The 234,891-nt window shown below is 40.4% G+C and overlaps 6 protein-coding genes across 11 annotated transcripts; 3 read left to right on the plus strand and 3 right to left on the minus strand.

Moving 5' to 3' along the window:
• The first annotated feature begins 481 nt into the window (after nucleotides 1-481).
• LOC137287300 (E3 ubiquitin-protein ligase CBL-B-like) lies at nucleotides 482-41,984 on the plus strand. 5 transcript variants are annotated; one of them, XM_067819541.1, is made up of 13 exons: nucleotides 482-1,044; nucleotides 22,560-22,706; nucleotides 23,395-23,526; nucleotides 26,939-27,076; nucleotides 27,442-27,661; nucleotides 28,870-29,010; nucleotides 29,675-29,725; nucleotides 29,957-30,081; nucleotides 30,411-30,523; nucleotides 31,857-32,024; nucleotides 33,919-34,036; nucleotides 35,694-36,624; nucleotides 36,696-38,764. In XM_067819541.1, the coding sequence occupies exons 1-12, from the start codon at nucleotides 503-505 to the stop codon at nucleotides 35,926-35,928; spliced, it is 2,130 nt and encodes a 709-aa protein (XP_067675642.1). In that variant the 5' UTR covers nucleotides 482-502; the 3' UTR covers nucleotides 35,929-36,624; nucleotides 36,696-38,764. The 5 variants fall into 5 exon arrangements, with proteins under 5 accessions (XP_067675642.1, XP_067675657.1, XP_067675649.1 ...); XM_067819556.1 differs by having other exon boundaries at nucleotides 483-1,044; nucleotides 33,940-34,036; nucleotides 36,696-41,984; XM_067819548.1 differs by having other exon boundaries at nucleotides 483-1,044; nucleotides 33,940-34,036; nucleotides 35,694-41,984.
• Nucleotides 41,985-42,105: 121 nt separating this feature from the next.
• LOC137287332 (ribosomal RNA processing protein 1 homolog A-like) lies at nucleotides 42,106-51,729 on the minus strand. Its single transcript, XM_067819584.1, has 11 exons — nucleotides 51,576-51,729; nucleotides 51,349-51,428; nucleotides 50,909-51,052; nucleotides 50,531-50,725; nucleotides 50,253-50,317; nucleotides 48,692-48,860; nucleotides 48,247-48,344; nucleotides 47,937-48,076; nucleotides 46,189-47,105; nucleotides 44,926-45,010; nucleotides 42,106-44,652 (listed from the first exon to the last, which is right to left on the minus strand). The coding sequence occupies exons 1-11, from the start codon at nucleotides 51,697-51,699 to the stop codon at nucleotides 44,411-44,413; spliced, it is 2,259 nt and encodes a 752-aa protein (XP_067675685.1). The 5' UTR covers nucleotides 51,700-51,729; the 3' UTR covers nucleotides 42,106-44,410.
• A 14,527-nt stretch (nucleotides 51,730-66,256) lies between these two features.
• LOC137284182 (monocarboxylate transporter 12-like) lies at nucleotides 66,257-80,588 on the plus strand. The gene is made up of 6 exons (XM_067815943.1): nucleotides 66,257-66,630; nucleotides 69,129-69,272; nucleotides 69,935-70,774; nucleotides 71,428-71,697; nucleotides 72,035-72,160; nucleotides 79,085-80,588. The coding sequence occupies exons 1-6, from the start codon at nucleotides 66,354-66,356 to the stop codon at nucleotides 79,249-79,251; spliced, it is 1,824 nt and encodes a 607-aa protein (XP_067672044.1). The 5' UTR covers nucleotides 66,257-66,353; the 3' UTR covers nucleotides 79,252-80,588.
• A 1,190-nt stretch (nucleotides 80,589-81,778) lies between these two features.
• On the minus strand, nucleotides 81,779-92,595 carry LOC137287342 (UDP-N-acetylglucosamine--dolichyl-phosphate N-acetylglucosaminephosphotransferase-like). Its single transcript, XM_067819597.1, has 8 exons — nucleotides 92,348-92,595; nucleotides 91,042-91,162; nucleotides 90,220-90,433; nucleotides 88,573-88,719; nucleotides 88,131-88,215; nucleotides 87,542-87,730; nucleotides 86,754-86,997; nucleotides 81,779-85,939 (listed from the first exon to the last, which is right to left on the minus strand). The coding sequence occupies exons 1-8, from the start codon at nucleotides 92,509-92,511 to the stop codon at nucleotides 85,874-85,876; spliced, it is 1,230 nt and encodes a 409-aa protein (XP_067675698.1). The 5' UTR covers nucleotides 92,512-92,595; the 3' UTR covers nucleotides 81,779-85,873.
• A 15,119-nt stretch (nucleotides 92,596-107,714) lies between these two features.
• LOC137287351 (intraflagellar transport protein 46 homolog) lies at nucleotides 107,715-124,910 on the minus strand. Of its 2 annotated transcripts, XM_067819609.1 has the most exons (13): nucleotides 124,716-124,776; nucleotides 123,841-123,955; nucleotides 122,220-122,276; nucleotides 117,955-118,082; nucleotides 117,070-117,239; nucleotides 116,645-116,719; nucleotides 116,024-116,117; nucleotides 115,395-115,529; nucleotides 114,875-114,987; nucleotides 114,305-114,371; nucleotides 113,062-113,122; nucleotides 112,587-112,690; nucleotides 107,718-108,734 (listed from the first exon to the last, which is right to left on the minus strand). In XM_067819609.1, exons 1-13 carry the CDS (start codon nucleotides 124,749-124,751, stop codon nucleotides 108,645-108,647), a joined length of 1,245 nt encoding a protein of 414 aa, XP_067675710.1. In that variant the 5' UTR covers nucleotides 124,752-124,776; the 3' UTR covers nucleotides 107,718-108,644. The 2 variants fall into 2 exon arrangements, with proteins under 2 accessions (XP_067675717.1, XP_067675710.1); XM_067819616.1 differs by lacking the exon at nucleotides 122,220-122,276 and having other exon boundaries at nucleotides 107,715-108,734; nucleotides 124,716-124,910.
• A 2,422-nt stretch (nucleotides 124,911-127,332) lies between these two features.
• LOC137287366 (protein Aster-B-like) lies at nucleotides 127,333-221,769 on the plus strand. Its single transcript, XM_067819628.1, has 17 exons — nucleotides 127,333-127,632; nucleotides 173,518-173,640; nucleotides 174,028-174,520; nucleotides 192,784-192,868; nucleotides 193,316-193,419; nucleotides 194,903-195,079; nucleotides 195,497-195,646; nucleotides 197,053-197,206; nucleotides 213,320-213,463; nucleotides 214,112-214,233; nucleotides 215,263-215,455; nucleotides 216,979-217,032; nucleotides 217,853-218,023; nucleotides 218,455-218,521; nucleotides 219,047-219,160; nucleotides 219,471-219,591; nucleotides 220,292-221,769. Exons 1-17 carry the CDS (start codon nucleotides 127,448-127,450, stop codon nucleotides 220,355-220,357), a joined length of 2,523 nt encoding a protein of 840 aa, XP_067675729.1. The 5' UTR covers nucleotides 127,333-127,447; the 3' UTR covers nucleotides 220,358-221,769.
• Nucleotides 221,770-234,891: the final 13,122 nt, after the last annotated feature.

The following is a 234,891-nucleotide window of genomic DNA, read 5'->3' on the forward strand; positions in this document are numbered from 1 at the left end:
CAAATATATATCCGAAATGTTACTTAGCCTGTTCATTCTATTATTTAGTTATGAAAATAGTGCAACATTCACGTTTGGTGCCATGTGACGTCAGTACTAGGTTATTTTCTCTTAGATGTGCATAAAACGTCTTCGACCGAAAGAATTTATAGACGAAGAGAGAATATTCATGAATAGTAAACACGCACACATAAATTTTGTTTGACCTTTTTTTACGAAGGAAGTGGTATACATAAATACAAAAACTAACTAACTAACTAACTAACTAACTAACTAACTAACTAACTAACTAACTAACTAACTAACTAACTAACTAACTAACTAACTAACTAACTAACTAACTACAATAAATGTGACGCATCCGGAATAACATGTCGAGTATTCAAACAGTTGCGCTCATATGGCCCGTGCAGATCACCGTACACTTGCTATCCCCAATCCTTACGATCCGTCTGTTGACTGCCGTATCTCGTCGACTCAGGGCTGGACCAGGAAGGGCAAAATGGCGGTGAGTGGTAGGAGTCGAAATCAAGGCAAGAATTTTGGAAACATGTTTAGCCGTCTTCAGGAAGTTCTAGCCCCTCCAAAATTAGTTGTAGTGGATAAACGAACAATCGAGAAATCATGGAAAATGATGGACAAAGTGGTGAAACTGTGTCAGCATTCGAGGATGAATTTAAGGAACAGCCCTCCATTCATCCTGGATATTCTCCCCGACACCTATCAGCATTTGCGTTTAATTTGCTCAAAGCACGACGACAAACTACAAACGCTCAACGAGTGTGAATATTTCAGAATATTCATTGAAAATTTAATGAGCAAATGCAAAAACACTATCAAGCTATTCCGCGAAGGAAGGGACAAAATCTTTGATGAGAATTCTCACTTCCGACGTAACCTGACAAAGCTGTCACTGGTGTTTTCGCACATGCTTGCTGAGTTAAAGGCGATCTACCCCCCTCCATCTGGAACTTATGCAGGGGAGACCTTTAGGATTACTAAAAGTGATGCTGCAGACTGGTGGAGACGGTCATTCGGTGACAAGTAAGTCCAAATAACGCCACATAACAACACCTGTTGGGCCTCTGTGTTATCGTTGAAAGAGTTAATTAACTCATTGTCCATTGTTTCCAAAACACACCACAGACAAATAGTACAGTACGCAATACCTAGTAAATAACTAAGTTTGCATAGATTCCTATGTCTTGCACTTAGGATGAGGCATGGGAAGTCAGTTAATCGAGAGCTGAAGCCTGTCGCCAGAGCTAATTAGTGTTGAGAGCTGCTCTCAAAGTAGTCTTGCAACACACTTGCTCAAAATATGACATTGCATATGACTGACATTTTTGGGAACAAATACAATTTATTAAGACCATGACTAAATCAAACACAGAGGCAAACAGACTATGTATGACAAATATAAGTTAAGATATAGAAATAACTATTCATGAATATGTTAGATCTATTTCCTTGGGTAGAATATAATGTACAGTGTGTATTTAAAAAAGGTACAGAAATGAAGAATGGTGTACATTTTCCTCAGTTTTGACCATTTTCACACCCAAGTTAACATGGCATCTTGTTGCTGTATCTGTTTTAAAATGTTTTCTTTGCATGCATACCTTCATGTTTTCGATAATTATATTTTTTTCATTTTATGGGATTGCAAATTCAGTGTTGTATACATTAGTGCATGTATTTGCAAAATTGTGTGTGAAATGATTGGCTTATCATGCCAGATCACCTACATGATAAGTATCATGACCTAAGTATCCACAGTCAGCTTACTGCAAAAGACATTTTGAATGCAACCAATAAGTGAATGGAAGTTTTTTAATGATATGGCTCCTTGTCATGTGTTTTTGATTGAAGATGATTTTGTGATGACAGCTGCATATCTAGGAGAAGTCTTCATACCCCTGTACACCAGAAACATTAGAGACTCCAGAACCATCTCATTTCTAACACCACCTGGCATCAGGTTATTCTGAATGTGAATGTCCCAAGCACCATGAAGACCTTTGTTATATACCTGTGAAGATCTGGGTTAGAATCGCTCCTTTGCAAACCATGCTTGTGGCAATACGTTGTCACATTATTTACAGCCTGCTACCATATCACTGGAATGATGCTAAGTATTGTATTTAACAACAAACAAACAAACATAACCTATTTAATAGTGTACGACTCCAGTGCTGTTCTAAATTAGGAGATTCTGAGATTATTGAGATTGTTGGGCACAGTTTGGACTCCCAGGCAGAATCAGTAATCAGTAATATTGTTGATAAAAAGAATTAACAATTATCATTATGATATGTTTGTGCTGACATAAAGTTTTGATGGGCATTTTAAGTTACACAGTATGCAGTCTGCTTTCATGGGCATCTAGGAATTGTGTTGTTAAAGTCACCACTCAACTGTGTCAAATGTGAAAGGGGCATTTTCAGAAACAGGACAGCATAGAAGCACTATCAAAGTGCTGTGGCTGTTTCATACATCCTGTTATTTATTAAACACCATATCATGTATGCCCGAAAGGGAGTGCCATGAAAGGAATATTCAGTGAGTCAGTCAGTGAGTATGGTTTTACGCCATTTTTAGCAATATTCCAGCAATATCATTGTTGGGGTCATCAGTAATCGGCTTAACACATTGTGCCCATGTGAATGTGTTATCTGAACAAATTGTTACAATTTACCTTGAACCTGAATAAAGTTCTAAGCGTTATTTTCACAAGTTCAGCATTTTCAGTATCTAATGAAGTATTATGAGCTGTGCATACACAACTGGTCAGGTATTTAATAGACCTAGGCTTCAGACAAGAGACTAATGCTGTGGACTACTTTCACAGCTGTCAGAGAAAAACTACATGATTTTCTTTATTGACAAGAGAGAAACATTAAAGAATTCCAAATAACCAAATACTTATTAAATTACAGCATGCTGAAGGAAGTGTTGGTATAGCCTGAAGTAAGAACCATTTTCATGTTAACATTTGTGTTAGCAGTACCAGTTCAGGTGTCTTGGTTTAATGGTCAAAATACACATACTTTATCTACTGCTGTCAATATTTATCACAGGGACGCCCAATTGTCAATGATAAACTCTTAAAAAAAAACAAGGGGAACTTCATTTTTTTTATTTATGATTAAAAATATTTAGGAGTTTTTTCGGAGTCGATCAATGTTGATATGATAATATTGAATGTTTTGAGAGCGCATGACCATTTGCACTTCTTAACAACCTTAGCTATTTGGAATGTAGTCACTTTTGAAAGATGATTACTGTATGGCATGTAATTTGTATGTATATAATTTTCGTTTTAAAACAAACTACTAGAAACAAACTTTAACAAATGTGTGATGCAAGATGAGTGTCAAAATCAATGTTCCAAAGGATTTCTTGACCTTGAAAACCGTAAAAATCAAGAATGGGACGCGACTGCGTTGTGCACTTGCATATCATGCGTTGTGTTTAGGAGTGGTAATAGAGGGAAATGGCGGTGCATTCATGAGATGTCTGTACTTGAAACGTTTGTTAACGTTTACACTTCGTATCCAAATTAAAAGTTAAGGTTCCACTACTTTTTTTATGAGTATATATATTGGTGAATTATCAGTAAATATCACAGAAATAACCTTGAGCAAAATTTGAAAGTCCTTTGTAAAATCTTTTGCAGTTTTAGGAAAAAGATCCTGGTTTTAGTACTTCCCTAATTCATATCAAGAAATGAGAAGCCTGAATGCAAACTGGCTGATTAGAAAGTTTAGTTGGTACACTGTTGTACTGATGTGTCCTCAGATCCTCACATGATAAACTGAACTGAAGTAAAAGAATAAATTATAACACTGTTTGCATGATAATATATGACAAATAGGAATAGTATTTAGTCAGCTTACCAAATTAGCTTATGGTAAATCTGATATTCCCATCTGTCAGTTTATCATATCAATTACAGTATTTATCATGTGATAAACAATCAAGTGTTGGTGTGTTTGAGATATATCTTGACAGTGTTCATGATAATCCCTTTGAAGATACCTTCTTTATAAAAGCACTGAGGCGTGCTGATCCTGACTGAAATTATAAGGCATGGTTGTAAACACTGCATACACTGAATAGTCACATGTCTTATTGCATCATTTGGGGGAAATGCATTGTGACATCATCATATATAAGTTGAGGGGTGGGATAGTGTAGTAGTTAAAGTTTTCATGGGTTGCACCGAAGATCCACCCTGTGAAGGTGCCGGTTAGAATATTGGCATTCAGTAACCCAGGCTTGTAAGAGGTGACTAACGGGATCGGGTGGTCAGGCTTACTGGCTTAGTTGACACACGTCATATTATCCCAATTGGACAGATCAAGGCTGTTGATCAGTCATGCTGTTGATCACTGGATTGTCTGGGGAAGACTCAATTGTTTACAGACTGCTACCATAATATATTGCTGAGAGTGGCATAAACCTAAATAACCAACTCACTTATGCTGAAGATATAGGTTCGATTCCTTATGTGGATATAATATGTGAAGCCCATTTCTGGTGTCTCTGGTGCCATTATATTGCTAGATTATTGTTAAAGACAACATAAAATCTGGTTCCTCACTTATCTCGCTCACTGACACACAAATTCATGAGGGAATGATCTCGATCACAATTCACTCTCTTAGCTCATAAATCATTCTCACAGTTCACTCACTCACTCACTGACAATGTTATTAACAGATAATTGCTGTAGGTCACCAGGTATTGACAGCTTGTATCAACCAATGAGCTGTCTCTCTCATTGTGCCTGATGGATATATGTGGGTTGAACTATACAGTATACAAGTTGTTCATTCAGGCAGACATGGCAGTATCCCATATATACACAGTTGTACAGAGGCTGCTGCTGGAGGTCTATATACTGCATTTGAGATGTTAGGTGTTTTCTCGTGGCATAGTCCTCATTTTGACTTTGTAATACTGTGTCAGTAGCAGTGATTTTGACTTTGTAATACCGAGTCAGTAGCAGTGATTTTGACTTTGTAATACCATGTCAGTAGCAGTGATTTTGACTTTGTAGTACCGTGTCAGAAGCAGTGATTTTGACTTTGTAATACCGTGTCAGTAGCAGTGATTTTGACTTTGTAATACTGTTTCAGTAGCAGTGATTTTGACTTTGTAATACCATGTCAGTAGCAGTGATTTTGACTTTGTAATACCGTTTCAGTAGCAGTGATTTTGACTTTGTAATACCGTTTCAGTAGCAGTGATTTTGACTTTGTAATACCGTGTCAGTAGCAGTGATTTTGACTTTGTAATACTGTGTCAGTAGCAGTGATTTTGACTTTGTAATACCGTGTCAGTAGCAGTGATTTTGACTTTGTAATACCATGTCAGTAGCAGTGATTTTGACTTTGTAATACCGTTTCAGTAGCAGTGATTTTGACTTTGTAATACCGTGTCAGTAGCAGTGATTTTGACTTTGTAGTACCGTGTCAGTAGCAGTGATTTTGACTTTGTAATACCATGTCAGTAGCAGTGATTTTGACTTTGTAATACCGTTTCAGTAGCAGTGATTTTGACTTTGTAATACCGTGTCAGTAGCAGTGATTTTGACTTTGTAATACCGTGTCAGTAGCAGTGATTTTGACTTTGTAATACCGTGTCAATAGCAGTGATTTTGACTTTGTAATACCATGTCAGTAGCAGTGATTTTGACTTTGTAATACCGTGTCAGTAGCAGTGATTTTGACTTTGTAATACCGTGTCAATAGCAGTGATTTTGACTTTGTAATACCGTTTCAGTAGCAGTTTCCTCAACAAATATTCCTGTCCTTTATACTTAGTCCTTACAGCATAGCAGTACGTGTTGAATCATGGTTTGTGTGGTCATATTAGCTGCTGGTAAGAATGGATGGTGGGTCCATGTTTTCCATCACATTAGGTAATCATGTGTTACTAGATATCCATGAATAGATAAAGGTTTTGTTTCTTATTCATGCTCCTTTAGTTTATGATTTAAAACTTGTAAATATCATTTGAAGCCAAATGTGAGGCTTTATATCAAGTAGAAATGAAATTCACTCATATCTGATTCTTTTGACATGTTTGTCTATAACCAATCAATGACAATCACATATTCACAAACTGGTGCTAGAGGAGGGTGTAAGAGGTCAGTTAGTGACAAGTGTCTTTAAGTTATTGGAACTGCTGAGTATTGCTCACGCTAAACAGAACAATAACCAGAGCTCAGTTTTCTATCAATATTCATTGCAAACCCTACCACAAAACTCTTTTGGGAAGTAACATGACACAGTGGTAACATTGCACAAACGAAACAGGGACAGTTTACTTCTACAGTGAAGACAGTACAAGGTCTTTCCTGTTGAAATGACCCGAATAGATCTTTAGTAATGTATGCTTGTCATAAGAGCTGACTAACCATGCTAACAGGATTGGGTGGTTGCTGACTTGGTCGATAAACATCACCGGTTCCCAACTGTGTAGGTCGATGCTGTTAATCACCGGATTGTCTGGTCCTGGCTTGATTATTTACAGACTACTGCCATATGGCTGCCATATGACTGTAGTATTGCTGAGTGCAGTGTAAAACTCAGTCACTCTGTAGAACCACACACTGGTGTCTGCTGTTTACATTGCATCAGTCTTTTTGTCTTGATTTGACAGGCATTACAACAAGAACCTGCAAAATTTGATTTGATGTTTCATATTTTAGAAAATATTTTAGTCTCCTGAGCTCATAGATAGTTGACACAGTTTGATATCAGAAGGATAGCAGGTGGTCCATTTCTGTTTGATGGCAGAAGGGTGTCATGTGGTCCGACACAATTTGATATCAGAAGGATATCAGGTGGTCCATTTCTGTTTGATGTCAGAAGGGTGTCATGTGGTCCGACACAATTTGATATCAGAAGGATATCAGGTGGTCCATTTCTGTTTGATGTCAGAAGGGTGTCATGTAGTCCGACACAATTTGATATCAGAAGGATATCAGGGGTCATCACTGTTTGATGTCAAAAGTATATGAGGTGGTGTGTTACTATTTGTGTGTTTTGCAGTACCTAGGAGCTGCTGGCAATGTCGAGGAACTTCTAAAAGAATCATTGAGCCATGTGATTATTTATTGCTGTCACAGTATTTTGTATTGTCTTTGAGCCTATGGCAGTGTATGAGTGGTTTCAGGTCTGTGTGTAGGTTTTGACACTGTTCCCAAACATTTAGCAGTGTCACAGAGCATTTAGCATTATCACTGAGCATTTAGCACTGTTATAGCAAAATCCTGCTCAACATCAGTCAGCTGTCTAGGACTACTTTATCCAGCACTCTCTGATACCTCTGCTTTTCAGATTCCCATGAAACTTATGAACAAAACTATACTCAACACATTTTCTGTTTGAAACTACGTCGGACACTTTTGATGAACACACATAAATTTGGTGGTTGTAATTGTGACCTGTTTCTCTATGGCGGAAATGAGCCATTACCAGCCATTATGCGATAGGTCAGCTGTCGTCACGGCGACAGGAAGCTTGGCATGGAGCACAAGTGGTGGGGCTAGTGGTTTACACTTTGACACAGCACGAGACGGAGTGGACCCAGCTCAGCCTCAAGTAGTCCCTGTGATGTTGAAGAGGCCATATCATACCATGCACCATTAATGGTCTTGAACAAACTTGAAACAACATTTTTTAGACTATATAATTAAATTATTAGAGATTGAGTCATCGATATTAAGTATGTGACTACTGGAAGTATTGTTTGATGTGTAATCCTAATACATTTTATAGGTATTAAGATTCCAGCCTGTGTGATAAACATGGTTACGTGAACTTGGCTCGTGCCAAATTTGTCCCTTGGTTAGAATTGTGTTGAGACATAGCTAATGCATGTGTAGGAAACAGTATTGTAAGTTGTATTTTCATGATGAGCAAAACAAAAGCTATAACATTTTTTCAACAACTAGTATTTGCCAAATCTTTGATCCATTTTGATGTTGATATACATCACAGTGAAGTTGTTTAAATATCCAGTGTAAGAAAGGGCCATTGATACAGGCCACATGGGTGTTAAGTTCATGTTGCCACTAAGACTGACTTTGTGGCACAGCACCAGAGTTCGGCTGAAAGTCAATAAAGCAGTCATGGTATAACTAGAACGTCTTAGAGATTATAATTAGAACTTCTTATAGAAGTGTGTGATACTGGAATACCATGATACCAGTATTACCACTGCCACACATTTGAAATAATTTGCATATTATCCTTTTCAAGATTGTTATAATTATGCTGTGTGTTTTGTTAATGTTGAACTTCACACTCAGCAGTATTACAACTATATGATGTCAAATCTGGACCAGACAATCCAGTGATTGGCATCATGAGTATCAATGTACACAAGTAGGATTTGATGACATGTGTTAACCAAGTCAGCAGACCTGACCACCCAATCCAATTAGTCACTTCTTAGGCCAAGAATGAGTTGCTTGTAGACCGGTTCTAACCTGGATCGTCACAGGTTTTAAGATTATCAACATTATTACCTTGCTGGCAATGTTTACATAAGTGACAAGTCCCATGGAAGTAGTGAATTTCAGAAATTAGCAATGGATTTCTCTGATAAAAAAAACACAAAACTAATCAGTTTCCTGTATATATTGAGCCTGGTATGTATGTCTTGTGACCATAGCAACATCCTGCAACATCATGGATGACAACAGTATGTGCTGGGGAGGTCCGATTTGTGTGTCCATTGCAAGATATTAGCTTGTTCGTAGGTTCATGACTAAACTACTGTAGGAAAATCACATACAATAGATTTTGGTAAGTATTGCTCTGCATAAATCATTATTGGTGAGTCAGGCAGGTAGCCGTCACATACGTAAAGCAATTACATTATAGGGTCAAGATCATTGTACTTTCTTACTATCCAATGTGGAGTTTTGAGGATGCAGTTCCAGAGGTGAGGTTGTCCGGTATTGCACAGGTGACGTCTGTGGACTGTTTGATACTTTACATTCTTGTCTGAAATATTTCCTGTCCCACTATCACAGGTCAGTCAGTTAACAATTAGCTTCAGTAATTAATAGTAGAGGTTTGGGTACAGTACTTGAGGCAGCAGTGTGGTAGCCTAGTAGTTAAAGTGTTCGCCCTACACGGCACAAACCAAGGTTTGATTCCCCACATGGGTATGATGGGTAAAGAACAATTCTTGTGTCACTGCTGTGGTATTGCATACAAACTGCATAAAAAAATGTGTGCCTGTTCCTCGTAGTGAGCTAGCGTAGTTGTTAACATGATCGCTTGCAACACTGAAAACCCGGGTTTGATTCTCCATGTAAGTATAATGTTTGAAGCCCATTTCTGGTGTCTCCCATCGTGATATTGCAGGAATACTGCTAAAAGCAGTGTAAAACTAAACTCAGTCACTCACTTGACCTACAAACTCTGTATCAAGAGGACACCTAGTAACTAACTGCAAGCATCTTGCTGGACAGTATGAGGATCTCGGAAAGTATTGGAATTCTTTTGTGTACTGAACTGTAAGAGCTAGTAGTTCCAACTTTTTATTTCTTGTCAAGGTGCAATAGGCCTTCAGTAACCTATGTTTACTGTTAGAGGCGACTGCTTGTCGTAACATGCGACTAACGGGATTGGGTGGTCAGACTCGCTGACTTTGTTGACATGTCATCGGTTCCCAATTGTGCAGATCGATACTCATGCTTTTGATCAGTGGATTGTCTGGTCCAGACTTGATTATTTACCGACTGCCACCTTATAGCTGGAATATTGCTGAGTGCTGCGTAAAGCTAAACTCACTCAGTTACTGTTTCTTGTTATAGACTTCAGTGCAATCATTATTTTAAGTGCATTTCTTGCGTGAGTGAGTCAGTGAGTGAGTTTAGTTTATGCCTCTTTTATCAACATTAATCAACAGCAGGAAACCCCAGAAATGCGATTCACACATTGTATCCAGGTGGGTTTCAGTAAATTTATGACAGGTGTTAGTTGCAGTACCTTTATGACATGTGTTGGTTGCAGTACCTTTATGACAGGTTTTGGTTTTAGTACCTTTATGACAGGAATTTCTTGACTATGTGTCTTGTTTCAAACAGATAAATGTTCCTGGTGTGACTAAACGCCCTAAGCCCATAGATATAACGTCTCTATGTCATCAGTTAGCTTAGGAAGGGTTAACCTGATTCTGAATGGAAGAAAACTAATTGCAGGTGACCTGCAGAGTAATATTATGAATGGCTGCTTGTACTTGGTGCAGTATTTGGGTCAGTGACGGTAACAGCTCTACCACAGCCATTTGCACCATCACAACCCGAGCTTGATGGCCCATCGCAGCAGGGCAGGTCACCCAACATGGAAGTAGTGCGCCTATTGGATCAGACTATGTGCTCCTATACATGCTCATGTCTGTCCGATGACTTATTCAAGTTATTGCCTAGACAGGACGGTGTAATCCTACACATTCTCATAACTGTCCCAGGATGAAGTATTGCCCAGACAGGACAGTAGGGCCCTGCATTTGCTTATGTTTGCCCCAGGACATACTGCCAGACAGGACTGTATGATCCTATACATTCTCATAGCTGTCCCAGGACATATTGCCCAGATGGGACAGTAGGGCCTTGTCTGGGACGTATTGCCCAGCTGGGACAGTAGGGCCTTGCTTGGGACATATTTAACAGGCAGGACAGTAGGGACTTGCACATGGTCATGTCTGTCCCAGGACGTATTTATATAATAAATAGGGTCTTATACATGGTTATGCTTGTCCTAAGGTGTAAAATGTAGGGTTGGTTGAAGGAATGATGGCCGAACATTGTGAGCATTGTGTTAAAGTCAAATCTATGCCTTTAGTACAGTTTCATTTCTTGGTGTGATGCTGTTTTATAACTTTTAACAGCAACAAGGCAGAAATATCAAAGGAATTCAAGTGGTTGTCTTGTGCGACCAAGTAACGAACCCCCAGTGTTCATTCATCCTCTGTGTGATGCTTTCAATGCATGGAAGGAACCACCATGTTTCAAACATATAACTGCAATAGATTATATGAACAGTTTGCTTCTGAATAGGCAGGTATTTCCAGAGCATGGAGCATGTGAGGTATTTTTAGTTTCTCCCATCCCAGTTATTCATTCATAGTTTGTGAAAGATACAGGTTGTTTGTGGGAGACAGGAAGTGGGATGTGATTGTTGAGTCTATTAACGCTCATTAACCTGCAGCTAATGGTGCTGCTGGTGTGGGGGTGGGTATAGCAAGGCTTCCATCCCCCAACTTCCCTGCAGACAGATACAGTGCTGTACATCCTGATCAGTTAATGAGGAAACTGACGTAATAGTCAGCTCACTGTGTATGAGAGAGGAGACTGGTTGGGAGGGTTGCAGTTAGCCAGCTCATATTGTTCTTGAGTGAGTGAAAAAGGTTCCAGCAACAATTTCATGGCTGTGACACTGGAATATAGTGGAAATGGACCTCACATCATTCGACACACTTGATTTGTTGGGAATCAAACCCAAGCTGTCAGCTGACAACCTGTAGATCCGGGTTAGTTTTGGCTTTCACTAACCCATGCCTTATGTAACGGGATAATGGGATCTTGATGTACTGTTCATCGTACCCCAGTTGTGGAGATTGATCCTCATCCTGTAAGGGAATTGGGTATTTACAGACCACTTTCAAAAGGTGGATTATTATCTTAGTGGAGCAGAAGACAACTAGCACAGACTTCAGCATGACAAGTGAACACTTTAACCACTGCACTACCTCACTGCCCTGTGCTACATCAATGCCCTGCTGATGTGTGTACTGGTTTGATGGGAGGGGGCTAGAGTGAGAAAGGGATAGAGAGGGTGACGCTATAAAAAGTTGAGTTTGTAACATAATGTGCGATCCTCCTATGCACATGGATAGCAATTTTACAAGGTGTTTGAAAAAGTAGATTAGATTTCAGTTCAGTGAATTCATTGTGTCAGGACAAGGATTTGACAGATGGATCATAAAGACCGACTGCAGTTGTTATCGGGTTGTAATTTTCCTCACTGCCCTTGTCAACATGTCAATCCCTTGATAATGAGTTATGTGATAGCATGCATATCTCAACACTTCGCTGTCCCATTGTTTTGGATAGGACAAAGTGACAGTGAGCGGTCTATTCATTATATGGTGACTGATGAAGGTTTTCCTTTACTTGTAAATATTGGACAAAGTTGCTAATGTTATCCATCCAAGTAGTGCCAGGAGAAGTATAGGGCAAGAGCCAGCTTCTAACAGCAACTCTAGTTGTATGTAGCACAGGTCAATCTAAAATTTGTTTGGTGAAGTAAATTCAGCTAACAAAAGTTGGGTTGATAAGACTACAATCTGTTGAAATCGTTACCAAGAACACTGGGTAGGTAGCGTCACAACGTTTCCACGGAGACTGTTACAGTGGGAAGATGCAAACTTCAAGGAAGGAACATAAAAATTCCATTTTGTACTACATGTGAATGTATTATATTGTTACGTCTTTGTTGTTTAGCACCATACAATATTCTACTATTTCTAACTATATAATGGAGGTGTGTAAATGTTTGAGTGTGGGACATTCCCATGACTGGCATCATAAGCCTATACAGTTAGGACACGATGATATGCCTCAACCAAGTCGATCACCTGATCCCGTTATTATAGTTCAGATGTTTGATGGGTATTTAGAAGTTGTTAGGGTAATACTAGACACTTGTTATGGATATGCCACTTCTTTATTATTTAAGCACGACGTTTCTGGGTAATACTTGCCCCTTCATCAGGTGAATGACAGTGAATAATTAGAGGTATATATATATAGGAGAGGCCACGGTGACGTCAGTGTTTTGATCACGTGACGCGCCCGAGTACTTCCGGTAGGCAGAAGTTAAACATAAACACGAGAGAACCACACAAGCTGCATACATTTGATCGTTGACTTGTCATGCGTAACAACTCCTCCCGATCTGGTTTTCTTTTTTCGTTTGGTGTGTTGTATAATGAGACAGGTACACAACCTTTATTTTTCTAAAACATTTGTGGAAAGTATCTAATTGACAATATCCAGATTTCATACTTCACTCTGGTCCAATGCTGCAAGTCTTCGTTTTTTAAAGCAAGAATGTAATGCAAAAACTCCCAAGTGTTTGTCTCGCATTTCTTTCAAACAATACAAATTTTAAACAAATAATCCCTCACTTACTGTTTCTTTGCTTACATATTGTCAATGACATAATCAGGAAAGGTGAGTAATCTGCCTCACCTGCCAGTCATACATGTTACATAAACACCACCCCAAACCTTCCTTGTCAACTATAACAACACATGCATCTAAATGGCATTGAGTTACCATTTTATCACAGCTTTTCCTTCTTATGAAAACAGATAAAGAAGTAGCATTGATCTAAGCTAAATCTTTAAATGGCATTGAGTTACCATGTCATCACATTAATTCCTACTTATAAAAAACACATACAAAAGCAGCCTTGATCTAGGCTAATCTCACCAACAGGGTGGTTTCAAAACTTTCCAGACACACTTGTAGTAGGCATCAGCAATATATTCTTTATTCCTAACAATTCAATATGTAAGTTAAACAGTCATCTTACAGACATAATTTTCTCGTAGCAGATATCCAGCAAGCACAGAGGTGTTTTGTCATCGACATTGTGGTACTGTGTCGGAAAAACGTGTCCACTTTCCACATATTCATATGCTTTCAGTTACTTGAAGGGTCTCACAGATTCGAGGGTGAACTGACCTTGGGTGTCTATCAGATAGAAATAAAATGTTAAGTACATAATCCGACCATTGTTTGCCTTTCACGCTACACCGGTTCCCATCGTTATCATCAACCATTGTGGCTTTCTGCCTACCCATGTCTGAGTGAGCGTGGTTTGTGACGTCACTTCCGTAAACATATGGACACCGCTATATGGTATGCGCAGGAAGCCACAGAGTGTTTTTACAAAGGTGTGTACATGAAGCCACAAGTGTTTTCACAGTAGATTAGCAAGGGAGGGTAGGGGGTGTACATAATGTCTGTACAAGGTGTTTACATGGAACAGATGACCATAGTTGAAACCAGTGAAGCATGCAGTGATGGGAAATAGGATGTACAGTAACACTAACAGGATGTACAGTAACAGTTATTGTGCAGTCAGTTGATGATACTTCATGCATTAGGAAGGAACACACCCTGGTCCCTATTCACTGTATTTCAGCTCGGGTTTTGTCCTTTTTATGAGGAAGGCTTCCATTAATTTCCGTTTACGCCAGTTGCTGATGTTGACGGCTAGGATTTCTGTGTTGCCAGTTTACCTGATGAAGGGGCAAGTGTTAGCCCAGAAACGTTGTAATAAGTAATAAAGAATTTGCATATCCATAACGAGTGTTTAGTATCACCCTATAATTGCCTCTATCACATAAACAGAGGTTGCTGTAGATCAACTCTAACCCGGATCTTTTTTGGATCTGATGTGCATGGCAGGAACATTATTCTAACCATGGTCCATGACTGAATTATTATGTAAGAAATCAAGTTACACTGTGAAGGAGTATATGATGTTATGTAATGTGACTATTGTAGAGAACATGAGTTTTGGGTGCCTCAGTTTATAGTCACGATCAAGGAAGTGTGTTGCATGAATGGGTCTGTACATGTAGGTATATCTGTCCTGCATTATCAGCCTCTGGAGGGTGTGACTGTATACATTCTCCTTCCTTTGTAACCTGTCACAGAGAGAGACTTGGTGATCTACAGTTGTGCCCCGTTTATACTTGTGTTTTTATTGAAATTGTCCGAGTAAGCAGATATTCGGATATCTGAACCACAGGCTGTATGTAGAAAGAAACATACAAAGAAACGTACACCGAAACGAACATAGTAGACATCAGACATAATCTTTATTGATTACACATAAACAAATGTCAGTGCATACGTAAAATGCCTCATACCTGTTCATGCAGTTATGTTCGCTTGAAGAAATCACTCATAGCTTTTTGTACTGGCTGTGTAGAAAAGCGAGAGGACTTTTACCCGTCAGTTCATCACTGTCAACATTCACAAGATCACCAGCAGTTGCAACTTGTGCATAGGATTGTAGTGCATCGTGAAGTTCCGACAAGGCCATGTCTTCTTGTGGGTCCTCATTTGATTGGATAATATCCACATGACGAAAGCAGTTAGCAATTGTCTTTTCGCTCACAGCTGTCCAGGCTTGCTTGATCATCCGGATTAATTAATTATAGTGACCCACAAATTGACACGCCTCAAAATAACTCAGTGTCACCTTGCTACTCAGAGGTAGTTAATCTTCTCACGCTTCGAAGATTGTCAACTTCTTTCATGTTACGGCATGCAAGGTTCCCAGTAATCGTGTGTGTATATATACAGGGGCTCAGCCATCTGGATATATGATAGAAAACATGCACATATTTTAGTGTTTTGTATGTGAAAATGACCATACAGTTACGGAAACCGGTTTTCCGGATAGGTGAGTAATTGTACAACGCTGTGAATTCGTTTTAAGGAATTTTCGTTCAGAAGGCGAGTTTTCTGGATATCTGAGGTTCAGATAAACGGGGCATGACTGTACATCAAATATCAGTTCTGTCGCAGATAAATAAAATAAAATAACACCACTGTAACAACTGGTGTCAAACTACTGCTCTCCTGGTCACGTATGGGTAAATTGTGCTGCTTCGGATATATGGAATGAGTGTGTTTATATGGCTTTTACGACACTTTTGCAATATTCCAGCTATATTGCAGGTGACACCAAGAAATGGGCTTCACACATTGTTCCCATGTGGGGAAATAAAACACTTTAAATACTAGGCTATCCCACTGTCCACTGTGCAATAATCTTGTGTTATTGTTGACTATTTAGAAATACATGTTTTGAAACACTGCAACTGCAAGTTATTTTTGGTTGCAGCTGTTTTAAATTGAACGGAATTCCACTGTAGACATTCCAGTGAGGTTACTATCTCTTTTTATGGGCCCCAAATGCAATTTCATCCTTTCTGGGGATCATTATTGGTCTTGTAAAGTTTTTATGCTGTTTTATAGTACAGTAAAGCAAATGTAATAAAAACAAACTGATATTTGATTAGCTTAGGTTTGGAGAAAATCAGTGCCGGGTAATCCCCTTTCTATTTTTAGTAAGTCAAGTGCATGAGTTATTTATTGTACCTGACTTGAAATCAAGACGTGTACAGGGTAAAATGACGAGCCAATACTACTTTTCTAATGTACGTAAAAACATGTATTGACCTCCTCTGTTATTTACAATAAATACTGTACTCAGTGAATGATTTACATGTAATGAAAAAAACCAAAAACCATTTTGCTGGATTTGGACATCAGGTCAGACAAACATATAGGTGTGAAACTAGATGGGATCTGAGTAAGCCATACTTATTGTACGAGACATGTATTTCTCCACTAAGGCTGCCTGAAAAAAATTAAATATTTCTTGGTTATATTTTTTATCAAAATGATGAGGGCAGTAGGGCTTTTTTGATTTTAATTTTTAGACTGTCTTTAAGGATGTCAGTTGTGAGGATATTTTATTTAGGTCTTTAGGCATCTTATTCTAGAGTGTTTATGGAAATTGTTGTGAAATCTACGGACGAATTATTCTTGTGACCAGTACGAATTGTTGGTTTGACCGAAGTAAACATACTACCTGTCTTCATCCTGCTTGTGCAAAGGAAAGGAAAGATGTTTCCTTCCTTGTCTGTTGTTTTCAAAATGGTAAGGTAAAGGTCTTAATGTGCATATATATTCCTTATTCGACCCCAGTTGTCTCCCCTGGCAGATGTCAGACATCATGAGGAAAGCTGATTTACTGTCCCTGCTTCACAGACAGTATTGATAGTTATATCCACACATCCACCAAGTAATCACTTAGTGTTGCACCGTTACAACAGGCTGTCTGTCAGATGTACATTCTTTTCTCCTGCTTATTCTGAAATTGGTCATGGGGTAGTCTGATGATTAAATTGACCGCTCATTACACTGAAGACCTGCTTATGTTGCATATCTGCCCATTGAGTCATACATCCACTGTGACTGTTGATAAAAGTGGCATAAAACCCAGCACACTCTCACACTGACTTTGTTTTCTACTTTCCTGTGTGTCAGAAAGTTTGGAGGTTTGGTCGTATGTCCGTAGTTAAATCATATATTTGAGACAAGGAAATAAAACTGTTTGCCAGGAATGTGAGTATTCATATAATGAAATCCTAGATGGTGGAAGCGAAACCAGGCAGTATTTCCTTCCTTGCTGCATGAGACAAGGAGTGACATTTATCAATTTTAAAACAACCATTTCGTTGAAAGCAGTCAGTTCGTGAGTAATGTACACTGCTGTCGATATTGAGGATGTTACCTGTAGATTATACTTGTAATCAGCTGCAAAGTGTGAGGTACCAAGTGTTCCAACACTATTCAGCAGGGGTTCATGAATCCCATCCCCTGACACAAGGACAAGTTGGTTTTCTTTTGGGCAGTCAGATAATGGTATCTTACTAGTCCATGGTTTCAGACTGCAAATAGACTTGAATTTCATTTCATATCTGCTCAAAATATAGCTATTTAATTTCACAATGATAATTATAATTCTTTGCTATTTATCACTTCTCAATAAATCGTACACTGAACATTTACATCAGATACTATTTTGATTTATTCTTTCAAAATTACATTATCGTGATTACGTCATAAAGATCAGGGAAAGTGGAATGTTGCTTTCTTAAAGTCACTCTCCCTGTGGCATGGGGCTTTTACAAAAACAAAAATTGACCTCCTGTTCAGTATAAACATTATCTCGCATAGTATCTTGCAACAGGTAATAAAATGGTTCTTTTGAGAAGCCTGACTGACCAGTTATAATTTGTATTAAAGTAATTGCCAGATTTATGGTAGATTGAGCAAAGAATATCCAGGTTACCCCAGAAATGTACCCCAGTCTCACAATAACAATGGGGTACTTAAACCCAGGTCCTTGTCAGGATAGGCAAACACCCAGTCACTTGGCTATACTGCTGTGTGAAGACACTGGACTCTGGCTTCACATCTTATGCCCAGGTGCAGAATTACACCCTGGGTGTGAGATACTAGTAAATGTTTTCTACTGCTAGACTGCACCAGTACCTTAGTATCATGGATGAAAGACCAGGTGTTAAAGCACTGCTTCCTGTAAAGTCAGGGCAGCCAATGCAGGAAATAATTAATAGCCATTTTGAATTCAGCCATGATAGATGTTGCTATTTATGTCAAATGTAATGGCGAGAGAGATATCTCTAAGTGTGTCATTGCTCATTTCCCAGTAATGAATGGTCATCATTTGGTGGTTGTTTTTATTAAATTTCGCTCAGTGCTGTAGGTCAAGGTTTTGTCAGGTTGACATGAGAATAACATTAAAAATGTTGAAACCTGAAAGTGAATTGTTATTTAAGTAAGAAAGTGTGTTAGTGAATAATGAACCCTTTAACTTGTACATGAAACATTGACTATTGTGCTTTGGTTTCTGGGTTTGGCAGCACCGGACCAGTGGTATTTTCAGTGATAATCCCCGCATCACTTCAAGGTTTCCTTCAGCAGTATCAGGGATTTACCTCGAGTCCTGTATTCTGTATTTGAAGGTCCCTTGGACTTTTACTCTTAATTTTCAGGGGTCCTGGGATACAAAATGGGGGTCCCAGACACTTAAATGCTATCATTAATATTATGTTATAATATTGTTGCAGACACTGTTATTGTATTGTTGTGCATCATCACAGTAATTAAACTGCAAATGATATCATCACCCGGCCCGACAACAGACACACGGATAAGTTATCATTACTTGATCAACATGTAAAAAAAAGTATTTGGAGTTTTTATGTGTACCTGTGGATCCACTAGTCTATTTCGTAGCGTCCATTTGTCAAATTTTATGTGCCTACAATGCGTCCTGTAAATCACTGGGTATGCTGACACACAGTGGTGTATACAGGAAAGCTTTAAGCAGCATTAAAACCAACTCGCTTACTCTTTGTCATAGATTATATGTATGTAACAGAGCTTCAGATGCTAACATCCTCCTACTTCAGATCATGGTACTCTGTAATATTAACATATGTTACTACAAGAAATCAAGTGTACTGTTTAGAAATATGAGTTACTTGAAGAGGATGAGGAAAACCATTGATTCTGAGTGTAATAACAACAATGATATATCTCCAACACTCTGCCAGTATCATATACACAAGGAAGTACATGTTTTCCTTGATATTATACACTGGGTGGGATTAAGGGTTGATAATACTGTGGTCATGTAGATGTTTGTAGCAGATGACTACACTAAACACTGGGTGGGATTAAGGGCTGATAACCCTGTGGTCATGTAGATGTCTGTAGCAGATGACTACACTAAACACTGGAGGGGATTAAGGGCTGATAATCCTGTGGTCATGTAGATGTCTGTAGCAGATGACTACACTAAACACTGGGTGGGATTAAGGGCTGATAATCCTGTGGTCATGTAGATGTCTGTAGCAGATGACTACACTAAACACTGGGTGGGATTAAGGGCTGATAATCCTGTGGTCATGTAGATGTCTGTAGCAGATGACTACACTAAACACTGGGTGGGATTAAGGGTTGATAATACTGTGGTCATGTAGATGTCTATAGCAGATGACTTCACTAAACATTGGTGGAGGGGGGATTAAGGGCTGATAATACTGGGGTCATGTAGATGTCTATAGCAGATGACTACACTAAACACTGGGTGAGGTTAACAGGGTTCCCGTTCTCCAGTAAGTACTGTTTTTTGACAGACCAAAATTGGGATGATCGGGTATTTTCAGCTGCCTTCTGTAGCTGCTGCAGGTAAATTTTTCATTGTCTAAAGTTGCCTTTTATCGGTAAATTTAATATAATTGCAGTTTAAAACAACGTCCTGGCACATGCAGATATAGACTTTAGCACACTCAGCGTATGCAGATCAAGCCATGCCATATGATTGGCTGATACAGACAGTCGCTCACTGCCACGCCCCATTATCTATTTATAGCTGTAGCACTTGGTAATCATTGCGTGTGTAGTGAAAAAAATGGCTTCCAGTGGTAAACAGCGTACACTGACAGGGTTCTTTTCAGGAACAAATTGGATGCAAAATAAAAGTCAAACATCTGATCCAGTGGTTAAGGGGAAGGAAAAATATGGTGATGTTTTTTTCCAATTGTGACATGTCATAACAGGCCCTTGCTTTTTCTTTTATTTTGTCTTATTTACGTAATCAGAAAATCGTCATAAAAAGATATCTTAAATAGTATATATAGTTGCCCATTTTCTGTTATAAGAAGCTTTCCACTCGCTAACATGACACAATAGTGGAAAATATCTCTGTTTTATAAGCTTCGTATGAATAACATGCAAGGCGATTCGCTTGATGGTGAGTATCGTTCGAGAGCTGTGATTATTAACTATATCATTGATTGTACCCTTGCTGAGAGTATTTTCACAGTTGTAAGCAGCAATTTTATTGGATAAAAATTGGTTTCTAATGAAGCGTTTTTGACACAGTCTGCTATAGGGATTGTGATTGGCTAAAATCAGGCACATGACCCAAGGCAGCCAATCATGTTACAGTAATGTTGTCCTAATAAACGAAAACTTTCAGATTTAGACGAACGTTTTGGGTATTTTTAACGCATTAAGCAAAAATTCTCTATCAATATGTAAATTATAGAACCTACTGGACATATCGTGCTGTGTTATCACCTGTGACAAATATACATCATGCATCTTGTCTTCTTTAAACATCGAGTCTGAGTGTAAAGATCGAGGTGGCGAAAGCCGAGATGTCACTTGTCAGTGACTAGACTTACACTACATGATCACACAAAAGGATGGACAGAGTAATTTATATGTACGTTTGACTTCTATGAATGCAGTTTTTGATTTTATTCGTCAGTTTATTCAATTTGTTTAATGACATTGTGAACACATTTATTGAATGTAGTTGGACCGCCTGAAATCATTTTCTGATTGCCTCAGCATGGCATTGAATCGATAATTGTATTTAATGTAGGTCTAATGAACATATTCTCAAACACCAAGCAACACACAGCACACCCTGCAAAACATTTATTGACAGTATTTCGTTATAAATACTGATTACTTGCTCTCCGGATAAAAACTGGTTCAGCTGGAATTTTCAGACCCTGTTGGCATAAGCCATCAGCAATTTTCAAAAACAACGGGAATAATGGTTAAGGGCTGATAATACTGAGGTCATGTAGATGTCTGTAGCAGATGACTACTCTAAACACTGGATGAGGTTAAGGTCTGATAATACCGATAATACGGTAGTTATGTAGATGTCTGTAGCAGATGACTACACTAAACACTCTATGAGGTTAAGGGCTGATAGTACGGTGGTTATGTAGATGTCTGTAGCAGATGACTGCACTAAACACTCTATGAGGTTAAGGGCTGATAGTACGGTGGTTATGTAGATGTCTGTAGCAGATGACTGCACTAAACACTCTATGAGGTTAAGGGCTGATAGTACGGTGGTTATGTAGATGTCTGTAGCAGATGACTACACTAAACACTCTATGAGGTTAAGGGCTGATAGTACGGTGGTTATGTAGATGTCTGTAGCAGATGACTGCACTAAACACTCTATGAGGTTAAGGGCTGATAGTACGGTGGTTATGTAGATGTCTGTAGCAGATGACTACACTAAACACTCTATGAGGTTAAGGGCTGATAGTACGGTGGTTATGTAGATGTCTGTAGCAGATGACTACACTAAACACTCTATGAGGTTAAGGGCTGATAGTACGGTGGTTATGTAGATGTCTGTAGCAGATGACTACACTAAACACTCTATGAGGTTAAGGGCTGATAGTACGGTGGTTATGTAGATGTCTGTAGCAGATGACTACACTAAACACTCTATGAGGTTAAGGGCTGATAGTACGGTAGTTATGTAGATGTCTGTAGCAGATGACTACACAAAACACTGGGTGGGGTTAAGGGATGATATTGCCATTATGCGTGATAGTTAGAAGTGTATTGGATGTGGATATGACATGATATGTTTCTCGTATTTCTCCATTTTGCCATATTGTACAGCCAACAGTTTATCGGACTTCCAGTGGCAAGTCTCAGAGGTTGAAACTGTGTCATTAGCCCATATTATTCAGGGGCAGATATTAAAGTGTGCCCAGAGCGTCCTCATAGTCATACCTTTCTTCTGGATTGATACTGGTTGGTTAGTGCAAGATTGTGAGGAGGTTTTGTGAAAATCTGATAATACTTTCAAATTTGCTATTAGTTAGAATTGAAAGGAACACATAGTAAACATTTTTGTCTTGTTCAAGTATGACTAGTTCCAAACCCTGAGAACTAGGGACATTAGGGTTCTACAAGTCCTCCGGACTAGTCTTCAAAATAGCAAATTTCTAAGCCAGTGTTTTGACATTGGACTAAGTCAAACACACCAAGAGATAACCGTCTTCTTCTGTTTCAGAATCATTGTGTCATGGAAAGATTTTCGCAGCACACTTAATGAGACTCACTCCATCAGCACCTCTCTGGAGGCCATGGCACTCAAGTCCACCATTGACCTTACATGTAATGACTACATATCAGTGTTTGAGTTCGATGTCTTCACAAGGTATGACATGGCTGCATATACATTTGCAGTGTATTACATGGTATGATATATCTCTGATGTATATCAAAGAATACCACTTATATATCCATGTTAAATGTGATACTTGATTTATTTTTGCTTTTCATTACTTCTATTTTGACATGTTTTTTACATGGTATGATATATCTCCTATGAGTTGTTTATAACAGTATGACATATCTGCAAGTGATTTCACAAGATAGGATATTACTTACATATTCTTGTTATATGTTACATATTTTTATCACTCAATAGGCCAGACCAATTCTATTTCTTGTTTTACAGATTTTTTCCTCTGAAAACCTAAAGGCAGGTGGGGGAAAAGATAAAAATAAAATTTCCAATCAAAGTAATAGTCCTTCTAAATACTCAAAATATTTTACTTTTGAAAGTTATGAAATGAATATGGGTTAAAAAAACAACCTAAAAAGTGGTTTCTTTTGAGTTAACATTTTTAGCTGATAAAAACATTAGGATTTTAATTTTTGAGCGGGGGAAATTTTAATTTTTTTTTACTCATTCTTGAAAAAATACGGCAGGCGGATCCGTAAAACAAGAAATAAAATTGGTCTGGCCTTACCTACAGTTTGTAATCATTTTTCCTTTGCCTCTGGTTTCATCTTGAGTAATTTCTTCATATCTGTTTAGTATAGGCAATGTTTTCTTACAGATTGTTTCAGCCGTGGAATAATTTGCTTCGGAATTGGAATGTTTTGGCTGTCACGCATCCTGGCTATGTAGCATTTCTCACGTATGATGAGGTGAAGGCCAGACTAAAGAACTACATCAACAAACCAGGGAGGTGCGTACAACATGATAAGCAGAGTAAATTTCCACAATGTGTGCTCAAGGATAAGACAGGAACTTCCATAGCACTCAGTCAGTCGTAACTCCCATACATTAAAGGTCACATATACTCTAATAGGGTACAAATGCTAAATCACTTGCTGACATCGTTATAAATGAAACCCCGTCATTAAAACTGCTCATTTCAATCTTTAATTACCTTAAATCGACCTTTTTCCAACAGTGCACAATTCTCAGCCGCAAACGAAATTTAACCAATCAGAGCTGCGCATCTCCGTGACGTAATAGTGGGTATAGAAATGAGGGTCTATGCAGTATTCATCTACATTTCAGGGGTTAAACTATTTCGTTTACAGGTTTGTACAAACCTGAAATCGCGAAACCTGTTGAGAAAAATGAAAGCTGTATGTTCTCACAATCTACTATCATTTAGTTTTGTCTCCTGCTTTGCCTAGTTTTCAAGTTACAACCCTTGTTTTCATAGACGATTCTGTCAAGATCACTTGTTGTCGCTAGGTTGTAATCCGTGGTAGGTGGTATAAACCTACACGTTATTTGTCATCATTCACTTGATGCTCAGTTAATGAATTTATAACAGGTATAATTAGTGGTAACGCCACTTAGATTATCCGACAAAGGCCCCCATTTGGCATTTCTTTTGTCAGGATTGATCAAAGGATTAACCGATAACACCCTGATTGATTAATTAGTTTTATGGGGATTTAAATGGGGGATTTGTCAAAAGATAGTGTTTATGTATGTACATTTACTAATCTATACTGAATACACTCTGTCGTGTCTGTGTCTATGTAAAACAACACCCTTCTTTCAAAGGATTAACCACCAATACATTTATTGATTGCTCATTATTGGCTAACTAAATAACTTTTTAAAAAGAATGACACACATTATGCAATTAGTTGCCAGGTGTGCTATCTTGGGTAACCAATGAAACTATACAGCAGTGTGAAAAACCTGAAACGATACGTCACGTTTTCTTATATTAGACTGTTTAAAACACATCACTTGGAATATCTGCAGATGAATTATATATCACTTGTTTTTGTGGATATTGATGGATACATTCCTCGAAGAAGGTAATAGCCTGACATTGCTCCTATAACTTTAATTTTATTATTTGTATTTTTGTTTTTAATAAGTTGTCGTAGCTTTCAACAGAATCATTGTTTTCGTAGTTAAGTGTAATGATGCAGACGACATACACTAGGGCGTGCGTGCGAATTATGATGCATATAGGAAAACTATGAAATGTCTACATGTTACATTCCTGTTATACATTAGCAGATCGCTTCTTTTTATTAAGTTTCAAAATGCATGCAAGTATGATTATAAAGTAATTAGGATTATGAGACAAAGTATAAAGGCGTATATTGACAAGTGTCTACATACTGGTGAGTGAACGTTACAAACCAAGTAAATTTAGCAAGTGAAGAAATTTATCGCGCAGTATTTTCACTTCGACCCCGACCTCGCTTAGGTTATGTTACAGGTTGTGTCATGCAAACTGCTTTTGGTAATGATTCAAATACATATTTATGTAGTTTTGATTTTCTAATGTGATGAGAACAAACCATACATAATCTCATTAATTCAAATGGATTTGACTTCACGATTTTCAAAAATGGCGGTGCCCTGTCTTGGGATGAATGCTATTTAAGTTTGTTTTCACTGACTTACAAAAGGACAATTACTTTCTACTGGTAGTAAAATATGCATTTTATTGATGGACAATAGGATTTTGCATGACATTGCTTAGAACATAACAATTTCACTCTTGGAAGTGAGGTTGAAGTCAATATAACATTGCTTGCATTATAAATGTCACTTCGACCCCCACCTTGCTTCCTTGGAGGAAGTCCTTATGTTAAAAGTTGTGTCATACAAAATCCTTTTGGCCATGATTCAAATGCATATTTAACTACCAGTAAAAAGTAGTTTTGATTTTCTAACTTGATGAGAACAAATCATAATCTCAATAATTCTAACGGACTTTAGCCCGTGACTTCAGGATTTTCAAAAATGGCGGCGCCCTGTCTGAGGATGAATGCTATTTAAGTTTGTTTTCACTGACTTACAAAATCAAAATTACTTTCTACTGGTAGTAAAATATGTATTTTATTGATGGACATTAGGATTTTACCTGCCATTGCTTATAACATAACAATTTCACTCTTGGAATCGGTCAAGATAAGGGGTCAATATAAGATTACTTACGATAATATTCTCAGTTCGACCACAACCTCGTTTCCGAGGAAGAAAGCGTTATATCCATGCAAAATCCTTTTGGTCAGCAATGTGTAGTAAGCAGTCTTAATTTTATAAACTCGATTAAACTTAAACTCCATTTTCTATCCTAAAAGCGTGGTAGGGAGCGAACCATCCGATTTAGTATACACCACAGGCTTCCACAAAGCTCACTTTGCACATACTAACCACCAATTTAAGCACAAACTACAGAGTCTGGTGGAAATCTGTGCATAGTGACACCATCAGCCGACCCCAAGGAACAATTGACGGCAACACAACAATTCGGCATGTCTTTGGTGACATCGAGAAATCAGCAAAATGACGAGCTTCCTACACATTTTCTATATATATAACTGGAAACCGTTCCTTCTATAACGTCACTGAAGGGCTTTGGCGACAGGGTTACGTAACCTGTCTGCGGTTTCATTTGCGGGCGAGAGAGAAGCAGACGGCTTTTTAGCAACTTTTAAGCGCTGGGTATTAATTAACCACAAGTTTTTAGTCGATCATAACTCCCATACATTAAGCATAGTCATACAACAGTAGTAGTGTGGAGTCGATCATAACTCCCGTACAGTAAACCTAGACATACAACAGTAGTAGTGTGGAGTTAATTGCAAGTCCCATACTTTAATCATAGACTTATGACAGTGATATTGTGAAGTTGATCATGACACCTATACATAAAGCATAGACATATGGCAGTGATATTGTGAAGTTGATCATGACACCTATACATAAAGCATAGACATATGACAGTCATAGTGGGAAGCCCCATACTTTCAACACTGATTTATGACAGTTGTGGTGCTAAAGTAATTGTAGCGTCTTCGACTTCAAAATAGACCTACGACAGTTGATGAGTATGGGTGAAAAAAATGAACACAAAAAATACATTACCTGATATCTACCCTTGCTTCAAGAGTTGGCAGAACTATTAATTTGCTTGTTTCTTTTATGTCACACACCACTTATAAAAAGCCTCTGGCTTTATGAGGACAAACCAGTGATCAAGTCAGTCTTGAGTGAGTTAGCCTGGAAGAGCTAAAATTTTGCTTTGAGGTACAGCAGTGTTTTTAGTTCCCTGTTTCCCTTTTATTTTTACTGTTTTTGGTTAATGTGATGATTTATGTATACAGCTACGTGTTTCGGCTGAGCTGCACCAGATTAGGACAGTGGGCCATTGGCTATGTGACATCCGACAAGCAGATTCTGCAGACTATCCCTCAAAACAAGTCTCTGTGTCAGGCGTTGCTGGACGGGCAGAGGGAGGGCTTGTGAGTATAGAACTAGTCTGTTGCAAGTATACGTTGATTTCTTTCTCTTTTTTCTTTTAAGACCTGTGTTCATTCAGCCCTTTGAGTTAGCTATATGGTTCGTCATCCTGGGAGAGAGGGGGTGGTGAGGTAGCCTAGTAATTAAAGAATTCACTCGGTACACCGAAGACCAGGGTTAGATTCTTCACATGGGTACAGTGTGTGAAGCCCATTTGCCGTGATATTGCTTGAATGCGCTGAAAGTTGCATGAAACTGAACTGACTCGTCACCCTTGAGATTTTAAGGCAGTGACATGGACCCATTGATTTATGTGCGTAATCTATCATGACAAGTTTTGAATGATAAAACCTTGTGTTTGTGCCAGCTTCCTGTACCCTGACGGTCGCCACATCAACCCGGACTTAAGTTTCTTGGTGCAGGACAGCCAGGAGGATCACATCAAAGTGACACAGGAGCAGTACGAGCTGTACTGCGAGATGGGCTCCACCTTCCAGCTGTGCAAGATCTGTGCTGAGAACGACAAGGATATCCGCATTGAGCCATGTGGACATCTCCTCTGTACACCCTGTCTCACCCAGTGGCAGGTTTGTCTCACCACAAACACAATCAATACATGGACACCTTCTCTGTACACCCTGTCTCACCCAGTGGCAGGTCATCTCAGCGGGCCCCATCTCAGCACAAACACAATAATTACATGGACACCTTCTCTGTACACCTCGTCTCACCCAGTGTCAGGATTGTCTCAGCACAAACACAATAATTACATGGACACCTTCTCTGTACACCTTGTCCCACCCAGTGGCAGGTCATCTCGGAACGAACACAAGCGTTACAAATACATGTCCTCTGTACACCCTGTCCCACCCAGTGGCAGGTCATCTCGGCACGAACACAAGCATTACAAATACATGTTCTCTGTACACCTTGTCCCACCCAGTGGCAGGTCATCTCGGCACGAACACAAGCATTACAAATACATGTTCTCTGTACACCTTGTCCCACCCAGTGGCAGGTCATCTCGGCACGAACACAAGCATTACAAATACATGTTCTCTGTACACCTTGTCCCACCCAGTGGCAGGTCATCTCGGCACGAACACAAGCGTTACAAATACATGTCCTCTGTACACCCTGTCCCAACCAGTGACAGGTCATCTCGGCACGAACACAAGCATTACAAATACATGTCCTCTGTACACCCTGTCCCACCCAGTGGCAGGTCATCTTGGCACGAACACAAGCATTACAAATACATGTCCTCTGTACACCTTGTCCCACCCAGTGGCAGGTCATCTCGGCACGAACACAAGCGTTACAAATACATGTCCTCTGTACACCCTGTCCCAACCAGTGGCAGGTAATCTCGGCAAGAATACAAGCGTTACAAATACATGTCCTCTGTACACCCTGTCCCACCCAGTGGCAGGTCATCTTGGCACGAACACAAGCATTACAAATACATGTCCTCTGTACACCCTGTCCCACCCAGTGGCAGGTCATCTCGGCACGAATACAAGCGTTACAAATACATGTCCTCTGTACACCCTGTCCCACCCAGTGGCAGTTTAGTCTGTCCAAAAACACTCATTACATGGACATTTGTCTTACCAGTAATCCATTACAGTGTATTAGAAAATTGAATAGAAAAGCAATTTTGATAGAGGAGAAGGTCCAAATATATTTCAGTTGTAAAACTTAAAAGTGAATACTTTCTGCTACTCTGTCCCAAGGGAGGTAACTCAGTGACATTTGTCACCCTTCGTTCCACCCTCCACAATGTCTGTTACAGGATTCTGATGGGCAAAGCTGTCCGTTCTGTCGTACTGAGATCAAGGGCACGGAGCAGGTGATAGTGGATGCTTTCCACCCGTCTGGTAGTCTGAAGGTGGAACCCAGACACAACCACAACATGGAGATAGAGGACGATGATGTGAGATCATACCTCTGGTGTATTTTGGGGCATATGTGTTCCTCTGTTCATGTTTAATGCAACTAACCAATATTCACATTAGATTGGGCATTCTGTAAGTAACTGAGTCTCAACCAGACAATCCTGTGATTAATATCATAGGTGTCAAACTTCACAGTTGGGATGTTATGACATCAGCCAAATCAGCAAGCAGAAGGCATCATTGTTCCATAATGGTATGGATTGTTGTTAAAAATGTCAGTCATTAGACTGAGGATTTAAGCTTACATGTAATCTCTTGAAAACGGGTCATAGGTGAATGTGCTTAATATAGAATGTTTCAATACAATATTGAATAACATTCTTCTGGATGACAATCTACTTTCAGTTGATGGCACTTCTATCCTGCTTTTATATTGTATCGACATATAGATGAAATATTTTAGATTTTGTTACTGGTTTTATATATATGTATAGATACGTGGTAGTCTAATTAGTTTCACTGTCCTTTGTCGACAGATATTTGAAATTGATTACCTTGTTTTCATCGCTATATGGCTGTAATATTGCCGATGCGATGTAAAAGTTTAGCTCACTCACTCAGTATACTTCTGGTTGCATTCCTAATCCACAAGTTTGCATACTTTGATGTAATTGATTGTTTGTGAGTGACGTTGCATTTCAGGATGGTGGGACAACTACATTACATGCCCTGTCAGTCAGCCCTAGAGACAGGGTAAGTTGTTCAGTGTGCTACATAGTGGTTGTTGTGAGCTCTAACATGAATAAATGTTTTAGACAAATGGCCGTGATATATCTGAAGACTAATGGCATTGGTATGTGATTTTATCAATGTTGATTGTACTTTATGTAATCCTTGCACATGGACAAACATTAGAAAGAATCGGTCTTGTTGTTTGTATGATACATGGCTGTGTGTCTCCTATGGTTTTTTTTATATTTTCAGAACACACGAGATCGCAGTTCCCCCTTTGATTCTCCGCACACATCAAAGCGAGATGTGCCCCCTCCAGTCCCCCCTCGTACCATGTCCCCTGCTCACTCCCCTACCACATCGCCAAAACCCCCAAGGTAGGTTCTAAGAGACACAGACAGACACGTCAGTGTGCGGCCACACACAGCATGGAGTGTTTCTCTTTATGTTAAACTTTCATTTGCCTGATTCAGCATGGCTTTTTTTGTTCGTTGCTGAATATTGGAGAGGACACCACATACAATGTGTCAGTACTGTCACTTTTCGCTACAATTTCGGCTGGCTGGTTTGTTGTTTAATGCCGCACTCAGCAATATTCCAGTCATCTTGCGGCGGTCTGTATATAATCTGAACCAGACAGTCCAGTAATCAACAGTGTGAAGGTTTTATCTGTTTTGCTGATTGATGAAGCATCTTGTTTCAACAGACGTCAGCTTCCACCCACTCCACCAGCAGACGATGAAGATACGCCCCGCCTGCAGCGGCCAACAGTACCCCAGAGGACTGTCATCAATGTGACGCCTGCAGAGAAGGACCAAGGTTAGATACAGTTCTCTTCACACACACCTGATCACTTGGCTGACATACACAGCTGCTAGCTAACTCTCACTCACTCACTCACTCACTCACCAACCCACTCACTCACCCACTCTCTCCCACACCCCACCTTTTCATATTCCACTGACTCCAACACTCCACCCTCTCATATTCCACTTCCTTATACCTTCATGCACAAAAGAATGTGTTGTTGACATGTGGAGAGCCTAGTGTCTGGTATGTCGGTGTACAGAAAGTAACATCTCATTAGTGTTAAGCTAACAACAACCTCTAACCACCATGTTCAACACCTTGTAAAGCTCAGGGGGATCAGATTGTGGTTGATGGAGAAATATTGACCCTTGTGGACACCTAGGTGTTTTTCTATGAAGTGCGGGGAAGGGTGGCAGTGGAATATTAAACTCTAGATGGGCAACTGGGTGCTGAGTCTACAATGTTGAGGGAAGAGTGGCAGTGGAATATTAACTTTAGATGGGCAAGTGGGTGCTGAGTCTACAAAGTGGAGGGAAGGATGGCAATGGAATATTAACTCTAGATGGGCAAGTGGGTGCTGAGTCTACAAAGTGGATGGAAGGGTGGCAATGGAATATTAAATCTAGATGGGCAAGTGAGTGCTGAGTCTACAAAGTGGATGGAAGGGTGGCAATGGAATATTAACTCTAGATGGGCAAGTGGGTGCTGAGTCTACAAAGTGGATGGAAGGGTGGCAATGGAATATTAACTCTAGATGGGCAAGTGGGTGCTGAGTCTACAAAGTGGATGGAAGGGTGGCAATGGAATATTAACTCTAGATGGGCAAGTGGGTGCTGAGTCTACAAAGTGGAGGGAAGGATGGCAATGGAATATTAACTCTAGATGGGCAAGTTGGTGCTGAGTCTACAAAGTGGATGGAAGGGTGGCAATGGAATATTAACTCTAGATGGGCAAGTGGGTGCTGAGTCTACAAAGTGGATGGAAGGGTGGCAATGGAATATTAACTCTAGATGGGCAAGTGGGTGCTGAGTCTACAAAGTGGATGGAAGGGTGGCAATGGAATATTAACTCTAGATGGGCAAATGGGTGCTGAGTCTACAAAGTGGATGGAAGGGTGGCAATGGAATATTAACTCTAGATGGGCAAGTGGGTGCTGAGTCTACAAAGTGGAGGGAAGGGTGGCAATGGAATATTAAATCTAGATGGGCAAGTGGGTGCTGAGTCTACAAAGTGGATGGAAGGGTGGCAGTGGAATATTAACTCTAGTTGGGGATGTCCCAGGAAGTATATGGGGCTGGTGGGGGGAAGGGTGGCAGTGTCTAAGATGTATACTGTTTTTCAGGAGTGTCCTACGCAGAACTACGGTACGACATCCCTGGCCACACTGTGAAGACTGTAGACACTGAGCCGGACTCCCACTACGACAAACCCCTGCCAGGCGTACACCCTCTTATTAGCACCTCCCCCACGTCGGAGGGCATCTCCAAGTACCCGCCATCACCTGAAGGAGGTATGACATCACCCCGGCGGCAGCAGTGGCGGCATCCATACACGTGGGGTGTGGGTGTAGGAGGGGGAAGTTCAGAGGGGATGATATACCCTAGCAGGAAAGTCATTCTTGACTGTGGTGGGCAGACGTGAAATGTATGGGAAAAGATGGGGTTATATGGTACTCAGTTCTTACTCACAATAGGGTTAATGTAAGGGATTAGTTTGATGGGAGACTTGGGAGATATTGTCAGCTAGTTTGGGAGACCCTGAAAACTTGGACTTTGTCAGTTATCTTGTTGCTTGAACAGATGTACATCTGTGACTGCTGCTTGCTTTGTTCCCCTCGCCACTTCTACATTCGTTTCTCACTGTGTCTTCAGTATGCATTGTCTGTATAAACCATGTGAGATCTGTGAGAACTGTTGTCTGCTGGGCTTACATACTGGACAGTGCTCTGAGCTGCTGCAGATAACCTCCTGCATCTTGTCTGTATTGTCTGTGTGTGGTGTACCATACACGTGTTATACAAGTATTGTGCCACTTTGTCTGTGTGGTATATATACTACCGTACAACACAAATATTATACCACTCGGAGGATGTTTGTGTGATATATCCACTACCGTACAACACTAGTATTATATGCTGTGGTATTCCCTATAGCCTTGGTACCTTACTGAGATACCCCTCTCAGAATTTGCCATGCCAAGCACCAGCCAGGGTAGCAGGAAGTATTATGCTGTGCAGGAAGACAAAATTCACAGTATTAAGGAGGCAGTATTACGAGTACTAGGATGCTGTATCTTTACCTTGTCCATCCCTGACTGATCAAATCTTTGAAGGGCATTTAGAAGTGGAATGCATAAAAAAAAGCAATATTTATGGATGTCAACTTCTTTACTATGAAGAACACTAGTATTTTAATGTATCACTGGCCTCTTCATGCTGTTGTGTAGTGTACCACTGGCCTCTTCATGCTTGTGTCATATTCCAATCAAAAATCAGTTACCATGTTATTTTACTGCATTACTGGCCTTATGTTTGTTTTATATTTTCATTCCCAGACATGTTTTCTTTGTAGTACCCCTTTTATGTATATATACCCCATTGATACTGCCTGAAATACACCTGATGAAGGAGCAAACATACATAGTGAAGAAGATGACATCCATAAGTTTGGCTTTTCTCATCCCTGACTGGTTGTGGAGAACAGATATCTGACACTCCATACAAGCCAGAATGATTATTGGGTGGTTTCAGAGAGTTACTTTGCTGAGTTGTTATCAAATTACAGTTATTGTACAGGCTGCTTGTTTTCCTTGAGTAACGTGGAGGTGCATAGACTCACCCATTACCTGGAGTCAGTTCCCTGTGACATGGTTGAGTCACTGTCCTGTATTGTGGTGATGGCTGGATTGTGTGGTCCAGATTGCACACTGGACACTGTGATTGACCAGACATAACGGTGATCATCACTCTCAGCATCTGCTCAGTGTCTCTGCATGGATGTAGACGAAGATGCCTGACAAGTAACAGGAACTTGCAGCTTGTAGTCTCACTGATTCAACAACAAAGCAGAGTTGGAACACTTCATTATGCACTTCATTATGCAAACCCCTTATTTTTTTATGTAATGGTGTCAAAGTGTAAAGACTCTTGCACTCATTGAATTTTCCGTAGAATTCTTTTGTTAACATGTGTACAAATATGTGTCATTTTTAACTTTGTTTTCATGGAAAGTTTTCATTCTGTAAAAGTTTTGTTTCTTATGTTCAGTTTTTGTCATGCTTGACTCTGCAGTTCTTGTTTTGCTTGACTCTGCAGTTTCTGAGTTGCATGCCTGTGCTTGTCGTTATTTGCTTTGCCCAGCTTGCTTTGCTTAATGCTTTCCTTATGCTTCACTCACATTTTACAGGAACTATTTTCTCCGTGACAGGAAACGCTCCACCACCGTTACATCGACTTCCCAGTGAGTATGCCAGCCCACCTGCCCATCTGCCAAGGGCCAAACAGCCAGCACCTGTTCAACCACAGTAAGTACAGCAAACCTGAGCCTCTCTGATCAAAAGCCCCTCACCCCTCAGTCACACCTCCACCCCCACCCCGTACCCCCACACCACTACCCCACACTCACACACCTCCACCACACATTCGCACACCTCCACCCGACTCACACCTCCACCCCACACTCACACACACCTCCACCCCACACTCACACACACCTCCACCCCAGACTTGCACACACCTTCACCTCCACAGAACTCCACCCCAAAATCCCACACACCTCCATCCCACACTCACACTAACACACCTCCATCCATACTCACACTCCTCCACCCCTGACTCATGCTCCTCCACTCCACACTCTCACTCACTCACACATCTCCATCCCAGACTTGCACACACCTTCACCCCGAACTCACACACCTCCAGAGGACTTCACCCCACACTTGCACACTCCTTCACCTCCACATTCACAGAACTCCGCCCCAAACTCCCACACACCTCCACACCAAACTCTCACACACCTCCACCTTCACAGTCACAGACCTCCATCCCAAACTCTCACACACATCCACACCAAACTCTCACACACCTCCACCTTCACAGTCACAGACCTCCATCCCAAACTCCCACACACCTCCACACCAAACTCTCACACACCTCCACCTTCACAGTCACAGACCTCCATCCCAAACTCTCACACACATCCACACCAAACTCTTACACACCTCCAGCTTCACAGTCACCTCCACCCCACTCACACGCACTTCCACACCAAATTCACACTCACCTCAATCCCAGAAATCAACGACCTCCACTCCAGACTAGCAAGCACAAGAAGAAAAATCAACTTCCTCACAAATATCCCGCTCCCACCAAAGCCCCACCACCCAACAGATGTCAGGCCAATCTCACAGATCTCCCAACCCACAGGATTCTCCTGCCTCAGAGCTCACCCTCACTTGGGATAGAGTTGATCTTCAATAAACCATGCTTGTCATAAGAGGCGATAGAGTGGTCAGACTCACTGACTTGGTTGACACATCATATCCCAATTGCATAGATACATGTTCGTGGTGCTGGACTGCCTGGTTCAGACTGGATTATTTACAGATAACAACCATACCACTAGAATGTTGCTGGTTATGGCATAACACTAACCTCACTCGCTCACAACATGCAGGTGTGTGACCACTCTTCAACATGCATTTGCATTTGCATGCATGGTAGCAATACAAAATGATGTATCTTTCATATGACAGAAATCAGTACAATTTGAAATGGTGAACAGAATAACTGTGTGGGAATATCGATAATAAGAAAAAACCAAACTATCATGATAGTTGCAAACATTGTTCTGACTGTCTCAAAATACTGTCTTACACTGACAAGTTCTGCTATGTAATGTATCGCCGTGGGCAGTTACACATCCCTGTGTCAACAGTTTCCCTGTGAGAAACATGTGGTTTCTATGAAGTAGGGTGTGTTTTAGGTACATCACACCCGGACACCCTGTGGTGCCTTTTGGTGCACAAAACCTCCTTAACAGACATGTTCAACTGAATTTGGCAATTTTGTATTGTGTCTGTGAGTAAGATGTGTTTTGTAAAGTCTCTGTCTGCTGCTGTTAACTACTGTGATTGCCAGCATGATACAAGTATGGTTCATTATTCATGTGTGTTTCAGTGGTGATGTGAATGATATTCCTCTTCCCGCTCGGCGTGAGGGTCTGCGAGAGAACCAAGACCTGAACAAGGAAAACAACGGAACAATCGTCAGCAGTTTAAACGAGGAGCATGTTACCATACTCGTGGACCGGGGTTATGATCGACTGAAAGTAGTGGAGGCCTTGAGAGTGTCACACAACAACCTCAAAATGGCCGAGGACATTTTGGATACATTTGTTAAAAACAATCGATGAAAAACGGTAGTGAGTGTGATGATTCTACCAAGCACCAGTGGGCACTGTCGCCACGTTTCATACGCCTGGACTGATAGTATTGATAAGAGATGGAGACAGAGTGCCATGAGACTTGACACAGTTCTTCTGTAGACGTGTCGTAATCAAATAATTTAAACTCACTCTACAATCAAAGTGAGGCTGAATCAGTCTGGTTCTACCCCTCGCAGGTTCCTGGGGTTGTGTGGCGGGGAGTCACTTAAGCTTTTAGTATGTTAGTATTTATGTCTGTATATTGAATGAGGCTGTGACTCCATCCATTTCAGCCACACGAAGAGAGGAGAGTTTTCTACATTGTTTTTGTGTCACCATAACCTACTTTGGGAAATGCCTGCAAGTTGCACATTTCTGCTACTGTAACATTGGTACACGCCTACAAATTACCGTTTCTGTTCCAGTATCATTGGGGCTGTCCATAAGTAACACATTGTTCTCACTGTCCACTGGGACATGCCCACAGATAATATGTTCCTGTAACACTGGGACATGGTCACAGATTACATGTACCTGTACTTGTAACAAAGGGACAAGCCCACAGATTACATGTACCTGTACTTGTAACACTGGGACATGCTCACAGATTACATGTACCTGCACTTGTAACACTGGGACATGCCCACAGATTACATGTACCTGTAACATTAGGACATGCCCCAGGTTACATGTCCCTTTAATACTGATACATGCCCCCAGATTACATGTACCTGTGACATTAGGGCATGCCCCAGGTTACATGTCCCTTTAGTACTGATACATGCCCATAAGTTCATGTTCCTGTAACACTGAGACAAAGATTCCCTTCTGCGAGAGCTGGTTTTTCTCTCTGAATTGCATACCCACATGCCAGATGCACTTTTATACCATGCCTCTTGTACAAAGTTGTTTTTGTTGCTTTTACAAGCTCTTTCATTGGTTACAGTTTAGTGTGGCCAGCTTGCTTGTATACAGGTTAGCATCTTAGTAATACATGTCATGATGATTGTGTTCATGAGTGTTTAGCAATCTGCTTACGATACTTTTTTAAGATAATCATGACCATTAACTTCACAGCCAAACACATTGATTTTTCATGAAAGACTTCACAGGTGAATTTCTTGGTGTTGTAATTTGTTTACTTTTAGTGTAGGTGAACATATTGATAATCGTTTGATCTGTGTTCCCCTGTGTCAACCTGATATGGGATGGAGGTGTAATACAGTCCCCGCCTTCCTTCCTTCCTTCCATTCAGCTGACCCCAGTTATCCCCACAAGGCTGTCAAAGTGACACTAAATAAGTACTGGGTAGCTGTCATGTACTTTTCTAAGGCACAAGATATCCTTACATCTGTGAATAACGCTATGTAGTGCACTGTTAGGTGTTCATCTCATAACGAAAGCTGATGGAAGTTGGTTTGTGTGTTTACTCTTCTAAATACCCGCAAATAGTGTGTCAGTTTGTTTGCAGGTTATGACATGTTTGTTCTTGTTTCTTTGTGAAAACTCTTCCATCTACAACCCACCTAATTTCAGATTTCTGTAAATGTCCATGAGATCAGTTAATACCTATTGTGTGTATGTTATTTATACAGGTACCTTCACTAAGGGTTTATTGATAGAACAGAGACTTTTAAGGACCACAACTGTGACTAGAGATGACTACATTGAGAAGTATTCTCCGTAAATAGTAGCATATTTAACCTTATAATATTGGAATCTGTACAAGGGTAAGGAATATGGGATAGCCCAGTGGTTCAAGCGATCACTCATCATGCCAAAGGCCATGTTTGATTCATGATGGGCAGAATGTGTAAAACCCCTGTATGGTATCCCTGTCTATGATATTACTGAAGTATGGCGAACAGCAGCATAAAAACATGCTCACTCACTGTAAAAGGGCAAGTCATCAGGGCAGCCCAGTGTCAGACATCCCTGGCTAGATCAGGTACCAAGGGTAGAGGGTGTTACGATCTTGCCAATGTTTCATGTGATAATGATCTCTACAGTTTGTATTGGTCTCACTTTTATACAGTGGAAACAAGTTGTTACTGGGCTTTAAGGTAGTCTAGTGATTAGGATGGTCACTTGTCATGCCTAAAGCCTGAGTTTGATTCCCATATTGGCACCAAATGTAGAGCCCTGGTATCCCTCGTAAGTGGCATAAAATTCACATGCAAGAAACATAAGGCACAGGAATTATTTCATTTGAAAACAGGAACATATTTTGCAAACTTACAGCATATTAATAAAGAGGTGACCATTTATAATGGTGGTAGTTCAATTATGCTACCTCCCTCATACATATGCCTTCCAGAAAAGACAAAATCCAAAAGACTTTGTATGAAATGTCAGTTCTGTACTGACCCTTCCCAAATATGAAGTTGTTGAAATATTGCTGTATGTTAGTGCTTGGAAGGAAAAAAATACTGATGAATTTTATTTTCGATATTGTGATTTGTGTTTGCTCTGGCAGAGAGACCAACTGACATGGCGTCATGGCAGACTTCAGTTATGATCAACAAGGTCGCTTGACTGGAGTCAGCATGGTTATGTCTGGTATTTCACTCATTCATAAGATATTTGTATTTGTTATTTACCACTTGTTATCAACTGGGTCTGCTACAACAGGTGTTGCTATTGCTGTTTTAGTTTACACTGTTTAAGGGTGTCTATGATGCAGAAAGGAAATGAGCACTTAAGGTCCATATCTAAAAGTCACAAATGAAATATTTATTGTGAGGCAACATCCTTCTTTGATGTTTGTCACCTTTGATTAATGATAATGTGGTTCTGTTTGATAAAAAATCTTATTCTAAAGGGATCAGCGGGATATCCTTAATTTTTTACACAAACATAATGCAGGTGAAAGTGAGGTTACTTAAGTTTGCTCTATGCTCAGTGTATAACTGATGTGTCACAGATACTGCTACCCTGAAAACTAACTCAATTTAATACATACAAGGCCCTCATTGCAAGCATCATTAGCATGTGTATTTTCCTGGGAATATTGTATATGTTACATGTGTATATTCGTGAGAAATACTACACATCAGAGTGTATAATAAGCACCGGTAGTTGAGTCAGCCATCCTGGCACTTGCTATATCTTCCTCCTTGTACATGTTAATCTGAGTATTATTTGCACTCAAACCAGCAGTATCTACACCAGTGTATACAGAGCAAAGGGTAGCTCAGTGGACTAAGGTGCTTCACATCTCTGTGTATTGTCCCACGGTCATGCACCTGTGATCCTGGGTTCAAATCCTACATTCACCCTGCATATAATCACTGGTTTGTCTGTACCATACTGGTGCTTTATGATTTCACCAAAGTGATAAACACTTTTGGACCTGTGTCACTTTACGTTTCCCAAACAAAATCAATCACATCATGATATATATATATACTACCAAAGTTTGAAAAATGTCCAATATTTTCGTATGACAAGTTGATCTGTTTGGTGGGCGTCGCACAGCCTTCCAGTTGTGGGTGTTCTTCGACTGTTTTGAGAAGTACATATTAAATACTGTTCACAACTGCGTGAAACGGTTCATTTTCTAGAACATCTGTGATAGCCATGAGCAGGTGTTATTTACCATAAGTGTGTATTCACATTCTGGACATTGTCTGACAAGGTATCTGGTGCTGTAGGCTGTTATCGGGCTCACACTTAACAATATATGTCTACAACTGTCATACAATGTTGCAATCTTTTTCTTATTGTTTACTATTGTGTAATGTTTTCCCCATTGCTAATGTCTTCAATACCTTGATTTGTGTCATCACTTAATTCAGTCAATACATTCGTTATTTTATGCTCCATATTTTTCAACAGCTTCAAACTGATGTTGCAGTGAAACCATGACCAAGTGCTTATGACCTTGACCTTGTGCTAACTGATCTTTGTGCTTATGACCGTGACCTAGTGTTTATGACCTTGAAGTTTCTGCTTGTGGCGCCCCAGCTATTACTGATCAGGTGGAATCTGGCTTAACTAGTTCAGGTTTGAGCCTTGGACCATTGATAGCAGTTAGTTAGTAAGGACAATTGGGAGTGTGTATGTTTTATACAGTTGACTTAGAACATATGTGACACACAAGGCATGCCCTCTTAGCTAAAGTATATTTTGTAATTTTTTTTATCACAGCTTTAACTATTATTGTGACGGCTTGAAGTTTGTAACCCCTGCCATACCTAATGTATGGTGATCAGTTAAGGTCATATTTTCATAGGATTTGTTTTTTTTTTCATTGGTATACATGACCATCGAGTCTGTTATTGTTGTTTATATGCTGGCTCACCGGCTGATCCCATTCTTATTGTATGACTGTATTGACAGTGCTATGTATATTGTTGTTTTTTTTCTAAGATATGTCCACTGTTATATACATACTTTCTACCGGGTGGTACGGCTCATATTTCCCTCCATGCAGTACTCTCTCTCCTGTACATATACAACTGTTCATACCCTGTGTACAATGTTAGTTCACTGTCCTCACTTCCCTGTACATACGCTATCATCATTCATGGAGGCTGTTGACTCAATCTCATTGTCTAGGATACATTTCAGATTGTTCATGTATGTTAAAACTAGTTTGGCTGGAAAATGAATGTATCAAAATTGACATAGTTTTTGCGATGCTTTTGCCAGTTTGAGAATTAGTGCATAACTACTCTGGAATTGTCTCAAAGAGATTGGTTGGCCATGGAGCATTGTTCCTCCTCCACTCTATAGGAAAATTAACAAAGAGTTTGGGTACAGTAATTGTGTGGGACAGAAAGAAGTGAGAAGGGATAATGGATTTCCAGCCAAACTATGTTTTATCACAGACATTAGTATCTGGCCACAAAGAATTAATTATTTCTTTATGATGGAAATTGATTAGTCTAGTGAAGGATGAGGTGTTTTTAGCTGAATCTACTTTCCCACTCACCTGATTGAATGGCAAGTGTGTCATAGTCAGCTTGTCCGGTGTCTTCAGTAAACTTCCTCTCCTCATGATCCTGTAAGCCCATGAAGCTGAAACTTCACATTCTTAGTTCCGTTGCTGATGGTACCTTAGCATGTTTAAGTGGTTTGGAATCGAGTCTTCCTATATGGCTACCATGGCAGCCATTTTGAAAATGTAATATGACTATAACACAGTCATTATTGTCCAAAATCTGATGAAATTCAATATCCAGTCAGCTAGTTAGTGGGACAACTTCATTTCTGATATTGGACCTGTTTTTGACAGTGCTGTTAAAACTATACAAATACATAGTCTGCTGGATTAACTTCTGTGCAATTGTAATCTGTAAATTGACTAAATATTTTGGTCATTTCAGTCAGTCTAAGTGATAGTTAGCATTATGTAGGCTGATAACATGTAAATATCAAGGTAGAATGCAACTTTGTGGAGGCAGTTTTTCAATATGATTATTCATTTTTTGTCACTATGAAAGTGAGGAGAGGTTAGGTTACAAATTGAGTAATTAATTTTTGTTGGCCTTTTCTAAACCTTCCATCTCTGTGTGTCATCTGATTTCTTGAAGCTGTACTTAAAACATTGCCCTTTGGTTGCCCAGTATGCAGTGTTCTCATGACCTGTCTCATGTCTAACATGCCCCAACCAACCAGCATCACTCCTCCAACCACACGACCTGAGTTCTGTCATATTCCACATCCTGTCACACTGGATACAATGAAATATTGTAACAAAATGTCATATGACCTTCATGTAATCCAAAGAAATTAATGTGAGCACCAAGTGCTAAGTATGTTCAGTTTTAGGTCCAAATATGGCAGTTTGTGGAATTTGTATTTCAAGTCCACCTACCACTGTTATGCAAACCTTTGCCACTAAGTGGTGTATAAATGTGTGTATTGCCAGTGTGGTGTATGTGTAGTTATCTCCAGTGTTCACGGAGGGTATTGTGTGGAGGGCTGTTCATCCTGCCACCCAGCCTGCTTGACTGCTGTACATGAAGTTGTGGGTGGCCTCTCGACGCTCACGGCTCCCATGCATGTATAAAGAAAAGGCATAAATGTTTCAAACCATCTACCCTTTTCTGTTGTTATTTATGTTTGTGATTCCAACATTCCTCTTTGTAGCTGCACATGTTTTCGGGGTTTACAAGCTGAATGGACTGAAATTCGGAGAGCACAAGTTAAGATAAAGGGTCATTCATAAACAAATTTTATCCAAAGTTAAATACAGTTCACAGATTTAAATGTTCATTTGGCAAGATAAAATTATGAGGATTGCAAGTGAAATTCATTGGTACATTTTCACTGCAAACTGGCTATAGACATGAGTGAGCAAACAGTGTTATGAGACACTGTTGATTGGGGGACAGGACTTTTGTGTATCACTGATCAACATGGAATTCCAAGCACTAAATGTCAAATGTCGGTGAGAACTGAGGTATCATATTGGCATTCCTAGTGACCTTGGCAACAACTTTCTGTAGCACCAAGGATGCCTCTTGGTGACAAAGGATGACAAGTAGTGCAAATCATGGGCTTGAACCACAAACATCACCGCAATGTCGCTCTGACACCCAAAACCTTGAACACAGGATGCAGAAATCAAGCCATTGTTTAATGAACAGTCTTCAATATCTACAATGTACATAGCATGAACAATGTCATCAGGGGATGCATTTTGTCATAAACCACCCAACAGAAATTAAACACCTGAGTATTTCATACTACTACAGTAAATCCATTCTCAACTTCTTGTGTGGAAAATACATCACTTATGTCCAAGTTCATACTCCTGTAACAAGCCACCAGCACAGGATTCGTACAGATTATCAGTCATTGGGGGGCTGTATATTAACGTATAACATATTTGTTGAAGATACAGCGACCTAGAGGGAAATAGCTCTCTAGAGGGAAATAGTCTTGCTTCTCAGTGAAGATTGATTGGGACGTCTGTAGGAGTACCAATCTTTGTTGTAGGGCATGAGGAAATACTGACAGTGAAAGACCAAACTGTTCATTGATACAAGTTATTGTCATGTCCAGAACTACAGACAGACTGACACAAACTACTAGTCTCACTATTCAATCAAAAATATACGACTAAGGTGGCACATTTCTTACCTTTCCATCATTCTCCGAATGATACCCATATCGATGATAACACGGCAAGTATGTTATCATCCCTACAAAAGATTCAAACAAACTACTAACATCAAAGTTCATCCAATGAAATCAGGACGCCTAACGTAATTCAGTGTAACACCACCATGTCGGTTTTATGACATAAGACATCCTGACAATTTTTTTTATCAAATTCACTAAATCTCTAATGAACTCAGGACCTAAGTTTCTTCAAACACTACGTGAAAAGTATCTCTAGATTTGTGGTACCACTGGCTGAAAACTGTAAAACACCATGTAAGGTCAGTAAACTGTGTCTGCAGTGCTGTCATCACCAAGAAACCTATTTACAAATCATATACTGTACAATAATAACACCATGTGCTCTGACCAGTATCAACTGGGTTTGTTTGTTGTTTAATGCCACACACAGAAATATTCCAGCTATATGGCTTCAGTTGCTAAATAATTTTTATGGACCAGACAATCCAGTGTTCAACAGTATGGACATCGATCTATGCAACTGGGATACGATGACATGCGCCAACCAATTCTGCGAGTGTGACCACCCAATCCCGTTAGTCGCCTCTCACAATAAGCATGGGCTACTGATGGCCATTTCTAACCAAAGTCTTTAGGGGACAATGATTAGTGGGAGTAAATAGGGTTTAACACTCCACTTTGAGTGAGTGAGTTACACTGCCACGAACAGTATCGAGTAAGCTCGATGTGGCCAGATAGTCTGATTTGATACAGGTATTCGGCATTGAACACTTCAGTGAAAGCCCATGGGTATAGCGTTCACAAGCTTGGGATGTACACGATTCACTTGAGCAGAGTCTGCAATTCCATATATTTCATTGGTTCTTCGCCAAGTCTTTAAATACAAGGTGTTCTGACACATATTACCTTGCAAAGATTTTTGAACAATGTGACCCCACTTATACACACTAAAACCTTTGATTGTGAACATCATTCTACCTACGCACACCTGTGTGTGAAGAATGTGACCCCATTTATACCCTCCCACACCCTTGATTGAGAAGATCATCCCATCTGTGCACACCTGTGTGTGAAGGTCATCACACCTACCCACACCTGCTTGTGAAGAATGGCACTCCACCTATACCCACCCACACGCCAAATGTTAAGAATGTGACCTTGCTCTTACCCACCCACTGTATCATAAAATATCTGAACAATGCTGAAACCATAGTACACGATCTGAGTGAATGATCGGTCTTCAAAGGAAAGTTTCTTTCCATTACTAAGGCTTTTACGGCATGAGTCAATATTGGCAGCATCTTTGGAGCTGCCTCAACACATTCCAACACATTGTGCTGTTAATCATGTTTTAGTTTTTCCCTGGTCATACTCTTCAGAAGAAATCTGCTGCCCGCGATCGTGTGAGATGCTTCTTGTCAGAAGCAGGAGTAGGTTTTGCCCTTCTAGTGACTGGAGTGTTCTGGTCTGCATTAATGCCCACTGACTTTTTCTTCTTCTTCTTGCCTGACATCTGTGCTGATGTGAGGCTGGCGGGAGACTTCAGGATTCCTTGTGTCGGGGTCATCTGGGGGTTGAAGGCCGGCACTGGGCTGACCGTCATGCTGTCCTCAAACTCTGCAAGTACATGCAAGGATGAAGTCAGTGTTCATGGATAAACTCACAAACTGCAAGTACACACACAAGGATAACCTCATCTGTCACACACTGCAAGCACACACACAAGCATAACTTCATATGTCACAAACTGCAAGTACACACACAAGGATAACCTCATCTGTCACAAACTGCAAGTACACACACAAGGATAACTTCATCTGTCACAAACTGCAAGTACACACACAAGGATAAACACACACCACATGTACAGTAACCATAGCATCTACTCACTCTGGGCGGTATTCTTCTTCATGTTAAACTTGACTTTCTTCTCACTGGCTGTCATCTCTGGCGTGGCCTTTGGGGCATCATTTGTCTGTATAACCACAACAAATGAACAACATCAAGCCTCATGTCAGTTTACTTGACATCAAATATTATTCAAGAGAAAAATATGGTGCACTTCATGAAGTGAGTCTGTGAATTAAGTTAAACACAACTCTGGGCATTGTTTCAGTAACAACATACAGAGGAACTGCAACACATTCAGAATACTGAGACAACCTGTTTCTTGGAATACTTGCTACATTACATCGAAGCAGCAAAACACTGGGAAAGCTGATGTCAAGATATTTCATTTTGATTGTAAATTCTGTTCTGACTAATTTCGACCAATATCTGCATAAAGTTTGTGCCCATACGAGCAACAACTTTGTGAGAGCAATTTCAGTATGGAATATAGAACTTAGTAAATATGTTTGGTCAAAGGTGTCCTGACTGAGAACCTCGGATCGAACACCGTGACCAACGTTCTCAACGTGCTAAGATCATTTTTTCATATACAGTTGAAACCCTTTTTCTCGGACCCCACATATCCAGAAACCCCGCCCTCCGGGCCATTTTTATGTGAAATGAAACTTATGCTCATTAATTGTACTCGCTTAACGGACCCCACACGGCAAATTTTCAAGCCATTCCAACAGATTTCCACTGACAAATGATTCAGTTATCCGGACGGAGAGATCTGTGCAACATGCACGTGTATGTGTCACCTCAATACTGTCTACTGCATGACTGTGTGATTTCATTCTTAATCAGATGGCATTTGGTGTGGAGTGATTAATTATTGATAAGCTCAACACAATGTCATATGTTTTTAGGGCATTTAAAATTAAAAAAAAAGAATATGCAATTGGCAAAATAGAAACTTTTGTCGTCGATTCACGTTTTTCATCGAACTTACCATCTGAAGCTCCAAATGCTACATGATTACGTCCGAGACAACCTGACAACTTGTAACCTGCGTTCTGCCTTCCATGTATTATCAGGACACGTTATGATGATTCACTGTTATTACTATTGACTGTTGATTTATTGAAATACATACATGAAATTTTTTGCTTTCACTTCATTTTCACGTTTTGCTTGTTTGATCCTCGCTGTCCAGATGATTTTCAAATGGAACCAAAACGTCCTGATAAACAGGGTTCGACTGTATACAAATCCCATTCTTAATGGCATACATAGTTTTAAGATATCTTGTGCATATCTCACCTTCTTAAGTGGTGTTTTCATCACCTTGGCAATGGCTTTCTTCACAAAGGCTGCAGGAGGGGTTGATAGCTTTTCAAACTTTGCAAACGTTGATCCCTTTGGTGTTTTAATCTTCTTGTCCTTGACCCTTTTCTCTTCAGCCTTGATCTTGGCCTGATACTTTTTGCTGGGCACCCATATCTCTGTCTCCCCTTCTTCGAAAGGCTCATCCTTCATATCCCTGGTTAAGGTATCATTCTCATCTTTCGTCTCTTGGCTTACACTTACATTTCCATCTGTTGTCTCCTTGCTAACACTAACTTCATCTCCTTTCAGTGAACTTTTACTGGATTTTTTCTTTTTTCCTTTGATATTGTTCTCACCTTGACCTTCAGCTTTCACCTTGACTGAGACCTCATCTGCTTCAGACTCTGTTTTTGTCTTCTTTGGAGGAGAAACCTCAGTTTTCTCTTCAGTTGACTTTAACCTTTTCTTCTTTTTTGATTTCTTGCTTGAACTTGTTTCTTTCGTGGAAACTGTTTCAGAAGTTAATTTGTTTGGTGGACTTGAGCTTATACATTTGGCATCTTGCACTTTGTCCCCACTTGCACCTTTTTGGGGATTTCCTTCCTTGGACATTGACATATTTTCCCCTTGTTCTGTCACTTCTGTGGACCCTTTCTTCTTCTTTTTCTTCTTCCTCTTCTTCTTCTTTGGGGAATCTGTTTTTGACAAAGTACTGCTGGTCTCTGTGTTGATCTTTGTATCAGCCTCACTGGATGGAGTTAACTTAACTTTCTTTGCAGCAGTATTCCCAGAATCTGTTTCCTGGAGTTTCCGCTTTTGTTTTTTCTTCCCTTTCTTGATCTCTTCTGTTTCTTCCGCAACCGCATCGTGTGTGTCCATTTCATCCTGTTCTTCCTCCTCGTCCACTGCATCTACAGAAGAAGTAACAGACAGTAGTAACTAAGTATTAATTGAGCCCAGGTTTCAGACAGTGATTACAGAGCCTGGGTTTCAGACAGAGGTAACAGAGCCTGGGTTCAGACAGTGTGAACACAGCCTGGGTTTTAGACAGTGGTAGCAGATCCTGGATTTCAGACAAAAGTAACAGAACCTGGGTTTCAGACAGAAGTAATAGAGCCTGGGTTTCAGACAGACGTAACACAGTCTGGGCTTCAGACAGAGGTAACAGAGTCTGGGTTCAGACAGTGTGAACACAGCCTGGGTTTCAGACAGTGGTAATAAAGCCTGGGTTCAGACATTGGGAACAGACCCTGGGTTTCAGACAGTGGTAACAGAGCCTGGGTTTCAGACGGTGGTAACAGAGTCCACAGAATGAGTGAGTGAATTAATATCTAACAGCAGCAATATCTCAGCCACATCGGGTAACAGAGCCTGGGTTTCAGACACTGGCAACAGAGTCTGGGATTCAGACAGTGGTAACAAAGCCTGGGTTTCAAACACTGGTAACAGAGTCTGAGTTTCAGACAGTGGTAACAGGGCACTGGCTTCACACAATGGTAACAGAGCATTGACTTCAGACAGTGGTAACAGAGCACTGGCATCAGACAATGAATGGTAACAGAGCCTGGGTTTCAGGCAATGGTAGCAGAGCATTGGCTTCAGACTTGTACATGCTTAAGCACGCTGTCATCATAATATTTGGTAATGATATATATAAAACTGTCCATGAAAACATGCTAAAATGAAAACCACAAAGAAATGAATAAGTTAATGAGGTATATGTCAAGGTCTAACTAGGGCACCTTTCTGACGTTTTTTCTTCTTCTTCTTTTTAGTATTGAGATTCATCAACCTCATCACAGCATCCTCTAGATCTGCATCTGGGTCGTATACCTCTGTCTCATCAGCGGCCGCAACAGCACCGGCAGCAGCATCCTGCAACCTGCACAACATTCAGGTGAGGTGATGTAAGTGAAACAGGTGAGGTGAGGTGAGATTAGATGAGGTAGGAGAGTAAGTCAGGTGAGGCGACGTGGTTTGGAGTGAGTGTTATTTTTAAACCTTACATACGGGTGATCACAATGAAGGGTGTGGGACAGATTTTTTTCTCACCTTTTGACTGTGCTGTACAGCATCTGCCTGTTTGTTCCTCGACATTGCTCCTGGCTCCCCATCTGGAACAAATGGTCTGCCAGCAACAAACAGTCAAACTGAAATAGAAGAATAATTGTGATGTTCATCCCAAATCACACGTCTGGTATAGTTTTACACATTCTACAAGCAGGATTTGAAATAGTGTAGGAAAGTAGAAAATGCTGGATCTTATAATGTACTGTCATTATTTACTGTTTGTTGTTTAATGCCATGTTTAATGTTGAACTGACCACTCAATTACATTACTTGCATCTTACCACCACTGGATATTAATAATCCATCATAACCTAGACCTTCACCAAAGATATAGTCACTGCATAATCCTACACAATTATCTCAGAAGTACAAAAGCCATGACATCTGTGTTCTCTGGCAAGGTACTTTTCAGAGTGATTTCACTCACCTTGAGTTTGGGTTCTGAATCCTCATCATAGCCGGAGTCTGAGTCGTCCTTTGCCACATCCACTCCATCATCTTGTGGCTCCTTCTCTCCTTCCCTCCGCAATCTCTCCAACGTCTGCTCAGCCACGCAGTTGTACACACTTCCTATGATTCTTTTCAACACCAGTGGCCTAGAAACAACACACCCTCACGATCAGCTCGACACAAGATATACATGAGGTCCATGTGACTGACTCACCTCAATGGGCAATATAAACTTAGACTGCTTAACAGTGTAAACTTGGTCTCAGTTTATTTGTTACACTCCTACACTGTCAACAAACCCTAGTAGGAGGTGCCGTCGGGTAACCATTCCACAACCTACGACCATCCAGTCAAAGGTGAGACAGTCAAACTCTTTTAACCAATCAGAAAACAGCTACTGTTTAAGGTTTGACAGGAAAGTTATTTCTAACGAATGTTCACTCACTGTTGACTGTGTTGTAGTTTTCTCCATGTGCATGGAACGATCATACGGAAAATGGCATTCAGAATCATTCAGGTACAAACCTTTTCAACGTAAAAATCCAAAAGGTATGTGCTAATGTCCACTTTCGCAGTTTGGTAAGATGTGTTCTGATAGGTCAATCTTAAAGGTTACCTGACGTGACCACCTACAAGGGTCTGTTAGCCTCAGTAGAGGAGTATAACGAATACGGGTAACACTGAAACTAAGTTTACTCAGACCCTACTGCCTAACAATTCATATCTGTCACTCTGGTATGCTGGATGGGGGTTTTGGGGACCCACATTTGTGTTTTACAGCGCTGCATCTTAGTGAGTGAATGTTAATGGTGAGTGAATGCTAATAACAGTAACATGTAAAGTGAGGTGAAGTAGGTTTAATGTCATACTTAATATTTCGCTCATATGACGACGTGCATATGTGTGTATGTGTGGCTGCTTGTACAAGCCCAGACTTACGCTGGTTTTATAGTGCTTGCTCACTGAGATGCCGCAGTTAAGCATGAATACCCTACTCAGACACTTTATACCAACTCCGAGCCATACCCATTGATGCCGAGCACCATGGTATCACATGGCTGGAGATCATACCTGTGTTTTTCCGTTCTGCAGACAATTGCTCTAACCACTTCCATCATGGAAGCAGTCATGCATGATGAAGTGAACAGTCAGTGAATGTAAATGTGAGATGAATGTTAATGGTGAGTGAAAGTAAGAGTGAGTGTATGTTAATGGTGAGTGAATAAATGTTTAGGTTGAGTAAGTGGATGCTCAGAGTGAGTGAGTGATTGTTTAGGTTGAGTAAGTGGATGCTCAGAGTAAGTGAGTGATTGTTTAGGTTGAGTAAGTGGATGCTCAGAGTAAGTGAGTGATTGTTTAGGTTGGGTGAGTGAATGTTAACAGTGTTTTCCCTGATGCCAAAACCTGTGTATCTGATGCACAAATTATCTCAATTTAAAAGCTTGCATCGCTGTTGATCATGAGTGAATGTTTAGTTTTGGTGAGTAGACAGATGAACATTAAACACGAATGATGAACATGATGAGAAGTGAATATACCTTGTGCCAGTTTGGAGGTAGTCATCAAACACTGTGAGAAGAGACAGGATCTGGTGACCATCCAGCTGAAGTGACCAATCAGAGGAAATCATTAGGAAGGACTCCAACAATCAGATCTTCCATTTCAAACAGCAACCACGGAATCAAAATAAGACATGATCTTGAAATAAAGTATGTAACTTTGCATGGTTAAGTAGAGCTCGTTAGACCAACATGTCAGTGATTTATATTTGAAGCTTTTCATCCAATCTCAGCCTTTGTTCAACATTTACACACACCTGTTGAGCTCCAACCTTGGCCAACTCCAACAGATAGATATCAGCAAAGTGCATAGCAAAACTGTCAGGCACATTGTCTGACGTAGTGTTCAGTGTTGTCCCACGCAACACAGTTGCCAGTTCGGCTATCATCTCCTCTGCCCACTGACCCTGTCTCAGTAGCACAAACATCTCATGCAGCATCTGACGAGTCATCTGAAAAAATAGCATTTGGTGAGAACGGAACTGCAGACATGACCATCGAATTCTGCTAGATAAAGCCACTAAGACATACTTTACATTCATCACAGTATAACTCACTACTTTTATGTAAGACAAAATGCTGCGACTGTCTAGTATTACAATTCTAACTCAAGGGCTAACTGCCCCTTCACTGACCATCATGAACTTGTCCAACCGCTGTCTGTCAATGCCGTTCCACTCTCGAGCTTCTGTCACCAGAAACACCTTGAAGAACTTCATGGCTGCTGCAGTGTTGGAGAAACTGAAGACAAGGCCAGTGATGTGGACTGCCAGCTCCTCCTGGTGGTAAACACAAACATCAGTAAACACCACATGACCTGACCCAGTCAATACACCCTCTCAAGGACACATGTCCTGTTCATACCTAATTCCATCAAAATGCATGTGCAGTGCTCTATTTCACAAATGTCAGTAGCTACCCTGAATTCAAAGAGAGATTTGGGTAAATCTCGTCTTCCAATAAGAAAGTCACATTACATTTGTTGAACACAAGCTTCATTTAATGGGAGAGTCGTGCAGATGTGCCTGAGTGAGTCCTACCTGCTACACGAATCCCCACCCCTTAGCCTAGATACCTGTAGCAAGGGCTTGTCTTGCATCCACATGCAGTAATGGAGACCCTTCCATAGCTTGATGACATCTTCTTCCGTCAGTCCTGAAACAAAGTCACAATGAACGATCACTTTCCCAAGTTATATATGCATTGGTGGTGCGCGAAAAATGAAGCTCTCACGTGTCGACTACGAGGAGGGAGAAATAGAAGTACAATAAAAACCGCTGATAACCACGTGATGTCGTGTACCTGGTTTAGCAGCAGACTTTGAACGGATGTATTTTCTTAGTTTCTTCAGGGCCTTAGTGCGTATTTTCTTCTCATTTGCAGCCAGTTTTTGAGCAAACTGAATCTCGGCACTGGGAGCCGCCATCTTGACCACATGGTCTGCCGGAAGTTTAAAGAAGACAACTCCGTAAGGTTTGGTGAAACCGAAGTTGAATGGGAAGGGCATGTTTCTGTTTCAAGAGTTTATACGATACATCACTATGTTCAAAGTTGTCACTTGTAATGTAATTACCATTTTACAAACAACTATGATAAATACACTGTTCATGTGGATTATGCCTGAGCAAAATGTCAAACGTAAAATGGATATATGTTTATGGTTACATAAGTAATTTGGAAACGTAAATGAACCCGAAACAGTTCCTAAATTTTGGACTACACTGTACTACTCAGTAAGTTAGTGACACGACATGATACAAAGCCAACGAACACAATTCTTTCGTTTGAAGTTATGAAATATACTCGGCCTCTTTAATGAAGTGTCAAGCCACCCGTAACACGTACTATTTCTTAGAAGCTGTAAAATATTCGATTCTTTTTCTTAATATATACATCTTAACAGTATGGGAAAACACATCAGGTCGTTTAAATGTCATTATTACTTTCTTTAACGTCCGATACATTCTGTTGCAAATGGCACGGTTGTTTTGTTCAAAATGTCAATATGGAAATCCGCTTGCCACTTCTTGTCAATGATTTACACGCGCAAGTCGCTCTATCCGTGGAAAGCTGAGGACTATACATATGCATTGATACCTTTTCACTGCCGTTCACTGTACAGGTACCATCGCACATTAAAATGAGACTTTTCTGACACTTGCTGAAAAAGTGCAGGTTCGAATCCCGTATGGGACTCAACCAAAAAGTACTAGAATCTGTACTTTACTAAGAAAGGATAACCTAAAATTTGACATATGTCACATTTGACCACTTTCTACATGGCATTTGTGTTATCATAGCTTTCGTCCGTGGGAGCCCTGCCAATTCACACGTATCAGAGGGGTACACAAAGTACGCAGTCTAGACCACCAGTTGTCCAACTCCCATTTTTGTTGAAGTCGCGGTGGCTGAGCGGGTTAAGCGGCTGACTTTGTGTGCTGGCGATCAGGTGCCTGACTCTGAGGGTGCGGTTACGAATCGCTGATAGGACTCAGCCAAATTAGTTCTAGAATTTGTACTTAACTAAGAAAGTGCAATCCTAAATATGACATGTGTTACATACGTTACTGAAACTGGTCAGGCTACAGGCATTTTGCAACTCAGTTGCAGGTTGCTGTCCGCTTTAATATGAGACAGAGTGCTATTGGTAGGCTGTGGCAGAGATTTCAAGCCAATGGGTATGTGAAATATGCAAGTCGACAATATTGCCCCTGGGTTACATCAGTCTGAGATGATTGGTAAGTTACTGGACTCTACCACGTGGTCAGCTGTAGTATTACCGGATAACGTTATCGGGGCGAGATTCTGGTCCCCATACTAGTACCATGCCAGCAACCTATGCCTGACCATTATGACCAACTGCAAGACGGCAACGTACGCTAGGTCTCACTTGGCCAGGATTGATACGGAAATGTTTAGGCAGCAGGCTGAGGGGCGGTGCCCTGCCATAACTTCTACATGTCAAAACTTCTGCACACTAAAACAACAAAATACATGATCCAGTGTATAGTGCATAATGCTGCCTTGAGCTTTTGTAAAAGTTTTGGCATGTAGAAGGTTTGGAAGATAACCCCCAGACAGAAACCCAACTGAACATGCTTTGGATGAACTCGGTCTTGTGGACACCCGGCATCCAGCATTAGTGGATCTCCCAAGACTCCACAGAGCTCTGGTAGAGGAATGGAATATGATTCCGCTGTTTCTCTTTGTAAACTTGATAAGGGGGGTGAGAACAATGTGCACCTGTGTCTTGGGTGCGTGAGGAGGGTGCACAAGATATTAAAAGATTGAGTGCTCCATGTTTTGTCATTTTTCATTTTTGACGCAGCTGGTGTAGTTTGAATGTTTGGTGTGTATGTCACTGCGCGTTACGTGCTCGAGTTGGATGTACACTAAACACTGATACTGATATATAAATTTATTTCGTAATAATCCTGAATCATTTAAACATTTTTATATGTTGCTGTTTCAAAGAACTTCCTAATATTAAGCAGATAAGATTCTTTGCGTCCAAAACGCAAGATCTTGATCTTTATATTTAATCTGAATACAAAATGTTGCACGTTTAACAAGGCAGCATATTTGTATTATCTAGCAAGTCAAATTACAAAGTTATTTTCTATGTAAATGGACTGTGGCAAGATGACCAAAGTATAACAAAAGTGTCGTATTTATGTAATTGTAATTCAATATTGGTTTCAGACCAGAGAGAGAAGGTGCAGTGTTTGCTACGTTTCTATAATATATGTATTCTTTAGTTATGTACTCTTTAGTTAATATGCAAGTGAAATTCAGAACATCATTATTTTCCCTCTTTCAGTTCGAGAATAGTGACGTCTGTTTTTTATTTCAAGTGGGCGTCTGTTTCATTTTTAGTCCATGAGAGTAGATATTGACACAGCTTTTTGACATGTTTGCATTCATATAATGATTGAATGATCGATTCTATTTCGGCATTATAAAATGTACAAAGTGGTGATTCTAGTAGTTTGTATTTGTATAAATCTTTCTTTGGTGTCAGCAGCCTGTGGAGAATACGGTATTGAAACCATATGTGCCTATCACCATAAGATGCTCCAAATGGTATACAATTATGCATTTTCCATGGGTTATGTGTGATATCTATGTTCAGTTATTTTTCACGCTTACTTTGATAAAGAAGTTTTGGGTTTATAGCTTCCTTGTGAAGAAGCCAGTTGTAAAAAGTGATACATCCTTTCTTATCTTTCGTAGGAACAAAGGGTAAACTTTTCTGAATATCAATTTTGAACAAACCCTGTTTTGAATATGATTTCACAGAAGATAAATAAATAATCCTGCACATTTAAGGGCATTTATTTTAACCCAGTACACTTCTACAAATTCATTATAAGAAAGAAATGTATTGTCATCTTTTATCAGTTTTACAATTGATGTAGGTAGTGGTCACACACTACTGGTTTCTCCCTCTTGTTATCTGATCATTTGTACACTCTGCTGAGATGATTATTTTCACATTAACTTTGTACTTGTACATCAGACCAGGCTTCAAATACGTCTCTCCGGAAGGAGCTGATGTCTTTGGGAATACACCGTGTCTTCAGATACATTGGTCCCATTTCTATGGGGTTTAGTTTACTCACTGGTTGTGAAGTATATAAAAAAAAATATTTAATTTTGAGTCATGTACGAATTATCTTCTCATCCATGATATTTTCAGGCATTTAATTGTTTCCAGTACAGCTGGTACCTTTAGACCACCTTCTTGGAATTATTTTGTGATCAAACATCGTTTTGTTTTTATCTTAGGTATTCTCTTCAGACTTGAGTATTGTTTCAAATCTGTCCAAATAACGATAGTTTTGTCAATATTTATTTTAAGTCCATTGAAGGACGTGTATGTTTCAAGTATTTGTAACACTTCCCTAAATGAGAGTTCAGACCCGACTAAAATGATACTTTTCATATCAATTCTCTTGTTTTCATTATTCAAGCCTTTGCAACTTGCAGAGAAGATGTCAAGTTTATGTGTCATATCGAGTCATTAAAATTAGAATGGGAAATTACATAAATCTGATCAAAATTGTTTGGTATGCCAATAGCTGTCCCAATTTTGGTCTGTCATAGAAACATCTTTTGAGAAATGAAAGTGAACATGTATGGTTTAACAATACAAATATAACAAAATGTAAAAAAAAGGACACACTGACCTCTATCATTGTTCCAATACCAAAGTCCTTGATATACTATCATAAGAGAATCAGAGGACATCAAGAAGTACTCCAGCGCTGAAGGGGCCTTTCCATGGCAGTACCAGATGATCTCTTGAGCAGTTTGTCCCAATCAATATTATGTAACTCAAAGATTTGTTCATGAATGACTTTATTTTTTCGCCGCTTTTTGCAGTTTTCCAGCAATACCACGGCGGAGGACAGTTAATGTAATTTATGAAAAGTGCGAGTAAATGTTTTAGTGAGTGTGAGTGTTTCGTTTTATTGCACTCAGCAATATTCCAGCTATATATGGCGGCGGTGTGTAAATAACTGAGTCTGAACCAGACAATCCACTGGTCAGCAGCATGAGCATCGATCTGCGCAATTGGGAACCGATGACATGTGTCAACCACGTCAGCGAGCTTGACCGCCCGATCCCGTTTGGCGCCTCTGACGACAAGCATAGTCGCCTTTTATGGCAATTCAAGCATGGGTTGTTGAAGACCTATTCTACCCCGGATTTTCACGTGTCGGAAATGTTTCAGACAGAGATCATATATCGGTATATGGTCTCTGGTTTCAGATGTAACTGATGAACTTATGAATAAATGAATGAATATGTTTGTGTGATATTGTATATGAATATATTACCAACCATCATCTTGCCAGTAGTAAATAATTTAATTCTTTTCGTTTCCCCAAGATTTAACACCCACAGCCATTGTTTCGCGAATCCTTTTCAAACTGGCACGAGTAAAATGTTGCACCAGGCCGACTTGCTAGAAAGGGCTGACACACTAACCCGAATGTGGGCTGGCAGTATCCGCTCGTTGACCGACTTGGAGAGGGAAGGGGAATGAGCACTTTCTGCCAACTGGGGTCAATGAAACCGTGCGTCATTGATACCCATCTACTTTCATGATAATGCTCGCACACAATGATTCTTCATTTGGTACGTTACTCTCTCCCTTTTCCAACCCCCCCCCCCCCCCCCAACACACACACACACACCACCACCACCACCACCTCTTTCTCTCTCTGTGACTGTTTGATTGTTTCTCTCTGCTACTGTCTGTGTGTGTCCCTCTCTCTGTCGCACACTCTCTCTCCCTCCCGTCACACACATGACATACATATGCACACACATACCGACGCAGAAATATATACATGATCTCATGTCAGCTCAGCCAGGGAAACTAAGAGGATGTTGGAGATTACCCCTGGCTCAGCTCATCACTGTCTGTGACCTCATTGTCGAGAAACGATGCCATGCAGAGACACCGGTGGTCTGGAATACCCAGTGACGTCACAGGGGTCGACTACACCCGCTCTGACCACCTGCCAGACGCAGGGAGGAGCGACGAATGTCGGTGAGATGGCTATGGCCACCTCGTAACAGGAGGCGGCCGTTGGTAAGGGATTTACAGGCTGATAAGGGAATTCGAAGTCTGATATTCCTTTAACCGCAAATTATATATCTGTTGGTTTTACCTAGGCTGTGTACGGACCAACAGTATGTAATAGTGGTGTGAGTTTAATCAGGTGTTTATGTGTGTACGTGTACATACGTGTGTATATGTTTGTGTGTGTGTGTGTGTGTGTGTGTGTGTGTAATCTTATCAACGTATCTTCAAACTGGACTTCGCTTTTAGAAATATATAATCAATGTCGCGACGGCGCATATCATGAGTGGTTTCATACATTGAAGGGCAACACATGCAGTCGAACCCTGACTTTCAGCCTCCTCAAACATTAGGCTACACCCAAAATCCATTATTTCCAAAGGGCAAGCTTAAACACTTAAAAACTTGATCTCATAAGAAATACCCGAATCGTATGAGCTGAAATCAGAATGCACGTCGTTTGATCTGCCAGCTGAAGGTTACAAAATGTAGGCCACTGATAAGTGCCCATCAGCCTTTAGAGTGCACCGCTGGATCACTGTCCTGACACACATAAAACATGCGCCTGTTGAGTATAACATGCTGCACATATGTTACTCGGCACTGTCTTGCAGGGGAGTTGTCACAGATACTTCACAGGAAAGATGTCAGTGATCGATCCAACAGGACTTTGGTGCCAGGGATCCAACTCGGAGACGTCAGACATCCAACAGGGGTGGGGTTGCAGAGACCCAACATGGTGACGTCACAGATACAACTGAAGAGAGCTGTCAGAGACCCAACACGGAGACGTCAGACCAGAGACCATATAATAGTCTATTATATGGTCTCTGGTCAGACATACAGCTGAAGAGGACTGTCAGAGATGCTACATTGGCGACATGCCAAAGATCCTTCACTGGAGATGAGCCAGAGAACCAACAGTGGAGATGTGTCAGCCATCCTACACTGTCTATAATCAGCGAGTAATGAGCGTAGGAAACAGGGCGATTGTCTTACCTGTTTTAATACTGGAAAGTTAGCGTGGCGAATGGATCCGATACTGAAACTGTTACAGTTAATGCTAGTTAACAGGTCATCCCATCTCACAATAAGATAGTGTGTCGTAAGTCCATGCCGTGACAACACGGGTATTACGATGATAGCACTATCTACATCTGTCGTAAGTGCATGCCGTGACAACACGGGTATTACGATGATAGCGCTACATCTGTCGTAGGTCCATGCCGTGACAACACGGGTATTACGATGATAGCGCTACATCTGTCGTAGGTCCATGCCGTGACAACACGGGTATTACGATGATAGCGCTACATCTGTCGTAGGTCCATGTCGTGACAACACGTGTATTACGATGATAGCGCTACATCTGTCGTAAGTCCATGCCGTGACAACACGGGTATTACGATGATAGCGCTACATCTGTCGTAGGTCTAAGCTATGAAAACGTAGGTGTCACGACGGTAGCGTTACGTTTTTCTATAACCATACCCCAGTGGTAAACCTAAGTGAAAGTACGCGTCTACGTTAACGTATGGGAATTCGTCTTTAGTTTAGTTTAAGCCTAAACTAAAGTGTCGGAGTTCAGACTGTCCAAGCGCTTTGACTGTGGGAAGTCTTTGTTCTAGCACAGGCAATCTGTAGCGCAAATGGGGTTGCGCAGCATAGAGAATATGACAAGTCTTCTTATATGCGAGCGAAGCGAGCAAAGGTTGGCAACGTACTTTCCTCGCTTCGGGTAGAAAAATATTTTCATCTCAAAATAAAATATCGCCACCATCAAAGGTACACTCCTGTTTCCTCACTTAGTTATGCTCTCACATTTCCTACCTCATGTTTAATAATTACTCACGTGAAATATGTTTTATTCAACATTTTAAACTCATGGTATTCAGATCGTTCTTCACCTCCATTGCCCCTGCCAGCTTCCGGATGAACGAAGTGACGGAACAAAAATAAGCAGAAATTGAAAAGAAATACCATATTGCCTAATTTTATTATGAGCCTGTTGGGGTTTATTTGTCTTATCTGTCGTCGCTATTGTTAGAAGTTTCGCAACATTTATTCTACATAAAACACTGGCGTAATGAGCGAATGAAGCAGGGGAGGTAACTGCAAGTGTTCCATGTGGAATAATAACCTCCTGTTCCTTTACACCCTTGAACCGGAAGCTGGAAGGGGTAATGGTGGCGAAGAACGGTCTGATCTACCGCGCTTAAAATATTGAATAAAAAATATTTCACGTGAGTAATTGTTCAACGTGAAGTTGGAAACGTGAGAGCACAACCAAGTGAAGAAATATGTGTATACTTTTGATGGTGGCGATATTTTATTTTGACATGAAAAATATTTTTCGAACTTAAGCGAGGAAAGCACGTTGCCAACCTTTGCTCGCTCCGCTCGCATGTAAAAAGACTGGACATTTTATCTATGCTGCGCAACCCATTTGCGCTACAGTTTGCTTATGGTTCAAGCATTGCAGGTACCGTAGCTCGACGGTCGCGTAACGAAACGGGTGCAGAAAGTACGTGTAGAAACAAGTAGCGTCATGATTTACTGATTTGAAAAAAATATAACAGCAACTCGGAGGCAACTAGTGTGTGTCGACTTCACGGCAGCTACACGTACCCTGAATAATAAAAATACATTCATCGATCAGGATGCATCATTCACAGTAGACTGCATTTTACGATTATTCTGTCATAGATGTAAATTATGTGCCACGAAAATTGCATTTTATGTCTAAACTACCCGCCATACATATACAGAACATTGCTGATACAGATACATGTACGAAGGGTAAGTATCAGCCGTCATCCACTGGCCAAAACGACTGGCCGTCAACCCATCGGCCGCACGTCTACTGACCGACCACAAGCTAACAGCTGATTGGTTATAAATAGTGCAGCACGTGGAGGTAGGACGGTGTGAGCAGTACTAGAGTCGTCTGCTTGCCAGATTGAGTTCGGCTGCTGGAGAGGATATCGTGTAAACTCTGACTCCCAGGTAAGGTGAATATAAAACTTGAATCGAGACAAATAAGAAATTGGCATCTGTTTGATAATATACATTTGAGAAGAGAGTTTAAACAAGTTCGTTTAAAATTTCGTGTGTTAAAAACTAAAATATCAAAATATCATTTTTAACAGCCGCTAATGTTCATCGGGTATATTTTCCTTTTACAATATCTACTCCCAGTGTGCGAAATAGACAATGGCCCACTCGCACGTGGCTAGTAAAAATGCGGTCGGACTTGTAAATCTCCCCAGTCATTAGACCAAGTGACTAGTTAATGTCCATAGGGTCATACTACTCTCTCCGACTTCTAAAGTTAAAATACACTTATAAATGACGCAAGATTACGACCTGACAATTGATGGTATTTTCGTAATATTTTGCTTAGTTTGTACACACAAATGTTGGGCTAGCGATATATTTTGTGGTGTAGTAACTTTCAGGCATAGCCCGACATCACAATTTGGAAACAATTTCGCACTCTGTCTGCTTCCTACTTTGGACAAGACAAAGTGCACATCTGGATTCGGTGATACATTAGAAACATTCGGTCATTGTTCTCAGAAACTATTTCTGTGAATAAACAGTTAAGAGTCCCCAAAGTTTAGGCTTGATACCTACGTGCAACTTATCCCACAAAAGAGATGTGTTCATATTGATTCTAAAATTTTACCCAGTTTACAACGTGTGTCAGCAGCGACGGGGCTCTGTCTTCGTCAAGTATTTCTGTAGTATTTTGTTTGCAAAGTATATTAATTAGTTGTCTTAGGTCAGAAAATGAAACAATGGCCCGCTAGCTCCATCGTCAACAAGTGATCCCCTTAATCCTGAATCAGCCGGCTCGAACAGCAGACGCTGTGTTACATGGCTCTCATTCGAATCCACGCTCAGACTGTAGTTTTGTAACTTCTCGGTCTGTGGTCAGAGAAGGTCTTTCGAATCCATGGATTCAACAAACATAGGTTCAACAAGTGTAAATGTAGCGATGTAGAGTATCTAGTCACTAAATGACGAAGTTGGTGAAGAAGACGGGTAACTTTCTCGCTAACTCATTAATTATAGTCAACTTTACAGTTGGTCCCCATTGTTTAGAAGATGAGATGCAGATGATATGTCATGTGACTGTCTAGAGAAACAACTGCTTGTTTAGGTGTTGAAGTGTAAAGCTGCTGTTCTGAACACTTCTTCTGGGTCTTTCAATGTAATGGTCAGAAGTGGAGGCATAAATCTGTGTTTGTTTCAGAAAACGTAGTACATCCCCGTGAATCAGCATCTCTACCGCCCAGTGTTCGTGAAGGCGTGTGGTATCTTTAGAAGGTGTGTTCTATGACCCAGTTTCTCCACACACCAATACACACAATATACAGCCTAGATGTCACTTGTGTCCCAGACATGTTGCCACTGGTTCCCCACATTTCTGGATAACCGGATCACAACAGGCCTTCAGCAACCCATGTTTGTCTCCCCCGCCGAAGATCATGCTTGAAACAGGTCTTAAGCAGCCCATACATGACTTCCACGCTGAATATCCGGCTTTTAACTAGTCTCCAGCAACCCATGTGATTTGTTAGATGGTGGATGGTCATCATATCAACCACTGGATTGTCGAAACGCGAGTATTTTCATCATATACGGAGTGTTTAACAACAACCAGAAGTCTGGAAGTAGTTAACTATCAAGTCACAACCATTTTCGCTGACAGATTCACTTGTTATACATGCTATCTTCAAAAATGTTTCTACTCGAGTTGCGAAGCTATAATGGGGACAGAGCTCCACATACTGAACTGCCATGTTTGGAAATGCTATTGACCTGTTCTCCATGTGCGTCAAATGGCCCGGTATATTCTTATCGTCTGGGGTATACATGGAAATGTTCAGCAAATATTCCAACAAAATGACGCCTTCCATATTTGGCGTTTCTCCTTATTAGGTTAACGACAGGAACGCCTCGTATAGTTATAAGTGTACCTTGTTGAAGACATTGGTACGGTAATAATTCTCGAGATAGAATAAACACTGTTCGATACAGGATCCACGTCACTCTGTGTGAACTTGGTATGTCTTGCTGTGAAATGACGTTCATTCACGCCTGAGAGTTGTGTCATTTGTGGAGTAATTAGCAGATAAACATACTGCACAGGACAATTAGAGGTATGTAATGATATTATAATAGCTCTAAATTTGATTTAAAACTGAACTCCGCTCAACCATAAGTGCGTGATTAAGATTTCGAAAAAATACCTCTAAATGGCTTTAATTAACCAGCCATTATCGAGCATTTACTAATGTCATGGTGGAATGGAGATTGTATTTATGTTACTGATTACTTGACCTGCCCTATTTAGTACTGGGGTCTTTTAGAGAAAGAAAACCGACTAAATTAAAACATGCACCGTTGGAAAAGTGGCCAAGATACGAAAGTCAGAGTTGCGTCCCTTGGCCATGCCGAGATCTATTGATCTTGCATTAGCGGATCCTTAGATTACTAAAATCATACATGTCCTCGTTCATGAACATCATCCTTTATTCCACCCCTTCCAATCCGCATTAGTGACACAAGTTGTGCTAGAAATGAAGTACGTTTGATATCTGTGTCAACCAATGTTATCTCAGGGCCACGTCAAATACCTTAGAACACACCCGTGAAGTGGCCAGCAGAAAGCTAGCATTAGGATATCAGGAAGCTACTGTGTGGAACGCGCTACTTTCACAATGGCGACTTTCATTCCAGACCCCGTTTTCACTAAGATTTTGAGAAAGCTTTCCATGAAGGAAAATTGTGTAGCTGGACAGCAGAAACAGCAGGATTGTTTAAAAGTGTCTATACCTTCTCAGTAAAGTGTAGATTCTAGGACCAATTTACATTCGTCCTATTTATCGTTGGAAGCCGCACACAAAGAGTCAGTTCGACAGATCGCAGACTTTGTGATCTGGTGTCACTCTCGCTCACTCACTCACTCACTCACTCACTCACTCACTCACTTTGTATGACAGTATAGACATATGGCAGTATGTATATATGTGTGTGTGTGTGTGTGGCCTGGTCACCCACTTCTAGTCACATAGGAGCGGGAAGTCAGTACATTCTGACATCAGCATCTCTGGAGAACAAGACGTGATCCTATTCATTGCTGATGGCACGCGGCCCTGATCGAGCACACGTGTGGACACTGGCGACTTTTGCGTTTAGTGGCGACATTCCACACAAAACTCGGAATACGCTTAAACATATTGTCCTCCTTCCGGAATCGTCCTGGTTATCATGGCGGGGTTTTTGTAGTAGCAGTGTGTCTTCGGTCGTGGCATATGGAAAAGGGTTGGTTAACCCAGCTTTTAAGACATTCGCTTCTCAACCTAAACACCTGAGTCTAATCTTTTCCACGAATACAATACCTGGCGTACCTTCTTGAACCATGCACTTAGTCTGGGGCTCTGCCGTATACTCTGTACGATACATGTACGTACTATGGTCTTTTTTCACTTACCACACATCCCACATATGCCTGTAAGTTATAGACTGTCATACGAGAAGCTGGTGGCTAAGATGCCTTTATTCGTTAGGTAATTCAGTGTTTCCCTGATGTAACGAAGTGTCCCTCTAAGCCGGCAGCTGAACCCGAGCTGACTAAATATGCACGCGGATGTTCACCACTGAATAACACGCCTGGGTGTGTCAACAGGCCAGGGTACAAACCGACCTCGGAGCTGAGACTGGCGCAAGCTTATGTTAAGATATAGAGTTTATCCAAGTGTTTGTTTCACAGTGTTAGTCTACGCACTACGACTTCCGTAACTCGACACTTACGACAGTTTCAGGGCGATTTAACGATCTCGTCGTGTAAGCGTCCCCATTCAACAAAACGACCTAGCTAAGTGTTTCAACTGTTGCGTGCGTTACGATTGCACTCCAACTATGACAGTCGTAATGGTATTTTAACCTAGGTGTGTTAGGGTTGATTCAGCACTACGATAGTCGTAAGTGTAAGTTAAATTAGATGTGTTAGGGTTGACTCACAGCTATCGTACTGTCTCAGGTGTACGTCGCTGGGCTGAGCTAACTTTGTGTGTTGGCGATTAGGTTCCAGACTGTGAGGGTGCATGTTCGAATCCCGGATGAGACTAAATACGTACGAGAATTTGTATTTTACTAAGAAAGCTGTAATCCCAATTATAACACATGTCACATCTGACCACTTTCTAAATAGTTTTTATGTAATCATGGATCGCAGCGTTAACATGATCGTGACTCCCATACGTCAACATGGACGTAAGCCTGTCGTAGGGATACGTGGAACAGGGCCCAAGTTTGGAAACTGAACACGAGTTGAGGTCTGCCAGGTCACTAGGCCGGATGTGGCCGTAATGCAATACTCATAATAACTACTAGCCACAACCACCCAAACTGGTGAAGCGAAACACATGTTAACACACATGTATAGCATAAATGCTTCGGATGGTAATACAAATGTATAACCCTGGACGTTATCAGCTTCTTATCGGTACAATGCCCTTGTGTGTACATACATATCTCATACCCATCTAACCCCAGTGACCCCTAACCTTGACCTTAGTACTACTGATTACGAGTTTTCCATAGTCAGCATATTCACGTGTTTACTGAATGTATAATGAGTGTACATATGGAAATCATCCATTGGACATTACAGCATCTATACAGTGCTGACATGTATGTCAGGTACTGAAATGTGACGTCATTTTTGGCGTCATTATGGTTTATTCTCATTCAGTTTGCCATAGAGAAAGAAAGTTCCGGGATTATTGTTGTTGGAGGTTGTAGGTATTTACAAGAAAGTTGAAACAGTGTGACCAAGTAATTACGTGACTTTCGAATTTCAAACAGATAAGACTATAAGCCTAATCCATTTTCGTTTCTTTGTTGCGGGAATGCCTCTGTTGAAACTTGAATGCCAGTAAACGTACAAGGACAACCGGCGACTTCGTCTATTTAGTTTGCACAGACGAAAAAGGCCTAAAATTATGTTTCGTATTTCAAACTGCATGAGTAACGTTTTGCAACAAAATTGGCGCTGGTTAAAAGATTTCAATGAAATGTTCCTCAATTATTCAACACACAGCCCAGCTTGTGTGGTGAAGGGTATAGCCTGGGATGTAAAACCTGTCAAATCACGTGCACAGCTCCCACCAGGTTGACACCCATGGCAACTGTCATGTTCTGTAGAGTATTATGTACCATTCATCTTCTGATGAACACGCCATGAACAGTACTGGTGTTGCTGTAACGTTTCGTTTATATTGTGGTCGATTGAAATTAAGATGTGCAATGTTAAACAGTCTATAACATACAGATTTGTGTCTTAAAAATGTTTTTGATATAAGTTAACTTAAAACGGCTGTTGTTTGACGTCACGTGGGGAGTGCTCACACAAGAACGACCCCAGTTGCCTCTTGATGACATGTAAGTGTCTAGCTCAGGTGGGATTTGGCCGGATTGAACAGGCGCAGACAATGGGGGCTAAAGAAGACGTCAACGTTTACAGCGAACGTCGATGTTGTTGGAGCGGAACGTCTTCCTTTGTACAGTCAGTCGCATTTCTGAAAGTAATTTGCTGTTGTAATGTGGCAGATGAATGTTTACAACAAACATTGCTGACTATAATACACTGAATTGTGGCTTGTTACATATAAGCATCTATTTGTCCAGTGCAGAGTACTGTGTTTTTCAGTACAACTGGCTAAGTGCCGTACCCAGTGCCCCAGTGCCGTACGGTACATAGCACAGCGTACATGCACGGCACTGACGATGTACACGTCGTTTATACAGGGTCATATACAGACTCTTATATACAGACTCACAGACATGCGCGTGCAACTCCCGTGTACGTTTGCTTTATCTATTGCTTAGCGCCTCACGTACCGGTCAATATTCCAGCTGTGTGATTATTGATTCTGAACAGATAATTCAGTGATTTACAACATGAGCACCATTCCACAGAGACGTAAGAGAAAGACAAATATGCATCAACCAAGTCAGAAAGGCTACTCATTATCGTTAGTCACCTATATAGCCAGACTATCGTAAGTCTTCGCGAGGGTGTTGTATGTGCTTGTTGTGCCATAACTGTATGATATTTTCCAGATGTGAGAGAGGTCTTATACGTTTTCGTGAGCTTTGGTGAATATTAACATCAAGTGGCGCCAGAATGACGTCACGACAGCGCAAGCGACTACAGTGAGACGTCACGATGACGCCATGCGACTACGCCACTGTTATGTAATAATACCCGGTATACCCATGTGTGTTAGACTATGTATTCAGGGAAAACATTCATTCTTACTTTTTATTAATCGGTTTACCAAGTATTGTAGAGAGCTTTTTCTGTTACTTGCAGGTACTATGTAACATCGTCCAGTGTTTTGGGTCGCTGATCTACCTGTCATGCGCACAGGGTACACAAATCAGGGATATAAAGCAATCAGCAAAATAACATGAAGAACAGGATGATTTCTAAAGGCGAGAACGAGACGAAGTCTCAGCAGCAGGGTAGCTCGGAGACAAAGCAGTGTGACGACCATGACGACATTATACCAGATGGAGGATGGGGATGGGTGGTGTGCTTCGCCTCTTTCATGATAAACTTTATTCTGGATGGAACCATGTTTTCGTTCGGAGTTATAATGCTGGAACTCTTGGACTATTTTGGAGAATCGAAATCTAAAACCGCCTGGGTGGGCTCGACATTGCTTGGGATGAGTATGCTTATGGGTGAGTACCCGTATGTAGTTTTGACTTCCAGCACAGGTTCTCAGTTAGGCTCTTTCTATCATTTTCACAGTTTGGTGTATCTTGACCTTTATCATATATGTTATCCGATTTTAAACAAATATATATGAAATAAACTATCTTAAGCAAAGTGAAACATTCGCATAATACACAGTTGCTAATGGTATGTTAGATATTTATCTGTGAAAACGGATAGTTTCTATTTTCACAAACCTCTGGAACTTATTACGGTTCACGTGGTTGCAAATTTATTTGTTTATTTTTGACGAATGTTGTTAAACATAATAACAGTAAATTCATTATTCCGTTCCGTACATATGCTTACGGTACTTTCTTACCCTCGGTTGTACCAAACACCTATGAGATAAACATCGTGAATAAATCAAGTAGATATTAATTATACATATCTGGTATACAATAACCCTACATCACATACACTAACACCTTGGCAACAGATCGTGACGTGGAAACAAGACTGATCGTGAAAATTACCGAGGCATTCGTCATCTCAATAACTGATCGCACTTAATAACCTTACGTATTAGTTTTTGATAGCAATCGAACCATGAACTAATCAAATACATCGACAGTTCAGGTACAATTACTAACAGCTTTGCATCGAATTGCGAGGCTTGGTTCATTTTGTAGCAGAACCCGTGGTTAAACTTCATCAAGTTCCTGAATCGAATTGCTTGAGACAGTAATATGATAATATGATGGTAATTCATAAAGACATTAGAACACATTTTGACATGGCCATTGTATGTAGTCGGTAGTTAAGTGTTTAACCTTGCATGAAGCATAGCCACTGGAGTGTAAATGTGTTTTGATAAGCGTGCAGGAAAAATTGGATGTAGGTAAAATTGTGATCACCGCCTAGTCACACACATTGCCTTTCAGCCGTCACACACATGTTCGACCACTTCCGGAATGTGACGACTGGTTACGAATGATTCAGGACTGTTATGTTCTGTTGTATACAACTGAAAGGAGGAGGTTTCCAGTACATGAAAAAATCATTATCAAACAGATGTTAAAGTATCCTTATAGGCAATCATTAGATATCCCCTGTTGGGAAACCCGGTTAGATTACATTATGGACAGACACCAGGCGCTTGCAAACCTATGCTTGGATGAATTGAAGTACACCATCATCAGCGATCACAAAAGCATTTGATGCTGAGGGATATATATAAGTGATTGCAGTTTTACATCACCAGCGTCAAGAACACCGAAGAAACAGATAGGTGGCCATATTGCCTGAAAACTGAAGAGAGAGTGAGTGAGTTTAGTTTTACGCCACATTCAGCAATATTCGAGATGTATGGCGACAGTCTGTAAATAATCGAGGCTGAACCAGACAATCCCGTGATCAACAACATGAGTATTGATGCATTTGGGGTAAGATGACAGTGAGCCAAGTCAGCGAGACTCACTACCAGATTCCGTAAGACGCCTCTTACGACAATCAGGGTTACTGAAGTTCAATTTTCACCCCTATCTTCGGGGAACGCTAGGGTATGATTCAAACGTCTGATGTGCTTACCACAGTGTAATAAGCAGGATATGAAACTGATATCAGCGAAATGTTGACAGTAGACAAAATTCCACCATCATCGGGAAGAAAGGTTCACTTTATTGCTACAAGATTTTGTGCCTGCCACCAGACTCACAAATGACATGCGTACTGTGGATTTCCGGTGACGGAAGTCAGACGTACGCATCCTACTGACTAAACTATACCGGAAGGTTTACACCGGGCTGAAGGTGACGTCAGTTGGAAAACCAGACCTAGACACCACAGGTGAATTCACATACTGTTCAGACTTAACGTCTTGCCACAGTTCCAGAATTCCAAAGTTTCCAAACATGGCCTCGATTGTGGGGTCTCAAACATATTGTTTGGGGTGTGACAGGAAGAGCTGGAAGAACCAATAACTTCAAGGGGCACGGAGCCATATGTGCACTACAGGATGTGTACGGTAAACTGTGCTTGTGTATACGTACCAGACGTCTTGTGGTGTATGGTCCTGTGCATAGTTAAGCAAACGTTGTGCTGGACGCTTGGGTTATCCTGTGCTTTGAGCAGGATATGACGCCTGGAATAAGTGGGTTTAGATTTACGCCGCTACGAAATATTCCATATGACACGATGGGGGACACCAGAAATGGGCTTCCCACTGTGTACCCGAGCAAATCAAACCCGAGCGACCGCTTTACCGCTGTTTAACGTCTGTATCGATGTACTATTTGATGCCATAGCAAATCAAACCCGAGCGACCGCTTTACCGCTGTTTAACGTCTGTATCGATGTACTATTTGATGTCATAGCACTGTGTAGTAACACTGTTTAAGGTCTGTATCGTTGTACTTATTATTGATATCATAACACTGTGTAGTAACACTGTTTAAGGTCTGTAGCGATGTACTATTTCATGTTATGACACAGTGTAGTGACACTGTGTATTCTCTACGTACAGGTCCACTGGTCAGCTTCCTGTTGCGACGGTTCAGCTGTCGTCAGGTCACCATATTTGGAACGCTTTTATCCACCATTGGCTTCGTCACCAGCATGTTCGCCCCCAACGTTGAAACACTCATCATCACGTACGGCGTAATTGGGGGTAGGTCTCATTGACGTCACCAGGGGCGGTGGTGTTCTTACAAATATCCCTGTATGGCGATGTTGGGGTTGCATCTGATAACGCCTCACTTGTTGTGGGCATCTTTTACAACATTATTGTAGGTAGGTCCAGTAGGATTACCACCTACAATATCCATACAATATTGTTGTGGGTAGATCCAGTAGGATTAGGACCTACAATATCCCTACAGTATTTTTGTAGTATGGGTATGTAGTATGGGTATGTAGGATTAGGACCTACAATATCCCTACAGTATTTTTGTAGTATGGGTATGTAGTATGGGTATGTAGGATTAGGACCTACAATATCCCTACAGTATTTTTGTAGGTAGGTCCTGCAGGACTGGGTCCTGCAGTATTCCTACGGCATTGTTGTGGGTAGGTCCTGTAGGATTAGGACTTACAACATCCCAACACCATTGCTGTAGGCAGGTGAAGTAGACCTACTTCCTACAATATTCCTACAACATTGCTGTGGGTAGGCTGTGGTGCTTTTAAGATTGGGTCCTACAGCATCAAAATGTAATATAATGTAGAGGGTAGGCTTTACATATCAGTATTTGTAAGTATTACCCTCGGGTATGACAACCCTTTGTCTTTGTCATGTTTAGGTATTTACCTCTGTATTTGTATTGTCCGCAGGTATTGGGTTTAGTATGGTCTTCCTGCCAGCCATAATCATTGTTGGACTGTATTTTAATAAAAGACGTGCCATAGCAACGGGCATAGCAACTAGTGGTTCCGGTGTTGGAACATTCGCATACGCGCACATATGTGACAATCTTCTTCATGTATTCGATTGGAGGGGGACAGTTCTAATTTTGTCCGGCCTCGTTCTGAACTGTATGGTGTGCGGTTTCCTGTTCCGGCCTTTTGTGGAACAGAAACTGCGCCAGAAGTTCGAGAGAGACAACGACACGGGCGGAAGTAGTGGTTACGGGGGATCCAGTGAGGAGAACGCGTGTGTAAAATCGAAGGAGGATGTATACGAATGTTTGAAACCCCTCCTCAGCAAGAAGTACCGCGATACAAAGCCGGATGTCTTACTACCCATGGACCCATCCAACATGAGACAGGATACCGCGGCAAGGATGACGAAGAGCGCCGAAAACATCAGCCGTTTGCACGTTGCAGTTCCCCTTCAGCGTTTACACAAGAGTACCCACAACATCATGATGAAGAACTCGCTAGACGACCTCCAGATGGAGAAGATCAAGCGGGGGCTTTCCAAGCCGATCCTGCGGAAGGATATATTCTACTCGGGCAGCATACGTCACCTACAACAGTTCCAGCACTGTCGGACGTTGTCGCAGTTTCTTGCCGAGATGACCCAGGATATGGACGTGGAGTCGATAGAGAGTATAGACGAGCGCTGTCGCTTGAAGAAGGGTTGGCTGGCTCGTCTCAAGTACACCCTGGGCACGCACCTGTTCAAGAAGCCGGTCTTCCTACTCCTCCTCATTACCTTCACAATGTGGACAGGTAGGTATATCCTTGTATATATTGTACAAGTGGACAGGTAGGTACATCCTTGTATGTATTGTACAAGTGGACAGGTAGGTACATCCTTGTATACATTGTACATGGGGACAGGTAGGTACATCCTTGTATATATTGTACGTGGGGACATGTAGTGGCATCCTTGTATATATTATTCATGTGGACAGGTAGGTACATCCTTATAGTGTACGTGGGGACAGGGTGCATCCTTGCATATATTGTGCATGGAGTCAGGTAGATGCAGGGACACAAGCTACGTGAAGTCAGGTAGACACAGTACCTTGTACATGGGTACCGGCAGTACTGCAACCCGACCAGAAGCTACGTGAAGTCAGGTAGACACAGTACCTTGTACATGGGTACCGGCAGTACTGCAACCCGACCAGATAACATTCAGTCTGACTGCTGGAATTAGGTTTGAAACGTTGTTTGTAAAAGGGTTAGGAGAAATTCTACATTTAACATTTTGAGAACGGCACTTTCTTTCAACATACGACTCCAAGTAGGTTTAATCCAGACTCACTCCTAACTGTTCATTATTGTTTATCTCCTCAAAGAGTACTCCAGCCCATCAAAATACCAGCAGCCATTTTGCTGATTACATAGTCACTGTCGTCTCTTTCCGTCCTCTCCAGTGCAGTCCGTGCCGCTCACGTATGTCCCCGACTATGCCGTCTCTATCGGCCTGGACAGGTCCCAGGCTGCCTTCCTCATCTCCATCGTCGGCATATCCAACACCATCGGCCGCATCTTCGCCGGCTTCATCACCGATTTCTTCAACATTCGCAGTATCATCATCTACATCTTCGCATTACTCACGGCCTCCACTGTCAACTTCGTCTTGCCATTTTGCAATAGCTTTGCCCTTCTGGCCTGCTGTGCGGGCGTCTTCGGGCTTTGTATGGGTGAGTGTAGACACAACACTCGGCACAACACCTCCACTGAGATATTATATGAATCTAAATTACTGATTTAAAACGAAAACCCAAACGATTAGACGAAACAAAGAAATGTTTTTTTCATAAATTTTCGTGAAAAATGTAAATTAACGTATTATTTTGTGTATGTTGACGACGTCGCTCATCAGATGATCCGAGTTTTGGGTCGACTCAGTTCAGCTTCATGCACTCCGGAACGCAAGTGTTAGATTTAACTTTAGAATAGAAAACATACCCGCAGACATCATTGAGGGTTTTCACGTGGGCTGCCATCATTGTACATATTTTCCGGTTGGTGTTTCAGCTGTGGCTGTGTCAATGCGGACAATTGTGCTGGCTGACAACCTTGGTATTGAGTACCTCACCTCTTCCTTCGGATTGGTGGCGATGTTCCAAGGCATGGCCTTCACAGTCTTCCCTCCCATAGGCGGTGAGTATACACAGCCTTCACAGTCTTTACTCCTACAGGTGGTGAGTATACACAGCCTTCACAGTCTTCCCTGCTATAGGATGGTGGGTTTACAGGGTCTTCACAGTCATCCCGACAATAGTGCAGGAAGCCTTGTTAATCTCACTTACTCTCACGTCACGTGGGCTCACTGAGAGTAGCCCTGACATCAGTTGTAAGAGTCATCGAGTTACTGATTCTCCTCTTATTCCCTCTACAATCAGAAAGCACTCAGTCATGGTTGAGCGATATGAATGATGTTTCACGCCTGACTCAGTTTAAACTGAACAGACAGATAAAGGAAAACCTCCTATGTTTGACTTAACATTAATGAGGAATCGATCACAGAGAAATGATATATTTGAACTATGTCTTTGGGTGACTCTTGTCAGTCTACTTGTTTTTGATATGTTAGAAATGCGTCAATGGTTTTCATACGTCTGCATAACTTTCCTCATGAGTTTACATCCGAACTCGCTGTAAAATATAGAGCTTTATCATTTAGTTTAATTGATATTGTTTACTTTCACTATTCATTTAACCCTCCATGTTTTTACATAGATATCAATATTGAAATGTTCCATTTGAATTTGCCATATCGCCGTTTGATGTAAACTGAATCACCTACCACAAATCTTTCACTCACTCACTCGCTCGCTCACACAAAAAGTTAGTCTGTCGTGGAAATGACAAGCGGTCCTGTCTCTAAGATGCCCCCAACAGTCCTGTAACACCGATATTGTACAATCAGAACGCCCAGGTGCTGTAACAGTGGTTTAACACCAACATTGTACAATCACAACGTACACGTGATGTAACAGCGGTTTAACATCGACATTGTACAATCGAAACGTACACGTGATGTAACAGTGGTTTAACATCGGCAGTGTACAATCACAACGCTTAGGTGATCAAGTACACTTTTACAATGCGTTCGAATAAATTGAACATGATGAATCGTGAGAATTCGTTAACACTGACTTCTGCTCATCAGCACTCCGATGAAATCGTCAGCTGTACTGTAATCCCCAGGTATCGCAGGCAAAAGACTGAGCATGTTGAACAATAAGACAGAAGTAAACTCTTGCTTGGACCCAAAACATCTATTCTCAAAATGAAGTTCCCTGTAGTCGAAGATAGACTGGCCAGGTAAATACCAGAGTGTAGTTATACCAAGGTGATGTAGTCAATAGATAGTCTGTCTGGAGTCACGTGGCTTGAATAATGCAGAGAGCGGAGTTAAAAAAAAGAATCAGACAAACAGACACACACACAGACAGACAGATAGACAAAATTCCCCCTCCGTGGGAAAGTGCGTCTCTGGTCGATGATTCAGTCCTGTTTTGCATCACACTAAAGATGTTGGTAGTTGTTGGTACCGTGCCTGGTGATCTGTATCAAGGACATAGAACAAGTATTGGTTGGCTAGGGGCAGTATGCCGTGCCTGGTGATCTGTGTTAAGTGAGTAGAACAAGTATTGGTTGGCTAGGGGCAGTATGCCGTGCCTGGTGATCTGTGTTAAGTGAGTAGAACAAGTATTGGTTGGCTAGGGGCAGTATGCCGTGCCTGGTGAACTGTGTTAAGTGAGTAGAACAAGTATTGGTTGGCTAGGGGCAGTATGCCGTGCCTGGTGATCTGTGTTAAGTGAGTAGAACAAGTACTGGTTGGATGGGGCAGTATGCCGTGCCTGGTGATCTGTATTAAGGGGGTAGAACAAGTATTGGTTGGATGGGGGCAGTATACCGTGCCTGGTGATCATGTATTAAGGGAGTAGAACAAGTATTGGTTGGCTGGGGACAATACATCTATACCGTGCCTGGTGATCATGTATTAAGGGAGTAGAACAAGTATTGGTTGGATGGGGGCAGTATACCGTGCCTGGTGATCATGTATTAAGGGAGTAGAACAGGTATTGGTTGGATGGGGCAGTATGCCGTGCCTGGTGATCATGTATTAAGGGAGTAGAACAAGTATTGGTTGGATGGGGGCAGTATACCGTGCCTGGTGATCAAGTATTAAGGGGGTAGAACAAGTATTGGTTGGATGGGCCAGTATGCCGTGCCTGGTGATCATGTATTAAGGGAGTAGGACAAGTATTGGTTGGATGGGGCAGTATACCATGGCTGGTGATCATGTATTAAGTGGGTAGGACAAGTATTGGTTGGCTGAGGACAGTATACCGTGCCTGGTGATCTGTGTTAAGGGAGTAGGACACGTATTGGTTGACTGGGGACAGTATACCGTGCCTGGTGATCTGTATTAAGGGAGCAGGACAAGTATTGGTTGGATGGGGCAGTATACCATGGCTGATGATCTGTATTAATAGGGTAGAACAAGTATTGGTTGGCTGGAGGCAGTATACCGTGCCTGGTGATCTGTATTAAGTGGGTAGGACAAGTGTTGGTTGGCTGGGGGCAGTATATCGTGCCTGGTGATCTGTATTAAGTGGGTAAGACAAGTGTTGGTTGGATGGGGGCAGTATACCGTGTCTGGTGATCTGTATTAAGGGAGTAGGAAAAGTGTTGGTTGGATGGGGCAGTATACCGTGCCTAAGCGGTGCATTTATGACAGAATCGCCAAGAAGTGAAATCACCTTCATGACGGTATTTAACCCTGTTTGAACTCACCGTATACCATTATCACCACTTGACTCACATAAGACCGCTAATTCTATCTCGACCATCTTCATTTAGATGGAGCCGCCACGACAGGTCACGTGTCACTGGAATATGGGTCTGAGTGTTATGTACATATATGAATAGGGTCAGTCCAATATTTGTCCAGACAGTTTACAATGATTAAATGCGCGTCTTTTCAGTGGGTCAGTGACCTCTTGATCTCTGACCCAGTCAGGAGATAATCTGTCTGAGGTCTAAGGGCGAGGTTGTTACCGAGGACGGTATCGAGTATTTCGGTAACTCTCAACCTTGACATTGAGGCAAAGGAAGATAACTGCGCGTATATGTTTTATTAGACATTCGAAATTCAGCTCCAAGAAAGAATTCTTCCAAACAAATGTTTCTCGAATGGTCTTGCCTCGTGATGATGAAGGCCTTTTCCTTACTTCTCATGATTGGGTCGACATTTCAAGAGATGACAATATCTTGCACCCGCGTAAGACTGGGTGATAACTTTATTGCACCTGACGAAAAAAAGAACAGTTTGCACCGGCTGATGAATTTCTAAATACCCATAAAGCTTGAATTTTGTAACTGATGATTTAGAACAACTTTATAACAAAATTATTGTGAATTCTGAACAGATAAGAATATCCCTCTAAATACGTACTACCTTAATTACATGTGTGCAATAAACAGTAAGTCATCCAGTCACTGATCGTGTAGTCATCAGAGTCACTATGGTGCATAGTCCAAACCAATCTGTTCTCCAGACTATGCTTGTCGTAATGGGCGACTAAACAGATCGGGTGGTCAGGCTCGCTGACTTGGTTGACACGTGTCATCAGTTTCCAATTGCGCAGATTGATGCTCATGTTGTTGATGACTGAAATGTCAGGTCCAGACTCGATTATTTACAGACCGCCGACATACAGCTTTTGAGATAATGCTGAGTGTGGCGTAAAACTAAACCCACCCACTCGCTCATAAAATATGACGTTTTACCAGTTCTGACTTTACTAATAAAAACTATACACATTAAGTAACGACCATCGTAGATTACCTAGTGTCTACAACCGCAGTTCGTGTGTAACACATACCGGGCGCTGTTTCGGAGCTGACATTACCATTTCATCCCGATATCGACCATTCCTCCCTCGAGTTTTACACCGCACTCATTCTGTGATGTTTGAAACTGACCGTCCAGATGAAAGTGTATACAACGACGTTCCGGCCAATATCCCGTCAGGCCACCCGATCCTGCTGGGATCATATCGTGATGGTTCCCGATCCACAAAACCTCTGTTAGCGCTGCCACATTCGTAAGCCTATAACAGACTAAGTTACCAACGCTCTGTGGGTCGGGACGCAGAAGGATAATGCTTATTGGGATAGTCAGCATGGGTTGCTGAAGAAAGTCAGGTATGGTTGCTGAAGACAGTCAAGTATGAGTTGCTGAAGATAGTCAAGTATGAGTTGCTGAAGACAGTCAAGCATGGTTGCTGAAGACAGTCAAGTATGAGTTGCTGAAGATAGTCAAGTATGGGTTGCTGAAGATAGTCAAGTATGAGTTGCTGAAGATAGTCACGTATGAGTTGCTGAAGATAGTCAAGAATGGGTTGCTAAAGAAATTCTAACTCTTATGAGTGTGTTTGTTCAGATTCGATGTAAAACATGTCGGATGTGAAATTGTGAGAAATTATGGTAATCCTTAACTGTTATACATATCTAGGACATAAGCTTTAAGTCAAGATACTTAAGGTTGTTTGTACGACTTGGGAGTATTACTGCAGTCACTAGTCAGGAGAAGTGCCCCTTCGTAACGCGGCCACTTAGCGAGTAGCTACGGTCTACACGGACTGGGTGTAATCTGTTGACCTGCTGACCTGTCGAACTCTATGTGATATTATAAGTCGCATTGCCTCCGTTTTATCTGTCAAACTGTCTTATCTGTCTTGTACATTTTGTGGTAAATTTCCGTGGTGCGTGTTGGCGTGACATCGATTTAGTTACGAGACACCATGACATACCCGGTCAACGACCTCGGTTCGGATCCTCCTGGAGTTGACCCATGACGTCAGATTTGTCCCTCGCATTTGTCAAACCTCGACGTCTTATCTGTACAACAGACTGTGTGAAATAACGGGTTTGTATTATTCTGCTTATAAGACATAATACCTGTTGAAGTTGAAGCCCTCGTCATGTGGCGCTGTCGTCTTTCACGAACACCAAAATGTCGACGTTACTATCACTATCTACTTCAAATGCTTTGTACCCCATGTTTAGTGCACACATTACCCCTGGTGATCCGAGTTAGTCAATCGGGTCTACAATCACCGACTCACCTGCAACCCTTGTCTGCAGTAAGAGACGTCCAACGGGTGGTCACCACGAGATGATTTACGTATCTGCTGAAAACTTGTCATTGCAAACAAACAGATGGTGCTAATACGCAATAAGTTTTTTTTGTGTGTATATATTGCGTTTCATTGGCATATTGTCTGTATGGCCATTGTTTAGTACACATTCAGCTCATATTATGTGCGTGCGTGCGTGCGTGCCTGCGTGCGTGCGTGCCTGCGTACGTGTCCAACTGCCACTGTCTAGTATGCCAGCATTGATCTATTTACCAGCCCGGTTTCCATTTTAACGCATATATTATTATATATTATTATGTTTAAGAAGACCGCTTTCAAATTTGCATTTTATGTTAACTCTTTTTTTTTTTGCTGCACCCCCAAAACCCCCCGTTCGTATACCCATCAAAAAAAACCCTTTCAACAGTTTTATAGCATTGATAGGCTCCACCCTCCAGGAAGAACGACAAAATAAGCGCTACGACTCTCGTACCTCCTCTTCTGTAGCATAGACCCACGACAGTGTAGTGTTATCCTATTACATTGCCAGCACCGCAGAAAACAATTCAGCACGGTGTATACTACATACGCTGGCTGTTATTCAGCACACACATATCGCTCCGATCGGTCCCTCGTCCCTTGGCCTCGTTACCTGTATCTATGTGGCTGGCCAGATGTTGACGATGCTCCACACTGTGTGCTGCACGTGTACACGGCTATCTGGCTGTCGTCTGTAGATGCACCGATAACTTTCCTGCTGGACACGTTTTGCTCATACACAACCTTTGGACTAGGCCCAGTACAAACATCTAGCGTTCCTCCTTTACGCCACATTCTGCTCGTGTTTCTTCTATTACACGACAATATAACATGGTCTGTGGTTTATTGTATAACATCGTTCCATTCCAGCATGTTGATAGGGCCGCAGTAGTCTGGACACATATACCAGTGATAGATGTCATGAGCACTTGTTCAATCTGTGTTGGTACCACTGCACCTTATAATCAAGACCGAAACTGTGTTTATGGGTGGGTGGGTTTCGGAGAGTGGGTGAGTGTTTGGGTAAGTTAGTGAGTGAGTAGTGGATGGATGGGTAGTTCTGCTTGTTTGGGTGAGTGAGTGATATGTTTTAACACAGTTGCATCCCTATTTTTCAACTCGATGTCAAGAACATCTCAAAGAGAAGGAGCTCTAGGCAGCCCACCACTTTGTGTGTAATCCATGCTAAGATATAACAATGTTACATTTGTGATTACACTTTCTTAGTAAAGTACAGATTCTAGTATTTTTGTTGGGTTAAGTCCCATCCGTGACTGGAACCCACTCAGACATATATCATGCGAAGACTGAGATCACGGATATAATTACTGACGTCTGTCTGTGTGTCTACATGTATACTTCAACAGTATCTCAATTGTCAGTACAGGAGGAAACGAAACACTTGGTAGTTTTGAAGTGACTACCTCCAGAGTGCGTTGATATATAGAGATTATATACAGAAATGTTATATTGCATGCCTGCTATACCATGTGCTCGTGTTCATAAGATTTGCTGCGTTTTGAGTAACAGATAATAATGAATATGTTCATACTGACATGTTTATCAGCTAGTTTGTAAATCGAGACGACGTGAGACCCGTGAACATCAGTTATAGAACTCGTCTCCAGCGTTGTACACGTGTCGTAAAAGTCAAGACTCCACCGTCAAAGCGCTTGAAAATAGCTGTGGCACTAACAGTGCCATAATAATGTAATTATGAAAGTTTGTTCATATCATTTCTGAGACGAACACATGTCAATATACCTTGTAGACTTCCGCTCAAAGAAGACAACCCCTATCTGGAAGTTTCCAGAGCATCCATTCAGTATATACGTCAGCCAATCAACATTCAGACCTTCTATGGTCTATATTCAGACTGTTATATTTCTAGGTAAACTGTACGATGTAACTGGGACGTTCCTGTCGCCGTTCTTGATGGCAGGGACCATGTATGCCATCTCCTTCATCTCCACCTGCATCGTTACCTACCTCAGACGCAACGGTCCAGTCATCACAGTGGAGGAAGTGGAAATCCCGGCGGAAGACAGCGACGCGTGATCGGCGTCCATATTTGGATTCCGTCATTCACCTCCGGGATGTGTTTTAACTTTGCCGTCAGCAAAGTATACGTCTCCGTTTTAAACTGATCTTTGGACATGAGGGCGCAGTATGTGTGTTGTGGTTCTCAGACATTCTTGGACACCATGTCTTTCACAGAAGGTCAAGGTTATAAGGGTTTGTGACCGTTTCTGTTTCTAATGTTATGAAGACTGCGTTAGCCCATTGTCATGTTCATCACACGACCTTCGTCAAACTATCGTCTCAGAATGCATGTCGCTCGGATGGCAGTTGCCATGGTTCACGGATCACGTGACTTGGCACAGCCCTTCATGTAGGTCTAAGAGTCACAACATTGACAGGTTTCTTTTCGGAGTCATCGCGCCCAAGGGTCCCACTTCACAGAGCGTGTTTAACATCAATACCTGTCACAATAAGAAATGTTGTGGTATAGCGAGGGTCTACAGTAGCGAAACTGTTATGTCAGCCACGTTTTTACCAATACTGCAACGACAGGAACATGATGGTTTTTGCAATCAAGAGGGGTTTTACTGTAACAGTACTTTAACTTTCGTCTTCCTTTAAGGAAGGAGGCGCCAGGAATATATTAACTTTATTTTCCACTGTGTAAATAATCTGTGAAATGTTCTGTAATTTACATATAATCAATTCATATCTATCATATTTAAGGAATCGGGTGGTCATGCTCGCTATCTCGGCTGACACATTGGCACAATTGCGTACATCGGTGCTCATGATGTTTATCACTAGATTGTCTGGTCCAGAGTCGATTATTTACAGACCACTGCTGTATAGCTGGAATATTGCTGAGGACAGCGTTGATGTTTACTTCCAATTGGAGATTTGGAAATTCATTATGCAGATTGGGACCTTCGTTTCGCAGTTTATGAGACTAAGACTCACATTTTGTATATTGCGATCCTTGTTTTACCCACATAACGCTCCCAACTAAGGAAAAGGTGAATAGTTGTTTTAACCAGGTGAATAGTTGTTTGTCCACATGTACCAAACACTTGTTGTGAAGTGATTGAGACCTAGTATGTTAGTGTTTATACACATAATGTTTCCATGTTATTCCGTTTCCTTCCTTACTTCTGTGATAATATAAGAATGAAAGCTTATGTTTGCAAAGTGAGACTTGATAAGTGAGTGAGTGAAATTGTTTAAAGTCGCTTTCAACAGGGTTCATCCCCGCGTGTCTGCTAATTGTGGGAGGAAAACCCGAAGTCCTGCAGGACTTTGACGCAGTGTTGGTGATCTGCAAAATGTGTAACTCTGAAGTGTGTGTGATTGTTTTCAGAATAAAATAATTATACAATTGTTACTTGTCATTTCATCACTCTCGCCTTCACCGATTTCACGGTGATTTTGCCTTTTGGTGTGGAATTTTGAAGAGCTGTTGGAGATCTAGATTAGATTGTTACACTTCGTGAGGATTCTTTTAATGGCGGCGATTTCGGCGAAGTGCATGCTTCATCAAGCGACAGAATGAAGACTTGATCGGAATGTTATAACATTAGAGTCGTGTTGTGATTCAGACGGCAGAATGAAGACCTCTTCTGTTTCGTGTGCGAAGGGTTCCGCCAAGGTCAATAATATTTTATGACTGCTTCACTCAGTAGGTTTTTCTTCTTCGTGTTGACCATACCATGCTGCTGGAGACAAATCAATGAACAGCTACCCACCCACCTCTGTTAACTATCCGTCATATTTCTCCACCCATCACAGTCTGACACCTAGCTATTCACTAACCCCTTTTTCCACTTAAAGCATCTGTAAGGATTGGACATTCAAGCTTGATGCCCTGGATGATGCATGCCATATTTCATGCAGTGTGTGCATGTCATTGCTCATGACATCAATCACTGGATTTTGGTTACAAGTTCAGTTATGCAAGAACCGATAGTACATGGGTGGAATGTCGCTGAGTGCAGTTGTATAATGACAACTAGGACCTGATGGCAGGTTGTAATTTGAGACATAAACTTGCGGGGATCTTAGCTACGATTATCAAAAAAGAATAGTCCCGCCTTACGCCTGATTGTTGCTAAAAAGGTTGGGCAAGATATCAATACTCAGAGTAGACATTACATGGAGACACCACAAGATCTGTGATATGTGACAGGCTTTGATTATATGAGAGGTCTCACTGATGACATTACATGGAGATCTGATATCTGACAGGCTTTGATCATACGAGTGCTCTCTCTGTTGAAGCCATATGGAGATCTGTGACATGTGACATTATGTGATTGATCTCACTGTAGACATTACAAGGAGGTCTGTGATATGTGACAGGCCTTGATTATATCCGAAATTTCTTTGTGGACAGGGATATCAATGATTTTGGTTTCTTAAACAGACTTAACAAGATGTCTGCAGCTGTGCACGAGACACAAGTGCCTAGGGTGCACTACCATGCAATCCTGGAATGGTCAAGGGACATTATTCTCCCCCTGAAAACCTTCAAGGCTGCCATTTCCACAAAAGCATGTGAGAAGAAAGATTAAATCTGTGTTAATTTTATTAGCAAAACATGTACAGCGATAAACATAATGACACATCTTCAGCATAGAAATAATATTGTTATGAATAAATTTAGTATACTTTACTGTATTTCTTCCATAAATAGAGACTACTAAAACATTTGATACTCATAAACTGATCGGTTTGTGGGTAAGGGAAGAGGCTGGTTCTTGTGAAACTATAAATGAATGAAAACTCAACTGATCTATTACAGACACAGGGTCCATGCCTAAACTGTCACACACAGTGGTCATTATCCTCATCATAATTGTTGTCATTATCATCATCACTGATCATTGTCATTGTCCATTGCCCTTGTGAAAAGCACTGATGTGATCATACCGAGCATTTGAAATTAAACTTGAAGTTGACTGAAAACCACTCAGACCCACAGATTTTGTTTCCAGCTTTCATGTTTCTGTGTCCTTTGGACCTGCACCTTTTCAGGTTTACGGCCAGCATTTAAAATACCTGCCTGACCACCTGGGACCATTTATTTTCAGCATGGACTGCCAGATACTCAACCTGCCTGATGGTTGGGTTATAAGTTAGACATGTATCTATGAAGATATTTTGTGGGCAGGTAAGGTTGGGTTAGGGCTGGTACGTTTTTCTAACCAGCCCCATGGTCTAGCTGGACTTTTTGGGAAACCCTGATTTCAGGGCAACATGGAACATACCTGACATGCCTCACACAGACTAACAATAGTCACAGTTGTGGCAAGATCACTATGTGGAACAGGGCCTGTGATAGGAGGATCAGGTTGGGACTTGGTTGACAGTGTGCCCCCCTATCCCAATGATGTGGATTGTTGCTCATTATATTAATCACTAAATTGTTTGACCCTGTATTACTTACAGACCCTCACCAAAGAGCTGGAATATTGCAGAGCGCATCCCTGAATAACAAATCAAGCTCATCAGCACCACAATCTTGTACAACCACTAATTCCGAATATTGTGTTTCTGTCACCTGATCAATTGACACGATGAGCCCATTACAGGAAGTGAGTTTACAGCTAGAACACCTGTTGGAAGTTGAAGGGAGCCTGTTACATTGCCCTGCTGAACAGGGGACAGGACCATATAATGTAACCTTCTTCATCTATATTACTAAACCATATACACAACAATTGCTAAACTTAAATAAACATTTTACTTACTATAGAGGGGATATTATCTTAAATCTTTCAAGTACAAACTGACAAATGATACATACTACACCTCCTGACCCAGTCACCTAGAGTCTTGTCAAAATGTGGGTATCAAACTCTGGTTGTAATGTTTGTTTATTGTTTCATGCCACTATCAGCAATATTCCAGCTATATGACAGCAGTCAGGCAATAATCGAGTCTGGACCACATAACCCAGTGATCAAGACATGGTATACTGTTGAGGACAGGAAACTACTGAAGTAATTTTCAATTTCATCTGGTTGAAAATAAACAGAAAAAAATATAACTAACCAAATAAAAGAATCCCTCAAGGAAAAGCATCTATGTCTAATTTTGATTGTTCTGAGTCCAGATACCTGAAAACTCTTGAGCTGTGATCACATTAAGTATTCAACATCAACATACACACATCTACAGTGTAGCTACATCCTATTTCCACTAAATTTCAACATCGACACACACATCCAGACTCAGCTATGGGTGGGAACCATGTACAACATGGTATCCCTGAACATTGACAACCACAACACCACAGGTACCTGAGCTCACCTACAGAAGTATTGGGTGAGGATGTAAATAACAAATTATATTAGATAAAAGACAAAAGAACCAAACAACTGTATGAAAAGGGGTAAGATTTTTTAGCACATATACTTTTGAGTGAATGAACTCATACACAACTGAAATAATTGTTCCTTAAGAAATCAGCATATACCCCATGGTACATTGTAGGATCTATTCCTCTGTACAAACAATTAAATTTGGGCTTTCAACACAGTACCATTAAACCCACAAAGTGCTGAGACAATTTAACTCAATATTCACTCAAGGTGGCTACGTAAACAGCATCATGTGAGAGTCTCTAAACTTATTACAAGACAGAGGCTTCATCATATTACATATTAGACAAAATAAGTAAATAAGTAAAAAAACCACCAATATATGGAAGGCAGTGTGTTGGAATGCAAATCAGCCATGACAGATTAGTATGGTGTAGGACAACACTGAAAGTGCTGCAACTTTGTTTGAGTCTGTATGTCACATGATTGGAGTTTACAGTTGCAGATAACTAGACAAATGCTTGCTTGCCGGGCTCCAAGCCTCTTTAGAAGTGTAAGAACTCTTGAACACAAAATCTGAAGGCAGGCTTCACATTTTAGGGCTGATCAATAAGTATTCAATAATTGCCACTAGATAAAAACATCAAGAGTAGAAAGATTCTTTTTGAGACCTGCGTTGAATGATCATTCCTCTAAACAATATCATTTCTGGTCCACAGTTTCTTTGTACAAACACTGTAGGTATCTGTTCAGACTATTCAAGGGTGGAGAGATATATAGAAAACTCCACACATGCCCAATGTGTCTGCTAAGTTATTACAAACTTCAGTCTGTTAATACCAACTTGACCAGATTAGTACGTATTCTTAATCAGATTATTGATATTTGAACTCATTCTTTCTTGTGTCAAAAACAGAAACAAGGGAGTTATTAAAACACAAAGTGTACAGTTTCATGATACAAAGACAAATAAAACATAGTTATGAGCTAGATGTGTAAAAACAGAGAGACCAAGCCCCCATTCAGCAATATGTTGGTAGTGCTGAGTCTATAGTAACTCCATATTTCAATAGTGTTAGGGAAAATCATCTAGTGAAATGAAGTTCTGAGGGGGACACATGGGTGGCAAGATCAGTCTTTATAACCCCAAATGTTTTTCACTAATTTGTGTAAGAGACTATACTATAAAAAAAATCTTCAGAATTTGTCCTGGACTGTTGAATGTGTTGTAGATTATACTCACATCAAATGTCACATGTTCATCATTACTCCTAAAGCTGACCTGTTGTGATATGAGAATACTGTTCACAAGGCATCAAGCCCAACTCACTCCTAACATAAAAAGACAATTCATTAAGACAATTGCCATGTAAATCTGTGCACACAAATCCATTCACTGTGCTGTTTCAGTCACAGACACAAACCTGTAAGAGTAACTCAATCAAACATTATACTCCAGATTGTCAAAACAATCACTAAAGTGTGCAACCTTTGAAATATTAAACATATAATTTTACATTTACTGACACTAACAACCAGCAGCAGTTATCCCCCTTTTCAAACCTGGATCTGCCTCTGCATACAGCAGTGATGTGGTCTACAGCAGAATAAGATTGGAACATATGCAGCCCGTATCTCCAGTGTAGAATTATACCCTGATGCTGCTAGAGGATGCTCAAGCTATCAATCACTATCCAATTCATCATGCCCCATGTAAATCAGACAAAAAAGCTTAATCTCACATACATTATCTATCTGCCCACTGAAACATGAAAAGAAAATACCTTTTTGATTTTCATATATGAAGAACTGGGAAGAAAACTTTGTCCAACATGAAAAGATCCTTTTCTCTTGGTTCATTTATTTTTGTACTTTTATCTCACTCCACCTCCAGTAGTAGAAACTGACAATGCACACAGCTTTTGTAACATTACAGCCTATCGCGACTCTATTCCGGTAATTCATCATAGACATGCAACTGACACAATGCTATAAACACTGGTTACATGGATATCATGGTGAACATCTTACTGTCGCCACTTCTTGGTTCCATTATAACTGAACCCCTATGGTTCTGAAAAAGTACTTTAGTGAACCATTAAATAAAACTGAAAAAAGAAAAACAAAAGAAAACAACATAGATAGGAGGTGTATTTTCTCAGACACGCATCGCAATGGCACAACAGCAATTTTACCATTATCATCTAAACTACTTTTGTAATAAATATGTTTGACAATAATCAACACTATGTTGCAGTCAGATGATGTTGTGAAAGCCACCTCCAAATCATAACAATACAAGCAAAACAAACATAACAACTGATGAATCATGGCTTGATTCATGAATCATAAAACAATCTTGACAGCTGATATCGGATGAGAAATGCAACAGCGCTGCAAAATACCTGAAACAAAAACAGCAATATGTATGTGAGGGAGTGAAATATCATCCAACCAATATTGCAATAAAAATTCCTAAAGGTTAAACCATGAAATCCTCTTTAAAACTGCAGCTTCTAACAAATCTAAATGACACATACTGATGTCGTGAGTTGGAAACTGACCACACACTGAACTTTAGGGCTGTAATTGGCCCAAACTTCCTGTCTGGGTAAACCATCCCCTACTACCCTACCCTATCTGAATATCCGTTATGTTAATTCCTGACATCAAATTTGCAAGAAAGGGCAACATATTCTTCAGCTCTGAAGCTAAAATTTCAATATCTCATTTTTCAATATCTTAACTATGTATTATATATAAAAGAAACAACTGTAAATTATGTCCTAATGTTCAAGACAATACACAATATTTATCATGACAGAATAACACATTTCATTGTTGAATCTATTAGTCAGGGTCCAGGTACAGAGACGGATACCCGGGTCCAACTCATCACCCACCCATCCCGGGTATCCGAGATACTCATCCCAGCCCTACTGTAATAACATAAATATCACTACTACTTGTCTTTTTCTGATATAGAGATATATTTGAATATTTGTGAAATTGTTGTAGAAACTTTTTGGATCTGGATCCTGTGGGTGAAACATGTTTCAGCTTGTGACAACATCATAAACTATCTGTATCTAAGCAATTATGTTTCCCCTGTCCTAACCTTTGTATAAATACACAATTACAAGACAGTAGATATATCATCATAAAGTCAAACAACACATGGTTTGGGAAGTTATTTGAGGGAGCTAAAGTTACACTCACTTGAAAACACAGAATTATTATAACAAGTGTCCTCTCATGTAGAGGTCCCATAAACTTGAGGATGAGGTTGTTGAGAGTCAAGTTGTTGCACTCGGTCAACTCCCCGTCTTCCCCCTGGCTGTGCTTCACCTCTACCAGGAACAGCGACCTCAGTACCTTCAGACAAAGGTCACCAACAGGGTGAAGGTCACCCTTTTTGAAGGTTGTGTAACTCATCCCAACTTTATCAGACTTGGGGTCATACCTGAAGTACAATGGATACGTGGCTGCTTAGCAGCGTATGAAATAAGTCAAAAACCCAACCTAACATCAGGGCTGGTAACTTCAAAATGTTAGCAGTCCAACATGAATTTAACTAAAAATTTTGCCAGACCATCAGGCTAAATGCTGTAAATTAAGATCGTCTGACAGAAATCTAGCATGTCTTGGTCCATCAGATAAGCCTTATTTCATACACTCTACATAGGAGAGATGATATAATTTATAACTCATCCTCAATGACTGGTTATTAAACATTGTTTCTAACAAGACCAGAAATTTTGTAGTTGTGTTTGTTTTGAAATGATTTAGTTAGGTGTTGCAGTTAGTACATATTTAGAACCAACAATAATCAAAACAATGTATATATGTACATATCGCAAGTGTTCTGGAAAAGAAGAGTGTGGAAGGGGATGAAGGGGATCCACACACACCTCTCACTGCATTCCACTGAATGTGACTATATCTGATTCAAATATCTGCACAGCTTACAACCGTGTAACAGTCTCTCTCAGCCATATACTACCTACTTGGGTAAGCGATGCCGAGGACATGGAACCAGTTTAAACAACTGTGGCACAGAGTATATGAAGTTGAAGACTTGGGGGACAAAGAAGAGAAGCATGGTTTTGCTGAAGTGTCCAAGGATGGCGACAACTGCAAATGTCATCCCAGCAAAGTAGCAGAAAGTGTCGCCGACAAAGACTCTTGATGGGTACCTGGGGAAAAACAATGAAAGGCTACATATGAAAGAAAAGAAAGTGGATGGTGTGGCATGGTGTTGCATGGTGTGATGTGTGGTGGTGGCTGAGTGGTGTGATGTAGCATGGTGTAGTGTGTGTATGAATGTGTGGGTGTGTTATTATCAGATGGACAGATTGCTAGTTTTTCATATAATCTCATATTGACCAAAATGCTACGACTTGCTGCAAACTGCAATGGTCTGCAGCAACAACAGCAGCCTTTATACTCATCAAGAGATGACCAGGACTGGTAGTCAGGTATGTCAACAAGGTTGACAGCATGTCATTATGTCAGATATACACCACTGCTTTTTACATTGAGAACTGTGATTATTCAAGGAACAAATCATCTTTGTGTTTATGTTTACAAACTCACCAGTTGTGATATAGCAGTGCTGAACACACTCCAAAGAAAGGCATTATGAAATACATGGAGAAAACATGGTTTGACTGGTAATCTCCTGCAATGACAAATAGAACATCATGAACATATATATCCTGTGTGCAAATTAGCTTTCTAATTGGATAGCCAATGGGGCTAGCTATCACTAAAAGTTAGCAGCCCACAAAATAATTCACTAGCTTGAAATCTGAATGTAGAAACCAAGCAAAAGATTTCAAAAAAGGACGAAAATAGGATGTTGTCGTATAAAATGGGTTCCACCATCAACCTGCTAATATGATGAACAGTTTTATGAGGCCTACTCTTGCATTCAGAGAATGATATATTCAAAAGAGGTTCATTCAGACACAGTTACCCAACAAGACATAGAATTTATGGCTTATTGTGGATGTGGCATAGTATCCGTGTGATTTACCTGAGAGCTCTATGAAGTTATGGATGAGTACAGAAATCGCGATGACCCAGGATTGTCCAACCTCCAAGCCATTGACTCCAGACAAAATGTTGATTGCATTAGTGCAAAACACAGCTAGCATCCCCATGTAAACATAGTACAGCAACCCTGTGGATCACATACATAGTATAGCAATTCTGTGTAGTTTATATATAATCAGTAATACTGTACATATTCCAGCAGGAGGACTGCAACATAATGCTCAGTACAGGAAAAGTCAATGCTATCACACTAAAGTGAGTGAGTGAGTTTAGGTTCACGCTGCATTCAGCAATATTCCAGCTGCATGCTGGTGGTCTGTAAATAATGGAGTCTGGATCAGATAATCCAGAGGTCAATAGCATGAGTATCAATCTGCACAACTGGGAACCGATATATGCCGACCCAGTCAATGGGCCTGAGCACCCTGATTTCGTTAGTCGTCTCTTACGACAATCATAGTCACCATTTATGGCAAGCATGGGTTGCTATAGCCTATTCTACCCTTCACCTTCATGGATCATCACAGTAAAGGATCATCAAACATAATGAACAGAAATCAAGACATATTTCATGTGTAGGTGTCAGTAATTTTAAAGTAGTTTGACACCTCTTGTACTTTCAGAAAATATAACTGTAAAGTTAATAAGTAATATCACTTGACATGATCCTTGAATTTCTTACTGGTATCAGTTGTCCAACAGCATCAAGAGGCACTGACCATTTCATGAATCCTTATAACCATAACATGCAACATAAGAAAAGTAGGCTTTCATAGAGGTAACAATTGCAGTTTTCATTCAGAAAATGTAGCACTGTGAAACCTGCCAATACTGGCACCAGTCTAATCTGGAACACTGTCAAAACCTGTATGAGCAGTCCAGTCAAGGTCCCTTAATCCAATACACTCCTCTCTGAAGGCTAGATAATCAAAGGGACGTGAATCAAATGCTCCTAGGATTACAGTCGTTAAGCTTTATAAACCTGGGAGATTGGATTAGCTTTTTCCAAGTAAGTGATATGTGTCACAAGGTAACTAAATAGGCAATAGTTATATTGACTAATCAGTCACTTAGGTGTTAGAGAGATAAAGAGAAATTGACAAGTGTAAATGGCAACCATATTGGAATCTGATCGTCACTATCTAATCCGGCATCCTGTCTGAATTGGCTTTGTTTCAGTTCAGGTGCTGGTTTAGGTAGGTGTCACTGTACATACTTACAACATGAATTATGATGACAGAGCATCAGATAATCTCATGATGAGCCATATGATAATATGTCTGTCTATTTATAATGTGCCAAACACACACCTTAAAGCATGCTCAAAGAACATCTCTATTATCAGGTCATTTGTATCCTAATCGTTGAGCCTACTGGGTACCCATTTACTGCTGGGCAAACACAGGCATTCCCACAGAGCCACAGTGCTGCATGTGCTTCATATGTGGCACAAGGTCAGTGCCCTAGAAACTCTAAGAAACTCAGCTGCTGACCACAGACACATATTCAACTACTTTTCACTACCTTAAGTGCTTAAGTTCACCTGATTTGTGACCTGAGCACTGTATGCAGGACCAGATGTTGGACTGACCATGACAATGAATGTAAAGCTAATGCCATGTCTTACCTAAGTTGACATCATACCCGAGCAACAACCTGAGAGGTTTGGGTACAATGATGGTTGTAGAATTGAAGTTGACAAAGTACACCATCAGTAGGGGTAGGGATGCCATCGTCGGCAGTAGCAGCTTGTGTCGCCACTTCAGGTCCAGGACATCGTCAGCAAATCCCAGAAATATCATGCAGCAGATAGACAGGAGGGCTGCTATAAACTCCACATACTGAAACAGTGTTAGGAGCAGCTTATATTTTCTTATAAATCTTTCATTTAAAGAAGTAGCTATGAACTGATAATTAATTTGATATCAAAACAACACATAATGAGCATTCTTTCTTCATATAAATAATATAAAAAATCCTCTTATCACATTTTAATACCGCATTAAAAAGGTAACAGATCATACACTGATACAGCCTTCCTGGACTGATGTTTTCCATTGTCACACTTCATCATATTATTGCACACAAATTCTCACCAATGATCATATATTTCATCATCACTTATGCCTTGGTTAGACACCAAATCAAAGAACTGAAGTGCTAAAAACACAAGGGATAAGTGAAAACATCCTTATGATCCTGTATAATGAATGAGATCATATGCCTGCTGGATGTTCAACGACAACAGGAATGATGATGATCTCATTCTACCTGGTATCATTCACCAGAAGCAGATTTATAACGGAGTTCCTTGCTACATGTCTGCATGCTCCATGTCCATCAGTGTGGGTCTGGACTGAAGACCCAGTAACCCAGAGGCATCAAAATGTGAACATGCTCACCCACCTAACCACTCTCCTAACTCAACCTTCTTAGTGATAACCATTACCTCATGATAGGGGAACTTGGCAGAGTCGGTGTCCGACAGGTGCTTGTAGAAGGGGACGGGTATGAAGAGGAACATGACAATCAAGAACACAGCTCCACATATCACACCCAGTGCCTCTGGCCTGAAAGCGAAGTATACATTTTCATGTAAATGTCAGGTATAACCTAATACAAGCACAACATGAAAAACATGACATACTTATGTTACTATCACATAGAATATATGAAATTAAACTCATGAGATTAAAAACATATAGGTATGGTAGTAACAGTTGAAAACATATTCATGTGCAATTCGAGTGCAAAGAGTGCAGTGTGGGTAGGTTATGGCTCGTGTTGATTGTTGTGTGGTTATAACTGTGATGTTCATAAATTGAGTAATCAAACTGATGACTCTTGAGCTGGCATGTCTCCATGAGGTCTCTTAATACAGAAAAAAAAGAAAAAAATCCATTTATTTATGTATACAGAGTGATCTATTAAAGAAGTAGATGTAACTGTTTATGTTTAACACTAAAACTGATATTTTGTTGGATATTGTCACAGTAACACTTTGGTTAAAGTCGCCAACCCACTGACCTATCATTACAATCTTGCAAATCCTTGTATCCCATCAGAGGATATTTTTAGTTAGTTGCACCTTACTAACACTTACTGTTACTGCCATCATCCCCGACACAGTGGGATGTTCTTGTATCATCACATTAGGAGAATTTGGACACTTAACAGCCTTATCTGATATCTTGATTATAGTACAAACAAAAATGATGATAACTCTATCATAAGCACAAACAATTTACAATATCTTTGTTATGGTTCATTACAGTGCGAGCTACAATAAATGTATGACGTTAGAAACATCTATCATCCGACAATATCCTACTATATACGTTTCTTGTTAATGATGTCACTATATGGCTGAAATAATGCTTATGCGACATTAAACTCAACTAAACCTAAAACCTAGACCTTGTTAAATGTAAAAACATGCTGAACAAATAATGGAACGTGTTCATTAGTTCATTCCAAATATTCTGCAACTGTGTTACATATTTGTTTGTTTAGAATGGAAGAAACCTGCCTTGATGCTTAACTAGACCTAGAGCTCTGCTACTTTCTCAAAACTTTATCAACATATTCGTGATATTAGGATATTCGTGCAACTAAATCTGCCGGGGTTCACATGATAAATCAATTTCAACTCGTTTGCTCAGACCTGTCCGAAAATTGATTATGTGAAAGCACTGAAATGAAATGACAGCTGATGCAACACAACACGCGTTATCGTCAGCTGTAGGAATACTCACACTTTGGCCTTAGAACGTTTACTCATGTCCACACCAAACAGATTCGCTTTGATAAACATGCTTCCAAATTTTGGAATTATGTTTAAACATAGCAGGAAGCCACACGCAGACATAGCTGCGTTGATGGCAAGTGTCATTCCTGTGTCACTGACAGCCAGATCCATTGTTGCAGCAAATTGTTTCTGCCACGAACCAAATGCAGTCTGCTACGACGCCATGACAGATCACGCGAGACTTAACGCGAGATTCTCATATGGACGTGTTCGTGCTCTACCACAGCACGTGTAGGCCAATTATTCGTTATTGCTTAGCTGCGCAGAAGGCCTCAAGATATCGCTGACAGGAGTTTATAAAGTATAACTTATTTTATTACGTGAAAGAGAAATGGTGTAGTATCGCAGGCGAGGCACACATGAATTAGATTTGCAAAAAACTCATAGGAAATACGCATTATAACACAAATAGCTCAAACACGTGTGTTTGTACAATTGTAGGACAAATTTTACCTTAAAACGATAGAGCATAGGATAATTATTACCTTATAATGACACACACGGGAAATAGAAAAATCATATTTGAATAAATAAATCATGTCATTTAAGAACCTTATACTTCGATGGATAAAATACTGCAGTAGTTCTTTTTCTGCCGAGAGAAGAAGACTGAAGTCTCTGTTGAGAGCTGTAGGGGCGATTTCCAGCGTGTTCTCATACTGTACATGTAGTTACATAGTCAAATTGAGCACTACATATTTTGCTAGCTGAAAGGACAATTTGCTTCTCCCTTTTTTCCGTAGACAGACTTGCATACCGTTCATGGAAACAGGAAGTTACATCACTTTGGATAAGGATACAATATTAGGAATGACACTGAAAGAATGAAGTTTGTGTAGAAAAAGCCGCTTCGTTGGCCGTTAGCAGAAATGTAATGAATGTTTGAATTCCAGGTAAGTTTAGAGTCTATAACATCTGAGATACTTCAGTCTAAGTAAACTTCAGGTTAGTAATGTTCGTTACATTCCTCTAGCCTTCAGCAATCCATGCTTGCCATAAAAGGCGACTATATATGCTTATGGTAAGAAGCGACTAACGTTCTCGGGTTGTCGGGCTCGCTGACTTGGCTGACACATGTCACCGGTTCCCAATTGCGCAGATCGATGCTCATGTTTTTGGTCACTGGATTGTCTTATCCAGACTCGATTATTTACAGACCGCCGCCATATAGCTGGAATATTGCTGAGTGCGGCGTAAAACTAAACTCACTCACTCACCCTCTACAGTAGAGGAATGTAAGGAATAATACATTACTAAGACTAAGTTTACATAGACTGGAGATACTTGTACTTATTTGTAATGTAACAATATCTATAGGTTCACTAAGAACTGCATGACTGTGTCTTGAGCGTAAGTCAGTGACCGACTCCTTAGTTTTCTTCACGTTTATGCTTACATAATTACTTTATTTATTATGTTAATAAACTTCTTGATATCAGACGATGGTGATCCTCTGAGTGGCTTATTAGTCCCGTCAGTGGGGTTTTTATATGTGTCAGTTCTAGTGGAGCCACAGGCGCAGTGGTTGGTATTTCATATAACGTGAACAATACCGGCGATAAAACACAACCTTGGGTAACCCTTGTATTGCTAATCACGGCGAAGACCCGAGTTCGATTCCCCGCACGAGTGCAATATGTGTGAATCCCACTTTCCCACCTCTCTTTCTCTCTCTCTCTCTCTCTCTCTCTCTCTCTCTCTCTCTCTCTGACATGGGTGATCATCGGTCACAAATGCAAGATGGTAGATCATAGTTGTTTTTGTTTGTTTGTTTTCTCATTCCTGACGATCATGGGATGTGGCATGTCAGTTACACATATAGTAACTGTTCTTAATACCTTTAATATATTGTAAACTGTCTTATTTCCGCGCCTTTAAATTTTCGCTAGTGATGGTCACTAAACCTTTTCGCGCCTTCTTATTTTCTCGAGGTGCTAGTTGACAAATACATTGGCAAATACAATACAGTATAAATACCTGAGATATAGGCCTAATGGGTACAAACATGTGATCTTGTTACAGATGGCGTCTCTGAATGTAGTATACCCTGATAATGTTTTCGCTCATTCCTGTTAGATGTTTATAAGTCTGTAATGTGTTGTCTTGCGTCACACTTGTTTGACAACAACATAAAGATCAATACCGAAACGTCGAATCAGGAATGAGCGAGTATGGTTTTGCGTCGCTTTGGCAATATTCCAGCAATATCGCGGCGGGGACACCAGACAGGGGCTGCACAAATTGCACTAGGCTCAAGTCTTTGAATGTCATTTAGAAGTGAAAATACATAAGAATGAAGATTTTTATGGATATCAACTTCTTTATGAGAGAACACAACGTTTCGGAGTTAATGCTTACTCCTTCATCAGGCGATTGAGAAAGGGATACAGAGGTGTATTTATATGTACAGGTAAAACAATAACAAAGTAACAAGTGGAATGAGTTAACGAAAGGTAGTATAAACAAGCACTGATAGGAAGCCGATAGTTAAGATAACAATGATGGAAGCCAATGGTAATGCATTACAGTTGATTGGATATGTTTACATAACACAGATACGGGGTAAGGACGATGTACATCATTGGGGATAAGGATGGAAGCCAATGGTGATACATTACGCATGATAGGATCATGCACCTGATGAAGGAGTAAGCATTAACTCCGAAACGTTGTGTTCTCTCATAAAGAAGTTGATATCCATAAAAATCTTCATTCTTTTGCACTAGGCTAACCCACAGCCCCAAGAAGTTGAGACAGCTATTTTTATAATACAGAAGTCCGTCAGTTGGTCCACGTTCAACAGGATATGCTGAACGCGTGAATCCGGGTTAGACTTGTTAGACTTAGTCTTCAGCATCCCATGCTTGTCATAGGAGGCCACTATACCGGGGAAGCGACTAACAGGATCGGGGTAGTTGTCATTCGCGCTGACTTGTTTGACCCGTATCCCAGTTGCGTAGACCGATGCTCATGACGTCAATCAGTTGACTGTCTGGGCCAGACTTGATTATTTACAGACCGCTGCTCGAATGTTGCTGAGAGCGGCAACAAACACGCAAACAATGTTACATGTAAATGTCGAGACGGCAGTTTGGAGGCGATCGTCGGTCACCTGTCTAGCAATCCCAAGGTCCAGTCCCGAGTCCTGAGTAGCATTTTGTACTTATTGCTTTTGGTCGCATTAAGGTGAAACTGCGTATTTGCGACAGATGTCCATTTCCCCATAATGAAGGAGTGGCTAGTCAACTTTATTGCAATGGGTGCGACGTTTCGGGGTGAAGAAATTCCTCCATGGTGTCATGCTTCAGTGGCAAATCGGCCATTGTCTGACAGTGAAAGACAGATGGCAGTACTGTTGATTATGGCCGAGCTTTTATTTTACTTGCTCTGACAGCAAATTCATTGTTTAAATAGATATATTTACGTAAACCAGGTACATATAAAAGTCCCTGCGCCGAAGTGCCCAATGAAGGCGGAGTTATGTCAATCTTCGTTGTAAATGAATACATCCATGTCCTCTAGGGGTGATGGTTAAAGGGGCACTGATGCGAAGAGAATGATTTTTCTCGCAAACGGTCTAATTACGAAACCAAGCTGCAATTTGGTCAGCACTCGCTCCCTCGACCGTGTCCACATTAGTAGAATTTCTTCACCCTAAGCAGTCAGGAGGCCGGTTGGGTTACGAAATCACCGCGTCTACGAAAACACCGCCTCCCATGCCCATCATATACCATTACTTAAAAATATCCATGGTATTCCTTGTCTGATTGTAACAAAATATCACTACAGTGTACTTTGTTTCTGATGCCTAGATGGTATAGTGACTGATCCAATTTCATCCTATTTCTGTATTTTTTACCTCGTTAAGCGTTACCTCGCCTGGTGTAAGGCTCGATTTCGGTCATCCATAACTTCATACTTGTTGTACTGAATATGTAAACCTGAGTGATAAATTTGCACAATGTGTAAATTATCAATGCATTAATACAACCAGCGAAAATAACAGTTTTTTATGCTTTAGATAATGTTGTCCCTGTCTGGCCTGAAAACCAATCTCATGTTTGAAATAAACCACCCATTCATACGAAAATTTCATATTCGCTATCTGTGTTGAATTGTATAAACAGTGTCGAAGTGAGCTGAACGTGTTTAATACTGATAGATCTGTCGTCACTGTTAGCAATATAGTCAGTTCGAGAACAATCGGGTTTTTTTCGGTCATTGTTGGATCAGCTGTTTGAAAAACAAATGACGATTGGTAGCGTGCTATAACCCCGACCTAGCTTGTCACAAAGCCTAAGGGCACTGGCACGGAAAGAGACGAGTGGTGACAAATGATCCAGCTGCTAAGCAGGTGTCGATCGCTGACAGTGTGGAGAGAAGGGCGCGATACTGGAGATTTAGAAGTCCGCAGTCAATGTACGCGTAACGTCGTTTTCTTTCCAAACAATAACTAAACGCGTGGAATCAACGACAAATTCAACACCACAGTGAGCCCAGTATGGTTTCGCTTTGAGGGGACGAGGACATATCGCCGAAGGGAATCGAGTCATCCGTTTGTGCACAAAGTGACAAAGCTTTCTAAAACCCAGGTAAACATACTACTAATACTACTATGTACGAACAGAGACCATATAATAGATTATATGGTCTCTGGTACGAATCAAACTATATGTAGATATAATTAATTGGCTTGATTTCCGTCCAAGTGAGACTACAATAATATTTAAGCCTCGTCTAGAGTTTCAAATGATGAGCAAATGAACAAAGTAAGAGAAACACAAAGGGCGCTAACGTCAATGGACAAAATTTGGTTGAATAATGTTGGGCACGACTGAACAACAAACAGCGCTCTAATACGATTCTTTCGAACACGTCCTTGTCTCATGTTAGACTGAAGACCTTAGCTGAAGTTCACGGAGAAAACAAATAAATGGCTAGGCTTACACATGTTAACTTTGGTAAATGAGCGCCAGGGCCCACTTGCACAAAGCGATCTATGTTGGAGAATCGGAGTTACAATCATTGTAGCGTTCAGATCGCTTTGTGCAAGTGGGTCCACATTAGTTTGGAGAAAATGATGTGCCTAGGTGACCGTTCCTAATTTATGGCTGGGGTGGGGGTGGGGGTTGGAGTGGGGTGAGGGGTGGTGTGTGTGTGTGTGTGTGTGTGTGTGTGTGTGTGTGTGTTGGGGGGGGGGGGATTTTTATCGAGTTGCATGTACAATGTGTAACTTCTAAAAAGACTCAGTAATTTAAAGAAAGGTATTGATTCATCAAGGAAAAAAGATTTTTATTATAACAAGATTTTTATTGTAAAATTAATTTTTAAAGAGTAAATTTTAAAGAGTAAATACTACAGGGTATCAACATTACCTCAAATTAAATTTAATAAGGGGAGACAACTCTTGCCCAGGTTTACCTCAGGATAAATGCTTGTGTAGTCATGAAAATATCATGAAGGTTACACAACACCAAATGGTTTCCCATTGACTTCTATAGTAATCCTATATTTTTTTTATAAAAATATCCGCATGAAATCTCATAAAAGTAAGCGTATTTATGTCATCTATTTTAAAACTTGACGAAAAAAGCCAGAGTTGCATTTCTTTGCTGTTCAGTAAAGGATGAATTCTTTGTTTCTATTTTTTTGTAATTTATCAATATATTCAGATTTAATTTGTAGGTGATATGCTTTACAAACAATATTGCTGAGCAGTCACAATTAAATACTGCAGCAAGTCTTAAAGGAAGAATTCATTTTCCTTGAAATTAGAAGTGAATAATCAATATCACAAATATGATTTGTTTTAAAACAACAATACCTTTTACATTTGTGATTTCAAAAAGATTCAGTGATATAAAATAGTGGGGTTAGAGGAATCATTTTTAAATCAGTAATTCAAGTTTGTCTTGTCATATAATACATGAAAGATATCTCAAGACTGAATTTGTGATATCAGAAAATACATTTATCAGATATCATGAATTATTGATACCATAGAATAGGGAATGATATGATAGTATCTACGATCGCATGATAAAGAAATGGATAATTAATGCAAAAGTAATATGGTAACAGTTTAGTGTGTAAAAACACAAAATATACATGTTTAAAATACATGATGCAGGATGAGAGAGTCACACTAAACCCGGTGCGCCTAGTGGCAGCAAGAGTTGTATACTCCCCAGGGAGTTGAGACTGAAATACGATGTGCTGTTGAGATTGACATCCAGTGATCGAGGGAAAAAATACCAGCACCTTGAGCATGCACTAGTGCGTGGATATGTGCTCTATATAAATATCCTGTATCATAGTATACTACATCTGGCAACTTATTTCTTGATGTAAATGTGAAAAGTTTACACTAAACTTGAGCAAGCATGATCAAATTCATACTGATATTGGTTATATATTTCTTGGTGTAAAGGCTAAAAGTTTACAATGAATTTGAGCAAGCATGATTAAAGTCATACTGTATTTTGCAGTTTATTTCTTGATGTAAGTGATAAAGGTTTATACTAAATTTGAGCAAATATGATCAAAGTCTTACTGATATTGACAAAATATTTCTTGATGTAAACGCACAAAAACATCACGCTAAATTTGAGCAAGCGTGATCTGTTGTTACTGAAAGAAGTCAAGGTGCCAATACCATGATTTTTGTTTTTTATGTACAGGACGTGGATGTGGTCTCCTTGATGCTGTTAACATAAAGCTGAATGACGTGAGATTTCTACAACAGATAACTCAACTACTAATTCACCGCTCTCGTCATCGCCTCGGTGCATGTGTCCTGATGCCAGATAGCATATGACAGAAGACTAAATAGTTTTAGTTCACCAAAGAACTGGCTGTTGAAATAAGATCGCCATATTCCATGTATTGGAGTGAAGTATTCCAATTTAAGGAAAGATATTATTAATTTAAAGGAAAATGTAACAAGGTGATACAAAATCAAAAACTGCACATGGTGTAAACCCATATATCATGCATGTATTAATAATTTCAAAAAGGGTAGATTTAACTTATAAACACGCTGTTGCGGGTACAACTTGTACCATAGTCACTTATGTCTTGACAGCAATAATTGCTTTTCCATTTATTGGCCTCGGTTTTCTAGTAGCTGACCCTTTGGATGATCAATATTCAATAATGAGAGATCAATAGCAGATTATGACTTAGAATGTCCAAATGTTTCAGACAGTCAATCTTTTCAGTATCATATCTGCAGGGATGAACAAGCCCATCCAAACTGGTGGTGGAACACAGCTTTCCATCAGCACCAACCCGCATATATGGTTCATGCTTGGCCTTTCTCAGACAAATCCATTCGTTCAAGGGTTTTCCCTTGGGATTCCCTCAGTTCAAGGAATTAAAAGACACTAGGACATGCTAAGTGTCTACATGATTAATGTCTCTATTCAACTGATATCGTGTTGTATGTTTATGCTACTTTCTATGTATATGATTGTAGGTTAGTAATACTATTACTATTCTGCTGTATACTTTGGCTAGTCACTGGTTGTTGACCTAGGGTACGCTTCCATTAGCTAGACCTTACTGTGCTTGGTTAATACTGCCGTGATTCCTTGAACTCTCCTCGCCAACATAGATCGTCGTTGCCACCCCATTATTTCATTATGGCTTCGTCTGGGACTCAATATGTTGTGACCACCCTTGATGAGGAATTCTAAGACTGCTCTCCCCCAATTAGTCTTCCCCATAGGTTTTGGAGAATATTATGTCGCCTATCATTATTTTTCAAATGTCTCAGTATATAGGTTTACAATATGGCAGATTCGAGAAATCAAAACTGAAGTACAAATTCAGCACGCGAATTGCGGAGAAAACGTTTCACTTTTAGGCTACCAATCCTGTTTAAGCCCAGCCCACCGGATTTGTCCAGTAGAGTTAAATGGGCTTTGTTCGTAGCTGCGCAAACGTCACGCCTAGGAGATGGAAATACATTACGCATGTAGAATACAGATAAGGCTATGGAGATCGGGGCGGCGATACTCCTGATGCATGGCTTATATTCTTCTGACCTTCCCCTCCTCGTGGCACTAGGCTTTAAATTGGCTGTACGAAACAAAGATTTGACTATCTTGTGTCACTTGCAAGAGCTGCACTCGGACATGGGCGCAGAATTACAAGGTTACTTAGAAATTTACTGGCGATTACCACCTATTCTAAACATGGTAATTTGGCAGTCAATCACTGTTCAACAATCGGACAGAGTAGAACAGAGTTTTAAGGACGCTTCGCAGCTCATCCTTTATCAAGGGAACTTATATCCCTGTAAGGTTGCACTGCGATGTTGTGCTCTTTGTTCCGAGGAAATTTTTCCAATTCGAAATGACTGCAGCAATTGCTCCCCAATAACATTCTGTAAATGGTGCCGAAGAATCCAACATTCTGGGTGTGCGGCCACACTTTTGAAGAGTCCGCCTGGTCACACTGGAAGATTGGATACCTGGGGAAGAATGTGAACATTTCGATTTACCCAGTAATGACAGTTTGGAGGCTTTACTGGCAGGGGGTTCGCCACCCTGTCTAAATTATAAACAGTGTCCAGAATGCAAGGTTCCACACGAGAACCCATTCATTGGAGTGCCAGATGACACTGCTCCTATTCTTCATAAAATTCCAGTGCTTTTTCCACCCAGAGACATGTTGGATCGATTTGATGTGAGGACATTGATAAATTATTATCAACCCAAAAGAGTGGAGACAGATCATGAGGGATCATATGTTCGTCTCTTTTTGGACAGAGCAGCCTCACCGCCTGATCTGCCAGAGGGACCTGTCTTAGGAGAAGAATGGCCCCTTACTTAGCCAGGGCGGGGCACCAAAATAGGATACACGAGGAGTAGAGGATACAAGCTTGGTGTTGTAAAACTAGTGTAAATGTTCAAGAGGCCAAACAAGAATTTTTACCTGCTTTTCGATTTGTACTAATTTTAATATACATCTGCATCGGCTATGTTTACTCAGATACCGTTACAGGGTTATCGACTGATAAATGACTGTTTCGCTTCTCAGATAGGTACAATCACAGACAGATCCTATCTGAGACATTTACCTGTATTTTGATATTTTTAGTTTTCCTGTCCTCAGATATATAGGTACTTCATTGATATTTTGTATTGATATTGTATCATGTATGTGTATCTTAATCTTTACTATTGATCTTGATATGATGTTTATATGTGTATGATGAAACTTAAGCCATTTATCAGTCACATGGGACATGCTCTACAACAGGAGGGGCATGTATAACCAGGACATTTAGAGTTTAAAAGATATTTGACAAATATTTAAGGAAAATTTGAAGTCAAGTTAGGAAGGGTCAATGTTCTGGGAAAGTGCATTGACCAAGTAATCTAATTTTTATGGATTCACTTTATGGGAATGGCAATTTCTCTGAAGTGACATAAACTAGGACCTTGTGATTCTGCATGATTAGGCGGATGGACATTCGGATACTAATGGTCAGTTTGTAAATAAAAGGGACACACAAGGGTTCTGAAATAATTTGTTTAAGTATCTTCTGGCACCTATGAGTCGGAAATATTATCTAACATTTTGTCAGATATGTCAATGTTTGGTTAATGGATGGCTTAAAGTTGATTTGAAGATATTTAAAACTGGAAGAATTTGATGGTCCCAAATAAAGTCTCGGCAAGGGATTAATGAAAGTAACTGATTATTAAGATTGGGTATGAGTCATTTTTGTATGACGTAGGACATTATTTCGTGGGGAGGAGCCTAAATTGTCACGACTTCTATTTTGTTAGTTGTCCGGTGAGTGGTGCGCAATTTCTGAACCCCACCGTTGACTTGAGAGGTTCTCTCTGTATATTGAGAGAATGGCTCAGATGAACTTATAGTATCTGAAGTTGTGCAAGAAACCAACAAGTTCTTCCAGGACGTTGTAAACTAAAGTTGTGTGTAGACCACAAACTAGGAAATATCTGAGGACCTTTGTTTGTGAAAAATCATTCCAAAAATAAAAGGACTTGAACGCCATACTGGACTTATCCTTGAGTATACCGTCTGACTACATCATCCCCAGACAAAGAGTGGAGGAAATACAGATTGCCAAGGGAGAAGGGTATAACACCCCGACACCCTCAGGTAACACTATTTACCATTACATTCTTCTTCTTACACGTATGTGAATGGTATTTAATTGTGATGTATTGATTGTATCGGATGCATTTGTCATGATTATGTATTTGGTCTTCTTAATGGCTGTCTAATCATAAATAGTAGATGCAGATGGGCTGTCCTCATGTTTTAATACTTAATGTGATGTATGTGAATCTATGTGTATCATTCATGCATTGTTCAATCATGTTTGATTAAATGTACTCATGTGTTAGCTGTTGTGCAGTTATTCTAATATTCCAAGTTTGGAATATATACCTTCCTCATGAATCTGATTACAAATTTATATAGAGCTGCTTGGCCGCAATCAGACTCTGCGCTTTGAAATGCCATGTAAGCTGACATAGGGGTTTGTGTGACTAGCTGATACCCTGAAGTATATTGCTTCTTGAATAGTGCTGTTCTCTGATAACTACCACTGCCAATTATTCTAGACACACTATTTAGACGCACGCTTTTACAGTTTATCTTATGCACTATTCTGTTGTATACTTTGGCAAGTCAACGGTCGTTGACCTAGGGTACACCTCCATTAGCTAGACCTTGCTGTGCTTTGTTGATACTAATGTGACTATTCACGATTATTCCTTGAATCACTTGTAATACTCCTAGCCGTGATCGTTATCCATATTTGTAAACCCTTGGATTCATTATCGAGACCCGATATGTTGTATCTACCCTTGATGAGGAGTTCTACAACTGGTCACCTCCAAATAGTATTCCCTACATGTTCTGGGGCAAATTATGTCGACCCTCGTTACTTTTCAAATGTCTCTGTACACATGTATATAATATGGGAGACTCAAGAAACCAAATTCGAGTACAAGTTCAGACCACGAGTTGCGAACATACCATTTCACCTTAAGGCCACCCTATGGTCTGTTTATGTCCAGTCCACCAGATTTGTCCGACAGAATAAAAAGGTCTGGTTGCATCTGTTTGTAGAGTAATATAGCTTTGAGCCAAACGGTCTATATAATTGGTTACATCCGTGATTAGTAGGCTGGACCCTTGATGATGGAAAATGGTATCAATCATGTAAAGAGCTTCGACAATGTAGTTAGTGATCCTTTATTTCATCAATATTTGTTTAATCAGTAATATTTAAAAGCGGGATGCTTTAATTGGAAACTATGTTACTGAACATAATTAAGAACATTATACTGATTGTGATATAGTATATATAGTATATAGGATATAGTATATAGGATATATCACTGATTGTGATATAGTATATATAGTATATAGGATATAGTATATGGGATATAGGATATCGTATAAAGGATATAGGATATAGGTTGTAGCATATAGTATATAGGATATAGTATACAGGATATAGTATATAGTATATAGCATATAGGATATAGGATATAGGTGTTTTGATTTGCCTGAAAAAGGAACATGTTCAAGAATCCCAACTTTTGAGGTTTGACTTGGGCTTCATGCATCTTTGAATTTCAATCAGTAATGTTTGAAGGTTATTTGCTATAACATGTTTGTAACACTTCTCAGATAGGTACATGTATAGCCTGAGACAGATCCCATGTGAAACATTGTTGTTAGTCCAAAAATTGAGTCCAAAAACAAAGGAGGACTTGAAACTTACAATCTGAGTTTGCACCACTTTTCATCTGATCCAGTCATTTGAGAAAATTGGATGCAGTTTTTTTGCAACCCACAGACATAATAACAGGTCACGTGTACAAGCATCACACCTGCCTCTCTGTGTAATTACATAATGTGACAGAGACAGAAGTTTCGTGCATGAGCCATTTATGGTGTATAGCCTGACAGATGATAAGTTCAAATTGCATGTGGTTAGTGATTGAAGTGGTGTGTGGCATGTCGTTATTAGCAGACAGGCAGGCAGACACATTCAATACAACAGACATTGAGTTTTGCCTGTGACAGAGACTGCTTATTACAATCAACGTTGTTATTTTATGTGTTTCCATGTTGTCAAGCTGTGCATTCTTTAACTACGATTTTAATATTTCTGTTGCTACACTTTGACAACTTGGTTTGTAAATCTGCCAACCTCCGAATAGCACGATGTGAAGAAAATAAGTAAAGGTATTTTTTTCGCTGCACACCCAAGATGTTTGCAATCACAGGAAACATCTTTCGTTCTCCAACTTCAGTCACAGCGATAATAATATGTGTATTTATAATGCGCTGAACTCCACACATAAAGCATGATCAAAGCGCTACATTGAATGAATCCAAGCAAATATTTACAAAGCAAGGCAGAGGTTATGCTGGAACGATGGTGAAAAACAATCTGAGGAAATTTAAGCTATACATTGTAATATTTTCTGAAAAGATAAGTTTTCAGTGAACTTTTGAATGAGTTTTTGAGTTCAATCGGGGAGTTGATTCCATGACTGTGGAGCACCATAGCCGAATGAGCGAAATCCAAATGCCTGTAATTTCTGTCTGGGAACAATGAGAAGGTGTTGGTCTGTTGATCTTAACATTCTAGAAGGATTGTACTTGGTGACTAGCTCAACAAGGTAGTCTGGAGCTGTATGATGGTAGCACTGGTAGGCAAGACTCAGGACCTTGAATTCAACTCTGGCTCTAATTGGTAGCCAGTGCAGGGTTTCCTGGACATGTGTTATATGGATCCTTGTGGGAACTTTGCAGACAAGTCGTGCTGCAGAGTTTTGTACTTTTTGGAGTTTTGACAGAAGTTTTTCAGAAAGTCCATAAAATATGCTATTGCAGTAGTCAATCTTTGAAAGAACAAGCGATCGCACTAGGGCTTGAGCTGCTGGTGTAGTAAGGGAGCTTCTAATGCTGCTAATGTTTCGTAAATGGAAGTAACAGGATTTGCAAACTGTGTTTATATGAGCTTTCATAGAGAGATCAGAGTCCAGATGAAGCCCAAGATTTTTAACCGTTTTCGAAAATGGAATGACAATGTTGCAAACTGTGAGTGAGTTGGTCATCACATGACGAAGATTCTTCTTAGTGCCGACAAGCAGCGCCTCGGTCTTCGCCTCATTCAGTTTGAGCAAATTTGTCGTCATCCATGTCTTTACATCACCAGTACACTCTGACAGTCGCTCACACATTTGTTCTGCAGTGTTGGGATAGCATGAATCAGACAGCTGAGTGTCATCTGCGTAGAAGTGGTGGCTCACATCATGTGTACTGATTACATCTCCAAGATCTCTGGTGTAAAGTGTAAACAACACTGGTCCTAGAACGGATCCTTGTGGTACTCCACAGGATAATGGGGTTTTCTTAGATGAATGATTGTTTATGATAACTGACTGCTGTCGATCACTGAGGTAAGAAACAAACCAGGACAGTGCCACTCCAGTAACTCCAAATGAAATTTCAAGTTGTTTCAAAAGTGTATGGTGGTCAAGAGTGTCGAAAGCGGCTGACAGGTCAAGGAGTACAAGTAGGGCGATTTTTCCACTGTCAACCGAGCAGAGCAAATCATTCATAACACGAATGAGTGCCGTTTCCGTACTATGACGTGGTCTATAAGCAGACTGGAACTTTTCCATAAGTCCATGCGCTGTAAGATGAGAGTTGAGTCTCACTTTCACAGCCCTTTCCACAAGTTTGGATAGAAAGGGTAAGTTGGAGACGGGACGATAATTTTTCAAGTCGTTGGGATCAGATCCTGCTTTCTTGATCAATGGTCTGATGACTGCTTCCTTCAGGGGTGTAGGAACCGCACCTGAAGTTAAACTCAAATTTACCAGGTTAGTTATTGGAACAATGAGCACATCAAGAAATTCCAACAACAATTTGGTGGGCATAGGATCCAAGACACATGTCGTTGGCTTACAATCCTTAATCAGTTTCAAGACTTCCACTTCTGTGAATGGCTGAAAACAGTCCATGACAGGGCCATCAAAATGGCGTGTAGATAGTTGTTGATTGTCCTTCATCTCACTTCTAACACAATCTTGTATGTAAGATATTTTTTTGGCAAAATATCGATTGAAACTATTTGCAAGATCAGGTAGGCTCTCTGATTTGGGTAAACAAACATCCTTTTTCATAAAAAAATGATGATCCCTGCACACATCACCTGCTGTGTGTTTGTGTCTAACCTTCTTGGGAATACACCATCCAAGCCTCCTAGTTCAAGTAGCAGAAACTTGTGCACAGTGCAGCATAGCATAGCTGGTGAAATTAGTGAATTATTTGAACTCTGATTTTGCAGGGTTTTATTTCAACTTTCTGAGTTGAATTTGCATTTTTGATAATTTGTTACTGTAAGTCCACACCAAAAAGTATGAGAATTTGCAAAGTTGTGTTTTGCATTGCATGTGACAAGTTAAAAGGGGTCAATGTTCATTTCCCTTTTGAAAAAGCCTCCATTTATATAGTCTCAACCTTGCAAGCCATAAAAAATTTGTACAAGTGTGTACCAAAGAACATATTTTTGTTAATAAAACATTAAAATTACGAAGTTTTTCTGTTGGTTGTTAAAATACATATTGTTGGAAAATGTAAGATGTTCATATACATTTGTATGTCTTACGACTACTTAACTGCTTGATCAACAGACTGAGGCAAATAACCACATTCATTTATTTGAGGACACCTGAGACTAAATGGTAGAAGCTCTGAAACCTCAGGAAATGATGGGGAAGTTGGTGACTGACCAACAGGCAGATAACAAAGACTTGTTGAATGAGAATGATAGTCAAACATATGGATATATCTTTTGAAAGTTTGGATACGACAGGGATAAGAGTCAAGAACTCAACACATGGTTTCACTGTCTCTTTACCACCACCCAGAATATTCCACCCACATGGTAGTGGTCCGTTAAATAATCTAATCTGGATCAGACAATCCAGTGATTGATGTAAATGAGACCTGATCTACTATCATCTGGATATGATTTAATGTTTGAACCAAAGACATACCATCCAATCGTGTAAGTCCCATCTTGTGACCAATCACATATTCACACGTTTGTGAAACTGTACATGAAGATCAGTGTAACACTGTAACCAAGTGGTGATACTACAGAGATGTGTTCAGTGTATCCCACACGTCATGATACTGTATTCTAGATGCAGTATGGTTCATGCAGTAGCAGTATCCTTCACATCATTCAGCCAGGCCCCAAGTGTTCATGCTCCAGTGTACATTCGACATTCACAGACTTGTACCTTAAATACATTTATTCACGTATGTCCATCTGTACAAGAAAAACAGTTGTCATTTGTACGCAGCCCAGCCCAGCATGGAGCTATTTTATCTCTAGACTCAACATTATCAGTTCTCTTTGTCGTTCACCACCACCATCACCAATAGGTGACAGTTGTGCATGGGGTCACCCTGTAGCCATATTATCAGGACACCCTGGACACTAAGGCACCTACGAGTTTTTGCTGAGCATGCTACCAGATGACAATATGGACGGAATGAGATAGAACATGGAGGTTTTCCATGCAACCATTTCTGTCAGGGTGTGACAGATTATCAGCTTATATTACTGAAGTAATAGAAAACAAATCAGCTGATCCTACGTTCTTTTGTGTAGTATGGACATATCCACTTCACCAATGTATGATACAGTTTACAACAACAGATTACACCTAGCTGATTTTTCAGATCAGTGAGCGTGTATGGCTTTAAGCTGCTGTTTACTAAAGAAACACAATCAGATCATATCGTCCAAATTACAAGGATAAGGATGATTTAAGGCAAAACCCAGTAATTTTGAATGAACAGACTTCTTCTATACTCTACATGCACTACTAAAAAGAAGTTCAGGGTTTCCAATTCTGTCATATATCATAGTTAATCTTACATGATATGAGCAATCAACTATAGTAATGACAAGATTCAGGCGTTGCTTTACTTCTTATCAGCAGTATAGTTGAACCATGGAAAACCATTCCTCTGTTATATTAGTGTGTTGAGCACGCCATTGATAGCCATTTGAAATAAATAAATTAAAATGCATAAACGTCAGTGAATGTGTTGACATGTGACAGAATTTCTTGCCATGGTACATTATCCCCATTGTATGTGTATCATGGACTTCCACAGGTGCCAACCCTCCCCTGTAGCCTGTTGTGTAGATGCTATAGAATCAGTCTCTCATGATCATCTGGGTTCTCATCAGGCTTGAAGGCATTATCCAAGCGATTCTCCTCAGCCAGGGTGCGGAAATGCTGAAAATGAAATTAGCAATCAATAGTTGTATCAAAATATAAATTCACCATTCTCTGCCCCTCTAAAACCAAAATCTATCACTATTATTTGCATGGATTTAGGGATTCAGTTAAATAGAAACCAAAAACACACAAAATATAATCACATTTGGAACAAAAATGGTTGAGTAAAGACCATATGTAGATTTTTTATAATAGCAGCATATTCATGAAATAATTAATGTTGAGGTATTCATAAGAAATTTCTTTGCACTGAAAATCATATGACCATATAAGGATAATAATACATAAATTAGTGAGTTAGGATGGTTTTATACCTCTTATTCCAGAAATATCATGGCTGGGGACACCAGAAATGGGCTTCACATATTGTACCTATGTGGGGAATCAAATGCAAATACTTCGGCTTGACAAGCAGATGATTTAACCAGTAGGCTACCTCACCATCCCACAATAATGTAATTTTCTGAATAAAATTGATATTTTATACTTATCCTGACTCATGCTTAATTGCTTATCTCCTCTTCCTGGCGAAGGTAGTGGAACACCTGAAATCCTTTGAAGTTCCCTTCTAAAAGAAGCAGACATAAAATTTACACTCACCCATGAGTTACCTCCTCTCCCGCGTACATGGTCAGCTGATCGGCCATGATACTCACTCTCTCTTAAAATCGCCCAACACGAGAATATGAGAATTCAGCATGTCTGTGATGGGAGACTGGGAGGGCTTTCATAATATCAATTTTATTCAGAAAATTACATAGTGTTCCCTATCCTGACTCATGCTTAATTGCTCACAGAATCTGATGTAAACAGCAGTGGGTCAGACCAAGCTGGATTCTGCTGGCTGTTCAAAATTACGTCCAATAATTTCCCCCCTTAACGAGAACTTGTAATGGCGACAATTCGGTCCTGTGCTTTCTAATATTCATTGTAGATTCTGGGGGGGATCACATCCAGTTGAACTTGTCATCCATAGACGACTTCGTTTCACTGGCATGTGATGACATCAAAAGTAACTAGCGTCCTGCTAGTTTCTGATGCAACTAAATGTCAAGATATAGCAATCAAGACTAGTTGCAACCCCTCTTCGTGTACAAGTATCTTCATTATGAGTACAGGGTCATAATCACTCATGCTAGTCTGTTTAAGACGTGTACATGGACTTTTCCACCATTATACTCCACAAAGCGTCCGGCTTTCACAAATCACATGATAAAACGGGTGAGTGAACTCAGTGCCTTCGGGGAACTGTTAGTTGCTGAGCAATGACAAGAGGCCCAAACTGATGAATGCCAGAGACATCCTTTGAGGTTATGTCTCGTAGGTTGTGGTTGGCAAACACCGTGTTTGACTTCCAAAAGCAGCCCCCCTTTATAGTTGATAGCAAGCAATTCCCATGTAGCGCTAGTGTAGAGGCCAAGGCTCTGACTTCATGTGGGTTGGAGACTCGAGGAGGTTCCAATCCTACTGCTTTAAAAGGCTCTCAATTCACACTGAGATCGTGTTGCAGGATACTTCCATAAATGTCTTAGTAGATATAGGGATAAACAGGCGTTTGAAACTTTGCCTTCTAGACTTGGTACTTGCGATGTATATCTTCAATACTCTGACTGGACATAATGACAAATCTTCAGTATCATGGGGTCTAGGGATTAAAGATAGTGCCAGTATGTGGAATTGTCTATTCGGTTGACCTGGCAGTTGATTTTTCGCAATAAAATCCCATCGTAGACCCAGATGAGCTGTCTGCTGATGACTTGCATCAAAGCTTGTGTGGTTGAAGTCTAGAGCATGAATTTCTGACATTCGTGCAGCTGTAGCCAAGGTAAGTAAAAAACAGTGTCTTCTGAGTTAGCAGTTCAAATGAGGTCCGATCAAGTGTCTCATACGCATCACTTGTCAGATGTTGGAGTATGATGTTTAGATCCCATGCTGGAGCTCTAAATCTACGTTGTTGATCTTCCAACTTGAAGGAGCGTAGCAAGGCAAGTAATTTGGGTACTTTAGTCAGCTTGATCCCCGTTTCCATGATGACAACTGAGCTGAGAGCTGCTAAGTATGAAGATAATGTAGAGCCTTTCAGACCTCTGGAATGCAGTAACATAAATATTCTGCTATCTGCGGATATGTTGCCTTCATTGCGGTTTTTCTTCTTGGCGTATGTCTCAAATCGCTTCCACTTGTCATCATAAAGGTGCGAGTGGATTTCTGTAAGGCTAAGGCAACTGCTTTCGCTGCTCTCTTCAAGTATCCTCTGTGTTTTAAACACATTTTGATACGTTCCACACATGAAGTCGGAACACAGATGGGTTGCAATGTGCCTGTTTCGTGTGTGGATGGACGCAAAGAATTTCCCAATCTGGTAGTTGTAGTGTCAGTTGTCCTAACTCCTCTGTGAGTGTTGGAAACCAATGTCCTGTAAGCCAGTAAGGTGCAACCAAATTCAGTTGTAGCCTCTTGGTCTGTATTATTTTCTCAATGACTTCTGGTAGCAGCACTGGAGGGGGAAATGCGAATGCATTTTAGTCCTTCCAATGGGATGCTGAGACTATCTGGTACTGGTGATACAAAGGATGTAGTCTGTTTGTGGAACCTTGTTGCAAATAAATCTATTTCATAGAGTCTCATTGACGGCTCTAAATCAAGCCCACCTGAAGAAGGTGCATCTCGTAGAGGTGTCTCTCTGATGGAGGGCTCCATATGGTGAAGAGGGAAGCGACGAGCGTTGAAAGGTGGCAAAGGTTGTTGTTGAAACTTAGTTGCTGACTTGATTGCCGTACGTACATAACTTCTCAGAAATCATAGATATCGGAGCTATCGGCAGAAACATCAATGCATGTCTTCCTTCTTCCTCCTATAAGGGTTGGGCTCGTTGGAGTCCTTGGGTGGGGAGACTAAGTCCAGACTATTCGTGATTCACAATGTGACTTCTGAATCAAAGACGAGAACTTCCTTTGGAGAAGACAATTGGTAATATATGTCTTCATCCTTCTGTGAGTGCAACACACTTGATGGATGCTGACGATCCTTCTTATGTGAGTCCACGTCTGAAGGGGACGACAAGTACTGAGGGCACCTTCGACAAGCTGGGGAGAAAATCTTCTCCATTGACGAGTAGACCTGTGAGTGCACTCGCCAACGTCAGCTTCCTCGCCCACACGAACGTAGTCACCCACGTGAGTGCACTCATTCGTGCTGAGGACACCTTCGATGAGTTGAGGAGACTGCTGAAGATCCTCTCTGTTGACAAGCAGACCTGTGAGTGCACTCACTCGATGTAGGAGGATCTCTCTCCAAACTGCGGCAGGTTGATAAGGACAATGGTGACGATCTTCCTGAACAGGTGCGTGCATACTCCTCCTCTTCATCCTCTGGAGACTAAGTCTCGGTTGACGAAATACGTGCTATATCAACACCCAATAATCACAAATAAACAAATTGTGATACGTATATATAAACCAAATACCGCATAGGACATAAATAAAGTAAAAGGACCGAAATAGTTGAAAACCTTATTGCCGTAATAGAGACCCCAGGTAACTCCAGGAGCCCTCGTCTGGCAATAAGGAGAAAGTGAGTATCATGGCTGATCAGCTGACTGTGTGCGGGAGGGGAGGTAACTCATGAGTGTGTGCAAATTTTACGTCCGCTTCCTTTGGACGGGCACTTCAAAGGATTTCAGGTGTTCCACTACCTTCGCCAGGAAGAGGAGATAAGCATTTAAGCATGAGTCAGGATAAGGAAAAATATTTATTTATTAATATTACTGAAAAAAATCATGTGTTGCCATGCAATGAAGTGTTTATGTAAGGGTAAAGTGCAGGTGTGTACAAAGGTGTGTGTCTGTACCTGTGAGTTCTTGAACTCTGAGTACAGTGTAAACAGCACGTGCAAGGCCTGTATCTTCTCATTCTGGTGCGTGCTGTTACGGTAGATGGGGATGTCCAACATGGCTGCAACAAACCAACAGGGTTGGTCAAACTGCACAGTCAAGCCAGTTAATTGGAATAGTAAGGTCCAAACAACAAAGACAACAAACACAATTTTCTACATTCAGACAAATCAACTTGTACCCTCTTTCAATTTCTCAACTATATCAAACTACAATTTGCAGTTTCAAAGAGTTAGGAACTAAGAGATGGTAACAACATAAAAGATGATTCACTGACTACAACTTTGTACTTGGGCAAAAAGAGAAACAAAGAGCGATTCCAGAGTCAGTCTAAAAACTAATATTGAACTAATATTGAAAGATAGCCAAATCAACTCACTAACTCTGATAAACAATGTGATTTAACAATGAATGTTGTATGGTACAACTTACAGCACACAATCTCCACGTACTGGCCAAGGTCACAGTCCAGCTCTGCTGTTGGAAGTCCAACCTGACAACACAAAACAGAACAATCTTCACTAACAGTACACAAACATAAAAATATGATAGTCAAAAAGCTCTAACTTCTTTCCAATTCAGGTGTTAATTATAACTGTAGTCATTTTACAGGGTTGTTCTGATTAGTCCACCTGCTTTTCAGGTTTGTCTGTCACAGGCTCTTGGACCATCATCCAAGACAAACTCAGGACCATGTATGGTTGTGATGGTCTGGTGTTCTCCCGAGAAGCTACTGATGAGAACACAGGTAAATGGGACATTACTTGATTACTTTGGACATGTTGAAATGGGGAGTCAGAAATCTCTACATTACCAAGGTTAGCCTGAATTAATCCTACTCGTGTCAAACTGGAGAGACTAACTTTCATGTCACAGAGTCTAAGTTCATCAAAGTATGTCAGTTCAATGGAAGCCAATCACAACCTCAAACTGTTTGAAAACTACAAACATGGAGCTCACAGACCAAGGATCATAATCAGGAGTAATCTCAGATTGATAGGACATTGTGGAAGCTGAGCTGCATACCTTGACCTAACTACATCATGATGCCACCCACAGCATGACAAGGAAACAAGTCTGAAACACTATCATTAAATTGACAGATAGTTTGGTTTGATGGCTTTATAGTTGACACGATGATAGTTGAGTCAAGACTTGAGCTGGGACGGCATGCATCAATGCCTATGACCATCTGATTACTGATTGAGTCAACAGGGATGCCAACCCTGAACTGAAAGAAAGCTGAGTCAAGCCTTGCTAAAAGCAATTCCTGAGCCCTGAAGGTGCAAGCTAGGGGTGAGTGTGAGAGGGGGGTCAGCCCCTTTTGACGGCGGGGGTCTGGGCGAGCCTCCCTTATGAAAATCAGATTAGATTTAGCCTGAAACATGCAATTTCTGGGCATACTAAACCAGATAATACTAACTCTTATAAACACATTTCAATGGCTATTGAATAAAATCCTTTCAAACATTCTTAATTCATAAACATATTTGTATTCTCTAAAAAATTGGATTTTATATAAACAAATCAGAGAGTGAAACTGAAAGTAGAGTTACTCCTCTAAAATGAGAGTAGTTGACATCTCTGTGTCAACTGCCTCTCACAACAAACAGGGGTTGCTGAAGACCTAACACAACCAGGATGTTCAGGTAGCCTGTCCCTGTGGCCTTCTCACCTCCTTCAGCAGCTCCTCGAACTCTGGCGGCCACTCCTGCATCAGTGTGTCAATGTCAGGCATGTTCCTGTGAAATAGAGTGAGTGTGTGGTATGGTTTTACGCAAATTTTAGCAATATTGTAGCAATATCACAGGGAGGGACGCCAGAAATGGACTTCACATATTGTTCCCATGTGGGGAATCCAAACCCAAATCTTCGTTGTGGTGGGCCAACACTAACCACTATGCTAGCCCGTCTTTCCTATGATAAAGAGCTACATGCAGTCCTGTAACACAGAGCTACATGTAGTCCTGTAACATAAAGCTACATACATGCAGTCCTGTGACATAAATCTACATGTATACCACAACAAAAAAGCTACGAGTAGTCCTGAAACATAAAGCTACATGTAGTCCTGTAACATAAAACTACATGCAGTCCTGTAACACAGAGCTACATGCAGTCTTGTAACACAGAGCCACATGCAGTCCTGTAACACAGAGCTACATGCAGTCCTGCAGCATGGAGCTAAATGTGACTGGGGTCCTGTTTCTGATTACATGTCCTGTAGGAAGGACCTCATACGTACTTGGAGTAGTGGACATTTGGAGGTGGCTTGGACCGATGTAGTTCTCGTATACTCTCCACCCAGTTCTCTATGTGTTTGGGGTTGCGGTCAGCGTTCTCCAGGCTCTTCACAACCTACAGGACACAACACACCTACATCTAGGCATCATAACATGGACATACAAACACCTTGGAGAAGTCAAACTTCGAAATACCACTGAATGAAGACACCAATGACAGCATCACAAACCAGGATATGAATCAGGATAGATCTAGAATACAAACACACAACAGTTTACATGCACACTTTCAGTGGTTTGTTAGTTTGTTGTTTAATGCTGCCCTCAACAATATTTCTGTTATGTGGTGGCGGTCTGTAAATAACCAAGTTTGGACCAGATAACCAAACGATCAACAGTATGAGCATCAATCTACATAATTGGGGTGCGATGACACATGGTCATGCAATCCCGACACTTCAAGTGAGGGAATCAAGTATCCAAAGAAGGTTTTTTCTCTTCTAAATGAGGACATATACTCACCAACTGTTTGGCTGTTGTTTGTTTTGAGATGGCCCTGAGTTGCAGATCCAACACGGTGGGGTCTGACTGTTTGGCACAAGGCTCATCTAATACTGTCAGACCCAGTGTGTCTGGCTTCCCATCAGGCCGGGCAATCTGCACAGACATACCACATGCAGTACACTACATATACACAGATGACGATTTCCTCGAGATTCGGGGAAAATTTGCAGTTTAACACTGTAAATCAGCAATACCCCAACTGATAGTAGCCTGCAGAATATCAAGCATCCACCAGACAAAGCAGTGATCGATATCATAAGTAGTGTTTCACTGTGACAGTTCTTAGAATGCTTCCTGAGGTGTCCTGTTTGAGTTACTACATGTATTACTGGGGCTGTTATTTTTCTGCTGATCAATCAGGTGAACACATTTGAATCCACAGCCTTTCATGATTTAACAACATAACTGTCATATTTACTGATTTTCACTTTAGTTCTCTATGAACTGATTTATGGGTTAACTTCTGGGTAAATCTTGTGTACAATGATTAAAGGCAAACTAAATGAAGAAATATCTAACATATAGATATTATCTACAATATTCCCTGTGATGATTTGTTCTCAATGACAATACAACTCCTGGCTGACCTTGATAAATGCATCAATGTCTCCCACAGCCGGGATGAAGTCTGGGATGAAGGGCCTCAGTTTGTGGTCCAACTCAATAGACTGAGGAGTGTAGCTGGCAAAACCACAACATATTCAGTCATTATTCTGTCAGTCATAAATGATGTAGCTAGAAAATTGCATAAAACTAAACTAGACGCTAAGTCTTACCTGTACAAATGTTAAAAAGAACAAATCCTGCTTTCTCTATGTATCTCTGTTGTCACCTTATAAAAGTCTATGAGCACATCACAACAAAAGGTGCATAAAAGTTACTTTCTTTTGTTTGGGAATTTGTACAAAATAAGTCCTGGGTTTTTGATGAGGATTGCTGTTGCAGATTTACAGACCAAGGTCTAATTTCTGATAGTAAAGTTACATCCCCTGGTGATTGAAGCTCATTTCAGTGTTAAAACTTCCATGTACAATGTAAGAACCCATGGCGAATCAGAAACAGAAACAGAAGCACACACAGGAAGGTTTTGTATTTATACAAAATTACTTATGGTAATTATATTCATTATGATTTGTTATCATTTGACCATAGCTAACAATGGTATTCGTCTGGAATCAGTTTAATCCTGTGACCTAATGTAGTCTCACCGCGTGATATACTGGAACAGCTCCTTGATCTCAGGATTCACCACCAGACTCTCGTAGTCATTGGGGTCATACGCCCTGGAAGACAACGTTATTCACATTACAGTGGAAGCTGTCTAACCTGCACATGTTAGGACTGAAGAAGTAATCTGGTTCAGACAACTTGCCGGAATGGACAGCTGCCGGTTCTGACAGATTCCACTGTATTTATCTTGTACTTTGTTTTAGAGTATTTCCACACAGCATGCACAATTCGAACACTTGATACAGATTTGCCTCTACTTGATAATTCTAACATCTAACTGATTACTATTATATGTAAGTGTACTGATTTACTTTTTGTTATTAAACTATCTCAGGACATAGATGAACAAATGTTATCTCCCTGACACGACATGAGAAACACATAAACAGTCTGCAGAGCTCACCCCTCAACTGGAGGGTGGCCTTCTTCCTCATCATCCTCCCCAGATGATCCTTCTTCATCATCGTCATCATCATCATCATCCTCTTCAGAGTTGAACTGTTTCTGTTGTGCACTTGTCCCCCCAAACTGTTGAGGAGGAGCGCCTCGACCATTTTGTGGCTTAGTATCTCTCTGAAGAAAGGCAATGTGTCAAATAGATTTAATGTGAGTATCTCACTTGACAAGGACAATATTGGAGTGGTTGCAAACTCACCAAAACAAAAACAAGGGTCACTAAAAGAAGACAAGTAATCCTTGAAATATCTAAAAGGTCTTCAAGTTGAGCCTTAGAAATGAAATGATGATCAGATGGATCATAGACGGATCCAGAGGGTGATGCAGGGGTGCATGGTTGCCATAGGTGGATCCAGCAGGGTGATGCAGGGGTGCATGATCACTGTAGGTGGATCCAGAGGGGGGATGCAGGGATGCAAGATCATAGGCAGATCCAGTGGGGGATGCAGGGATGCATTGTCACCATAGGCGGATCCAGAGGGGGGATGCAAGTGTGCATGGTTGCCATAGGCGGATCCAGCAGGAGAATGCAGGGGTGCATGATCACTGTGGGTGGAGGGGGGATGCAGGGGTGCAAGATCATAGGCGGATCCAGAGGGGGGATGCATGGACGTATGATCATCACAGATGGATTCAGAGGGAGGATGCAGGGGTGCATGGTCACCATAGGCGGACCCCGCACCCTACCCACCACCACCACCCTGTCTGAAATTTATTGAAATACACAGCCATTTGATTTAATGTATCTGTGCCTGGATCATGTTTAGTAAATCAACAGAGGAGTGAAACCCTTTTGCCTCCTGTATATCTATTGCTTGTGTCTAGGACTTACCTTGGATGGCCCACTGGTAATGTGACCACCTGGATTGCTGCCAGGCTCATTAAATTCATCTTCCTCGTCATCATCTTCCTCTGACAAGTTAGAAGTAGGAGGTGAATCTCCTCGACTATGTCCCCTGTCTAGAAGTAGAAACATGTAGAATGGATGTCAGCTGGTGAGATCAAGCTGCTGGTTAAAGGGATATTCTCATATGTAATTACAAACAGTCTACTACACGAATAATGAATACACTTCAGATATAACAAACAGGGTTTACTAAAACTGCAACTTGATAATGTGCATAATGAACTATAATGAACAAGAACAAGTGGTCCCTTTGAGTTAGCTATAAGTATACATGCTGGATGTCAGTTCCTGATACAGCACAGTAGTTATAGGTTACTGTGACACAGAACTGAGAGATCGGATTTACAACTTCTGGATATCACAGCAAGCATACAAAGCAAATTGTTCCTCTTGTTTGTCAAACACTTCTCAAAATATTTGCAGTCTGAACTACATATCAGTAGAATGGAAGCCGTGTACATTTTACTGTTGATGATGTACTGTTGGTTGATGATATCCATCATCACGTTGGCCATATCTTTTTGCAGCGTGCATGCTACCCTGACTAGCAGTCACAGATCTAGTTCAATGTGAAAGTCACATTTTCTCATACAATTTTATGAAGAGCTCCAGGTAAAGTGTGCATTTGCTCTAAAGAACAACAAACCCCTTTACATTACCATAACCCAGCTAGTTTTGAGGTGTACAGACATAACCTGAAACACTGCAAAAACCAGTCAGTATTACAACACATACATAACTTCAGTGTGAGCAAGTCTTTACAGATCTAATGAATGCTGGCATCACAAGTACATGAACTCCTCTGCAGTGAATAATGCACAGAAAGCTGCCATGGCTGACGCAGTGTTAATCTGACATGCATACATAGTTAAAGGCAACATATGTCATAACTCTGTCAGTACATGAACACATATAATGTAAATCACATGTCATGACATTTGGAATCAGAATGGTCATAACTAATGTCTGCTGATTGGTGATGATACACCTATCTACCTGGACCTAATGATGTAACACATTACTTGCAGATCCAGTGCAACATGGTCGTCATTACTCAACACCTGAAATATTTATCTGGAGCTGTGGTCTCTCTTCATCAAGACTGTTATATGAATAATATACATGATGACTGTGATTTTATCATTTAAAAGAAACCTGAAAAAATGTCATGTGTTCTGTGTGTCATTCACACCACTGTGCTAGATATTTTAAACATGATTTGATTTGCACCTAGTGCACATTAACATGAAAAGCTGGTTGCAGTTGCCCAAACCAGGTGGCAACATTTATCTTTATGGAAGTTTATGCATGAAAAAGACAAAAGAAGTTAAATCTCTGAAGATTTTGTCATGTTTATGGATTACACATTCTATACGTTTTAGTGAAGAAGACATAAATAGAGCCAAGAGGTGTGTGTTTAACAATGGATACTGTGTGGATGCATTTGTAAATACCAGGCTGCGTAAGTGCATGTTGTATATACCTCCATCAGGCCTCATATATAATCATGATAATCATGACAGTAAATCTTTGGTCAGTATTTCCCCATGACTAATGTCCTTTCAAGTATCTGAATCCCAATATACTGGAGAAATCAAGTGTCCTGTCTGAGCTGGGGAGGCTCTAGAGAGTTGTAGGACTAGCTGGAGCCCTGGTTTCCAGGTACACAGAGAGGATTGTATCGCTGTCAGGATTGTATCGCTGTCAGGATGTCAAGTGAGTTCATAGTGTTTGTTCAGGACTGAATGATGAATACTGGGGACAGACTTCATCAGCAGACATCTGGATTATTACTGAACAAAAGTATGGCAAAGCTGTATATTTCAACATGTTTGTTTGTTTGTTTAAACATATTAATGTCAACAGTTAGCAATATTTTTAAATGCTGGCGGTGAATTTGTAAATGCAGTCCAGTTATTGACCATTTAATCCAGTTATTGACATCATGAGCAATAATCTACTCCTGTGGTATAGAATAACACGCCCTCATGTTATCAGAGTAAGGTTGCCTCGTGTGACCAACATCGGATGGGAGGTTGTACCTGGGGAAAAGGTACCATTCCCTTTGTTTGATGTATTAGAGCCTTGTGCAGTGATGAAATGTTCAGTTATAATTTGTGTTTAATGGCTTCAGCTATATGTGTGTGTGTCATATTCTGAAAGGTACAATATTGTCATAAAGCTGAGTACACATCTCAAGCATTAAACTGAAAAAAAACACCCTCAACCAAACATAAAAACACTGAAATAGGACTGTTTGAATTGTTTACAAAACTTCTAGAAAGCACAAACAACAAATGATAGTCCAATCTTGTGTGATAAACAACCAGGGTCACTTCATGTACTTGTACACAGTGGAAATTGACCAGATGCCCTATACACCCCATCACCACCTTCTATACAAGTTCTGGTTTTGTTTGTTTGTTGTTTAACACCACACTCAGCAATATCTCAGCTATATGATGGAGGTCTGCAAATAATCAAGTCTGGACCAGACAATCCAGTGATCAACAACATGAGCATTGATCTATGCAATTGGGAGCGAGCCTGACCAACCAATTCTGCGAGCTGCCTCTTAGCCTCTTCCGACAAGCATGGTAATGTAATTTGACATCCATTAATGCTTGCCTTTAGGTAATTTGAAACGCATTTCAACTTAGAAGAAAAATAACAATTCTCTCCAACTGCTTGTCAAGGGAGCTTACTGGAACCCTGCAAATGCCTGCAGTCACAGACAAACAGTCCCTGTTCATGTTGGCAACTATGAACTCATAACAGCCAAGGAACCAAACTCATGCTCCACCAGCAATGTTTGTCTCACAAAGCGACTCACAGTAGAACAATGTAAGTTAGAAACAAAAAATTAAAAGGTTTAGTTGGATGCAGCAAATTGATGGGGTAATTTTCGTTAGATACAACACTAAATGATCTAGCTCTTGTAAGTGGGGTGATGTTTCTGCTCACTAAAGCTGTCGTCTGAAGCTACTGTCTGTAAAATCTCTAACCTAGTAACATGAGAACTGCTAAAATCTCTCAACACAAACTGATGGAAAGTAATACAGGAACTGTGAACTACAGGTAAACAGCACCAGTATTTACAGACATTCATGGATTATCCACTGAATAATTCAGAATGGAGGGAATATCATCACCTTCATGAATCATGAAAACTGAAAACAATTCTGAGTTACTTTGAGGATATCAAATCAATATCATGTTAGGGAACAACAGAAATGGGATTCACATTTTATAACCATGTGAGGAATTGAACCTGGACCTTTGGCATGACAAGTGGAGGTCTCACTACTGGACAACCTCCACAAGCTCTATCATATCATTTTCCCTGGACCCAAAAAGTAAACTTGTTGCTATTGAACTTTGACATTGTAGTTATTCTCTTGTCCATCATGTCCATTATTCCATGAGTAACAAGGGCACACTGTAAGTGGTTTGTTAGTTGTTTAATGCCACACTCAGCACTATTTCAGCTTTACGATGGTGATTTGTAAATAATCAAGTCTGGGCCTGACGATCCAGTGACCAACACCATGAGTACTGATGTACACAATCTGATGCACCAGACACCATGAACTCCACTATGGTTTCACTATATTGTAGGTGCCATGAGCATGTATGCATTATAATTAGAGAGTTCTGAGTTACTTTGAGCATATCAAATCAATATCATGTTAGGGAACAACAGAAATGGGATTCACATTTTATAACCATGTGAGGAATTGAACCTGGACCTTTGGCATGACAAGTGGAGGTCTCACTACTGGACAACCTCCACAAACTCTATCATATCATTTTCCCTGGACCCAAAAAGTAAACTTGTAGCTACTGAACTTTGACATTGTAGTTATTCTCTTGTCCATTATTCCATATTTTTTTCCATCAGTACATTGTGACTAAACTATCAACATGAAGCTAAAGACATTTGCACAAGTAGAAGTGAAAGTATGTGATGCACAAAGTGACATGTACACCTTCTGCCCCCGACTGCCAGATCTATCTGACACTAATGACAGTGTCACCTATGTGTCTGTCGTGTGACTACAACATCAAGGTGAGGAAGTGGACAACTAGAGTAGACAGATCACATGAGCAGTGAATGTAGACAGAGATGTGAGTACCATGCACTGACACTAGTGACAGAGAGATGTAAAATATAGTGTTACCATGGTTACCTGGCTTCTGTACATTAGATTTGGGAGCAGAAAGACCCAGTGCTTGTTTAGATCGAGCTGAACAGGAAAAAACAATATAAAATACTATTATTGTTAACTATTTCGAGTAAAAGCAATGATTTCATCTACACAGCGACTATTTTTAACTTGAAAACTGCAAGCCAGATTTCCAAGTGATTTTGACCTATTGTTCAGTGGAGATCTTTCTTCAAAGTCAAGAATGATGCCAAGTCTGAACACACAATCAAAATGATTGTGCAGTCACTGGTTTCAGTAAAACATCCTAATTAGTAAATTTTCAGTGATCTACAATGTAGAAAGAATCATTCATCAAGTTTGGTCCAAGGGAACCATTGGTTAACAGCATAAACACCAACTCCCACTGCAATAAACTCCAGATCAGCGCAAACTGACGCTGAATATGATCCTGATTTTTACATAGACCAATTGTTTTTGGCATGCTTATAGGAACTCGGTCACCCTTGTAACAATGTCTTTCAGACAAACCAACACTTTTATGTGTCAGAGCCAGTGTAGGTAGAGGTGAAATGGTACGTTCTTACCACAGTATGGTACGTGTTGTGGTACAACTTCTTCGGTTCGGTCAGTTTCGGCATATGAGATATGATCATAATGCAGAAAAGAAAAGAAATGCGTAGAAATTCATTGATTTTGACAAAATGTTTTTTAAACATTTAGAAAAGGCTTGAAAAGATTAATCCAATGACAGTACAATACATGAACTTTTAGTCTGCATTACAGTATACCGAACCAAAGGCAAAATACAGCAGTTCCACTAATACCACAGCATACCGTTTCACCCCCAAGTGTAGGTGTAAAATGGGCCACACAATGAACATAGGTTGACTGCCACAAACCAGCTGTTGCTAGCTCAATTGTCATGACGTGACCACAGTTCTGGAGTTATACTTTGAGAATACAAGATGTCAGCTGACAGTAAACATCAACTGATGTCTCTCATCCTCTGCTTCCATTTTGACCACCCAATCCCCCTAATGAAATTGACCACCCAAACATGGGTGTACGATATACCTGGAACGTAGGGCCAACAATTTACATGGTTCATACAGCAGCTTACACCATACTGACTTGGAATAAACAGAGAGGCTGACTTTGAGTGCTAGCGATTAGATGCCTGATTCTGAGGGTGTGGGTTCGAATCCTGGATGGTACTCAACTCAAAAACGTACTAGAATATGTACTTTCCTAAGAAAGCTTAATCCCAAATATAACATATGTTAAAAAGAGGCTGGTTCCTCAAGTCCAGCTCAGTAACAAGGGCACACTGTAAGTGGTTTGTTAGTTGTTTAATGCCACACTCAGCACTATTTCAGCTTCATGATGGTGATCTGTAAATAATCAAGTCTGGGCCTGACGATCCAGTGACCAACACCATGAGTACTGATGTACACAATCTGGATACGATGACATGAGTCAAAAAAGTCAGCAAGCCTGTTAGAGTCCTCATATGACAAAGCATGGGTTACTGAAGATCAATTCTAATCTGGATCTTCATGGTAACCGTTACTGTAACCATAGCTGCTGTAAACTGATAGTGATATGGACATGATGTCCCCACTGAACTTGGTTTAAAATGTACCTGCAGGGTTTGGGATCCTTGGTGTAGGGGAGTATGTGCTTGCAATCTCCTCGGCATCCGGAACATCAAGGGACTCATCATATGGTTGGTTTTGATGAATCTTGGCTGCCCGGTCCTAGAATATTACATGAACTATAAACAAATGGTCGGAAATCAACAGCATAACAGTGACCCTTCAGGCTCATACATTCAGTAATAACTTCAGTAAACACATCACCTTATGCACATTTCAAAGATTTTGTGGATCTATGTATGGCCTAAGTGTAAAAGATACAAAACTAGAAATGTAGGAAGCTGCAAAGTCTGCGATACATTATCTCTATATCAAACATGAAGTAGCTTATGAAGCTTTTCAGTCCTTAATCAGCTATAAAACAAAACATGTGGTACATTTTTGTGGTTATCACATGTTGTTTTTGATCAAGTGCAGCAATAAGTTCAAATGTATATCTATAATTAAAACTCCAGACTTGTCCAAAGATAACTTTGATGTATCTATTATTGATATAAAAAATATCATCTTAATAATGAATCATTAAACATGGTCGAAAGAATTTCGTAAAACTATATAGCATTGAAAAATCTGCTGCTGGAGGTTGACAAAACCATGAAAAATGTCCTGTGCCATATATCGACTCAAAAATTATTGAATGTGCAAGCATCTGTGCTGAAAACAAACGGAAATATCAGTACTACATTGGTTGCAGTTGACCAATGTTTACATTAGTAACATCACAAACTTCATAACATTTCCAAACGTCAAATGAAGATATTTACTCAAAGACATTAAATATGAATGGTAACATTTCCTGCAATTTAATTAATTTAATTCCCAAGAAAACAGAGCTTCATAAGCTATATATGTTCGCAAATACCATTTCCTCATCCGACAGATCCCCTTGGAACGCCATTTTGTGTTGAAAATTTTTTGACGGAATCATGGGTAAACTACATGCAGAGCTATCTACAATCGATAATATTTGTTTTCGATTTCAATTTGGCACTAATAAGATTGAAACTTTGATAAAACAAAAAGAAACAAAATGGGTTTTCAAATTATACCTAAAAGCCTAATGCGCAACTAAATTTAATTTCGAGTAGCTTTGAATTGTACTACTTTCCCACAAACACATTATTGACGCTGGATTTTGATTATATTTTAATAGCACATATCCTTTAAATTGCAGAGGGAATTTTTATTTATTATCTGCAACACATCGTTTGGACATACATGACTAACAGTTATGGAGGCGAATCACTGTGAATATATATCTAAATTTGCAAAATACAGCGGTAAGGCCTTGTACGAACCACCGTAAAATCTGCAAGAAAATTCTTCAGCATCAGCATCAGCATCGAGAAATAACAAAATGTTCGTATTTCTTTCTGTTTCTTGATAACTGCGCCCCAAATACATGTCCACAAAGTTTGCCTCTATTGTACTTCCCTTATAGAATCCCTTTCAGTGCGCGAGATCTAACGTAGTCATAGGCAACGTATAAAGTGTAAATATTATTCTTCCAAAATTCCACTGTGGACAGAGGAACCATAAAATATTTGTGGTTGGCTTATTCGTTAATAAAGTCATCATGTTACTTTTTCCCATGCGGATTTAAAGTAATTAGTTGATGATGAGTTATGTAAACAGTTGAATAAACAATGTCCCTTGTGTCTCTACATCTAACTAGGCATCCAGTTGTTAGTCTCTATTGTTAGAAAATATTTTGGTTACAATAAAATAAAATAATAGGTTTTTTTTATAGTGTCATATGTTATAAATGGCGAGACTGCAGAGTGCAGTATATAAAATACAAACACCAGCCTTCAAGAGGCCAAGATGACACCTTAGAAAAGAATGTTTGTAATATTTAAAATACGCTTAAGAATATGTAAGCATTGCTTAATGTATACATGCTTAGATACATACATAAGTATATTCATAAATACTACTTATACCTTGGAACAGCAGTAGGTAAACCATCCTAAATGTCTGATATTTGCATTCTTCTCCAGTCTGAAATTTATTCTTGAACAACACTGACATTGTCTACTAATGTAACTATGAACAAATTCAGGGTTGCACTCTCTCAGTGTTGACGTTTCTCACATCAGTTGCGTATTGAGACCGGAAGGTACACAAATGCTGAAAGAAATAAAATGTTGTGTATGCCACAAAGGATATGTGGAAGTATCAACTCCTCTTAGTGTCTTAGTGTACCTCTTAGTGTCTTAGTGTACCTCTTAGTGTCTTAGTGTACCTCTTAGTGTCTTAGTGAACCTCTTAGTGTCTTAGTGTACCTCTTAGTGTCTTAGTGAACCTCTTAGTGTCTTAGTGAACCTCTTAGTGTCTTAGTGTACCTCTTAGTGTCTTAGTGTACCTCTTAGTGTCTTAGTGAACCTCTTAGTGTCTTAGTGAACCTCTTAGTGTCTTAGTGTACCTCTTAGTGTCTTAGTGTACCTCTTAGTGTCTTAGTGTACCTCTTAGTGTCTTAGTGAACCTCTTAGTGTCTTAGTGTACCTCTTAGTGTCTTAGTGTACCTCTTAGTGTCTTAGTGAACCTCTTAGTGTCTTAGTGTACCTCTTAGTGTCTTAGTGAACCTCTTAGTGTCTTAGTGTACCTCTTAGTGTCTTAGTGAACCTCTTAGTGTCTTAGTGAACCTCTTAGTGTCTTAGTGTACCTCTTAGTGTCTTAGTGTACCTCTTAGTGTCTTAGTGAACCTCTTAGTGTCTTAGTGAACCCTAAATAATGCAACATGAGACTTCTGTAATTTGTATACACCTGTCCATCATGTCGCACTAGCTCAGAACACTTTCTATGCATGTCTCGTTATCATGTATCTAGACCAAGTGCTACGTAGTGTGATGGATAACATTGATGTAGAGTAATTCCTTGAGGGACGCCATCAGTCGAATTGTGTCGAAAAACTCGCTGGAAGTATCACTTGGGTGGATAGACAAGTACATCTTTCGGCTTAAATGTTTTCATGAATATTTGTACTCAGGCAACTAAACTTGGTTGTATTTTCTAATGTTCATATATGTACGACGTATCTAGGGTACTGTAGCATTTTCAGCATTCTCAGCCGGGTTTTATGCTGTATTTAAAGTGTTTATCACAAAGGTCCCCTGATTTCCATTGCTGTTATGTGCGTGTGCAAATCATAAATGTGAGAAAACACGTGGAGAAGATGAATTTTACATTTTTACGGTAAATATAAACAGCTTTTCTTGAATGAGAACAGTTGTTTAAGCATACGTTGATCCAGGGATGTTAACAGGGTTCATTGATGTGGGGCAACATTAAACGAACATGAGATTATTGTTTTTCTGTCCTTGTGTACATTTGTATAAATACACATTGATAATACTGAAACCGAGTCAATTCCATCACGAAATATTTGGAATATGAGACAGTTAGGTGATTATATCCGGATCCAACCGACGCCCGAAACAACAAACTCAAACTGTAATTCTTCGTACAACAGGTAGTATAAAGTGCCGACCAGCTGAGTTGTTAGGTATTAGAGAATATTATTATATGGTGCACAAGTGCACGATGATGTATTTTGTGGTAAGCGGATAATTTCCGCATGTCAGATATTGCCCAATGAGCAGATATAGCCGGAAAACGCTCTTGGAGATATCTAAGTCAAATTCCAGCCCGGAAGGATTTGACAAGTTCCGCGAGGGCAGTGAGCCGAGGGAGTTTATCGGGAGTAAGCAGACAACATCGGTGGATTCCGTTCACAACTCTAAATATCAACGTTTATCGCCCCAACCCCACAAGCGCCAGTGAGTTGTTTGTTAGATATAATAATGATATATTCTTTCATTCTGTAGTTGAGCTTAAAGAATGTGACTGATGCATTCTGCTTTGCCTGGAATACTGCGATGACATGTCAAGGTATCCATTTGTTATTGTTTTGGAAGTCAAAAGACAGCGGCTCGTCTCTGGCTGGTTACCGTTAAATATTGATGTTTCAGAATCTATAAGGTTCGCTTTCCGTTTCGATGGTGTGTTTACAATGACAAAGAGTTGTACTGTTCGACTGATCTTTCGCAATCATGTTTCACAACAACTGGATAGTTAGTTCAATATTAATTCCTGATAAGGTTTTCAATTACTTCCAGTTCGGAGGCATGTTAACAAGGTTAGAGTATGATGTAGAATTTACCAGAAATGTGTGTCAGATACACTTATTTACTGATTTATTTATTTCTGTGTAGTTATTCAGTTAATATGAGTGTTGTAATAGAATTTGTTTACAAAATGTTGACTAATTACTGCATGAGAGCCCCACATAAATAGTATATATCCAAAGCGAGCTGAATTCGACGTTCTGGTGATTTCGACGATTGCATTGCTAATGCTATATCGAGGATGTGTGCGTGCGATTGGAGTGCAAAAACAGTTTCATCGGTAGGGTGGATGCTCAGTTCCTGTCATGAAATGTTTTATTGACAATTTAAATGCAGAAGTTAAGTTATGTAAAGAGCAAATAAACATTAATATCATTTACGCAAGATTGCTAATACCACTTCAGATGCAAAATCAGTTGCCTGTTTAACAAAAAATTTCGAGGGAAATCCAGCAAGATCAGTCGCCTGCTGTTGATAATTTATGTATTAAACAGGAAGCTACGTGATCAAAACACTCCCTGGCTGTGCAGAGGTAAATTGTAGGAATCATCGTCAAAAACACATACAAAATACCCGGAAGTTGCAAGCGGGTACAAATTCGCTGACATGATGTCATCAATGCTATTTTTGTAGGAAACACATGTTATTTATGTGTGAAATAGATGAATATGTCTGTATCAATCAAGGTTAGCAAAAACAAAACTTTAAATGATATATAAGATAAAAATTACGTTTTTGTCTTACATCGTCGAAAACCCCTAACACCGGGATATAATATGTCATCATTGATGATCAGTTCATAATAACGTGGATGGCCTCCATGGTGTAGTGGTTAAAGTGTCGAGAGCGAAGGTTGCAGGTTTGATCCTGGCTGTGACATACCAAAAGATGTTAACTTAAAATATGGTGCTTGTTGATTCCTGCCTGGTGCTTGGCATTAATGGGTACAGCAAGGACTGGTAGGCTTGGAGTCAGTATAATGTGTCTGAGTTGGGTATTCATTCTTAACTGTTAAACGGTATCTCAGTGAACCAGTCTAAGTAAACTTAGTGTCACTGTTTTTCATTACACTGCACCACCGAGGCTTACAAACCCTAGTAGAAGGTCGTGTCAGGTAGCCTTTGAGTGTCATATGACTGTCCAATCAATAGCGAGATGGTTAAATAGATTTAACCAATCAGACAATGGATACTGCTTAGGGATCGGACGGACTTACAAAATATTCAGCTCACTAACTCAGATCTCTCCACAAACAAAAATCTGCATATAACACAGTTATTTGACCTGCAGTATATACGCTTTGGGGTTTCTGTTGACATGGTTACTATTAGCTAATATTTCCGTAAGATAACATCCTTAAATATTGCCCCAAACACTATTTTCAGCGACTATTTACTTACCGTTGTCATAGTTGTAATGTGTGCCATGTGCATCACCTGGAAGCGATCGTATGCTAAATAGCATTTGGAATGGTTCAGGTACGAACCTTTTTGAGATAAAAAGTTCAAAAGGTATGTGCGAATGTCCACTTTAACGATTTGGTAAACTGTGTTCTGATTGGTCAATCTCAAAGGTTACTGACCCGACCTCCCATAAGGTTTTGTTGGACTCAGTAGTGGAGTGAAAGGAAAAGTACTGACGCTAAGTTTACTTAGACTGCTCAATGAGCTAACATTATATAACTTATACATAAGTTTTGGTCAGTACAAGCACCACACATACACATGCATGCACATCATCACTTGAATATTTTTTTCTCAAGTACAACATTAAAGCCCGTTTCACCTCACTTGATAACAGCTGAACCCTTATGTAAACTATACATGCCATGTCTTCTTTATTGTCCTAACATGATGCTTACTTGCAAAGAAATGTTATTCTTTGTGTAGCATGAGATGTGACAACATGAAGGTTGGGGTGATGCACAGTTCAGCTATAGAAGCAGTTATGTGATGGTGATTCTGATTTATGATGTAGTCATACATGACCACAGTGAAATACTCATATATATACCCTTCAGTTCAAATAAAGTAGAGGATCTTCATTTTTTTTATGTATGATTAAATATATTTAGGAGATTTATCATAGTCAATCAATGTTGATATGATATTATTGAATGTTTTGAGAGTGCATCACCATTTGCACTTCCTTACAACCATAGTTATTGGAATGTAGTTGCTTTTGAAAGATGATTGGTGTATGGCATGTAATTTGCATGTGTACGAGTTTCATTTTAAAACAAATGACTAGAAACAAACACTAACAAATGTGTGATGCAAGCTGAGTGTCAAAATTAATGTTCTAAGTAATTTCTCGACCTTCTTGAAAAAAACATCAAAATCAAGCACATGGCCCCTTGCACGTGCTTGGGGCTATTGCGTTGTGTATGTGCATATAATGCTTTGTGCTTAGGTGTGTTAATAGAGGGAAATGGTGGTGCGTTCATAAGATGTCTGTCCTTGAAACATTTGTTAATGTTTACACTTCCTGTCCAAATTGAAAGTTCATTATCCGCAACTTTTTTGAAAACTATATATTGGATTCCAAATCAAATGTCCCTGCCTTTGGGAAAAAGCTCAAAATTTGATTTTGCAAAGCTTTGTTTTGCTAGATGTAGTAATTGGGATCATTTTAATTAAATTTGATAACTTTTACTGTCTTCTGCCTATGTTAAGCCTCTGGTGTCAATGAACCCCATAAATGGTAATAAATAAGTCGTGAATTAATTCACAATGAAAATATTAAACACTTACAAAAAAATACCACCTCAATAATTTAACTTTTAGGTTTTTGAACTAAAAAAGTTAACTTCAGCATTTGTATTGTCTGTGTATGGTGTATGAATTGTATGTTGAAAGCCAGGTTAAGGAGTAAGTCCAGTCAGAAAACATCCTACCGTGGAACCACAGGCATCATCATAAGAAATGTGTCATATGCACCTTCTTGTTTACTGTTACGTGCATACGAAGTAGCTGCTCTGTCTGCAATATCTGAAACTGTTGGATTATTTCATCAAACATGTGAAAAGAGATTCCCATTCCCTACCTTACACCTAACCTTATGTATTACCTATCAGGGTTTATATCAGAATGTATGAGGGCTCATATTTTTCATATGATGCCTTAGTGCAAAATATTATTTTCTCATGGTGATGTGACGTCATGAATAGTGCAACGACATCATGTTTCTTCTGTGACATTGCATTCTACATGTGTCAATGGCAAGCAGCCGGCCTATGTTTGAAAGTTGATTTGGGGTTATTTTCCTCAATTTGATGTTTTCGGTATTAAACACAATATATATTGTGCCTATGTCATACTGTGTTTATGGCACTTGGGCCTAAACATCAGTATGTCCCTTGCTCTCGCTTGGGAAATACCTACCGTATATTACCATGTATAATATGTCAATCCCATAGATAAGCCAACCCCTGAACTTGACCCTAAAATCGGGTTCAAAATGGTATGTTTCATGCATAAGCTGACACCCCGCATCAGGCATCTGCCATTTACAGTCTCGGACATAAAACGTAAGTGTTGTCGCCGTTAACCCACACCACAAGACATCTCACAGTTACAGTCTTGGATGTAAAACGTAAGTAGGGTCACGGTCAACCCACACCACAAGACATCTGCCAGTTACAGTCTCGAATGTGAAACGTAAGTATGGTCACGGTTAACCCACACCACAAGACATCTGCCAGTTACAGTTTTGGATGTAAAACAGAAGTATTGTCGCGGTTAACCCACACAAGTGGCATCTCAGGTTTTATCGCCTTGATGTTTAATGCTAAAAAATGTGCATGAAACACAATACATTCACTAAAGTCCGTAATGTGCATAATCACTATATATGTGGTGATGTGAACGTTCAGAACAGTATGATTTTACCCCAAACTTTCGTCTGAATCTATAAGTTTACAAGGACAATATCTGTTGCTGTTATTTGATTGGCTGCCTTTGGTCACATGTTTGATTTTGACCATTCACGATCCTTATAGCAGACTGTGGCAAATAAATGTGATTAGAAACTAGTTTTTATCCAATAAGATTGCTTCTTTCAAATCAGAATATACTCTTGTTGGCAAGGTTGATGCTCAGAACTTTCGAACGATACCTGTCATCAAACGAATCACCTCATATGTTTTTCATACGGAGCTTCGAAAACAGAGGTATTTGCCCCCTGTTGTATCCCATTACCGAGCGGAAAGCTGATAGTGAGGAAAAGACGACCATAGATATTATTTGAGAAATCTCTTAATAATGATTTTCTGATTACGCAAAAATGAAAATATAAAAGGATTAAGGGATATTTAGTGAGATCGCATCGTGGCTTTCAGCTGGGGGATATAATGACATGTTACAAATGAATGCCCATAATCCAGTAATTGCCCGCTTTTTGAAAGTGCTTGTGCAAGCAACAAAACAATAGGAATTGGGCCCCCTGTTAACAGTTCTTGTGTATCGCTTGTTTGCTTGTGTATGTTATTGGCATTATAAAACAACAGGAAGCAATCACCTTACGTTAAGTGACAGGAAACAGCTGATTGGACTGGCACATCATTTTGTAAATGGTGACCAGACAGGATTACAACTTTTTTTTTAATGAATCTTTTGTCTAAATAGCTAGGTACTGAACTTAATAATGACTCAGGGCAAAATAATTTGAAATAATGAAAACTGTATACTTTGATTTGTATTTTATTGATCAAAGTGGATGTAATTGTCATAAACTTCCTAGCAGGTGTACCGCTAACCTGTAAGATCGTCCTGACAGGGCACTGACAGCGAGAAAAATACTTTCATGAAATTGTCTCTCGTAGATAGGATGACCCCCTTCTACAGACAGCTTTTTTGGTCCTCAAAATTCGGCTTATACACGTAATATATGGTAACTTTAGACACTTGTGTTGTAAACATAGTATTATATAGGCACTCCTATAATGTATTCTATTTATTGTCATTGGAAGTTTGACCAAATGAGTACCAGTTCATAGTCATATGAGTTGAATGGGCAAGAGTTAAGGGTAACATATATCCCAACCTGAACACAACTGCTTGTAAAGATCAAAGAGGCAAATTAGTCCTGTGGAATGAGAGCTGCAGTCACAGTCTGGGCTAATAGCACTGCAGTAACCAGAACCTGGAGAATGATTGTTTCCATGTAAACCTCTGGCTCTTCGTTTTGGAGTGAGTCATTTGGCAAGACATTTTTACACTCAAGACTACACTTGACATAAACCAATGTTTTTGATTGCTTCTGTGACTCATAATCTTTACTAGACAGTTTCATAAAAAAATAACCCACAACTCGATTATTTTGTGACTTTGTCAGTCAAATTCATTGGTACTTTCTTTAATGTTTCATTCAATACAATAAATTGAATAATGTGTGTTCCACTATGTTGTTGTCAATGAAGTAAAGTCATCTCTAAAAATCCATCACGTTAGCTGTGACTGGTTTTAATTATTGAGAAACTTTGTTTCCAATTTGGGACATTTGACCAAGTTTTGCATCAACTGTGACATACATGACAAGCGACCTGAAATGAGTGAAAGAATCCTGAATCATGCCACACCCATTGCAGGTTTATGGATTAATTCTTTAAATTCTTCATATTGATGGTCCTCTTTATGATAGGCCTGAAATGTTGCCAAAGTGACTTTAAATGCTCTCTCCCTCCTTCCCTCTCTGACTCTTACTCACTCACTTCCCTCCTTCTGTCCCTGTCACTCACTCACTCACTCACTCACTCACTCACTCACTCACTCACTCACTCACTCACTCACTCACTCACTCACTCACTCACTCATGCTGTGTCATATACCCTAGCTGGAGTTCATATCCATTATAATGTAATGGGTGTGACATTCCTATAGATAAAGCACTCTCTGACTTCCTTCACCAAGTATATTTCATGGAGTGAAACAAAAATGTAAAATTTTGTGGATATTTATGTAGCAGTGATTGATATGATGCATGACTGAGTGGCTATTGTGTTGTATAGTGTGTGTACTGATGCAATGACTGATTGTATATTAGAGTTGTGACGATTAATCGATACGCAAGTTATCACGATTCAAGAGCTACATGATACGATACATCGATACGATTGTCGTGTATCGATTCAACACGATACTTACATACTTACAGTCTACAAAAACACTGTCTCCCCTTCTATTTAGATTTTGCTGGAAAATATTGCCATGGACATGCTCCGACTAAGATAATTTTCACAAATTTATTTTGTTATCTGTGCAAAAAAGCCAGTTGTGCCAATGTTGATCCCTGCTGTTCCATTTTTGGGGAAAACACTTCTTTACTGACACATGCTAAACATTTTTATTAAAATGTCTTTCATGATGACATGTTTTATTTTTCTTGGGAGAAGAATACCTTCCCTGAAATGATAACATGATAGCACATTATTTCCAGTACTTTTATTTTTCTGTATACAAGGACAAAATATCGTGATACGTATCGTATGTATCGGACTACCAGTATCGTGATATGTATCGTATCATGGCATTGGTGTATCGTCTCAACTCTACTCTATTGTATATTATCATTATTGTAGAAAAGTGGTATCAGGCATGTTTAATTCAAATTGTTTAAACATCCTTAGACCTGTAAATAACCATACATGATCATGGTTCAACACATTTATAAATAATATGAAGTCAGGTAAGTACGATCATGGATAGAATAAGTTTCTTAAGATCTGAAATAAAATCTTTAACTATAGGGACTATTGAAGAACAGTGTATGCCACATTTCCATTGCTTTTGCACACGAAAACAGGTAATATGTTTGACTGATCAGGCAGAAAACATGTCTTCCTCAGTAGCCAGAGAGGTAAGCCTGCTGAATGGGACATAGGTGGCCCAGCTGTTTAGGTTGTCTAGGGCTACTGCCTTGTGTATCAGAAAGGTATGAGCCTAGGCTTCAATCTTGGTTTGCCATAGTTATGTTTCTAGGCTTGTCACCGCCATAATGATAATGCCCATAGGGGTGGTGGGATGCATAGGCGTTAGAGTGTTGGCTTGTCATGCTGAAGACAAGGGGTTTGATTTCCTCATGGGTACAATGTGTTAAGCCCATTTCTGGTGTCCCCCGCCATGATGTTGCTGGAGTAATACTAAAAGTGGTTTAAAACCAAACTTACTCAATCCATATGCCCAGATGCATCACTACAGACCTGCATCACTACAGGTTTTTTTCCATACCATTATATGACAACTGGTTATTGCTTAAACAGTTAAAGGGACGGTAGGGTAGCCATGCCGTTAAAGTGTTTGCTTGTCATACCGAAGACCTGGCTTCGCTTCCCTACATGGGTACAATTTTGAATGGTATAATTTTTCTGGAATATTGCTGAAAGCAGTGTAAAACCAAACTCACTTACTATTGTTTAAAGCACCACTAAACGGAACTCATATTCTCTTAAGTTACAAGATGATCCCAGGTATTTTATATGTGGAATGCAGTATTATATAGTGGCTCTTGGTCTGTTCTCGAAAGAATACTATTAACTGAATTAATACGCTCCGTACTTAGCAATTTAATGAAAGGGTGATGAGATTTGATACTGATGTCACTTCCCTACGTTAAATACATCACCTGACATACAACAATCATAGCACTACAGGTGCATGATGGAACATATTCCTAGGTATTTGTCATGGTAGAAGGGAGATTCTGGAAAACTGCAGTGACCAACTAAAGTACAGTGGGAAATAGAAAAAAACAATAGCTGCCGTAAAAAAAGATAATATGGAGTCACTGTCACCATAAAAATGATAAAAAGGTAGGAGGGGTCTGTCTCAGGACAGGTGAAGCAGACGATGGTTGGGGTTGGGCTGGGTGATAGAGATATCAGCTACAATTTGATAATTACTTGTTTCAGTGGCATATTTAGAAGTTGGAAGTCGGATAGAACAAGTTTTTATGGATGACAACTTTAAATTAAATTAAATTAAAGAGCACAATATTTCGATACAGGTTCTTGTTTTGTTTTCAAGGACGAGGACTATTTAAGGTATATGCAGCTTCTTTGTTTTGTATTAGCAATGTTTTATACATTAGTATTCATGTTGAAATGTCGCTAAAATGAAATAATGAAGTTGTATATCCATGAAATAGTCCTCATCCTTTAGTTCCTATTTCTCAGTGATGACATGATGTTCATGGATTTATTCACCACCATCTGCTGCAGGATGGCCTCGGTGATGACGTGATGTTCATGGATTTATTCACCACCATCTGCTGCAGGATGGCCTCAGGTTTAGCTAGCTGTCACATGATCTTCCTCACACGGAACACTAGGTTATTACTGTTCATGAAAAACATGGTCATTTAGTACACATGGTTTATCCATGTTAACATCAAGCTGCATGTAACATATGTCGTATTTGGGATTATACTTTCATAGTAAAGTACAGGTTCTAGTACTTGTTTGGTTGAGTCCCATCTTAGATTAGAACCCATAACCTCAGAGTCAAGCACTGAATCGCCAACATACAAAGTCAGCTGCCTAACCTGCTTGGCCACCATGACTTCTGACTGAGGGTGCAGGTTCGAATCCCAGATAGGACCAAAGAAGTAATAGAATTTGTACTTTACTAAGAAAGTTTGACAACTTTCTAATTGGCATTGTGTATTCATCAAGCTGTCAGTACTTTAAAACTGAGCTGTCTTTTATTGTTCAACACTGGTCTCCGGGTTTGAGTTTGAATCTCATGTTTTACCTTACGGTCAAGTGAAACTATACAGGTTGAGTCATGATTGATGTTGATATCAGGTTATCTAGAATCACCTGAGGTAGCCTCATTGTTCAACACAAGTCTGCTGGTTCAAGTTTAGTATTATTCCGCAAGGTCAAGTAAAATTATGTAAATGCTGATCAGGTGGTCTAGTGTTTGTTTGGGGATGAACAAAATAATCTATATTTGTGGCGACAGTTTGACTCTGAATTCTTATCAAAATCATCAATGCATACAACCCCACAGCAGTTACCCCCCTGCCTGGTTTTTCATCGAACTGTACATGCTCACTTGTATGAAAGTTAATTAAATATTTGCAAACCCTTTTTCGGTCTTCAGGTTTGTTGAATATCAAATTGAAAGTTAATTCTCTTCACCCAAGTTGACATGGTCCTGACCATGAGTGGTTTATGTCAATACCTTCAGATGATTGTGAAATATACTGTGTGTTAACAAATCTGATCAAACAAGACCTCCACTGGAGGTGGAGCTGGTAGTGCTTGTAACATGACATTACCAGGGACGATGGTCTTATGTCAGGGTGTCTTGTCAAGCATGTTGTTTGTCTAGGTAATCAGTTTTATGTGATCGATTGAGTGAACTGATTGTCAGTTTAGACCATCCCCAACACATGGTGAACAGTGTCATGTTACAGTAGATCGTATTCAGAAGGAATATAGGGCAGGGTCTTACTTACATCAACTTAGAACAAGCTGCCTCATGTTATAACTTGTTAGTTGTTTAAGGTCAGCCATATTTTTGTGGTCTGTAAATAAATTAGTAATCAAGTCGCTGCTACTCAACCCGGTGACTGAGATCGTGAGCATCAGTTGATACAGTTACTGAGTTAGGATGTGAGGACATGCATTGACCAGTCATTTTGCTGGGACAAAAACAAACTATTTTACAAAAACGCCCCAAGAAACAAAAGTGGTCAGCAAGTTATGAGCAGAGTGGGTCAGTTCTGTGAACACTAACCATTGTGTTAAGTCTTCATGGACTGACAATCTACTGTACTAGCAGGACCAAGATACAAGTTCGGTCTACAAAGTTATGGCGATACATTGCCTTTTGTAATAATGATCACACATCTGTCAGCTCACGTCAAGGCATATTTTGGTTCACCTGGGTGGTAATCATTTGTAATCTGCATCATATCTGCTTCAGGGGTTAAGTTGTTCAGTTGTTGAAGCTCATCACAGGCATCAGTTTGGTCAGTATGTGTGTTTGAGTACCATTTGTGTTGTTGGAATGGAGTGTGATCACTCTCTCACTCACTCACTCACTCATTCACTTTCTGACTGACTCGTGAAACAAAATATCATCAGAGAATGAAGTTTGGAACAGATTTTGGTGAAGCAATATTATTAATAACCAAAGCAAACTTGTCATGAAGTTTTGAACTGGAGTACAAAATGTATTTTGTAACATTTACTGTTGATTGTTTATTGTTTGATATGTATACCATATTACAGTTTTCAGCAGTTTTAAGAGAGACAATTGTTATTTTTGGATGTGTATTATGACAATCCTGTGCAGTGTGTACATCCTGAAACATTCACTCATTCACCCAGCATTGTATTATTAGTATGAGCAGCAGTGTGTCCACTCATGATGCTGGCTGTGTATTATGCATTGTAAGGGTTACACTGACAGTGTCTGTAGAGCACTAGCTGTAGAGATTGTCTACCTGATTTGGTAGACACGGCTGTAACATGTTGTCAGTATGGATTTTCAGCTTGTCAGTCATAACTTTGATATCACTCAGGGACTGTTACCTGTTACCCACAGTTCAGGGGTTCAAAATTTTTTTTAAAAGCCACTTCAAGAAAGTAACTTGCCCTGACTAATTTTCCACTTGCCCTGATTTTTATGACATAATTGTGATGATATTGTGAAAGAATAAATCAACATGGTATTTGATGTTATTGTTTACTGTTTGGACGTCTTTTTTCTCTCTTTACAGGTAATAATTGGCACTGTTTTTATACAGAACAGTCTCTGACTCTCATATTGTTGAAACGTAATTTAAATCAATACCAGTATGATTACTCTAAGGCTTTATGCATCTCTGGACTGGTGGCGGACTTGAAACAGTGTGGATATGGCAAAGATATGCCTGCTTGCTCGTGAAGACCATGCCCCTTGACATGTCTTGTACCTTTACAACCTGTCGTCCACTCTTTGATTGCTGACCTGGGGTCGAAGTCTTTGAGGGACTTGGGCCCATGTGTCATAATTGTCAGGATATTGTTGAGGTTATCTTGACTGAGAACTGATCTGTGAGAGGATTTGACAAGATTCATAGATGAGAACAGCCTCTCACAAATTGCGGTGCAGGGGCTGATTGTAAACATAAGTTCAACAATTTTCAAGAAAACCTTGAAACACTGGGGTCTACTAAACAGCAGGTTTGAGTAGCAATCATACACTGTTTTTTTACAGTTCTTTAAGTATCCTTTAAGAGAGGTGAACTCTTCTTTGATTCTTGTCTTCTCCTCATCTGTGAATAGTGGATGGTAATGTTCAAGTAAGGCATCTATCTTCTCACACCCATACACTGAAAGACTGCACCTATCAGTGGGCCACTCTGTGTAGTCTAGTACTTTGAAGTATTTCAGTGGAGCTTGACTGAAACATTCAAACCTTTTGTCAATATATTTCACAATTCCATCAATGAGTGAATTGAAGAACATGTCCTGTTTGAAGTTTACATGTTTTGATTGTCCAATCAGTTAAATCACACCATCAAAAGTACCATCTTGGGGTGAGTAGAGATCCATGAAGGCTTTCAGGTTTTCTCCTGTTTCTGGCTGTATCTTTAGTTGGGTAAGTTTCAACATAACACCTTCAATTTCCTGGGACACTGTAGTGACAAGAAGGTCCTCCTTTTGGAACACAAGAGATACTTCAGTGAGTAAAGGGAGCACATCCAACAGAATAAACAAAGTCTTAATGAAAGTCACAGTTTTTATTTTTGCAAGCCAGCCCTTTGCTTTAGAGCTCTGTTCAGTTCGCCCAGTAGCAACAGTTTCAAAGTGTTGTATCACTGAATGAAGACTTGTGATCAGAGCCCTTACAGCTCTCTCTTTCCTAGCCAACCATCTCACATTTTTCACATCACTCAAATGAACCAAATCTGTTTCAAAGATCTGAGAAATAGTTTTAAGTTCTCTTCTCATTTTGGGGCTATTATGGTAGAATTTAAATATCTGTTTCAATACCTCTTCAAAATTTTTCAATGGCAACAGGCCCTTTACTACATCCAACACTGACAATTCCAGCTTGTGTGCTACACAATGAACAGGTACAACGTAAGGAGCTTCTCGTGTGATCTTTCCTGCAACTCCAGAACGGTTACCCATCATAACAGATGCACCATCAAAGTTTGCAGACACTAGTTTGGGCCCCTCACAGTCAATATCAATGCAATATCTCATGAACTGTTGTACCCAGTGTCTTCAAATTTGGTTTCAGGATACATTTGTGAATTACGCAGACACCAGTCGATTTGGGTGACTTTGACCTTATTCTCAAGGTACTCCCAACTCTTTGACCACTTCAAGCTCTTGCTAACACAATATCTGATGAACTGTTGTACCCAGTGTCTTCAAATTTGGTGACAGCCTACATTGGGGAGACATCAGTCAGTTTATTTTCAACATTTCAAACCTATGTTAACACAATATTCCATAAAGCATTGCAACCAGTGTCCTCAATTTTGTTGACAGCTTACATTGGTGATCATTTCATGCATCTTGTCTGTCAGTAAAAAGAAGTGAATGTGTTATGAATATCTCATTCTTCTTTAGCGGCACGGGACATTGCCATGTTAGTGGCAAACACTTGTTATATCTGTGGAAGTGAGTTAAGATACACAATATACTCTTGATCAAGACAGTGTATGTCTCCCAGTCTATGGACAGGTGGAAACATACGCAGCGTGCTACATGCTCCACATTTATATGCTAGTCAGTGCAACATATGTTTGTCACCTGTATCATGACACGCTTAGCATGTATTTTTATACTTATAATTTGCATTGTGTTATGTGTTCCAACTAATGATGCTTGATCCAGGCCACATCCCTGCATACAAATGTTGTGGTACTGAATGAGTAATTGTAACCATGGTTACATATGTCAGGAATGATGCTTGATCCAGGCCACATCCCTGCATACAAATGTTGTGGTACTGAATGAGTAATTGTTACCATGGTTACATATGTGAGGAATGATGCTTGATCCAGGCCACATCCCTGCATACAAATGTTGTGGTACTGAATGAGTGATTGTTACCATGGTTACATATGTGAGGAATGATGCTTGATCCAGGGCACATCCCTGCATGCAAATGTTGTGGTACTGAATGAGTAATTGTTACCATGGTTACATATGTGAGGAATGATGCTTGATCCAGGCCACATCCCTGCATACAAATGTTGTGGTACTGAATGAGTAATTGTTACCATGGTTACATATGTGAGGAATGATGCTTGATCCAGGCCACATCCCTGCATGCAAATGTTGTGGTACTGAATGAGTGATTGTTACCATGGTTACATATGTGAGGAATGATGCTTGATCCAGGCCACATCCCTGCATGCAAATGTTGTGGTACTGAATGAGTGATTGTTACCATGGTTACATATGTGAGGAATGATGCTTGATCCAGGCCACATCCCTGCATGCAAATGTTGTGGTACTGAATGAGTGATTGTTACCATGGTTACATATGTGAGGAATGATGCTTGATCCAGGCCACATCCCCGCATGCAAATGTTGTGGTACTGAATGAGTAATTGTAACCATGGTTACATATGTCAGGAATGATGCTTGATCCAGGCCACATCCCTGCATGCAAATGTTGTGGTACTGAATGAGTAATTGTTACCATGGTTACATATGTGAGGAATGATGCTTGATCCAGGCCACATCCCTGCATGCAAATGTTGTGGTACTGAATGAGTGATTGTTACCATGGTTACATATGTGAGGAATGATGCTTGATCCAGGCCACATCCCCGCATGCAAATGTTGTGGTACTGAATGAGTAATTGTAACCATGGTTACATATGTCAGGAATGATGCTTGATCCAGGCCACATCCCTGCATACAAATGTTGTGGTACTGAATGAGTGATTGTTACCATGGTTACATATGTGAGAAAGTGGAGACAAGAGGGTAGTATGCCCCGGAGCTTACTATACATGTATATTTCATCCAGTGAACAAAAATAGGCATGAAAATAGAAAATTTTCTAAAATGAATTTTGTTTGTTATTATCCAGTTTACCTGTAGTCAACCTGTAGTCATATCTCGTGGTTTGTTGTTTTGACAGTTGGAGAGAGTATCGTTTGAAGGTGTGTTTGATGACAAAAATCCACTGTCACATGCCAAACACCACCAGCACCACCACCACAACCACCACCACCAACAACAACATATGAACAATAATACAAGAAAAATATCAGAACATTTCCTAATCCTAATCCTTTCTGGGGCACATAGGTGAGTATGCCATTGTATGGTCCTCCCTGAAAGGGAAGATTGTTCCGCTCTCCAATGGGAGCAGTGCCGAGCTTGCGCTGAAGGACAGGATGTCACAAGAGGGGCAATGTGCACTTTGTTCCACATGTGGCCAGTCTCATCCACACAACAGACTCCTGTTTTAAGTAGGCATTAATGACCCCGACAAGATAAGGCGTTGTGTAATTGTCCGTGATCATGGTTCTGATATTGCCTCTTGTACACATCAGTATCATCCCTGTAGTCAGTCAGCGATTGTGACCTGCTGCAGTACATGAAGCATACTTCATTAGTGAGTTCATCAGTCTAAATTAAGGCGTCATCAGTTGCATCTGAAACAAAACTGAATTTGATGCTGGGTAAGTTGCACGTAATTGCATAGCTTCTGTGACCAGAGACTTCCAGAGACAAATATTACTATCTCAGTGGAATGTCAACATCACTGGAGTTTTGAGAGTCATTTTTGAGTGTGGTGGCTTGTTTTGGGAATTGAAAAAAAGCATTATCAATTATAATTTAAAAATATGCAGTTTTAATGTAATCACTGATTTTAAGGGGTTTTCCCCAAGGTTTATTCTAATTAATGTTTTTTTGAGAATAATACTGTCATGCAATGAAATGCGCACATTCAAGAAAGACACTGGAAATTTAATTATGCAATAAAATTGGTTACAATTTTACAGTGTGCATTGCTTTATGCTGTTGAGGGCATGTTTGTTCATGAATATTTGTCAGATTTAATGGTTAGTTTACTTGATTCAAGTGTGTTAGTACTGTTACACAAAAACAACAAAATTCCAAGAAATAAAAAATATGTTTATTTGAAATGGATGAATTTTAATTTTTATCCTTCTTTCGATTGCTTTTAAATTATTTTCAATCAAAGGAACACTACTAGTAGTGACATTCATGAAGTGATGACGTCTTGCAGCAGTTGGGAGAAAGTGGTCTTGTGGAATGTTGTCGCTAACCAGCATGTTGCTGGGAAGCTGATTCCTATTTATGTCAGTTCCATGCCGTGCAGATAGCGCAAACTTTATAGATTTCTACAACATAAGATCATTTTGAGATAGTTTCAAGCCAACTTGCGGATGTATCTTTGAATGTCAAACAGTCCTTGCAGCAAATGTTGTATTCTCTGATAATGATACACAACAGTTCTGTTATGACACATCTAAACAGTTTTTCAAACACCTTGTTCACATCATGCCTTTAAACTGCAAGCCTCCATTATAACATTGTGGCTGACAAATCATTAAGTATCAGCATAGTTCAATATTTATTTGCAGAATGATTTTCAGATATCACCACAATGTGATCTATATCACGCTTGAAGTAGTATATCTTTCTGTTCTATTTGGAAACCAACTATCTGTCAGTGAATTGAAATACCCAAGGTTGCTGTTTATGCAGGTGATCTACAATACATCGTCACCTGAGGTTATCTAGCCTTCTCTGTATGGGACACCGTGCAGGGCTTGTCTTTGTTCTTCTGTCTGTGGACCTATACTGATTAATGATTTACATTATACAACTGTTTTGTCTTGGCACTGGCTCCAGTCTCTAGTGAAACTGCAGGCTCTTGACATGAAGCTGAACTACTCTTTGTTGTGTTGCCATGGGGACAGCTGTAGTTGTTGCTGTGGAGACCAACCACAGTAATGGGGTTGCCATAGATAAGGATTTAATCACCTCATGTGGTGTTGCCATGAAAATTCACAATGGGCAGAATAATAATAAGGAAACGTATTAAAGTAATGGAGTCATGTTATTTTGTCAGCAACAGTGTTGAAACTGATATGATCCCTAACCTCTTCCTTCACATGCTCACCTCTACTTAGACAATGACATGTTGAAATTCAAAACTGAATAATATTTTATGAACATGATTTCAGGGCTAATGTTATATTAGTCTCCTGCAGCTTACCATAAAGCTGCAGTAACATTAGATTAAGCTAGTCCACTTTCACTGGGATGGATATGATTCTGAACTTATTACATGATGTGATCTATAACTTGATATGAGTAGTCATATCATTATATCATTTGCAGGTGTGTTCATGCATATTAATTGTGTCGTGATCTGTATTCACTGTATAGTAGACAACTATGCTGACTGTAAGAGGCGACTAATGGGATTGGGGGGTCAGACTTGCTGATTTGGTTGCCATGTCATCGGTCCCAACTGCGCAGGTCAATGCTCACGATGTTGTTGATCACTAAATTGTCTGATCTAGACTCGATTAGTTACTGACCGCCACTGACGCTGCCATATAGCTTGAATGTTGATGAGTGCGTAAAGCAAAACTCACTCACTCACTGTTCAGTAGTTGTCATAGAATGGAAAAATAAAGCATAAAATCTGTAGTTTGTAATGGTTGGTCAGTGAAGTTACCCATGCACTCTAGTCTCATCTCAGACACTGTATTTAACATAACACAAGGTTTAACATTAAATTGATTTCATCAACTGTCATTATAATTGAATATAGAGAGAAAAACATTGGCAACTAGATACATTCCAGTCTGCATGACGTGGATGTGAAAAGTAAAAATCTAGGGCTATTTTGTATACATGAGTAATGAGTTTATTTATAAGTCCACCAATCAAATAATAGTGAGGTAATATTTAGGAGATAAACATACTGTGTTGGAAAATCAGAGGTATATAATGAAATTATGATAGCTCCAAATCTGATTTAAAACCTGAAGGCGTAGCGTGAGGTTTTAAATACAAAATTTAGAAGTCATGGTAGAATTAGTCATAAACTACTGTATATAGTCACAAGACTTCAAATGCGACTAACAGGATTGGGTGGTCGTTGACTTGCTTGAAACATAGGTCAGTGATCAGGCTGTTAATGACGGTATTGTTTTGTCCAGACTTAACTACATCCAAAATATAGCTGAAGTATTCAGCTTTGTGCAGCGTTAAACTACAATCAAACAGGAATCCAACTAAAGCACATATCCCTTTGTATCTGATTGACAGCATTTTTTCATCCATGTTGTTCACACTTGAACGGGGAGGGGGGTAGTGGGGTAGCCTACTGGTTAAAGCGTTTGCTCATCATGCTGAAGACCCAGGTTCGATTCCCTACTTGGGTACATTGTGTGAAGCCCATTTCTGGTGTCCTCTGCTGTGATATTGCTGGAATATTGCTAAAAGTGGTGTAAATCCGTGCTCACAAGCTCGCTCAAAAGCCTAACTCTAAATAGGTTGACGTGAAGCAGTTTACGATGAAGAAAATCACAGTCAGGAAGTCTCATGGAGTTGCTGGTTCTGTTTTTGTTGATTGTTTAATTTAATAATTTATTAATAAGGTGGTTGTGTCATCTTCAGGAAGGTGGCTGTGTTATTCTGTAATTGTGTGGTATACATGCCATGCCAGACTGTAGTGGATGATGGTATCGAGTAGTGCAGCATATGGCTTTCAGAGTTACATCAATACCGTGCAAACTCATGTGATAAATAGGTCAGGAAAAAAGTGAATGTCATTTTTGGTTTGTAATTACATAATCTATCATCTGTTATCATCAGGAAACAACTATGTCAATGGTTATGCAAGATCTACTGGGAATTACAATCAATGATTAATGCTTTGCAAACTGTGTCTGCAAATTATGACCACTTAGCAAATGCTTAGTGAGGCCACACAAGTACATGTGTTTCAGGTGACATGTATCTCTAGAACTGTATGTAGGTTATTTATTTTACTAAAAATAACATAGAAATTTGCAATATTTAACACAGCCTGCATAGGGTTTGATGTTAGTTGTTTGATCTTGATTTATTGGTCAAAACAGCTGTAAGGATAATGTTTGTAAATTACAGCTGTTTCCAGATGTTAAAAACATTAGGGTTTCAAGCAATTGAGCAGCCTGGTCACCTGAAATACGGGAATTCATTCTGGACCATTTCAAAGTATGATAGTTTAATTCTGGCATATTGATTGAGTGGTGTCAGATAATGTGAATCAGACAAGTCAAGCTGAGAACAGATTAGGCAACACTAATAAAATATGTATTTTCAGTCTATCAGAGATTAGGAATGGCAGGGACCATTGGCCATTTTGCACATCAGAATAGAAAATGACCCGTAGAATTTTGAAGTTTGCTGTTGTTGCAAGAGATTTTCGATCATAAAACTTGAGCAAATGGAATTACCCACATTATTTAAATACTGATGTATTACAACTGAAAGCAGATACATTGTACCTATCCATACCTACTGGTTCCTAACTATCCATACCTAACTGTATTCTTTCAAAGTTGTTTTGGTAGGTGGGGTAGTCTTGTGGTTAAAGCGTTTTGTTTGTCACACCGAAAGGCCAGGTTCGATTCCCACATGGGTACAATGTGGGAAGCCCTTTTTTGGTATCCCCCATTATGATATTGCTGAAATAGTGCTTGAATATTGCTGAAAGTAGCATAAAAACCATGCTCACTCACTCACATTTGCTAAAGGTCCTACGCTTTCCTGAAGAAAAGAATCTTCAGAGATTAGGGACAGAATGATTACAATGGTTGCTGTCAATGGATGGACTTGACTCTCAGTCTGAATAACCAACCAGAAAACCCCACTCGCTCGCTCACTCACTCATTATCAATACCAGGTAAAATCTTATGCAACGTATTTATCACTGAGGATGTGAACAAATTTGCTATGTTGTTGGTCTGGGCCCTGTTTCACAAAACTCTCATAAGCCTAAGATGTCGTAACTTTTCTCATAGCTCTTGTACCTGGCATACTGTAACATAGGAGGTGCAAATGCTACGAGAAAAGTTACGAGATCTTATGCTTACGAGAGTTTTGTGAAACGGGGCCCTGCTGTGTGAAATGAGCTGAAATTTTGTCCGTTATTTAACCAATATGGTTGTATGGATGGTGTTTGTTTTGAGCTGGACTTACCATCAGGGTTGTTTTATGCTTCACTGGCACTTAAGACTTCAATATGCATATGACACAATGGGAATTTTCATCCAACTCAAGCTAGACGCATCATTAGTTGATGTCATTTGTGCAACTTGTGTCAACTGAATGAGAAATCATGAGCACTAAACTCATCAGCTGCCTGTATGAGTTGTTGAAGATCAGGAACTGTTCTGTGAATATGCCACTAGGACACATGATAATCAAATCGATGAATACCTGTTTCCAGACTGGTGAACATAGGAAAATCAGTTGTGGCAACGGAACAATTATCTTTTTGTTCGCCAGTATTTCTGTACGAGGAGTTTAATAATCCTCGATTAAATGAAAACATAAGTAAAATATTGTCATGAACTAGAGCTTGTCAATCTTCTCTGTCAGTGAATTATTGATTTTCCTTGTATTGTTGATAATTGATCAAATATTCAAAGGTTTCTATGTACTGTGGGACAGTTGATGTATGGCAGTGTTTTGTACAGGACCAACCATGAAACACCTAAAGATCTAGACAAAACGATTGTAGTATTTCTTCAAACATTGCCAGTGTTTTTCAGTGTTCATTCTGAAACAAGATAATGAAGTTCCTACACAGACTTTGTGAATGTTAATAACATACGTGCACTGACACAGTTCTTGATTCAAGAATTTCTGAGAAAACATTGTCTTATGAAGTGAAAATATGTATGCAGATATTTTAATCAACTAACAGAAGTATGTCTTTCAGATGTTGAGATTCAGCAATATTCAAAGTCAATGTATTGTGAGCGATTTGAAGTATCATATTGATGAATCGTTACGGCACTTATGTCCACCTGTGTACTGTGTTCTTAACCTGACTTACAAAAGGGGACCCAGTCAAAAGATTTTACACATATGTTTGTGAGGGTCCTGTGAAGTATTGAAATGGTGCTGTACATTCACATGATGACTTCAGAGCCTGGAATGAATCAGTGACTAGGACAGTGGTCATAAGTGATGGGTGAAATAACTAAGAGTTTACTCCATTTCATTATATTACTTTTTGTTTCTCTATGAACGTTTCTTTAGTAAAATATACTCAATTCAGAGACTAGTTGTTAGTCTACATATGCAGATTTCTGCCTTCTACAAAGCCCTGCATCTATGTAGAGTGACCAGTACTTTACCTATCTCACCCCAGGTAAACCACTTTGTAGATGGCTTTCAGCGCAGGATGGCTGACTGTAAGGGGTGACTGTAAGGTTGGTCTGATGGGAGAATGTCGTCATACTCTGTCAGCAGCAAACCAGTGCCAAGGTTCACACTATATTCTGGGAGTAGCCTACACTAGCATTGCATGAGCTGATGGAAAATAGACCCATGGCATTATTTCATGGCAAAGTGCCGCATCTATTCATGGATGATAGTGAAACCTATTGTGTATGAACCCTTGACATATTGATTATGCAAGTCCTATCACTTAGGTTTCTCTGCAGATATGACATATGTACACCTATACACATTTGACTTTATGCAAATCGACACACTCTATGCATATTTTCCTCTGAAGCTGAAAAACCTCTTGCGCTTACAATATCCCGCATACTCAAATTTATTCAAGAAGCTCTGATCCAATTTTCTATATGGCCACTTTGACATCATGTTTCAAACCAAAGCTTGAAATTTGTCAGTTGGTGGAAAACGTATTCGCAGCAGGTTGTCAACCAAGCTTTTTTCAGATCAGATTGAAATGTGATTACTTGGCAAAATATGGTACTTAAACACTGGACATTTGTCCGACAGTATTTAATGAACTTAATACTGTACTGGATGGAAGGTCAATGAAAATCATTGGTAATTTTTGTGTCAAATTATTTTCGGTAAACACGACTAGGGCAGCGTTTGAATCTCTGTAGTTTGGTTTTGTTTGTTTATAAAAGCAAACTTCATTCAAATCAACTCCATTCGTGTAGAACTGCACAAACACTAAAATCTCAGTTGCCCAAATTATCTTGCACATATAAAGATGAAGAGTACGGAGAATACTACACAAGGTCTCATTACATACAATTTATACAATATGAGTGTCCTTCACATGGTATCTGACCGAGCGAAAGTGGGTTTCACATAATTTGTATGTAATGAGACCCAGTGTGCTATTTCATTTATTACTCAAGTCTAAATGCATTAAATTAACAAAATAGGTTATTTTTGTTATTTTTATGGTTTCAAACCGAAACCGGTTTCATAAAGAGGTGTACTGTAGAACACTTTTAGTATGACATCAGACTGTAATGACGTCACTATGTCTGCCCCTTTGGTAACTGACGTCATGATGCATCATTGCCTCGAAAAGCCTCAAACAGTAAACTACTCAGTGTAGCACCCCATTCCTTTGTTAGCAGTTGCATCATTCAGCTAACATCACTGGTGGAAACATTGCGTTTATGTTTTTCGACAGATATAATGCCTCAGTCTGACTCACAATTAAACAGTGGCATGGCAACTTTCGCAATGTTGACATTCCCACAATGCATATTGGTTGTAGAATGAATGAATTCATGTGTTTGTTGTGAACGGATATGTAGTTCTGTCACAACGTGATGTAAGTAAGAGGTCATCGGGTATCCAATCAAATCATTACACAGGTCAACCTGATACAACACTCATGTGACGTACTAGATTAGCATGCACCTACCCATATGCTGACCACTTGGGTAATAAATTGCTTTACGTCACTGTTTTCAGGGACACTACAAATGGACATATAACATCCATGTTGGGACTTGAACTCCTAAAAATGAACACTTTCTCCGCGAAGCTATACCTTGGAGCACCCTTTGCAATTAGAGGCCACTAATGAGGGATCTGGATGGGTTGTTGGAGTAGCCTAGAGGTTAAAGCGTCTGCTCTTTATGCTGAATTCCCAGGTTCAGTTTCCCCACATGGGTACATTTTGTGAAGCCTATTTCTGGTGTCCCCAGTTAAGATTGCTGGAATATTGCTAAAAGCATTATAAAACCTTGCTCATCCATTCACTGCTATCTGGATGCTTCTCGAATAAGGAAACCAAAATATTGTGGACTTGTTACAGTGTGTTTTTCATGATAACACAGTCATGTCAGTTTATTGGTTTAAAGGCAGTATTAGAATGGCCAGTGAATTCGTGGCAGGCATGTGGAATTGTCAACATGGTGTAAGTGTAGGGGAGATACATGTAGGTGTTTGCACATGGTGGACTTACATAAACAGCACAGCATGTGTCATGTGGCTACATATCCAGCAGCACCCAATGTTGGATGCCAGCCAGGCCATGAGGGATGAAGATATATTCCAGAAACCAGATTAGAGATCTGAATCCAAGTTCCAGTCACTGTGAAGCTGATGATGTTGTGATGACTCAGAACATACCTGTAATGACTGATTTATCATTGGAAGTCCTTTCCTAATTACACAGACAAGTAGAACTGTTATACCTCTGATAGTGCAGGTGTACACAAAAGACATAATGAGAAAACAGTTTCCCAATGTGGCGATAACAGGGTTCTGCTGAACTAATCAGTTTGGCTGCATTATTTATGTTCTAATTGCATCCACATCACCAGTGCTTCAGATATTTGTATAACAGTATGAGCACTGTACTGGTCAGGAACAGAGTTGAAGGAAAACCAAGTTCTTGAAAGTCCGCTTCTTTATTGCCATGAGTGCACCGTTTGATGTAGATACTACGAGGTTGACTATCCATAGAACATGGTTTTCCTTCATCTTCACAACTTGTAATATGCCACTCAAGGAAGTATAGGGAATGACATCCTCCAGACATGATTGTGAGTAATACAGGTTATATTTTGGATTATATTGTGTATTGTAGTGCTGGTGATGAGATGCCTCACGTAAGAGTTCTGGGACAGCCCTTCAAGAAGTAAGAGAATCTGTACATCATTGTGAAAGTGTAATCCCGAACATAACATACGTTACAACTGACCACTTTTTAAATGGCATCCATGCCAATTTACACTAGTCTTGTCTGAGTTTTACACATGTCCATGATCCAGATTTACAGTTGTCATTTTTTCGATTTTGTGGAAGTTGTGGTTGGTGAGTCATTTCGATATCTGATCTGATTAGGTGCCTTTTGCTGAGAATGTGGTTTTGAATCTTTGATGCGCCTCAACCCACATAAACATTTTAGAATCTTTGCTTGACCAAGAGAGTGTAATCCAAAATATAAAATTTGTAACATTTTACCAGTTTCTAAGTGTCTTCATAGTTTTTAGGGGAGGTGGGGTGATCTAGTGGTTAAATTTATCTTAAACTTTGCTTGTCACACCGAAGACCCGGATCTGATGCCCCACATACATATAATTTTTTAATCTTAACGACTCATATCTTTTGGCAATGGGAGATGTGCAAATTTATACTTGTCAGAGGGGTATTTAGAGTGAATGGTCTAGACTACCAGCTGTCAGACTTATTGTTTTGTGATGTCAGAGGCTGAGTGGCTTATATGGCTGACTTTTTTGTGTTACTGATTAGGTGCCTTTCTCTGAAAATGTGGGTTCTAATTTCACATGGGACTCAAATCCAAATCAAAGTACCATGACTGCTCCTAAGTAGACTGACAAGCACTGGTGTGATCATGATTCAAAGGACTTGTGTGTTGAAATTATGTCACCTGTCTAACAGAAACATAACAGATGCAGGAAAATTTCAGTTTGTTATTATTAAAGAAATTCATTTACTGATGTCCTGAACATATATGTTCACATTGAAGTGGAAGGTATTTCCAGATACAAAAAAGAAAAGTTGTTAAAAAGCAAAGAAACATGTTAACCAGACATTGCTGAGGTATGGTAGCAGTTGTGATATTGGTTTGTTTGACTGGCAGTTTAGAAGTTGATGGATAATAGAAAAGTATAATACTTTACGGATGACAACTTCTTTATTTCTATGATGCGACCTTTTGATATAGTTTCTTATACCATTTTCTGCTGAAATGCAATAAATGAACTACTGTTATCACAAACAACTAGTGGTCTGTTTGAATTGGTTGTAACAATCGCTGGCTTAAGCAGTCTATTCCAAAACCTTCTGAGATGACTGAGCCTAAACATGGCCCCAAGCATCAGTTTCAGCAGGATTTAGTGGAATTATGTGTAGGAGTATTAGCTAAGATTATTTCATAGAATATTGCTAGGCTGGGACTTGGATGGGTTGCTAAAGTCAGAGACTGGCCTGGTGTTGCTTGCAAGGTTGATAAACATGGGTTTGATTCCTTTTCCTGATGACTAAATGAAGGATTGAATGTTATTGTTGGTGAGCCCCGCAATGACATTTTAGCACCACTCAGTGGAGTATGCAGATCACTGGATTGTCTGGTCATGCCGTTTTTGGTTTTACAAGCGTGTGTCATATAGCTGGAATGGGTTGGAATAGCATTAATGTTTAAATCATTGTTTGTTATGCTGAAGATTTTGTTTGATTCACTATTGTACAATACAAGAATACTATTTGTGTTGCTGAGATTTTCCTGGAACATTGCTATAGTGGCTTACTTACTCACTCATAACTGGAATATAGGCGATTGTGGGATTGAGCGTCAAACACCTGATTTGCCACATGCCCCTTGCTGTAATAATCACCTTAAGTGTGGGGCTTCACTCCTATTGTTTGTCATACAGCATGTGAGTGATAAATTTAAACAAGAACAAACATACATCCTTTGTGCAAAATGGACTGGCCTACTAGCTAAAGCACTTGAGGTTAGTTTAATCTCTAGCACAAAGAATGCCACAGTCTTTGGTAATGAAACATTTAAAACAATGATAGTTAAGAAATAACGTTGAAATTAGATGAATGTACAGGGGTTCAAAATTCCCATCTCTCGACAGTTAGGACAAGTCAGTTTTCATTTTGGGCAATCAGTTAATGTTATCTTACTTGTCTGTGGGCTACAAGATAATTCCTGCTGTCAGTTTCAAACAACAAATGAACTTGGATTTCATGCCGTGTCTGCTCAAGTGTAATGGTTAACTATGACCACAAAGTGGTGTTATTTTCTTTGCTATTTATCACTTGTCAGTAAGTAGTCCACTAAACGTTAACATCAAATACCATGTTGATTTATCCTTCAGTGTTAACGAATGGTGTTTCACAGTAACAGGACACTGGGTCCTGTAAGTTTCAGATGTCTGTCTGACCCACTGAAAATTCTCAGGACTCACAGAATAAAATTAAACACACATTTCAGATTCAACATTTCTCATCATTGACTTAAATTGAAATTATTATCATTATATAATGACAAACATTATAAACATAAATTTAGAAACAGTGAACAAGTGTCACATGCCACAAATAACAACTTGACACAAAGTTATTGTGATATATTCAGTCAGACACTGGGGCCAGCAGGTTGGGGACCTCTGTCTGACCGTTGGCAAATCTACCGGATTTGTCAGAGGGTCAGACACTATTCGTGAACACTGATCCTTTCATGATTACAACATTATGATTATGTCATAAACTTCAAGGCAAGTTGAAAATGAGGACAAGTTACATTTTTTTTAAGAAAACATTTTGAACCCCTGACACAATACCCCAGGAGGAAAGTACAAGACCTGGGGCTTGCTATCCAGTACCAGGAGGACCGAAAGGTCAGACTCTGGGTCAGAAGAGCATCATCCCTGGCATTGTTGCCAGAAGGTGATGTAAAAGATGCCTTTGTTGACGCCATCGACTGTATGCCAGAAGTAGACAACGCCAAGAGATTTAATGACATTCGAACAGCTTGGGTTGATGATGATGCGATATTCCCCCATCCCTGAGTTCTGTGGAATCACCACTGCAATATTGGGCCTTGAATGAACAATAATCTTGAAGGCTTCCACTACCATCTGAACAAGACCCTGCCACTGTGAACATAATCCAAACATCTATCGTTTTGTTGAGCAGTTTGAGACGTCTGAATCTGCCAAGATGTGCCAAATCAACTTCGATGCTGCCATCCAGAGACAAAAGCAAGTGTATCTTGAGAAGGAAAACAGACTTGTCTGATTGTAGGACTAACTTGAAGCAGGCCAGAAAAACTCAATTTCTTGATGCTGTTGACAACCTCTACCCATTTGGCCATTAATTGTGAAACTTCGAATTTAAGTTATTTCAGTTATTGAGGTTATTCATATAAAGAAAAATACTTTATTGATACTGTGTACGTATACAGATTATGTATGTATACTGTGCTCAAGATCAGATTTATGCATGTATGCCGTGCTGCAGACACATTATGTAAGTTCACTGATGTCAAGCTGTAGTTTTGTTTCTTGGATTATTCCACTTTATTTTTACAAAGGTATTATGAAGGTAGTTGCTGGTGCAGTCAACCATTCCATATGTTGTTTTAACCTGTATGACTAGTGAGGCGTATGACTAATGGGATGAGACCTTTGCCGCATGCCCATTGCTATGATAATGAGTTTGGGGTTTAAACAAACTCACTCACTCAAATTAAAGCATATTGATTGTCTATATGTACTTCCATGGATATTGCCATGGAGGTGATCTAACTTGCTCACCATGATCAGAGACCTGTGTTATGGCTTTATGTGAGTTGAATCATAACTGGTATTTGGTAAATAGATATTATAGGTAAATGTGTTCAGTTAATTTAGACTTTTATTATTTGATGCCATTATCAGTTCGTTATTTTATTCATGCCCTGTCACCTGTATTGAACCAGGACCAGTTGTTTGAGTAATGCTGCCATTTATGCAGACATAATTGGGTTGTTATTTTCTTCTTGAAAATGTTTTTGTGATTTTATGGATCTGCCAAACCTACATGTTATGTAGTGTCTGACATGCATTTAATGTATTGAAAGACTGTCAAGAACTCTTATTACATTCTTTTTGTGTTCATATTTTCTGGGAGCGAATGATTGACGCTCACATTAACTCCAGTAATCTTCTCTATAGATTTACATGTCGAAATGTAATTATTGTGGGTATTTGAAATTCTTTTATTTTTTGTTTACATTCCTCTAAAGGCCAGTAGAAACTGCACTGAATCTAGACATTTCTAATAACAGACCGAATTTGTGTTTACCCTGAACAGAAGAATGTTATTAGTCACCATTAAATGTGTCTTGAAAAAAAATCAAGGTTGGGAAAATGCACCCTGCAAAACATATTTCCCCATTCTTGATTTTTCTTGGGTTTTGTGTACATGATAAATAGACACCTTTGAATGGCTTTTTGCAATAAATGGCTTGTCATCACAAAATATTTAGGTTATTTCATCTTGATGTTGATTACTATAGACATGTATGTCTATTTAGCCCTGCAGATAACTTTATTGAATTCTGATTGGTTATATTGAAGCATCGATAATCGTGATACTTTATTGGATGATAAGTATATCAGTACTTTTTTCATGACCTTTGAAATTGTAAATTTTCACTAGAAAATGACGATTATGTCAAAATTTACACTGATATGAAAATATACAAGATAGTGTGTCATGATGTGCATCAAATCGTATCATATCTTTCCAAGATATCGTGATACATTCCGTATCTTGAATTTTCTGTATTGTCACACCTTTAATGCTAAAGGGCTGATTGCTTCAAAATTTTAGATTTGATGTATACAATTAGGAGTATAAACAAAGTAACAAAATTGTTGCTATAATTTTATTTTGTGTCAATAAAGATTGTGTTTTTGTGTCCAAAAGATAAAATGTTTCTGTATTTTACTTGTCATTTAACAAAACCGATCATCATTATCATAACCTAAGCCTCCCGAGTTATCTCCCTTTATGACCATTCAGGAAAAATCTTGGTAAGAGGTTTTGCACCTCAGTCTTCTGGAAGTTGAATGTTGTTGTTAAAAGATGAGCTACATTACAGGTCTTAAGGATAATAAATTCGACGTGCAGTGTTGTGAAATGATGTGCAGGACTGTAAGACCCCTTCAAGACACTACGTTACTAACAGTATTATACAGGACCTTCACATCCATACATGCACACCAACATGTGAATAAGTCATAATTTTCATACATTGCCCATTTCCTTTCGGAGTCATCGAACATTGTTGGGAATATTGTGGGGAATATTGTTTATAACTGCACCCTTTGCAACATTAGGTGGTTGTTTGTGAGAAAAAGACTAAATGGCTCTGATGGTCAGGTTCAATGACCTGGGTTTAATATGGTGTCCCTTGCCGTGATCTTGCTGCAACGTTGGTAAAAGTGGCATAAGACCAATGCTCAATACCACAATACCTGGGAAAATCTTATCCAGCTTACAGATCACAGTTATGTGAACAAGATTGCTGTATGGCCAGTAGGTTGCATGAAGTGAGCTAAACTTTTCTCCTGAACTCACTCTGTACATGTCAGAAATATCTGACATGCTGAAGGAGGGGTAAAACCAGACTGATCTCACCAATCCTACTGTACCCTGAGCTTGTCTAAGTCATCACCAATGAGGTAAACGTCTGCCTTGAACAGCTCGTCTGCCCCATGTCAAGCTGTAGATGGCAGCAACCTTCCAGAGTTACATTCTCCATGTAAGAGCCAGGTCTACAGATCAAGTGTAATAGAGGATCTGTAGCTTGATTTAGAGCCATACACATAATGGGGACTTTGTCCTCACAGGGTCAGTTGGGTAGCCTAGTGGTTGAATCATCCGCTTGTCATGCTGAAGACCAGGCTTGATTCCCTACATGGCTACTATGTGTGAAGTCAGGTTCTGTTGTCCCTGTTGCTGGAATATTGCTAAAAGTGATTTAAAAACAATACTCACTCAATTATTGAACCCAGTTACCTTATTTGACCAAGTACCTTGTACCCTGCCCATCACCTTCTTGCAGCTGCATAAAAGATACTAGATCATTTGCAGTTGATGAAATGATGTTTTTATGAAAATGAAAACAATATATTTGCCAGTTTTTTTAAGTCTAAGTTATTGCCTCATAATGTTTCTAAGTTTGTCATTTGCTATACCTGTGCTAGTGTTAACTAATACAAACAGTGTTTTCTCTCTGATTCTACACACAAAAGTCCAGCATGCTGTATAACACGTTAGGTATTTCTCCACAAATTGGTGACATTTTTATTAAAACACACTCCTACAAGTTTCTGTTTGCTGAGCTTACCTGCCCGATGGAGGTATTTCTGAACATTGGCTTTGTGTTTGTGGTGGAACATTGTGGGCACTTTATGCATTCTTCAACTAACCTGTGTATTTATTGTTCCTGTGGCCAGCATCTGAACGAGGGAAATATGCTATGTCGGAGTTTTAGGACAATGCGATAACTTAAGTTTTCATGGTTGTCTTTCATGGGATGCCTGTCTCAGAATGACTACAGCTTACGCTGTATAGCTCACGCTAAGGGAGTATTCATTGTTTTTGAAGTCCTGGAATTCTGTATAAAACTGAAGAGCGATGAGGTTAATGTGTAGGGCAAACAAACTAGTTAGAGCTCCCCTCTGTGCGTAGCCATGCTTTGTTGGATGGCAGCAAACATGAGCAGAGTGTTATGTGTGAACGTTGTGGAAGTTACACATGTTGCTTTCATGTTGTATTCCTCATACTTGTCCATGGCGCCACCACCCACTTAATGACCTTGTCCCCACCCTCAATCACCACTACCCCGAGGCCCTGATCCCAACCTCATCCCTCACCCACAGACCCTGATCCCTACCTCAGCACCCCCCCCCCCCCCCCCCCGCACACACACACACAGATCCTGACAACTACTTCAGATCTCACCCACAGACCCTGATCCTTTCTTCAAACCCCACCCCCACTCCTACTCCATCCCCTTCCCTACCCACAGACCCTGTCCCCAACCTCAGTCACCACTCCCCCTAGACCCCGATCCCTACTTCAACCCTGACACCCACAGACCCTGATCCCTACCTCAACCTCTACCCCAAACCCATCACCACAGTTGCACAATTAATGCCTTCTCACCTTAACCACCATCCCTCACCTCAGCCTCAAGTCCCCAAACCTGATTCCAACCCTAACTACCTGTGTAACAAAACGCCACATCCCCACCTCAAAGACCTGTTGGATTCCAGTGATTACAATGTGTGAAACCCATTTCTGGTGTCCCCTGCCATGATATTGCTGGAATGTTGCTAAAACTGGTGTAAAACCATACTTGCACACACCCACTCCACTTGAAGTGCAAAGCAAAACATGTACATCTATTTGCCAAAAATATGTATTTTGACAAACATCATTCTTAGTAGCATTTAGTGTTGATATTAGGCCAATATGGAGTGAGGTGACCATATGTACAAGGAAAGACAAGGTGAGGTGAACTAGGCCCTCTGGAAGTAGCAAATTATGAAATATTGATTTTAGGACGTGTTTAGATGTCTAAAAATATAGACATCTTTTGAAATCTTCTTTGCTGGCTTTAGTCTTGAAGACGAGTCACAAATTGCTTTGCCCTTTTAAACCTGAGAACAGTATGCCTGTCATTGTTAGTATGAATACAGTAAATCTTTCAAGGTATTTTTTTATATTAAATGCATAGATGCATATATCTATTACCCCTTTTCCTGGTGCATGAATCCCATTTGAACAATGTTGTCTAGGGAACTAGGTGATGTGTAGAACAATGTTGCTTGTTGCTTGAACACACACTGTTGGGATACTGTGATTCTCAACATCACAGCACCACTGCTGTACATTCACACATTCTGGGCCTCACATGCAAACCTTGTGTTTTGTTACAGCTTTTGGCTCTTGTGTAGATGTTAGTTTCCCTGAAATGGTTTTGGATGGTTCAGAGTAAAGACATTTTAAACCATGTATGGCATTGTGGCCATGAGATGGCTGGATCTGACACTGAAACTCAGTTGCAACACGATAATATTTCCTTCATTATGTTAGTACCATTGTGCGAAATGGTTTCAAATTTTGACAGCCAATTGGGCATGTTCTTGCCAAAGATTACGAAAAATAGGTGACAGTAAGATATGTTCAGTATGATATGGTTGGATAAAGACATGTGAGTATAACCTTCTGGTGCCTAACAGAGAGCTGGGTTATCTGGGGTAATAAGAATCACATTCTGATTCAGTGCCGCGGGCAATCACTTGGTGTTTGGAGACTGCATTATAGAACATTACAACACTGACATTATTATCACTAAATGCTAATATGATGAGCATTTTTATTTGGCCATAGTCTTCATGCTTTTAAGGTGCATTATAACTTTACAAGTTGGAGTGAGTGATCTATTTATGAAGAGACCCCATGAAGCTTCACAAGCAGGTTGGGCCAGTGACTGTGACCATTTATTGACCTGACTGTATTTTTACTGGCTATGGGACAGTGGACAGTGGCCATTTCCCAGACTGGTTAATATATAGACAGTAAATATGGTTGACCAGTGGATCAGGATGATCTCACTTACATTCTGATGAAGTACTGTGCAATATTTAGTATAGAGAAGCATTCTGTTCTTGCCTTGTCAACCTTGTGCACATCAGCCTGACAGTCCTTAAACAACAACACTTGTATGCACGAACCATGTCAGCTGTAGTCACGCTTTGAATTTGTATAGTGGAGTGTATAATCCATAGAACGTTTATATTTGCTTGTATTGTATAATCAAGTACCTTAATGGGATTTTAACATACTTGACATTGCCCTTTGTTCTTGCAGCGGTATGTATGTCTCTACAGCTCTAATCCTGCTGAAGTACCGATATTCTTCCTGAGTGTAGTACATACTGTAAAGCTTGAAATCATTGGAAGAGTGATTTCAATGCAACAACTACAGGAAATCTTTGCTTCCATTAATAAATCTTCACAATTATCTTTAAAAAGAATGACATCACCTAGGATAAAGGAAATGCTGTGGTCAAGGTTGCTGTGTTGAACTGAGGCGTCACTTAGTACTCCAGCAAGTCACTACAGCCACAGTGTCTTGGTTTGGGGCAGCTTCATCAAAAGGCACAGGGCTTGCCTCATGACAGTTAACCTTCTCTTACACAGATACCTGTACTTTTATCCGAGATAATTACATATTGTTAACTTACTTCACACAAGAATAGTCCCATCTGAATTGGGATAAATGGCAACAAAGGACATGATTATGTAGCAGGCGTGAAATTTCCGAGCCCCATGATTCAAACTGCATTTGAAAGTTTGTCAGAACAAGTTACTTTCTTAAAGTCACTTGCCCTGTATCAAGTGTCTTCGTACAATAAAATTGAACCTCTGAAGTGTGACCAGTGTATATAGATGTGTTGTTGCTTGGCCCTATGTATTGTTGTACCTCCAGTAGTGTTGGACTGGTTAATTTAAATAATCATTGGTGGCAATGACTAAATAATTACGCAATTTGATCATATTTTCATATAATCGAAAATAAACAATTTTGAAACACTTGTTTGCATTGACAATATTTTTCACAAGGTTGGTTTCATTAGCACCAAGATTGATCCAAGTCATGATTGAACTTATCCTAAAGAATCCAGGGTCCCTTTCTTCAAAGTGATCATAGCACTACGACAGTCTTAAGAATGCAAGTTATGATATCTCTAGTGCTGCGATTGCTGTGGGGAACGGGGCCCGAGACTAATATACTAGTCATCCTTTGAATTATGTGAAATTCGCAAGTGCTTTCTATGCAACTGCTAAAAACTCCGAAAGAACATGTTTTCATGCATTAACAAATAAAACGTAGCCAGGAAAATTTGATAAATGATGCTAACCAATTATATTTGATGACTGATTGGTTGTAGTTAACCAATCATCAGTTCTGATGTTTTAACCAATTCCCAACACTAACCCTCACACAAGTGGCAGACATAATAAACTTTTTCCATGAAGTACTACTGTGAAGACATCTTTATTATTCATGCCAGGTTCTAATTTCTCCTATACAATTGCATTACTGCTGACATGTAATTCCGGAGAGTCTATCACATCAAAGGTTGCTGAGTATATGTGGTGTATTTAATTATTAGCGACTGTTTGTAGATGCTGAAACAACACTTAGCTTGGGAACATGTCGCCATTTAGATGTGTGAGTGAGTATGGTTTTATGCTGCTTTTAGCAATATTCAAGATATCTGTGGGGATAGCACAAATGGGTTTCCCACATACTGCATAGGTGGGGAGTCAAACCTTCTGCATGATGAGCAGGTGCTTTAACCATAGGGCTGCCCACTGCTCTGTGATGCTTTTAAGATCATGGATATGTTTGATCAGAAGTCCATGACAATCGGGCAGTGGGAAAGTTGATCGCATACAAGTGTCAGTGCTATTGAATGAGAGAGCTTCAAAAGCCTGTTAGTTCATGAAAGTGTGAAATTGCCCCAGCCAGTTGTGTTACCTGTTGAAGGTGTACTTGTGGAGGTGAATAACTTGTGATATGTGGATGCACTGACACGACTTCATGTTTTGTCGAACTCTAGTTGTAAATTGTCTTTGGTAGAGTTCGTTGACTTCCTGGTAGACAACTTTGGGCAGATAAGAATTAAGTGGTCTTAGAATGGCTGTGTGTTCAAGTTGACGCAGGTAGGGGTTGGAGGTACCTGTAAATTAAGTATAATGGCTGTGCATTTGGTGTTGAAATGGTAGCCAGAATAGCTCTGTGGTAACCCACCTTCTAAGTTTCCATATTACATATACTTGTGTGAATTATGCAGCAGGATTAGCCCTCAGTGATATAGATTATTGTGACAGATGACCCATACAGTTAGAATCATTCTTGCTTAATCATCCATGTTTCTAACAGTAGCTCCTGGAATGTTTCTCATCTGAGCTTCTATCATATCATGCATGCAACCTTGCAAATACTGCCTCTGTGAGTTGCTACTGATGGAATGATAGCTGCTTACTGTAGCTTGACTTATCTTGAGATTGTAAATTACTACAAGCCCTGCCTGGTTGGCAAATAGTTCCCTTACCTCTATACCAAAAGATAACAGCTTGCTATTGGATTTCTTAAAATGGCTGTTAACAGTAAATCTCCAGCAGCCAGCTATGAAACAAAGGTTGCATGATGTTTACAAGTAGTAAAATATTGTTTGTTGTTAAGCGCAAGTATTGAAGTTATGTGTTAACAGTCTGTAAAGAATTAAGTCAATACCAGACAATCCAGTGGTCAAAAACATGAGCATCAGTCTATACAGTTGGGATACAATTAAGGTCAAGTGAGAACAGCTATTGTCTATTTGTTTTCAAACTTTTGTAACTTTTTTACATTGGCAGACTGAAACATGTCAGCAGGATAAGTTTAATGTGTTCCAAGGTTGTGCTAGTTGTGCTAGTATTAAACCCAGGATGCATGAAGCCTATCCCTATGATGAACTGCTGCTACTACTGCTGTGTGTTGAGCTGGAGAACCAGGACATCTGATGTAGAGTTGTAACTGTATGACTGGCGTCAAGTGACAGCAGGAACCTCACTACAGCACTTGTGTTCAAGGCAGATTGTGTTCAAGGGAGATTGTGTTCAAGCCACAATAGAATAGTATTCATTTCATGTCCAACACTGGAAAATAGTGGAAAACGAGCCAGTTAGTTTGGCAATTTTATATTCATTTTGTAAGTCCTCAGTATTTGTCACACAGTGTTTGTCTGATGTTACGTGATATTTAAAATGTTTTCCTTATTGACCCAACTTTGGAGAAATTGTTGCCCCAACAGCTGTTTTCCTGATGGTCTTACACACATGTCGCCCGGCAGTATGCTAGGTGTCTGTTTCTCTTGTGATTATGATCACACGACTCATCAGGAAAAAATTACACATTGCATGTCAAGGAGCTGATTTGGCCCTAACTGAGTGTTAATCTCAACATTGAAGGCAAATGTCACATTTCACGCTGATAATTCTGTCCTGAGGGATATAATATGTTCATAGATAAATTAATGGTTAATAAATGGAGTGACTGATAGGTTCACTGAATTTATTCTTGATGAAATTGAAGTTGAAGTTAAAGTTGGAAACATGACTTGCTAAATTGTGTGAAAATCAGATCATCTTGACGTCAGTAAATGAATGAAAGAGTGAGAATGAATGAATGAATGAATGAATTTAGTGTTATTTGTTTATGATTAATATTTCTATATTTTATGACAGCATTACTGCATTTCATAAACTACTTTATTGTGTTGTCACAAGTGATTAAAATATTGTTTGAAAGTGAGAATTTCCAATTTGATCCTTTGTCAGGTTCAGTTCCTGAGCAGGCTCTTTGTCAGTCATCCACTGAGGGACAGACGAGTTAATAGTGTTGTTTGTTTTCAAACTCTCCATGTACTGCATGAGTATGCAGTATGTTTTTGAAGGTGATGTTGAGTGAGTAGGGACAACACATTAAAGACAAAACTAATGTTACTTGGTAGCCACGTATGATGTTTGGTATTGCTAAACACCTTTTGTGTTATGTTCTTTTGTTGGCTATGTTATGGGAACCAGCAGTTCGGATGATTGTTGTGGAGGTGTTTCGCAATGCTGACAGCCCCACCCACTGCAAGAAAATAATACAGGTCTGGTGAACTGTGAGGCAACTTGTACCATGATTGCAGTTTAAGTATGTGTGATTGAACGTAGGTTTTAGCAGAGTTGAAGCTTGTAATTGTAAGTAAGGCACGTTTCTGTTGTCGCCCACCTTGATTTTGCTTGAATATTGCTGGAATATTGGTAAAAGCACCATAAAACTAACACTCGCTCACAGAACTTGTGATTGCATGTTGCAGGTTTGTTTACTTAAGCCTAAATCTATCAATGATACATGTGTAAGGTAGGCCTCTTTATGTAGGTGAAAACTGTTGAGATTGGTGTGTGTGTGACAATGAGTTAGATATGATATTGTGTTCAGTGTCACTGTGCAGGGTATGATTTCCCTATTTACAACCTGCACCAGTGCATGATATGTGGTGCAAGTTAACTTCAGCAACAGCAGGTTCAGTGTAGGTAACAATACATCCTCCAACATCTTGTCGCTGTCATTGTGTGTTTTAATTGGGAAGTAAGTGACTGGAAGTAATGTGTTTCTCTCTGCTTGACTTGTTTCAGTACATGCAGTTGTGAACTCATAAATCAATAATGTAGAGGAAATAATGTAATTGAGATTTATGAATATAGGTTATGCAGAATTGAAACAGAATCATTCATCATTTATCACCATGGTGTCAAGTTCACTTGAATGTGTCTGATACCAAACGTTTGTTATGAAAATTGCTAATCAAGTATTTTTGTCACTTTTTAAAACCAGTGACATTATTTTACGTTGCAACCAAAATGTTAAAGGTGCAGCTGAACTTTTAAGTCAGGGTGCACTGAGTGCAGGTATAGTAAAATAATTAAAACCACACCCTGTGATTTTTTCTTAGTGATGAAATTTTTGTTTCATTAACAACCAACTTACTTGATGTTGTGATGCTCAGTAAATGATAGATGGTGCAGAGATAGACTAACGATAATGATTTAAGTGGAATACCTACAAAAACTGGGGCGATGGGGTAGCCTAGGGGTTAAAGCATTCATTTGTTCAGCCGAAGACCTCAGCTTGATACCCTGCATGGTTGCTATATATGAATCCAGTTTCTGGTTTCTCCTGCTACAATATTACTGGAATATTGCTAAAAGCAGTGTCACACCATACTCACTTACACCAGACCCGCACAGCTGGAATGTCACGGCCCAGTCTTGCATGGGGCAGTACTACATACATAGGACCAGCAGCCTACTTACAATCCTGGCTAGAGTTGTAACACAGTAAACCGTGATGGCTAAAACAAAGTCCAGGGGACCACTAATTCTACTTAGTTTCACATTAGTTGTTTACAGACATTTCAGTAAACTATTCGGCAAGAGGCCAGGGATTGTTGTTGTGTCTGTCTGCTCGTTGCAAGCATGTTATAAACATAGTTGAGTTGAACACGATGTACAGGTGTGTGATGACATAGCGTGCAGTATGCCTGTTGATTATTCATGCATCAAGGTTGGACACTTTATGGATGATAACTTCCGGAACGTATTATGGCTACAGCTGAAGCATGTACAAGCCAGCTATTCCCAATGTGAAAGGGAACTTTTCATCCATACAGTATCCTCACTTTGTGGATGGTGGGGTAGCCTAGTGATTAAAGCGTTGTCTCATCACGCTGAAGACCCGCGTTTAAATCCCCACATTGGTACGATGTGTGAAGCCATATCCAGTATTCCCCACTGTAATGTTGCTGGATTATGGCTGAAAGCGGTGTAAAACCAAACTCAGTCAGTCGGGCAATCCATCCTTTTTTATTACTTGTCAACTTTGAAAATGTCGATCGAGGCGATCATGAACCACTATCCATTGTGACATATAGGTTGTTTGTTGTGACAAGTTCAGATACAGCTAGCTGGACAAGCGCTCATTACAGGTCATTTTGGTTGTTTGTTGTGACAAGTTCAGATACAGCTAGCTGGACAAGCGCTCATTACAGGTCATTTTGGTTGTTTGTTGTGACAAGTTCAGATACAGCTAGCTGGACAAGCGCTCATTACAGGTCATTTTGGTTGTTTGTTGTGACAAGTTCAGATACAGCTAGCTGGACAAGCGCTCATTACAGGTCATTTTGGTTGTTTGTTGTGACAAGTTCAGATACAGCTAGCTGGACAAGCGCTCATTACAGGTCATTTTGGTTGTTTGTTGTGACAAGTTCAGATACAGCTAGCTGGACAAGCGCTCATTACAGGTCATTTTGGTTGTTTGTTGTGACAAGTTCAGATACAGCTAGTTGGACAAGCGCTCATTACAGGTCATTTTGGTTGTTTGTTGTGACAAGTTCAGATACAGCTAGCTGGACAAGCGCTCATTACAGGTCATTTTGGTTGTTTGTTGTGACAAGTTCAGATACAGCTAGTTGGACAAGCGCTCATTACAGGTCATTTTGGTTGTTTGTTGTGACAAGTTCAGATACAGCTAGCTGGACAAGCGCTCATTACAGGTCATTTTGGTTGTTTGTTGTGACAAGTTCAGATACAGCTAGCTGGACAAGCGCTCATTACAGGTCATTTTGGTTGTTTGTTGTGACAAGTTCAGATACAGCTAGTTGGACAAGCGCTCATTACAGGTCATTTTGGTTGTTTGTTGTGACAAGTTCAGATACAGCTAGCTGGACAAGCGCTCATTACAGGTCATTTTGGTTGTTTGTTGTGACAAGTTCAGATACAGCTAGCTGGACAAGCGCTCATTACAGGTCATTTTGGTTGTTTGTTGTGACAAGTTCAGATACAGCTAGCTGGACAAGCGCTCATTACAGGTCATTTTGGTTGTTTGTTGTGACAAGTTCAGATACAGCTAGCTGGACAAGCGCTCATTACAGGTCATTTTGGTTGTTTGTTGTGACAAGTTCAGATACAGCTAGCTGGACAAGCGCTCATTACAGGTCATTTTGGTTGTTTGTTGTGACAAGTTCAGATACAGCTAGCTGGACAAGCGCTCATTACAGGTCATTTTGGTTGTTTGTTGTGACAAGTTCAGATACAGCTAGCTGGACAAGCGCTCATTACAGGTCATTTTGGTTGTTTGTTGTGACAAGTTCAGATACAGCTAGCTGGACAAGCGCTCATTACAGGTCATTTTGGTTGTTTGTTGTGACAAGTTCAGATACAGCTAGCTGGACAAGCGCTCATTACAGGTCATTTTGGTTGTTTGTTGTGACAAGTTCAGATACAGCTAGCTGGACAAGCGCTCATTACAGGTCATTTTGGTTGTTTGTTGTGACAAGTTCAGATACAGCTAGCTGGACAAGCGCTCATTACAGGTCATTTTGGTTGTTTGTTGTGACAAGTTCAGATACAGCTAGCTGGACAAGCGCTCATTACAGGTCATTTTGGTTGTTTGTTGTGACAAGTTCAGATACAGCTAGCTGGACAAGCGCTCATTACAGGTCATTTTGGTTGTTTGTTGTGACAAGTTCAGATACAGCTAGCTGGACAAGCGCTCATTACAGGTCATTTTGGTTGTTTGTTGTGACAAGTTCAGATACAGCTAGCTGGACAAGCGCTCATTACAGGTCATTTTGGTTGTTTGTTGTGACAAGTTCAGATACAGCTAGCTGGACAAGCGCTCATTACAGGTCATTTTGGTTGTTTGTTGTGACAAGTTCAGATACAGCTAGCTGGACAAGCGCTCATTACAGGTCATTTTGGTTGTTTGTTGTGACAAGTTCAGATACAGCTAGCTGGACAAGCGCTCATTACAGGTCATTTTGGTTGTTTGTTGTGACAAGTTCAGATACAGCTAGCTGGACAAGCGCTCATTACAGGTCATTTTGGTTGTTTGTTGTGACAAGTTCAGATACAGCTAGCTGGACAAGCGCTCATTACAGGTCATTTTGGTTGTTTGTTGTGACAAGTTCAGATACAGCTAGCTGGACAAGCGCTCATTACAGGTCATTTTGGTTGTTTGTTGTGACAAGTTCAGATACAGCTAGCTGGACAAGCGCTCATTACAGGTCATTTTGGTTGTTTGTTGTGACAAGTTCAGATACAGCTAGCTGGACAAGCGCTCATTACAGGTCATTTTGGTTGTTTGTTGTGACAAGTTCAGATACAGCTAGCTGGACAAGCGCTCATTACAGGTCATTTTGGTTGTTTGTTGTGACAAGTTCAGATACAGCTAGCTGGACAAGCGCTCATTACAGGTCATTTTGGTTGTTTGTTGTGACAAGTTCAGATACAGCTAGCTGGACAAGCGCTCATTACAGGTCATTTTGGTTGTTTGTTGTGACAAGTTCAGATACAGCTAGCTGGACAAGCGCTCATTACAGGTCATTTTGGTTGTTTGTTGTGACAAGTTCAGATACAGCTAGCTGGACAAGCGCTCATTACAGGTCATTTTGGTTGTTTGTTGTGACAAGTTCAGATACAGCTAGCTGGACAAGCGCTCATTACAGGTCATTTTGGTTGTTTGTTGTGACAAGTTCAGATACAGCTAGCTGGACAAGCGCTCATTACAGGTCATTTTGGTTGTTTGTTGTGACAAGTTCAGATACAGCTAGCTGGACAAGCGCTCATTACAGGTCATTTTGGTTGTTTGTTGTGACAAGTTCAGATACAGCTAGCTGGACAAGCGCTCATTACAGGTCATTTTGGTTGTTTGTTGTGACAAGTTCAGATACAGCTAGCTGGACAAGCGCTCATTACAGGTCATTTTGGTTGTTTGTTGTGACAAGTTCAGATACAGCTAGCTGGACAAGCGCTCATTACAGGTCATTTTGGTTGTTTGTTGTGACAAGTTCAGATACAGCTAGCTGGACAAGCGCTCATTACAGGTCATTTTGGTTGTTTGTTGTGACAAGTTCAGATACAGCTAGCTGGACAAGCGCTCATTACAGGTCATTTTGGTTGTTTGTTGTGACAAGTTCAGATACAGCTAGCTGGACAAGCGCTCATTACAGGTCATTTTGGTTGTTTGTTGTGACAAGTTCAGATACAGCTAGCTGGACAAGCGCTCATTACAGGTCATTTTGGTTGTTTGTTGTGACAAGTTCAGATACAGCTAGCTGGACAAGCGCTCATTACAGGTCATTTTGGTTGTTTGTTGTGACAAGTTCAGATACAGCTAGCTGGACAAGCGCTCATTACAGGTCATTTTGGTTGTTTGTTGTGACAAGTTCAGATACAGCTAGCTGGACAAGCGCTCATTACAGGTCATTTTGGTTGTTTGTTGTGACAAGTTCAGATACAGCTAGCTGGACAAGCGCTCATTACAGGTCATTTTGGTTGTTTGTTGTGACAAGTTCAGATACAGCTAGCTGGACAAGCGCTCATTACAGGTCATTTTGGTTGTTTGTTGTGACAAGTTCAGATACAGCTAGCTGGACAAGCGCTCATTACAGGTCATTTTGGTTGTTTGTTGTGACAAGTTCAGATACAGCTAGCTGGACAAGCGCTCATTACAGGTCATTTTGGTTGTTTGTTGTGACAAGTTCAGATACAGCTAGCTGGACAAGCGCTCATTACAGGTCATTTTGGTTGTTTGTTGTGACAAGTTCAGATACAGCTAGCTGGACAAGCGCTCATTACAGGTCATTTTGGTTGTTTGTTGTGACAAGTTCAGATACAGCTAGCTGGACAAGCGCTCATTACAGGTCATTTTGGTTGTTTGTTGTGACAAGTTCAGATACAGCTAGCTGGACAAGCGCTCATTACAGGTCATTTTGGTTGTTTGTTGTGACAAGTTCAGATACAGCTAGCTGGACAAGCGCTCATTACAGGTCATTTTGGTTGTTTGTTGTGACAAGTTCAGATACAGCTAGCTGGACAAGCGCTCATTACAGGTCATTTTGGTTGTTTGTTGTGACAAGTTCAGATACAGCTAGCTGGACAAGCGCTCATTACAGGTCATTTTGGTTGTTTGTTGTGACAAGTTCAGATACAGCTAGCTGGACAAGCGCTCATTACAGGTCATTTTGGTTGTTTGTTGTGACAAGTTCAGATACAGCTAGCTGGACAAGCGCTCATTACAGGTCATTTTGGTTGTTTGTTGTGACAAGTTCAGATACAGCTAGCTGGACAAGCGCTCATTACAGGTCATTTTGGTTGTTTGTTGTGACAAGTTCAGATACAGCTAGCTGGACAAGCGCTCATTACAGGTCATTTTGGTTGTTTGTTGTGACAAGTTCAGATACAGCTAGCTGGACAAGCGCTCATTACAGGTCATTTTGGTTGTTTGTTGTGACAAGTTCAGATACAGCTAGCTGGACAAGCGCTCATTACAGGTCATTTTGGTTGTTTGTTGTGACAAGTTCAGATACAGCTAGCTGGACAAGCGCTCATTACAGGTCATTTTGGTTGTTTGTTGTGACAAGTTCAGATACAGCTAGCTGGACAAGCGCTCATTACAGGTCATTTTGGTTGTTTGTTGTGACAAGTTCAGATACAGCTAGCTGGACAAGCGCTCATTACAGGTCATTTTGGTTGTTTGTTGTGACAAGTTCAGATACAGCTAGCTGGACAAGCGCTCATTACAGGTCATTTTGGTTGTTTGTTGTGACAAGTTCAGATACAGCTAGCTGGACAAGCGCTCATTACAGGTCATTTTGGTTGTTTGTTGTGACAAGTTCAGATACAGCTAGCTGGACAAGCGCTCATTACAGGTCATTTTGGTTGTTTGTTGTGACAAGTTCAGATACAGCTAGCTGGACAAGCGCTCATTACAGGTCATTTTGGTTGTTTGTTGTGACAAGTTCAGATACAGCTAGCTGGACAAGCGCTCATTACAGGTCATTTTGGTTGTTTGTTGTGACAAGTTCAGATACAGCTAGCTGGACAAGCGCTCATTACAGGTCATTTTGGTTGTTTGTTGTGACAAGTTCAGATACAGCTAGCTGGACAAGCGCTCATTACAGGTCATTTTGGTTGTTTGTTGTGACAAGTTCAGATACAGCTAGCTGGACAAGCGCTCATTACAGGTCATTTTGGTTGTTTGTTGTGACAAGTTCAGATACAGCTAGCTGGACAAGCGCTCATTACAGGTCATTTTGGTTGTTTGTTGTGACAAGTTCAGATACAGCTAGCTGGACAAGCGCTCATTACAGGTCATTTTGGTTGTTTGTTGTGACAAGTTCAGATACAGCTAGCTGGACAAGCGCTCATTACAGGTCATTTTGGTTGTTTGTTGTGACAAGTTCAGATACAGCTAGCTGGACAAGCGCTCATTACAGGTCATTTTGGTTGTTTGTTGTGACAAGTTCAGATACAGCTAGCTGGACAAGCGCTCATTACAGGTCATTTTGGTTGTTTGTTGTGACAAGTTCAGATACAGCTAGCTGGACAAGCGCTCATTACAGGTCATTTTGGTTGTTTGTTGTGACAAGTTCAGATACAGCTAGCTGGACAAGCGCTCATTACAGGTCATTTTGGTTGTTTGTTGTGACAAGTTCAGATACAGCTAGCTGGACAAGCGCTCATTACAGGTCATTTTGGTTGTTTGTTGTGACAAGTTCAGATACAGCTAGCTGGACAAGCGCTCATTACAGGTCATTTTGGTTGTTTGTTGTGACAAGTTCAGATACAGCTAGCTGGACAAGCGCTCATTACAGGTCATTTTGGTTGTTTGTTGTGACAAGTTCAGATACAGCTAGCTGGACAAGCGCTCATTACAGGTCATTTTGGTTGTTTGTTGTGACAAGTTCAGATACAGCTAGCTGGACAAGCGCTCATTACAGGTCATTTTGGTTGTTTGTTGTGACAAGTTCAGATACAGCTAGCTGGACAAGCGCTCATTACAGGTCATTTTGGTTGTTTGTTGTGACAAGTTCAGATACAGCTAGTTGGACAAGCGCTCATTACAGGTCATTTTGGTTGTTTGTTGTGACAAGTTCAGATACAGCTAGCTGGACAAGCGCTCATTACAGGTCATTTTGGTTGTTTGTTGTGACAAGTTCAGATACAGCTAGCTGGACAAGCGCTCATTACAGGTCATTTTGGTTGTTTGTTGTGACAAGTTCAGATACAGCTAGCTGGACAAGCGCTCATTACAGGTCATTTTGGTTGTTTGTTGTGACAAGTTCAGATACAGCTAGCTGGACAAGCGCTCATTACAGGTCATTTTGGTTGTTTGTTGTGACAAGTTCAGATACAGCTAGCTGGACAAGCGCTCATTACAGGTCATTTTGGTTGTTTGTTTTGACAAGTTCAGATACAGCTAGCTGGACAAGCGCTCATTACAGGTCATTTTGGTTGTTTGTTGTGACAAGTTCAGATACAGCTAGCTGGACAAGCGCTCATTACAGGTCATTTTGGTTGTTTGTTGTGACAAGTTCAGATACAGCTAGTTGGACAAGCGCTCATTACAGGTCATTTTGGTTGTTTGTTGTGACAAGTTCAGATACAGCTAGCTGGACAAGCGCTCATTACAGGTCATTTTGGTTGTTTGTTGTGACAAGTTCAGATACAGCTAGCTGGACAAGCGCTCATTACAGGTCATTTTGGTTGTTTGTTGTGACAAGTTCAGATACAGCTAGCTGGACAAGCGCTCATTACAGGTCATTTTGGTTGTTTGTTTTGACAAGTTCAGATACAGCTAGCTGGACAAGCGCTCATTACAGGTCATTTTGGTTGTTTGTTGTGACAAGTTCAGATACAGCTAGCTGGACAAGCGCTCATTACAGGTCATTTTGGTTGTTTGTTTTGACAAGTTCAGATACAGCTAGCTGGACAAGCGCTCATTACAGGTCATTTTGGTTGTTTGTTGTGACAAGTTCAGATACAGCTAGCTGGACAAGCGCTCATTACAGGTCATTTTGGTTGTTTGTTGTGACAAGTTCAGATACAGCTAGCTGGACAAGCGCTCATTACAGGTCATTTTGGTTGTTTGTTGTGACAAGTTCAGATACAGCTAGCTGGACAAGCGCTCATTACAGGTCATTTTGGTTGTTTGTTGTGACAAGTTCAGATACAGCTAGCTGGACAAGCGCTCATTACAGGTCATTTTGGTTGTTTGTTGTGACAAGTTCAGATACAGCTAGCTGGACAAGCGCTCATTACAGGTCATTTTGGTTGTTTGTTGTGACAAGTTCAGATACAGCTAGCTGGACAAGCGCTCATTACAGGTCATTTTGGTTGTTTGTTGTGACAAGTTCAGATACAGCTAGCTGGACAAGCGCTCATTACAGGTCATTTTGGTTGTTTGTTGTGACAAGTTCAGATACAGCTAGCTGGACAAGCGCTCATTACAGGTCATTTTGGTTGTTTGTTGTGACAAGTTCAGATACAGCTAGTTGGACAAGCGCTCATTACAGGTCATTTTGGTTGTTTGTTGTGACAAGTTCAGATACAGCTAGCTGGACAAGCGCTCATTACAGGTCATTTTGGTTGTTTGTTGTGACAAGTTCAGATACAGCTAGCTGGACAAGCGCTCATTACAGGTCATTTTGGTTGTTTGTTGTGACAAGTTCAGATACAGCTAGTTGGACAAGCGCTCATTACAGGTCATTTTGGTTGTTTGTTGTGACAAGTTCAGATACAGCTAGCTGGACAAGCGCTCATTACAGGTCATTTTGGTTGTTTGTTGTGACAAGTTCAGATACAGCTAGCTGGACAAGCGCTCATTACAGGTCATTTTGGTTGTTTGTTGTGACAAGTTCAGATACAGCTAGCTGGACAAGCGCTCATTACAGGTCATTTTGGTTGTTTGTTGTGACAAGTTCAGATACAGCTAGCTGGACAAGCGCTCATTACAGGTCATTTTGGTTGTTTGTTGTGACAAGTTCAGATACAGCTAGCTGGACAAGCGCTCATTACAGGTCATTTTGGTTGTTTGTTGTGACAAGTTCAGATACAGCTAGTTGGACAAGCGCTCATTACAGGTCATTTTGGTTTCAGCCGGCGTTCACGTGATTTGACCCCTGCCTCGAGTCAGGAGTCTCTCCACATGGCTGGTGGCGCCCCCTCACATTCAGCACGTGACAACCTCATTATCAACACCTCGGAGATCCGTGATGACGAGTGAGTTACCTCCTTTAGTTGCTACCATGGCAACTGTAGTGATGAGTATTAAAACAAGTAGTTTTTACCATGGTTACTGTGAGGATATTGGGTGAGCTATTGCATTGTATCTGTTTCTGACAGAACAAGGTGATGCTTTGTTGATTATGCCACAATTTCGTTTTTCATGGTTACGAAAGTATTGATGATGTTTCCATGGTTACTTCAGTGTTGTTGTTATATGTAGGTTACAGATCTGTAGTTGTTTCCATGGTTACAAAGGTGATGCTTAGGGAGATACATCACTAATTTAGTTTCCATGGTGAGTGTTTAAGTCAGTAGCACACTGTCAGACAAAATGTGTTCATTAATAGCAAGAATATAACAATCCCTGACGGAATGTTTCAGACGCAGAAAATCTTCAGCAGATATCTCATCACGACCCCAAAACACAACTATTGAAGAGGACCCAAGGGAGACAACTCTGGATGATCCTGAGAGCCCATCAAATAGTGACAAGGTAAACGGCAATGTGGAAAATGCCAGTGAAGAGAGTGGAGGTGACAATAAGGAGCCCTCACCACAAATCTCCTTCGACAATGGCTCCATCTTGGATGACAGACCATCGGAGAAGCGTATGTACATCATAGATGGAGAATCGCAGTTGGAGAAGGAGAAACTGCCGAACAGACATGCCCGGGAGAAATCATTCGAGAGGTCCCTCGACAACATCATGGACAAATGTTCAGAGAAGTCGCTGGACCTCAACTTAAGCGTGGAGTCATGGAATGGGTCCATGAGTGACGCCAGTTGTCGGTCTCCAGACAACAGCCTTGCAGCAGCCTCCAGCTCACTCAAATATTCTAAGAATGAGAAGAAGAAGAAATCAGCGTGGTATACAGTAAGTATTGTGTTCTCTACCTTTCCTTCCGAGTGTAGGGATGATGGGGTAGCATTGTGGTGAAGGTGTTTGCTAATGCTGAAGACCAGGTTCGATTCCGTTCACAAGGACAATCTGTAAAGCCCATTTCTGTAAAACTAAATTTAGTCATACCTTTTGGCAGTGGGAGATGTGCCAGTTTACACATGTCAGAGGGGTACACTAAGTCCAATGTGCCAAACTACCAGTTGTCAGACTGTGTTTGTGGAAGCCACGGTGGCTGAGCGGGTTAAAATTTCAGAATTTGTGTGCTGGCGAGTGGGTGCCTGATTGCTAAAAGCAGTGTAAAACTAAACTCAAACACTGACTGATTCACTCCAGGCATAAGTGATCAACACACTGGGTCGATCCATGTATGTTTTTCCCCATGCATGATATGAATCATTTATAAGAAGGGTTAAAAGGTAATGGAATCATGCAAAAGTCGTAGATTTTTAGTGTGAGTTTCCCTGGCCAGGAATAGTTGTAGGAGACATGCATTGTTAGAGTGCTGAAGATAAGGGTTGTTTTTTGTTACCTGACTGAAAATAGATCATGGGGAAAATTGCTAACTAAATATTCACTGATAGATAACAAAGAAGTAAGTTGAGTAATGATAAAAAATTGAAAAAACGATACCAACCTATATCTTATCACAGGTGAGCTGTGACTAATTTATGTTAATGATGCCATTTATATGGCATACAGATTACTAACACTTTCTGAACACCAGTCAGAATCAATGTTGACATGTCTTTATATATTGTGTGTGTTTTCCTCTCCATAATCATGAAGAATTCTTTCTAGCAAGAATATTTCAGATTTTTGTTGAGTCAGCCCTAGTTTCTGGTAGTATGTAGTTGTAACATGCATGTTACCCCTTGAAATCAGTGAAGTAAGGTTCGAATCATTTTTGTTGAGATTTTGATATATCATGGAAAACTGGCCCGGTATCCTGGATATGTGATGATACACAAGCCAAGATGGAGGAGGCAGGGTCAATATCTTCCATTGTACAGAGTTGCTCCCCTTGTACATACCTTCTGAATCCTGTCAGTGAATGCTTGAAGATTTGTTGTCAGTTAACTTGCCTATCTAGTCCCTAACAGATGCTGAGGAAATAAGGCAATGGTATCAGTGTTACTTGTCTATCATCCACCAGTCAATTACTGAGGAAATGGGACCTTGTTATTAGTGTTATTTGTCTATCATGCACCATTCAATTGCTGAGGAAATAAGGCCATGGTAACAGTGTTATTTGTCTATCATGCATCAATCAATTACTGAGGAGATAAGGCCATGGTAACGGTGTTATTTGCCTATCATGCACCAATCAATTGCTGAGGAAATAAGGCCATGGTAACAGTGTTATTTGCCTATCATGCACCAATCAATTGCTGAGGAAATAAGGCCATGGTAACAGTGTTATTTGCCTATCATGCACCAATCAATTACTGAGGAAATAAGGTCATGTTATAGTGTTATTTGCCTATCATCCACCAGTCAAAGGCCATGTTAAAAGTGTTACTTACGTATCATCCATCAATCAATTGTTGAGGAAATGGGACCATGTTAAGGACATTTGCCTGCCTGGTACCCACCAACTGCAGAGGAATTGGGGGGTATTTTATTGTTGTTACTTGTTTACCTGGTACCAATGAGCGGAAAAATGGTACTAATCTCCTGTATGATAGGATGAGGTTAGGGCTGAACTCTTCATGAATATATAGATCAGCAAGCCAGGTTTCGTGTGAAGAAATGAGTCTGAATGCCCCCCTGGATTGGACCTACTTTCCAGGGGCAATGACAGATGTTACTTCATTGGTTGCTTTCTGACAAGAATGGTTGTGTTTAGCCTATGGGGGAAACTGAATTTAGTCATGGGGAAATAGATACATTTAGTCAACATGGATGAACACCGATACAGGGTTTGTGCTTCTACTGTGTGGTTTATTTGTCCTATCTTAGGTTTAGATTTGAAGTGAACAGTTGCATGAATCACTATTCTGTCATGTTCAAGAACCAAAGTCTAATTTTGGGAGTTATGTACGTTTTCTTATGTGAAACCAAGAATATGAGATGCAGCACTTTGTATAATGTGTTATGAATGTGAAATAAAGAATATGCATGATCAATTTGCTTGTCTTAACACAGAACCTGCACATTGTCAATGATATATCCATACCAACAGGTAACACATGGTGGCCCAGCCACATGGTACACACTATAGATTTCCAACAACCTCTGTGTGACATGGTGGTGATTGCCTTCAACAACTTTGTTGTTCTGTGACAGATTATGATTGGATTGTCAAGGTTGATCTATTGCAGGGTGGTGATAGATTATAGATCTACACTGTTTGAAGATGTGGGTATGTAGTGTATTGAAAAGTGTTTGTATGAGGATTTCACCCTGTAAGATCCTGGTTGAGACTAGTTTGTCCCCGTATATTCTGGGAGAAAGTTGGTCTTAAGTAGGCAGTATACTTGTCCTTGTAGGGATTCTGATGTAGAATTTATATCCAGGAAAGAATAGGTTTTTGGTCTTATACTTTGAATGTACTGAACAAGCTCCTGTTTCCTGAGAACATATGTTAGAATTGATGTTCAGCAAACGAGTTGGTATGTCAGGTGAATAACAGGATCTTACCCAAATTGTGTAAATAGATAATCATGATTCCAATCACTGGATTGCATAGTCTTCACTTAAATATTTTCCGGTGACAATATGTAGCCAGAATATAGTAGATTGTGGTTTTAAACAACAAGCTAGCAGACCAATAGTCACACATACTATATCATCGGTGTCATCTTGTAAACACTTTTAGTTTTGGTTTTAAACATTGTCCATCTGATTATATTTCTAGTTCCATTTCTGTGACATCATTAAATTACTGCTTAACTGAGACCAAACTCTGTTAAAACTTGTCCCTCAAATGCGAGTGTTGTGATGATCTTTGGCAGTGTAAGGGATGTAACTCTTGTCTGCTTCATTACATAGAAGACATGTTTGCAGTTCAGCCTCAGTGAAATATTGAGTCTGTAGTACAGACCCAGAGACTGATATATCCATCACAGCCCATGCAGGTTCAAGAGTGTAGGAAGTCATTGGAAATGAAGAGATTCTCATGACTCATATCGAATTTAGTTATTATGATTCAACAATATTAACTGTTTACATCTCAGTTGTTTGATAAGATTGTAATCTGTAAAGTGTAGTGTATTATAACTAAGAGGGCCTCCTGTTGTGTGAATCACATTGGTTAAATCAGCACCTTGCTATTATTGTGGGATCCTGGATGAAGATGTGAAACTACCAGTCATGGGATATGACAGAAGCACTCGTAAAATATTGTAGTGTCACATTTTGTTGGGCACCAGCAACAGCACCAATCCGCTCCTACTCTTCAAGAGTACTTTTTGGTTAGGTAGTGAAATTGTAACTTACAGAGTGTTTAGGGAAGTGTCAAGATGTGTTTTATTCAACATATTAAAGTATTTGCAGTGAAACAGGTAGAGTTATGTTTTATTTTTTCATGTAGGGTTGGCAGTAAACTTTCAGTGTGTCGATTTGTGGTGTGAAATCTTAAATTAATCTTGCTGGGGCTGCTGTTTGGGCAGAGTTGAGTCCAGCAAAAACACATCCTGTCTTGTTATGTTGTTTACAAGTCTTGCTGGACATGATTACTCTGTGTAGTAAATGCAGTTATACAATTGCAGTTCGTGGTTTATGCCCCACTCACTCACTCACTCACTCACCCAAACTCTCACTCCCTCATTCTCACTCACTCACTCACTCTTAGTCATGTCTTAGTCTTGTCTTAGTCATGAACCAATCCAAATGCTGTTCAAGGAACCTTCCTCACCACCATGTGTTAAAGCCTCCCCTGGGGAGTCTAATGGCTGCTGGTCATGGTGACGACCTGGGTTAGATTCCCCACATGGGTACATGTGAAGCCCATTTCTGATGTCCACCACTCTGATGTTGCTGAAATATTGCTGAATCAGTAGTAAATGCAGTGTAAAACCTTATTCACTTACTCACTAAAGCCTCCTATTCCTCTAGCGTGTGTGTGGAGTCCTGAGAGGTGTGCATGTGACATCAAAGTCAAGATGAACATAAGAGAGACACGGTTGTCAACATTGTCATGTACTCAGGTCTCCACTTCCTGGACCAGGCACAGAAGTCCAGCCATTGATGTTGTGTCATGTGATGTGTTGATACAAACTCGGCTACATGTGATTAGCAGGTTAGTGATGATAAGGTTAAGGATCAATCTTTCTTTCGTGGTCAAGAATCGCAGCAAATGTGTGGTAAGTTGAGCTCTTTTTCATTTGTGGCAAGAATGCTGTTAAAATAGCTTCTATGAGAGCTCCGGACAGAGTTGCATTCCTTGAGCACACTGAAACAGGTCATTTGGACTGTTCTGATCATGTTTCTTGCTCTTTCAGCTCAATACTTGTGTTCTTGGCTTCACCAATGTAGAAAAAGGTACTTGTGGGGAATTGTTCCCGGGTGTTCGATGTGGCAAGCGAATACTTTAACCAGTAGGCTACCCCACCGGCCCCCTGTGGCTAGGACCAGCATCCTTAGCTTTCTGGTCATATTAAGGTGATAGCCTGTGATGGAACTGCTGTACTGTGAAATCCAACTTACTCTACTCGAGTTCTTGATTCTACTGACAAACCCAGTTTGCATTATTGGTGTCTGAACTGTTACCTTAGGTCATGTGGAGTGTACCAGTGAAACAGTTACAGGATTTTCTCATTGTTGATTTCAATATAATAGATTGCTTGGTATACATCAATCACTTGATTGTCTGGTCTGCATACAGATGGAACTGAGGCATTAATCAGCCCAAACTCATACAGTATTCATGAAATGTTCACCAAGCTATAAGTAACAGCAGATTATCTGTCTTGGATTAATGTGAGATAATCCAACTTCTTGGGAAACTTGGTTCCTTGATCTGGTTCCACCCATGTACTCTATATTGCTAGACTTGCACAAGTCTGTAAGGTAAAAATCAATAGTTTAAGTGATCATTTATATAAAATGATAAATAAACTGTGTCCTGTGATTTCACAGTCCTTATCAGTGCTAACTCAGGGGTTCGAAATTCTTTTAAACAGCCACTTGCCACAGTGCAAGTGACTCGAAGAGAGTAAATTGTCCTGACTAATTTTCCACTTGCCCTGATTTCATTTCATAATTAACTCTACTCTATACTTTTTGCTACTTTTTGAGCAGATATGAAATGAAATCCAAGTTTATTTGCAGTTTGAAACCATAAGTGGAAACTGTCTAGCAGCCCATGGACAAGTAAGATAACATTGTTTGATTGCCTGAAATGAAATCTGACTTGTCCCGAGCATTGGGCGATGGAATATTGGAACCCCTGTAACTTCTTTATAATTAGAACGGAGAGCAGTAGGGTGGCCAGCTCATTGAGTTTATTCCTCACAATAAACATTCTAAACATTCACGGGTGGGGGTGGGAGGTACAGTTTTATTGATGGTATTAAAAGAAATATAACTCTTGTATGGGAGGTTATGGTGCAACATTTTCTGTATTCATATTTTATGATATTCTGAAGGCATAACACTAAAAGTTACCTGTCTCTCTCTGTAAATGAACGGTAGTGGTAGACTGCTCAATATAACCATGTCCCAGCTGACAGGCTTTGAATATATTTACCTGATGTGCCATGCATGTCCTGCTGTGCGTAGAGTGACCCCTGGTGGCAGTACCAGGAAGCAGACAGTCTTTCCCCTATATCTCTATAGGTGCTTGACTGTGTGCTGACCCTTTCTACCAGACTCTGCATACCAGCAGTACATCTGTATGACAGTCTGGTGTTTATGGTCATATTGAATTGGGACAGGACATGCTATTAATATGGTCAATATTAACTTGCCTGATTGGGCACATTACTTACTTCCTTCAAATTGAAATGCATGTATATTAAACATTTGTGAATTGAGGTGTGTGATATACATTTATGTGATATCTGTTGTGTCAGTTGTAAAATAGCAGTTGCTGAAAATTGTTATGTGGTTCTATTTCTGGAAGGTTTGAATGTAGTTGTAGTGTTCCAGGTGGGCCTTTTGTGTAGTGTGTTATAACTGGAGCACTCAACAAGGACAGGTTTAGCTGTAAGACTGCCTGGGTGGTGCATGCAGAACAACGCGAGTCTCACTAATGCTCAAAGGTTGCTGTCATTATTCAGCAGACTGAGAGTGCTGGTAGTTAGTTCATTCCTGGTCTACAATGTGTTGACTATATTGTTATAACGATACAAGTTTTCCTGGAAAGTGTTTTACAGAAGAGCTCCAGAAGAGCTCCAGAATCGCAGCCTTCTACAGCTGAGTAATAGTTATGTTGAATTTTGTCACTGGTAAAGCTAATGTCGACCAGCCTGTCAGTGACTGGGGTTTTGTCATAGAATCACAGTGCATTTTGCCCACAGGATACCATTACTTCTAGAGAACATTCATTGTTTCCATTTTGGTGAACACTGTAAACTGGTCTGTGTGATTTTTCATAGAGGTGTGTTACCAGCAAGTGTTGCTTGTTGCCTGAGATGGAGACTTGGCAGGGTCATGTTTATGGCAAGTGGACTAAGGTGGGATAACACCTTGGACATGTGATATACAGTCATTTCTACAGTCAGCTGGGGAGTGGTCAGTCCTGGATGGTCGGTCCATTAGTATCTTGGAGATATGGATATGCACTTCACCAGTCAGGATAACTCATGTACGATTCATCATCTCTCCAATTCAGAAGGGACTATAGACATGGAAAATAGTCACAGAAAACTAACAAATATGTTGTCTTCATCTTCGCTGAGCGTGTCTGATGTTGTGGGCAGTGTTACTGGTACCGTGGCTGATGTTGTTGGTGGTGCTGTTGGGGACGCAGTGGACAGTATCTGTATGGTAAGTAGCAATTTATTTAACAAAGGAGTTGTTTTCAGTGGTGATTGATTTGAAATTTGAATAGAGATGTGGGTTTTGCTATGGCAACTTTTCCATTTTTGATGCAAGGGTTAAACATCACTTACACTTTTGCATTCCTGTTGTAGTAGCAAGGAGAATCTATTTGGCATCATATGATTGTACTGACAGTATGACTGAAAAAACCAGCTTCACTCTCTCTGTCTCACAGTCGCTGAATATTCATGAAGATCTGGATTAGTATTGGTCTTAAGTATCCCATGCTTGATGTAACAAACAGCAGTCAGGATCAGAGGGTCAGTGCAAAGATCATGGATGGTGGGTAGCCTAGTGGTTAAAGTGTTAGCTTGTCACAGTAAAGATGGGTTTGATTTCTCACATGTAGCCTTTGAAGATCTGGTGTAGAACTAATTTTCAGTAAACCATGCTTGTAACCTATGAGGCGGCTATCAGGACTAGGTAGACTTGGTTGGCACATGTATATCAGCTGCATAGATTGATGCTCATGCTGCTGGTCACTGGATTGTCTGGCCCAGAGTCAGTTGTTGACAGATTGCCATCTTGTAGCTGGAATATTGCTAACTTTTTGTTACAGAACTATGTATTTGCCATTCCTCCTAACACTTAGTGTAATGCACAATGCTAAGTCCAGATTTCCTCACTTAATCTCCAATCACACTGAGGCTTCGTTCCAAATTAACTGGAGTTCATTGTTTCTGTCAGACTTCTGTACATTAATAGTCAAAGCACCAGTCAATCTCTTTCTGTGGTCCACATTGAAGGGAGATAACTCCTGAGTGTGTGGGACATGTTTATCGTTGTACTTAGGTTTATTGTTTAGCATTTTATTCACCAGACTGGGCACTAACTCCAACAAGTCAAATTGTAGTGAGTCTTCAGTGATGAGAGGGCTAAACATTAAAGACTGTTGCTCTCGCATGACAGTAAAGCCAAACACACCAACTTTGAGAGCATAGAGATATGGATTGAAATCTTGGTATCTTAAAAATATGTTTTTGTCATTCATTAATACACATAAGGCTTAAAATGTGAACATCAAAATTATGCGTAGTGTAATACCTTCAGAAACTTCAGGCAAACAAACAGGTGATAACAAACTTGGTCAGTAAGATGTGAATCTGAGAAATTTTTTGGATTGATATTGTCAGGAAAGAATTATGGGAGGAACAATTTGATCAGTAAACTTGTGGCATCACAGATTTCTCCTACACCACAAGAATGAAAACGAAATGCAAATATTATAATTACAACCCCAGCAGTTAGAAGTATTACATCAGGCAGTTGCCTTGTCTGAGGAATATATCAGTCAGTATCTACACATAGGAACAGAGTCTAACCTAAAAGCCACACAGATGGAATATTGCTGACAGCATTATTGTGAGGGATTACTCAAATATTCTTCAAATTGCTTTAAACCTGTATCACTCACTTAATATTCACCCATGTAGGGAAGCACATTGAAACCTCCTCATGTCTGTTCCCCCTCATGAATTTTAGGCTGATATTTCTGAAACTGAAAGAAGTAAAATTTGCATGCTAACTTAGTTTATCATTTGTGTGTAAACACACTGTCAGAATTATGTGCAGTCACAGCCAGATATTGTCTTTCTCTCAACTCTACGCGCAGTATAAGGGTTGGTGTGGTTCCACAGCAGTTGGACCAGACCATTACTAATTAGGTTACTCTGGCATTTGACAGGCAAAGTCAATATCAAGTATACACCATAGCTATAGTATGTAATAGTACTTGTCGACTCTGAGCAGTGAGGGAGGAGTTGTTCCTACAGTAGTCATATAGCACTGTATGTTATGTGATAGGAATGTGGAGTAAATACTACAGTATCCATAGAGGTGTTGTACAGCACTGCTGGAAGCTGTCATTGACAGAACCTTTCTCTGTATCTTCACTGTTGTATCAATGCAGTAGAATTATATACTATTTGACCAAGTGCAAAATAATTTGAAATAAGGAAAACTGTATACTTCAATTTGTATTTTACTGAATGTTTATAACAAAGTGTCTGTAATTGTCCTAACCTTCCTGGCAGGCGTACCGCTAACCTGTAAGATCACAGAAGAATACTTTCGTGAAATTGTGTCTCATAGATAAGGCGACCCCCTTCTACAGACTGCCTTTTTTGGGTCCTCAAAATATCCACTACTCATGACCTCATTGCAGCTTAATCTCTCCAGTAATTAAGGGTTTTTTGAAAAGGAGAAACAGAATTGGTGCATAACAGAAGTATGATTAATTCCTGGATGGAGAGTGTTTATATCATATAAAATGTGAATAAGGACAGAATGATGGTGATTAAAGACCAGTGTCATTACAAAATAGTTGATGGTTAGATATTCAAATTCAAGATAGGCCAAAGACAGTCATTGTAGATAAGTAACAGATTAACCAACATTGTTGCATGATAACAGATTAAAATCTATTGTAGAATAACTGCAACATTGATGCAAGACAGCAGATCAAAATCTGTTGACCTACACTCACCACTGTTGCAGGATGACACATGAACATTATTAAGGGAGAACAGCTTGATTTACAATAAAATTGGACAGACAATTCCAGGTAGATATATGCCATGTGAAGCCATTCAGATGTTTAATGTGTGGTATAGATAATATAACATAGGTCACACTTGCTCTCAGTAACCACCTGTCACATGAATATGTATACCACAACATTGCTATTGCTTGACATGAATATGGTTATGGTGCATAGAGAAATACTGCTCATTTTCTAGTTGGAAGCACCTGATGGTGGTGTGCCGTTGGATCCTCTCAAGTGTTCAGGGATATGTCTGTGTATGAACATCATGAACATGTGATGTATCTGTGACAAACATAAGGAACTTGTCACTCAACAGCCAAGGTTTTCATAAGAGTACAGCTTGGATATTTGTGAAATAGGAATAATCTTCAAGCACCCTTTGTGTCATAAGCCCATGAGGATACTGGGCTAAAGTCCAATAGATCTTGCAAACGAAAGGAAATGAATCTTTGTTATGCTCACAAGGATATACCTGGAAAAAACTTTGATACTGCTCACAGGAATATTCTAGAAAGGAACAGGATTTTGATACCACCCACAGGGATATATTAGAAAGGAATAAGTATTTGATATTGCTCACAGGGGTATACAAAGAAGGAATAAGACTTTGATATCGCTCACAGGGATATACAAGGAAGGAATAAGACTTTGATATCTCTCACAGGGATATACAAGGAAGGAATAAGACTTTGATGTCGCTCACAAGGGTATTCAAGGAAGGAATAAGACGTTGATATCTCTCACAGGGGTATACAAAGAAGGAATAAGACTTTGATATCTCTCACAGGGATATACAAGGAAGGAATAAGACTTTGATGTCACTCACAGGGATATACAAGGAAGGAATAAGACTTTGATATCTCTCACAGGGATATACAAGGAAGGAATAAGACTTTGATATCTCTCACAGGGGTATACAAGGAAGGAATAAGACTTTGATATTGCTCACAGGGATATACAAGGAAGGAATAAGACTTTGATATCTCTCACAGGGGTATACAAGGAAGGAATAAGACTTTGATGTCGCTCACAAGGGCATACAAGGAAGGAATAAGACTTTGATGTCGCTCACAAGGGTATTCAAGGAAGGAATAAGACGTTGATATCTCTCACAGGGGTATACAAGAAAGGAATAAGACTTTGATACCAGTCTGTCACACACAAAAGAATCTACAGAAGAAGGATTTGAATCTTGTCTGTCTCACAGATACAAGACTACAGAAGTGAGACATTAATAAGAATTTGTACCTCACAAGGATATAGAGCGGCAGAAAGACAAGGACATAAAACTGTTGATGTTGCTATAGATAAAGATTTGTGTGACTGCCCAGGCCTGAGTGACATTAACTATATAGTTCTAAGAACTCCCAGTGCCTGCAGCACCTGCAGCACCTGCAGCACCTGCAGCATGCTGGATGTCAGTCACTACAGCCAGATGGAGGAGTGTGATGTGTTGTATGCATCCTTCACATATCGACCTCCGGGAATGAACCCACTGCTCCACAAATCTCGACCAAGAAAGGTAGGATTGGCATGCAATAATGAGTATGGCAGTCTATGGGCCCATGTCATGATGCTTCTATAAACCTCCAGTCATGTCATTCTGTGGTCTTGCCACGTTCTCTTGTTACCAAGGAAACCTCTACAGGCAGTTTTACAAGCATTCTCCATGAAATCATGTAGATTTCCTAAGAATTGCCTGCATACCAGCAGTATTTTTAGGAATCGCCCTTAACTTTGAATTATTAGTTTTTTTTGAAGATTGATGTTACTTTGCCCTGCTATCACTAAATCAAATCGTAAAATATCACATTATTGTCAACTTCCAAGACATAGTGCCCACTCCTTGTTTTTTAACCTGCAACCCTGCCAGTCACATCCCAGTTGATTTCTACAGTAAGTACCAAGTATTAAACTAATATGTATAAAGTATATCTTTGGTCGGTTCATAAGCTGGACTCTGAGGTTTTGTCTGCCCTCCCCAATTTGCCTCTGCCATGGCTTACAAGACCTCAGAGTCAGTTTTGGTCCTTTTCATATAAAATGGAGGATAAGGGCAGTGTATGAAACTCCTTCAGAAAGACAGGAAGCCTACAGGACTGATAACTAAAAATGTTGCCGCTCCTGTTAACATGTAACTAGCCTTGTGTTAAATATAGGAAATTGAGATATGGCGTTAAAAGAAAGTAATTAATGAATAACTTGTAGTGAGGTAAACTTAAAGGTGTGCAAAAGCAAATTTAATAAAACCATGTGTTGATAGTCACTTGATTCATTCAGTATCACTGCCATTGGAAAAGAACGACATTAGTCATTGGCTGAAAGCATTCTCTAGACCAGTCACATTTAGTATTAGATAAATGGGTAGGTTGATCTGTGGAAGTTACAGTTTGACTGATGATGAACTATACAGACATCATCTAGTTACAACAATTGCAAATTAGTTTTGGGAAATTTCCCATAGTCTGTGACATGGTCAAATACATACCTTTGAAAAATGTATTGGCGCACAGGGCCGGCTATAAAAAAAGTTGTAACCCCCCCATGTAACTAGGAAGCAGCAGGCTACCGGGCAGACGCTGTCTCATACACTGACAAGGGCATTCTTTAATTCAGGGAGCATGAAACCTCAGTACGTTTTCATGTCTCAGCTTTTCTTGTGTTAATGTGATGGTTGTCTGGGTTAGAACATCTAACAGTATGAGATTGGTGAAAGCCTTGAGAGGTTGTTTTATTCCTAACCAGGTTTTTAGTGCATCAGAAACATGTGCTTGTGGTTTCATATCCTGGTTCCCCCTGATTGTGTCTCTAGGTGAATCAGCTCCATACCTACACTCATGGGTTTTGACTCAGTGTAAGAGACCTGCACTTCAGTGTTCTTTCATCACCAACCTGGCAACCCTTGATGAAACCGGAATACCGTTAAAAGCAGCTTTTTCACACACTCTTCAGTGTCCACGAACAGTGTTGGACCCTTTGACAAACTGGCAGATTTGCTGACAGTCTGATGGAAGCCTACAACACGCCCACCCCATTGTGAGACTGCAAGTTTCACAATGACTTTGACTGAAGCTTTTGTATGTGACATGTCACACTTGTTCGCTGTTCATACGTTTTATATTTGTTAATAAATTCCGTACCAATTATAAGAAACGTTAAATGTGGAATGCGTGTTTAAATCTTTTCCTATGGTTCCTGTGTATTTTCAGTGGGTCAGACAGACATCTGAATCTTACAGGACCCAATGTCCTGGTACTTTGAAACACCGTTTGTGAACACTCACTTTCTTGGTGTAGATTCTCTTTACTCTCTTGGTGTAGTTTCTCGGGTTAGCATGCAGATTCCAGGACTCCTGCCCATCCATCAGATGATGGCAGGCATCTAAAAGCCCAGCTTGGTTAAACTGAGCCTTTACCTTTGACCCAGTCAGCTTGACAGATCACCCTTGAATATGTTCATGGCCATCATCTGTTCCTCTGGCAGTGTGATGCTAGGCACCTGACACTGTCAACTGTGACCACATCAGTTTGTCTGGTCCAACATTGATGGGCAGGTGACCTTGGACTCTGAGGCTGCTGACTGGGTGTAGCAGCAGACGGTTTCCATGAAGGTTGGTAGTACTCCATCCAGACCATGACTGTCCCAAGACCACATTTCTCTGGCAAACTCTTGATTTCTTTCTTTCTGGCTCATATAGAATAGATTCTGTAGACATTATATTTCAGAGACTTTGCTAGTAATATCCCAAAAGTGAGCTGAATTCAATGTTCTGGTGATTTCGATGATTGCATTGCTTGCACCATACCAGGCAAGTATGTGCACGACTGGAGAGCACAGGCAGTTTCATCGGTAGGACAGAAGCTCAGTTGTATTATTGACAGTGGAAATCCAGAAGTTAACTTATATACAAAAAGCAAACAACCATTAATATTATTTATCTTAGATAGTTAATACCACTTCAGATACAAAATCAGTTGCCAGTATAATAAAAAATAGCAACCAGAAATCCAGTAAGATACTCTCCCTTGCCATGCAGAGTGAGAAGGACAGCTCATTGTTCAATAGTTTCACCCATACAATGTCATCAATGCGATTTTTGAAGAAAACACTTTATGTTTTTTTGTGTCAAATTGATGACTATATCCTTATTCACACAAGGTTAGTAAGGAAAATATTTTTATTGCTATTTAAAGACATAAATTGTGTTTTTGCCTCAGATCGTCAAAAGAACCCAGCACTGGGTTACATTGTCACAAAGGTTATCCGTCATGGAGATATCTCCAGGCACTTGAAGGAAAGTGTCAATGAAAATCATGCTTCTTTTCTTTGTGTAGTCATTACTTCGTCAAAACTCTGTCTATTTATCAAATGCAAAGGCCATTTTCTTTGGCTTATATTTTCATAATTGGACAAATTAACAAAGCGTTACAATGACTATTATATTACAAAGCTGGGGTGGGTAATAATATTAAATCGAAAGCAGGGGTTATCTCAAGTTTGATGTCACTTTAATTAGTGACATTTGCGGTTTAGCAGGTTGGAAACTCTTATTATGGTGAAGAATACTTTTCAGTGTGTTAACTCTTCAAGCCGTAATTCCTTGATTTAAGCTGTAAAAAAATGCATTATTTTAAATGGACTGAGTTGTATGTCACAACATTTAGCTGATATTCAAGCTGATACACAGATAAACTCGGAAGCCCTGTTCTCTGCATAGAGTAAGCTGTTTTGAGCTGTTTCTCCAAGATTTACTGTACTTGTACTGAGCATTGTGTGCATTCAGAAAAATACTTTTGGTTCTACAAAAGTTTGAAAAGAAGTATTCATTCAAAAACAAATGTTCACTATCCCAGTGGTATGAAACATTTTGTAGAGTCCATCCATTGGTCATTTTGTAAAAGGTGGTATTTTAGTAGTCAAGCAGTGGGTGTCTGGCATATCCGTGGTATTATTCACAAAGCTGGTTTGGCCTTGGCTGTACCATGGGTGTATGTGTACTCAAGATGTCAGATGTCAACATTTTTAGGCATTGTTTCAAAACTGATAAAATTAAATTTTTGTTTCACTTTCACCGCTTCTTATTACACAGCAGCCATCTAGGTAATGTCTCATTCATGTTGTGCATTGTTGTAACAGGAGGTGAAATGCAATACTTGGATGTAATGTAATTGCATGGAAATGTATGGAGATTTAACCAACAATGGATAATGCTCATCTTTCAATAGTTCCAAGTGCACATAGGCTCCACAAGGCCTTGTGTATCATTAGTTATAAGTAAGGATAGGTTTTATGAAGCAGATTCCAATGTTTTCAATGCTGTGTTGAGGAATTTCACCAGTGTGTGAAATATGCTCAAAACCTATCCTGACATCTGGACTGGTAACTTCAAAATGTTATCTGCCCAAATGGATTTTACCAGACTGACATGAAGATATGGTGAATTTTCTCAGATCTGTGGAAAATCCAAACATTTTAGCATTCAACAGGCTTACTGTAAATCCTTCAGAAACCTAGCCTGTCTTGGATGATCAGATGGACTTTATATTATACACTGATTACTTTAAAAATTATGCTGTTTTTCTTCTTCAGCTCTGTTACTTTATGATTACCAATATATATGCATTCATGATTCATGAATAAGACTGCATGATGACAGTTTAGGAGTTAAACCTTCATGACATACAACCGGTTGTATTACACATTTCCACATGAAATTTCCCCACGTTTTTAACCCATTCATCATGACAAAGGTTGTGAGGCAAGATGGTTCTTGTGGATTAACGATAATACTTGTCACACTTTTGTCTTTCTCTTTCTCCTTCTCAAGAGTTGCTGGGTCAGTTGGCTTGATAACTATCACACCTTGGTAATATTCGTCACAAATGTTGATAACACAGGTAAATCTATTTTCTCTTCCTATAATTAAAGCCGTAACAAAGAATGCCAGGAGACGTTTGTTTCTTGTGCCTATTTTGCCAACATGTGAAACATATTAAAATACTGCTGATGTAGCTTCAAGATAACCCGTAATGGCAAATTCAACCAGAATTGATACTATGAGTATAATTGTAAGAACCAATCAACGTGTTAACTGCATAAATTGTGGATATGAATGGTCTATTTCCAACAGTACTTAACCATTTTGCACACTGGACTTTTATGGCTATGTTCAAGGAAGTCCATAGACCAGATTCATGTATGTGTGTCTAAGAAATGTTCCAGTATTTCTGTAAGTTCTATTGAACACATTTCTTAATGAGGCAACACAGACACTCAGTTTGCTGAATTCAGTGAGAAAGCTAATCATGCGTGGAAGAGTATTTGATAATGAGTTTTTCACTTAGAGCGGGCCTCACACTCCAGCGCAGCGATGACTTAGCATAACATCACTGCCACAGGCTAATTTGCATATCACGTGACTCGACTTTTCTCATGTTTGTAAACAAATACTCATATTTGTAAGTAGACTGAGACTGGCATAACGCAAGCGATTTGGTGCGGTTTTCATATGGATGTTTTACACTTTGAGGCCATACTAGTTGTACAGATGGTTTTTTTTTCTTCTTGTGGTTACGCGTTTTTGTCCTCAGAAAACCCAAAGGCAGGAAGGGGAAAAAACATAAAAGTAAAAGTAATATTTCATTTAAGTATTTTACATTTGATAATTTGTGAAGTCTATATGGGGCGAAAAACAATCTGAAAAAAATATTTTCTCTTTAGTTCACATGTTTGGCCAATAAAAACAATAGGATTTTAATTTTTGAATAGGGAAAATTCACTTTTATTTTTTTTTTCTTATTCTTGAAAACGTAAGGCAGGCAGATCCGTAAAACAAGAATGAAGTTGGTCTGGCCTTACATAAATATTCATCTACAACTGTGACAGTAAGGTTTTATGAAAATACATATTTACGTTTCAAACCGGCTGCATCGTTTGCTCTCCATATGGCTTTGATGACAAGCACGTGGAGCAGTACAACCCTTGTAAACAAAGGTTTGCAGTGCAAATTGAAATAAAGTGACGAGTTTTGGGATATGACTTCTCGATGAAACTAAACCATGCTTAATTAGAAGAGGAGACACATCAAAAAGAAATAGTTAAGAAATTGTGTACATAATATTGAATGTGTAAGGCATCGGCACATCTTTCTGGTCTGTGGCAGAGGTACTACCACATGGACCTCTGGGTAGGAGAGTGTGTTAGCCTTCCTGTGGCAGAGGTACTACCACATGGAACTCTGGGTAGGAGAGTGTGTTAGCCTTCCTGTGGCAAAGGTACTACCACATGGACCTCTGGGTAGGAGAGCGTGTTAGCCTTCCTGTGGCAGAGGTACTACCACATGGAACTCTGGGTATGAGAGTGTGTTAGCCTTCCTGTGGCAGAGGTACTACCACATGGAACTCTGGGTAGGAGAGTGTGTTAGCCTTCCTGTGGCAGAGGTACTACCACATGGACCTCTGGGTAGGAGAGCGTGTTAGCCTTCCTGTGGCAGTGGTACTACCACATGGACCTCTGGGTAGGAGAGTGTGTTAGCCTTCCTGTGGCAGTGGTACTACCACATGGAACTCTGGGTAGGAGAGTGTGTTAGCCTTCCTGTGGCAAAGGTACTACCACATGGAACTCTGGGTAGGAGAGTGTGTTAGCCTTCCTGTGGCAGTGGTACTACCACCTGGACCTCTGGGTAGGAGAGTGTGTTAGCCTTCCTGTGGCAGAGGTACTACCACATGGAACTCTGGGTAGGAGAGTGTGTTAGCCTTCCTGTGGCAGAGGTACTACCACATGGACCTCTGGGTAGGAGAGTGTGTTAGCCTTCCTGTGGTAAAGGTACTACCACATGGAACTCTGGGTAGGAGAGTGTGTTAGCCTTCCTGTGGCAAAGGTACTACCACATGGACCTCTGGGTAGGAGAGCGTGTTAGCCTTCCTGTGGCAAAGGTACTACCACATGGAACTCTGGGTAGGAGAGTGTGTTAGCCTTCCTGTGGCAAAGGTACTACCACATGGAACTCTGGGTAGGAGAGTGTGTTAGCCTTCCTGTGGCTAAGCTTTACAATGTAGTTTACACAGGCTATCAGTCACTTGTCAGTCATAGGTCAGTATCAACTCACCAGATACATCATGAACTTTGTTGTACCTATTTTCAGCCTCAGACTGTGAATCTATTGCCCTGATTAAGTGTTGATTCTAACCAGGAGATAAGTTCTCACCACCAGCAGTATGTGATACAAAGCTCATATTTGACAAGATGGTGTTACAAGATGTTGTCTCTGCAGGGATTCATGTTGTGTCTGTAGGTTTGTCAAACATTGTTCCTGTATTTACTCCCATATGGAGAACTTGGTTTGGTATAAGCCCACTGGCAAGATAGCCTGGGGTGTATTCAAATTTTCTGTGTTGGTGTTCATGATGTCAGTCACTGGGTTGTCTTGTTTAAACTAGTTAGTAGTTGAAAAATATAAATCATGTCAAGTGCTGTCTTAAACTGATGATGCCTCAGATTGGAATCTTACTGTTGATAGTGATACAGGTGACATCTTCATTTTAGTTTCAATGTGGGAACAACTTGCCAATGTATTGAATAATGGTCCATATTCACACTGTCCATTCAAGTCATAACAGTGTGAATACCTCATGTCAAAAGTACCGGGCCATAACATCAGGCAGCACTGATTGTGAGTTTTGCAATTAACGAAGTTGTTTTCTTTCAGATGCTGGCACCAAGCTACAAGACAAAAACAGATGATTTTCGCAAAACATTCAAGGATATTCCCCATGAAGAGCGCCTCATTGTTGGTGAGTAGTGTTTTAGTCAGGCAGGTTACTTCTGTGGACTCATGGTAGAGTGTCGGCCTTGAGTGCCCTTAGTCAGAGGTTCAATTCCATACGCACCCCCTGGTCTGGAAGATAGAATATCTGTCCAGAGAAGGAAAAGTTGCTGGTTTGTTGATACAGAAGACATGAAAAGATGATACCTGGTGTGAACCCACTGCTTACTTTGGTGTCCTGCTGCCTGTTGATAAAATAAATTAAGCCGACTTCGCTAACTGTCAGTATATTGACAGAGACGAGTGGCCTGGCAAACACACACTCTACCAGCCTAACTCTTATTTATTTCCTAGTGGATGGCAGTTTGTTATGTGATTACATTGTCAGTCAAATATACATATGTATACTCAAAGAATCTGAAAACTACTGAAATATGATGTATACAGTTTAGATATGGTGTGCCTGTGTTGTCAGATTACTCGTGTGCCCTGCAGAAGGACATCCTGGTGCAGGGACGGATGTACATAACACAGAACTGGATCTGCTTCTACGCCAACATCTTCAGATGGGAGACTGTGGTTTGTGAAACTTTTATGCTTGACAACTGTCCCCAACATCTCTTGCCCCCTGTATTATATCACAGTCATTAGTCCTGGGTTGGCAATGTCATGACACTATAACATGTTTAGATTTTCCATGGAAGTAATTTTCACTGCCAACTACCCTCAGTACAACAGATTATGTTCAACTTTGTGGATTCTTGCTTTTCTTAAATATTCTCTGGATAAATGAATTAGTAGATATTGGAGGTGCAAAAAATAGCAACACTTTCTTGTATGGTGCATAAGTGTATTTGTTCATTTTGCTCAGTAAAGAAAAGTCAAAAGCAATTTGATGTGATGGTATAAAGGATCAACAAATCTTTTTGTCATACCATCAGTAAGTGGAAATGTTTTGATCTTAAACACAAGGAAGTTTCCTGCAGTGTAAGGATAACTTGTATCCGACACATTGTATATCAGGAAGAATACATTCCAGTGAGTTGTTACTTTCGTTACAGTGTTTGCAATTTATCCATCTTAAATAACCATTCATTTGAATAGAATTAATAAAAATCAAAAGTACAAATGTACAGTGGACATTTGTGTACAATCAGTTTTTTTGTAACGCCATTAGTAGATTAACACAGACCAAGTAAAAGACCATTGTTGTTGCTTGCCTTGTTGTTGCCTATTTACTGGGACACAAGACTGTTAAACAAAATGTGAAACCATTTCATCCTGGAAATACTTACATTATTCAGACTGAATCTAGTAATTAGTTCTCTTTGGCTTGCCGTTGCCTGTTTGTTTCGAGCTGACCCTAGGTAGTTTTGAACTAAGTATTGTACACAGGATAGCATTGTTTCCTGAGCCAGGTAAGCAGCCAAGTAGATGTATACTTTGTATACTGATTCCACTAATATTCACTACAGCAGGTGAGGAGAACATGATGTAACATAATGTCCATGCAAAGCATACACAGCTTCCACTTATTTTCTTAAGTGTTCTTTTTGGTATGTCTTCTCCCGTAATCATGGTTACTGATTTGTTGTGTGTAGAACAAGTATAGTCAAACACTATTGTGTTTTGGTTGTCTCACACCAGTGAAAATTTCAGGTCTTCAGTAGAGAATCTGTGAGGAATTGGTCTTCAGCAACCCATACTTGTTATAAAAAGCGAGTAACAGGATCGGATGGTCATGCTTGCTGACTTGGTTGACTCATGTCATCGTATCCCAATTGCGGCGTAGATTGATGCTCATGATGTTGATCATTGGCTTATCTAGCCCAGACTTAAATATTTATAGCCTGCTTATAGCTGGAATATGGCAGAGTGCGACATAGAACTTAACTCACTCACTACTGACAACTTGTTTGGTTGTCCCAGTGCAAAAGCAAGGTGTTTTCAATATCTTCATATTGTAGTTACATCAGATAATCATTTCATCTTAAAACGCATATTGTTTGTTACTCATGTAATGTGCCCCATTATATCTGTACTCCTCATATGACTTTCACAGCTAACTATACAGTGCAAGGAGATTACAGCTGTCACAAAGGAGAAGACAGCGAGAGTCATCCCAAATGCAATTGCCATAACAACTGAACGGGAAAAGTACTTCTTTACATCGTTTGGTGCCCGCGATAAGACATTTATGATGCTCTTCCGAATATGGCAAAATGCGCTCTTGGACCAGGTAGGAGTTGTTTCCCATTGCAGCTTTTCTGGTCTGGTATGAATTGTTTATATCCATATACAATAAAAAATTGGTTGTGTAAAACAATACCTTACATATTTTTGACATTTCAAAAGTTGGACAGAATTAGCTATTTCCTGATAGTATCACTGAAATGTGCCTTGTTCTCTTTGATTGGTAGGGATATATAAATGAAATGTAATATTGTGGTTTATCAACCTGATATTATCATGTTATCACACTAGTTTTAACATCAGTATGTCATGTGTTGCTAGTTAATTTGTTGCCCTTTGAAGACAGGTTCACAAGTAGTAGAAATGTGTGACCCGTGTCCTCTCTCACACTGCTGGAGTATTGCAGAAAGTGTTGTATAAACATCGTCATTGACGGCAGTAAAGTGGTGTTTTGTTGCGACAGCCGATGAGCCCGAAGGAGTTGTGGCAGTGGATACACTACAGCTACGGTGAGGAGCTGGGTCTCACCTCCAGCGACGACGACTACGTGCCACCACCCGGCATGGACGATCTCCGAGAGAGACTCAGCAAGGAGGAGATACTGCCTCCCAAGGTAACTTACTTAAACTGCATACTCTTTTGTCCCTTCTTGACAGCATTGACTGTGTATATACTGAACAAACGATTAACGATCGTAAAATATATATTGTGTCATTTCTATATGAAATAGTGTGATCTTTGTTACAGAAAACGTATTGTTCTAAGTAACTTCTTATTTTTATTTTATGTGGAGGGTGTAGAGGGCTGGGGACTAATGGATGTCAACCAAATTCTGTAATGTATGGAAGTATGCACTTTGAAGTGTAGTAATAAATTTCCTTTTTCAAATGTATCACTTCCAAATGTCATTCAAAAACTCCATGAATCCATACATATGTATATTTGTATTTATGTTAGAAGTAAAACGTGCAGTGAAAGGGAAGAGGCTATCCATTAAATGCATGCTGCCCATGTTCACCCTGTCTGATTGTGTGTGTGTCACTGTGTTATGACCAGTATGTGAAAGAGGCACTGACCTGATAGCAGGTAGCTGGTCAGGGGTTAAAAAATCCCATCGCCCTATGCCCCAGAGACAATTCAGTATTCATTTTGGTCAATCAGATAATGGTATCTTACTTGTCTGTGCGCTACTGGAAAATTTCCACTTATGATTTCAAACTGCAAATAACTTTAGATTTCATGTCATATTTGCTCAAAATGTAGTCATTAAATTTTGCAATGATAATGATGTAGAGTTATCTTTCTTTGCTATTTATCACTTTTCAGTAAATAGTCCAGTAAACAGTAATATCGGATATCATGTTGAGTTATTATTTCATAGATACATCATCATGATTGTGTCTCAAAATCAGGGCAGGTGGAAAATTAGCTAGGACAAGTTACTTTCTTGAAGTCACTTGCTCTGTTGCAAGTGACTTTTTTTTTAAAAAAATTAACTCTCCTAGTAAAATTCCAGTCAGGCCCGAAAATCTGCACAGTCACTGGCTCGATTCGCTTGTGGATTTTCATTGGGTAATTTTGTAAATAAGATAAATGTCATTATCTGATTTCAACATATGTCATATTTGGGATTTCACTTTCTTAGTAAAGTACAAATTCTAGTACTTTTTTGGGTTGAGTCCCATAATCGCCAGCGCACAAAGTCAGCCGCCTAGCCCGCTTAACCACTGCGACTTCCACTGATGATAAGTCATGTAAGACTATGGCCTGATAAAAATGTTCATCATATTAGCAGCTCAGTTTCTACATTCCAGTTTCGGGCTAGAGAATTATAGAATTAATTATAGACCAACAGGTTAGTAAAATCTGGAAACATTTCGCACACTGGTTGTGACTGTTCCAAGATAGACAAGAGTTTCCTGCATGCTGGTGCTGGCAAGGCCACCATTGTCTGCGGTTTCTCTAAAGACGGCTCTGATGTTTCAGGGGCAGTCTGATTCATCAGATATTCATTTGCAGGGTGAGCTTGGTCAGCTGATCAGTAACGACGACACCGATGTCCTCGTGTCTGATGAAGTCTTCTGCCAGTCGCCAGTGCCATTAGATTCTCCACTTGGTATTCGTGGTACCGAGGTGCCAACTGATTTTGGGGACACAACGGAAGACAGTGAAGGTGTGTACGTTTTGTTTTGTCTTGGTTGATATGAGGGACTTCACAACTTGTATCATTATTCCAGGTATTTACTGGTAAACGACCTGACAACGGACCCCAATTTGCATACTTGGGAACGCCCCACAGAACGATTCACTTGAAACAAGAGGGAGACAGGTTGTCTGATAAATATCGAGATCTTCGTTTTCCCCGTGCGTTTCACACATGAATTGTTATAGCACACTCGATTTGGGAACAGGTAGCATCCCAACCAATTGAATCAACACAATATACTGAGCAATTATGTTTAGGACCACCTATCCATTTCACGAAGCAAATGACATTTTCCTGGGTTTTTTTTTTAACAAAATTGTTGAATATCTAAAATGCTTGTCAATGCCCCAATCATCTATTTGTCTTCGTCTTAACTAAAGGTTAGCGTGGCATATAAGTATCTTATGCCTGAAATTGCAGTCTTATCATTCGAAGGAATATGCGGTGTTGTTTTAATGGGTAAAGTTGACTTTTCATCTGCTAAATATTAAATAGATAATAACTACATATAGTTAATTGTGTTTCATTTGACTTTTTAATATGTTAAAAGTTATCTGTTACTGAATGGTGGTGGCTAAATCAGAGTAGCAAGGGGCTACTTTGTAAAAGAGAATCTGCTTTGTTTGCACAATTTTTGTCCATATACATGATAACATTGTATGCTATCTCCCTTGCCTGAGAATGAACTATTTGCCCATATTTTCCCAACTTGGACATTTTGTACTACTACTGAAATCTGTTTAACAGTATTGAGACAGGTGTAAAACAGTAGCGAGACAGGTGCTAATCATGAGCGGTGTTGATTTCATGTCACGGTTAGCATGTATTGCACGTGCATAATCGTCAAGCTACCTGTAGCAGCCAAGTGTACTTGCCCAATTTGTTGTACCCCCTCTGTTGTCACAAATGCGTTTAGTGTGCAGGATAATCTAATATGTGTCTAGCAGTAAAGGGACTTGCAACCTTTAGTTTTAGGGGTTCTGGTTAAATAAATACAGGTCCTGGACTTTAACATTGGGTCCTTAGAGAAATGATAGAAATTGAAATACCACAGATCTCTGCCTCTCCACCACTGGTGACCTAGGATGTAGTCAGGACATACATGCCACAACTAAAACAATACTTCTTTCTTTTTACATGATTCACTGTCAGTCATCTCAAATAATGCCCTCTGTATTTCTGGTATTACTTTGTCTTTTTGCAAGATTTTGTTTCTGGTAAATCCCTTGGGAGTTGAGTGCAGAGATTTTGTGCAAATGTAAATCTTTGAATAGATGTTTTGTGACACCATAAGAGGAAATGTCACTCTGGTGTGACATATGTTTTACGGACTATCTATGTGGAGGTGTTTGACATATGTTGTGATGTTTGAAGTATGTGGTGGTGTTTGATTTATGTCATTATTAATGTGTTTGTGATATGCAGCATTGGTTGTTGTATGCAGTTTTGTTTGATTTACGTGATGGTTTGATTTTTACGTGGTGATGTTTGACGTAAACTGTTTCATATATGCATTTGTTTGACTTACATGAGTAGTATAGGGAATGATAGTTTTAAAACACTTTCATAAAACCCCTCTACAAAGCCTTATTTAGTAAATAAGGCTTTGGTTGGGCCATTAGCTCTTGCTACTATTACCCCTACTACAAAATTACTGTGCCTTGGTAGGAGGTAATACTGTGCCGTACGGTACGATCAATAATTCTTCTCTTACAAAACCCCTACCCGGCCCATCCCTCAAGTAGTATAAGTTGGGTTCGTCGGCTTTCATATCCACTTTATCTATGTTGTAAGTTTTGACTGACCATATAGGATCGGTGGCTCGCTTACGGCTATCGCCCCTATGTTATGTTTATATCGAGGAAACAGTTTAACGTGAACCGCCTATGATCTCTTTGGTGTTCGTAATAAAGGCTTGTTGGGCTTTTTGTATCCCCTGTTCTATGTACTTTTTTTTCTCATCCTCGCTGATAGCAGACTTACGAGACTTGGACCGAATATCTTGTTTCATTCCGTTATATTTTGTGAGTTCAGATAGGATTGAACGAAACTCCTCTTCTGAGATCTTACTGTCAGAGAGTGCCGTGGAAATTCGCTCACTCACTGTGTTGAGCTTTGCTTCGGCCAGAACCCTGATCTCGTCATGTTTCAATGCCTTACGATTAAGTCTGCGTGATACTAACTTAAGCGCCAACCCTACCAACCCTGTCACCCCAGCCGTTATTTCAATACCTAGCACTATAGGTGCAGCCACGATTGTGGTTAACAACCCAACGCCTGCCGCCCCTAGTCCCATGCTGGTTACCATAAGGGTAGTGTCAGCCCCGTCCACGATATTGAAAGCTCTATTGTACTTTTTACATAGTGCTTTCCGCGTGTCACGGTCTTGTTCTAGTTGACGTTTCACATCACATAACTGCCTCAAGCGGAACCCATCTACGGTTTCCAACGTCTTCGCTACTTCCTCTACGACTGGGTACAGACCCATCCTATAATATATATTTTGAAAAATATTTTAATTGGGTTTCAGTTAATAGTCTATCAATGTATTTGAAGCCTATAAGGAGTAGATCATAACTAATGCTAAGAGGTGAGAGGTTAATAGACTTTTCTGTTGTAATAAAAACCCCAGGGAGGCTTACTAAACGTTTTATAGAACCCGTGGGGGTATCCCGTTGTATAACAATACGGCAATATTGATCTAAGTGTTCGGTAAACCAGTGTAATACCACCCCGGGTAAAAATTGACGTCCTTTCGAGGAGTTTTCCTGGTCAAAATACGTAAACATGACTTCTATGATGATTGTGTAGGGGGAGAATATCTCAAGCTGCCTTTCGTGTAAATAACTACTGCTAAATGTTAATTTACTTTCTATTCCAGAAATTAATCCAATTTTTCCTTCATAAAAATATACCTTGGCTGTTGCTTCATTCCCCGTAATGAAATCCCCGGGCCAGATACCGTTATTCCTAATCTTAGAGATAAACCTCCACCCCTCTTTTGTTGTGATATAAGGTGAGGCGAGTGTTAAGTTGATCAGCCATTTGGGTTCTTTTAAATCTGATAACGACACCCGTCTGTACACGTTGTCTTTGAAGTGCAGGATGTATAATTCATCTTCCTCACCAGGCTGATCGAATCCCTCCGTATCTCCCAGGTCGTTAAGCGTAGTGTTGGGATGATGACTAGTCATTATTATACTATTATGATATAATTTCCAACTGGTTTTCTGATAATAATTCAGGGGTTAACTTCATACCCATGAAGTGTATGTTGTCAGGCAGGAAGATATTGATTAGTGATATCTTGTTTTCCACGATCACGTTGACCCCCTGCAGACTGGTCTTGGAGTCGACACCCACCCGCACGTAAACGTTGCAAACTTGAAACTGGTGTCGTTTCACCCACCCGAGTTTGATCCCCTTCACGATCTCGACATCATTCCCCGATGATTCCCCTAGGTAGACTTTGATGAACAATGTTGAGTTTGCCGGTAGACTCTCTAGTATCTTGACCACGCCTTCGAATTCAGACACCAACTGCAATTTCACGTTTTGCATGGCCGGTTTACTCGATAGCATGTGGGCTGCTATAGTGTTGACTGGGCTGACGACTATACTACGTCTATGAGTTGGGACGTAAGCCACGAGCAGGGTTCCATTGTTCACGACTTTGTTTAGGTGGTTGTCTTTGTTATCCGTGAACACGTAAGGGGAGACGAGTTTAATATTGAGAAACCATTTGTTATCGGGTAACAACACCCACTTGTCATCTTCGGTGAAGACGAGCATATATGGTTTGTTTTTGACGACGGTAGTGCTCTCAACATCGTCTAAGTCGAACAGTTTACCACCGAACGATGGGTATATTACCCAATTATTATCACCGGTGTTGACAAGGGTGTACTTAGTGTTGACTGTTGCTCTTGTGGTATCTACTATATCACTTAGGGTTCCACCGGAGGTGACTTCAACGCGTTTGTAAATGTTGTTTTTCAGTTGCAAGGCATACGATTTACCATCTACTCCGGGAGCGTCGAAACCGCGCGTGTCTCCGAGGTCGGAGATCCCGATATTGACGCATTTTTTCACTCCGGGCCCTTGTGCGCTGGTCATGTTACGTGAAGCGTTAAGCTGAGGTATCCTATATTTACAGGATTATGATTTATATCTAACACCGATATTGTCAGCTCAGGTATGTTGCCCTGGGTTAATCTCTTATACTGCCGTGGTGAAAATGACTCGGTTCTACCGTCGTTGAATTTCTCAGTTTTCACCGGCACTGCTCTCAATATAGTGGAAGGGTGACCTCCTTGAATGTTATACGTTGTGCTCACCTGATCGAGATGAATGTACAGCTCTCGGTACGGTACTAGGTCGGGTAACTTCGTGCCTGTGACGGTTGTTGTTGGTTTTATCTCGTCAGGAGACACACCGAGTATCCTCGCTAATGGTCGGCCGAGCCTCAAGGAGGTTCTTCCGTTGTTGATTAACACCACTGTGCCGTTTGAGTCGTTCATCTTGAGTTCGGCTCCCAGGGGTTTGAAGACCTCGTCGTTTAGAGAGCACACGCTGTAGTAGCCGTCAGTTATCTGACTGCGAGTTCCACTAACGAATAGCTTATTGTTGCTGATATTAATGTTAGTCCATTGCGGTAGGTAGGTGATATCGCAGAGTGCGACTTCGAGTTGGCCTGACGTGTTATCGATCGCGTGCGTCAGCTGAACGGCCTCACCGCTCGTTATTCCTGGAAGTGTTATGTACATATTACATATATATTTATTTATATAATAGTTTTAAAATGTATTCCCCTGGTGTGTTTTACCCTAAACTGGATGTAGATTTCTCCCCCATGAAGATCGTGGTTGCTCCTGAGTTGTATTTCAATGCCCAGCTTTTAGATGTGTTCGATAAGTATAAGCTTATGGTGACTAACATTGAGGCAGTCCACGCGTGGTTCAACAACCCTATGCAGTTCTGGCAGAATCAATTCAACTTTGCTGTGTGGTGCGCTACAACGGGGTGTGGTGTGGCATTGGCCGACTCTCAGCGTGGACCGCTGAGTCAGTCTGTGTTCAAGTTCCACGTGTACTACCAGGTCAGACGTATCCTTAAAGAGATCAGTGCCCCCCTCCCACAGGACAAAGCGTGGGACGCAACAAACAACCCATACGATAGACGGGCCTACGAACGTATTTGTAATGAATTCGAAATAAACCCGAAGACGGATTGGCGTTTGCCGGGGCCGAACCACGGGTTGGGTATTCCTTCTGATGGCGTGCGATCAGTGAAAGAACTCAGTGATCTTGTACTGAAACAAGGTAAACTACGCCCGGACTTTGCTTTGTCGAGTAATGAATGGAGGGATGATCGTATGAACTTTAAAGGTGGCGTTGCTTTCACAGTCCAGAAAGTGGAGCAGTCAACCGCAGACGGGTGGAAAATGTTCATGCTGGACACATCGAAAGGATTCACTCGTGCTGGTACAATACGCTTGAACGACTCGATTCGAACGTATGTGTGGTCGCTGTTGGGTGCGCAGTCGCAAACGCGTTCCAACATCATCGGTAAGGGAACTGCTTACGACGCTCAGAAACAGTTCGTTGCCAACGTTGAGGATGCTATTAATTCTCCAGTTGATCTCCCGCGGGCCATCGAACGCTACCAAAACGTGTTAGAATACGCCAGATCGAAAGTCAACTACGTGTTCGGCGTGGGGCTGTACATGTCTCCGAGTGATATGCAACTGAGAGTAAAAAAAGTGGTGGGTTATAACAACAAAATAGTCATAGCCACGGCGGACCAAAAGTTGGGTATCAACCCCGATATTAACACCCCCTATATCCCACACATCCAACCACGTGAAACGGGTATAGTGGAGCCACCCCCGGAGTCTAAAGTTAATGTGGGGGTACCCCCCACACACCCCCATATTCAGGCCTCCAATCAGCAGCATATTGATAGTAAAACAGCCCTGGTGGTTGGTGGGGTAACTTTGGGACTTATTTGGTTAAAGATTTCTTAGCCGCTACGTACACCAGACCCGCCACGGCGACTATGGCTGCCCACAGGTTTTGACTGAGCCACATGGCAGTTTTAGACAGAGCGCTCAACAACCACGAGACGATGCTACCCAGGATGCCGGGAAGGGCTTCGGCGGCTTTACCAGCCAGTTTAGCTAGGCCTTCCCCGAGTTTTTTTATCCAGTCTTTAACACCCCCACCGCCACTTGGAGTTCCCCCGCCGCCAGGTGTGGGGGTTCCTCCCACCAGTGACACCACCAGGGTTGATATGATGAAACCCAATGCAGTCAGAATACTGGCGATGGTGATCCCTTGCTCCCGGAACAATATCCGAATCCTGTTGGCTAAAGTTGTATCCTCGTTCAGTATTCTATCGATTGTTTCCCGAATGCGACTGATCTGGGATCGAAGATGTTCACGATTCGAGGAAGCGGCTTCCAATCGTGTACGTCTCTCGTCTTCTAAATCGCGTAGTCGTTCATTGATGCGACGCTTCATATCATCGTTTTCAGTTTCGTTGAGTTTGGTTTTTTCCCTAGCGATGTGCTCGTCGATTTCGTTCAGTTTCCCCATGTTGTTCACGAGTTCTCCACGCACGCGTTTCACGGCTTCGTCTAAGCCGCGCAGTTCCCTTACCGGAAAGTCAAACCCCGGTAACGGTTTGTCCCAGTAGGTGCTCAACAGTTTTTCTATGCTGTCCGAGGCTTCTGTAGCACGCTGCGGTGTCATTTCATCTCTAGTGGTGAGGTGGGATCTGGTAGCTTGCAGATCTTCAACAACGGCCTTAGGTATTGCACCACCGTAATCATGCATGTTTAGATGTTCACGGATAAATTCAACACCATAGCGTCTGGCTAGAGTTGATAAGGCCAGTGGTTTTTTATTGCGCTTGTTAACGAGGTCAACCTCTGTTTTAGACTTAAGGCGTAGAACACCCTTTGTATCAATAAAAAAATTATCAATGTATCGACCCTGTGGATTAACGTAGTTTTTATCACTTCTTAAACTTTCGTAATAATCATCTACCGTTGTTGCCAAAAGTTCTTGGTTCAATGATGAACTAGTAAATGAGGTCTCCTGCTCATCATCGAATGCCTGGGCACTAGCGCCCGGCATCTCATCCATAGGTATGTCTTCATCCATTAGTACTTAAATATATTTTATTTATATATAACAATGTACGGCAGAAAATTAGATCCTTTCAGAAAATTGAGAGAGCCATTAGGTGCCAGAGCCGTGCGACAGTCGGTGACCATCACCAACAACCCCAGCAAGATAGACCAGAATCAAACTCTGCTGGTTAGATTTCCAAACCTTGGTGAGAATGACCTCATTGTACCAGGCACTGTTCGACTGGCGTTCAATATCACGTTGACCTCCGACAACGACAAACGCGAGCTAGTGCGGAACGTGGGTCGAGCTATCATCAAGAAAACGACCGTCAAGATCAGCGGTAACGAGGTGCTGAGCATCGACGACAGCGACGTGTTTCACTGCTACAAGGATCTCTGGAAAAGCGAGGGAGAACGAGTCAATGATGTGTACCAGGGTATCAGCAAATCAACCCGGGCGCGCATAGGGTATGTCTTCACGACAGACCAGCAAGACAAGCTATCGGACGGTGAAAAGGCCATCGCTCGAGCATACGGGAATCGATTCTGCGTGCCGCTAGACTTCGAGTTGCTCACGGGACATGCGCCGTTTTACCAGGCCGCGCTGGGTGATAGGCTCGAATACGAGCTCACGTTTAACGACTATAGCAAAGTAGTGCGTACGCCGAACGGTGATGAGGCCAGTTATACCATAGACAACATCTCTCTGGAGTTCGACATGGTCACTAGCCCGGAGCTGGCCAGGCAGGTTCGAAGCCAGTACTCTGGGAAGATGGCTATCCTGTACGATCGCGTACTAAGGCATAGATCAGTCGTGCGAGATAAGAGTGACACTGTGTGGAATATCAACCTGAACGTGCCGGCGCGATCGATGAAAGGTATCCTGGTCGTCCCCGTGGAGGATTATGAGCCATTCCGGAGGGACAGCGAGAAGTTTTTCAACCCCGAGATTGAAAAGGTGGAAGTGACTATCGAGGGCGTGCCCAACCAGCTGTTCAGTCATGGTATGAGGCCACACCAGCAGTGGGATGAGATAAAAAAGCTACCAGTGGGGGATTATATAACAAAGGACCTGGACCTCGGCTCCGTGCAGATCGGTGAATACCTGACCACCAAGTACGCCCTATGGTTGGACATGCGATCCACGGATGATGATAAACTGCACGGCAGCGGGCGTCGTATAGATAACGGCAGCGAAGGGATAACCATCCAGATTAATAAGAAGGCTCAAACCGCTGGTAAGTTGAAATTATATCTGTACGTTATTATGGACGCGCAACTTAATATAGACAATGGGAGATTCGTGCAAGCCATCTACTGATGGGGGAGACCCCCTGGGGTTACCCACTGACCCACACTGCGCCATAGTGTGCGGGCAGACTGGCTGTGGGAAGACCGTTTTTGTGTTGGATATGTTGGAGGGTTACTACAAGGATGTGTTCGATAACATCGTTATCATGTGCCCTACTCTGAGCATGAATAAAACGTACGCGCGACCTTGGGTGATGACGGACCCGGACGTACACAAAATCGACCCTGGAACACGCCTGCAGGACTGGTTGAAAGCTCTTCACGAGAAATTTAAAGGGGAACCGACGCTGTTCATACTGGACGACTGCAGCGCTAATCGCGAGATAACAAAAAAGAGAGACATGCTATCGTACCTGGCCTTCTCCGGCCGGCATGCAAATCACAGCGTCTGGGTGCTAACGCAGAAGTTCAACTCGGTGTTGAAAGACCTCAGGGAGCAGACGCGATGGGTGGCCTTATTTCACTGCAAGGACAGGGATTCGTTCGAGGAGTGTTTGAGAGAGAACGATGTGATGAGTAAATTAGAACGGGAACGGGTGAAGAAACAGCTCGCTGAAACTAAACACGCTAAGCTCGTGCTAAAGACCGACCAACCCGTGGCTTATATAGTATGCTAAGCAAAGCTAAGCAAAGCTAAGCTAAAGCTAAGCTAAAGCTAAGCAAAGCTAAGCATATAGCTATGATATTCGAAGTATTTGTCGTGTGCAACTTAACCTTCATTTCTCTGTGTTTTGTCTGCATCGGGTATTATATAGTTAAAACTAAATCTTACTTGTTATATTATAAGATGGAGTGTGAGGAATTGCTCGAACAGTTGGGGGTCTCCCAAACGCCGCCGGCAGGCCCCACTGATGACAAGCGAGAGAAACTGGTGGCGTTGGCTGTTGGCGGCAAAGCCAAACATTACTTTGGAGACTACACTCCGGATAAAATTCACAAAATGTCAGCCGAAGAAATCGATAAGCTGTACGCTAGATACGAGTCCCGGCTCGGAGCAGAAATGACAAAGACAATAGGATCGGCTATGACCCAGATATACACCGGTATTGTATCACACTTCCTTCCCATTCCACCAGAGCGCCGACTTTACCTGTGGGAGGACCTCGAGAAAGACCCTTTTATTGAACACGCCGTGAGCTCTATCAGCTGCGGGCTGTACCACAAATATGGTATGTTGTTGGCTCCAGTGACGGCGGCGATTATCACAGCAAAACATTGTCAATTTGAGAGAAAGAATAATAATAATAGTATAGATGGATGCTGCACAGGAAACCCCAGTGGAGGAGACCCAAGTGGTGGTACCCCCTTCACAGGAACCAGTGACGGTGGAGGTACCTCCAACAGTAACCAGACAGAAGAATCCTAAGAGAGTAGCTGCCGGTAAAAAACGGTGGTGTAACCAACATAAAGTGACCAACCCAACCCGACTGTTGTTGGCTGTAGGTGTAACTGCTGCCTTGGCTATCTCGTGGTTATACGTGGGGGTACCCTCCCACAGTGAGCCACCACCCACCAACAACAGTGGGGGTGTGGGGGTATCCCCCATGGTAGACCCGCATATCATGTTATAATTTAAAATATTTTTATATATACATAATGTCTGAGGGGAAAACGTTCGTCAACGACGCATACCACGCCACAGTGGTCGCCAGTCTAGCCGTAGGGTACGCTCGGTTGACTAAAATGGTGCTTAAACAACCAACTATCAAGCTAGATTTCAACCTGCAGGATATGGGTATGCTCATAATGAACCTTGGTATGGCGATGGCCACAAAAGACATCCTAGTAAAACAAGGAATAATACCTGATAATATAATGAAATAAATATAGGGATGGCCACGATAGCTATGATGGTCGGTGGGGCGTTAGTGAATGCCCTGGCATTTTCCGGGAGTAATTTCCTCTTCTCGAAACTACGAGATGATCACGCGGCTGAAATACAGGAAGAAAGGAAGCGACACGATCTCGCTACTGAGAAATTACAAAGGGCACAGGACGAGTACGTTAAAAAACGCCTCCAGAGGATCGATTTTATTAATGAACAGCTCAAGCGTGAAAACCATGCCATTAAAACATTCTACGATGTCGATGAAGCAATGAAAGAATACTATCTACTAACTGGTAAACAATTGGAACCGCTCAATAAACCCACACTCGCTCAGTACTACACACCATCCAAGGGACAAATGAATCGTGAACTGGGCTTCATAGTGTTGGGTATAGCAGCTACTGCGTTGGTTGCTAAGCAATTAAACTAAAATACCTATATAAGTAAACATGAGACCCGCTCCATACCGATGCGAATACATACTTATGGGGAAGACCGAGGCCTGTGGTAGGAAATGCAGGAATCAGGGGTTCTGTTGTTTCCATATGGGAAGTCCTAACTACACGTGTTCTGTGTGTGGTATCGGGGTTAAAGGGCACTACTGTTTATGTAAAGCTCACGGAGCGAACGTAGTCAGACATCAACTCATATACGAGAATAAAAAAGGCTACATAAAAGAACGTAGGCGACTGCTCAAGATAGCCACTTAAGAGTTACCTCCCCTTACTGTGAACCAATTAGACATTAGTTTTCTTAGGTGTAAACACGATGTCTACTGTGCGCGAGCTCAAGCGGGTCGCAAAACAGAGAGGTGTTATCGGGTATTCTAGAATGCGGAAGTCAGCATTGTTGAGATTACTAGGTTTAGAAGCCCCTCCTACGGTAAAACAATTAAAAGCTCAAGCAAAACAGCTTGGACACACGGGTTATTCAAACCTGGGGAGAGCCGGGTTAACCGCATTGTTATCACATGCCCCCGTAGCAAAACCTCCCACTGTAAAACAACTGAAAGCCGAGGCACACGATTTGGGTTTAGGCGGGTATTCTCGTATGAGAAAACCACAGCTTGTAGAATTATTACGACAGAATAGAGCTATTGACCTACAGTTCGTGCGCACTGAGCACGCCGTAGGTAATTATTTGAGAGGTTGGCGTATGCGCGTTGATAGAAACATAGACATTACAGATATCAAGCCTATGATAGCTGATAAGGTCAACCAGGAACTAAATAACCTAGGAAGTATCAAGTTTCAGATTACAGTGAAAATGTCGCTCGATAAGCAAGTTGGGGGCCCCACAGGGGCCACTGAGTATGTTCAGCCTTACTTCCGAGGTAAACAAGAGGTCGTCACACATGCAGAGACCATTGACGCATCAATCGATACCAGTTTTCAGCAGATACGAGAATACCTAGAACGCTACACACACTTGGGGTCCGGGTGGGCTGTAGATAAAATCGATAATGTCTATCTAGACATAGCTAACTACGTGCCGTTCAGAGGCGGGTCATACCTAGCCTTGCCTCCCTACTATAGAAACAAACATGCCATAGTAAACGTTAAGAATAGAGGAAACGATTGCCTGAGGTTAGCTATCAGGTCAGCCTTATTTCCAGCTGACACTAATCCAAACAGGCCTTCTAATTATCCCCAAGACGATGGGCTTAATTGGGATGGTATAGATGAACCCACCCCCATATCCCAGATCACTAAAGTAGAAAAACAGAATAATCTGGCTATAAATGTCTTTGGGCACGAAGGTAACACAACAATAGTACACAGGGTCAGCCCGGTGAAGGATCGCCAAGTTATCAATATATTCATGATCCAGCGAGGTGAAAAGTATCACTACACGTGGATAAAACATCTCAGCCGGTTGTTGCACGACCAGTCGAAACACGTTGGGGAAAAACACTTTTGTGTACGATGCCTACACGGTTTCAGTCGAGCTGATTTATTAGAATCCCACCGGGATGATTGCCAAGGTGTGGGGCAGACGGCCATACGAGTCGACATGCCTAAGGAAGGTGATAATATCCTACAATTCAGTAACCACAAGAACCAAATGTCTGTACCTTATATCATATACGCCGACTTCGAAGCCTTAGTTGTGGGTGGGGATTCCCCCAGTGGTAGCTTCACCCACAAGACACAAGAGCATAAAGCCTGTTCGTTTGGATACATTGTCGTCCGTTGTGACGGGGAAACGAAAGCTCCGGTAGTGTATAGGGGCCCTGACGCGGCTGAAAGGTTTCTAAAGTGTTTGCAGGAGGAAGAAAAAATTATTAGGAATGCATTGTATAGAATCGCTCCCATGCGTATGACCCGAGCCGACAGGCTAGCTCACGCTAGTAGCACTAACTGTCACGTGTGCGACTCACCACTTAACGGTGATTCGGTGAGAGATCACTGTCACATAACTGGTAAGTATAGAGGCGCCGCTCACAGCGCGTGCAACCTCAAGCTTAAAATCAACCCTAAGACAATAAACATCCCCGTTGTCTTTCACAACTTGAGAGGGTACGACTCACACTTGATCATGCAGGCCATCGCGAAAATCGATGGTAATATAACATGCATCCCCAACAACATGGAGAGATACATCTCCTTCAGTTTAAACGGACTTAGGTTCATTGACTCTTTTCAGTTCCTCCTGTCGTCACTCGACAGTCTGGTCAAGGCCAACAATACCTTCCCTATCACCGATCGATACACAGATGCCGAGACTAGACCCCTGCTTATGAGGAAGGGTGTGTACCCCCCTATGAGTACATGGATAGTTGGGCTAAGTTCACCGAGACCAGACTACCCCCTATTGACTGCTTTTATAGCAAGCTGAATGAGGCGTCCGTCTCACGAGATGATTACTCGCACGCGACTAACGTATGGAATAAACTGGGTTGTAAGAACCTGGGTGATTATCACGACCTGTACTTAAGGACAGATGTACTGCTGTTAGCCGACGTGTTTGAAACGTTCAGGCGGACCTGTTTAAAGCAGTATAAACTCGACCCCGCATGGTATTACACCAGCCCAGGTCTGTCGTGGGACGCCTTGCTTAAAAAGACCGGAGTTAATTTGGAATTGCTAACAGATTACGACATGCACCTATTCATTGAGAAAGGCTTGCGAGGTGGGATTTCCATGGCATCCAAACGATACGCGAAAGCAAATAATCAATACGTGAAAGGTTACGATCCTAACAAACCAACCAATCACATTCTATACCTCGACGCAAACAACCTGTACGGCTGGGCCATGAGCCAGTATCTACCTACAGGGGGATTCGAATGGGTACCCCACGTTGATGTTATGGGGGTCGCACCAGATTCGAACAAAGGGTATATCCTCGAAGTTGACTTAGAGTATCCCAAGGAATTACACACATCACACAACAGCTACCCCCTGGCCCCCGAACGTATGAGGGTTAACCCAGACTGGATGTCTGAGTACCAACATAACTTGTCAGGTGGGCGTGTGACAGACGTTGAAAAACTCGTGCCTAACTTAATGAATAAGACCAAGTACATCGTTCACTATCGCAACCTACAGCTGTACCTGTCGTTGGGTATGAGGCTGACCAAAATACACAGGGTGCTCATGTTCGACCAGAGCCCATGGATGGAGCCCTACATCAGAATGAACACAGACCTACGGAAAAAAGCCACCAGTGATTTTGAGAAAAATCTCTACAAGCTCATGAACAACTCGGTGTTTGGTAAGACTATGGAGAACCTGAGGAAACGCGTGACCGTGAAGCTGGTTAGATCTAGTGAGGAAGACAAGCTCAGGAAATTGATAGCCAGTCCGGCATTCAACCGTAATAAAATATTTACAGACAACCTGGTTGCCATACACATGAAGAAAAGCCACATAAAATTCAACCGACCTGTTTACGTGGGGATGAGCATCCTCGATTTATCCAAACACCTGATGTACGACTTTTACTACAACGAGCTCAAGAAACAGTACGGCGACAGGTGTGAAGTACTGTACACTGACACGGATTCCCTACTAATGGAGATTCGAACCGAGGACGTGTACGAGGACATGAAAAAACACCTCGATTTATACGACACCAGCGACTACCCTAAGACCCATACCCTACACAGTACGGTAAATAAAAAGGTCCTAGGTAAGATGAAGGACGAGTGTGCTGGCACGCCCATAGCCGAGTACATAGGTTTGAGACCTAAGATGTACTCCATACTGAAAGCCGACAATAGTGAGATCCGGAAGGCTAAGGGGGTTAAGAAGTATGTGGTGAAACAACACATCAAACACGCCAGATTCAAGGAAGCCCTGTTCAAGACCTGTACCTTTAGACATAAAATGAACACACTTAGAAGTGATGGACATAAGATATACGGACTGACTATAAACAAGACGTCCCTGTCGCCTATGGACACGAAACGTTGGATAGCTATTGATGGAATAAACACATACGCGTATGGACATGAAAAAATTTGAGGCTATTTACTACAGCCCGCGTGGGTACTGGAAAGGAGCTAACGCAGTAGATAAGCTAGCTAAACTAGCGCGAGTACCCCCGGAGGAAGCCAAAGCGTGGCTTGAAAAACAAGCCCTGTGGCAGATCTATTTACCGGCACCACGCTACGTGCCTAGAAGGAGGTTCGGTATTAACATACCTAATAGCATTCACCAGGCAGACCTATTGTTCCTACCCCACGATAAGAGGTACAAGTATGCCTTAACCGTAGTGGATGTAGCCAGTCGTTACAAGGAAGCCGAACCCTTGACCACGAAAGATTCGGCCCAGGTAGCCAGAGGATTCGAACACATATACAAACGCAGCCCGCTGACGTGGCCAACAGAGCTGCAAGTTGACCCCGGACGGGAGTTCATGGGTGCCGTGTCACAACTGCTAGCCAAACACGATACAAAGGTCAGGCGTGGCACGGCCGGAGCCCATCGCAGCCAAGCCATAGTTGAGAGATTTAATAGGACTTTGGCTGAGCGCTTGTTCGGCTATCAGTATGCTAGGGAGATGACCACCCCTGGAAAACGATCGACTGAATGGGTCACGAGGTTACCCAAGGTGGTGTCGGCAATCAACCATGAAGTCACCCGTCTCACCGGTAAGAAACCGGCAGACGCTATCAAACTAAAATCAATAGTTGCAGAGTCGGCCGCTCCATTGCGTGGGAAGGAGAAACAGATACCAGATAGGGCCCTAGTGAGGTATCTATACCAGCCGGGGGAACACGAGGGCGATAGCCGTAAGCGAGCCACCGATCCTATATGGTCAGTCAAAACTTACAACATAGATAAAGTGGATATGAAAGCCGACGAACCCAACTTATACTACTTGAGGGATGGGCCGGGTAGGGGTTTTGTAAGAGAAGAATTATTGATCGTACCGTACGGCACAGTATTACCTCCTACCAAGGCACAGTAATTTTGTAGTAGGGGTAATAGTAGCAAGAGCTAATGGCCCAACCAAAGCCTTATTTACTAAATAAGGCTTTGTAGAGGGGTTTTATGAAAGTGTTTTAAAACTATCATTCCCTATACTACTACATGATCTTGTTTGACTTAAGTGGTGGTGTGATGCTATTTGTCATATATGATTGTATTTGACACACATGTTGGTGTCTTACATGGTGATGTTTAATGTAAGCTATGATGTTTCACATATATGATTGATTGATAGTGTTTGATTCACATCATTTTGTTTGACTTTAGTGTTGATGTTTGGCTCATGTGATGCTATTTGTCATATGTGGTTGTGCTATTATGCTTCACATATGTGGTGGTGTTGGACTGACATGATGTTTATTTTCTAGGTGAGGTGACTTGTTCTGGTCATGAACACCTGGAGAAGTGTTACCTGGATGAAGTGTTCAACTTCTCGGTGGATCAAGCCTTCGAGTACCTATTCACAGACTCTGCATTCTTTAGGCAGTTTGTTGCATCACGGAAGACTTTTGGTAAGCTATGCTCAGTGGTCTGTTGTCTACTTTCAGCCAAAATATTGACATTGGTGGTATAATACTGTGTGAGATATTGAGGGTTTTTTGCATGATAAGGGTAATTCAAAACATATCTACAATATGAATTGAATGGCTTTAATGCTGATGTGAATTCCCAGTCTGAGTTCCCCTCAAGATTGCCTTGAACACCTACCATTCAAAGTCACATCCATTTTCTGTTCAGTACTTTGTCCGTGGCGTATTTTGGAGAAATCTTAATAAATGCGTTTGTTTCTTTAGCTATGTGATATCCCTGGTAATCTCTTTTTTTCTTCAAAATGTCATATTGGCTAGCATCGTTTTGGTTGATGACTATGACATCACAGAGGAACAAGACATCTTGTGAGCTGAAACTGATCTGTCGTCTGCCAAAACTTGACTCAACTATCAATCAGTGGTATACTTAACCTCGTTCCAACAGTTTGTGTCACACTAACCTGTCGGTGACCTTGATCTTGATGTTTGATGTAATGTGACCAGGATGTGTTTAACTACTTATTTTGTAGTGTGACTCAGATCAGATGTTCACTGATTGTAATCATACCCCATTGTATATTGAATTAGAGCTGGACATATACTGACCTTGACCTTGAATTGTGTTTGTAGAGTTGGAACTGCCCGATTGGAGCGAAGTTGATGAGAACGGAAGTCGTGCTAGAATCATCCACTACACCCTTACACTTAACCATTCCATAGGGCCAAAGACTTCTCCCTCAGAAGAAAAACAGGTTCAGTTACCTTCAGACTGACTTTATCCCATCCATTGTGCCGAATATTTTCTATTCACTTTCATTTTTGTAAAGGTCAATCCAGTGTTTTCAGTGTTATTTTATATGTATTTCACTGAACATTAAAATTATACTGATAATCTTGAGACATTTCACTAGCGGTACATGTTGAAGCCCATTTCAGGTGTCCCTCATCTTGACATTGTAGGAACTTTAGTGAAAAGAAAACGTTTGGACATCATCTTCATTATGTGTACCAGATGTAGCTTGAAAGAGTGTCCGTATTTTGAGTATGACCAGCTGAAACAGTGCCTTGGTTGCTACCTTATATTTTCCCTTCTGCTGCAGAACAGGCTCTACAAGTACAATTGTATAATATTATGATAAAACACAATTTAGGCCCAGTAACTGTGACAGGGAGACACTTCTCCCTTGTCGCATTAATTCTTTACTGTGTAGTCCTGGTGAATATTGTCAAGGAGTCATGGAATATGATGTATGGGTTATGACCTTAACTAATGAATATATATTACCTCTAATTTCAAACAAGATACAAATGAATAGATGCAAACATTTTCTAAGTTTTCAAACTGGAACACTAATCTGTTGTATTTGGGTTAATAAATATGGATCATTTGCTTCAAATACCTAAAAAATCTCTGTATAACTTAACTTGTGATTTGGCTGAAATATTGCTGATGTGAGTTAAAGTCGTAACTTGCTTGCTGACTGACTAACTGACTCACTCACTCGCTGAAATGGGCAAACTGAAGGCTTGCAATGGTTGTCAGGAGGTGTTAAGTGAGTCTAACCTGTAAAAGCAGCATGTTATATCAAAACAGCACTACATGATTTCATGCAAAGAAATCTACCCTAACTTTACTTGGGACAAACTTTTGTCTATTGTAGCACGTGTCAGTAGCAGGTCACCTGCTGGTAACATTGATCAACAGCTGTAACTGGGGATAGATTGGGGATAGTGAACTAGTGGTAACCATGTCTGGCATCCAGTTGACATTGTGTTGACAGACATGTATGAAGGAAAGTCAACACGGGCTGATGTACATCATCGACACCGACTGCATGAATGGAGGTATCCCCTATGCTGATGCCTTCTTTGTTGCCAACCGCTACTGTCTGACCCGAGTTTCCAGGAACAAGTGTCGAATCCATGTCTCCAGTGAAGTGAGATACAAGAAGTCTGTCATCGGCATTATCAAGAGTAAGTTGCACATGTCAGTCATGTAAGTCTGTCATCGGCATTATCAAGAGTAAGTTGCACATGTCAGTCATGTAAGTCTGTCATTGGCATTATCAAGAGTAAGTTGCACATGTCAGTCATGTAAGTCTGTCATCGGCATCATCAAGAGTAAGTTGCACATGTCAGTCATGTAAGTCTGCCATGGGCATTATCAAGAGTAAGTTGCACATGTCAGTCATGTCAGTCAGTCATTGGTACATCCTCCATGTCATGAAAGGAAGGTAATAAAATCATTAGGGCTAGTTGTAGATGCGTCCAGGGTATTGTGGAGATTTATTGGAATGTGTACTCCGGAGATATCTAGGTTGTCATCTGTATTATCAAAGGTGAATCGCACATGTTGACAATGTAAGTCTGTCATGGGTATTATCAAGGGTGAGTCCCACATGTTGATCATGTAAGTCTGTCATGGGTATTATCAAGGGTAAGTCACACATGTCGATCATGTAAGTCTGTCATGGGTATTATCAAGGGTGAGTCCCACATGTTGATCATGTAAGTCTGTCATGGTTTATTATCAAGGGTGAGTCCCACATGTTGATCATGTAAGTCTGTCATGGGTATTATCAAGAGTAAGTTGCACATGTCAGTCATGTCAGTCAGTCATTGGTACATCCTCCATGTCTCCAGAGTATACATTCTGATAAACCTCCACTATATCCTGGATACATCAGTGGCTCCGATAATTTTACTGCATCCCTTGATGGTCTTTTTATCCAACAGGTGTCTGTGATGGGAAGTTGAGCGTACCAGTCACAACTCACTTTCACTTCTTGAATTATCTAACTGACTAAACTTGGCATTACAAATGATGCAGAGGTACTCTGAAAGAGGTAGAAGGAGTTATTTCGTATATATTTTGAAAAGGGTGAGACCTGTAAATTTGTCTTAATGATTTCCCCAAAATCTGAATCGCGCTGTGAACAAATCTTTTCGGCTGCAACCACTATCTTTGTTGACACTGGCAGGCTCAGTGGCAATGCCAGCTTATCTGAATGGCTACTGTGAGAATGTGGAGCTAGGAAAGGAAGGTAATAAAATCATTAGGGCTAGTTGTAGATGCGTCCAGGGTATTGTGGAGATTTATTGGAATGTGTAGGGTGAGTCCCACATGTTGATCATGTAAGTCTGTCATGGGTATTATCAAGGGTAAGTCACACATGTCGATCATGTAAGTCTGTCATGGGTGTTATCAAGGGTGAGTCCCACATGTTGATCATGTAAGTCTGTCATGGGTATTATCAAGGGTAAGTCACACATGTCGATCATGTAAGTCTGTCATGGGTGTTATCAAGGGTGAGTCCCACATGTTGATCATGTAAGTCTGTCATGGGTATTATCAAGGGTAAGTCACACATGTCGATCATGTACGTCTGTCATGGGTATTATCAAGGGTAAGTCACACATGGTGGTAATGTGATTTTTGACTTGTGTGTATATGGATATACAACTCCAACATATGATTTGTGACTTCTGTGTTGCAGGCATGATTGAGCGGAGTGCTGTAGGTGGACTGACGGACTACTTTCGTGCACTATGTGAGTATGCAAACATCGTGGCATTAGGAGCAATGCCTCTTGATTCAGTAGTCGTATCAAGGCGTAGCTTATGTTTCAAGATCCTTAGTGAAATTTAGAACTTTGGCAGTTATCATTGTATTGTCATCAGCTAAATTTTCAAGTGTGACAAAAGTGTAAACATGTTCTGAAGGGGCTTCCATGTTGGCTTATGATCAAGTGTTCGTGCCATAAGTGTGATATGATGTAATGCCTGTGTACTTATAGATCCCACCTCATGTAGTATACATGGAAATATTGTGATTGTTGAGATAACTTAGACAGCTGCATGTTTTAATGCTAATAAAATGAAACGTGCCATTCCTGTAATTGGTGTTCTACAGCCTAGGTTGTAGGAAACAACTAACAGGATTGGGTGGTGAGGCTTGCTGACTTGGTTGACATATAGATCAGTGCTCATGCTGTTGATCACAGGATTGCATGGTCCAGACTCATGTATTTACAGACTGGCGCCACATAGCTGGAGTATTGCTGAATGCGGTGTTAAACAACAAACAAACCCCCAAAATATAGTGCCTGTATATCGTAGACAGACGTGAAACAAAAACCATGATTGTCTGTTGCGTGAATTGTAGTGAGTGAGTTTAGATTTACGCTACTTTCAGTAATATTCAAGCAGTATCACAGTGGGAGGTTGAACAACAGAAATTGGCTTTACACATTGTACTACAGAGAATCAACCCTGCGTCTTCGACATGAAGATTGAACGCTTTAGCGACTAGGCTACCCCATCTCCCTGGCTGTTGGGTGAAATGTGGTGAGATTGTTCCCTGTTTTTCAGCTGCCCATCTGCGTCGTGAAGCTGAGAGACAAGAGACAGTCAGCAGCAGTCAAAAACCAGCCAAGAAGAAACTACGTAGACGCAGGAAAATCATTGGGAGCACCTCAGAAGTTGTCACACCGTCACGGCAGCCTGAGAGACAGATGTCAGCCCCGCCATCCCCAGTGAAACGTAAGTAGTGCAGTGAGTCAAAGAATGTACATAATTTTGATGGTAACATTAAAACATTAAATTGAAAAGGTGTCTGTCAGTACAGTGTCAGTTTCTTAAGAAAGTACCGTTTTGTTTTATTTTATTGAAGGCACATAGTGAACCTCCTCTGACACCAAACAGTTTCCTGATGTCACAGAACTTGGTCACTCTGCTTACAACTGTACATAATGGGATTAATATTCTATAGTGCATCAGAAACAGTTGCTTTCTGTCTGTCATGGGAAGAATCTCAGTTGTCTTGGTTACTATATGTTACTACACCAACAAGAATGTCTCAAGGTTTGAAGGTGGAAATACACATACATGCATATTGGCATCCCACAATTACTAGAGAAGTTGTTTCACTAAAAATATTGTTGAAAATGTGATGATATTTCTCCTTACTTCAGACATGGGGACCCGAGACATGAAACTCAGTGTGAATGCAGAGTCCTTTGTGCGATTAATATTTTTCATGTAAGTATGAGTAGTGCAGTTACTGCTTTAAGTGATCATGTTTGTTTGCCCCAGTCTGCACACCTTCGAGCAGTAATGCAAGGAGCACAGTATTATCAAAGGGACTCTTTGTCGATTCATTACAGAATTTATTATCAAGACTTCAGGAGAGGTATTGTTTAATTTATCAGTGTTTCTTTCTGCATCAGTTTTCTCAATTGTTGGTAGCCATTTATTCAAGATCAACATATTGTTTGCTTTATGAATAACAAATATGTAAACTGTTATAATTGCTCACATGGTGTATACCATGAAGAATGAGGAGAGTTCTATGGATATACAACTATTTTAATATAATATGTGTCCATAGGACTCACCTCGTTCATCACACCAACTTCTAAATGCCACTGAAGGAAGCTGGTATATACCATGTTAACCAGCCGTAATTGCACACCAAGCATATTCCAAGGCAGTGGGATGTACATAGGGATGGTGATGCATCAGTCTGTCTCTGCCAGAGCACCAGTGTCTGTGTTGTTGTTCCAGATTGGCTGTACTGGTGGTACTCAATGCCATCCTGTTCTTCAAGGTGTGGTGCCTGGAGGACATCGTCAGGCAGAGATACCTTCATCACACTGCCAGGGACTTTGACAACATTGAGTAAGTCAGGCCCTTAATGATATATGTATTGAAAAGATCATGTGGCATTTATATTAGATCACATGATATGTTAGAGTGATCATGTGACATGACTGAAAGATCACATGCCATTTTGGGTAGAGCACATGACATGCTGGAAATACCATGTGATATGTTGAAAATATCACATGACAAGTTGTAGAGAGCACATTAAGTGTTATGGAGATATTGTGTTAAAAACATCACCTTCCAGAAGGTGTAAAAGCTTCATGACATTAAAGTAGGCTCTGATAGATATTTGCCTGGCTGTTTACATGAAGTATGATTTCAGGGAATATCCCAGGTCTCAGGAACAGTGGGCCAACTTGTTGAAGCAACAGAAGAGTCTGTACAACCGGGAGATTGACAAGTGGAATGACGTGTTGTCTACGTCCATACAGTTGATCGAACAGGTATGTAAACTGTAGCATATGTCATATATGTAACAAGTGGAAGCTGCAGTGTGTTGATGATTAGATACCTGACTCTGAGGGTGCGGGTTTGAATCCTGGATGGGACTTAACCTAACAAAAGAACTAGCATCTGTGTTTTATACTTACTTGGGATATGCAGCCCTAGATATAACATATGTTACATTTGACAACTCTCTATATGACATTTTGTCTTTAAATGTATGTAGAATGGCAAGTGGCATGATATCAGAGAAGGCATGTTACTGGCTCGAAAGACACTTAGAGATGGTCAAATCAGTACCTAGTAAAGGTCATTATATGTATAAGGTATTCACTGGTCACGAGGGGTTGATTTTCTCGACGTTTGTTTATGGTGCTGAAGGGCTCAGGGAACATAAACAAACATCAAGGGTACGTCAGTCTTTGGACCCGGAGGGACCAGTGAACAACATATTTAAAGTGTTATTTGAGATAAAGAATTACTACCATGAATTACCAAATATGTTTGGCATTGCCAGTAGGGTACATAGAAATGTTACTCTCATGTAAGCGGACTACATTGAAAATATCAGAAGAGCTCTCGGCCATTCAGAAAACAAAACTTAAATTTAAATGCTATCCTCATGAAAGTGAAAACTCTTTAGCTTTTAATATAAGTCTTCCAGTTATTTATATTTCATGTCTTGTCTTTTATTTTCAGATGAAGGGTACCTTAGAAACACTCAGGGATGGACTGAAATTGAGGAATGCTGACAGGAAGTCCTGACCCACAATGCATCTGTGTGAGCATTAACCTCAAACCTTCATGTCCAGAAGTCAGTGGTAGAGGTCACAACTCCACAAAACCAGCAACAATCTTGGGATCAGCAGCAAAGGTTTTTGTGACATTTGATTGGTCAGTGGTAGTTTTCCTTCTGACCAATCAGGGACCAGGATTTTCAAGCTTGTGAAACTGTTACTGAATGTGATATAATGTCTCTGGTATACAAGAGAAAGTTGTTGATATTTATTTGACTATGAGAGAAGTCTCTCAGTTAAGTTATGAATATAAGAAATGCCTATGCAGAATTTACACTGCAGAATCGCATCTGAATATCTGTTCTTTGTCATTTTTGGATTTTCTCCACAACAGGAAGAATCCCCAAATCACCAGCTTTTTAGAGAAGTATTTGACAAACATTTAGGACATGTATAGGAATAATCACCAATATGTTTCATGGATGAACATTTGACTCAAGTCAGCATTGTGCTAGAATTGCTTCATTCCAACTGATTTTACATGTCAGGGGGTATCTAATCCATTAGTAGGCATTCAAGGTTTGAACCCTTCAGCTTAAGAGGGATGGAGGGTGGAGGGTTCAGTAGGAGAATACAAGTGGAGACATCACTGCTAGGCCACATTTGTGTGACTGTGGCACGTCGTGAATTGAAGTGTGATAGTTGCATGTTGTGTGTTCATGTGTGACTGTGGCACGTCTTGTATTGATGCCTGTAAAGGACTGGTGTTTTCTCCTTTCACCATGAAGTAAATAGGGAGTGACCCACCACCAAACACCAGTTGCGTCACCCTTCAGGAGAGTAGTTCCAGTTAAATATAAAACCTAAATATGTGTGTGTATGATTATCATGTGATGGTCACAGACTGATAAGGGGCTAAATAGAGTGTGTGCACTTGTGTGCCTGTGTGCGTGCGTATTCATCGTGTAGTGATCAGTCAGTGATGGTCACAGCCAGCTGAGGGTTGACTAGTGTCATAGTGGCCATGATTGAACCAATGTGTTTGTCTTCACAGACCTCCCCAGCATCTGCTTAGTCACTTCATACCAGATACTATGTATCCTTATCTAAGTGACGTCCACCTCCTGTTGGTGATGGGGTAGCGGATGGTTCAAGCTTCAGCTTACTTTGGTTCACATCTAGGTTTTATTGTTGGTGTCATGCTCACTGGTCCAAGGTTAGAATTTTCTCCAGCTGCCTGCAAACTAACAGACTTAGTACATTTTGAGACTTTCATTTCAACATATCACAATATTCCATGTCAGTGTACTATATCCTGTACTTATGAAACTTGCAGGTGCTGGACCACACTTGAGACTGATATATTTGGGAGGTCATGTGGGGCGCAAGCTTTGTTTTTGAGTATGTTAGTCAGAGTTAATATATAAACACATATTTGTATATAGATATCATAGTTTTGTATGAAGGGTTACCCTGTTTGCACATTGTTAGAATTTTCTTTGTACAACATTACATTCCACACCTAGTTGAGATGTAGATTGCCTGCAATGTTTGTCTCATAGATACAGCACAGTATTCTGAAAGCACAGATTGTGGGCTACTCCTGTGTAGGTCATGTTACATGCTTGTGACTTGTGGTCATGTGACATGTTCCTGGAACCAGTTCACGTGACATTGACCAGCGAATGCAGATGATATATGTTATGAAGTTTTCAACCATTTACAATGAAGGTCAGTTTACTTTGGGAAGGTCATGAGCAGGGATGCCAGATTTCCGCTGATTTCATTTTTGAAATTGATCAGTTCTGTGAATTATCAAAATCTGTTGAGAAACCCTGAACCCCCATTAGATGACACAAACTTACGTTTTCTGATGAAAACAGATTTTCCTGTTGCCATCCGGGCATGTGTTATGTCATGGTGTAAAGATCATTTGACATCTTGGAGTGTGGAGGTCATGTGATGTCATGTAGTGTGCAGGTCATGTAACCTGTCAGGTGTCATTCAGAATTGATGCTTAATGATTGCTGGAAGAGGACATGGTTCCATCTTGCCCTCAGTTGACAGTCATATAGTAATCATTGTCTCATGTCATGTGACATCCCTGAGTCATGTGACACCATCTTGAACCAGCTTTTATCAATTTTAACAATCAGGGCTTTGTCAATATCACAAGCAATCAGATCATACAGTTTGGTAATAAATGACAGACTTACTGCCATTCTGTATCCTTCAGCCATGTATCTAATGTTCCATTGTGTGATTTGTTTGTTCCTGGGTTGGCTTGATGTGATTGAAAGTGTGTATGCCTTAACCATATTCTTGTATGAAGCTGAATTATCTCATGGTGTACAGGTGTGGCTGAAACAGCTGTTTCAGCACTTTAGGCAATTTACATCTAGATATCAAAATGCTTGTCTTATTTAAGCATAAAACTTGTCACAGAGGAGAATCAAATGAAAAAATGCAAACCTTACTTGTAGTGTCCTTGGCAACCTATGGAACATGTTTTATTTTTCCTATAAGGAGGTGTGTCTCTTTGTCTCCATGTACAGCCTAACTAAATGTCATGTATCCTACTCAAAAGAAGGTAAGGAAATCTATTTTAATTACCTATAGTCATCTGAAAACAATTAGGTGTTCTATAGCCTTCTGAGTAGCATGTTTGCCAGATAGTGCTGCAGACAGTGGTGACTGCTCAACATTTGAAAGGAATGCTAGTCTCTGATACACCAAACCAAGTAATAAAACATCACAACATTCCTATCCATAGCTGAGCAGAGTAGATGCTCCAACAGTTTGTTTCCAACTGGTTTCCTACAACAGTGGTAAACCCATTGCTAGCAATATTCCAGCAATATGAAGGCAGGGATTCCAGAAATGGGCACACATTGTGCCAATGTAGAGAATCAAAAGCAGTGCACTCTGTTTAAGTTGGACCGGGTTGGGACCAACTAAAAACTTAAAATTAGAGATCAGTCCGGGGTAGACAAAAATTTCCTGTAAAGACAAATTACGTCAGGACGGTAATTTCAGTCCGGTATATACAGCAATCCGAGAAAGACAGAGTCCGAGCTGGACAGAGTGCAGTGTATTAGGTGTGAGGAGTGCACACTTCTACCGCTGGGCTACACCATTGCACCATACCAGCAAGTAGTAGAGGAGACGTGTGGTGGCAGTGATAACTCCTCACCACGAGGACTTCATTACATCTACAATTAGTACAGTCATCTGTCCTAAACTAGGATATATTTTTTTCCATAGTTTAATCAATTGATATCCCAGTCTACAAACAAATAAAACACAAGTACTTAATTTCTGTTTCTGGTAACTGTGGTCAGGAGTAAGTCATTATTTAGTTTTAAACTGTCGGCTTCAAACATGTGATGTTCCTGGAAAGCTGCTTGTATATGTAACAGACATTTATATGTACTGGCATTTGAAGTAATATCTTCAGATAGTGGACCTGTCAGTTGTTGTGCATGCATGCATGCTGGCCATACCAGGGTCTTCTGTCCTTGAATAATGCAGAGGTGAAATAAGATTTGAACTTGGTCATTTGTTAGAACCGATTTGATGAAATGGACTGGCCACTGGCATCCTGCATCAGATCATGCTTCAACCATCAATGTTAAGCCAGAAATACCCTCTCTGACAGAACTGCCACAGAATTAATATTTTTTTCTTGACAATTTGCTTGCGCTCAAGTTTTGTACCTGGTCCTGCTTCCATGAGATATAGATGGGAACCGTTGTCAGTTTTAATTAGTTCCTGTTTTCAGCCAAATTGAAATACTGTGAACCGGTTCTGAATTTCAGCTTTCAGCCATGTCATTGGATTTTCACATGGGTTTGCAAACTAGTGTAAATTTCAAAGGCTGGAAACATGAAGATTTCACAACTTAGTCACCTTGTGCATAAAACATGTCATTAAAACCAGCTGGAATTCCTGTCTAGACAGGATCCACTGTCTGCAGCCACACACAGACTGTGATAACAATCATTTAGTGCAATATCTTGTCCTTTCAGTGTCTCCCTTCTTCACACAGTGACCACCAGAGGTCATGGTGGTTGTGTTGGTAGTTATACAGAGTATGCACTGAAGTTCTCTTGCACTGTAAACAGACAATATATCATGGTATTTGCACTGTCATCAGCTTGGCTATTTTAGTTTATGTTGATTAGTTTGTCTTGTTACGTTGGCCAGGCTTGTCTCCATAAACAAAATTGTACATACTGTAAGCTTGTATTTTTTGTGATGCGTGTGTATGTAGGATGTTACAGCCTTGTTAACCTCCACAACTCTTCACTGCCATGGTAACACATCACAGGTGTGATGACATGAGACCATTCTGACAGAGTGGGACAATGCTTCATTAAGCAGATCAGTGCTAGATCTAGACTTAAGTAGAAACTATCAAGTTGGATGTGTAATAAGTTCCACATTTCAATATTGAGCCATGGCAATGCAGAGGAGGCACTGGCAATTTTTGCTTTGTGCAAGAACATGTTGATTTCTTGTTTTATGTTTTTTTTGTCCTCAGAAAACCAAAAGGCAGGACGGAAATAACATAAAAATAAAATCACCAATCAAAGTTACATGCCTTCAATATATAATTAAGATATTTTACTTCTGTCAGTTTATAAAGTATATATGAGACAAAAAACAATCAAAGAATTTTTTCTTGTAAATTTATGCTTTGGGGCAATAAAAACTTTCGGATTTTTGTTTTTTTGGAGCAGGGAAAATGAATGTTTATTGTTTTCTTATTGTTGAAAAAATGTGTGAGGTGGATCTGTGAATTATGTCAAATAATAATAATATTGATCTGGCCTTAAAAAAAATCCATAGGTTTTCTGAGATAATATAATGTGGGTTGAAAAATTGTTTTGATAGATTAATATTGTTTCACTTTCTGCCTCTAATTAAAGTCCCTGTCGGCCCATCCTTCAGAGCATTGTCAGGGTGATATTTATCCTAGTATTTGATTAAGTCCATCTTCCTTGGATTGCAAATTGACACTTTAGTGACATACATTCCTGTATCAGACAAATAAAACTACATACTTTCACAATGGTGACTGTTTAAATGTTTAGTAGGGGAATGATATGCTGAGTATGTCAAAAGATGCCATTAGATAGAGATAACTTATTTGTTTCCCATTATTCAGATTGTTGTTGAATGCACATGTATATTTAGAATGAATGCAAAATGTGTATTTGTGTGATATGCTGACCTCTCAAAAAACACTTGGAGGTTGTAGTCCCTATCTTATCCCCCTTGTTTAGTTAAGCTTTGTATCATCCGACCTGAGTGTGTATACACACTGTTATCACTGATAACTTGGCCTTGTGTGTGGCTACACCACTGTTGGACGGCATGTTTCTTTAGACAGTTTCCATTGCGGCTTTGCAATGTTCATCTTGTCTATGTTTCAACTGAAAATTGTTATTGTTAGGTGTCAGTCCCTGGCTTGGCACTGGTTGTGCTTTCATTTTCAGATTGACTAATAAATGTTCAGAAATATTTGCAGAGAAGATGATTTATGTTGTATTGGTGGTGTTTTTTTGGTTTAAGTGTCATTTCTGGATTCTGTTGACAACATTTGTATATTGTGCCATGATGGACGGAGCTCTTCCTGTAGCCCAAGACATGACAGGGAAGAGGGGCTGGGCACATATAATTGGGGGATGGCATGGTCAGATGATAGGGGCTAGGAGGTTCAGATTATAGGGAATGGCATGGTCAGATGATAGGGGCTAGGAGGTTCAGATTATAGGGAATGGCATGGTCAGATGATAGGGGCTAGGAGGGTCAGATTATAGGGGGTGGGATGCTGGGATTATTGGGTTAGGTCAGATTATAGGGGCTAGGAGGGTCAGATTATAGGGGGTGGGAAGATGGGATTATTGGGGTGGTCAGATTATAGGGGTGGGGTGGTTAGATCATTGGGAATAGAGTAGTCAGATTATTGGTGGTGGGTTGGTCAGATTAAACGGGGTGGGCTAGTCAGATTATTGGATACATTGTGTGTGTGTTTGGACCATGTAGAATGGGTGCCAGGGCATGCATGTTAAAAAGGGTTGGTTTATCATGGCCATTTTACATCTAGATTTGGGACATGCTTGGGACACATGAAGAGTTTCATCTCGGGATGTTGTATACACCAGTACCAGGCTTTGTGGTTATGATGATATTGTTGTTCCAGACTTCCATCTTCCTATGTCTGGCTCACAGCAGTCCATTGTACTTCTGGAACAGGACTGTGGTCGTGATGAACTCTGATGTAGATAGATCTTCAAGGTGTTCATGTCCCAGCTAGAGGGTCAGACATCTTATCTGCCTGTGATAATTTCTGTGACTGTTGTCAAGATCAAATATATAGATAAAAAGCCAGATGCTACACAGAGGAAACATAATATGATGTGTCACCATGGTAACCCCAACTTTGGCAGTGTGTATCCATTTGCTGTGTTACATGGAGCAATCAGGGAAATTGTATATTTCAGTTGATAAAATGTTTTCATTAATATGTTCTTTTTGGTATTGTGAAATGTAAGAACTATGCTTCTATCTCACATGTACCAATATTTTATTCTTCTGTTCAAAGAATGAATAAAACCTTTACTTTGAATAAAAGTCTGTCTGGAGTTGCCATGGTGACATGACTTAGCCAAGGATGTTTTGTACTGTGATGTGTCACTTACCAGTCGTGTATATAGTTGTAAGGGGAGTAGTACCTGGAGTTTATGATGTACATAGTTGTAAGAGCAGTAGTACCTGCAGTCTACATTGTACATAGTGAAGAGTACATTTGCACTGTCATATTTTCATCATTTTTTTCTCAGATTGAAAAAGTATATAAACTATTTCAAAATATGAGCTGTTTCTTGTTGTGCAATTATAGAGTGCTTTCATGCAAAGGATGAAAGAGCAGGACTAACAACATTACAGAACAACCAGATGGACCCTAATGAATGAATGGGTCTCAAGTGTTGAAGTTCAATTATGCCAATACAGAATTTTATATTTTGCTGTGACATCCCAAAACATCAGGAAACCTGAACTAATCATTTCTTTTCTCAAAATTATTGATTTCATTAATGAAGTAAATTAACAACATGTTTTCCAGATTTTTTAAACAAAAACCAAACCACGTTGCCATCACAACTTGAGCAGAAAACTCATTAAAGCTGTGTTTTTGGTTCCTCAAGACAATGCACCTGTGCAAAAACAACAAATCATCTCGGCTGTTGTGCAAGTAGCTTTTAGCTTCTTTACTGTCAAATATATTCACCAGATTTGGCATCCTTAGATTCACAAACATATAGAACAACATGTATGACTTACCCAAAGTTTATGTTCCCTGTGAATTCAATGCCATGTGTTCTCAAAGCTCAAGAAATCAGGTGGTCAGGCTTGCTTACATGGTTGACACATGCCATTGCAGCCCAGCTGTGTAGATTATTGCTCATGCTGTCAATCTCTGGATTGTCTGGTCCAGGCTCGATTATTTACTGACCAGCATCATATAGCTGGAATATTGCTGAATGCAGCATTCTACAACCAACAACAAACAAAAAAAGATAAGGATAAATCGATCACCATCCTATTGTGTTTGTAGGCAAATACATTAACGCAAAGGAACCTTATCACAGGTCAAAAGAACCTTATCACAGGTCAAGACGCTGCCACCATGCTGCCTGTGTTCAAAAGAGTTGGACAACTGGAATTGCAAAAACGACACATACTGCATATGTTTACATGATAACAGTATTAAATATACTGTGCTAAAAAGAAATTATACATCGGGAAAAAATGAATTTTAGGAAACATTTGACAGGTCAACCTATGCTCAATCCCAACATATGGGGGAATGGTTGCCAATGACAAAACATTTGAAAATATACACCTGGAAATTAATCAAGCAACACCCCAATTTTTTCTATTGGAGCAACTTTGAAGTGTTCTGACAATCAAAATATGCCGGGTTGATATAGTTTGACACTTTTTTATTCAACAGACGATCTCTGACAAACAACTTAAAGGGAAAAAGTATCAAGACTTTGCTTTATTGCAACGAAATCCAAATTCTTAAAACTGTCTTAAATTCATGAAAAAATGGACACAATTTACTATTCATCCACAGACGTTGTTGTCAGGTGTAATAACACAAATGTCACATGGAAAGAAAGAACAGTCATCTGAGAGTCTGCACACCGACTTTCATCAATATCTAGTGTGTCCTCCCTGCGCACGCACCACCGATTCCAGACGCCTCCTCATTCCTTGGATGAGTCTCCGGATCTGATTCTGGGGGATCCTGTTCCACTCCTCATGCAGGGCAGCCGTCAATTCGTTGAGATTATGGACTGGTGGGTCTCTCTGCCTCACACGACGGCCAATAAAGTCCCACAAATGTTCAATGGGGTTGAGGTCAGGGCTCATGGCAGGCCATGGAATTCTGTCAATTGCATTTTGCCGCAAAAAATCATTTACAGCATGCGCCCTGTGAGGTCTAGCATTGTCGTCCATAAATATGGGTCTCGTTGCCAGAGGATGGTTCTCAAAATGAGGTACCACAGCCCTGTCAAGAACCTCCTGTTGGTAACGAACACCGTTAAGGTTGCCACGGATGGTAATGATATCCAACTTGCAGTTCATGGAAATGCACCCCCATACCATAACGGAACCTCCCCCAAAGGCCACAGTCTCCTGGATGTTCCGTGGAGCCATTGCTGTGTTCCTCTGCCTCCAGACCCGAGTACGACCGTCCACCATGTGCAGCAAGAACCGGCTCTCATCTGAGAAATGGACCTTCCTCCAAGAGGCAATGTTCCAGTGCAAACGGTCATTACACCAGGCCAGTCGGGCTGCCTTATGGGCTGGAGACAGTCTGGGTCGCTTGATTGGCCTCCTTGCCCGGTATCCTGCAGCTTTCAGACGATTCCGAACAGTCCTGTTCGAGATGGGTCTCCCTGGAAGCCACTCCTGTCTCAACCGAGAGCTCGAGTCGAAGGACCTGCGCCGTACAAGTCTCAGTAAAGCTCTGTCCTCCCGGACTGTGGTCTTCCTGGGTCTTCCTGGTCTAGGCAGGTCTTTAACTTCATTAGTGGCCCGGTATTTTTTCAAAAGTTTTGAAATTATGGAATGATGTCGTCCGATTTGAGTCCCGATTTGTCTTAGAGACATACCAGCATTCCTCATGCCGATTATTTGCCAACGAGTGGCCTCTGATAATTTCCTACGTGCCATGACATTGAAATGAATGAAAAACCGAATGCAATCGACAACCTGCGCTTGTAAACACCCCAGGGAAAAAGTGCATTTTTCGAAAGTTGAGGTTAAAGCAATGCACGTGCGCTGTGCTAGCTTCACGCGCGTCATATCAACCCATGAAAAGCTCATGCTGTATGTCAATACATCAAAATTGAATAATCAATCATCAAAATTACTTCGTTAAACTTTGTTAAGTTTTTATGTGTCTTTGAATTTGGTGTTGCTTAATTAATTTCCATATGTATATATAGAAACAGACAAACGTGACGTTACACCCACGACTGCAGTGACGTACTGCTAAAAGGCAGCCACACTACATGAAATGTGATAAGAGTTTGTAAAATTGTGTATCACCTTGAACCGAATCCAACGACTATAGGCTTAAAAAGCCACATCAATGGAACTCCACTTGCATTGCTTTTAGACCCTATAGACGACAAGAGAACGAAAAGAAACTCAACGACACAAGGCCATCAACAGTTTACAAGGACGGGTAAGGCAGCATGAGGTGGCAAGGCACTTCAGTGTGTCTAGACAGAACATGTGCCCAAATTATTAAACCTATGGATCCGGTACAACAATGTTGGGAGTTTTATCCTGGTCTCTAAATACGTTGTCTTCCGTCATGTCGCTTGATGGGATGCCGTGATTCATCACTGAACCATATGTGCCTTCAGTTTCCAAGGTTCCGTGGGTGCGCCGTGTTACATCACTTTGATGTAATAGTATTATCAGAGAAGGGGCAACTCTTGGACGTCTAGCACACATACCTGCCTCTCGGAGACGGCTCCTGATTGTCTGGTCGGACATCCTGCAGACTGGCGCAGTTTCTGTGTAGTGTCCCGGGCATAACGATGGGTTACCCGGCTCTTGGGCTGGTGGGGTGACTCGCGTTCTTCCTGGTCCTGGATGATCATTTGTCGAACTGGAATGCACAAAAGGATACCACGAACGAGTTATTGTATTGTCACCACCGTTGAGACGTGCCATTTCCTCATCCTGTATTTGCAAGGGTCTTGGAAGAATTTGCTTGATGCCTTTGGGTCTTTCATAGTCATAGGTTATACTCATGTTTTGCACGTGAAAAGCGGCTCTTGGTTTTGTTCCATCACAGCCTTGCTCGTCATGACAATCATGGTCGATAAAACCATTGAAAATCGTTTATGACTGGATTCACTCACGCAGGTTCCTCTACACCATACCAACAACAATATTCAATCCCCCAAAACATGGTCAATGTGACATGTGTACAAACTTTCGATCATAATTTTCAAAGTTGATTTCTTGTTTTGAAGAGTTGTGTTAAACCACGTGTACACAGGGATGCTTTGAAAATGGTTGCAATGTTACATTTCAATTTAATTAAATTGCAAATCACAGTATGATGCAGTAGAGGTGAAACATATCTAAACATGATTAACAAAACGAAACGGTATTGAACAGTAATAGACTTCCATAATCAACAAAATCATTAACCCGTGAAACAGGCGTGCAAATTGTGTTGCACTGAAGGAACAAAATGTTAACATGAAATTTATCGATCGGCAAAACGACAATAAGAGGCACTGTTACAGAAATGGCATGTGCTAGATGCAACCTTGTAACTGAAAATGAGCCTCTCGCACTTTCTGTGTTATCTATGTATTAGTTGATCTGCTTAATTCAGATATTCCCAAAACGAAGTACATTCTACTGTCTGCTTTTTATTATGCAATTTGTAACATTATATTCTACCCAGCTATCCCACTGAACGGTAACCAAGTAAAGTGAATAAAAAATGTTAAACAAATTTTAACATTAAAGTTCAAGTCAGTTTTGGACAGCAAAGCAGTGTTCAGTAAGACATATGACCATCAAGAACATGAATGCAAACAAAACACGTCTTTGCTTTGACCAAATGAGCCTTTAAAGTTGCTGTTGTTGTAAACACGACTTCCAATAATGTGCCAAGCATGTTCGGTGGCATTTTAAGATGAGGTGGCCTTGCAGGCCAGTACATGTCTGTCATGTTGTTGATCTAAATAACATTAACAATTCTCTCTCGGGCATTCTCAACCATGGAAGGGCATTATCATCCATAAAATTGAAGATAGGACCCGCTTGTTGTATCAGAGGAATGATTAGAGGTGGATTTTGATCGATCAAACTGCAAGTGTGGAATGTGGAGCACATTCATGTCATACATTTTGCATGTTGTTTCGGGTTGTTGTGGTTGTGTTCGGGTGATGTTATCAATGTTATCAGATAAATCAATGCGACAATCACTAGAGGTCATTCGTTATTAGCTTATGTTGTTTCTGATATGTACCTGTCAGGAACATGCCGGCAAAAAGATAAAGATAAAGATATTGGTCTGAAAATACTTGTTGCTAATCTTTTGTTGTAGCATTTATAGTTATCTGCTCACTGTGATATAATTTGTCATTCTTGTATTAATACATTCGGTTTATACTGACTGACGGACGATTTGGCATAATGTCAATTAATTGCAGAGACACGAGAATCAGAGTATCAGTTCTGACTGTACGGGTAGGCCTGATGATTTGGCACATGTGCAGGACGATATGATGGTCACATTAATCTTTACTGGAAACTCAGACATATGCGTGCCATGGTAGTAAATGTTAGAAATTGGAGAATACATTTATTGAATAAATTGTTTCCATAGATATAGGCCAATACCTACAATGTTGGTGTCCGATGAAGGAAGGACAATATTTGATTACTTCAAATGATTACGTCATATTTTATGTCACCGAATTGAAATTAGAAGCTTGTAATGGTTGTTGTTTCTATACCATGCATCATAAGCTACCTTTCGATATGCTATTAATTTTGTTGCGATACGTCTATGAAATTATTTTTGTATCAAAATCGTGTCGCAAGCAATGTTGAGAACCCATATTCAATCACCCCGCAATGACAGCTAACAGAAATAAATGGAGCCAGAAAAAAGTATGGTAGCGTTTATTTTTTGAAGCATGCGCAATAGTGATTACATTTAGTATTGTGTCCAATGATTAACATGCCCACAGAATGAAACAAGTCACTGCAATAGAGGCAAATATCTCCCGTTCTCTCAAGGTAGAAAACATCTATCTGGAGATGTAACTTCATTTCAGTGGAGTCCAATATGTCTAACCAAATCAACCAGCCCTGAAAATAAAGCGTCGGGCTTATACCGGACCGTTGCCGCACTAAAGAACCCCTTGGGGGAGTCACCCCGCAACGAGGAGGAGGGAAAGTTAACAAGCAATGTTTATGTTATAAATTACATCTGGGAATTAATGGGAAATTACTACATGCAGTTGAGGCTATGTATGATAACACTTCGAGCAGGGTTCGAGTTAAGAACGAATACACACATGCTTTCGAAATCTGTCCGCCAAGGGTGTACATTATCCCCGACATTATTTTCAGTGAATATGAACGATCTTGCTACCGAAATTAAAAGCTTAGGATGTGGTAGTGACATCAGTGGAGTTATGTTGAATGTTCGCCTTTATGCTGACGTCATTGCTCTGATATCCCCGGGTGAATTATCACTACAGAGAATGTTCGATGTTGTGTCCGATTGGTGCGCCAGGTGGCATATGTTAGTAAATATTCCGAAAACTAAAGTTGTTCACTTTTGTCCTTCTATTACCAGGTCAAGTTTTACATTCAATATTGGTTGTAAGGTTTTGGGAATATAACCCTGCTTATAAATATCTTGGAAGTTGGTTGCAGGAAGTTCTGATTTAAATTTTACAGCTAAAGAGATTGCAAAATCGGCCAGGACTGTAGGTGTGATGGCCTACAGTGTTTATGATACTTTGATAATTTAGTTCAACTTATATTGACATATGGCGCTGTCATATGGGGCACAAAACGGTTTAGCTGCAATAACGCTGTTCAAAACCATGCCTGCAGATTTGTCTTGGGAGTTAGTTGTAAAACACCTAATTTAACAGTCTGAGGAGAGATGCGGTGAAGCACTCCCTTTTGTAAATAGAAAATGAAATACTGACGTTTTAGCCTAAATTGAATTGTTTGGCAGACTCTAGTCTGTCAAATATCATTACGCGCTAGTCCCGACAACAGATCTTTCTAAATAACAGCTTTCAGTTCACGATAGTTATAGCATGACAGGGATTGATGTTAAATTATCGTGTGAGTGTTTAGAGAATTGTGGAATGATCGTGGACAGTTGAATGGAAATAAACTACGAACGAGTAGACTTTTCAAAAGTTCTCCGGCGGCTGAACCGTGCACTACTCAGTTACAAGATCCCATCGCAGTACTCTGGTTAAACTGCACTGTAGTTCTCTCCCCTTCGAAGTTGAACGTGGCAGGATCACTCGACCCAAGACACCAGTGGGACATCGGTTATGTAAGTTCTTTGATTACCACTCAGTGGAGGATGAGATTCAGTTGCCGTTGTCCGTTTTATTCAGATTGACGATACAGTTTTCTCATGGCGTTGATTCATTTAGACTCTGCTGTCTCGCTGCTGCCTGCCGTACAGCAGTCAGTGTGTATGCTACAACACACAGCATTAGTTGAATCTCTTGCCGCTCTAGTCAACCGTATGTACAGGAGGAGACTAAATACCTCCTAGTACGGAGATCGGGTGGGTGTATGTGTGGGTGTGTGGGTGTGTGGGTGTGAGGAAGGATTAGTGCGTGGGTTAGTTTGATGCATGCATGAATGTATTTCTGTGCACAAGAAGTGTGATGTATGTGCAATATATATTTTTCTTTATCTTAAATGTTTTACAGAGATATATGTTTACATGTGTCTCATAGGCCAAATGGCCAGATGCTATGTGATACCTTTTCAACCGTGTCATTATGCACCGACACATTAATAAAATATTTTTTTCTTTTTCTGCTAACAACTTCATTTTGGACCATCCCAGTCTCCAGTTTCCAGCATACTGGAGCATGGGGACACGTGACGTGACGTTCGCGTAGTTTCGGTTGAAATTAACGAGTTTCTCACAACAGTCAGAGCGAAAGAATTAAAACCGTTCTTAAATTTTAAATATATCAAGGCACAAGGTGCACGTGCCCATGCGATGGGTATCATCAAATTTCTTGGATTCTTTTCGCTAAATATTCAGTTGGGGGATATTAAAATAACTTTTCAAATAACTGTTACTTTATGTTATTTTACTCATCAACATGTTTTTCATTGGCTTTTACAGTTGAGAATTTAGGCTTGAAGCACTACTCCAAATAATTTTTGTACTCCGTTTTGTTTCCTCGCCCGTAGAATATAGTATGAATCTGGTGCTACCTT

The sequence above is a fragment of the Haliotis asinina genome, chromosome 1 (genome assembly GCF_037392515.1).
Source record: "Haliotis asinina isolate JCU_RB_2024 chromosome 1, JCU_Hal_asi_v2, whole genome shotgun sequence".
Taxonomy (NCBI): Eukaryota; Metazoa; Mollusca; class Gastropoda; order Lepetellida; family Haliotidae; genus Haliotis; species Haliotis asinina.

Excerpts from the sequence above, each read along its gene's own strand:
- LOC137287332 (XM_067819584.1), bottom strand. The coding sequence starts at position 51,699 with ATGGCGGCTCCCAGTGCCGAGATTCAGTTTGCTCAAAAACTGGCTGCA. Across the intron at positions 51,429-51,575 it reads AAAGTCTGCTGCTAAACCAG|GACTGACGGAAGAAGATGTC; the intron begins GTACACGACATC and ends ACTTTGTTTCAG. Across the intron at positions 44,653-44,925 it reads GAAGAAGAATACCGCCCAGA|AGTTTGAGGACAGCATGACG; the intron begins GTGAGTAGATGC and ends ATGTACTTGCAG.
- LOC137287351 (XM_067819609.1), bottom strand. The coding sequence starts at position 124,751 with ATGGCGTTCCAAGGGGATCTGTCGGATGAGGAAATG. Across the intron at positions 115,530-116,023 it reads ACATTGATGCATTTATCAAG|ATTGCCCGGCCTGATGGGAA; the intron begins GTCAGCCAGGAG and ends ATGTCTGTGCAG. Across the intron at positions 114,372-114,874 it reads CCAAATGTCCACTACTCCAA|GAACATGCCTGACATTGACA; the intron begins GTACGTATGAGG and ends TCTATTTCACAG.
- LOC137287300 (XM_067819541.1), top strand. The coding sequence starts at position 503 with ATGGCGGTGAGTGGTAGGAGTCGAAATCAAGGCAAGAATTTTGGAAAC. Across the intron at positions 22,707-23,394 it reads GAGTTCGATGTCTTCACAAG|ATTGTTTCAGCCGTGGAATA; the intron begins GTATGACATGGC and ends GTTTTCTTACAG. Across the intron at positions 27,662-28,869 it reads CCTGTCTCACCCAGTGGCAG|GATTCTGATGGGCAAAGCTG; the intron begins GTTTGTCTCACC and ends TGTCTGTTACAG.
- LOC137284182 (XM_067815943.1), top strand. The coding sequence starts at position 66,354 with ATGAAGAACAGGATGATTTCTAAAGGCGAGAACGAGACGAAGTCTCAG. Across the intron at positions 70,775-71,427 it reads TACCTTCACAATGTGGACAG|TGCAGTCCGTGCCGCTCACG; the intron begins GTAGGTATATCC and ends CGTCCTCTCCAG. Across the intron at positions 71,698-72,034 it reads CGTCTTCGGGCTTTGTATGG|CTGTGGCTGTGTCAATGCGG; the intron begins GTGAGTGTAGAC and ends TTGGTGTTTCAG.
- LOC137287342 (XM_067819597.1), bottom strand. The coding sequence starts at position 92,511 with ATGGATCTGGCTGTCAGTGACACAGGAATGACACTTGCCATCAACGCA. Across the intron at positions 91,163-92,347 it reads AAACGTTCTAAGGCCAAAGT|GCCAGAGGCACTGGGTGTGA; the intron begins GTGAGTATTCCT and ends CTTCGCTTTCAG. Across the intron at positions 90,434-91,041 it reads CCAAGTTCCCCTATCATGAG|TATGTGGAGTTTATAGCAGC; the intron begins GTAATGGTTATC and ends ACACTGTTTCAG.
- LOC137287366 (XM_067819628.1), top strand. The coding sequence starts at position 127,448 with ATGAGCAGATATAGCCGGAAAACGCTCTTGGAGATATCTAAGTCAAAT. Across the intron at positions 195,080-195,496 it reads AAAATGCGCTCTTGGACCAG|CCGATGAGCCCGAAGGAGTT; the intron begins GTAGGAGTTGTT and ends TTGTTGCGACAG. Across the intron at positions 219,161-219,470 it reads AGGGACTTTGACAACATTGA|GGAATATCCCAGGTCTCAGG; the intron begins GTAAGTCAGGCC and ends GTATGATTTCAG.